This window comes from Ixodes scapularis, unplaced genomic scaffold (assembly GCF_016920785.2).
Source record: "Ixodes scapularis isolate PalLabHiFi unplaced genomic scaffold, ASM1692078v2 PGA_scaffold0__279_contigs__length_252992795, whole genome shotgun sequence".
NCBI lineage: Eukaryota > Metazoa > Arthropoda > Arachnida > Ixodida > Ixodidae > Ixodes > Ixodes scapularis.
The window spans coordinates 133,681,304-133,969,661 of NW_024609835.1; the positions used below are offsets into that span (position 1 = coordinate 133,681,304).

Consider the following 288,358-nt stretch of genomic DNA (forward strand, 5'->3'; position numbering starts at 1 on the left):
ACTGAGCACAGTTTCCTTGCGCGCTCTTCATCCGGGGTGCTGACAAGTAGGTAGTTGGCCTTTGCAAATACGAGGATTCTGTCCCTTGAGTCAGATGTAAGCTGTGCCGCCTGAGTGATGCAGTCGGCTAATGTAGTGGGTGAGACGGTGCTGAGATTTAACCCACCTCTGGGGCGAAGCACTACTTTGACGTGGTCCTCCGGGATGCGTTCAGCCGGTGGAGCCCGATGCCTGGGTCGTCCTCGCGCCGGGGCCAGTCCGGTGCTGCTCTTTGTCGCTGAACCTGCGGCTGTCGAGGTCGCTGGCGATGGTGGTGGAGTCGAGGCGGGCTGGCTGGCCGCGTCTAGGACCCGCTGGCGCCTTCGGATGACCGTCCAGGACTCGTCGTATTGCTCTGGGAGGAGGTCTTCCCCGGCTACAACAACCTCCATGGCCGATGTCGTTCCTAGGCCCAACCGCTAAATCGTGCGGCTAGGCCTCCTCCCTCGAGAGAGCCGATCTCTCGGCGGACGTGCCGCAGCGGGCCGACGGAGCGAGGCGATGTTTACGCTAGGATCACGTTCAGCTCTCCAGGGTTTACGGAGCCCGGAGAAGACGACCGTTCTCGTCCGAGGTTCGCAGCATTCTCCGGAGTCCGGCGAGAACCGGGGAATGCACCGCTCGAAGACCGTCAAGACTGGAAGGACCACGCCCTAGCACGCCGAGTCGCCGTCGCGGCCACCGCCGCAGGCGACCCCCGTGCCAAGTGGCAGTCCGGTCACCCCATGTCATGCTATTTTCAGACAATGGGCGTGTGCGAACAGCTTTCCACGCTAAAGGGGTGTGCGACGCGAAAGAATAATGCGATACGTTATCGCACCTGCATCATTTTTTTTTTTTTTCTCGAGCGCCATACTTAAGTTTTCCTCTCGGAACGGGCTAGAAGGTGTCGGAATAGACGCAGAACAAATGCAGACAAAATCTATAAGTTGTATAGGTCGTCCACACCAGAGTCTTAAGGCCCGTTGACACTCTTGCAACCGAGTACGACCGAGAGAGACGAGACCTGTTGAAACTTCTTAAAATCTCTTAGGGCGAGGGAACACACTGGCATTCTGGCCCCATCTATGCGGTGACCCTGGAACTGCAATTCACAGGAGCAAAGGTTTTGCGGGATTTCCGAGGAAAATGTGCGTAATACCTATAAGAAAGGCTCGTTTATAACGTTGACAAAAGTTTTTCGAGCCAAGAAAGTAAGGATAATGCGCGAGAGAAATAGAAAATATGCCGGACCGCCAAGTTTACACTGCCACCCAATAGATGGCGCCAGTGTGTCCTCTCGTTGTAAGAGGTTTCAAGGCACTTAGTTCTAAAGGCACGTTCACACTCTTGCAACCGACTACGACCGAGAAAGACTTCTTGGGACCGGATGCACTGAGCGGAGCTGGTCCTAAGAGATCGCAAGAGGCTTAAAAACCGGTTTGGTCTCTCTCGGTCGCACTCGGTTGCAAGAGTGTGAACGGGCCTTAAGAGGTCGCAAGAGTGTGAACGGGCCTTTAAAGGGACACTGAAGACCTTTTTGAAAAAAAAGATCGGTTTTGATTATACATTGTTTAAAATATGTCAGTTTGCAGATATACCAAGCACTATATTACAAAATCGCCTATTCACCTCCGGGCAATAGAAAAACATATGGACTCTTTATTCTCTCGGACTACATTGGGTAAACGAATAAAGGCCCTACAACAAGCGCAGATTCCGAATGATTTTATTATAACTCGTTTCGAAGAAAATCTGATAAGTATACATTTGGATAAGACTCCTCTTTTTCTCCGCTGGAGAAGCCATCGCTTGCAACTTGCCGACAAGCACCCTTCGTCGACCATTTCACTCGGAAGAACATTCTTCCCAAAAAGGGCGTGTCGCGATGTTTTAACACGCTTTTAACGAGGAAACAAGCTACGCATACGATTAGGATTTCGGGTTTGTTGGGATGCTTAGAGCGTCTAGATTGAGTTGTCACCACAAAAGGAAGATCTCAGAATCGACTTCAGTGCCCCTTTAAGAGCGATTCACAAACACACTTGCGTTGAGTCCGACCGACTGCGAGGGTTGCTATGGCAACAGCTACGTCTACAACAGAACCGGTTGTTTTTTTTCCCTTTTTTCCCCGTCTTTTTGGAGCCGACGCAGCGGTTGCAATAGCAACCCCAGCACTCGGTCGGACTCAACGCATGTGCGCGGATCGCACTTTATCGCTCACCTAGCTGGGGTAATCTCAAACAGCAACTTTGTATCCCTTCAGAGGGTGAATAAATTAGCACTTTTGTTCTAACATTCTTTTACAGGAATAAGCTCTTTGCACCGAAACAAGTAAAACTGAACTTAAACTACGATTCACCTCACGATGGCAAAGATTAACTCGCTTTATTTCGGCGTCGATGTGTCCGCTTGTTCTTAAAGGTATCGTGCAACAAAATTCAGTTGGAATATGTTTCCCTTTAGACGAGCTTACTAGTACTAGTGGAACCTAGGTATACTCGCACGCAACGCCATTGACCAGGAAACCTCTTTGTTGCGGTGTAATTTCAAAGATAAACGCGAGTGTTTTCTTCCAATCTCTCTTTCGCAAAAACTTGATGACGTAGTGTGGAAGTCGTAGTGTCGGCATAGTCTCTCAGTGACGATATTTAAATGCGGCTCGTAGATTTGACTTTAGCATAGCGTGACCACTCCATTTGGGATCGTGATAATCGATTGCTCGAAAAACATTGGGGTGGTGACCGGTGTCCAATCACGACAATGGCGAGAATAGTCGAACCCTTACAATGGCTGGAATTCAGTGTGTGTCCTGTGCTTTGCCAACCTCAGCTCATGGCTATGATCAAGACTGGCGGCATATACTCGGCTCCAGATCACCTGGCCGCTTGTTATGGCTTCTAGTTGAGGAGGTGAACGCTGCTAGTTTTTCTTAATTATTTTTCTATGAGTATTGCAGTAAAAAAGTTGCTCCTTTTACGTCGAAACGCGAGAAGATGACTGACGAGAATTTTGAACGACAACTGCTGTGGAAGTTTAAACAGGTGTGAATTACAAAAAGAAAGAAGATGTAGCCCCTTTGAGCATATGTATGCATGTTTCATTTCATAATAAAACGTTAAAAAAAGGAACGCGAAATGTACTCTGAAACATCCTGGTAATTTTTCACTGTAGTAATTGTACAACAGTAAAACATTTTCACTGTAATAATTGATGAAGTAACTGATTCCTGTAATCAGTTACATTTTCAATAAAGTAGTCGTAATTGTAATCGGTTACAAGACTGTGTCTAGGTAACCCACGACGAAGCGCCGACACACTCCAAAGCTGACTGAGTGTACACGTGCGCCGTTACTTAGGACGAATCGAGACATAGTTCTGCCTCTAGGCGTTTTAAGTCTTGTTGGAAAGCAAGATCGCGTTTTATGTAAAGCTCATGTATCTGCTCAATAGGCTCAATGTACGCTGCACATTTGATCACTCGCTTATTTTGTTTTCATAAAGGAAACCGACAACGGACGTAACAATGAACGCTGGTACAGTAAATACAAACAGCAAAAGACTCATACGCTTCCTCCAAAATTCCCTTTACCCAAGGTTCATCCAATTTAAGTCACATCCGACACTGTAGACAAACACATGGGTGGTGAATGTGATTATTTAAACGAATCGCAGCAGCCATTCCCGTGGAATGTGGGACTGTACGTACGTCAAGGAAACCGTTACGAAATATGTCGCAAGTGTCTTAGAGAAAACTTTATACCAAAGAACACGTCATCGAAAAAAAGCAATAAAAAACTACAGGAGGACACTTAAGACTGCATACATGTAGGAATGCGAAAGCATTCCTACACGCAGAGCATTCCTACAAGCAGCGCGCCCCGCTGCCCTCCGCAGAGGCCAGTCTGGCGGCGCGACGTGGCTGAAAGCAAACCCTAGAATACGTGATAGACTACTGCACTGGGAGAGGGAGCGGGAATTTCCCTCTCTCTCTCCCCCCTCTCAGGCCATGCCTGACACGCGACCCGAGGAGAGAAGTGAGAGAGCGGCGTCCGCGCACATGTCACCCTTTACTTTTTATCGGCGCGCGGGCCGCAGCGCCGGGAGTGGACTTCTTTGTGGGGTGGCATTCCAGGGAACTATGACGCGTGGCCGCCAATGGTCGCGTCAGACGGATGAAATTTAGGTGCCGTTTTCCACGCTTACAAACAACGCAGGCTTCGCTCCATGGGAAAGTTAATGCTTTCGCATTAAAAACACTTTTATAAACGTGACCCGACGAGAATCGGAAGACCCCATGATTGTGAGCCCCGCACTCTGCCATAGTGCTAAAGGAAAGACTTGCGAAGGGGGAAGCACCTCGTCGACTAACTCTTCGAACGCGAACGCCGGACGCCGGCATTCGGAGTTTGCTTTCGAACATTGATAAGAGACAGAATATTTGTGCCTACTCGCTAATCTTTCTAAACGCAGCTCGGTGCTGTGACGTGCCCGTGCGCTCTCATGTCCTCCTCTCCCCCAGTTCATACCCGTTTATTCAAGGAAAAAAAAAAACTTAAAATTGTTCCACGACCTTTAAAACAATGGCACCAAACCACGTTTTGCGTATAGCTACAATATCTCCATCCCTTTCGTGTATAGGTGAGAAACATTTGGCATGGCCTTTTTGTGTGATTTGTCGCTTCTCTTTATTAGAAGAAAGGGGAGAAGACTTCGATAGGTACAAAAACATATTACTGAATAGAAGAACCAGTAAGAAAATAATGGTGTATAAAACAACATTCAAGTCCGGCGACTAATATATCTCTATGGGTGAAATTTTGGGACGGAAATCTAACAGAAGAAGCAGGGCCTCGTGCCTCGGAGCATGATACTCCAACCGCTCGCGCTCCGGCTCTCGAATAAAGCGTTTTAGGGGAGAGGAACCCTCAAGACCGTATTCCAGCCTCAGCGAACGGCATCTCCATTTTAGCACCCGCAGCTTCCCTCTCGCAATTTCGTTAGACACGGCCGCTCGAGAACTTCCCCAGAGGTAGGACGAAGAACTCTCGTCTCGGAGGCGTCTCAGCGACGAGACACGACAAACCAAAGAATCCTTTTCCCGGTCCGTGCGCGGAACCATAACTCAGGGGCTTACCAGGTGTGCTCGGGTGGTGATGGAGCCATCGGGGGAAGAGCTCAGCGCAGGAGCCTCGCTGCCGGATTCGAGCGCCGACCGCACTGCATCCGGCGCTCCCCCGAGAAGAGGATACGTCCGGCTTGATCTGTCACGCACGATCGGTGCGTGGTGCAGACCCCTCCGCTCTCATAGCCGCTGCCCGCATGCCCGTTCGATTCTCTTTTATTAGCTCTTTTTGTTTCGTCGCCCAAGCACGTTATAGCATGGCTAAAGTTGCCATTAGGGGCTGGACGCCTGTGGAGGGTCACCAGTGGGGATCGTTTGCGGTTACCTCTCTCCCTGGTGTTCATAATCCTTTCCTAGAAAAGTACGGATGCGGCGCCCAGTGAAGTGCATAGGTCAGTGACACTGGCCGAGGGAAATGCGTCCAACGTGCGCGACGCAAGCGGGACGATGTTGATCTATTTACGCGGCCGAGGCTTTGAGTTCGCAGTACACTAGAGGCTTTGTGGTGATTTATGCGTGCACCCACCGCCGCGCAGCCGTCGTATGGCGGGGCAGAAACGGCAGTAGGGAACATCGGCAGACGCGATTGGAGATAACAGGCTTAGGTATGGAAACGGCGGGGAAGAGCTCGAGCGGACCAGGCTATCGCGAGCATTTCAGCGTCTTTAGAGTTTTTCGTTTTAGTCTAACGGAAGTGATAGGTATTAACTGGACTGTCCCATTCGGACGGTGACCTGCATGCATCATCCCTGATTTAGATGGATAGTAAAAACTTCGACCGGTTTTGTAAGTCAAGTGTTGTCGTCGATGCCCGTTATTCTGTGCGTGCCTATGTACCACCCGACCGAGGGCGCAAAAGTAGGAATGACTTTCATTTTATTACATTTATAAATTATAAATAATCTCAAAATAACGCTGACTATAAACCTACTTTCGTATAAAGCTAGTCTAAATATTTTCTTTAGGGACATATGGATACAGTATATTCGTCATTGCCACGGTTTAGAAGAAAGCTGCAAGCAGTCGGGGTAAGTCAAACAATGATGTTTGTTTAGATTATTTTTTATCTTAGTTTCATTTATTTTAGTCGAAGTGATAGGTATTATCAGCATTATTACTTTCCTTGATGTCTCTTGTCTAGTCGGCGCTTTCTGGCGGACAACTCGCGGAGGTCCTGGTTTCTGTCCGCGTCATTGCTCGTTTCGATCTCGATGGACATCGCACCCGACTACTGTCGTTTATGACTACTGTGGGATGCAGGTTACAAATCCCAGGCTGGCCTTGATAAGTTACTCATCTATAGCAGACGCACCAGATGACTTTAGGGGCTGACCGACTTTGCGCGTTCTAAATATGCGCACAGCGGATTTATAATTACCTGGGTAGAGCTATAACTGACATTCATTCTCTGTTTTCTTTCATTCGATCCGCTTCTTAAGACTTAAGCACACAAAATAGGATCACGAAGGAATGGACTTTTTCCACCCCTTTCTTTCGTGTGCGCTGCCCTCTCGTCGTTTGTAATCATTCGCTTCACTTCATCGCTGTAGTCGTGGGTTATCGAACTTCTGTAAACAGCAGAGTGTTCTCGTCCCCAATGCAGACTTTAAATGGTAGGTCATTGCCGATTTTAGTGACCAAATAAAAAAATACCCCCCTTAGACGTGCACACCTATACATGCAGTTACGTTAAACAACCTTTACCTCAACATACTTTTGGACAACGTTCTTTGGATAGGCAGTCAAAGATGGGCGCACGTCCTCTAGCGCATCTTACCCGCCCCATCAAAGCTGTACACGCGCTCCCTTCACTTCTTCGGAAATCGCTTACCACAGCCACCACACTCTTCACCATACCTACCGCACTACACTCTCGGACAGCCATTTCAAAAGAAGTCAAAAGTGCGCGTGCACAGCTTTGATGACTGGGCAAGATGCGCACTTGCACGTGCACCCGTAGCTTTTACTGCATAGCCACATAACATCCAAACTACATAGAACGTTGTAACGGTGGCTTAGGGTCACTGCAGTTAACGGGTGCCCACGTAACATAGGTAAAATATTTTCGCCGAGTAAACGGAATATCAGTTTTGGCAGCACATATGTAGCGCGCGCGCACTGCCGCAGAACCGAGTTGCGGATATACGGAAAGTTTCCACATAGGAGACACCGAAGTATCGCGTTGGTGCGTAAGACGATTGCAAACAAGGCGACTGGCCGCCGCCATGTCTCTGCTTGTGCGGGCATGCGCACGCTGCATGTGCTTGCACGAACGGGGAACCAGTTGTGGCTGCCGTCTTTGTCTACTGGGCTGTAGAACGAGTTCTGAGCATGCGCGGTAGCTTTCTTTTGCGAACTATCAAATGTCACGCAGGCGTCCACAGCCCAGTGGCTCCGTATATTTTACCTGGGTGATGAGCGTTCGAAAAGTTTACGCATTGTCATATTTTCCGCGACTTTCGGGAATGGCATCAGCTCGTTATGTGCATTGATACATGTGTTAGTAACGGAGGATACGACGACAAAACACAGAAATTTAAAAAATTAAAATAATAGTTGTTACATTTTGGTAAAAAGGGGGTTCTAGTCAGGCTTATTATTAGAATTACCGAAACTAAAGCAAGAGTGCAGGCAAGCTGCTTGGATTGACCAGTTCGCCATTGTGGAGTGGAATCCCTGCACAATTGCGGACTAAAACCTCAACGTTACTGCACACGTTATGCGTTACGTTGGATTAGAAGGCAGAAACACACCGACAAACAGAGGTGATGAGAAAAGTGACGTTGCACTTTCGACCCTGTTTGAATGGCTCATTGGCTCCTACACTTAGTTGCACCTTAAGTGACGCCGCAATGAGCTCGTGGAAAGAACCGAATGGCGTGAAAAGTGCAAGTCACTCATACTTCATTGCTTATGATTGGTTCGGGGATAATAAATCAAGTACAGAAACGTGAGGAACACACCATATCGGTGCGCGTTTGACGCTGTAATATTCGTCACATGAGCTCTTAGCGTGGTTTGCTTCTTGTCTTAATATAGCGTTGACCGTGCTCCGACTTTCGCTCTCTTATGGAATGGCTTGCACGTTCCTGAATATCAATAGTTCTGCCATAGTGCAGTGATTCCGACCTTCCGAAAATCGGCATGTGACTTTCGAAAGGTGTCTAAACTGACATGGTCACCCAGAAGCGTCCTGTTTTCTCACCCGTTCCTGGGTTATTATGCCAGTTCAGGAGAATCGGTAGCCAAGTGGGCTAGCGCACACTAGCGCACACCAGCTCGGAGCATGTGGAGCGAAAGCTCGCGCTGCAGAACCAAGGGATCCTGGGTTCTATCCTTTGCCCGTTTCGATCTTGATGAGCGTCGTACCGGCGTGCGGTGGTGTATCACTACCTCGTGGTGCACGTTAAAGACCCGAGGCCAGCGGTTGTACCGCATGGACTAAATTGCTCATCTACAGCTGACACAGAAGTCGCCCATTGAGTAGGCAGACTAAGTTCAGGCTGTATAAACATACCCCCCCCCCCCCCCTCCCCCATGCGAGTTTATTTGAAAGTTCTTGACTTATCCACGTGTTACCTTTCGTTTTTTCCCGCGTTATAGTATTAATAACAAGCACCCGCGGATCGTATGGAGCTCAGAACTAATCTCTCCTCGCACATCCGGCCCTTTCATTAATCGACTCGTGGCCACTTTCGGGTGCGCAGGCGGTACCGGGCAAAGTGATCCGGTGGCTCCGACGGCACACGCCCAGACGTTGCGCAGAGATACGGACATCGTGGAACTGTGTGATGCTGATCGTGTTCCACGCTCGCCCTCCTTCCCCCACAACGAGACAGCCCTCGGCCGCGTTCAAAGAAGCGCCGCCGACGCCCTCGGAGAGTGGCGGCTGCCTAGCAGCGAGCTGGGCAGGCCCGACCCCAAACAGCCGAGGCGTCACTTTTCTCAGATATTCCGGCCATTTTCTCGCCCACTCGTCGTCGGACGCAGTTATACGACTTCTTCCCACTCTTCTTTTTAGTTATGCCTCGTCTGCTCCGCTTCGTCATCCGTCTTAAACCCCGCCGGTCTTTTTACACTTTTGCCTCTTTCGTGGTGCATTTCCTCCGCCGAGTTTAAGATGACTTCCTTTCCCGTCGCTTACCGAGGAATATTTTCGTTCTCTCTCTGTTTTTTTCAGGATGTATTACGTTGTTTCGTGTTGTGTGGTCCGGCGAATACGCTAACTGGCAGCCATACGAGCATGACTGGAAATCGGATCTCCGCATCCTCTTATTTTTTTTTTTCTGTCTTGATGTAGCGAGAGATTCTTTATTTATTTGCTTGTTTATTAGCTCGAGGGACCGCTGTCTGACTCGACCCTTGGGATTGCGTTCGTACGCCTACGTTATCGCGAGTATATGGTTGTCTGCGCGGGTGGACTAGCCTTGAAAGTGATACCTCAGCGGTGCGGCTGCGATCATTCTGAGTTAGAGAGAGCATGCGATCGAAGAGGTCTGTGTTTTAGATCTACGTACGCGAAAGATGTACCCTTCTCATGCAGGGTGGCACTAGGCATGACCCCCTGTGGACAACGCAAAGACGCAGCCGAAATCATAACTATCCACCTATCCTTGGAAGTTTAGAACTGCTCAAGCCAGTTTATGTACAAAATATGAGCCGTTTTGTGTGCTATATTTTTTGCGGAGTTTCTTTTCAAGTTATATCACGGGGTAAGTCCAACTTCTAAACAAAGTCCCGGCGACAGTGTTTTCTTTCATTAAACAATAATTTTTAATTTTTGTTTTAGCGAGTAGTTTCAACAGAGCTTCTTGGCCCGTGAGTTTCGCCGTCTAAATTTTCAAAACACGGGGCGCGGCGTAAAAAAAAAATAGTATTTTGTGTGACTGGATCACGGGGGAAGTGATGACGATATACGTATTCGAGACAGGACTTGTTGAAATAGATGTTTATTGCACGACGAAACAAACACGACCGCGTGGGGAGAGAGGCCCCGGAGCCGGGAAGGACCCTCCCCGCCTCGGTGGGCCCGCGCGAAGGACTGCTGATGGGTGGTCGTGCTCAAACTTGAGAAGTAATTCCTTTACCTTTACAAGTAATTGTGTACTTACCAAGTTACTTTTTTTTTGCGGGAGTAATTTGTAATGTTATTTAGTTACAGAATATTGGTAACGGATTACTTTAATTTCTCGTTGCTCTTTTAAAAACATGAATAAATACAGAAACTGGAGCAATATGACCCGGCAATTCAGCACAATAAAGTTAGCAAGTTCAATAAATTTAAATAGACAACATCGCGAAGAGGTGAATAACCGAAAAAAAAGAAGGATTTTTTTGTTTGACCGGTTCCGAGAACCATTAGAAAAACGTGCAGGGCACATACACATATTCGAAAAACAAATATCGAGAAGACAATGTCGAGTAGGCTCTGCCTCTTCCCATCGCCTTTCATCGTATTTTTCTTCTTCTGGGTGGGAGAAAGCTCTTCGTGTTTATTTGTTTTTGCCTTCTGCAATACTTCAACGGCCCGTTTCAAAAGGAGCTTTCGTAGATCGGTTCCATACCTCCGAAATTCCTAAGGGAGGTAGACGCTGCTACTGAGCATGCGCACCGCTAGCTTTGTATGAAGAATTCCAGGGATTATTACCGCTCGCCGTAAGCGAGCGGGATGGCGGGTGTGGTTGCAGCTTCTGCTGCCTTGTCAGCTTACAGCTGAACGGAGTGCACCTACATTCTTTATCTCAACTGCAATAATTTATTTTTACAAGGACTACCATAATGCGGGAGCACGAGAAATGAAAACTAGGGTTGCGGAACATCTTTGGGAACATAATAATTGTTTCTATGGCTTTCTTGATAAGTGTACGGGAAAAGTAACGTGAAACCAATTTGTAACGTAACGATTAAAGCAAAGCGTTACTTTTCAGTGAAAGTAATTTGTAACTGCAATCCGATATATTTGAGACTCGGTAAGTTGTAATTGTAATCCATTACATTTTTAATATATCGGGCAGAAGTCTACGCGTGTCTCCGGCTAAAAGATCCCGCGGAAGACGAGTGTCCAAGCTAGATATATATGTAAAGAAAAGTTACATCACACTACAGAGAGATACGTAAATAAAAGGAAGGATGCTTACCCTACAGAATAACCCTGTATACCTTTTCGCTACGTGGAGTATGGAATTATAGAGATATCTCGATTCCATCCGGATTTCAGGTTCTAGGAATTGTTCCTTTGTCTGCAATCTGAATTTTAGATTTCCGCAAAAAGAAAATCCAGTTAAATTTCCAGTTACGTAATCCAGATAGTGAAAAGTTATTCTGGGTTTTTCGGTAGTGTAGTATATTATATAGTGAGGCACAAACGTATATGTGGCAGTTTTGAGCGTATAACTCTACTGCTCGATACACACAAATATTGTCGTATCTCATACACTAAACAGCCGCTTAGAACAATTTCGTCTTCTCATATTTTGTTTCAGAAAATTACTATATACTTCATCATAGCTTGCAGCTTCTTCATCACAGGGCCACAGATAACGTCTTTTTCCTGTAGCGTGGATTAATAAAAGCGACCGTTTTCTTGACTTATACATTCTTAGCCAAATATTATAAGCTAGGAAATGTCTCAATTGACTTTATCTTGCGAACACGGACCATATAAAAATAAACCCCAAGATTCGCAACATAAATTGCGCAACTTCTAGTGCAGTTTTTGTTGAAGAGCAATCCCACTTGGAGAAATCTCTTCCTTCTGACATGTCCACACGGGTCACACATTCTTCTTAATTGTATCGTTTTCGTCTCCTCTATTTCAGTTGTGTTTTTCTCACTTGGAATAAGACAATCCCATGCCACAAACAGAGAGCTAGGTGTTGGTCGGCGTCCAAAACGAGGAGTGTATACCTTTGCATATGTTGCAACCCACGTTGCACCCCGACACAAAACAGCACCACTCCTCCATTCTCTTGGGCGTATTTGACATCGTTATGGGTCCTTTGTATCTTAAGCTCAACTAGCAGTCACACAATATTGTATCGCTTCAGACAGAACGCAAAACAAAAATAAATAGTCAAACCAACACGCCCCAAGCCAGCCTCGCTAAATGCTGCCTGACTGGACTCCTGGCCCCGCTGTGGCTGGCAGCGCCACCTCAGCCCCCTGCGGAAGAAGAGGACCACACACCACTCAACTGCTGGGGAGAAGCCGACGCTGTCGGCACACCTCCCAGTTCTAGTACACCCTACCCAGGGATCCTGGGTTCGATCCCCTCCCCGGTCCGTTTCGACCTCAATGAGCGTCGTATCGGAGTGCAGTTCTGTATTACCACTGCTTGGTTGATGAACGTTAAAAACCCCAGCACACGGCGGTACTGTACTGGCTGAATCGCTCATCTACAACGGAGGCACCACCAGATGCCAATCGGTAAGGACTAACGTCCCCGCTTTCTAAACATACAGACATCTCAATTAATTACAAATCAAGCTCTTGCATAAATTTCCTCATAATCAAAACCAATTTACTCCTACAATGCGTGTACATCGAATTAATTATCCCTATTGTCCAGCACCCCAGGAGGAAAAGAAATCACGAGAAAGGGTTAGTCAAAGAGTAAGATTTAGCATGTAAATTGAAAACATTTTGCCTTGACGTTTAAAGGTTGCAGTGCAGCTCGGCGGTACATTTTTATAACGTAGAAGAGTCAGCAACACCGTTCATATATGCCGACACGCGCATGCAATGAGTCCCCCTAAGGCTAAAGCCCACCCGTGTCCAGCTTAGGGTAGTGCAGCTCACGGGCACCCAAGGCGCGCCCGAGTCCACAGGCACGCATGGGGCGTTCCAGGGAGAGGGGCGGATCTCTTGATGGACCCGGGACGCCCAGCGGCGCCCGCACCGACGAAGAAACGCGTCTGGCGAAGGAGCAGCGGCGAGAATCGTCGGGTGTGCGCCAACTTCCCACTTCAGTCTCGATTTGACGTGGCCGTCCGACAGGCGCAAGAGAGGGCGGAATGATTGTAATTAGCCCGGAGTCATTTTCATTTCCCTAATTAGGATGGCCTCCGTCGATCAAGGCAGTTTGCTTTCATTACGAAGCCGTTCCCCCGCGTCTCCGCCGAACACCGAATGGAACGCCGGGTGAACTTGAGGGTCGCCTGACTCGACTGGAGCAACGAAAATACGCGCGACTGATTCGATGCCGGTCGAAAGGGAGAAAATCCTCCAGGTGCGTCATTCGCACATGCTTTCTCTCGTAATGAGACGAAGGTTGGAGGAGAATAAGAAAGATAAGTGCCAGCCGCCTGAGGATAAAACGCTTGGTCGTTCAGTGAAAAGCGCGTGCTTGCGTTTCTGGGCTTTCGTGTTTGCATCTCCAGCGACGTTGAATGTAAGCCCCTTTCTTCCGTTTCACATTTCGGGCGCCAGTCCGCGCTAGTTTAATCTGCACGCTTGGAGGGTCTTAGCTCCCTGTTTCTCTCCTTTGCGTCTTTTCTGCTGGGCGGAGTTGCCTTCTCTGGAGTTTCGAATTTATGGGCGAATAACAGACACCGGAAAAAAGTTGCAGACGCTCTTCAAGTTCGGTACTCCGCGACGTTATTTTCAGTGCGAATCGGGTGACGTACGTTTAAACTGTGCATTCTGGCAGTCACTCCGGCCGATTCAGTCATCGAGGACGGCAGCGTGGCACGCGCCAGTTGTTCTGATTAATTAAGGCCTATACGTAATTCCGAACGGATACAACTGTGTGAAGTAAGGGGTACTGCCGTATTCGTGACGCTGAGTACCTTGCTTTCTTTAGGGGTTAAAAGCGCTAAAAACGACGGACGAGTAGGAGAGACACACACCACAGAGCGCTATTTGCAACTAACAGCCTGAACAGCCGCTTAGAACAATTTCGTCTTCTCATATTTCCTACTCGTCCGTCGTCCGTCGTTTTTAGCACTTCTAACCCCTAAACATGTTCAACCAACTAGCCCAAATCCAAACCCTTCTGCAATACCTTGCTTTCGTCTGTTTTTGCTGGTGTGATTGTGTAGGTTTGGAAGTGTCTATTTATAAAGTAAGTATTGGCGAGGCGCACGTACCTCTTCACGTTATAGAGTTCGTCGTAACGCCAGGAGCAGAATTGACCACTTCCAGAAATCCCTGGATGCCACACTGCGCGTTGGAGGTTCGGGGGAAAATCGCCAACTTTCAGGATCTATAGGGCGCGTACTAGTTCCCACCAAAATGGCTCTCATGTGGATGATCGTCGTAGAACAGCAGTACGCGATTGGGACTGCGACGCGTGAGTAATTGTTATTTAGAGAAATACGAGCGACATAAGAGCCTTACCGCATACTTCTACGTCAGGAAAATGTGTGCAAGCACCTTAATTTTGAAGCCGATGATCCATGAGCGAGGGAGCCCGATTCTCACACCGCGGTACCACCATCGCTGAAAGTTGCAAATTGTTGCGACTTGGGCTCGAAACCTCTTTGGCCATGGAAAGGAGTGGCATGGTTTTGATTTTGATTTCCTCGTTGACAAAGTAGTGCATCTTAGCGCTGCATGAAAATAAAATCAGCGCTGGTTTCCATTACACCCATTCATTTTTGTGAGAGCTGTCTCCGTTGAAACAGGAACTTCCAGCGGTCGTTAGTCTAGACTTTGCAAGGAGTAGGGGAACCGGCCGGCCGCGGCCACACCTTTCGGGTTGCCTGACAACCATTCCAGAGCGCAGCACTACTCTCCCGGGTCACGAATCATTTATTAGGGATAGGACATTAAGACGGTGGAGCAGGATGATCGGCCTAGTACATTTATCGTTTCTCTGTTTACCTGCGCGCACCCCCTTGCCCTTCCTCCTTTCCCCCGTCTTGAAGAAGAAAAAAGACACGTTTTTCAGCATTTTCTTTGTTTTGGTAGGCAACGCTTACAATAATATACATTTAAGGAAAGTTAATTATTCGAAAATGAGAGGACCTTGTGAATAGAGGTTGGCAAATCGAAAACAAAACCATTACCAATGCGTTCTCAATATGCTTAGTGCAGCACTACGCCGTTGGTCGCTTCGAGTTTGCGAGATGTCTGTTGTGTGGTTGCTTGCGGGAGTACGAGGCAATAGCGAGGCCACCGTATCTTTTCCATACTTCTAACAATTTCGCCCCGTAGCTGCAGCTGTCCAAAGTACTCGCGACGCTTGTTATGTTGCGCGGGTACTACCATAGCCTCCTATGGTAGTACTACTACACAAAGAGCCTCCAGGAGCGAGTTGGTGGGAGAAGCTAGAGGCGCAAATGGCCGAAAGATGGATTCTGGCAGACTCCGAGAAAAGAAGAAGGGGAGTGAGTGAGAGAGACAAAAAGACTGCCCACATACATCTTGGGAAAGAGAGAGTAAAACTTAGAACACAAACACCGAGACAAGCCGGAGGAGCCCCCGCCAAAGGACCGCGGTAGGCAGTCAAGACACGTGCCCCGACAGGCACGCGAGGAGGTGCCACCGTCTCCGGAAGTCGACCATTACGCCCGTCGTTTTGCTTCCTTCCCATCCCGTAGGGAACATGTTGGGTACGACAGGGTGGACCACGAAAATACGACGAACAGGAAAGCGGGTAGAGCGGGTGCGTCGCGTGCCGCCGCCGCCGTCTGGTCGCCGAGAGACTGGACTGCGGAAAGAAGGAACTGCTTCATTCCGAGAAGGCCCAGGAAAGACCTAAGCATACAAACGTAGCTGTGAGGGGTGCCAACTCGGGAAACGACTGCGGTCTGTCAATCGTCGATCGCTGTCTGCACCTGCGCTTTCGATAAATAGCCCGAGTCGAGTGCGGAAGTCGTAGAGATGGCGATGCTGCGGAGATGTTGGTCTTCCTTGAGAGCTTCCATGATAGAGTTAGGTTCCTTGTTTCGTGCCTTTTAAGAGGGTGCATGTAGGATAGAAGCGGTGCGGTGGGTCTTGCTGTCGATACTTTTTTTACGTCTTCATTTTAAGCGAGAATGCTTCAACAGGGTGCGCACACATCTATGGATATTTTGAGTAGTGCTGGGCCATTGATCGGTTAACCTACCGATTAATCAATGTAATGCTTTAATCGCGTTTAATATTTTAACCGCTTAATCGGTAAAATTTTTACTAATAAAAAGAAAGCAAAAATTTAACGTTTTCACCACGCAGGCGTGGACGGGTACATATGCGTGAAGGACAGACTTTAGGTGGAATTTTAAAACAAAAGTAAACTATAGGGGCAACATTCGTAACTGCGAGTGTCCATTTAGGTCGCCCTTACTTGTAAACATCAACAAACTCCTTTGCCTCGCGCACCTGAAGTAAGGATTTGTGAGTGTGAGCGTTTTTGAATTGTTCTCGACTACACATCAAAGTTGATTCATAGTCAACTTTGATGTGTACTTTTGTAATCACAAATTGAGCAAAGGAATACAAAAAATAATTTTGACGCTCTAAAAATGTTTTGCGTTGGAATGAACGAGACCGATTAATCGATTAATTAATCGATTAAAGGGTGGCGATTAATCGTGTCAAAATTTTTAATCAATGCCCAGCCGTAATATTTTGTGTTAGCGTGCTCATATTTTACACGCCACCATGCAGCGCTTCTTATGCAGTTGTACTTAGAAGGGCTTGCGCAGGTTATCTAGATTTGATCAGCGCTTTTTCAGCCCCTTGTCTAAATTTTAACTATAGTCACTTTTAAGGTGAGAACGGCCAGGAAGGGGCTTGAGTTTTCCCGCCTCCAGCGCGAGCTACCTACTTTCGATAACGCCTTGGCGTCTCGCTGACACACCATTTCTCATTTGGTCAGTGACTTTTCATTTCGTTCGTGAAAACCAATATATCATCGATGCAACGGAATAAATTCTGAACCTCTTATGCCTCTCTTACCGGTGCCGGGACCTTCCGTAAGTATTCGTGTGACGCGCGTATGCAATTTTTAATACTTAGGTATCTGGTACCAATCGCTAGCGGTATATGTTTGGGCCAAGACAGTGTACGGTGATGCGTCCTTTATTTTTGTGGTGTCAAAAACGCGCTTCGCTTTTCTTTTACACACCCGGTACATTAGGCGGCTGTTCCTTTTACATGCCGGCCGACTGAGTACTGGGGAAAGATGCGCTGGGGGGCGGACGCGGTACGTCCCTCGTCAGACCTCTGGGGAAGAGACAAAGACCCCTCTTGTCCGTTGTGGGCTGCAGCCGCGGCTGTTCTACGCGGTGGCGTATCGGGTCTCCTAATTGCACCAGTCAGCCGGAAGAGAGCCGTCTTGGCCGCAGAATCCGCTTCCGAGAAAGAGCTTTCGTCTTCTGGAGACGCGCTTGGAATCTGCAAAGATGCATCCGCTACGTCAGAACTTCGTGCTTCCAGAAAACGCAAAGCTGGCCTCCAAAATTTTCAGCAGGTTATTTTATTCTCAACTCAGTGACCTGCGAAAGTAAGATAAAAGATCGTGCCCGTCACCGTGATATCTGCGTATTCTGCCACAAGTGAAGAAATCAAACAAACCTGTTTAATGTGATTAGTTTACCTTGTGTGCATGAGATGAGGAAGCTACCATAATGTCGCGGCCACGACTTCCTAAAGCAAAAAGCGGGGAAAAACTAATAAGTAATTCCGCATTTCTTACATTCGCCGCCTAATTTTGAAATCGTGTCATGGTTCATGCGACCTCCCAGTTTAGGTCTCCTTTTTCACGTTTCATATCGAAAGCGATGTGTGATTTTCGCGTTCTTTTTAGCTTCTTCTGCTGGAAGTGACCAGGAAGTTGGCTATTTTGGGAAAGATGCAAATGTCACAAGTTTTATTTTGTTACATAGAAAAACTTATTTTTCTTAGTAGTCTTGGCGTTTACAAAAAGCGCGATATGTATTTTGTTCTCTTAAAACGCATGGAGATATTGGGAAAAATATTTACCATAAAGAGATTTAACCTGCGCCAGGACCTAATTTTGGCGAATTTCGCGATTTAAATATAATATTGCGAAAAATAAACGACGCAAATATTGCCGCGCGCGCAGCTGGCGAAGTAGGCAGCGCGCGCGCGGCCCAACGGTTGTTGTACCGGACTCCCACGTGAAAAGCCAGGGTTTGATTCTTGGGAGCGACGCATCTTTTGTTTATTCCTGCAATTTAGTGTTCTGGTAAATTCGAGAATCCAGTTTCCTGTTCGAGGTCCGAATGTTCTACGCGTCGAACCTTCTACGCCGATCATTCCTGAAGCCCACGCGTGTACATAAGGGGCTTCGCGTGGCGAGTCAAAGTCAGTTTCGCCTCAGCGTTCGATCCTGCAGTCTCGCCGACTTCGACGCCCGCGACGCTCTTTTGTTATCTTCTTCCTTTTTTGCTTTGGGCACAAGTTTGCCCCATTAAACGTTTAGTTTCCTCAGTTATTCTCTGTTTCATTAACTTTTCATTCGTGACAATATATAACACTACGGTAACGAATACAAGGCGTACAACTCACAAGCGCGAAATTTTGTGGCCCGCGAAATATTCCCAAATCCCACACCTCGCCATACTTGCGAAATATCAAGCCCGCGGAACTAAAGTTTTTTACAATATCTGCTCCAGTTAATAAATGGGTCCTGGTTTTTTTTTTCTATGTAGACCTGCCATGCCATTACCCGAAGGAAAAATCCATCAATGTAACGCTGTTTGGCAGTCAATGTTTTCTAGTGGACCGCTGACTGTGCCTGACTGTACGTCAAGAATGACTGATTGGCCAACAAGTTACTCTGACTATACAGTCAAACTCCAGTCAGACTCCGCTTGTCGGCTTTCTGATGGTTTCCTGGTGGCAGTCGGCCGCCGCGAAATTCCATCAGGATGTCTTGGTGGCGATTCTGACTGTACATCGATTGTCTCTGACTGTACGTCAAAAAGCTTTGACGTGCAGACAGACGTACGGTCAAAGGACGTAAAGTTCGTTCGGATACCACTATTTCGTCAAATCTATGAATACAAAAAGTAATCTATGCACGAGAAGACAATTTCGGGACGTGAGCCTATAAAACCGCTGACGTTAGAGATATGACACGCAACGGACCGACAACCTTGATCAGAAGCCCGCGGAAGCGCCGAAGACGACACTTCGCCGACTTCGCTTCGCCCATAGAGACTTCGCCGAGCTTTCATGAACGATCGCTCTCGACTCGTTTTGTTTGCCCGCTTGCTTTAACCTGTCGATCCTGCTCGGGCTCTACAATGTCTTATGTTTTAGTAGAATTTCTACTCGACAAGACCCAGCCTGTTGTGAGTTCCGACGATGTAAGGGACTTTAGCGGTGTAGTTGAAGACGACAAGGTGTACCAGGTCTACTAGGCCGATGACGCGCGAACAAAAGGATCGCTCTACGACGCGAAAGTACTCTACATGGCAGGTGAGTAGAACTGAAGTACGGCGAGTGATGTACGAGTGCTTTGCATAACACGCTGACGACTTAACTGCATTTGTAGCCGAAGCATCTCGTATAAATCGAATAGTCAAAGTGAGTTTCCAAAGCGGAGTCAAAGCGTAGTGGTTAAGATGCCCGGTTTGTATGCGAGAGGTCGCGGGTTCGGTGCGCGGTGGACCAGCTTTTTTTTTTTCTTTTTTTTTTTGAACATTTTGTTTTATTCAGGCATTTGGCGATATTTATGAGTGTGTATAGCTTTACTCTTATATAAATAATGCCCTTGTTGATGAAATTCCCTTGGCAGTGGCAGTCAGACGTCATCTGATGGACCATCAGATGACGTCTGATGGTCCATCACGTTCCACCAAGGCTGCTGACTGGCAGTCAGTGTCCCAAATTACGTACCTTGATGGAATTTTCAATAGGGTACTATTTTGTTTCCCTTGAACCTGCCTACACTAAATACATTATCGCCTCATGAATTGCCTTCGATCTGTGCCACAAATCTAATTAAACCCAGAAGGGCGTATTGTTGAACTGCTGTTTGGCAACTGGTGAATAATTTTTTTAGCTACCTGAATTTTCGCTATTCTTAACAAATACTCTGAAACTCCCATACTAGACGGCCTAAAATCTAAAAAGAAGTTGTCCACTCTAAGCACGCAATTAAATAACTCCTTGCACGTTAGTAAATCTGGGTCTACATATTCATGCAGTCACCAATACTCTAAGTCGCATTAATATTTGTCAAAATGAACTCATGTTTAACAAAACCATGAGCGTTTTCCAAGCTAGTCTGTTAAAAATTAAATCTGTACATTGTGGGTGAACCTCGATTTCCTAGAGAAATTCCGTAAAACAGTAAACTGCATGAAATGTTTCCTGCAATTGCGTGCTTCCTCCTTTGACGCACATGTGCCTGGGGGATCGCTTTCCCACTTTCTGTAATTTCGAATGGTACATCAGCTATGAAGAACCAGATAAATAAAGTGTGCTTACATTATAGCTTGACACGAGGTATTGCGGTCGCTTGATTCATTACACCATGTTACTTTGCTCGTTAAGCTGGGCAGCCACACTAAGATGGAGTAGAAAAACAACGAAAACTGCCTGAGCGTGAACCCTGGCACTACCCAACATGACATGAGTGGTCATAGTAGTCAGTGTAATCCAATGGCGTGTTCAGAACCGACTTCCCATTCGAAGATTTTGAGATTGTCATCAAGGCACCAGTTACTTCTAGCATACCAAGATATGCCGGCCGTTACTCAAGTCCTATCCAACAGATTAACAGGAAACCACGTCAGAGCTCCTCGCAGACCATACTCGCAGACCACACTCGTTAAGTTTGCCACAAAGACGCTTACCGAAAGCTAGCGGGGACGGCATACCCGCACGTCGCACTTATTTCTTCCACCGGTGCAAAACCGCGGAAATACTTGGTGTCATATTGTTCCTAAGGCACACATAAACACAAACAATATGGGGCGACTGCGACCCGCTATCTTTCTCGACATAAGACTCCTGCACAAAGAGCTTTCTCTGAAGGCTCTTGCAGAACGGTATTAAAGCCGGAAGAGATAAAACAAGATGTAAGAAAAAGTGCACCTTCAGTCAGTGTTCGTCCAGAAGCCAACAGCTAATGTGCCAAATGATGTCTGTTTATGACGTGTAATGCCTGTGTATATAAGCAGCGCATACATAAGTTACTCATAGTTACTTAGTAGTAGTACCTATATTTTTTACAACAAGAACAATGTTGAAATTGTGACAAGGAAAAACAAATCTGTGAAATACAGCTTGACAAGCCCCGGGTCACATAAACCAGCAATCGCGATGCAGGCACCAAAGTAAAGTACAAACATAAAACATGACATGTGAACTACATATATGAAAAAAAAAAAAAACTAAAAATAGAGAACTAACGCTATACAACATGGGTAGCATATAGGTGCAATTTACACAATAGTGGAAGCATTTACATAAAGTGAGAGCTCCACTGAAATAAGCGCGAAAGAAAACAACAACTCAACAGAGTTTAGAGCTTATCTTGCAGAATTCGGTTCGAAAGAAACATTTGAAATAAAAATTTCCCGTAAGATTCTCACCGATATATTGTTCAGTTCAATTTCCTGCCTACTAAGCTGGTTAACGGTAGCCAGGAAAGTATATTATAAACTTTGGTGGCAGTAATTTGTACTAAAAATGGGTACTTCCAGGTTACTCCTGGAATGACATATAGAGAATGTTGGGCTCGTGTTTGAAGCAGTAAAGTCGTGTCGTTATGAATGCCTATAATTTGGTAAGATGAAGGTCAGTGAGACCTCAAGATTTATTGTGAAATAAGATACACAAATCGCATTACAGCCACACCAAGGCAGTTGCGGTTAAATGGTTATCGCTTATGGCTCCCCGATTTTGTTTGCCTTTCTGCCTTTTAAATATCCACCTTTTAAAAATATATATTTTGGCGTGGGTGGGTAGCGTGGGCAATTGATCCAAAAGGTTTGCTTCCCACATACACTAAACGCAGAACTCCTCTTCTTTTTCAATCTTATCGGTCCGGGCCTCTGAGACGGTGAGTTCACGACAGGTCAGCATAGATGAAAGATGGAGAGAGGTCAAAGGCAGTCTTAATTTCTGCGTCCGTCGTTCCATCCACAAGTTGCCCAAAGGTTCTGGGAGGAGAGCCACGCCTCAGTTTCGCCGACTCCCTTAATAAACGCCAACGACGGTGGCTTACAGACAGTCACCGACTATGCGAAGATCTTGGTTCTGCCATTGTGCTATACTATAGTAGTGGGCTGAGAAAGACATAGTTAGCTTTATGACCTTATACGGCGAAACTTCCGGTTAACTGTATTCGGGTCTCAGTCTTTAGGTATCTCTATATTTTGTCTTACATACGTATTTAGAACAAACATTTGGAACAAACCACTGTGTGTAAAAATGAATTTATTATGTTAACAGGTCGCTTCGTCGTTTAGATATTTAAATTGTGTACTTTCAGTAAATACCGCTTAGAATTATTCCTTCGCATTCATAACCTATAAAACACGTGTTAGTTTATTTCTCGACGCTATGGCAGTCGCAGAACAATATTCGAGAATAATGGGCAGCGTTCACTTTTTCATCTCGCGGTCAGAACAATATCTATACGCGATTGTAGGCCACCACTCTTTATCGTATCCACGGTCTAAAGTTGGCAAAATGCAGGACAAGCGCTGAATTTCCAGAGAGTTTTAGAATGGAGAGTCCTAGAGCCTGCACCTCGATAAAGTTGCGGTCGCCGCTATCTTTGTGCTTAGTACAGAGCGCAACAAACCGCCGATCGTTGTGATTCAAAAGTGCGACTTCCTGAGAATTGAAATGGGTTTCAAGAAGCTCATGGTATATTGCTTTGCTTTGTCGCGAACTGTTTAAACATTTGCGGAGGACAGAAAAGTGTTTCCTGTGATTTCAGATAAAGCTTCAGATAACTGGCACCCATGATTTTAAGCCCCAGGATGGGTAAATGTCGTTACTCTGAAGCGTCGCTTATTAAGCGGCACTAGGGACTCCTACGGTGGGGTCCCCTAAGCGATAGGGGGCACGAGCGTAGCGATACTCGCTCTGTAGAGTTTTCAATACGCAGGGTGGCATGCTGCGTTTCATGCTTGCAGCGACAACGCGGCTAACAACTAAAATTATTAAAGTGAAAAATATAAATGCATATTAGCGCTTAACAAACATTTGTGGTTACTTGGGTCACAAATAATGGGCAGGGTAAAAACAAATGTGCCCGTTTATCAACAATGAACATATTTTTGAAGACCATATCAATAAGATTGTCATTTTTCCTCAGCACGAACGTTTTTTTCTCCCTTTCTCTTCTAACTCGCTTTATATTTGACTTTACACTGTTTCGTTCAACATTGCCTTTATTAAGGCGTGTGCAATGCATAGAATGGTCACCCCCCCCCCCCCCCCTAATCTGGTAAAGAGTGGTGATGCACTTTGGTGGGTTCCTGCACATTACACCCACTGCGCAAGGCATAAACTATAAGACGTGCTGATGTCTGGCACGTAAATGGAGTCAAGTGTTTTGCTTTCCAGCTTTCGGGTGAGTTGCGAGTCGGCGCTTGTTCGCGCCTTGTCTGTTCCTTTTCTGTGGCTTCGTTGGTCCGCAAGGTGGAGTCAAGGCAAGCCACTAGGATTCGCGAAACACTGCCATGTGAACAATTACCGAGCCTCTTCAGGCTTAAGAACGGCCAGAATGAGAAGACGATCTAAAGCCGCATGGGAATGGCTAATTTGAACTGGATATCCCGCATGGATCACCAATTCAAAGTTGCCAGTCCTTACTGCAGCACATATATGTTTTTTTATTCTTTCATCCCAGAAACCAGCTCAGTGTGGAACCGGCTTCCCCCTTCCATTTCCTACATTGAAGATTTGTCATCATTCAAATCGGCCATAACCAAATATTTTTCTAATACTGCATTTGTCTAATGTTTGCATTTTTGCTGCGTATTGCATCACTGTTGATGTATTTACTCTATGTACCCAACTCCTCTGTGATGCCCCATAGGCCATGAGGGTATTCAAAATAAATAAATAGTTAAACGACAAGGCGAGACCATCACTCATACTTTGTAATTTAAGCGAGGCAAGGCGAAAGCCTAGTGCACCTAGCATTTCTGATGAACATGCCTAATAGTGCAGCGACCATGACGGATTTGTTCTGAAGCGAGCAATACAGGGTGCCGCGTTTGCCTAGGGTCCTTAGGGGAAGCGCTAACCCAAAACGCAGTTAGGGCTCGGCGCATGCGCAGTGGTGAGCCCCTATTTTTTAGGGGCCCGCCAAGCGTAGGGGACCCCTATTCCTAAACTCTCTACTGTAAAGGTTTGGCCACTTCCGCCACCACAGCGATTGTGAATGAGCCCCAACCCGAGTGTATGCCTAGCCATTGCTTGGCAACAGCCCAAATCGAATGCTCACGCAGTGCTCGTGTGCACTGCATGAGCCGCATTCAAATATCGTTATCGCAAGAATCGCAAAAGCATCATGACAAAATCCTGGGTCGGCTTGCTGACGTATGTAAGTATCGCTTCAAGGCGGCTTATATAGCCGCAATAGGGATTTTCTCGTGTCATGACAAAGTACCCATATATATAAAAAGAAAAACATTTTATTACGATGTTTAAGCTAGCACAGCTTCCACACGGCTGCAGCCCATTAGTGCTGCGAGAACACATGGTTTGGCGTTGCGTTTCATTCAAACTCAAATCAAATCAGATAAAATAAAATAAAATAAAATAAAAGCTTTATTTCTTAGAAACACTGAGGGGTCCCCGGACAAAAGCTGCTAGAAACATCTTGACTGGGTCTGGGTTCCCCTTTACACTGAGAGGCGGCTGTGGTATCTAAGGCATATAAAACATTTTCTCAAAGATACTGAAAAAAGGGTACCAAATATACACAACACCAAAATACGAGGAAACGAAAATTAATTAAAGAGAGTTAAGACAATAAGTATACATAGGTTTTCTTGACAATTGTGGATATGTTTATGTTGTCCGTGAAGCATTTATTTACTACGTACGCTACATTGTAATGTAGCGTACGTAGTACGCTACATTACAATTGTAGGATTGAGTTTGTGCGAGACCGAGGGAGTACACATATGTCTGCACGGCATGTATTTATATTACTTTCATGCTTTTCAAATTCAGAAATAAAATATAAAAAAGATCTGCAAATGCTAGCGATAAGGAGCCAATGGTATGCACCGAGAAACTGACTGAGAGAGGGAGACGAGAGCGCGACATGACGTCAGAACGTCGAACTCTGCTTGGAAGAATTCGTGGGTAGACCTAAAGCTGGCTGTCTTTGTTTCCAATGCACTCGTCGAACGTGTCCGAATAGGAAAGCCAAACGCCGGACGTCGGCGTTCCGTGTTCTAACGCGCGTTCCGAGTGCAGTGGAGGCAAAGACAGCTAGCTTCACGCCTATAGGCCCGTAGCTCTCAAGTTTTGAGCAGCGCTCCAGGCGAGCAAAATAGAATATGTGGCTCGCGTTTCGAACGTGCGTCAATACGCTTCACCACTACAGTTTTTTATACTCCGTTCTATATATTGCCGCGCGCCAAGTAGGTAGCGCGGCCGTAGCCTAACGGTTATCGCGCTTGCCTCCCACGCGAAGGGCCATGGTTCGATTGCTGGGAGCGACGTGTGTTTTGTTTATCCCTGCATTGTAGTGTTCTGGCAAATTCGAGAGTCCTGGTGCTTGTTCGAGGTGCGAATGTTCTACGCGTCAAACTTTCCACGCCGATTATTTCAGAAGCCCACGCATGTACATAAGGGGCTCCGCCTGGCAAGCCGAGTCAGTTTCGCCCCAGCGTTCGACTCCGCTACTACGCCGACTTCGACGCCCGCGACGCTCTGTTGTTATCTTTTGTACCCTTTTATTTTTGGCACAAGTTCGCCACATGAAACGTTTATTTCTTCCTTTTTTATTTCCTGTTTTTTTGGTCACCACCCGTGACAATATTACAAGTGCCAGTGTAGCAGAGGCTACAAGAGCGAGCTCCGAGCTCTTAGTGCCCCTGCCAAGCACGTGCGCTTGTGCAGTGCGAGCATCGTTCAGGGGAACATGCTTTAGCAAGTATAGCTCCGGCTTCGCTATCAAGTAAAGTGAAACATACCGGCTCACGGAAGCTATGAAAAAGAGCAATAAGCTTAAAGAAATATTTAATGGGACGCTGAGGCCGCAAGCTCCATATTTTTTTCTTTTATTTTAGTTCTTTTTTGGACGTTTGTTATCGCGCGTCTACAGATGCTGACAGATGCTTGCATTCGAACGTGGTGCGTGCAAAATCGAACGTTACAGCGCCGCCTAAATGGTGCTGCCAGCATAACATGGTCGCGTCTTGCGGACGCGCTCGCGCCCCCTTCCCGAGGGCAACGGGTCTATACTCATTTCACCCTTAAACTGAGACTAGTAGCTGCGCCTTCAGCGGGAGCGTTCTGAACTTGCTAACAAAAATGCGAACGCTCAGGCACGCGCAACCAATGCACTGCGGAAGCCAGCGAGCTCGCGCTGAAGGCGGAGCTTATAGTCTCAGCTTAAAGGTGAACGGAGTATACCCTCTGATCATTCACCCTAGATCTCCTCTCTTCCTCTCCCTCACTTTTTTGGCGCATTGAGTACACGATATTGCTATATGCGTTCTACGGGAAGTATTTGATATCTAGAAAGTAAAGACTCCGCGTTGTCTGTATAAAAGACACCCGCGACACAAGGTAATTTTTGTTTTTCGCGCGCACTCTTGTGGGAAGAAGTCGCAAAACGAAGAGCTCGCGCAATTAGCTTTGCCAGCGTTAGAGCACTCTGGAAGTTACTTCAGCGTTGACTGCGCCACACAAAATAGTTTATGCCGTGACGTGCAAATGGCAGCCGTAGTTCCGCCCTCGCTCCGATTATGAAACTTAAATTCCACAGGGAGAAAAACGGGGAAGAGGCCTGAAACGTCAGTGGATTGAACCGCATTCGTGTACGTTAGGAGCGGTATGTAATTGTGTTTCTCAAAAAAGTCTTGTTAAGCGAGAATGCAAGAAATTAACGGGAAAGGCTTACATCTGCTAAGCGGAATCGGCTAGAACGTCAGGTACTTCTTTCCCCATTGAGCGTGTGATGTGACCATAAATTATTTATTGCGGCTATTTTAACCACCGGGAGGGATAGCCGCATTCGTCAGCAAACAGGCCCTGGGGATCGGATTGTTGACATCGCCAACAATGCGAGCCGAACAACTCTGTCAGCAAGTTCTCGGAAGGAAAGACGGAAAAAAAAAACAAAAAAAAAAAAAACATCCATTTTTATGCATAAAACTACGCGGGTGCAAAGATCTTTGGTCAGTGGGGTTGTGTGTAAAGATATATCTTGGGCCCCATTAAGGCCACTCAGCAGGTGTAAAATGAGAAACATTCCTGCCCAATATAGTCGCTCGGCCCCATTCAGGTGACACTGAAAACTCAAAGATGCACGTGTGTGCGTGCGAGGGATAATGATGCAAAGCGGTCGCTTCGTGAAGCCGCTTTGATAGTTAAGAAAAATTAGTGTACATTGTTTTGTACAGGTGTTGTGTGAATACTGGTTCTACAAAAATTTGATACATCATATTGAAGTTGATGAAAGATTTAAAATAAGAAAGAAGCAGGGCCCTTGACGTGAAATAACGTCGGATAAAACAGAGAGCACGGTAAAGAAGAAGAAAAAAAAAACATCCAGCGGAGGGGAAAAAAAAAGCATTTTAATCAAATCGTGATGGCTTTCGATGTTGCCAAGGGGGCACATCCGGAGAAACTCTTGGAACTCCTCCATCTCTCCGTACCACCGGATATTGCGTTCCACGCCGTACCTTTTCTCCCAAGCGACTCAACGGAGCAGTGACTGACAGAAGGAAGCTGGCACGGAGTGGCGCCCTTAGCCGTCCAGCGAGTGCGCCGCAAACGCCGGGACGATGCACCACATTCTACTCTCAGGTTGCTGCTAAAAACAAGCATACACTTCTTCCGTTGAATCGCGGCTACCGCGTTCGACTGTAATCTCCGGCATGTCTGCGTCGTTTGAAGTGTTTGAAAGGAACCATTGGTGAACTCTGTATATTGCGATCGATTCCCGGGCAGCATCAAACTTTGACCGTTAAGAGAGCAGAAGCTATTAGAACCTTTTGTGCGGAAGGAGAAAGATGGACATTAAGCGCCACACACTGCTGGGGTTAGTTGTATGTACTGCAAATAATCTTTGGACAGGCTCCCCCAACCCGAGCCAAACTCCTGTAGTATATTGCGCGACGCAGTTGGCGCGAACATGACATCGCGCTTTTCGCAGAATGTTGGGCCGTGGTATATAAGACTACGATGCTTTACCAGCTAAGATTGCGTCTAGGATTTCTACAGTCCACCAGATGTGTAGTTTGGCGACAGTCTTGCAGTTGTAAAATCAGAAGAAAAAAAACTATGCGGCAATTTTTTTCCTTTTTAAGATTTACAACTTCGCATAAGGGCAACAGCTTGAAACGCGCTAACTCTAGGCACGTTTCCATTGTTTACAAAAATCACAGTCCACACGTGCTAAATCACAGTCCAGCCAGCGCTCTATCGGTATATACGTTTACCAGTGGGATACCGGCTTAACGCGAGCCGCGTTCCGAGGCGAGGCGGGCCCTCTTCCAGCCAGGACGTTCGCTGCCTGTCGTACAATGTTGCCAGGCGTCTTTTGCTGAAGCATGCACTACTGAGCAAAGAAAGAATTGAAAAAAAAATGAAATATACACATGTTGCCTTCAACCACGAAAGAGCGCGAACTGTTAAGTAAAATACCTAAACCCGTAAAAAATCAAAAACTATGAAAAATATCTAAAGCGCTTGTCAAAATGCGCCAGAAGCCGAATGGCCATTGCATCAATGATGGTTGCGCTCGCGGCAGCTCTGGCTTCCACGACGTGCTAGAACAGAGGCTGCGATCATTATAAAGCCAGCTCTAAACCTTAAAGATGTCCCGTCCTACAATATTTGATGCTACAATTCTTTGTGGATACCTCCTTCTGCGTTCCGAAAGAGTAAGTTTATCGCTAACGCTGGCCGTCGGCGACACACCAGACGCCGCCATTTTGTCATCGCGCACCTCAATGACGTGACCCTGGCGCGCCCCAGCATAGCGGAAACGTTACGCGGCGTCAGCATCGCTCAAAATGGCAGCGCACAGGGGCCTTTATTGCAAACGTGTATAGACATAATGCTATATTACCCAAGCATCAAGGAGAATGCAGGGATTTGTGTTTGACGCGCTGCACGTACTGACCTCAACAGTAGGAAATTTTCTAAAGTAAATCCCTAAAACAAATGGTATCTTGGACGCGCGTTTGTCAACGCTTTGTTTTGGTTATTTACTTCGAATCTTTTATACGGGAAAGGCGTGAGCGTCGGGCGCGGGGAACACCAATCCCTGCATCCTCCTGGATGCTTGGGTATTATAGCAATAGGTCTATTGCATCCAGCCAGAAAGTTCGCGTGCATAACACAGAAACACAGCAACGAACCTGCCCTCATACGTTTTCATGGAAAAATGCACACTCCGCGTAAATCATTTTGTGCTGCGTTCTCAAGGCTAGTGTAGATTCCGCAGTGCTCGAACCCTGTCAAATGTACCCTCGCGAGCGCGTGCGAATCCAAAGGAAGTCACGGGCACGTGTTCTCGCAGCAGCGCGCTTTACAATAATCACAGTCAACTTAACGCCCTTTCTTTGTTCTGTTGCAGTGCCCGGTCGGGCTCCCCGCATCACCGAGCACCCGGGCGACGTGGTGGTGCGCAAGCACGAACCGGTGACGCTGCGCTGCCGGGCGGACGCCGAGCCCCCGGCGCGCCTGTCCTGGTTCCACGAGGGCCGCCCGGTGCGCAACTCGGCCACGCGCATGGTGCTGCCGGAGGGACAGCTTTTCTTCCTGCACGTCCAGCACAGCCGCAGGGACCAGGACACTGGCATCTACTGGTGTACGGCAACCAACCAGCTCGGGGAGGCGCGCTCTCGCAATGCGTCCGTCGAGCTCGCAGGTAGGCTGCACCGTTCATTACGCGGAACCTATACCAGGTGTGCTCAAAAGGTTTCGGGACTAGTTTTGTGGCGTATAAAGATAAGGAGGCATGATGATGCGCCCGCAGCTGTCGACGGCAGGGACCTTCATGTGTCATTATGCTCATGGCTGTCGTTCTGTGAACATTTGGTGTATATTGCCATTATACACACACGCGCTCTTGCTGGAGTGGTGGAATACCTCAACCATCATTTTCTGTCCAATCGTTTCATTTTGTCTCTCGAAGTGCGTAAAAAATCGGTGTGATTCAGCTTCAGCCCGTAGCCTTGGCTAATGCTTAGACTCCATTTTACCGCATAAGTCACAGCCTAAGTGGGCGAGCGCGTAACGCGCCGGCCCACACACTGCCACAAAGAATGCTTCACCCTGAGGCAGAGAGATATGTAGGAGCATAGCCTATGGTAGGAAGCAGCCTACACTCTAAGCCCGGTCCCACTTAGTAAGAGGGACATTTCTTCGATTTTTTCCCACTTAACTTTAAGGGGGGCGACAGACCTCTTAATATTACATGGAGATGCTCCCTCTTAATTAAGTGAGACACCACCCCTCTTAAAGTAAGCGAGGCGGCGTCTCCCTTAAATTTGAGGTCAGAGTCCCTTAATTAAGAGGGACAGTTTTTAGATATTTTCTTCCTTAAATTCGGAGGGACCGTGGCCCGCTTAAAATGCAGGGGCATAGTCCCCCTTAAGTCGGGGTCACGCTGCTTATACTTCATACAAAATACATTCTGCAGACATGTTCCGAAACGAGTCGCCTCGACATCCGCGCTTCGTACGCCACGAGGTAACCAATCAAGAGGTTACTTTCTCACGTGGCATACAAAGCACGGATGTCGCGGTGACTCGCATTGGAACATATCTGCAGAATGTATTTTGTATGATGTATAAGCAGCGTGACCCCGGCTTTAAGTTACCTCTGTTATTGTATCGTACAATTTCTGCTCCTTCGTGTTTTGAGTGTCAGGTGACATGCTGCACTGCACTTCTCGCACTTTTGCTGATATAGTTTAACCAAAGTCATTCTGTGCTGCGTAGCAGAATTGAAATTTGATCTGTATATCTTGTTTGATAAACGGAATCAATGTGTTAAAGAAAACAGTAACAATCTTTAAGAGTAAACACTGTTTTATTTGCCATGACACAAGAAAATATTTTGATATGTCTTCATCAAAATAATAATTCTATAACGATGTTCTGGTAGCTTTTACGAATAAAAAAAGACTTAGAACGACGCCAGAAATCGGCGTTTCTTGGAAGCTATCACACAAAAAATTTCGTGCTGCAGAGTGACTCATTTTGTCTATCATAAACAACAACAATACAATCGTGCTGGAAAAAAAAAAACTTTTTTTAGCGGATAACACAAAAAGAAAAGTACATTCTAAAAAAAAGCCCGTGCGTCTACTTTCCCGCACAACACTTGGAAAGACAATCACCATAACTCTCGGAGGCAGCTCAGCGAATGTAGATGCCGAAACATATGATTATACCAAAAAAATGAGTTGCGACATTAAGCACAACAAGCGTGATGTTTTGCATTGGTTAATGTCACAACTCGGACTGGCTTTTTTGGTCTAATCTTATGTTTCGGCATCGTGATTCGCTGAGCTGCTTCCGTGAGTTACGGTGATTGACTTTCCAAGTGCTGGCTCGGGAAAGTAGATTCCTGTGCTTTTTTTTTTAGAGCGTAGTTACCCACTTCATAGCATTAAAAACTAATTATTCGGCGTCTCTTGCCATCAGCAGAAGCTCAAAATTTCTGTTGTTTTTGAACGGCCAGAAGCGATTTTATGAGCTTCTCCGACATAAACTGAATCGAAACACTTTATTTTCAACCAGCAGACCCCAGAGGAGTCCAAGGGTTTGTCCACATGCCACGGGGTAGGAAAGTCCCGTTATGTAATATACCCATAAGCACATGACTAGTGCCCCCTCCATAGTCGTGCTAGCGGTGAGTTTCACTGACCAGTTCCCAGAAACGATCCCTTTCTCCGAACCGAAGAAAGTCTTGGGTCTTGGAACTTTTTCGTCAGGGGTAAAATCGTCCTGCAAACAACAATTCTTAAAAAAAAAAAAAAAAAAAAAAATTGCGTCAGCTTTAAACTTAGATTTCTATTTTTGCATTCGCTTTTTCACATACCATAGGTGATGAAAGAACTTCTGGCCAATCGAGACCGGAGGATGGTCTTAATGTTCAGGAATGTTGTTGGGTTGTCTCCGCAGAAGGCCTCTTTTACCTCCTCCAGGTTTCCCAGCATGGTGACGATCGTGTTATGGAACCGAAGTTGTGCATCCACCTTTAGCTGAATGAAAGACCATATTGTTTTCCTTTAGATACAGAGGGTGGGAATTAGAAAAAAGGTAATGAAGCGCTTTCACCTGTTATCAAGCAGGCGATAGGAAACAAACGCGAAAATAAAGTGCAAACAGTTCAAAAATTCGGAACCCAATCTGTATGCGATGAAATAGCGAGTGACATTAGCTTATGACGCAACTTCTGCTACTATTAATTTTTGGTACGAGAATACACTGCAGTTTTAATTAATTTACGAGAATCAATTGTTTCTGTATTACCAAGACAAAACGAAAACGCATTTAGTAGTAGATGAACTTTAGAAGCCCCATGTGCTTTGGAAAGCGTGGATTGCATTTGCGGCTCGAAGCTGCAGAAGTGATCTAGCGCATGTTTTAGAAAGCAACATAATCAAATAAAAAATTACATTTCTGTAAATATTTCGCCGCAAGCCATTCATTCTTTTTTTTTTTTTTTTTTCAGAAGCAGTGCATATGCCAGCAGAACGTAAATAGGGCCTACCTACATACCGGAATACAAAAAGTTAATAATTACCGAGTTCGTTGTGAACCGTGTGCGGGTGGCCGCAGTAGGCTCACCACTCAGGGTGGTGCGTTCCACCGTGCAGAGGGTCCCGGTAGAGCTCTTTACACGAGCAATCGGAGCGGAACCCCCGCCTGATTCCCTTCATGTCAACGTTCGTTGCCATTGCCTCACCCTGAAAACAAGATTGTTAATAACGGTCAGTCATTTAACGCCCACAGTCAACGCACCAGCCCTAAAGCGCATAAAAAGAAAAGAAAAAAAAAAGCAAACTTCTGTTTATATATTTTTCGCGGATGCACGACACAGAAAAAAAAATATTCAGCCAGCAGCTACAGAAAACAAAGAGCATAATAAACATCATAAATAAAATCTCCAAAAACAAAAACATGGTCGGCGCCAAAAAAAAAAAAAAAAAAATAGCCGGTAGCTGTGCCGGCACGACCGTCAAAATATAACGAACAAAACAGTACGCCAAAGGAATACAAAAAAAAAAAAAATGTACTCCCTGGCCGCCGCTACACCCTTCCCCCAGACGCCGCGACGCCGACGCAACGCGAACACGCGAAGAAAAAAAAACTTTATTTCTTCTTTTTGTTTTGTGCTCGTCCAATCCCCCTGCCCTTTTCACAAACATACACACACATTATGGGTTTTCACTCGCCGCCCACTTGAGAAAAAAATTTTCATAATCACTGCAACGCTAACGATGTCTACAACATAACGTTGCAGTGTAAATTGCTGTAATGAATTGTGAAGGCAAACAAACGCAAAATCGCCAACATTGTTTCTGTCAATCAACGCTCTCGGGCGGTCAACCTCGAGCATTTAGAGTGCACACCGAGAAAGAAATCGGCGAGCCAAGCTTACAAACACTGACTGCCCCAGCTAGGGTGCCTTTATGTTGGCTTTGCCTTAGGGAGGGTGATGCCATCCTTTGTAGTACTCGATGCCGACAGTGTACGCTCACGGATAAAATACCAGGAAATTGCCGGTAAGAAAATGCCGGCGTAGCACTGCCAAAGTTAGCAGCTCGAGCTGGGAGAAGAACGATCGCGCGTTCAAAATTGAAAAGTAGACAAAAGCGTTGGACAGAAAATGGTCTGATATCACCAGCTTAAGACAGACGCGTACACATTGGGACACCCTAACCCGCTAAAAGTGTTTTGTGCGAAAGACAGCCCTGCGGCTCACGGCAGGGCAAACGATTAGCGACGCTTTGTCCTAGCTGAACGAGCAGATCCAGGAAGCGACCGCGTCCGCGGACTACAGCTGAACACTCTCACTCTACATGCAAAGCTCGTGCATCTCACAGCCAGCGTGAAAATATTGATGGCTCGTTATTCCCACCCGCAATGCACCCAAAACAAAAGCGCCAATATGACAGGATTACTCACCCGAAGGAAGTCAAACGAGCAGCATGACGCTTGCGACTCTCCGGCAACGACCGTTTCCAGCTCTCCGTGAATTGGCGCGAAGCCTTAGCACCGTCTGAACTCTTTGCCGTGGATTAGTGCGCCTGCCGCCCTCCTCCTGACCGAACTACATTGGTCCAGTTAAGAGGGACCGGTCCCCTCTTAATATGAAGGGACACACGTGAATCTTTTTGTCTGTCTTTCCTGTTAAGAGGGACTAACGAAACGGTTTCCTTGGTCTCTCTTAATATGTTGGTGTCCCTCTAGATGTTGCTATTTTATTTTTCAATTTCCCTCTTAAAAAGGGCTGTCCCCCTGAAAGCATTGTTGTCCCCTCTAAAATCAGAGGGACAGCGTTTTTTTATGAGGGACCGGTTTTAGAGTGTAATTTGGATCTGCGCTACACGAGGTTTTTGTGTCCACGTACACGGGCAGATCGAAGATTTTAGCGGGAATCGCAAAACAGAGTAAAGAGCGTTATGAGTCAAGTAATCATCATAATATTAATATTGATTGGCTCAGTAGAGCCGCGGCACCGCAAAAAGGCAACAAAAAGCCTGTACCATGGAGGTCCGCGGTGCCGCGTCTTGTGATGGCGATTATGTGACGGTGATAACATACAAGATGGAAGTGAGGGCGGTTATGATATATGTAAAAGTGTCACCTTATCAGCGGTCTTCGCGGGGCAGCCATGGGTTGCTGACTTGTAGCATTTTCCATTTTTCAACAGTTTGTTTTGCATCACACTCGTCAAATCTGAACAGAGACCTTTTAAATTATTCGGCAGGCGCATGGCGCAAAGCAGTGGATTGTGCGATGTGTTTTGAGTGGCATTCGCGCTTCAAAAATGGGTGAATATCGTAGGAAGACGAAGAGAGGCAGGGCGACCTTCCTCGACCTCTCTTCGTTTCCACTGATATTGTACCATCTGAGATGGTAGAACATCGAAGAACATCTCCGATGGTAGAACATCATGTGCAAATGAATATGAAGATAAACAAGCTACCATGTTTCCCTTTGCTCCGGGCACTTATCTTGATTATGACAATCCTGAGGCTCTGTTACACAACGGTACACATCACCTAGATATGTCTGTCCCCAGCGAACCGTGAGCCCATCACTTCATTAAGTACCCCCAGTTGACAGTCACCTTACAACACAAGTCTTTCGCCAGCTGAGTGTTAGGCCTACACGACCGTTCTTGCACGAAGGAACACAGCCCCGACTGGCGCACTTCTCCATCATGCTGCTCCTACTCGTCGGTGACATGCCTACCAACCCTGGTCCCCGCCCCATGTGCATCTGCCGCGACCCGTCTTTGTATGACGATCTCGCGGAGTTGCAACGTGACGAATGTAATTCGTGGTCTCATCGTAAATGTGAAGAACTCTCTCATTAACCTTACCGACGCTTGGTCTCTTGTCCTGAATCGTGGTATTGTGGGACATGCCAAATCCCCCCTTTCCTTGACATCGGCCGACGTCGACCCGCCTCCGGTGTGCGACGACGTCGGCGGCGTTCACCGTTCGCACGACAGCTCGCTACCGGCGTTGCTTCTGCGCCGTCAAACGTGATTTCCGTATACGGTTTTCCCAAGTTCGCTCCCAAAAGAACCTTCGCTTGCTCCATGACGAGGCGGCGCCGTTCAGACACCTCTCTATTCTGCCCCGGCGATGCGGTCAGTATATTTTTGGCTGGAGGGGCGTCTAGCAGAACAGGGAACTGGCGAGCTGTCTCTATCATAAGACCACACTTCGAAGCTACAAAAAATTGGCGCGTACAAATCTATTTGCAAGAAGATTTGGTACAGCTTGATTGCAGATAACGACTGGAAGATATTCTCCACCTTCATACTTCCAGAGAGAAATGGCGTAACTACGCCAATCAATACAAATGGTCCGTTATTCTGGCGTCACCTAAAGTCAGGAGCATTTATCAACGCATTCTTATTTTTTTATATATTGGTGCCCATAATTAAACTTCCACCTAGGGCCCAATTAGTTTCTGCGTAGTGTTCGTTAGGAACATTTTACGGAAAGCACAGGTCTCGATTCGACGCACTAGCCTTTGATTAGAGCGTTGTTTTTTTGTTTTTTTTTTTTTGATCAGAGCGTCTCCTGCAGCCTTAATATTGAACGCTGCAGCACGCCATGTAGCCTTTACAGTTTGCAGGGTTAGTACGAGAAAATATATTTTTGGGAATTAATCGTGCTATTAAGGAATCTTGTGTCTCAAGTTTAGAGATGAAACGCAAAAAGGAGTGGAAAGACGTGAAGGTGTTGTGACAAAAATTAAGGAAATAGACACCAGATTTGTAAGAATCAGCAAGAGTGACGGACCTCAACTAAAAATCATAGTTTTTTTTTTTCAAATTATTTCAAAGATTTCATTTATCAGCCATTCCACTTAGGGGTGTTGAGAAAGTATATTGAAATAAATAGTGCTGTGTCATTCATAAACTAAACAGTGTAAAAAAAAGCCCAAAATACAGCGGCGATTTTTTTTTTTAATCGGTGAATCTAGAATTAATACTGCGGCACTTGATATGAAAAAAAGAAAAAAAAAATGCACACGTTTAGTTCACGTTATAAAATGAAAGAAAGAAAAAAAGAGAAAGGTGACTTTACGATAATTCCTTCTTCAATGATGGTTGGCTTGAGCGATCCACAGTGATGCCAACCACGCACCCCTTCACTTTAACTGCCCTTGTTTTACGACCACTAGACGGTGACGGTGGGCCGACGACACTCTTTGGATAACGCAGTCACTTGGGGCGGAATCATCCTGGCTCGACAGGACCGCCGAATAAATGCAAACCTCGACAGGGACGTTAAATGCGGGCCCCGATAACGCGACAGACATAAAAATAAAAACATATTCTAAATATTGCTTTATGCATATGTATACCTTCCGTGAGAATGCTTTCTTTTTTTACTACGAGGAACCGGCGTCGACGGCTAAAGTCTCGACCTTGGCTTCGCATATCGCTATGTCGCTATAGCAGGGAACGGCTAGAGATATGTGCCTTAGTCTGTATAAATCACTGATCTGTATGTCTATTTGCTGGATCAAGTTTGACCAGCTCCGCCTATGCACGGGAAGGCGGCCACGATCGGCCATCTTTTTGGTAGAGTTATATTATCTCTAGCATCATAGCAATATGGCGGACAGCGCTGTGGCGGCAGGCTGCCATAAAACTATTCGCGGGTCTAGTACACTGTACCGTGGGTGATATTTCGTGCTTGATTGAAGTTGTTCGACGAAGCAGATTCTTGAAACCCGGCGGGAACGGTAGCCTCATCTTTGAGGACCCGGCGAAAGTTCAACGAAAGCGCAGCACCGGGGAAAAGCAGCGCAGCTCGCATCGAAAAAAGACGCCGTACCGGCGTCTGCTTTCGATGCTTCTTTCGATGGTTCTTTCGATGCGACTTTTGATGCGTGCTGTGCTGCTTTTCCCCGGTGCTGCAATTTCGTGAAACTTTCAACCGATTCTCAAAGATCGGCGTTCACGCCGGGTTTCAACAATATGTTTTGTCGGACAATTTCAATCCAGAGCGAAATATCACCCAAGGGCTATTTTTATGGCAGCCTGTCCCCAGAACTGCCACAACGCTGTCTGCCATGGGTGGATGATAGTGGCTGCACCAGCTGTACATTGGTTAGAGGTAATATAACTCTACCAAAACGATGCCCGCCAGTGGCCGCATTCGCGGAGCGGGCAAACACAATCCAGCCAATGGACATAGAGATCAGTGCTATAAATATTCGAATTTCCTCCGGTTCGCGGAATCCCCTTGCTCGCTATCTACGCATTTGTGTCGTGCTTTCTAAGTTTGGAAGTGCGTGTCACTGGGAATATGCTCGATAAAATAACAAAAACAATAATAATGGCATCAGATTTGTTTTAATATGTTTACGGCACGCAATTAAGTGTAAACTCAGAAGGAAGATGTCGCTTTCGTTCCTCGGTGCAGCATTTTTTTTATTTTTTTTTTTGTCTTCTGCATTTATAAAAACTTGAATATTCCGACCAAATAGATGTACGGAGTACGTGGAACAAAAAGGCTGTGATGCCGCACTCACATTTCTCGTGATGGGTTGTGGCACCTGCTGTTCTAGGCGACCAAAAAACAACCAAGATTTAGATTATTTGCGAGCTTGCAAAATTGGAAGGTCCGATCTTATTCTTTCGAAACGATCGAATGTAGATATATACGATGTCAAGATCTTCCGTCGCCTTAGTTTTTTTGTCAGTGCCCTAACTATCACTTTATCTTTATGAGCAGACCACCTAAGTGCGGTATTTGAAGGAACTACAACAAGCGAACAGCGTCTTCTTGCAGTTCACTTCCCGCCACTGGAATATGGCGATAAAACGTGTGCTTAGAAGAAAAGGAAACACACTGACGGTTACAGTTTATTAAAAAAGAAAAAAAAAAATTGTTACTCATACAAAAAGATACAACCAAGGTGCATGGTTCAAATATACAGCTAAAGGAGATGGTTTAATTGTATGTTTGAAATATTAAGCTAAATTAATGATATGGGAACCTGGATCTGCTTCAAATTAAGAAAGAGAGACGTAAAACAAGAATTAATATTACCAAAAATAAGTCTAGATATTGCGCATTGCCCGGGAGGTTCCATTGAAACATGAAAGCTTCCTGTAAAAGCAAGCTTTACCATCACTACCTACAACATCTGAGACGCCTCACAACGGCTGTCTTGAAAAAGACTCGACTTATAACAAAAGATTTGGGTACCAACCTACGTAATGCATTCGTTGTCATATAATAAGAGTTAGTTCTTAGTACCTTTTTCGTTTGATTTTCGTGGCCCATTTTATTGTTAATATGCTTCTTTTTCCTTTTCTTTTTTTACGGTCGGTTCTAGATTTACCTATTTAAGCGGGTTTCCAGTAATAGCATGCATTCCACCTGACGAATCCGGCGCCTCTGCGTCTGCTGAGATACGTCGTTACGGTCGAAACGTTGCCCAGATCTATTTGTTGACTTCTTGCCAAGTCGCCAAAAACTAAAACTTTCGGCTGGTCTATATACATTTTTTTATTAAAAAAAAGCTCCCCATGAAGAGCTTAGGAATACGGTCGACCCCCCCTACCCCCACCCCCCCTCAATTCGCTATTGGCGCCTGTTCAGAAACGGGCACTACACGCAACCAAATGAGAATCACGTCTTGTTTTATCTTCTCGCGTGAAAGCGATGAGGGAAGCGGGAAATGGTCATAATATGAAGATTTACCTACTACGCCCACTTTGTGCCATGTCCCTACCGCCTCCGGCATGAGAGCAGCGTTTACTGGATAACAAACAAACCTGGACTTTCCGTCTCATGTGGCCAGTCCCGCATATTACCGGAACCTCCGACCTGTTCACCGCAATAATCGCAGTCTAAATTACTTTTCACCCTCCTGGGCCTCTAGTCTGGACAGGTGGCAAAAAAGTCGTCGAGGAATTCGGCGGTCGTAATTGGCTGGCGCCGCGTTTGGCATTGGCGCCGGCCAATCGCGACCGCCGCCAAGTGTCCAGATTAGCGACCCAGCTTTGTATCCAGCGCGCCGCTAAGTGCGGCAAATACGGGTTGAACTTACCTCGCCTCGAGCTCTACAACGAGTGCGTGTCACTTCCGATGGAGTTCCTGCCTGAAGTTCATTCAGACAACTTGAGGTCCTATGCGGTTCTAGAAACGTAAAGGCACGTTCACGTGTATCAGGTGATGTACGCGTGCATGAGCACGTGTTTACCGGGACGCGTGCGAGGAGGCTACAAAAGGCAATGCGCCGAGAAACTCGGGGGAATGAGACGAGAGCGCGGGGGTATACGTCAGAACGCCGAGCTCTGGTCCAAATGATTGTGGGTAGGCGTAAAGCTAGCAGGCCAATGCACTCGTCGAACGCGTTCGAATGCGACAGCCAAACACCGGACGCAGGCATACCGCGTTCTAAAGCGTTCGACAAGTGCAGTGGAGCATAGCCTTCTTTATACACACAAAGCGTGGCAGTTCGACGACGGAGCCATAGAGTGGCCGGTCGCAGATTCGGAGCGCGAGAATCTTGTAGCACCGTGCATCAAAGAGCCATTTCTCGGGGAACCTGGACATCAGCGCACAGCTTTTGCAGCGGCGAGGACCCGAAACACACTGGTTCGCTCGGGCTTCGGCGTCTCGCCGCCGCGGGGCGCCAGTCACGTGACTTTCCTTTGATCCGTTATTTGCCGCTCCATCTTTTCCACTTCGGCGGCCGCTTCTCGTGGCGATCTGCCAGGCTTTGTCAGTGTATAGGAGGCTATGAGTGAAGCCAAGTGCGGACTTTGTCGAAACTGCACTTGTCGAACACGTTCGACTGCGAAAGCCAAACGCCGGACATCGGCGTTCCGCGTTCCAACGCGTTCGACGAGTGCTGTGGAGACAAAGGCAGCTAGCTAGCTTTAGCTTTTCCCACTAATCATTCGAACCAGGGGCCCTAATCTATATCGCGTGACGAAGCGGGACCAAGGGACCGGGTCACCGGGACATCGCCGCCTGCTGTAATTGGTCAACGCCACGCTGCTGCGGCGTTCGGCGTTGTGGCGTCCCCTCGCGCTCTCCGTCTGCTCCCCACCCTCACTTAAAAAACGCATTTGCAAAACTTCTTATTTTTTTTTTTTTTTTTTTGCGAATGCAGCAGTTTTGTTTTCGGATACTGCCGCCTCTCGATAGACGACAGCGAAAAAACAATAAGACAAAAATCATTTGTTTATGTGGACGGACGCAGTAACTAACGAGATGGGTGGAGGAAGTGCTTATAAAAGTGCGGAATGTACTCAAAGGATCCCCGGATGCCGTCGAGAAAAAAAGCACACGCGAAACAACCGCTATTTGAGAGCCAGGTGCCACACGAAAGATTCGTTTGGGAAACTTTACGAGTACCCCGAGCGTCCCTCAAGAATCCGGAAACGAGCGAAAAGAAAGAAATTACTTTCTTTAATTAAAATAGACCGAAGGAAACCGAGCAGAGAAAGCGGCGAGTCCCTGGAGGGAAATGTTTCTTCTCGTAGCGAAGAAAAACGCGCCGACCTGGGGCACGGACCCTGGGCGCCTAACGGCAGCGTCAGATTTACAACCGGGGAAAAGGGTGGTCCCTTATTGCGGGCCCTTTGCACCCCCCCCCCCCCCCCCCCCCGCTTCAGCCTTCATGACCATACCCAACCGAGCCTCGAAACGATATTAATAGGCTTGGGCGGACGCGGGGGTTCCATCGGAGAAATGTTAGGATTCCAAAGGATTTCGGGCAAACAATAAGACTTTTTTTTTTTTTTGGTAGGGGAGGGGGGGGGGGGGGGTTTGTTGAAGTGTAAGATACGTAGCGAGCGCATGTGCGCAGTTTGCGGTGTAAATGTCTTCCTAGGCACTAGGTGCTTCGAGCTCTGTGGAATTTCAAGTTCTTTTGCTTTGGAATTTCGTATTTTTAATGCCTTGTAGACTTTAACGAGACGAATCCTATTGATCACTGTCGTTGCCGAGCCAACGTGTGGTACTTTGTACTAACGGAAGGTATGCCAGGCTGCGTTTGCGCGAGATATCGCTCAGCGGCCTCCATCTCCACGTCAATTCAGCATTTTGCCCGCAAAATGATTCTTCTTGCTCACTCACCGAGAAAGAGTAGAACAAAATCGTTCTGGTTCTCTGCCGACGCAACAGACTCATGTGCTTAAATAGATACCTGGCAGCGCATCCGCGTTTTTATTCCGTCACAAAAAACGATGGACCACGTCATTTGAGCGGCCGGGAATAGCGCCGACGTGACCGAAGCATAAAACCCCACCCGTCACTAGCCACTGGCTCATAACCAACGAGTATCGCAATTAATGCGCACGCAGTACACCGCGCTCCGTGCTTTCTCCCACTGTCAAAGGAGCCACTGCTTCATCGGGCAACATTGCGTCACGAAACCAGCCCGGAGCTAACGAGGGCCGCATGGTTTTTCACGAGGTCAAAAGAACTCCGGTTGAGGCCCGCTCTGTTCTGGCCAACATATCAGACAGGTTCTCTTTCGGTCCCGAGTCATTAGGCCGTCCCACCGCTCTTCGAGATGTACGCGTTCTAACATCGACCCCTGCGTTGCTTTGAGCGCGCTACCGGCCAGCCGACAAACCAGCTGGCTTTCCAGACGCCACGCAGCCCACCTCATCGCCTCCCCTGTCGGTTCGGGCGCTCACAAAGCAGCCTCCGAGAGACCACGGAGTCGGGAGGACTCTATTGGAAGGGACCAGGTGCTTTTTCAACCGACCAAGGCCCCAGTAGGGCCCCGCGGGCCCTTCGCAATTAATTACGTCTAATTAGTGCACCCCGAGCTTCCCACTTGAGCGCAGAAGAGGGGCGGGCGGACTGCCCGGTCTCTATGCCCCGCTGCCCACGGACGGTCCGGGACGCTGCGTGCCTCATCGGTGTTGCTGCGACGTCTTCAAAGTACGGACACGAAGGGCAGCGGCGCATGTCGCCGGTGCACAAGCACAAGGCGTCCCACTTAGCAAGTCGGGAACCCTGAGAAGGGTGAGGTCGGTCGGAGCAAGGAGTGCCTCCAGGCATGATACTTCGGTTAACGTGGACACCTTGATGCTAGCTCGATTCCTCTCTCGTCATTTGCCTTCACTTTGAGTCCACTCGTTTGAACGCTCTTAGAAAACAGCAAGAAGCCTGCGAATGGGGCTTAGTTTTCCCTCTCCCTCGTTCTAACTGCCAGCAATTAAGCTTCAACCAATCAATTCGCACTTCATTCATTTACTCTATTTCCGTTATATAGTGCTTCCTTTTTCCACCAGGAGCCTGCTCATTTGGGTTCGTTCTCAAACTGCAGAACTTTCGGAACAATAAACGGTTTCCCACAGGATATATAATCAGATGTTCCTCAAAGCAAACCCTCGTACCAGCGAGAAGCGGACGTTCCGACCTTCGATTAGCGTACTTCGATCCTTCCCTTACCTGGAGGGCGCTGTTTGGAGGCGTCCCCGCGGAGAGATAGACGTCCCCCTTAATTAGCTTTCTCTGCTCGCACGCCGCCCAGGGGCACTCGCCACAGCTGCTCTAAGTATAAGGCTGCAGTGTCGCCTGACGTCGTCACCCGGAGAATTATGCGTCCAACGCACTGGTGGTCTCGTTCTCGCCAGGAGTCGCGTGCTTGTATACGCTTTAAACTCAAATGATCGTTTGCAGGAACGTTACGCGAGCCTGCGGCAGAATTTTAGGCGTGTGATTCCCGGGAACCCTGCGATGCATGTGTAGGCTTCAGCTAAAACTACTCCAGCAATTGGGCCACCGGAGCGATGTCAAAACGAGGCAGGAATTAGAGAGTGTTTAAAGTATTAAAATGCCGACTCCATATTTCTTTCCCGTGATCAGCGCTTCCTGGCACCGCCCCTCCTCTAGTTATTGGCGTCATGTGCACGGCTGAGCACTTGGGAGGACTTCAGCTCTGAACGTCTAGTCGTAAACATGATACGAAAGGATAAAAAAAAAAGTATGAAAGTTCAGTTACCGAAATATACTTGGCGCATGCGTACATTAAATGGTAATGCGTTTGAAAAGATCAACACTGATTGGTGTGGATTTCATGTTTCTTTTTTATTCCATTCGATAATTGACGCATCATTTATATCTTGTCAACATTTTGATTAGGCAGTTTTTTGTAGATCGTTGTTGAATTTTTTTTTACGGAACCTGATAATAGGCCGCCGCCATCGCGCACGCGCCGTAATATCGTGCGCCTCGGGCATATGATGCTTACCGGGAATGTCGTTTGGAGATACTGGAGAAACCGGACGAATATCGTTTGTTTGTGTGTTGCCCTGACTTGTCAACTGCAGCTTGTATATGGCTATAGTATGCACGATCATTCACCCACTGTCGCTAAGATTAACGCAACAAATCCCCCCGTCTTTTATAATGCTCGCTTCCTACGTTCACTCCTTTGTAGCAAATTTCTAGGACACAAAACTTCCGTTTGTGCTGCTGATATAAATTAACGTTATACACTGAAACATTGGTTTGGTATTTTTGTGTAGTGCTAATTTGAAAGGCATAACTTATCCTAACTGGGAGAGCTGCTACCTATGACGACATTAATGGGGAGATCAGCCCAACTTAGATTCATTACAAAAAGTGCATTCTGAATCGCTCCCTTTACGTTTTATCTTATTTTCATTGATTATCGTTTTCGGAGGTGCTGAGACAATATTCGCGAACTTAGTTTTCAGGCAGATATTGCGCCGACTAGATATTATTTCTCAACAAACGAACGCAATAAATGAATGTCTAGTTATTGGCATTTTCCCCCCTCTACCATTACACCCGCCCACCAGTACTGAGCCAGCAAAAACCAAGGAAATAGCACAAATCACGCTCTACTGCACGGGTGCAGTCGCATAGCTAAATGCCTGCGTGTCTACTTACCCGCAAAACATTCGAAGAGCCGATCTCTGCTATCTACGTAAACAGGTCAGCGAATGATGAGGCGGAACATCTCATAACACCTTAAAATTAAGCCTGCGCTGTGGCATTACGCAATGCAAGCATGGCGCTTTGCATTGCGTAATGCCATAGCGCTGACTTTATATTTAGGTCTAAACGGATGTTCCGCCTAATCATTCGCTGAGCTGATTTCGTAGATTGCAGAGATTGGCTCTTTGAGTGTTTTGCGAGTAAAGGCCAGTTCACACTCTTGCAACCGAGTGCGACCGAGAGAGACGAGGCTTGTTAAAATACCTTAAAATATCTTATGACGAGAGAACACACTGGCCCGCTGGCGCCATCAATGCGGTGACCCTGAAACTGCATTTTGCAAGAGCGAAGGTTTTGAGGTATGTCCGAGGTCAAATGTGCGTAATACCTATATGAAAGGCTCGTTTATAACGTTGACAAAAGTTTTTCGAGCTAAGAAAGAAAGGATATAATGCGCCGAGAGAAATCGAAAATATGCCGGACCGCTAAGTTTACACTGCGACCCAATAGATGGCGCCAGTATGTCCTCATGTTGTAAGAGGTTTCAAGGAACCCAATTTGAAGTAGTCGCCAGAGCGTGAACGGGCCTTTAGTTGACGCGCAGATATTTCTTGGAGTGTAGCAACACCGCATCTACTATCTCCATTTAAAGTGTCTTAGTGCACGTTGGTCACACGCTAAACCTCGCTTCCTGAGTCTCGATATCCTAGTCGCACCCCACTGGTGCCCAGTCGCAGCACTAGATCCTACTCAAGATCACGGTGACTTGCTCTCGGGCCTAATCTCTACCTCAAACCAAATTCAATTTCGGGGAGTGCCGAAAGCCCTTTCTCTATTTTCCGACGTCACGAGCAATTATACTGTGCGACTCCAGCGGGTGCTGGGGTACGCTTCTCTCGTCGGTCCTTTGATCGGTCCTCCACCCCGCGACCGCTCGACGGTGCGACTCGCCTGACCGGGACTTAAGGCAAGGCGGCCGCCGTCCGCGGTGTCGTCTCTTGACTTCGCAACCATCGGAAACCCGGCTTTCAAGTGTCGCTGCCGGCGAAGGCCCCTTTAGTGTCTGTGTGTGCCTCCCGTCCTCGTACAGTTTTACGGCGTAAGCGTAGCGGCGAGGATTAGTGCGCGAGCCAGGCTCTGGTACTGTTTTCCGCGTTGTCGATACGGTTCCCGCCCTCCTGATCTGGGTCGTGATCCCGGAGATGCTTGGGCGGCATTGCCGGCATGACCGACAAAAGTTGTGAAAGTCGTGGTGTCCGCAGAAGCTTACTGAAAAAAGGTCCATTGAACCTTTTTATAGTAAGTTCTGCGGGGCAAAGTTCCGGTCGACCAACAAATTCAGCACCGATCTGGCGCGTATTTTGTCTTTTTTTGGCCATTCTGGTTTGAGTACACGCTTGTATGGGCCATAAAAGGCAACGAAGATCAATACAACTGCACGATGCCAATGTATCCTGAAGGGCGGAGGCTACTTGGGCAGCCCTTCATTAGTTCGAAGACAGATCCGCAGACTGCACTCGGTAGTGGGAAAAGGTTCATTGCTCCTCCCGTCGGGTTCCTCCTGCCGTGAGGAGTAAGTGTCTTCGAGGGAAGTGTATACGTGTCGGGAGATCAAGCGCTGGAGGTGATGCGCCGCAATGATTGTTGGGGTGTCAGGCACGTAGCCACGATTTTGTATCGGGGGGGGGGGGGGGGGGTTGCCCATGCATGACAAAATGCTGTATGAGGGAGAGGGGAGAGAGGAGGTCCCAGCAAAATAAAAGATTTCGGCGGGGGGGGGGGGGGGAGGCTGGGTTCTATGGGTTGCCCCCTAGCTACGTGCCTGAGGGGTGTTACGGAGTTTGGAGTTTTAAAGAAACGATGTTCCTGATGCCGGGGTCACACTGCTCATTCTACATACAAAAGACAGTCTGCCAGCACAAGTCCCCACAATATCTGTGGTTCGGATGCCGCGTGCCAAAGTTTCTCCTTGAACGCATTGCCATGAGGCATTCGAAGCAAGGATCTCACAGTGACTCACATTCGAATCTGTTCGCAGAGTGTCATTTGTATGATGTAGAAGCAGTGTGACCCCGGCTTCAAAGCCTCAAAACACCGTGGCTGCGATGTTGTCCCCTAGAAGCCATGTTTGCTTCGTAGTGATCCGGCGATTGCGCCACGAGTCAGAGCGCAGTAACCATGCAACCTTGAATCGTGATCTTGCCTCATTCGTGAGTGACGTGTCTACGTGTGGCTTTAAAAATCGCTTGCAAGCGTTGCTAGATCTTCCAAACCGCCATTTTGAGCCATTTTAAGTTAATGAAAGACCGAAGGATACGGGCCATGTGAACTGCCGACAGCAGTAATGGTTTCCAACCCTGGGTTGTTGTTTTTGCATGACCACAAGGAGAATCAGAAGGAGTCTGTCGCTTGGAAGAGGTTGTGCGTGTTTTTCACCGTTTTGAGCTGTCTTCGTTGAGTTCCTCATTGTAGGGTTTCTGCTTCTGCAGCTAAGCTGCTGTCTTGGCAGATTTTTCCTGAGTTTTAAGCGCTGAGGAATAACTGACGTTGGTCGACTCTTCTCTGAGTGTTTTATTTTTATCGTTAGCGGTGTCTGGAGACGGCTGGATACCTCCTGTCGCTTGACCAGCCCGTTTAAGCCGTTGTATGGCGGTATGCAGCGCAGTGGTCAACTGCGTGTGTTCAAGCGTAGTTCCTGGCCTCCTTTTCCTTCTTTCACTTAAGGCAGGATGGAGATGTGGAGACATGAGCCCCTTCGCAGTTCACGTACTTCTTTTCTGTAGAATACACATCGCCCCCGTGGGTGTTTCTGCAGCGGTTGCAGGTGGAGGGACCATTTTGGTTTGCTTCACGGTGTCCGTACCCCAAGCACTTGCGGCATTGGATTGGACGTGTCATGCTTGAAAACAAGATGGCCCGCGTGACCGAGATACGCATAACTTGGCAGTGCTGATGTGCAGAGTGAGAGTCTCACTGCAGAGCTCTGGCCACGTCGGCATACCCGAGCGACTTTACCGTCCGGCGATCTCAAATGCTGTTCAATGTCGGCATCCAGTAGATTTTGTCGATGTTTTGAATCACACCGATTGCGTAGTGGCAAGGGACGGATTTGTACATTCCGAGTTCTAGGCTGTATATCTCAGTGCAGGCGAGGAGGGTTCGCGCTGATTGGCCATTGCGCGTATCGACCGCGGTAAGGTTAAGTCTGCTATTTGGCCTGACCTCGTGGATGCACTTCGGACATTTCTGCTCTAAAGCGACTGACATCGTAAGGCTGCTGACTTTTGTAATCTGTTGGTTTTCTGTTGGCGTGAATATAACAGTCAGACCCTCTGAGATTACAGGGGACTTACCACGGTCGGAGTGCTGCCTCTCGCGATGGAGCTTGGTTTCTTGCAGTTGTTGGATGTATACGGGTCACTCCAGTCACCTTCGTCGGCGTCTGGAAGCTCCATATCAGCGTTGAGGTTCTCGTGCCGGTCAGCATTGGCGTTCTCGCCCTTAGTTTCAGCGCATATCAAGGAGGTCATGCTGTACTGGTAGATGGCTGTTTTTACATCGAAGCTGTTACACGCCAGGATCTGGGAAGAAATGCGTCCACGGATGTTGACAGAAAACTCCTGATTGGTCGTGGCAAGTATGGATGAATAAAAAATAAAAAAAGGGGCAACCAGCGTGAGTCAGCCTTCTTTGGCATTATTAGATAGTGATGTCCCGATACCTTGGTATCACCTCTAGGCATCGTCTTCGAGGTCGTCCGAGAGGTCGTCCTAGGCGTCGTCCTCGAGGTCGTGCTAGAAGTCATCCTTGAGGTCGTCCTAGAAGTCGTCCAAGAGGTCGTCCTCTAGGCGTCGTCCTCTAGGTGGTCTTAGAAGTCGTCCTTTGGGTCGTCTTAGACGTCGTCCTTTAGGCATCGTCCTAGACGTCGTAAAAATAACAGCTTCGCTGGTCCTCCTTCTTCACGTGCAGTGGAAGGGCTCTACAATTTGTTTCACTTGCTGTGATTGAAGGGGTTCTAGTTGACATTGCCAGGTCGGTTCCGGTAGCCAAGGTGTAACCTTGAGCAGCCGACCCCTCCGCTGATAAGCTTAGATAGTCTCCTTTTGGATCCTGGAGCTTGGAATGTGTGCACTGCTTAAAATTTCCAAATATTGATTCGAAGAAATGAGCCTACAAAAATATCTGCCCTGCTCAAAAAAGCTGCACTGCCATTAAAATATTATGCGCCCAGTGTTCACGGGAGTTTAGCGACGTGGCTGGAAGTTTCAGAGGAAACCGAAGAAAGTGGGACGACACGCGGCCTGCCAGGCTCGCAAATTTGTTCCTCAGACCAATCAGAGCCGATTTGCATTTTGAGCCTCGCTGCCGCCGCCGTCGAGGCTGGCAGCGTCCGCGCAAGTTTGAGTGGGCGCACCCGCCCCCCCCTCCGGACCTTCTTTCACACCCCGGTGTTCTTGTAAGCCGAGTCCTGTGACCCCCACCCCCGGGTCAATATTTGCACCCGACGGGCACACTCGCCAGGCGAAACTTTTTGGACGAACCTTTCTTTCATCCCGGTTTGTCAACGTGCTCCGAGACGAGGTCCGAGACGGGCTTGCTTAGTGAAGCCGCCGTTGATTCACGGCGGCAGAAATAAGGCCCTTGGTCTGCGCATCATCGCGGTTGCAGGGCTCAGGGACTTGCTGGTCGTCGCGAGCTCCTTCTTAATGACTTCGCAACTATACGCCGATCGGAAAAATAAAATTTAACCGCTGTTTCTCGAGAGACTACAGTAGCAAATAACAACTGTAGTTTTTTTTTAAATAGAATGTGTTTTATTGCGGGAGATGTTATATGGCTGGCACCGCCTTATCATATCCGGTACGGTGCAGCATCGTGGGTCGACAGGCCGACTGCCAGACGACAGGCCGAAGTCTCCTCAGCGCTCTGCTCCGTTAAACGAGGGCGCTCGGGGCTTCCCAGGGAAAGAGTGCTAGAGAGAGCGACGGAAAAGCAGAGGAAAAAAAGCAGACTCATTTGCCGCAACGTGTTGAGGTAGTCCTGAGCAATGTTCTTGAATTATCAGTTGACAACGTGCACAAAAAGGCCTCGTTCAAACACCTTTTCTTTTCGTTTTTCTGTTGTTGCCTGCATGTTAGAAAGCCCTGGCGGATAGCGTTCCTAGCACCACCAGCATCTACGCCTTTACGGGCAGTGGAAAAGAACCGTTTTCGATCGACGCTCTATTTGCACAAAGTTTTGCGCAAACCTATTGTTTACCAAAAAAACAGCAAGACTATCACTCTCCCTCGCAAGCAATGCGTATCCAAATTTCTAACGGTGGCGCCTCTTCTATTCATAAGGAGGTCTGTTAGCGTAACAAGCGTCACCGAGCAGACGCGTGACAAAAATGCGCTATTTTTTTATAGGCGTCATATGTAGCTGTCAGCAGAGTCGCATGCACAGAGAGTTTGGCCATTCATTGGGAAGTATAGGAGTCAAATGAGGAGGCACCATTGACTGAAAGCGGGCTGGACGTATTCCAGGGCGCCATCACATATTCGAAGGCGGCCAACCAGAAGTCGGAAATATTACCCTTGCGGGTGTCGCAAAAAACGAAATTAATAAGCGCGTCGTAGTAACTCTCTGTTACTGAACATATATGGTGCACGTGATGTTTCAGTCACGGTCATCTAAAATCATAGTGGAATAGTGCGACTAGCGGATCGATTGACAAATCCGTACACCGCGCACAGGGCCGGGAATCTGCCATCTGAGCGGTCAAACTTTCTTTGAGCCAAGCAAAGTTCGAGCGGCACATTCATTTCTTACATCTTTCTGCATGATCATAGTCAAAAAATCACGTGCCCACTATGTTTAACCATAAAGGGTTACAATATCGCGCTTATTAAAACCACATATCTATCATTAAAACTGCTTCTCGCTACCACCATTAGGGGTTTCTTTTCGGCTTCTTGTTGGCAAAGAGAGCATGTCAAGCACTCTTTCTGCGCCTGGTGCACGACCTGGCTCTGCCGACCCCTCTTTTTGACCAAACTCTCTATACATGATTCTGATTGTTAACTGACAGATCTAGTACCGTTGGTTCCCAGTGTCTAATTTTTTTTTTTGTTTTTTTTTGTTTTTTGTCGCGTGATGGTGCCAGGTCTCTGATCGCCGCAGCAACGTCCCAATACGGAACGCAAGTTCGTCTGCTTCTTGCGCATAGGTTGCGGTGACGTCATAGAGCCAAGCTCTGATTGGCTCGGATCGGAAGGATAGTGGCTAGACCTCAAGGCCGGTAGCATTGAGGTTTATCCACTATCCTTCTAGCCAGAGCCAATCAGAGCTCGTTGTTCTGACGTCATCGCAACCTGTGCGCGAGAAGCAGACGAACTTGAGCTCCCCATAGTCTTATTGCTAAATTACCCAATCATCAACGAGAATGCTGGGAATGTAGGTCTGCATATCGCACGCATTCGCCTGCGCCGTATAAATATTCGAGGTAAATAATCAAAACATTTGGTCGACAAATGTGCATGCACGATGCCATTTGTCTTAGGCTTTTGTATTAAACAGTTACTGCTGCAGACGCCAGTATGTTCGGCACGTAGATCTACATTCCTCTACGAGGAAACGAGAGGACGCTGGGCGCCTCAACGCCGAGCTCTGACTCGAGCGATTAGTGGGTAGACCTTAAGTTAGCTGCCTTTGTCTACCCTCGTCGAACGCTTTCGAATGCGAGAACCAAACGCCATGGAGACGCCTGTGTTTCGCATTTCAACGAGTTCGATGAGTGCAGTGGAGACACAGACTGCCTTTGTGCCCACTGGACTCATCGAACGCGTTCGAATGCGGAACGCCGGCGTCGTGCGTTTGGTTCTCGCATTTGAACACGTTCGACGAAGGGAGACAGCGGCAGCTAACTTAAGGTCCACCCAGTAATCACTCGAACCAGAGCTTGGCGTTCTGACGTCCTTGCGCGCTCTTGTCTTGTCATCTCCCTCACTTTCTCGGCGCATAAATCGATTGCTCTGTTTTCTGCACCTTTCGTCTGCTGAGTCTCGAACTGAACGGGCTCCGAGAAAGTCGCATTTACACTGCAACCGCCAAAGATGGCACCCACAAGAAATCCACGGAGTGCACCCGCGCTTAGCTTGCGCAGCACAGAGCTGCTTCGCGTCATCCAGTCTCCATATGTATACACAGTTTCTCCACACTAACACATCACATTCTGTGTAACTTAATACGCAAAGGGGCGACGTTTTTTTTTTCTTAGTCGATATCTAGATTTGTTCGCCCAAAGCAAGCCATTTAGGCGACTGGATTTGCGGCAAACGCTGCCGCGGCAGAAGGAACCGAATCAGGCGCAGGGAATGGCCCCCCAGCCAAGGGGGTTCTAGACATATCGATTCGCGCGCGGTCGGTTGTGCCATAAGAAATCCATGGATAACCAAAAAAAAAAAAAAAAAAAAAAGAAGAGTGTACATGCGCGTACCAGGAGCCCCGAGGAAGGCCCTACACGTTTAGCGAACCTGGCCGGGAAGGAAGGAACCCCTCCTCTTAATTCTTCCTGCCGGGGGGCTCCCCGTATAACTTTCGATCGGCTCCATCCCTGCCTCCTACCGGGAAGGGGGATAACTCCCCAGCCGTACTCATCCCACACTGGGGGCACTGCAAGGCGTCACCCACACCCACTTCAAAATAAAATCCCTTAACCAAAATATAAAACTTGGAATTGAAGCGGTTTTAAGAGGATTAGAAAAAAAAAAAAAAAAGAAACAGTTCGAACGATCGTGCTAAACGCGTTAAAGGATAATACTTCTACAAAATTTTGAGCTGAAGTTTTTTTTGTTGTTGCTTTGTAGATTTATTTGAGTACCATTGTATTACCTTGATCTGCTTTGATGCAGTTCGGCTCAGGTAACGAGACATCTGTATTGATCGCGAGTGTAGGAGCAAAAATAAGAATATGGGCGAAGTTTGGAGTTAAACCTCGTATCTGTAAATGAGACTAATCAGCATTGATTCGTCGCATTTGCGCGTCGACCTTTTTATGCGGTCGTTTTTCTAGTCTTTTGACGCTTGCCTTGCTCACGATGTATAAAGACCGACGGCATTGCTAATGCTCGGCACATGACAATGCTCTGAATATTTCTGTTTCTCAAAATGTGGGTGGAAAGAATGCAGGGTAAATCAGCCTTAGCTATGTATAGCGAACGAAAACAGGAAGTAAGGAAGGAACATTGGTATGATAATTCACGGGGGAGCTCCTTCTAATTCGAGGGTAGACCAGGAGTTTTGAGTTCTAGGACTTATAGGACAAAGTATATGTGTAAATGTATACCTTGTGTGCTGTATGCCAAGGAGAAAATACTATTACTTGAATGCGCAAGTTAAATTACCGCGCAGTATAGATACCTATTAAGAATCTTACCAAAACGCCTCACTGACCATGAACGGTGCGAGAAAAATTGTCAAATAAATCCCACTGAAGCACATAGCTGCATGACTGTGTTATTGTTGTCGTCACTGTTGTTTTTCACCCGGAAACCTTTGAGCTGCTTATAAAGCATAGTATCGAAGACATGGCAATATGTGTGCCATCAAAATGAAAGTAGCCAAAGGCCTTTGTACAAAGGCACCTGCTTCAAAAATGTTATTATATACCGTAGGGCTAATCGATAGTGTCCTATGGTGTAGCGCTCGCTTTACAACCGGTTCTTGACAGTACACGTCACTGCACAGCATAAACTGAAAAGTGAGAAACAGGAGGCATTCTTAAGTACTAGAACCCTACATTTGCATTGAAAAGAGGGTGAAAGGAGCGGCACGCTTTCGCTGTAGGAACATGACACCTGTAATCTCCGCACACGTTCGCTTCTCTTCTAAATTAAGATGATGTCCCAAGAGTCCTTGTTCGGAGGACGGAGCACCACGCACTGACAAGCCATACAAGCCATATCATCTCCTTCATGAGTTTCGCACGTACGGCATTGAATACGCTTCTTTAAAAGGTAATCTCACCACGCCTTCCCTCTCATTACAAAATAGAGATAAGCGCTTTGTGTATGCCATTACGGCCACCGAGATTCTCCCTTGACGGCATGTCACATTATACACGGGAATCTGACAGCTACACACTGTATACGCTTGGATGCCGGCATCCAAACTTGCAGGGATTTATTCAACATACCGCAATGATTAGGAGAGTTCTTTTTCTTGTATTTTTGAATTTTTTTAGTACAAAACAAAACATTCTATTTGCGGATAAAACAGTGCACGTTGCGCCTCTGAAACAATTCTATGTTTGTCGAATAACACATAACATTAGAATTGAAAATACATTTTTTTTTCTAACTTCTTGTTTGAATGTACAAGGGCTCTTGGGGAGACTGTCCTTCAAGTGGGATGCTGGGATGAGCGCTCGAAGACATTGGACAATTGAGCCGATGGCGCCTATTAGTCCTCTAAGTAGGGTGTTACTTTAGGCAGACATTAATTTCGTCTCTATTTTAAGCCTGGAAACAGATGAAGCCCTATCAAAACAGATGAGGCCCTTCATTGTATGCTCCTTTCTTGCATACAATGAATGAAATGTAATGTTTATTTGTTGTTTGTATATTTTGACGCGAATATAAAGAGTGAAGCCGGGAGATATGACAGCGGTGGTAACCGCCATCAGCCGTTTTGCTTGTCGTACACCATAGTTTCTGATGTCTCAGAAATCTGGCGGTGTTTTAGAAATTCGTTGTGAAGCCTACATTGTTTCGTTTCTCTTCCAAGCCAGGACAGAAGCGTAGGGTTTGTGGGCAATAATATGCCAACGTGCATCGTCAACGTAGTCAGCACTTGCTAACGAGTACAAGCTCTGTGAAAGTCGGAGGTGTTACGCATACTGTATTCTTTGATGTCGTTTCTTCTACATTTTCTGGATACCACATCATAAACATAGCCCTTCAGAATGAGTTGCTCACTCAAGCTGAGGCCTGCAATGTGTGCTGAAAGAACAACCTTCAACTTTGAACAGGCATAGTGGTGTCGAGTCGTTTATTTTAGCAACCTGGGACTTTTGCAGAGGGAACTACATTATCTGCATGCCAGATCTGATCTGTAGTGCCCATGAGGTGAATATTAGGTAGTCGTATGCAATGCGAAATAAGAAACGAAGGTGTGAGGCAGTAAGTAGGCTCCGGCACTAGGTGTCACGCCAGGTGTGTTTTGTCGTGTGACCTTGAACCGGATGTATAACGTCAGAATAAAAAAAAAAATCAATTTCGGCCTCTGCATAAAAAAAACAAAAAAGAGGAGAAGGAATTTGAAAGCAATGGCCATCAAGGCCTTCACCAGGCAATGGAAAGAAAACAATGCAGGTAACATGCACCAGGCGGGTTTTAGGTTATGATTGAGAAACCAAAGTGTCAACGTTGATATCTGAAGAAAACATTTTTGTTTGTACATGTATGAAGTAATTTTTCCGCGACCAAATGCCATTTACCTATATTTCCCTGTCAGTTAACTAATGTATGTTGTATCTTGGGAACCTAACTTTTTGTGCTTTCTTAGAAGTTTTTTTATTTATTTACACAAATTCCTTGGCGGGAAGCGCAAAAATTGGACCAGCAGTATTTGTAATTTTATTCTCTAAGAATGCTAAAAGCAATTCTTCTGATTTAGATTCAAAAGAAACCCTAGATTGTGGGGAACAAACGGAAACTGTTGCATTGCCCTAGTTGGGTTAGAGAAGTCATAATACATTCAAGCAGAGTGAAAAGTAAAGTCAAATGTTTTTATAACTGGAACATTTCTTGGTTTCCTGAAACAAAACTTGGTATCCGACAAGTGAATGCACATAAAAGACCGCCTGGAAAATTTGAAATTATTTTTGTAACCGCAAGATGAGAAAACGGTAATACAATTCAAAATCCCACGTCAACCTGCGCATACATTTTGACAAGCTCCTCATCATACTCGACACATAAGGATCCCCGCCCCCTCCGCCTAGCCAGCTCTCAAGATAAACCGACAGTTGCGACAACGAATACCAGCCCTCCAAGTACTAACTTCCAAACCTCAGAGAGCGAAAGTATGTGTCGTCCTCTGTTGCAGAGTTGCCACTCCGGAGCTGGACTGACTCCGGAATCAATCCGCGCTTCCGCGGCCCCGGAATTGAATGGGAATAGAATGGAGGCAGCAGCGCTTGTAGTAATGAAATGGAAATGGAATTATATGCATTTTACTCGGAGTGAATTGGAAATTTAATGGACTAGGTTTTTATGCAAGGGGTGTCAATTACTAGCTAGGGCGTACGGCCTGCTGGCGCATGGGCACATGTCGCTTTTGGCCCAGCAGACCCTCTATTGTTAGCCTGGAAACCAAACAATCAATTTAATTGGATATGATCAGAAATCTCGAGACTCAGACAGCAAACGTGAAATTATATTAAGGCATGCTCCATGACATGGTCCCACAGTACCTCGTGCTGGCACCGTAGTGATTGCAACTTCTCGTCGGTTTTGGGCTTTTGTCACAGCGCACAAAGATTCGGAGCAGGTGTAGGCGGCGTCACTTCTGATAGCATACTAGCGGGGATGTTCTGCAGGTAATCGAAGCAGACAAAAACAACTTATTCTTGCAGCACGCCATTTTAATGCCTCATCAAACAAACACGCTGGCTTTATGTGTCTCGTAGAAGTGGAGGGCATGCGGTCCGTTTGGGAAGAAAATTGTTGTTTCATTTCTGCCGTCTGTTGCGAGCCGTTTACTCTGGATCGCGCGATCAATGTCTACAGTGCCACCAAATGCCACTAAGCACATTGTGCAGCTACCTCTTGGCTCAGTATAATAAAGGCTTTGGGAAAAGGTTTTTCAAGTTTTTGGGTTGTTTCTGCATATACTAACGTCCGCTTTAGGCTAGTTTTGCCGAAAGTACAATGTAGCTGTCGGGAACGGGAAGTATTTTTCGTATTTAGGAATTAGGTTAATGGAATGGAAGGATTCAGCCATCCCAAGAGTGGGAAGGAACCAGTGTCTCCATTCCATGGAATTGATAAAAAAAAAATACTGTATCAGAAACTGTAATTCCCCGGAATGAAGTTGGAACGGAATGAGGGGGGTCCCTATCCCACAAAACTGGTATATTCTTGTCCGTTATTTTATTTCTCTGTCTCTCAGGGTTTAGAATTTGCTCCAAACCTCGAAGTTTTAATTTGTAACAAAGAAGGTAATATAGAACGGCAGAACCACAACTGAAGAAAATATACAACGAACCGGCTAGTGCGATAGTTCGTAAACGCCTTACGCAGCGAGGTGTTCCCAACAAATACGAAACAAAAAAACAGAACATAAAAAGAGGCGTGGGAACTTCGCATTGTTCGAATCACTCGAGAATGGCAGCACAGGGTCGCCACAGCGTTGAACTACCGTTTCTAGAATCGTCTGCATGGGTCGAGCGTTAGCAGCTCTGTTTGAAGGGCTCCACGCTGTTTCGTCGTCAGGAGGTCTACAGCAGCGTCTACGAGGCCCGCATAAAGCCTCACAACAGGCGACGAAGAAGAGCGAGATGTCTCTTTTCCACGACATATTCAATTTGACTTTAAAAGCTGTCACCTTTGGGTAGGCTGTCTGGGTTAGTCTGAGTAACAACAGAAAAATAATAAACCACGTGGTAAACTTATCGGTCCTCTCGAACTTATCTCGCCGATCAAAACAACATTAGCTGGTGAAGAGCTTACTTTCACTGCGTGTGAGTGCTTCGAACGTAGACAGGCCATCATATCCTTTACAACCTATTTTGTTTTTGCCGAACTGTTAGGCATCGTAGGGCATGACGCATGATCTGCTTGATGTATCTCCGTGTTTCTCCTTCCTTTGGGCTTCTGACCTGCTGGAGTAAAAACTAAATGAAGTCGAGGTGATAATCATCTGATACACGTCCTCTGCGATAGCAAACAGCAGCTATACACGCAAAAAAAAGAAAAGAAAATCAGCTCAAGCTTTAATTTTCGGCTCCAGCCAAGCGGGAGCAACGGAACATGTGTAAACCTTTTCCATTTTAAACTAACATTGTTGCACTCAAAAAAAGAAAAAGTGTGTGTGTCTTTGTGTGTGTGTGTGGGGGGGTGGGGTGGGGGGGGGGGGGAGGGTAGGAGGGCAGCCTTTTTTCTGCCGCTGAAGAACCAGAAGGAACTTGCTCTGAAATAACAAAACATGATCTTGCCAAAAGACCTGTCATTTTAGTCACTATTGAATTTTTTCTTTAGTCAGGTACTCTATAAGTCATCGAGGTAGTCACGGAGCCACGTTCTCGAACTCTAAAGAGCTGGAGGAGATGCAATCGAATTTTGCCGTTAGATGTATCAAAATATGCGAATGTACATATTATGTTAGCTTAGTACTATCGATGCTACAGGCTTGCATATCTGTGACGTAGCATACAAACAACAAGACTGGCCTTCGCGTGTTTTTCGCTTCTGGTTCTACTTCCCTGTTTTTTTGTTTTCCAACGTGATCTGCGTCGTTCTCACATATTGTTAAAAATTCCTTCGGCTCTATTTGTGACTTGTGAAAACTGAAAAAAATTTAAAGGGGATTTCAACGAGAGACGAACCACATTTGAGTTTCAATTTCCCGTCAGTAGAAATTGAAGGCTAATTGTATAAGGCCCTTTACCTCTCCCTCTCTGCCTCTCCTCCCGCCTCCCCCCCCCCCCCCCCCCACCCCCTTTTCAGAAAAAAAAGTGAATAAAAAGTGTACTTTTTTACTTTTCTCTTTTACAATTTCGAACCACGCGCAAACGCAATTGAATTTGCTAAAGAAGAAACAGTTACATACAGGTACTTTGATTTTCCTGATTACAGTTTTTTTTTTTACACTATTTCGTTTTCTTTCTGGTTTTGTTGCACAGCACAGCTGCAAGGCTCAGTAAAAAGAGCAACGAAGAGATGAAGCGGGCACCGCGTTTACCTCCCCTCAATAAACGGCCTGCCTCCGGCGGTGCTCGGACACTCAATCCGCGCGCAGGGGGGCGGTCAAAACAAACGTCACGTACGATGCCACAGAAACGTCACGCCGCGGCCATAAAAACCTGCCAGCGCCAGACGATGGCTTCCCCGGTAGCAGTCGCCGGCCGGAGTGTTCCACCGCCCCTCGGTCGGAATACCTGCCAGAATACTGGACGACGTTCGTCCACCGGGGGGAGGGAAAAGTCCGGGAGGAAACAAAACGTGATCTGCATTGTCTCGCTCCCCGACTTCTCCATTTCTCTGTCACCGCTATGGCGGACTGTACCCCCCCCCCCTCTCTCTGTCTCGTTTCCTCCTCCCTTAAAAGGGAGCGAAGTTCCCTCTCCTCCTCTCCAGCACTCGCCATTCTTCCTCACTTTTTGACGGTGTGGGGGGAGGTGGATTGGGGAGAAATCGGGGCGAGCTCGGAGATCGATACCATCGCCCGTAGGGAGGGCTCCCTTCTGCCGCTTCGCCTGCGACGTGCAAAATCGTTGCCGCTGCCAGGATTGTGCAGGGTTCCCGTACTCGAGCTCTTTTCCAGCCCAGTTACGAGGAGCAGGTTTGTATTTAGGCCCAGAAAAGAATCGCGGAAAGCAGAAGTGGAAAAGGATGCGAGGAAAGCGAGGCGGTCGCCATTGAAATGCCGGTCTGTAGGTAAAGGGAACGAAAAGGTTACCCTGGTTTCTAGGAGCCCGTCGAAAAAGTGACTTGCATGATAAAAGCCCATAATGCAACATACTACTCCATCCGTTATCTGCTTTTGTGTCCTGATTTTCCCCAGAGTTAAATCAGAAAAAAGCTTCCTTAGAGAAAAAACATCAGGCCTTTTTTTTATCGAAGCGAAGTCAGCAACAGTCACCATACAAGTAGGCGTGAGTGAAAGCATTCTCAAGGGAGCACATAAGTAGAATAGCACGGGTTCGGAGATGTTATCATGCGTCCATGCGCTAGCCTTACCAGTGCGTTGATTTTTTTTTTTAGACTTTTGCTTCTTTTGCTTTGAGCGCATCTTCCACCTGTGAATGTCGGTTTGCTACGCCATATAATAAGCAATCGGAAAAGAGTACAATTTCTTGTGGATGAAGAATGGTAAGACTGGAAGGAGAAATACTTGAGAGGTGCAAAGATTTATGATGACGCTATCTGCGGCGTTCTCGATTCTGAATATACTAGAATAGCTGCCCACAAACAGAGAAGAGGAAGAAAAGGGGAAAATGGGGATGGGGAGGTGGGGAGAGCAGAGAAGGAATGACACAAAGAGTTCTGGTAATTCTTATCCAGCCGTTCAGTGTTGCTGTAGGTTTCGCGACCGATGGCGGGTGGGTCCAGGGATGATGTGAATTCGGGAGCTCAGAGATATGACGCCCTCCGCTCTCTTTGTTCTGCTTGGGTCCCGGTATCTCAATTTTCCACATGTCACGTGCGGCTTATTTTAACTTTTTAAATTCCGAGGACTACGTTTTAGTACTTTGAAGGACATTGGGGCATATATGCCCCACCTTCTCATCTACGCAAAAGTGCGCGTCAAAGACAATAGGGCGCATACACCCTTTTTTCTTTTGTGCTGCCATCTATTAAGAAATTAAAAAAAAATCGTCTGCTAATGAGTTTGCATACGTGCACCTTATGGCGCTAAGAAAATTTAAAGTGGCAAAGCTGTTACACTTATGCATGATGATTGAAAACCTGAGACTGTGGTTTGAAGAACAGAAAATCGTGAACTAGAGAGAAAAAGGGACCGACAACGTCTTTTGAGGCGTTGTCCGTCCCTTTTTCTTTCTACTTCACGATTTTCTGTTTTTCAAACCACAGTCTCAGGTTTTCAACCATCATGTATAACTTACACCAGCTCGCCTGCACTTAACAGTTTTTTTTCATTGTTACCCTTGTTCAAAATCTTTATAGATTTACTGGCATATAATCGTGCGCAGAAATTATTAAAGATGCCCGATATGTTTTTCTCTTTCTCTGCCTTCCGATAAAACACTGTAGCCCTGAAAGAAACGGTAATTTCTAGAGGTTCACGCGGAAGGTAACGCGAAATGTCATCTAAGGACTGGCATGTATGAAAAAGTTGTGCGTTCCTTCACCAGTATCAATCCTCCGTTATCTTCAAAAGTTCCTCAATTTCACCAAATTGTTTGCTTCGTACCATTGCAGAGAAAGGCACTCTCACGCCATGAAAGAGCTGTAGCTATATCTCAAGTTTTCTGGCGACCCGGATTCACGTTCAGGTCGCCAGGGGAAAGGGAGCACAGCCCCCAGATGGTGTCGAAGAGGCACTGGTGCCGGTGGTGTTCAACGGAAAAAAGAAACGTTCGCAGACATTTGTATGGCCTTTGGGCTGTGTTTTTGTATGTGATTCAATGCAGGACATGCTGAATATTAACTCAGCGCTAATAACTTAAGGAGGCATTGGGACAAATATATCCCAGGTAAAAAAAAAAATATTAGTGCAAACTGGAAAAATGCATCTCACCAATTTTATAAATAATCCACTCGTCTATTGTCGTGAAATTTCCGGCAAACTGCAGCTGAGTGCCTCACTTAACGTTAGCATCCAAACATTTTTTATATATATATTGTCTTATAAATGAATAGATTAAAAAAAAATCTGAGCAGTGTGGCACATTCTTGTCGGCATTGGGATAGACAGCAATTGATTGACATGATGGGCGTTTTATAGACTTACCAATCGTTCGAAATTTTCTCCTCTTCGATACTCTAAGGACTAATTATGTTGATGTTGTACTTATAGCAATTCTCCCCCCCCCCCCTTCCCTTCCCCCTTTATAATGCTAGAGACATTCTGAACGACAATGCCTTTTTTTTGTCGTGTTTACGCTCGTTCTCGCTCAAGCTCCAGAAAAAGAAAAAAAAAACACTTTGGCTGAAAACATCCTTATCTCAACAATGTCCGTTGATCCACCATAAATGGCTACAGGGGAACAGAAAAAAAAAAGATATGGCCAGGAATAGGGCAGTTGCTTCAGCGGCAACAAGCCGCTAACAAAGGGGAAATGAAGGCTTCGATCCAGCCGTCGCCGACAGAGCATGAATCAGCCGCCGTGTGCGTGATTCAGGTGGCTGGGACCACCGGGGAGTTACGCTACGCGGAGAGGTCTTCGCCGCCTCCCTTTGAAATTGGTGCGTGGTGCACGAAAGACCATTGCGTGTGTCGCAGCTAGAACACGCACCTGAACTTGAAGCCGCTGTGGGTGCGCGAGGCGTGGCGAAAATCTGACACCTGCTTTTTCGGTCGGGGGAGTCTGGGGATGACGTCACCTACCCGGGGATGCCACGTATGTTCTACCCGGAGAATACATTGCTTTGGGAAGGTAGGTTTATGGAAGAGAAATGGGAGGACCTCCCTCGTCATGCCTTTTACGACTTCTGCCTGTGCGAGTTCCCACAGTACGCGAAAGAAGGGAGTGCGCGGTGGCTCCGTCCACAAAGGCCCTCCTAGCACCAACCATATTTCTGTTCCACTGTGTTTGCCACATGGGCCTGTCGGTTGTCGAAGTGGCAAGCTCTCGCCGCTGAGATATTTTCATAGCACGAGAAACGGCTTTCGGCCGTAGTTAACCCGTCGTACAAGATTATTTAGTCCTGCTATGTAATCGCAGGTAGGGTTGCCAGTGCCCTCCATCACCGCCAATTTCGTTTACAAAAGAAAGAATCAGCGAAGTTTCAGAACAGAACACTCCCAGTGTGCTACGTATACTGGGACAAGATGACCGCCTGGTTGCACGCGCCTCGCGCGCGGTTTCTGCTCTTTCGACGTTAGGGCAATGTTGCGACCAAGACCGGCAAATTCTGCTGCCGTATGGATGGGCGTCTTCTGTGCTACGTTCGGTTTTGTTTCCTGTCACCTAGTGCCAACCTACGATCAACGTGGTTTTTGTGTTTGAATGAGTCACCAACATCGCCATGGCAGTGTTGTGCGTTGTGAATGAGAACTCAAATTGTCGTCAATGTCGCCATGTGTCTCGCTCGCGTACCAGAGGGGTAAAACAAGATGAGTTTACTTAACGTTGCAAATGACCTTGTGTATGATGGTGCAATTGATGGGCCTGCGGAAAGTCATGTTGAAATATTGGTCTGAACCGTAGTTCTTATGTACTGTAGCCAACGTAATTGTCTTATGCAATGCCCTGTTGAACTCTCCCCGAAATTGGTTGCGTTGTCGGGTTAGGTCTGAACAGGCTTTAAATATCGCGGAAAGGACGCATGTCTGTCATTTTACGTATATTTATTGAGAGTTTGGAATGTTATCGCTAAACTAAATAAACAAAAAAAAAATGGTGCCACGTTAGTTTGCCATTTGCTACATCACCGGATTCTTGATTTAGACTGTCAATAGTCAAAACAAAAAGAGAACATAAAACGCGGGTGATCTAGTAATATATACAATAAAGGGAAGGTCTCTTGTCAGTAAAATTGTATTCCTCTATATTTAGACATATTGCGATCGGGTGCAATAAAGTGAGCTTTGGTTTCAAATGCGCAATTTCGTCTATGCGGAATTGGCAAGTTCTTAGCGTTAAATGCTAGCCTGCTGTAAAAATACTGAACGGGCCACCGATCAGAAACTGGTCACTTCGGAACATGAAGTGCTCATCCATCGATGTCACTTTGTGGATCCGCGAAAACCAATTGGCACAACGACCGGTCAATTGTTTTTTCTACTGCTGACCACATATGAGTGAGTACGAAATGAGATTTTTTTTACGCAAGTTATTCACATCATTTTCTTGTTTTCGAACTCACCACGGCGTATACCTCACCTTACACATCACCTCCAGTAAATCGCAATTTTCACTTCATTCATGGTGATCAAATGCGATTTCTCCTCCCGTGACGCATCGCCAGCATCGCTTCAAGCAGAGTGAACACCTTAGGGTGCCTTCATATTACAGAGGCTAGTTCAAGACAGTCGGAGCCCCACACGAACAGCGCGAAAACAACGGAACTATTTAAAACCTGGCGTCACTCCTGCCATTTTACGACATGTTTTGCCGGGAAGCGAAAGAATGCTAGGATCCTCAGTGGAGCGGACTGTTTTATCGGCAGTTGGAAATAATTAAAACGTTAAGGCTTAAATTTAATAGTATAATAGAAAGGTTTAGTAGATCGTGTTTTCAGGCCACGCTATTTCTAGCCGGAGCTCGCGCTGCCATTTCGATGCATGCTCCAAAGCGAGAGCCCGTAGCGATAGCGGGCCTTTGAATATGGTGAGCTAAAACTCCTTATTAATGCGATATAATTATTTAGCTACTTCAACCGGTTTTGGCGATACGCTCTCAGGCCTTGAATCCGCCGTGCCTATGCGCGGCGCACGTATGCGGAAGCGCCGCCGCGCGGCACCTCGCATACGCAGGACGTCCGCATACGCGCGACGCGCAGATAGGATTGTCCTACCCCCAGGACGTTGTCCTATCAAACTGCAGACTAAGATCTATGTTAAAGAATCAAACATTGCTTGAATGAATCGAGGTGCTTCTTTCCCATACAAAGATGTGTGTAAGTATTGAAGATCGCTACTCGGACCTTTCTGTTGTTCATTCTGAGATACCACAAAGGCTCGGTTCTCGGGCGCCTAATCTTTCTCATTTTTATGATTGATCTGATAATGGACATACCTGTGCAAACTAGACTCTTTGAAGATGATTGTATTTTGTACAGAGTGTCATAACTGCGCGTTTGACCAAATAAATGTAAGGGCGTCTCTACATAAAATTCAGGAATGGTGCAGGAAGTGGAAAATGTCACTTAATATAGGAAAAACGGTCTGCATGTACATCACACACAAGCTAAAACCTCTAATATATCCTTGATGTCTTGATGGTGTTCTTTTGGAAAGAGTTGATAGTTACAAATACCTTGGCGTTACCATTGCCAGTAATCTTCGATGGAACGTGCACGCAACCAATATCGTTAAAAAAGCGAACACAAGACTGGACTTCTTACGGCGGTCTTTAAAATTGGCAACCGCTGAAACAAAACTACAGTGGCCAAGAGAGTTGTAGTGGGCTCACGGGACGGCTCGGCCTGACGCGTTTGATGTCGACGCGGCGGTGGCGGTGTAAGCGTTTCCCCCTGAAACTTTCCAGCGCGCATTGGCCAGACCAGGTCGGCGAGGCGGCTCTTACCAATCCTTTGTTTCGTACCATGTTGAAATAACCTGAGACTGGGGTAGAGAAGAAGCATCAAAGCGTAGAAGGGACAGAAAATAGACAGGACGACGTCTTTTTGAGACGTCGTCCTGTCTATTTTCTGTCCCTTCTACGCTTTGATGCTCCTACTCTACCCCAGTCTCAGGTTATTTCAACATGGTTAATATTCACCAGCTCGCCTGCACCTTTACGATTTTTTCTTTGTTTCGTGATTGCCTCTGAATCAATCACGGTAAGGTAACTACATGAGTTCGAGCACAGAGCGGGCAGCGGGTGGAAGAAGGTTCAGGATGGATGGATGGATGGATGAATACGGCTGAGCCCTTTGGATCGGGCGGTAGCTTACGCCACCTAGCCATTTTGTTTTACCATTTAAGCTTAGAATATTTAAATGTGAAATCTATATTCACTCCGCAGAGCAAAGAAAGTGAGGCTATGAAACCCCCTTGCCATCAGTGAATAAGAAAATACCTAGTTTTCTCTCGATTTCTGCCACCATTCACTTAATCTTTGCTTGGTAATCTCTACAGTCTTGAAATCCACTCTCCCTTCGCTGTCTCTAAAACCCAATGACTTTATTAAATCTATGTTGTCTTCGGTAGGCATAGGGTGAAGCCCTTTACAGTAGAGTATCAAGTGCTCAGGCGTCTCGTCCTCCTCTCCACAAGCAGTGCACACTGTATCAACTTCCTGGTACTTCACTCTGTATGTTCTGGTTCGCAGAACACCCGTTCTTGCCTCAAACAGCAATGAGCTTCCCCTAGAATTGTCATAAATGCTTTCTTTGGCAATAACTCTTTTGTTTAATCTATAGCTTTCCAGAGCAGTCTTTGTCTGCATTCCCTCTAGCCACCGATCTCTTTCTGTGGCCTTAACTTTCTTCTTAACTGAGACTTGCTCTTCCGTATCTTCGCTATAGCCCAAAAACTTTCCTCTTAATTTCCTAGTGCGCTGTCTCCACTTTGTGTCTACACTCCTCATGTATAAATAGCTGAAAACCTTTCGTGCCCATTGCTCCCCATCCATTAGCCTCAACCTATCCTCAAATTCTACCTTGCTCACCGCTTCCCTGCTCTCAAATGATGCCCATCCCATGTCTCCTTGTACTCCCTGGTTTGGCGTTTTGCAATGCGCCCCCAAAGCCAGTCTACCTACTCCGCGCTGTTTTATTTCTAGTTTCGCATGCACTTCGGATTTCATGCATAGCACTGCGTTTCCAAAAGTCAAGCCAGGCACCATGACCCCTTTCCAAATCTCTCTCACCACCTCATACCTGTTGTAATTCCAAAGTGCTCTATTTTTCATTACAGCTGCATTTCTGTTGCCCTTACCTATTATATACTTTTCATGGTCTCTGAGATATTCTGCACCATCACATATCCATACTCCTAGATACTTGTATTTACTAGCTCTCTCAACTGTAATATTCTGTATCTTCAGCCTCTCAACTTCATCCTCGTTAAAAATCATGACTGCCGATTTTTCGCTACTGAATTCTAAACCTAATTCCTCTCCTTCCCTACCACAGATGCTCATTAATTCCTGCAACTCTGTCCTGTTGTTAGCCATTAGTACAATATCATCCGCATACATCAATCCCGGTAAGGATTGCTGAATTTTTTGGCCTAGCTTACTGTAAGAAAGGTTGAACCCAAGCCCACTCTTCTGTAGTCTATCCTCCAATCCTCTCAGATACAACATAAACAGCAAAGGCGATAACGGGCACCCCTGCCTAAGGCCTCGTCTTATCTCTATTTTCCCTGTCGCCTTTCCTTCCCATGTTACAATCACCTTGTTATCTTTGTAAATGTTCCTTAATAGTGCTGTTAGTCCTTCATCTAGGTTTAAGTTCTCCATTATGTCCCACAGGTTTCTTTGGTTCACATTGTCATAGGCACCCTTGATATCCAGAAATGCCAGCCAGAGCTGTCTGTTTTCTTTTTGCGCTATTTCTATACACTGTGTTAGAGAAAATAAGTTGTCCTCCAACCTTCTTTGTTTTCGAAACCCGTTCTGTAACTCGCCCAGTATGCCCTCGCAATCTACCCATTCCTCCAGTCTGTTCTTTATAATCTGCATTACCAACCTGTAAATAACCGGTGTCACGGTTATAGGACGATAATTCCTAATATCAGACTTATCTCCCTTTCCCTTATATATCATACTCATCCTACTAAGCCTCCATTCATCTGGAATATTTCCTTTTGTTATCATGGTACTCACTACCTCCCTTAGTTTTGCCTTAGATTTAGGACCCAAATTCTTCACCAGCTTGATAGGGATACCATCTGTGCCTGTCGACGTGCCACTAGGGACTCTTCGTTCCGCCTTTTCCCATTCTCTTTGTCCAAAATCCGCGATGTCACAAACTGGACTGCTACTTCCTTCGGTTCTCCTATCTTCCACATGTACCCGTTCCCGAAATTTCTCCTCCATCACTGCTCCTATATATTGTATCGCATCATCTCCCTCTAATTGATCTCCCTGATGCGAGAGTATGAACCTCTGTCTAGCTTGCGTTGTTTCACCGAGTGAGTTCAAGTGCTCCCAAAACTTCTTGGCAGCATTTCTATCTTTCTTACTTACATTACTCATCCATTCCTCACCCTTTCTCTGAATTTTCGCATTGATCAAACTGGATGCCTCTCGGCGACATGTTACAAAATTGTCCCATTTTCTTTTTACTTCCGTTTCGGACTCCCCACTACGCTTGGAATACCTGTGTTCTCTAGAGGCTTCCTGACGTTTTTGTATCGCTTGCTTCACTTCTTTGTCCCACCAACTTTTTGGTCTATGTCCTTGCTTCCCCTTTCGTTTACTCTTAACTTTGTCTAGTTCTAGAGAAAAAAGCCTAGTTAGGTTCTCATAGGTCCAATCTGTATGCCGTTGCCCTGAAACTGCTGCCTCTATTCTTTCAACAACTATTTCCAACTCTTTGTCGCTGCAGAAAGTTTGCTTTGAATTATGTTGTCTAGTTTCAGCATTTACTTCTCTGGCAAAATTCAGCTTAATACGTTTGTGATCACTACCAAGACTTTTGGAACCTTCTTCATCTATTTTCATTACTTGTAACTTACCATATATTTTGTGTGACATGAGTACGTAATCTATAGTTGAATGCAGATTGCCAGTTTCCCAAGTTATGTGCCCGTCACACTTCTGACTGGTATTACATAATACTAAGTCATGTTTTTCCACCAGTTCTAGTAATACGCTTCCAGTTGAGTCCGTATACCCATCCAGACCCTCAATATGGGCATTCATGTCTCCCATAATAATTATTTCGGAGCCTTTCCCTAGTTCACTAATGTCTCTTGATATGCAATCAATCATTTTTCTGTTTTCCTCTTTAGCACCTGTCCCTGTCCATAAGTAAACCACTCCAAGGACTGTTGATTCCCCAGCGACTTTTCCTTTCAGCCACAAATGTTCGGCGCACTCCTTTCTGATCCTTTGAAAGTTCATATTCTTCTTAATAAATGCTCCAATTCCACCTCCCTTCCTCGTTCCCTCCATTCTGTTGCATTCTTCCCACACATAGTCAGGGTTGCAAGGTGGCTGCTCCATGTCTCTGAGATGTGTTTCCACAAACCCATACACCATTAAATCCTCCTTTCTTAGTTGCTCCTCTACTTCTTCCCATTTTAACCTATTTCTACCACCCTGCATGTTAATATATCCAATGTCTGATTGTGCTGATTTTTTATACCTGTTCTGACGTTTTCTCCTCTTTTTAACCCTGGGTGCCTCTCCTGACTTTGTTGGGTTTTCAGTTACTTCAGTGCCCCCAGGGCCCTCGGTCCCCCCAAAAAAGCAGTCACCGTGCGGCCCATCCTATCCCCCACCCTGTAACCCGTGGCCTCACTGTAGTGAATGCCATCTGCAAAAGGGCGGGAGCCAGCCTCGTACACTTCTCTGTTTACTTCCATTACGTCGTACCGAAGCTGTCGACTCATACCCTTAATTACTCCGTTGGCTTCGACAACCCTCCTCTCTGTTAACCCGGACTGCCCCCGAACTTCTGGAATGGTGCACACAACCACATGCACATTCTCAGACACGTCCCTCAGCTTACGTATTCCCACGTTTAGCTGCTTTCCGAGGTTCTGGCTCCTACCCTTCAGCACATCATTAAGCCCCGCATGAACTATTACTAGGTTCCTTCCCTCCCGGTTATCCCACACCCCCTCACGTGCTGCGGTCATAGCATCCACCATACACTTCCCTGGCTGGACCTCTACGGTTACCCTCTGGTCTCCCTTCACCCTGTTATGTACACCCCTCCTAACCCGTGCTACGTTAGAGCTCCCCACTACCAGTACCCTAGATCCCCCTGGTGCCTGCGCGCCTTTGTCCTGCGACTTATCTCCTGTCACCTGACTGCCCGACGCCTGCTGCTCGAAGGCGCCATTGAGCTGAGGTTCAATCAGCTCTCCAGCGTCGTCGAGCCCGCCTGCCAACAGGCCGGACTCCCGACCACCAGGGACCCCAGCCTGCAGACTGGTGGTTCGTCCCGCTAGAACTGACACTTCCTCCTTTCTTCCCTCGCTACTCTCACTCGCTCGAATTACCCCTTCCAGGCGCTCTACCCTACTGTCACACTCCCTCTTACGCTCCTCTAGACCCGCCTTCCATACTTCCCCCAGCTCTTCCGCCTGCTTCTCGAGGCCGACCCGCTGCTCCCTCTCATGATTAAGCTGCCTAGTCAGCTCCTCTACCTGGGCCTCGAGACCCACCCGCTTCTCTCCTTCTGCCTTAAGCTGGGCCTCAATCTCCCGAACTCTACCCTCCCATTCCCCAGTTACCTGCTGAAGCTTCACACAAAGCCGACACTCGAAACTCACCTCCGCCGCCACCTCCAGGCTCCCGAAACCCGTCTCCTCCAGGTAACACCACCTCCCACACCCCTCGCACTGCACCAACTCGTCCCCACCCTTGTCATGCCGACCCAAATCTAGACCCATGTCTAGACCGGGAACAAACCGTCCCTTCCCGCCAAAAATTCAAACAGAGCCTACTTTGCGAAACTAACGTTAACTGCTGCTGTTCAAACCTAATACTGCTACCGCATAGTCACTTCCAATCAACTCTCAAAAAAAAGAGAGAGGAATCTACTGCTGCGCCCCTAGCGGCCGCTGGCTTAACCTCCGGCGTTTCCGACATCGGCCGCTTCAGCGCAATACAGGGTGGAGATAGGGCGGTGAGCCCTCTACCCAACTTCTAGGGCACTGTAGCAAAACTGCTCGCTTATAATATGCGGATGCGCCCTTTGTTAGAGTACGCGTCTGAAATATGGGACCCACACACGAAAAATCTTATCCTTGATCTCGAACGCGTGCAACGATTAGTCTTACTAAAGATTAAAACAGCGCAAGGACACGGACAAGAACAAGAAGGTAGACAAACAAGGCGCTGTTCGTCTACCTTCTTGTTCTTGTCCGTGTCCTTGCGCTGTTTTAATCTTTAATCATGAAATACCAACTAGCCCAAACTTCTACTTTAATCAAGATTAGTCTTACGTTTTATTTTTTTCAAAGTATCGCATATTAGATGCCCCAACAGAGCTGTAGGCTCTATAATCATCCCTCCCTTGAGTTTAGACGAAAAAACGAGCGCTTGAAGTTTCTGAGTCACTGCTGACAGACCCATCAACTTACGTAACATTTCATTAGTCGCGTATCACTCGGAACAAGCACTCGTGTTTCTTGCTCGAATTCTCGTTTAATAGAAATTGTTTCAAATTTTAATTTTTCCTACTCACAGTGAGAGAATGGAACGTACTACCGCAATATGTGGTTTCACTACATGATGCTGAGTTGTTTTCATCTTATTTAAACACAACATAACTCTTTGTACATGCCATTATATATACTCGTTTGTGCATTGGAGGCCGCGTATTGTTTATAGGGTTTGTATTTTGTATACGGGCGTTCCTGCGTGTTCCGCCTTGCGGTTTTCATTGCTCGTCAAAATATATTTGCATTTACCACTCCTATTGAAATCCTTAACTTGGTCTAATAGTATGTCAAATAAATAAATAAATAAATGAAACCCGCCCCTCGCATGCACGGAGTGGCACAATGCACACATTCACATTTGCGCCCAAGATACGAAGCAATTATAGGCTTCAGTTGAGCTGGTTGGTACATGGACAATGACGGTGGTGAAACAGCTTGAACATTAAACGATTACACGAAGACAGAAAAAGACACACACACGAACCTGCAATGATGGTAGGGGAACAGCTTGAAGATGAAACGATTCCACAGGGGTGAAGCAATCACTCAATTTAGAATCAGCGCGCTGCAGTCGCGCTGACGGCTATGATTGCGGCTTTAACCATTCATAAAATGAAGTGCTTGCTAAAACTTTGCGTCGTCATATTCACAGTGACCTGCGTTGTGAGTTTCAAGATGAATACTGTCGTAATTTCTAGACAAGCAGCAATAATTGTTTCTGCAGCCATTTTTGTTTTTTTATTGGAACATTTATCCCGGGTCTTTCTGAATAACCTCTGAGTAATGGCACTGCTAAAAAGAAAGCAATGCACTGGAGCAATATTTATTGCGGAGGTAATCGCCGAGAAAATTCGTTCCTTAAATATGAGAATATATATAAAAGACGAAAGAGCGGCCAACGGAGTCCGTAAGCGGTGTAGTGTTCGTTCGGGACGGTGTTTCTATGTTCTCTCTATGTGACCACTATACATGAACTGTTCCGCGGATGTTAGCGCATGCGTTGCAATGTAAAATATGCAGTAAAGTTGAAATTTGGGTTATACTTCGTTTCATTTTAGGTCCGAGCGCGGCCGATGTTATGAGCCAGCCGAAGGGCCAATCAAACAGTGAAAGAGGCACAACGTCATGGCGTGCTCTCTACAATTGATGGGACCAGCCGGTATTCGCGATCTCTCTGTGCGTGCTCCTCCGCCGGCTAGTCCTAACAAGCGCAAAAAGCACGCCATGACGCTGCGCTTTTTGCGATGTGAGATTGGCCCTTCTGCTCATAACATAGGCCGCGCTCGTACCTAAGCTGAAACGAAGTTTAGTTGGTAGTTTAACATATTGAAGGTATTTAGCGCCTTCAATATGTTGTAATATAATATAATATGTAAATTAAAATAATTTACATACTATATTAATATGTAAAATATGCGTTTCTGCATGACGAGCAATGATGATCCTAAAAACTCAATAGCTGTTCAAGCAAATGAGATATTTTTGTCTTTGAATTGAACGGTAGCTAGCGCCTCCTACATTACCTAATTGTAATTAGTTTGCTTGAGCTTGCCATCCGATGGCGGGTGATATAACCTTGTTTCATGTTTTCCGATATTTTTTGGCTACCGTGTGATCGGTCAAGTAGGTGGTATAGGCTGGTCGATTCAGCTCCTTTAAGAGCGACGTTTACTATCGCGATTGGTTCACCACTCCTCTGTGATGTGCTGCTCTGTCAAAGGAATTGTGACGCAAGGAATAGCAAAGGTAAGAAGTGAAGTGTGCGAAGTGGGTGGGTTTCGGTGGACTCCGTTTGGCATGGAAGTGTTGACCGCGTCCCTTAGTTCACAACGTAAATTTTCCAACTTGCTCGAAAAGCCGGCTTCGGCAATAAATATGGCTTACGAAACGCTGGTGGTATGTGGTTATTTACTCCTCATCGTTCCCCGAAAGCAGCAACTTGTTCGAACGGGCACGCAGCGGATGCCCGTTTTTCAAGCGAGTGCTGCGAAGGAGGCACTGCGGGGCAGCCAGTGGTGCGAGGTATTTGCCTGTCCGAAGACAATGCTATTTCCTTGCTGTTGAATCGCGGCAGCGTTCGGCGTAAGAACCGACAACGTGCGTGGCGCCCTGGCATCCTCGATGAGCCTCATATACTCAGCTCGATTCACTCGATTCAGAGCCGCCATATTGCGATACAGACAAGCCAGCAACTTTGCTCCCCCGTTTGTAGGGGAGAACGTTGCATTCTTTCTAAAGGAACACAGTAGGACAATAGCGCTCCACCCTTCATGGAGGAATACATAGACGTTTTTTCTGAAAGCGTACTCCATATCAGCAACTGCTCACGGGCCCCTTTACCCTCAACAATATAATCGCTAAAATCTTAAGAAAGGCTATTATCTTCAAGCCTCTCGCTTCCCTAATTCGTACTTTGGCGTTCTTATATAAAAATGCAGTAATAAGATGTTTGGTACTCATCACGGCACGCGTTTGTTAAGCTGTCAATGACCATAGCCCACTATAGTGATATTTAACGCTCTCCTCTTTCATCAAGCAGTGGCAATGCCCTTCTCGTGATTGCAAACCCTCTGAGCGCTGCGGCACTATTATATCGCTGTACTGTACGTATGAAAAACTTGTAATGCTTTATAATTTTTTGGCAGGCTGTACTGGGGATAAGCATGACATACGAGGCTCCTTTCATTACCAGAAATCGAAGCATTTACACGAAACAACATATAACCTGAAGTCCGCGCTTGTCATAATTACCAGGAGCAACCGGTGCGACCGACAGGCACATGGCCGGCACGGCCCCTGACATGGCCGTCGTGCGTCGTTCCTCGCCACGTCTTCGGTGCGCCCAACTATACGTTCCAGGGAAGGACCACGGCGGTCCTTTGGGACGCCGAAACGGTATGCGCATCGATAAAGCGCCTAATGGTGCGCATAATCAACGCTGGGAGGACGCCCATATTGATGCGCATTACCATACATTACGGCCTCGCTCAACGCGTAACAATGGCGCGTCGGGGCTCCAATGAAGGGAGAAGCGCGATCTTGGTAGCCGCCTCTCCTCCTCCGCATTCAACAAAGATGCGTTTCAGAAGCCTCTTGGGCCGTTTGGAGGAAGATATAGTCGTCAAAAGGTCCTGACTAAGTGCCACCAATGAGACCTGCGCATTTACAATCTTGAGTGACACCTTGTACGCCGTAAGGCCGACTACTTTGCGAGTTGATTTGTCTTTGTTTTAAGGTGTGCAACGCATGGGGCTCTGTTAGAATAAAAAGGATATCTGTACATGACTGTTAAGACGACATGAGCATAAATCCGAAGTAAGTATGACATTTCCTATTTTATTAGTTAATACGGACAGAAACAAGGAAATATCGTAATCCGCGTGGACACTTAAAGTGGTTCACTCTTCGTTCTTTATGTTTATTGGAAACAGACACTACGGTACGTGCCTTCGAATCAAATACTTCTAATGAAAAAAAACAACAAAAAAGACGATGTTTTCGATCGAATGCTACTATACTTTTATACTTACATATTTTTTTACTTTTATACGCTAAACAGTGTTTGTCAATTTATTTTTATTTACAGAAATGGCATCAACTAACAAAACAAAACCTCAATTAGCAAAACAGAGCGAAATATTAACTCAGGTCATTCAGAACGCAGATATTAAAAATTTAGGAGGGGGTGGCAAAACAAATTGTTATTAACTCCTGGGTGTTAAGCACAATAACATTAAGGATTAGAATCACCTTCGGAAAGCAGTGATCCTACGTTAGTTTATATAAAATAAGAATCAGGCAACGCATTCCGCTCAGTAATTGTGGGAGGAAAGGTTAATAATTGTTATAATCGGTACCACAAAATATTTCGTTGGCCAAAGAACTCCGTACAAAGTTCCACTGTCCTAAGAATATAATTTCTTATCTAGTTAAATCTTCTATCTTAATCTTTGTTAGATTTCTAGTATAATCTTCTATACAAATCTGGCGGCACTTTTTCGTAGTATTTTAGATGGTCTACAGGCACCTCTAATCCGAATCTCACAGAACTCGCGCGTATTCAGTTGTAGTTATTACCGAACAGCTATAGGTCGTTTCTTTTGAATTTCTCGAAAGCCCCACGTACGTTACGAGTGCCTGGTTAGCAGAAATATTAAAATAAATTGTACTTGAAAAAGTATATATGAATGAATGAAGTGCGCAGGTAAAATAAAGTATACATATATGACATCATTTTAATCACCTTTTTATACTCAATAAATTAGCACGATGGAATAAGACGTCGTTTAGTTTTACAGGTAACTTTAATTTGCTTATTAGCATTTATCCCCAGTTCCCAAAGCTTATACAATACCTATATTTTTTTTCGAAGTGTGACTGAAGAGAGCAGCATTACGGATACTGTCTGCATACAGCCTCACAGGAATGGTGACATCCAATGCAATGTCGTTAATAAATAAAAGAAATAAAATAGGTTCAAGCACCGTCATTTGTGGCACTATGGACGTGGCATAAATAAAATCATATTTCGCATCATTTATGACAACACACTGCTTTCATTTAGATAGACAATTTTAAATCCACCGGTGGAGCTTCTGCTGAAGATTGAGGGCGTCCAGTGTGCGCAACAAGTTGTAAGGCACTTTGTTAAAAGCTTTGCAACGACAAAGTTAATGAAAATAGCAGGCGTTTCGCCTTCATTCTCTGCAGTTGAAACGAAATTATAGTAAGGTTCTACGAGCTGTGTCGCACACTATCATCAGTGACATATTAAGAGTAAAGTGGTGGATCCCGTCACCCGTTCCCCCTTCCTTTTGCCAGTCTTATCTCTACGCTTTTTGTGTTTTGTCTTCAATTTAGCAGAGCGAATTCTACTGACTAGGATAAAATATCCATTTACGTCTAGTCCTTTTTTCAACACTGCAATAACATTATGCAGTCATAAGCAATAGCGTGATTACGACAATAGTAGTTACTTCGCTAGCGGTGTCGGCAAATATAGCATGAATGCTTCAAGATGCGGTTCGTTCCTTCTTTTTATTAATCTGTCCAGTTTTGAAGAAGAGCATACTCTCAACAAAATTTCTAGTTTTTTTTTCTTTTTTTTATATTGCATTCGAAATTTACAACGTACACCCTAAACATCACTGGCTTGCCGCCTCGCCTTCCAACTCCATTTTCATCTCGGTGTACACCGGAGCCGCCCGTTATAAATAAGGCACCCCGTGTCCCTGCTGCCTCGTAAAGAGTATTGTTCGGACGAGGAAAGCGTCCGGCTACGTAATTGATTGGAAACAGACACGCTTAGAAAGCATGTAACCCGCAAGCAACTTCGCGCCCCTCGCGAGAGAAGCGCTACAGAGCCCCGCCTGGGCGCTCAACACTCGGAGGCGTCTCGACTGCACTTCGCCCCCACGTGGTTCTCTTCAGATGCGACAAGCTCCGTAACTTTGCGCCATGAAGATTACTAGGCCGGCTCGCGTCAGAGCGGCCGCCTTTGCGGGGGCGAGTGGGGAGGTCGTGACCTGTTCCAAATTACGCTTCTCGCTCTCCGCTTTGGTCCCCATCAACAAAACTCGGACAGCTCCACGGGCGGCCCTCGTGCCGGGCTTGAACTTTCCGTTTCTTTATCACTTCATTTATTGGCTCGGTTTTTTTTTTCTTTGAGTCTGAAATATGTATTTTCTCCCAGTCTCCCCATTTCGGAGAGTGTGCTTGTGTGTATTGAGGGTGTATTCGGGTTGGGGGTGCTTCGGCTCGTCGCCGTACTCGTCGTGCGGCGTTCCGTGTTTCGCTTCGCCGTCGAGGGGGCGCTTCGCTATTTTGGGGCAAGTGAAAGTTTCGCGGGAACGGCGCGGGAATGTTTTCGTAGGGGCAGGGGGGCCGCACCAGGCGGCCGGTCAGCTCGACGGGATTTCTAGAAGTCGTTATCCGCTCCATTCCTGAAGTGTTTGCTTCAACATTTTGTTTTCCCCTGTCCTTGCCCTTCGCCGAGGCATGTTACGAACGCAGTTCCGACAGCTGTCAAGTCAGTAATACGAATTCCGGGTTCCAAAGTTCAGACGTTCTCACTGCTGAGGATGTAAAACAGCTTGACGTCACTTATAGCGGGTTATTCTCGGAATTCTCCTTTGGGACCATGCCGCGTGTGGGCAGTGGGCATTACATATATAATACAGGAAACGCGAGCGAGCTGCTAAACTTTCCAGATTTTGAAAAGGCGAGACTGGGGAACTAAAAAAAAAAAAAAATCGCACAACACACACAAATCTTATATTCAGTGTGAACATATACGAACAAAAAGAAAGACCTTTGAATGTGTCGTCTATTTTCTTTGCTCATCGGTATAAGGTGATCAGAGTGTTTGGAAAGAGTACCTGTGCATCTTCTTCCCTGCTTTGCAGATCCTTCCAGAAACATAATGAATAATAAATAACGCGAAGGGTACAGACGGAGAAGAACACGAAGACGGAACAAGCACTATTTATTGTAGATTATGCTTCACCAAATAGCTCATCTTAGGATTTTAGTACCTTTCAGGACCTAATAAATATTTGTAGCAAAAGTTCTCACGCTAAAGATTCATTTATCAAGGACGCGTCATTGGTGCATCTTTATTTCTAGGCAGACACATCCAGAAACGAAAGAATGTTTGTAACAACCGTTCACACGCTAACGCTTAATTGCTTAGCGACGCGGCCGGGGACTCTACACCTGAATATAATTTCGTGCCAATGCATGGCGTAGAGTAAACTCGACCAGAATATTGTAGTTATTTTGAGCCCTAGCTGTGATATTTTTGCGTAATGTTTCGTGGCAACAAACTGTTTTTTTTTATTTTTTTCATTTTTGATTAAGGACTGTGATCGATGCACTGTATCATCCTAAAATAATATAGCATATATAGGCGTTTTAATTACTACATAACAAAGTTTAAATTGTATTAGGAGCCAAGGATGACAGCACAGGTGCGAGTGTTATTACCTTCGTATAACGTGGTCCTATCCTTTCCGCAATTATATTGAAGAGCAAAGTACCTATGAAAGATTGCGATACCTGATCAGAAGCGGAGACTGAGAACAAGAGAACGCGACATGCCCGTAAGCGGGCTGTGTATTATCTTTGTCAGTACACGTTACCACGAAAATTGTCTTCTTCCCCCCTAAAATTACGTCGTCTAAAACCTACAAACCGTCAACCAGATTAGTGTTAGTAAAATACAGTACGAACACTTTCCAACCGCAGATTTCCTGTCTAGTATACCGGAGAAGCTCTGTTTCTTGTCACGTACAAGGCATAAAAAAAAAAACATAAAAAAAGGTTAATATAGGTCAACTGTTAGGTACCCGCCTCCGTGATGTTTCCTGATTCCTTGATATGTCGGCCACTGTAGTTTGAATTACTGATGCACCCTATATAGTGCCCGTTTGTATTGAAATTGAAAGGAGAGTTGTTGTTGATTGCGGGCTTTATGGCGCAAAGCTACTATGGCCATACTGCGCCAAGCTTGATTGAAAGGAGAGAGGGCCAAAAAGTTAAACACACGTCGTCAAAGAGGATCATAAATGCAGAAACTGTTGCACGTTGCAACATCAGGGTGAGGTCGTACGTTGTGCTACGAAAAATATACATAAGGTGAGCGCTTCACGCCCTGTGTTTGATTACTGGCTTCGTGTGAGTGCCGAGAAAACGACGCTGTAAGACGCCACTTCTAAACCCTATCGCAATGAACGCGTCCATCTTACAGACCTTTTGCGCCACGGTGCAGATCAACCCTAAAAGGTTTTAACGGAGGGCCGCTTCTTCCTATTTACGAACATTTGCAGTAGAATTTGTAATGTTGCTGTGAAGTCAATAACAATTAGCAGTCCCGCTCTGTTTAGAGATAACTCTGACCCGTATGTCTGACACAGGCTACAACGACACATGGAAAATCTTGGACCCTCGTTTTGAGGTTTTAATGTGACGCGCAAACATGGACACGTCTGTGAATTAGCTAAGGAGTATTTTGTTGTGCCAAGAACCACTTATTATTGGTTTCTTTACCTGCTTGCGAACGCATCGCTTCCTTCAAGAGCTATGTGCACAGTGTGCGCGGAGCAAACTCATTCCTGACTACGGATGCCACCACTCCCTGAATTCTCTGATTTCCAACATGTATCGGAAGATCTGGACTCGATGCATCACAGCCTGGCCGAATTGTTCCATCCCTTCGACGCCGCATGCTTCACCACCCAGTTCTACAGGGTGGCTGAGAACCGGAAATACAGGGAATCGAAGCTGGAGCGTTTTAATTAGCAACGCGCTCGCTATTTGTACAAAGTGCGCAAACTGTCTGCTAATTATGGTGCTACACGCGGAGTTTCAAAAGTAGAAAAACAAAATATATCCACTCGTGCTCAATAGGATGCGGCGACCCAGGTGCCTTATTAATGGTAAGGTGTGGTTCGGTGTCGGACGTGAACACAGGAGCGTTTTTCTAACATTATGCGTACCAACAAGCATATAGAGATCCAGAGCTGTGGAGTTAATAGCGAGCTCTTCATCAAAGCCGCATTACTGTCGTGTGAGCCTTATCTCGTCGACCTAAATTGTAGATGGTCTGCGTGAACTCTCTCCTTACTTAAACACTTACTGACCTGCACTGTCTAGAGTAAGGGAGAAGTTTACTTTATTGCTTGCTTTCTGAATGTCGCTGTTGGAGAGAGCAGCTTTCAAAGCGCCTGTAAATGTGCACGCATGTAATGTAAATTTTGCGTGGATTGTTAACTATAGTCGGTCAAAAGTTTGCTTCTGTGATGTTGAACCAAACTTTCGGATATTGTGTGGAGGCTGTTGTCCGCAGCTAAACCTGCTCCTCCGGGGTCCTCATTTTGTTTTTGAGCATTTCACACACACACACACACAGAAGCAAACGCATACGCACGCACGCACGCACATTCGCACGCACGCATACACGCGCGCACACACGCACACACACACACACACACACACACGCGCAAAAAAAAACATCTAAATAATAAAACAAAAAGAAAGGAAATAGCTTATTCAACTAGCGCAATCACCTGGTCGTTCTGGTTTCGCACAGCCTCGCCTTTTTCTTTTCGAGGTTATGTGCACATTTCTAAGGACATTGCTGACCACACAAGAGGGTCGGTCGGTCAGGTGGAGTGAGTCTGTTAGAAGGCGGACTGCGGTGCCCTTCCAGATTTGTAGGAGAGGCTGGGTTTCATTTTTACGTAGGATTCGTAATGAATGATCGCGCGTTTACAAGCGTCCCTTCTCGATGGGCAGATTTGAAACGGCGATTGACGCGATGATATCAGCTTGCCCGTTGAATTTGAGCAAAACATATTGTCAGTAAGGAGTTTTAGTAGGTCGTTTCGACATCTTCGATAACCGCACCCAGGAACAATATACGATGCATGCGCAAATGCGCCTGCAAGGTATCGGGTATAGTGATCGAAGTCCTCGGAACGATACCTATGGAACAAAAGTTCAGACGACGAAAGTGCAACGTCACGGAAAACATGTATTTCTCTGCAACGTGTTCTGCCGGATAATCTAAGCAGGTGCACAGGGCTTGACTGAGGGCTTTTATTTTGTGCCTTTGTGCGTCTGTGTATGCGTGTGTATATGTGTTGCGCACGCGCGCGTGTGTGTGTTTGTGTCGCGTGTATGTGCGCGCGCTCTTTAGCCTTGGACCGCAGTCTGACTTACTGTGAAACGAAATATAGCGCTATTACAGTTCAAACGTCAGGTGTTCAATTGAAGCTCCGCATCCTGCACGATGAAATGCCAGTGACGAGAGCGCATTCAGGGATGCACACCGGCCTCTATTAAGTTTGAGATCTATTTTGTGTATTTTTGTTATTTATTCGCCTAAAGAAAGGCGTTTGCCGAGGAAGGATTTCTTTCGACGCCTTTCCGGTTGGCTTGCCTTCGCAGAGATATGATCTCTATGTCGAGTGCGGTCTGTTGTTATTACGGCACGCACCGGACGAGACACTTGAACATAGCCCGCCATGCACCATCTGTGCTCGAGCCCGTCCGCCCTCTAAATACGTGCACCTTTGCCCCTACGCGATCAGAGGGCACACTTATGGGTCTTGGCAACCACTAAAGAAAACAACGCTGTTGTCAGTGCATCATTCACTTTGAGCCTTGAGGCGTGGGCGTGTAAACAGGAGAAGGAGATCACTCGGTTGTCTTCGAATGGAGGAACGCGAGAGAGCTATAGTGGCTTTAGGAAGGCAACCGAAAAGGTTGGTACGAATACTTAAAAGGACAAAACATCAAAGACGGGGACGGAAAGATGACTTCCTCGTCCTCGGTGTTTTATCCTTTAAAGTATTGGTATCTATTCACCAACACGCTCGTCTTCATTTATTACTGCCGATAAGGTTGGGTGTTTGTCTTTTGGAATAAACGTTTGCTTTTTTGTAATTTGCCATTTGTCGCTATAATAAGCGTGGCCACGTTGGTCACTAAAAATCTACTCGTTGCATTGTGCTGAATAGGACCGAACAACTTTTTATAGCTTTTTTGCAACATCGCAGGAATCCTTAATTTGGAACATCGGAGGAATCGAGCCAACGCAAACTCGGTAAATAATGGTGATTGCTGTTATTACTCACGCGTCCACTGTGTTAGGAATTTTTTTCTTGTTATTTCTTATGATCTTTATTCAACAAAATACATCGTTCATCGCTTGTGCGTTTGAGATACCGGGTTGTCAAATAAAATACGAACAATCAAATCATAGGGATGTCGAGCAGATTACCCAGACATAAAAGAACGAGTGCTATAACTGAATGATCTTTTATCGTTCTACATCTCTGCATAGACACTATATCTTCACTTTCTGTTTTCACTCTTTATAAAAGTGAACGCGTACCTATGTTGGCAGGCAGAGTCAATTACTTTCGAGTGCTTCGACATGCGAGTTGCTAACGCAACACGACCGGTCAGTATCGTTTCATCTACGCCAGTCTGTTCCGAGTCCCTAGACAGCGTCGCAAACAAGCCTGAACTCGGAACGCGCCGACTACCGCAGGCGTGCTTTGGGGCAAAAGAAAGATCGTGCTCTGAGCCAGGCAGAACAGCAGCATGTGACCATCGCCTGCCTAAGAGACGTCGATTGCCCTCAAAATAGGTGAGCGGCGTTTAGCAACTTCCGGTTCCTTAGGAAATTTTGTTTCACTGTTGAAAAATGACGGCAATGAGCGGCAAGCCTGTGCAAGCATGTTTCTGAAACCTCCAGGCTTTACAATGCGGAACCATGCTTAGACAAGCTTGCGAATAATCGTCATTGTTTTTCAACAGTTAAACAAAATTTCTTAAAGGCCCTGTCACACTGCGGAAACAGTCGGAGAACTTTGTCCTTCAACACGAGGAAAACATGTTTTCGGGGACCCTGTCACATTGCGGAAAGAGCAACAGTCCGGAAACATGTTGCTGTCGTCCGAAAACCATGTTTCCCAACTTGTTCTCCGACACTCGGGGAACATCCTGTCACATCGAGAAAGCGGTGTTGGAAGAACACAAATTGCCTCCTCTCCTGCGCGTTGCCTCCCTCTCTCCTTCGCCCTCGTCTGCCCGGCCGGCTCGGCTAAGCTACAAGCGCGAGCTCCGGGCTTTCAGCATCCCTGCCAAGCACGCGCGCTCGTGCAGTGCAAGCACTGTTCTGGGCCAGACGCTCGCGCTTGTAGCATCGGCTGCGTCTGGACCGAAGCTGAAACGAAGTATAGGCGGCTAGGCTCAGATCCGCTGGCTCCGCTCGCCCCTTGAATCGTTGCCATTTTGGATCGCCGTCTCATCGACGTCGCTCTACCGTAGTCGATTCATCAGCCGCGCGAACCATCTCGTGTTCTCTGGATTTGGCGGTTGCGTTCTGCTACAGGGCTAGAGCCTTGCAGGAAGGCATACGCGCCGGCCACAGCAGCAGCTTCTGCTTTGAGGCCCTGTCACATTGAGGAAACACGGCGGAAACATGAACAAAACATGTTTCTCAACAGTCGGGAAACATGTCGGCTGTCGGCTCTGTTGCCCGACAACCCTGTCACATTGAGGAAACAGCAACACATCATGGACGACAGCGACAATGTTGTCTCGGTGTGACAGCCTCTGGCAACGGAAACCTCGACAACTTGTGTCGGACGACACGTGTTGCCCATTTCGGTGGCTGAGCGAATTTTTTTCCAGCAACACGGCAACATCTATATTTTTCTGTACAGATAGTCGCACGAGAATACTTCAATAATAACGTCAAGCGTGAAGGGCCATTTTGAACGCGGCTTCTTGCGCGGCGGCAGCTGATCGTCAGAATCATCTGAATCGATGGCACAAAGAAGCACCAAAGCAGAAGCTGCTGCTGTAGCCGGCGCGTATGCCTTCCTGCAAGGGTCTAGCCCTGTAGCAGAACGCAACTGCCAAATCCAGAGAACACGAAATGGTTCGCGCGGCTGATGAATCGACTACGGTAGAGCGACGGCGATGAGACGGCGATCCAAAATTGCAACGATTCAAGGGGCGAGCGGAGCCAGCGGATCTGAGCCTAGCCGCCTATACTTCGTTTCAGCTTCGGTCCAGACGCAGCCGCGCGAGCATCTGGCCCAGAACAGTGCTTGCACTGCACGAGCGCGCGTGCTTGGCAGGGATGCTGAAAGCCCGGAGCTCGCGCTTGTAGCTTAGCCGAGCCGGCCGGGCAGACGAGGGTGAAAGAGAGAGGGAGGCAGCGCGCAGGAGAAGAGGCAATTTGTGTTCTTCCAACACGCTTTCTCGGTGTGACAGGATGTTCCCCGAGTGTCGGAGAACAAGTTGGGAAACATGGTTTTCGGACTACAGCAACATGTTTCCGGACTGTTGCTGTTTCCGCAATGTGACAGGGTCCCCGAAAACATGTTTTCCTTGTGTTGAAGGACAAAGTTCTCCGACTGTTTCCGCAGTGTGACAGGGTGCTTCTTTGTGCCATCGATTCAGACGATTCTGACGATCAGCTGCCGCCGCGGAAAAAGCCGCGTTCAAAATGGCCCCTCACGCTTGACGTTATTATTGAAGTATTCTCGTGCGACTATCTGTACAGAAAAATATAGATGTTGCCGTGTTGCTAGAAAATATTCGCTCAGCCACCGAAATGGGCAACACGTGTCGTCCGACACAAGTTGTCGAGGTTTCCGTTGCCAAAAGCTGTCACACCGAGACAACATAGTCGCTGTCGTCCATGTTGTGTTGCTGTTTCCTCAATGTGACAGGGTTGTCGGGCAACAGAGCCGACAGCCGACATGTTTCCCGACTGTTGAGAAACGTGGTTCTGGTTCGGTTGTTGGCATCATTGATCGCCCTGGACGCTCCTCTAATGGTGGGAAGTCTTCTTCTTGCGTATATTTTGTATCTTTGAACCTTGCTTGGACGTTTCAGGATCTCATATGTTTTGTTCATGTTTCCGCCGTGTTTCCTCAATGTGACAGGGCCTTAAGGAACCAAAAGTTGCCAAACGCCGCTCACCTATTGTATATGCCGTGTCTAGTCTAGCTAAATTTTAGCTGCCCGATTGCGCTTGTAGCTGCCGCTCAATTGTGACTGAATTTGTGTTCTTTAAATCCCATCTTAGGCTGCGCTACGTTTTTCTTTTTCTTGTTTTATTTCTTGCAATTGCGTGCATACTGCATATGACTGTTAAGGCCTGTTCACACATGCAGCGAAGCGCTAATGTAGCACTTCGCACGTGTCGTCTGCTACTTATTGTCTGCCATGAACAACAGTATTGACGGTGCGACACAAAGCTGGTGAACGCTCCCGTCAGCACGCGCTTAGCGCGAGGTCAGCGCTAAGCGCGGTGACCTCCGCTCCGCTACATGTGTGAACAGGCCTTTATTCTGCTTTGTTTTTTACTCATCCCGCGCCTGTAAAAGCCCCATTTAGGGCTGACACAGGCACGTAGCTAGGGAAGGGAGGGGGGGCCCATGGAGCCCGCCCCCCCCCCCCCCCCCCCCCCTCTCGAAATCTTCCGTTTTGCTGGGTCATCCTCTCCCCCCTCCCTCTCATGCAGCATTTTGTCATGGGCGGCCCCCTCCCCCTTCCCCTCCCTCCCCGCAACAAACTCCTGGCTACCTGCTTGGCTGACAGTGTAAAAAAAAATAAGTGATAAATAAATACCGCCGATGCCTTAACGCGACGGGTATTATGGGCGGCTGCCGCGGCTCTGTGCCGTTCTGGGCTCAGACAGAAGAGAATAAAAAGCGTCCGATACGCTCTGCGCTCAGTTCCGCGACAATTAAGAACTCATTTACATGTTAATAGTGCCAAGAAAGACAAGTCTGGGGAGAACCACTGGAAAGACGACCGGATCGATAGATAGGACTGGAGGGAAGCCGACTTATCTTATTACCTAAATTTCATACGATGCTTTTTGAATATTCTGAACACGGTAGCTCTTTAGCTTCTTTAGCTCATAACTGCATGGCCCTCAGAACGTTACTGAAAAAAACAATCCTTTTTTTTATGTCCACTTTCGATGATTGTCTTGGTATCATAAAGAGTCACGAAAAAAGGAGGCAGCACAAAAGTGCGTTTTAATGCAATTCGCTTTGCTATCTGGCACCGAGAAATAATCTTCACGTGAGGTGTTTTGCAGAGCACGACTCTGCCTCAGCTTTGCGTGGTGTACAGCGATGATTTCGCAAGCCAAATACACCCGAAAAAGCTAATCCTGTAGCGGTATTGGTCGTGCAATGGAAGTAAAACTCTGATGAGTAACAGAAATTGGTGGTGATGCCACGCCTTTATGTACTAGATATCATGAAGGGTCTGAATGACATAGTCGTTAAATGCTGTAAGACTACAAAATAACCACATCATAGGCCACGAGGGCTGAGCTATGAAGCTGTGTTCGACAACTCACTTTGTCTAGTGAACCTTCTTCACAGTTTAGGGAGTCCATGGTTCACGCGTTGAGTGCTCTGCCGATCCCGAACGCACAGCCCATTCGAAGTTTTTGCTCTGATGGGAAGCACAATGCCTTTCGCGCCAAATTTTGCCACGTACAAAATTCTGCAACGTGTCACTCAAATATATCATTTTTGCGAAGTATTGCGGCAATTCTGCGCCAGGGTAACTTTAATTGAGCGAACGAAGAAAGAGAAAATTCCTTAGATCATTTACGTCGGTGCGGTTGTACCAAAACCACGGAATTTGTGACCGAAAACAAAACTTTCGATTGACCGGCTACTAGTAGAAAACAAAACAGAGCGTCCAAGTACAGCCAACACTCGCAGGGGTCGGTATGACGTCAAGAGCTTTTCGGAAGCCCTCGCTGTGCCCCGGTCGCGTCAGTCTTACTTCGCACGCTTCGCACCGGCGCGCGCTCGTCGAACTTAAACATTTTGTTGCGTGCTGGTTTAGGCAGCGGGAAGTTAGCCGGCCTTCAAATGACGTCTGGTGACTTCGATGTAAATAAGAAATTTAGCCAGCGCTGTGGCTATGCTAGTCTTGCATATTTAACGGGCATTATGGAGTAGTCATAGACGACCGCACTCTGGTACAATGCTCATCCACATCAAAACGGGCAGGCCTGGGATATAGCATGAAACCCAGGATCTCTGGGTGCTGCAGCGCAAGCTGTGGTGCGTTAACACACTTGGCCACCGATTCCAACCCCCCCTTTCCCCCCATCTTTGTTTGTTACATAGTAATAATCGTACCTTTATTTTTATTTTTTTCTAGCGAAAACAATGTTGAATATGCGACCGGGGTAAAAAGCTGTCAAAAACAGCTTGGCGAGTTCGAGCCACCTAAACCAGCAGTCGTGTTACGGAGTTACAAAATGGAAACAAATTTACAAGCAATCAGGCGGGCATGCCACCGGGCAGAGTCAACAAAATTGGGCTTCCCCGTCGAGTTTGTGGGAAGATTGCATCGGCGCAGGCCAAATCCAGAGCAGCAATTTAATGTCATGTCAATATATCTAATATAATAAGCTACATGTAATGTTGGATGGACAAGACACACACTCCCCTTTAGAAACTAATGGCGGATTCGACTGTTCGTCGCGGACACTGGTACCAGAATAGCCCAGATCCCTAATCGTGTTGGCCTTTCGTAATAGGGGCAAACGTCCCTTACTGATAGAAGTTCGCCCAGGGTGGTGTACATACAGGTGCGCACCTGTAGGCTGCCACTGTTCGGTGGCGCTATCAGGGCGCTCTGAGCATATTAAGTTAACTGTACATAGAGAAATTGAAAGAGAAGAGATGAGAGCGTGGGGTGGAAATTAGTGCGCCGAGCTTTGATTGGATGGATTAGTGGGTAGATGCACAGTCTAGATTCCTTTCTTTCTACCCACTGTCTAATCAGAGTGAATGAGAACGTCGTCTGCTCCCCGAGCTGGGTCCTGGCGCTGCACGCTTTTAGCTCCTCCTCTTTTACAGTTTATCTGCATATAAGCTGCAAAGAGGGGCAAATAAAAAAAAAAAGTGTTTCGTTCTTATCACTGTATGGTCTTGTACGCTTAAACTTTACATAACGGCACATTCGACAGGGTTCGAAATAAAATGTGCGGTTTCGCTACTGATTGCCGACTGATGCTCACAAACGCTCTGCAGTGGTTCCCGTGTGTGATAATATTTTATTTAAAACCGATATTAGCTGTGATGGTAACCGCTGGTCTCCGGTATACATAGACGCGGGCAAATCACCGTCGCGTCTAGTTCTGGTGATACGGCGTTTAAACGTGTCCGGAGAAAGACACATTAGTATGTCTAAGTCCCTTTTTTATTTTTTTTAGCAGGTTTAGTAACCAAACGTTTCTTTTTTCGCGATCCAAAGGTGTCAAACGTAATGATCATCAAGCACTTCATATGACGTACGGCTTCGAAGAAAATGCTCCAAAATAGGGTTATCTTTTTATTCTCGCGAGTTCGAACACAGCTGTATAATTGTTTCCTAGAAAAACACCTATTCCGCCGAAGACATAATAAAGAGGTTATATCGCACTTTTGATGCTATATTAACATTATGGTAAAATATTATATTGCGTGCAAAGGCAGTTGAAGTCGCTGTAAAAGTGAGCGCCCTAGGCTATTCGAGGCGTATATTTGAATCAAGAAACAATTAAAACTTGTCGCGCACTATTTTGTTATTATTTTTTTTTTACATTGCGCGCAGAAATTTTGACCCCCAATCTACCAAAGCGAGATCTGCCTCTCGCACTCCAGAAAAAAGACCCGACATTGGCGTTCGGATCGCCACTCCTTTTTATTCGTAACACAAACACTCGGCCGCACGCGCACGTACGCCGAATTCTCCGGTGTGCCGCCTCCGTAGCCCCGCTGTCACAGTTAATTTTATTACGTATGCGAGTGCTGTCTCGCAACACGGCACGTAAATCAACACGGAACCCCGAGCGATTGCTCTTCCGTTCCCGGTGCCGTCAGTGTGCGTCGGCGCGTTGCAGTGTTGTCGACGTCTCGTCAGGACCATTAGCGAGCGGCCATCTGCCGTGGCACTCCGTGCTGCGTTGCCACGCGGCCACGAATTGCGTCAACGTTGCAGCCGTCCGGTATGGTGTTCTCCAAAATTCGACGCGCCTGCCGTCTGCTGTGTGTTTTGATGGAAATCAGCCGATTCGTACAAGCCATGTACTACACACAGCCGCTATAGAAAAAATCATTCGAGAAAAAGGTGTATACATGCAGCCCTCACCTCTGGCCAAGCTGCTATTGAATCGTGCTAACCCTACAATGCATAGTGTATGTGATATAATACACTTCTGTTAAAAGTGCCTCCCAAGAAAACAAAGCAGAAAGGCAACGGGAATGCATGCTGCATCACGTCCGATACATGTCTTGCGCCACCTTTCTTAAAACGACGACGTCTAGATGGAGCCATTTGGTTGTTCGGCGCTCAGATGCACGGCTTGCTGATATCGGGGATCTTTGCAGGAAAATCCCAACTTACAGGCAGCACCGCTAGCTTGCACACTTTGCATCCCTCAAGTTTGAAAACTGCGAGAGATTCGCTGTTACGCTGTGCTTGACCAATGACAAATGGCAGTGACTATTTAGACGCCCAAGTTCAAAATAATTTGAAGTATTATTTTGAAGTCTGTGGCGTTAATTTTCTAAAAACGTTAAACTATTTCCAAAATCATTTTAACATCAACCGTAAAATTATGAAAAAAAAAAAAAAAACAACATTGGAACCGCGGATTCCGTATGGGAAAGTGATCGAAAGTGGCACACAAACAAATATCATCTTTCTAGAAGGCGGCGTCGCAATTCAATACGCATTTCAATAATCAAATGCCGTGCAGTCGACTGCAGTCATTATGACCTTTTGTGTGAAGAGGAATGCAAAACTTCTCAAAGTACAACATCAGCTATCATACCGCAGGTAACGTTTCCTTGGTTTTAGTAAGTATTACAGAATACGGTACCGTTGCTTTTCATGATTTATTATGTCATTTGTTTTATGTAGGCAAAGAATCTGAATCTCGCGTCATCAAATTTGCAGTTGATAAGACGACATTTGCTATAGTAAAATGCGGTCGTCAATGGGATTATTTTTTTCTCGTTGCGTCAGAACCTGTTGTTCGTTCGAACCGGTCAAAAAGCATCAAGGAAACAATGTTTGCATTCAAGAAATTTTATTTAACATCCCGCTAATTTTCTTTTTAGTCCACTAGTTATACGCGAAATAAAAATAAAATTTTAACTAAACAGCGAGCTCTCGAAACCCGGTTAAAAACAGGGCCGGAGCCAGATACAAATTTTAACCCACGAAGACACAGTTGCACGGTAGTGGAGACACGAGCGTGCCAAACTCTCAGTGTTACGTAGCGCATGCACCTCCATTTGCTGCATGCAGGCAAGGTAGAGGGATATTCAGCTCGCCTTTGTCGTGGATTAAACATTTTGAGTGAGACGCGTGCCGAAATGACGTGAGAGAACTCAGAGCATCGCCGCCGGGCATGTCACGTGCGAAAGGATCGAACTGTCGAGTCAATCGAGCACTCAAACGCTGAATAAGACATTTCAAGTGCCAAGTATGACCGAAACTTCTTAGGCACGCGACACAGCGACATATGACGTCCTGATCACGTCAACACAACTCCGACAGCCCTATAATGCATGACAACGAAGTCATGCATTATGGGGCAATGATGATCTGAACGCGCCGACTGGACTATTCTTAACGATCATGATTTCCCGAATGTGTCTTGAAAATTTACAGCCCCCTAAGCCGGGGTCACACTGCATATACATCATACAAAAGACAGTCGGCATACAGGTTCGAACGTGAGTCAAAGCGAGATCCGTGCTTCGAATGCCGCATGGCAATGAGTTCAAGGACAAACTTTGCACGGGGCATTCAAAACACAGATATTGCGGTGGCTCGTGTTTGCAGAGTGACTTTTGTATGATGTATGAGCAGTGTGACACTGGCTTTAAAGGGACACTGACACCCCCCAAAATTTATCCTCTTTATGTTTTGCCAGGTGATACATTATGGTGTCAGAAGACCACCCAATCAATATTTTGCTAGAGCGTCGCGTATATTTTTAATAAAGAAGAAAAAAAAATGCAACTGCTCGGAACCGAAACTGAAAATGGACTGGGGAGGAAGACGAAACATATGGCGACTTCCGCTCGCAGACCTCGAGCGCTCCAAAAGCGCTCCATTTGGAGCGCGCATATTCCGCTCGCAGATCTGGCTCGAGCTGGTCATCTTCCGCTCGTAGATCTCTGGCAACGCCCGCTCCACGGAGCGCCGCAAACCCCGCCGAACTTACTCTGCGGGATTTCCCAGATCTTTCCGGAAGTTGATGAGCGGCCCACGTGATTTCTTTCTAAATCGAAAGTGCGCATGCGCGGCGAGGTTGGAGATGTCGGCGGGCCGGTTTGGCCGTTGGGCCACGGTCGGGTCGTCGAGCTGGATCTGTTCGGGTACGTCGGTTGTTTACGCGGGATTGTGACGGCTCGAACGCTTCTACCTCGCGTAGATCAGGGATACAAAACCGCGACTGTGGAGCATGGTAAATCGTTAGCGCTGACATCAGTGATCGTGAGAGGAAGAACGAGAAAAAGAATGACAGGAAAGCCGGAGGCAGACGAAAGTTTAGGCCTGTTCATTCTGCAGCCAGTGATTTTTTACCTTTTTACACGGCATTCCGCCGGCGTTTTCCCGAGCAACAAAGCAAGAAGAGATTAGGCAGCGACCGTGCAAGTGATGGTTTTTTACCTCTGTGTTTATTAAAGACGTATCAGAAATCTGAACTCCACCGCTGGCAATCGCTGTCCATGCCCCGCCGTTTCGAGGCGGCCGAAAATTATGTGACGGTGCCGAACGCAACCGTCTTCGTTATTTGTGACACGGACGCCGCGGTACGTATAATTTCGCCCGGCCAGTGTTGCGTGTTATTGGTGCAGCTAAGCAGTGACAGTTGTCACTGGTCGTCGGAAAGATCAGTCGGCTGAGGCGTTGGTGGGCTTGTCAAGTTCGAGCAGCCGCCATTTTGAACGGCGGAAGGGGAAGCGGTAGGGAGGGGTGTGGGTGTGGGGAAGGTCGCTCCAAAAATGCAAGTTTATCTTCTCCTCGCCGATTCGGAGTGGGTCCCACGGAGCGGAATTTTGCCTCCTTCGCGGATTTTGGAAAGCGCTCCGGATCTACACGTGGAATTCACCAATAGAGGAGGAGAGAGGTGGCGGAAGTCACGTGGCTGTGACACTTTTTTTGCTCCCAAATTACGCATTTGCAGCTTTTAGAAGCCACAAAAAATGGGTATCGTATTTGTTTTCTGTTCTTAATATTGAGTGTGTGCCTTCGATGACCTACGGCTTTGATCAAATTCGGTGGTTGTGTCGAAACCTTAAAAAAAGGACCCGTGACCACGGAGAAGAGAGTGAGTGCGACTCAAACTGGCCAGTTCTCGTTCGGCTTTTTTCGGTCGGAAAGGAAACGAATTTTCAGCGGCGAATTGTTTTCTGGGTAGTTGAGCTCTCATATATAATGTACAAATAAAAACCTTGGCGGACATAAATACCCTGTCGGTGTCGATTTAAGGGTACGGTTCCTGTCGTCTTTTTTAGCATGTGTGCACCATTTGCCCCACTATACCGCAACAAGTGGCTCTACAGAAGTGCAGCGGGTCGCTAGGAGGAAGGAAGGAGGGCCTGGCTGACTCGTATTGAGTAAACACTAGCGAATGGGCGTAACTGTGACATGTAAAAGTAAAATATACACATTTCAATATCAGATATTTAGAAGTGTTATACTTCTCCAGTGTACTGGGGTAGGGTACTCTGTTGGCGAATAAAAACGTAAAAAAATGAAAGACGTTTACAATTGTCTGTAATGCCGTATAGACCTTTTGCTCTATTACAAAAGCATCAAGGAGAATGCAGGGATTGGTGTTCCACGCGCCACACGCGCACGCTTTCCCTGTATATAAGATTTGAAGTAAATAACCGAAAGAAAGCGTTGACGAACGCGCGTGCTAGATGCCATTTGTTTTAGGCATTTGCTTTAGAAAAGTTACTACTGCTGAGGCCAGCACGTGCGGCGCGTGGAACACCAATCCCTGCATTCTCCTCGATGCTTGGGTAATATTGTAACACGTCTGTTAGAGAGCAGCTCTTGAGGAGGAGGAGGGGAGGGTATGTAGGGGAGGGTACGCCCCTCATCGCCCTCCGTACACTCTCCTCCTTCTCGTCTGCTGCCCTCTCATTTAGCAGGAAATTTTCGCAAAGTTTCCCTCTAATTTAGCGAAACTTTCTCCTCTAAATTAAGCGGGTTAGGTTTCCCTCTGACTTTAGCGGTGAAATTTAGTGAAAATGCCCCCGCTAACATTAGCGGGGAAACTGAATTTATGTTGAGGTCACATGACGTCAATTTTCCCGCTAAATCTAGCGGGAAAAGTTTTTCGCCAAAATTAGCGGAAATGTTTCTCCGCTAAATTTAGCGGAGAAATATTTCCGCTGAATTTAGGGGGAGAATTTACCATAATGCAACGCGCGGTTACGCCGACGCCGACGGTGACGGCGGCGGCGACGTTGCTCAACCCGAAAACGGGCGCCTAACAGCTCCGCTCTAAGAAACTAGCAGAGTGTTGGCTAACTCGTAAAATTAAGCAAGTGGAGCAGATAACGGTATATATTCACCATCTTTGTTCTCTCTCCCCTTTTCCACATGACCCAGTTCTCCGCGAGGAGTTCCGGGCGACGCCCAAGTCCTCCCGCGTGGCAGCGGGCGAGTCGGCGACGTTGGAGTGCGTAGCGCCCAGGGGCCACCCCGAGCCTTCGGTCACGTGGTTCAAGGACGGCGCCCAGGTGGCCACGGGCACGGGGCGCATCCGCCTGCTGGGTCACGGATCGCTGCTCATCGCCGACGTCAGGCACGCCGACCAGGGCCGCTACGTGTGCAGGGCCGCCAACCTCCTCGGCACCCGGGAGACCCCCGCTGCCACGCTCTCCGTGCACAGTGAGAGACCCACTCCTCCCTCAAATCTCGCTTGACGGGATCTCCTAAATTTCGTAAGCTAAATCCGTACGAGCAAGACATCGTCGCTCAGCACGTAAACTAAGAGAAACTATCTTTAACTGTGAATGGACCGTCTTTCCAATTTGCGGTACGGGCGTAAGTTGGGTTGCATCCTGTGCGTAGACTTTGAGCGCGACTTATATTGCATCCTCTAAAGATACCGAGCGCGGTTATAATTCTCCTAATAGCGCTTCTTGTTTGGCGAGCACACGCTTGATTAAAGCGTAAACTTCATCCACTTAGCCTTTGACGAGTCAGTCATTCGTTAGCGATATCGCTGGCATTTGCTTTGCCACAAGAGCCTCCGGGCTCTTCTCATGTTACCAATCACACGCCTCCTCACCGCCTCTGCTCCCAGAGATGCTTGCATCTCGTCGCAACACCGCTGTGTTCCGGTGGCGCGTCCGGAAACGGGGGCTGGTACGCGTTCGAGGAAATTTAATGGCTGGTTCAGGCGCCACATCTTTTGAAACTGGGGGTTCCACTTGTTTGCAGAATCGAATTCACCTCTAGATGGCTATGCAGCCATGGGCTTTGATCTCGGATATGACCGACGTGGCGATAGCCTTTATAACGCAGGAGAGGTATTCTACCCGCTTTATCAGTACCGCTGGGATCTCGGCGCGGCTTTTAAGACACTGGAGTATCCGGGCGGTCTGACTAAAACTAAATTTTCAGATAATATGTGTGAGTCACTGGAGCTACATCGAGGGAGCAGACCCGGTGTAGTTCAATCAAGACGAAGGGGACAAAAATTATCTCTCCTAAAGCATTCATGGCCAAGTTTTCCCAGTCGACGCGTGTTCGTGGTTGTATGCTGCTTGTTCGAAAAGCGGGCTACCACGGTCTGAAGGCCACCACGAGATGCCAGCGCCCCTTTGACCGAAAGAGGTGTGGAGGGCATACTAGATTTTTCTATTGGAGCAATTAAAGTGAGCGGCTACGGGTTAGGACATGTCTGGTTTTCTACATTGGCGAAAGGGACGGGATGATGTCACAGACTTCAATCTTGAGCAATGAATTTTGTAAATTCTCCATTTAACCAGTATGCAACGACCGCATAAACGATTTTTTTTAATGAAAAGGGAACTGAACTCACACATCTGGAGACGAAATGCTTCATAAGGGGGACTTGTGTTTACAAATTAAAGGGTTCCAGTACAGTCTCGGAAGGTGCGACAATGATCAAGCGAGCACGTGGCCTCGAAAGCCTCTGGCACTGTCTAGCAGAAGACAAGGACAGGACCATTGTGTACACGAGCAGAATTTAGCAGGAATATAGTCGGCTAGAAGGGGAAAAAAGTAGGGATCTATCACTTTTATCAGCGGCCGAGAGCGGTCTCACGCTTCATTCCTTTCAAGGTAGCTATCACCATTGCATCATCTGAAAGGTTACAGCAGAGGCTGTGTTCAAGATTCCGGGCTACTTTCAATTTTGTACCGTCGCCCACACGCTATTGCGCGTTCGGGGAAGATAGAGTCTGAAGCTATAGCTTCTGTATGCGAATAAATTCACTGGATCTGGGTAAAGTTGCGCCAAGTTCCCCATAATGGTCGCAATTCCATCCTATAGAATGAGCAGTTTCTGCTTGGCCTTTGCACGTTCAGTCTTGGTAAGCCAATCTAAATTTGCGGTGACAGGTTGCTTTATATAGGCATTTCTTGTATAAAAGTATTTTGTTAATCACAGACCGGCGAAACACACGCACTTCTTCGCGCCGCCACCACAGGTGACGTCGGTGCTTGGCAGCATTTGAAAAAAAGAATAGTTTACTGTCATGAAATACGCTCAAAAAACAATACAATTCTAAGGAATCTGCGTACGTAAGCGAGCTTCATAAGTTGAACGATGACACTCAATCGGGTTCTTGGCGCGACTGATTCAGAATGACCCCTTCAAAGCACCGAGCTGCAGCAGGTACCGAAATGCCAATCGCCATGGCAACGAATAATGCTCACGCTGTCTCCTTGCGAGATTTTTGTTTTCTGCATGCTATTTGTTTGTGTGCTGCTAACAGGTAAAGGAAGGCAATGTCGCTACACTCTTAGGATCCTGTGACTTTATATGTGGATAAGTGACGCAAGAGTTTGCATCAACTTTCCACGGGAATCAGCCTGTGGAGAGGAGGTCTCTGCACAGGCTGGTTCTTCCTCTCATTGGGGGAGACGCTTTTACAATTTCATTTTTTGACAGGGGACGCCATTTTTGTGCATGACCGTAAGGCACATCCTAGATAACAAGGTCGTAGTGCTAAATTATTACCGACGTCACCTCAAGAGGCAACAGCTTGGCCGGGAGTAGACACGAGTTCTGCGTCAGGGTTCGGTGGAGACTCGTCTCCAATCAACGACGACACGTGTCTGAGCCAAACGAAAATTGACGCAGCACTCGTTTCTTTCTACTCCCGGCGCGCTCAAAATTAGCGCCGTCTGTAAAGTTGGGACAGCTAAATATCTGCTGGTAAGGGCGTTGGCAAGAAGGAAAACCGATTACAATAGTTAGCACTACTTTTACTATTAGCGCCGTTTCGGTGGCGCCCTCTCATGGTTTTCGTTCGTAACGTCACAACCATAATTGTTCTCGCTTTGACGTTGTGAGTTGTAATCTTTGAGCACGTATCATAAGTTGCTAATTAAAAGTTCGATGGTACGTGAAAAAATAACAATGAAAGCTTGGAGTCATCGCAATCTTAAAACAACATGGTCACGCTGATAATCTGTCATTGCGCTGATTTCCGTCGATAAACGAAACATCAAACCGGATAAAGTCGTCACACTGAGCGTTTGACCAATCGCGAATTCTGACCACAGCGATGCTTTCGGCCGCGCACGTCGCCAGTAGATTGTCTTGATCCCATAATTGCTGCAGTAACTTTCTTCTATCCGCAGGCTAGGAGCGCAAGGTGGCGCTATCGATGCTGACCGGCCATAGACTACGCTCAACTCTGTAGACTTAAATCGCAATACCGCCCTCGAACGCTCGATTGTCACACCTCCCCTTCTAACCCACCATAACAGCGACTGTTCAGTTTCTGTAACCCATATTCACTTGGCCGGCCACCTGTTGCTTATACAACGCTGATTTCGGTGCTCACACGTGGTCCTCTGGCTGCAAAGGAAAAATAGCCCCCACTCACATTTAGGATCTCCGAATGATTCGTAAGGAAAAAAAAAAGTATAGAGCACGCAAAAGGTGAGAATAAAGCCATGAAACCCCACTCTCGCTTTTTCTCCGGTGATCTTGTCACCGCACGCCTAAATGCCGGACGCTCAGCTATATGCTCAGTTTTATATGAAGTCTGACCGCTGCCAACACGGCGATCCGATGGCGCCAATCAAGCAGTGAAAAAAGTGTATCATCATGGCGTTGGTTGCATTTTGCGTTGAACGTCACCGCCTAACCCAATATCGCGCAGAAAAAAACGCAGGATGATGGCACATTCACTGTGAATGATTGGTCTATCGGGTGTATAGCAAACGCACAATAACAATGAGTACCAAGACGATGCACTTCGGGCGCTGTTTTATTGGCTTTATTGCATCATAGCGTCAGCTGCACTCGGACCTAATATGAAACGGGGTATAGGCATCCTAAAGTCACTGGATCGGCGGTCCCATCGTATAAGTAATGCTCGCTCTATCAATTTGTAAAAAAAGAAAAAAAAATCTGCCGCAATTTTGATTTAGCATTATCGCTTAAAAACGTGGTTTCTAAAACCTCTATAGATCGTTTAGTGTACTCTCGTCCCCAGCCACCTAATAGGCATATCCAGTATGTGCGACTAAACAATAATAAATCTTTTCGGCCTGTAAATTGTAAAAAATAAAAAAAATTAAATAAAGGGGGGAACAAAACAAGAATGTGTGACGGATCCGCTTATATTCTACAGGGTGAAACAAGGAGACGCCAGGCCTTTGAAATTAACCGGAAAATTCTGTTTCTTAACCTATCGCGCTACGACTTTGTGCAGCGCTGCCCACAGATGGTGCTTTTTTTTTTTTTTGTACAATTTGCAAAGAGTGGACTTACCTGAGGGAAAAGTAAAAAAAGAAAAAGGCTTAGCTCCTATGGAAACGCAGCGAAGCCACCGGTCTTCAAACAAAACGGCGCCGTTTTGCACGGGAGACAGGAGATGGCGCAAGCGGTCGCGACGCCAACTGCCGCCAACGAACGAGCAGACGACGCCGAGAGCGGGCCCTTTAGCAGACAAGGAACTGCAGTTCCTTGCTGTTACCGCGCCTGTCTTTTTTGTTTTTGCGACTGTCGCCGCCTGCGGAACGCGCGCTGCTTTTGAGTCTAAAAGGTCGTCTGCAAAAAACGCCTGCTCTCGGCGCCGTATGCTCGTTCGTTTGCGGCTTTTGTTGCGCCATCTCTTGTGTCCCGTGCGAAACTGCGCCGTGTTGTTCGAAGTCCGGTGGTTTCGCTGTGTTTCCATAGGAGCTAAGCCTTTTTCTTTCTTTACATTTTCCTCGGGCAAGTTCGCTTTTTGCAAATTCTACGAAAAAAAAAACAAAAAAAAAAACACCATCTGTGGGCAGCGCTGCACAAAGTCGTAGCGCGATAGGTTAAGAAACCGAATTTTCCGGTCGATTTAAAGAGCCTGGCGTCTCCTTGTTTCACCCTGTAGACGTCTTCTATTGACGTGGCGACGGCAAAACAATGTTTTCGCTCATGCTGGAAGTGACGACAATTCAAGGTAGCGCCTTTGGGGAAAGGGTCTATACTCGGGGACAATTCTCATTGGCGATGCAGTCACAGGTACCGGCACGTGTGCCCTCTCCCATTTTGGGCGCCGAGGAAAGTATGCGCGCGCTCTTTTCCTCTCCTCGGAAATTCCCGGAAAAGTTGTCCCCGAGTAGAGTGCAACCCAACAAAGAGAGACTGAGCTATGACGAGACTATAGTGCGCACAAGTGGTATTTCGTTGACTGCCCGTTTTTTTGTTTCGTTACGGCCAGCTTGATCACATTTTCTCCTTAAATTGATAATTACATAGTTACATAGTTGATAGTTATTGATAGTTATTGATAGTAAATGGATAGTGACACACGTGATCTTAATCGTCACAGCAAAGCCGTACTTCGTGCGTGTGCCGGAAGACGTGACGACGCTCGCCGACGAGACCGTGGAGTTCCAATGCAAGGTGAATGGAGATCCGAAACCCACCGTGACCTGGAGGAGGCAGGACGGGAAGATGCCTGTCGGAAGGTGAGCACGTGTTTAATGCTAAAACAGTGGATGTAAAAAAAGTTTGTAAGGTGAATAGAAATAGGTAGACTGACAGAACCGCCCTATATACACCATTCACCCCTAAACTGACAGGCCAGCGGAAGCCAGGTGCTCGTTGGACCAATCAGCCGTCGAACGATCACCACGGGATGACGTTCCCGCCCATACCCACTTGTAGAGAGCCTTTAATACGAGGAGTTTCCAACTACACGACGGGGTCACGTGGTTTATGGGCCACGTTTGCAGTACGAGCAGCAAAGAGGTGACTAACGGGTTGGCCAGACGATCAGCGTGTGCAAGCGTCTCAGCCTTTCCGCCCGCTTTCTCACTAAATACTCGACAATGCGGCGCATTGGCGCTTAAAGGAGCGATGCAACAATTTTTGTACTGTGCACAAATACCGCTTAAAGCGGATCCGTAACGTTAATGACCTATGAAACACGCGTTCGTTTTTCACCCCACGCAATAGAAGTCCCAGAAAAAAATTTAACAAAAACGAGCAGCGTTCACTCCCTCAACTCGCAGCCAGAACAAGTGGCCACGTGATCTGGAGCCGATTATATGCCGCCAGTGTTGATCATAGCCACGCGCTGGGGTTGGCAAAGCGCAGGACACGCGCTGAGTTCCAGACATTGTTATGGCTCGGCTATTGTCGTCGTTGCAGCGATTGGACACGGGTCACAACCCGAATGCTTCTCGAGCTAGCAATTGTCACGAGCCCAAGTCGAGTGCCCACGCAATGCTCGGGTCCAATCTTTGAACCGCATTCAAATATCGTCACTTGGGTGTACTGCGATCCCCGAGTTACGTCATCAAAATTTGCAAAGGAGAGATTGAATGAAAATGATCGCTTTTGTCCTTGAAATTGCACCGCAACAAAGGAGTTTCTTGGCCAATGGCGTTGCGTGTGAGTATCCTTGAGTCCCAGGTGTGCCAGTAAGCTCGTGTAGAGAGAAAAACATTCCAATTGAATATCGTTGCACAGCTCCTTTAAGAATCAAGACCGATCTCCGCAGGAGGGGTCCGCCATTCAACCGTAAGCGCTCCCCAATGTTTGACATTTTGAGATGGACCCTCACCACAATCTAGGCACTCTACCCTCGCGCAGAGGGCGGGTCAGGGGATGAAAGGGAGGCGGTTGGTAGGTTCGGCAAACGCGTAGCTCCCACCGCCCTGTTAACTTAAGGGTGAACGGAGTATAATAGCGTAGCTTTACTTCGATTCATCGCATGTCTGACCAGAGTCGAAAGCACGAGCACGTACAATTGGGAACACTTACACTAAGAGCGTAACTCACTGGGCTTTCTCTATACTTAATAGACCATTTGCAGTATTCCCAAGCGCCCCGGCCCTCACTCAAGGAATCATGGGAACGGTGTTCCTCCAGCTAGCGATCGCTAATTTTTGACCAACTCCAGGGTTACACAATTTTTAGTGTAATTCGAGGTCACCCTGAACAAGCACCCAAGGACCCGTCATATCACTTTCAATATCGCTCGTCAATGTCAGCATTTTGATACTGCGCATGCGATCCACCTTTCAACCTGGGTGAGCTGCAGAAATCTCTTACAATATTATCATTCTCGTGATTGTTGTTTGAGCAGGAATCGCTTAAAGCGCCGATAATTCACAACAACAAAAACCAGGATTTAGCTCGGAGTCCGCGGGGCTGTTTATAGGATTTTTAGCGTTTCTAACTTAGTATCAGCATGATAATAATATAAGAGATTTCTGCAGCCCATCAAGGTTGAAGGGTGGACAGCATGCACAGTATCAAAGACGCTAACTTTGAGGAGAAATTTTAAAAGCGACATGACAGGTCATTGGGGTATATCAGGCGCTTGTTCAGGGTGACTCCGAATAACGCTCAGAAGCTGTGTAACAAAGAATAGGGTCGAAATTACCAATCACTAGGGGACTGAAGAAACACTGTTCCCATGATTCTTTTAGCGCGGGCCGGGGCACTTGGGGGATATCGCAAATGGTATATTGGTATAGCGACGCTAGAATACGCACTGAAACATGACGCGCACCACGACTTTTCGCTTTTGACGCTGTTTGATTGTTAACTTCTGCTCGTAGCCTCAACTGGGCACGGACTTAAAAAAAAAAACAAAAAAACAAGCAAACACTAACATAAGAAAATTAAAAAAAAAATTGCAGGGCTTTTATGGGAAACGCAATTTTGATGTTAGATATTCAAAGATAATATTTTTGGGGGGAATATTTACGGATGCCAGGCGCAATTTAGGAGCAGTTCATGGTCCGCTCTAGGCCCCGCCCACGGAACTGTGTCCCCGCTCATTACTGTTGGATTGGCTTGGCTGTTTGGCTGAACACGTTCACAAGCCTTATGTCTCTCTGTCACCACGCCCTCTAGTTTGCCTTCTGACACCGTCTGCTAGTCGTGTGGACAGACGCGCGGCTGCGTACGCCGTCGTTTGCTATTAAAACACGCTCTACTACCATCCATGGAGCGCACGAAGGCCAGGCTATGAAAGCGGTGCGTTCATATCCGCTGTGCTTGCGTCCGTCTGCTATTTCGCCCCCGTCGAAATTCGCCTGCGACGCTCGCAATGCGCTACCATGAAGCGGTGTATTAGAGTTGCATCATGCACGTTCCACAGTCTAATACAAGCGTCCGTCAACATCTGTCAGTGTGCGCTAAAAAGCGAACGAAAGCACTAAAAAGTTATATGCACTCTTTTCAACCTTCATGTTCTTGCTGTTCTTTTTTTGCATAGCTTTTGCGAGTAATGTGGGTGAGCGTCTTGCAGAGCGATTAAAACGCGATCTAAAAATATTCGGTCTAGCAAACTAGGTGCACTGCTCAAAACATGAGAGCTACAGCCCTTGCGAATCGAAATGACGGAATCATACCTGCAGAAACCTGATGTAACGCAAACAGCTAATTCCTTCTAGTCAGATAGCTCACAAATTCCTACCTTTGTAGGTTACCTTTCAGTACTGAAACCATGGTCGCAATCACGACAGTTGCACGATTCTCAGAATAGCGGGCCGCTTTTACGAGAACTGTCACGGTTATTGAGCACTAAAATGCGGTAACAAACAAATAATTCATATCAAGCAAAATGGTTGTCGTGGAACGTTAGGTTTACGCCAGTCCTGCTATGAAAAAATGCCTTCGCACAGTGCTTCCGAAGGCGTGTACTTGCGAGTCGCGACAGTTGCTTGCTGTAAACTGTGTCGCTTGAGGATATCTTCCGCTGAACACCTCCGTGAGAGGGAAATGACTGGCACTCATACAAAACTAACGATCTGAAGAAGCTACGTGTCGCGTGAAACCGCTCGCGGCAGACGCCGGCAGCCATGTTAACTATCGTTTGAAACCGAAGCGGAAGAGTGTATCTCATGATAAATTTGAACACAATGACTCTATTCATACAGTTTGTTTCTCAAACCTAAAAAAAAGAGTAGAATAACAGATAATGGCACTGTGACGGCGTTATGAGAATTAACGAAACTTTCGCGATGTGCCTTTCACTGACTTCCTTACTGTGTCAGTCAAGGAGGAGCATGAAGGGGCCCTATATTTGCCATGTATTCGGAACGCCTTTGAAAAATATAAAAAAGGCAGCCTTTTTTTTCGAGGAAGTTGTTCGTGTTTATAAGATAGAAAAATAAAGCACTCAAGAACGTAGAAGTGCATGTGCGACACTCCACTTTCATTTTATTTTTGGTAGCAAAACAAAACTTGATTACGCTAAATGCTATCTTCTTTTATTTTCTTGCACTAATTCTACTTGCTTATGAAAATTAACAACAAGAGATAGAAAAAAAATTAACTAGGCTAAGTATTATTCCTCATTGTATTCCCTCGCATTTTTTCTGCTTTTGCAAACTTTAGTTCAAATATTAAAGGGGCACCTTCGATTTAAAGTTGGTAAAATTATAGACACACTTTTAACATTAGGCATCTTATGCATTCACACAAACGTTTATAAATATCTCACGTGTTTTTATTTCACTTCATTTTGCGTATAAGAAACTATTTCCATAACCTTGGGAAATAATAGATTGATTTATTTTGCCTTTACTCTCCCTCCTCTTTTTCTGTTAATCATATCATCTTATACATGCTCTCCTCTCCCCCCTCGCCCCCTTCCTCCTCTTTCTGGATTTTTTTTTTAGTAAGGTTCATGCATTTTCTTTTATACCGTATTCTCGAAGAGAACACAGAAAATATTTATTCTTGAGATGTGATGTCTAACGTCAACAAAGCGGGAGTTTAAACATAACCTTTATTAATATCATCATTAACATTCCTTTTTGAATTTAAATTACCGATACAGCACATAGCACCCAATTTCTATTCGCCTTTATCTTTAAACATATAAAACCATGTAGCGATCACCACACCTCACAAGCATTTTGGGTCAGGCAATGGTAGAGTGCGCGGCAGGTGGAAAAAGACAATTTTTTAAATTTAGAGACGAGAAAAAACACAATTTTATTCCTCTTTTTCTTGTGCTCTTTCTACATTATAATTTACTCAAATGAGGTGTTCTGTTTTTAGGGCCAACATCCAGGAAGACAAGAGCCTGCGTATACAGAATGTCGCCCCCATGGATGAGGGAACATACATCTGCGAATCGCAGAACTTCGTTGGCTCAGTTTCAGCATCTGCTAGTCTCACCGTGCACTGTGAGTGCCAGTGTGCATATGATACCTAATATTGTGATATGCTTTAATGTTACATTTAATTATCTTATAATCATTTTCAGGTTTACCACCCTTCTGTTTATCGTTAAGACAAATCTTTTTAACACAGTTCTCTCTGTTTATTTCTTCAGGATTTCTACGAAGTTCCGCGCTGCAGAGAAAAATAAACAAATGAAGTCAACACAAAGCTGCATAAACCAGTTGTGAAAATATTGACTACAAAACTTTTACATCGCTAAGACATGCTTAGATATGTGTTGAAACGCCAGTCGTTGTGCAAATTGGCAAACATAAAAAAATAATATATTCACAATATAAAAGGACTTGAGTTTCCCATCGCGTTGCACGTTGGAGCTAAAATAATATTTCACCAGATGACCCATTTTCCAGCCCGCCCATCATTCCGGCTGACACCTGAGGACCAGAAGGTGGGACTGAATGGCGTTGCCAAATTCGACTGTCTTGCGACCGGCAATCCTCTGCCGTCCGTCTTTTGGACCAGAGAGGGCAAACAGGTGACTTTTTTTCTTTATACAATTTCCCATTATGTTTTTTTTTTTTTTATTTCCGCTCTTCCTTTTCTTTTCCCTTGGCATCTTAAGTGCTACGACTGTACTAGGAGAACTTTCTGAAACTCAAGTTGCAACAAAAGAAAGCATACTATTACCCGGGTATCTTTTTATTGATCAAACTACGAACTGGCAAGAACTTGTAATTAAAGCTTGTGTCTTGCCACATAAAAAAGGAAAAAGATTTGTCTTAGGTTCGTTTGTCTTGTTCCACTACCTTGCCAAACAGCTACGTCCGAAAAAATAAGCAGATCAGAAAACCCATTTTGTGCTCTCACTCCGGTCTAGAAATCATAACGTCAAGTGACACTAATGACTTGTAGCTGCATAGAAAATGTTTGTAGTTATCTAAATAAAACACAAGAACCAAGGATGCTAGACTACCAGGTTCAATCTTTCACAGAACACTAGAACTTTCCTGTGGTTTCTTGTGACTACAACTACAGGTGCTGATGTTCCCTGGAAAATCGCACGGCCGGTTTTCGGTCACAAACGAGGGTACTCTGGTCATCTCAAGTGTGCGCAAGGAAGACAGGGGCTACTACACCTGCTCCGCACTCTCCGTCGTGGGGTCTTCCATGGCGAAAGGCCACCTGGAGGTCACTGCAAATGCCGACCTCCCACCGCCGGTCATTCGTCTCGGTCCAGCCAACCAGACACTGCCCATCAACACTGCGGCCATCATGCCCTGTGAAGCCTCGGGCAAACCAACTCCGACAGTCCGCTGGCAGTACAACGGAGTCCCCTTGCAGATTGATACCAGGCCCAGATATGTGATTCTTCAGTCGGGAACATTAAGGATTAACGGTAAGTTGCGCATGATTACTTGGCTAGTATCTGAAGATGAAGCAGAGAACCAACCAACTATCAACACAACCCATATACGTAAGGCCTAAGCTTTCTACCAGTGGCTCTCATTTTAGTAATGAAACATGTTTTCGAAACCTACTATTTCAGGATAGGTTTCCTTAGTTTAAAAAAAGTGATGGACCAGGAAATACGTACGGTATATAAAGAAGTTGTGTGAGCGTGTAGCATATTCTTCTGTTCCAAAAATGCAAAGTTCGCGTCTTCTGTGCGGATTCAGGCTACCATGCTTTGTATCTCCCTTCAGAGAACCAGACGCAGAGCAATAAACTGCGAGGTCCGTCATTAGTCAGTTATAAACAAGAGTGGTTTACCTAGATGTGCGTATTAGTTTTCCACACGCGCGTTAGATCAATATATCATGTGGATTCTGACGTGCTTTTGATTGGGCCAGGCTGCCCTTAGTGTTTGCTGTAATCCATTGCACGGCGATGTAAAGTATATAAACTGTTTGTCTTTGAAAGAATCGCTAATTCTCAAGCATGTGCATGCAGTACGTGAAAAGCAGAAGGAGTACTACTTGTTTACTTAGCATGAAATTCCTGAAATTAAAGTTATCACAGACCTAATTTATTTATAAAAAGGGACTGAAAAAAAATAAATAACTGAAGGCAATATAAAGTGGAGGCGCATTCTTGCAGCTTTCCACTTTCACGCGTTGTTAAGCTGGTTATCTACGGTGTGTGTTCGCGCTGTGGAGAAACACAATAAGGTGTCTTTAGGGAGACCGGGGCATGGAGAAGCATACTTTTATGTACTTTACCGATTGCAATGAATGCCACACAGCATGTTAATAATGCAAACCCAGTCGGGTTGGTCAAATTTCATAAAGAAATTAGGCATTGTTGCAAAACTACAGTCCAATTTGTCATAAAAAAGGAAAATGAGAGCTCCATTGAAAAAATACCTAGAATTTTGAAATATAATAAAGTCGTAGTTCTTTTCATGAATGCAGTGTTGAGTAATTGGTGAACAAAGTAAGATATGTATCAATATTTATAGATGTTAGGTTCTGCATAAAAGTTTATTTAAAATCTGGCTTCATTTCTTCTTTATATGATTTTCACTAAAGTTAACCTTTTCATAATGAACAGATAAAAGCTATAAAAAATCTAGTACCTTCCTGTATGTTTCAGTAAATATAAAAAAAAAAACACTACTTTAGGTGTGTGGCAGATCAGTTACGAAATTATTGGTTTTTAGAAACGAAAATATGTTGAAAACTCAAAACCGAGATAAACACTCTTGAAGGGTCAAACTGTGTTCCTCTTAAAATGGTACTTGGTAAAATGGTAAAATGGTACACTTCAAACGCTCTTTGAGCATAAGCAAGTTTGTCATGTTCGCTGTCTGGCATATCGCGGGCACAGTTGTGCTCCCACCAAAGTCTGGACGCACAAAACGCCGAGCAAGCGGTAGCCTGCGAGTCGAAGTCACCACTGTCAGTTAGTGGCGGCTTCTCTGGGCAGACTTCTCGCATCAACACACTGTCTTTCGCTTAATCAGTGTAAACTCGTTCTCTCTCAGGATGTTCAGTGATGAGGAAAGGTAACACAAGCTACGATGATCTCACGCGGTCTGTATCTGAGAAGGAGGTGAGGCGGTTTTGGAAACGAGGATGCCTCCCGGTTTCCATTGCTTGAGCTTCCGAGCAGCGAACATAAACGACCTCCTACCGTTAGTTGGCGGTATTCTAGCAATGAAATCAAAGATCTTATAATGAGCAAAAGCACATAAAGCTGTTGGAAATCAAAACATAAACTAACGCGCGCAATGTTTTTTCTTGTTGTTGTTTTCATATATGGTTTGCTAGTGCGAATCAGGGCTGCAACTTCGCCGAGCTGTTCAATATAAGCGCGTACAGCGGTTCGAAATGCTTAGAAAGGGTACTTTTTTATAAACAAGTTATGTCACCTGAATGCACGACGAAGAACCAGAAAAAAAAACCAAATAAGGTGCAAACTAAAAAGAAAAAGAAAAAAAAAACGCTCTTTCCAAAGAGCGGTTTTGCTCCCTGCCAGGCCTAACCAACGGCGAAGCTAGCGGGCTTTGTAAATGACAAACGCACGGGTCTGTTCCTTTCTGGCTAGCGCGCGCGGCCGCCGACACATCAAAATTAATTTATTCCCAAGCAAATGCTATGAATATGAAAATAAAACATCATGGGGACATGCACTGTGATTTATAGAGGATGATAAAAGTACGTTTTAAACATTTTTCTCCGAAAAATTTGGAAATGTCTAGGTCATGCCCCTTATTATCACATTCATTTGGGCATATTTTAGTGCATGCACCTTCTGGAACTAATCTCGATTAAAGATAAACAAAGAGTGTGACACACTGTTGTTATAGACTATAGAAAGTGCAGCTCAGCCCAATTGGACATAAGACATCATGCAATTCGGATATTCCACAAATTCATTGTTTGACGCTGATGATTGCGAAACATATTTGTTTCTTACTTCTTAAAGTTATATGGTTACTTTAAGAAGTAATCGAATCTGGTGAATATGCACTTCGTTAACGTTGGTTCACCAGACGCCAGCTTTCGAGACTGCGAGTCCCACGAAAGTTCTTCGCAACGCTGTGCCACAGAGACCACAACTAGCCTATCGAATACGATAATGCTATCACCGGCAACATTATACGAAGTGGAAGGGCTTATACATAAAAAATAAAGCTGCAGCTGGTGTAGACGATAATAAAATAAAGCCTGTCAAAGATTCCTCTCAACAAATAAGTAAACTCTTGTCACATGTAATAAATCACACTTTAAAAACTGGTATGTTTCCAAACGAACTAAAAGCTGCGAGAGTTACCCCGGTCTACAAAGGAGGAGAACGGCTTCTACAAAACTACGAACCAATCTCGCTTTTGCCTATTGTCTCAAAAATATTTGAGGGGGTTATAAACAATAGATAGAGGGCTTTTTTTATAAACACGATGTCATAAATAGATGTCCAGTACGGCTTTCAAAATTCAATATCAGCAGAAGAAGCACTAGTTGAGGTAAAAGATAAAATTATAAATAACATTGAAAACAAACTGCACAGCTTAGGCCAGTTTCTAGATTTCAAAAAAAGCATTCGACACTATTTAACACGACATACTACTAATCAAACTTCAACAAAATGGCATTCGTGTTGTTGCCCTCCCTACGCTATTGAAAATTCTCATTCGTGAGAACTTTCTGTGTCCAATAAACACATATGAATCATTCAAGATGTATAAGAACGTATAAGAGCCGTATAAGAACCATGTAAATACTATATAAGAACTGTATAAAATATATGAGTACATACAGGCACCATATAAGAAACTAGTGGGAAGTTTCTTATAAGTTTCTTATGGGGTTCTTATATAGCTTATATAATTCTTATATAGTTCTCATATAATTATTAAATGGTTCTTATATGTTCTTATATGCTCTTATATATCTTGTATGATTCATATGTGTTTATTGGACACAAGAAATTTCTCATACAAATGATTTTTTTTACTAGGGTAGTGAAAAAAGTTATTTGTATGAGAAATTTCTTGTGTCTAATAAACATTTATGATTCATACAAGATATATAAGAACGTATAAGAACATATAAGAACCATATAAGAGCTATATAAGGACTATATAAGCATTATATAGGATATATAGGAACCATATAAGAAACTTATTAGAAACTTCCCCCAAGCTTCTTATATAGTGCTTGTATGGTCTTATATATCTTATATAGCTCTTATATAGTTCTTATATGGATCTTATATGGTTCTTATATGTTCTTATATACCTTGTATGATTCATATGTGTTTATTGGCCACAGAAATTTCTCATACGAATTAGAATTTTCAATAGGGCTGACCTAAATAAAAAACTACCTTAAAAATCGCTCGCAGTTCGTACACACCTATATCATATCTTCAACTATACTAAAAATTAAGCATGGGGTTCCACAGGAGTCTATACGAGGACCCTTATTATTCTTTCTTTACGGTAACGATATCAAAAATATTCTAAAATCCCGCAGCTTGTCATGTACGCGGACGATACTAATGCATTTTTGACTTCAGCTTCTAAAGCATCCCTAGAATCAACGGTCAACAGCAATTTGAAGCATCTCTCAGTAGGCTTCAAAACAATAAATTACAACTAAATGCAAAAAAAAGTAGAATGTTCTGTCCCGTAAATAAAGTCGACATCTCTAAGGTGACTATATGTTTTAAAAATAAGAAAATGAGGTTAGCGCACAAAAATTTCTCGGCGTGTGGTTTAATCGCGAATTAAATTAAAATACTCACATAAATAGGATAAGCGCCGAGTTATCTAGAGCCGTTGAATATATATACAGGATACAAAATATTATACCCCTTTGCTAAAAAAATATATTACTCACTATTTTTCTCAAAACTGTATTTTAGTTTGGGGAACGACATCGACCACACATTATAATAGACTGGCCGTCCTACAGCAAAAAGTTCGACTTTTTGAAAGCCATAGAGGTAACGCCCAAGATCTCCCCACGGGTTCATTATTCAATAAACATGGACTACTCAAAGTCAATCAAATCTATTATTTTTAAGCTATTACACAAAATACGCAACGAAAACCTTTTCAGGACTTCGCCAGATGACAGTCAACATTACACACTTCGACACACCCACAGACGACCTCCTAAAATACGCAACAATTACGGGAGACAGGCAAAACGTTTTCAAGTCGCCAAAGTTTTAAATAGTACAGAGGGACTAATTGATTTTAAATATAATCTACCACAATTAAAAAAAAAAGCTAAAAGAAATCTTGGTGGCAGTGACACTGTGTTAGGCAACCTATGCAATTTCTTAAATCGTATTCATATTTGATATTTGGTATTTATGCATTTCGCTCAGATTGTTTACCCTTTCGGACAAAACCGTTTTGCGTTTTTTTACTTCTATGTACCTGTGCTTACATCAATCAATCAAACAATCAGTTTATTTTTCTTTCAAGGGGTACACGCTCCTTGAAATGGTACCTTGGCGCAAAAGGCGATCGTGTTGTCTTGACGGTATTTTTTGCGTGAACGCTTTGCACTATTTTATAATGCTGTGCTAGAGCTGTAAGGGGACAGAGACCTCGTCAGGCATCACGCCTTTATTCTCTGCCCACCTACCGACCCGATCGGGAAAAGAAAGAAGAAAGAAAGAAAGAGAACAAACTAAAAAAAACATAATTTGCATCTTCATTTCTTGACAATGCTGAACACGTCATATCAGAACAAGACCACAGATGTGTCATGTGGATACTGTCGAGAAAGATCTTAGAACTGCAGGAAGCTATACAGACTAAAATGTTTTTTTTTTCGTTTCTGGTTTTGTTTTGTGTTTTGGAAAACGAAAAGGGTTTATTTAGACCTATGTAAATAAGAATCCTAATATAAGGCAAAAACCCCCTCGAGTATATTTATAATTTCTCCAAATTTGCTTTCAGGGTTGCAAATAACAGACAGTGGAACGTACACCTGCACAGCATCCACTGAGAGTGGAGAGACTTCGTGGACCGCCTCACTAACCGTAGAGTCTCCGCACAACCCCAACGTCAACTTTCACCGGTCTCCAGATCCCTCCACCTTTCCTGGGCCGCCATCGAAGCCCGTTGTGGTCAACATAAGCGAAACTTCAATTACCCTCACGTGGAGGCGCAGCGAAAAAGTTGGAGAGTCCTCGTTGAAGGGATACTCAAGTAAGATTACTGGACGATGCTCTTACCTAAGTTGATGTTTGTATCTTCAGCACCGTTCAAATTAGTTTGTACTTGCACTTGCAGAAGTTCTATAGAGCAGCCCCTAGTGCTGCCACTTTTAACCCTTTATGTTAAATTTATGGATCGTCCCACTTTCATCGTCTTATTTCATCCTCATGATGGATCACCATATAGATGGAATATCACAAAGTATCACCTAGGAGGACAAAGACTTAGCAATGTACTTTTCCTTTCCTTTCAGTTGAATACTATAGCAGTGATCTGCAAAGTGGCTGGGTTTCAGGAGCACGTCGTTTGCTCTCTGAAACATACACAGTTCAAGCACTGCGGCCTGACTCGCGCTACATCTTCATCGTTCGAGCTGAAAATTCTCATGGTTTGGGGCCCCCAAGTCCTGCCTCCGATACCATACGCACTCTAGGTAGATGTTATTCATACAGTTATCGCTCTTTTAAATGAAATTTAGTAACTCATGCAAACAAAAAAGGCATGTTTTTTTGTAAAGCATCAGATTAGCTTACAAGGGCATTGTATGATACCCTTAAAGCTGAGACAGTAAGTGTTTTAATCTTGTCTTTTTCAAGTGTCTATTACTAATTTAGCTATAAGGTTTAACTGTGCTTACCTTGAAATTTGCTTGGTTGAGCCTAATTAATACTGACGTCATGCACTTTATGCAAAAATAAGCATCTTCCCAAATAAGTTCTTTATTGGTTTGATGATGAAGTTTGTTCTATTTTCTTATTTGTTTTTATTTCCGGCTTGAAAAGTAATCTGAGCCTCTACTGTTCCAGGGTTACCTCCTCATTTACTTCCCGAGTACAATCTGGACGAAGCTCGAGCCAAGTTGACCGCTTGCGTGGTGACTCTACTAGACGCGCGTGCGGCAAGCTCCACCGCCGTGAAACTCACATGGAGGGTATGGGCAATTTCTGAGAGTTTCATATTATGAAAGATTTCAAGAAAAAGCTAAACGCAAAATTTGGCATTAAGACAGGCTAAAATGAAATAACTGCGTGTTGTCAAGAATAAGGTAAACTTATACAAAATATTACTATCTGTGAGTAATGTCCTTTATGCATACACATGGTGGTCGACATGTAGTGCATGCATATATGCAAATCGGATAGAAAAAGATATTGAAACACCTGGCAAAGTGCACAATAAATGTGCATAATTGAAGAGGGTGAAGATAGCATCGATAAAGGTTCGAGACTGAATTGCTCATCGGTACTTGACCTGAAGATGTCAGTAATTAAGAATAAGAAGTTTCATGTGCGTTAAGAATATTTATTTATCTTAATTAAAGGCATTTATAACCTTACAGTGAAAGTAATCAAACTTTTTCTTTACTGCGATTTCTGCATTGCTTTTTTACAATCCAGATTCAAGAAGACAAGGATTATGTGGAGGGTTTCTACATCCGATTTAGAGATGTGAGCGGGGGATCACAGAAGTATAATATGGTGACTGTGCTCAATGGAGCAGCCTCGTCCTACGTCCTCAGTAATCTCAGGCCATACACAAAGTATGAGTTCTTCTTGGTGCCGTTCTTCATGAGCGTGGAAGGACCACCCAGCAACTCAAGGAGCGTCCAGACGTTGGAAGATGGTAATGAAGGAACCTGACTTTCTGTGATGTGGAGCTGAAATTTATGAAGCCTACGTGAATTTTTTTGAAATGAAATTTCAACCTTTGAGGCTACAGAAGAAATCTAGTACTTAAAAATTACTAATAGTCTAGGATGAAAATGCAACAGTTTTATTTTATGAGGTTCTTATTATATACCTTATAAAGGATATAAGCTCATCACTAGGAAGTTAACTTTTAAATGTAGACCGATTTTGTGTTCTGAACACTGCCGCTGTCACCTTTTATTTTGTCATAATAGAGAAAACGTATTATCATGTCAGACTTCAATCACTCACAATTTTCTTTTTACGCTGGGCTTACCTTGGTTGTGAGCTCGTCCGGTAATGCATGCCTGTCCCGTTAGTCACCACAATCTTTGCAACCTCTAAACAGCGATTGTGACTGAGCATAATTTGTTATTCAGAGTTGGAGAATATCAGTGAAGCTGCAGAAAACTTTCAGGCCAGATGACTGGTATATAGCCTTTTTGATGTACTTTCTGGAATAATTATTTAGCACCCTCAGGCATAATACACTTCATGTTTATCCTTGAAGCATCAAAGTAGAGTTGCAAAGACACATATTTTAAGAGGTTTATACACTTGACACGTTAATGACACATAATATAATTATCCTTATTGTGTGAAAAACCTTTCCAGTTCCAACGGCAGCTCCGCAAGATGTTACAGCTCAAGTGCTGAATGTTACGACAGCCACAATCTTCTGGTCCCCTCCTCCTTCTCAGCACTGCAATGGAAAGCTGAGAGGCTACAATGTGAGTCTGAACTGTACCCTAGTGCTTCGCATTCCTCTTTCTTCAACCTAAGTCATAAGTAAATGCTTTCAAAACCTTTCAAATCTTTGCAAAATATGCATCTAAACAAAAAGTTTAGATGAATATTTTCTAAAGTAAACATTACTTTCTAGTCCTGTTCGATAAGCTACTTTAATTCTAAAATTGTGTTGATGTGATTACAGGTCTATGTAACAGGAAACCTGTCTGAGCCCTTCTTGAACAAGAGTACGAACTCAACGACAAACACCCTGCTTGTGACAAACCTTAAAGCGGGGGCTTCTTACAAAGTTCGCATTGTTGCTCACACCTCGGTTGGCAGCGGGCCCCTGAGTTCTCCAGTTCCTTTCAGTATGGGTAAGTTCAGACTGGCTCTCGAATTTTTTTGTAATGAACCACAGTAAACGGCTTTGATAAAGTATTTAATGTTGAGATCAGTAAGTAATGTGATGGATTTATGCTCTCTTTTCTTACCAACAGATAGCCCATCTTCGCCATCGTTGTCCACCCCTTTTAACAGCATTGTAAAGCAGTCGTGGTTCATTGCCCTTATTGGGTGCCTTATGTTTATAGCTGTCAGCGTGTTTGTGCTGTTTGTTGTTTGCAAGCGAAAACTCGAATTGAAGAAGGCAATTACAACAGGTGAGAAAGAAGTTTGAGAAATCCTTTTATATTTCTTTAAATATATTGCCTATTATGTCCCGCCTGAGCTCGCTAATCAACACTTGTTCCAGCTCCAGTTCAGAAGCCAGAGGACCTAAGGTAAGGGACAATTTAGTCACTTAATTTTTATTTTGAGATTGAAATTGCATAGTTACGAGAGAACCATTGTGATTGGGACTGCCAATCTCTCTCCCCTCAGCAACTACTTAAATTCACTAACTGGCAGGACGGGGCTTAGTCACCACGACGCCCTATGGATTAACCAAAGTGCCTGGAGGCCTTGTGATTCATCTAAGGACGCCTTCTGTGACACTAAACTGCTAAACAAGATGGACTGCGCTTCAAATGATCTAAACTACTCCAGGTAAATGTGCATGTTTATTTGAACTAATTTTACTGCACAAAACGCAAAATGCGACGAGGCAACATTATTGGTAGACAAATAATTGATCCGAAATAAATTGCAGAAGGGTACCAATTCTTCGTAAAGTTTCATGTAGCATACATATTAGGAAACACTTTGCAATAAGTAGAATGGGTGACAAAATTCCTGGGTGACCAACTTTTACTGCTGCTCGCTTTAACATACTTCTGTTATTGACTTCCAAACATAAGAAAGGGCCTTGAAGTGGATATTTTGATTGAGTCAAATTAATTCTAATGGTGCAACCAGCTGGTGATTAGGAGTTCGAAGTCATAAACACAACTAAACTTGTTTGGCTTTGTTCAAGATGTGTGGCAAAAATAACAAGCCCCTTCCTTGGGATTACCTTTACATTTAATTTTCAGGTTTCATATTTTTGTAAATGGATAGCGATCGATTACAGAAGCTGAGAAGTAGAAAAATATTATGACATACGCAAAATATAGCAGGAATATTATTTCAGTTTATGAGACAATAGCTCTTCATTTTTACGACTTACTTAGCATTCAAACAGAACACTTATTTCTTTATATAAACGGAACTGGCTGTACATATGCATAGTTAATTTCAATGTCTCATAAGGTACTAAACACATTGATAGTATGCATTATATAAAACAATTTGTCCAAAGTAGCAGTAGTTTTGCAACGACGACATCGAGCTCTGTAAACTGTAGGTTTAATTCAAGCATCTTCTTGTTTTATATTTTCTCACGTACCATGTCTTAAGTTCATTACCTACATTTTTGCTGCCCTGTCAATCTTAAGTTCCTCAAGTCTCGTGTTCCATCTTCTTCCATTCGCACCAAGTATGTTATCCCATATTAGCCATCGCAATTCACCTTGTAAATCGGTCTTGGTCTTTGGGCCTAGACATGAATTGGAAATCGTGATGTGACTTTAATGCAATTTATATTCCTAAGGTTCTGTGTAAGGTGGTGGTAATTATAATGCCGGCAGTTTCTTCAATGATAGAATCAATAGACTTCCCTTAATCACCTGTATCTATACCAGCTGTTTGTGTGAATACATTAAAAGATCACTACAAATAGGGTGGTTAAGAAAACTGAAATTCCTTTTTCAAACAAACTTCAGAGAGGTTTGTTCCCAAAACGTCAGTGATTGACGGACGTGAGAGATTGTAAAATACACTAATAAACAAATTAATTACGTAATATTTACTAATGAACGCTTTAGCTAAGGAAAATGAACTTATGAATTCTAAACATAAACGTGATGAACGTATTCGAAAACTCCCAGATCAGACAATTAGAACCATTTGTATATTTTTACTAACTAAAAGTTTAGTAGTAAAATTAAGGTAATTATATTTGTAATTACATAGTGTTTTTTTTTATTCCTGACGCCCCGAAACGAGTTAATATTATTTTTTGATTAAAATTAATCTCAGAAAGCCCGGTATATAGGGTGTTTTAATGCGTTAGCATTGGAACGCTCGTTTTCACAAACACCCGCCGGTGTCTGTTTCGTGCGTCTGTTTGTCAGCGCCATGCATGATGTCGCGAGATGTTGGGGTAGGTGAGGAGGTATCGTGTCGGCGCAAGTCAGCGGCGTGGAGAGAGGGAGAGGGTGACGCGTGCCGACGTCAGCGCTTTGGACCAATACAAGTGTCGCATACCTGGTGCTGAGCCAAAGACCAGCAGGCGCCGCGCTACTTTGAAATGCAGCACAGCTGAGTTGCGGCTCCTGTGATGGATGTGGTTCTTTCCACGACTGATATGGGTGACGGTATAGGAAATGGGAAGGGGTCCTAAACTAATGAAAACGGGTGAAAAGCAGGCGAGAAAGAACCAATGGTAACACATCTCTATCGAATTAATCACATTTATCGTCGAAATTTTTTTTATAGGTTACAGGTTTCTGTTAAATGAAAGACGTATAAGCTACGCTAATCCTGTCTGCTTAGTTAAGTTATACGGTTTGGGGGACATACTATCAAGGAATGATCGTCAGCATATACTGGATAATTAATAAAAATCTGTAAATTAAGTGTTCATTTCGTGAAAATAAACATTCGTTCAACTCGAAGGCTGCTGAGCGTCATCAGAATCCACAAAACAAGTACGTTTTATAAATGCTCGGAGCGCGTGGAAAGCACAGCTGTGCTCTAAAGTTACCTCTCGTGCAACAGGTGCAATGCTGGGAGTGCGAAGACGCGGATGATAAGAGGCGGAAGAACCTTGATGGTGCATCTTCGCACAATCAGCCTTGCGGCTGCTGGACGAGTGATAAATTTAGGGCTCCAGCGAGCTCCCCACGCCACCCAAATTTTTTCTGTTTACATATCTAGTAGTTGCTGTAATCTTTCTGTTTACTTATCTAATAGTGCTCAGCAAGCAAGTTTCTAATTGAAACCATATCTTCGACTCCGATAACACAAAAATAATTAAGGAATAATTATTAGTTAAAGGGGAGTTTTAGAATAGCGCATGCTAAAGCTTTGCGTGCGCAAAGAATAGCGTCGTCGCCACTGCGCATGCTCCCAACGCCAACCAGGTTTCGCGCTTTGCGTGCGCAATTTGAGCCTGCGCTATTTCTCGGAAATAGCGTGCTTACGCAAAGAGTCTTTGCGCTTCTCCAAGAAGGATTCGTGATGAGAAGTTGGCTTAAGCCAAGACGAGCAGAGTTAAAAAAATGGCGGCTCCAAGGATTATGTCGGCGGCTGCTTTGGCGGTGTCATGAGTACGACGTCGGTGGCATCCTCGCGACTGCGATTTTCAATACGGGACGACATTGTACTCGGTTTGGCAACGATCACCGACAGCTTGATGCTTGTGACGCGCGAACATTTCTCGGCGAAGGTACGATGTGCGAAGGTCAGTACACGAGACCTCTCTTGCCGTGGCGACGCAAGCGGACACGACCGGTCAACCGCTCGCGTCGCATTCTCACGTTTAAACAAATCTAAAATGGTACTCTGGACCAAAAAACTTGTTTTTTTCTAAAGTTACAGCATTTTGTGTGTGAAATAAAAATTGTGACTGTATCTTGGTGGCGTCGCAAGCGCGAGATGCTTGGGCTTTTGCGTCGCGACGGAGAAACGCTATTCTAAAACTCTCGCGTCGGGTGCGCTAATACAAGCGCTAAATTTAGCGTTAGCGTTCGCTAAAATTGCGTACGTTATTCTAAAACTCCCTAATCAAACGAGTTATCTTGGCGATTAGCACTCTATATTGTACCCCCTTGACCCTGTAACTCACCTAACTGCACAGACCGCATTAATGTAGCTTCCACAGCTTATTAAAAAATAATCGGTAACTTAAAAAAAAGAAGAAAAAAAAAAAGCCTTTTATGTTGAATAGTCTCTTCCCCTTGGAAATAGCGAGCGCTTGCAGTTTCGGCACTCGGATCATTCGGTCTTGGTGTTAGGGCGACCGAGCGACGGCTCACAGGGGCACAGGTAGAGCAAACAGAGCTGCTCCGCTCGCTAGAAGTTCCGCTCCGCGGCCGCCACCTGCGCTGCTACTGCGATATTCTGGCTGTTCTCTCCAACCCAGCCGCCCAGCCCCCCCCCCCCCCCCCCCCCCCAAATGCTTCGCCAGCACCACATACAGCGCGAAAGTCGTCGTGGTGGACGAGTGCGGCTCATATTTAATGCTTTCAACCCTTTGTTGACGAGTGTCTCCAGGCAACAAACCACATGTTTTTTTTTTGCTTAATAGTTTCGGTTTCATCACTGTTTTTTACCAGTAGTTTGACGATAGACTTGAAGACCGAAAATACAGTGCCATCTAGTAAAAAAAATGCAAATAGCTGACAAGAAAAAAAAAGTTTGGCGCACAAATACGTGGTGACCGAGAACGGCGTTTCCCCCAATTTTCGGGCGAAAAATATGGATAATTGTTTCTTTTGCCTCTAATATTTTGCAATAGGTGACCGCTTTACTCGAGGCTATTGTGTTCTCAAATATTATTGACATGTCAAAGTGATCCGTAGAGGTTACGCAAGGTAGCCACATTCGGACTTCTGACTGGTGTTAACCAATGGCAACAAAGCTGGTACTTGCAAGTTTAGCTTACATTTTCTTTTTTTTTTATTTCGGCTCTGTTATTTCATTTGATTTTGTTAGACACTAATATCCTAAAAATAAATGTTTCAAGCAATTCTTGTATATCTCGTTAATAACGGGTTAAGGTAACCAATCGACGGGCAATTCCCACGGAATAAGAAGCATACACCCCAAGTAAGCGTGACGGTTTAGAGAGCTTGATCGCCACTGTTTGACAGGAACGTGGACACTTCGGTACCGCGTCATATTCCTAGGCTTTTTTGAACAGCTCGAAACTAGGCTTGTAACACCACTGCATCCATCTGATATTATCCTAACTTTTGATCACCAAGTGCGGCTTTCGCAATCACTATCCTGGCTGCGAAAACAACGCTGACGCAAACATCGAAAGTGAAATGTTGCGAGTGGCTACGGATCAAACTTCCCTGGAGCAAATGGTACGGACAACTTCTACGAGTAGCCCGACGTGCTCTTTCACTTTCCCATGGATTGCTTTAACTTGTTTGTGGAGCGCTCCACTGACTCCAGAGGTACAAGCGGCACACGAAGAGATTGCTTGCATCTCTTGAGGGCACAAGAATCTGTTCGGTGAGCCCCCGACGAGCGCTCGCTGTTTGCCACAAGAAGGGGATCTAACAATTATTTAATCTTATAGTATTTGCCACTATTGCTGTAGATATGATGCATTTATCTGGATTTCTTCTTCACAAAAAAACAGTTACATCTGAAAAAGGAGCCGATCTCTTCCAAAAAGATTTCCCACTTTCTTCAAAAGTTTTATAGAAAATAGTGCATAGGGGCTATAGATGTTCTAGAGAAAATGTATCCACTTTTCTATCTGATGTCTGCAGCTTTTGCCCAATTTTTTTTTGTAGACTCTCTATAGAACTGAGTGTATCGAGATTGAATAAAAATTCTATAGAAGAATGATAGCAATCCTAGCAGCGTTTCTGTGCAGTTCTAGTAAACACTGGGCAGGTTTTCCGATTAAAACATATCATGAGCATTCATTTTAGAATTGTCGCTACACCATCAATAGAAACATGCTCTTATTACTTGCCTTGTGAACATTGCAGACATCAGGAATACACAGGCCAATAGAGCACTCATAACACAAATAATTTAGTAGTGTTGACCGCTCGACCGCCATAAATACCTTCATCTCAAATGCAATATTTCGAACGAGGACCTCACCAGATGATAAAACGATGACAAGTACATTGTCTTTTTCTCGCTAGTAATTTATGCGAAATGTTGTTTCTAAGGGTCGGTGATCTATATCTTCAACTATAAAGCATTGCAAAAAGCGATAATTATATGACACACGAAAAAAGCAGTCTCCTTTACGAGGTTCCTACTGGGTGTGATGTAGCTTCACCGCACTGCGTGTTATTATTTTATTAAGTCCATAAAACTTGTATATCTATATGGTGGAAAAAAGTCTATGAAGATGTGGCGATAGAAATTTTCTGGCATTTCTATTTTCTCTGCTCTATAAAATTCGGTTTAAAGAAGCCCAAAGAAGAACTATTGAAAATTGTTGATATGTGGTGACTGGGCGAATAGAAAGTTGTAAGGGTCATTAAAATGTGAATAATATTTTTGTAGACTGCCTACAATTTATTTGTAAGGTATGCTTAATTGCAAATAAAAAAAATTCATAAGGTTTAACGAACTAAATATATCCTTGTTCACTTCCTCGTAAAGTAACTATATGGGTGGGTGAACATTGTTTTGTATGTGTTTAGTCCATACAGGAAGTACCGCTGAAGCACAGTATTTAAGTTATAAAGCTATCGACACAGCAGAATATATACTTACTTCTCAAAACCTCAGATTCGAGAGTCATATCAGCAACATGCACCGTCACCAAGGTTTTGAAAGCAGGTTTGCATCTCAGGTAACTTTCTTTTGAAGGATCGTTATATTTGTTAGCATAATGGCTTTTATCCAGATAAAAAAGCTAACTTTAGGTATTTTGCAGTATCCCATAAAAGTGATGTAATCATTGTTTGAAGCAAATATATTTTGGTCTCAAGTCCTGTAAATTACTTATTTTCGCGAATTTCGCGACTTGAGAGTGATCGCGAAAATAGAACTCGCGAATATGTTTCCCTATGGTAACAAACACATTGCGTACCAGGTCATTTGCGAATTTTCGTGCTCGCGAAATATTACATAAATTCACACTTTGCCGAATTGGCGAAATATTGATCCCGCAAAGATAAATTTGTTTACAGTATGCTTTTTCTCGGGTTCAATAACAACTGATCTTCAAGCCTAGAACAAAATAAAAGGATTACTCTTACTCATGTGACATTTACATATTAAACATAACTTATTGCTTTTTTCTCATTTCAGTGTCTATGCTCCTCTAAATTGTGGCGTCAGTGCTTCAGACTATGCAGAAGTTGATACACAAAACCTGACGACTTTCTGCAAAAAAGACCTGCCTTTGATTCCAGAGCCATATGCCACAACTACATTGATTAATCCTTCACTCCAGAAAAGCTTCAATGGTTCTGTGAGTGCCAATCAGCATTTCCTCAGACTCTATCAAAAATTGTATGCTGGGATATATAGGCCATACAACCAGCCAATAAATATGTAAAAAAAAGTTGCCTTTACTCTATTCTTGTTCTTCTTTAACCATCTAAATTATAACACATTTCCTAAAAATGGCTTAGTTAAAATTCATAAAGACAAGGACGTAGATATATGTTCCTCTTTTAAATTTTTATTATGACTATATATAAATCTCTGGACTTTCGTGAAATCAGATTAAAATACGAGGAAGCCAAGGTACTTAGCACTTCCTATTTCTAGGCTAAAGACGGGCGCAGCGGGAGCTCTGGCGAAGAAGGAAGTCGGTTATCTGACAAGGTTTTTGATCTCGAATTGAGGCTACCAAACAAAGGTACATTATACCCCTAGTTACTCACACAGAATACAAAGTGTGTCTTGTTCAAAGGGTTATAAATAATTCTTTGCGCAATTCTTTTGTAGCAGAAGACATTACGGACAGACTGCTGGAGTCTGACAAGCTCACAAGCCCAGTCAGTGATTCTGGTAGCTACACAACAGGTGAGCAAACCTTAAATTATATGGGATACGGTACCAAAGCAATAGACGTTTATTTGGCACAGTGATGAGCTCCTTTTCTATAGTTTCATCTCAGGGTTTTCTGACCCACAGACGAATATGGCATGCCCATAAAGAAGAGCCGACAAAAATTCTCCAAAGGGAAAGCCATGCCCAATGGCCCCATGATAAATTGGGCCCAGATTATCCCTCCACCTCCGGAGCAGCCTCCCAGCGATGCTGGCTCAGCGCCAAATACCCCCGCTTCGCATCGAAGAGTGTCTTCACACAGTAGTCAGCCAAAGAAAAAGGTAAATACATTTAATTCTTTGCATTCCTTGGGGGCCCTTCACCAGATGTTACACAGGGCGACAGTTGAAATATTGGTAATCTTATTGCTAAGCTATGCTTTTATACTCCTTACCTTATGATAAAGAGTAGTAGATACGACGAGCCATTCTAGTCAATCCAGCATCTTGTATTGTCTCAGGCGGCTCCGCACCCCTCACGTCATTGTGCTCGTCCCAAAAGTCGCGAGACACTCACACAGCATTGGATTGGCTGTGATGGCATATACTCATGCCAAAACGCTACACACCTTTTGTGGCACAGTTTAACAAGTGGAGTACAGTGTGTGCACCATGTTATCCGCACTTGACATTTTTGTGATATATAAAGTGACTCAAGTCACCAGGCTCGATCGAAAATGAGCCGTAAAAATCGACGTTTGCACGTAGCAATCTATACTTTTCGTCAAAGATGTATTTCACAGGTCGGTTATTTTCTTGTAAGATTACAAACTGTAGCTATCTTTCTGTAAAAAATAGGGCCGAGTAACTTGCCAGGGGGTACGGCGGGTGGCGACGTAGACGACCAAGTACAATAGCGGGGTGTTTTGGCGTTCGTATTAATAGATGGCGCTACCTCCTTATCTTGACGGTTCGCGACAACCGTGGTTTATTAAAATGAACATAATCTTTTTGTAATGTACCTTTGGTTAAAAAATGAACGTGGGTAGTAAAAGCAAAACTTAAAGTAAAAAAAAAACAAAAAAACAAAAAAACGTCTGCACATGGCGCTTTTGCTGCCAACGGATTTCGTCTGCGTGTCGTCTGCTTTGTTTTGCTGGTCGGCTGCACCTTCGGATGCAGGTCCCGACGCCATCTATCAATACGAACCCCGAACACACCCCGCTATTAAACTTGGTCATCTACGTCGCCGCCCGCCGTAGACCCTGGCAAGTTTCTTGGCCCTATTTTCTACAGAAAGAGAGCTACGCTTTCTAATTTTACAAGAAAAGCAGACCTGGTGAAATAAAACTTTGACGAAAAAGTTTAGATTGCGACGTGCAGGCGTCAATTTGTACGGTCCATTTTAGATCGAGCCAGGTGACTTGGGTCACCCTTTATATAGTTTCGATGAATGTTCGTGCAACATATAGTAGAAAAATGACGTCACCTCTTTCTGTTATGTTCTGTGCGTCTATTATCACTACCGAAAGACTTTAGAAATGTCTTTCTCTTGCCTATTATTAAGTATATATATATATATATATATATATATATATGCTTCTGAGTTCTCAGACAATAGGAGCTCTTCAAGGGCTCCTAAGTGTACTCCTGTGGGCATATATATTATAAGCCTACACGAGTAAACTTATATATTAACCCTTGACAAGCTTCCTATTGTCTGGGCACTCATAAGACATAACATCCTTCCAGTGCTATAAGCTTGTATTTTCTACCTTCTCTTCCCTAAGAATAGTATCTATGTCAATTTAGTGCTATTAAAAGAATCAGGTGTGGCATCAGCCAGCCATCTTCCTTGTTGTTCTTGAAAACCTAGTGATTTATATTGCTTGGTCTCAAATATCTAGAAAATGTTCTGATATTGCCAGTTTTCCTATACTGGGTGGCTTGCTTTTCCATTTGCCAAAAGTAGACCCTGATTTGCTTGTGCAGCTGCCCTCAGGTTGCTCCCAGGCCTCCTCCAGCAGCGCGAGGGTGTTGCAAGGGGTGCCCAGGTTCACGGGTCCTTCCCCATGGGCTAGCCTTAACGAATCTAACAGCCTCGGGGCCTGTTACGCTGACCCCAGCACGGGCCCCCATTTCACCACGAGAGGCCTCGGACCACTGCTGAGTCCTCCGCAGCAGCCACAGTCGCAGACGCATCCATCGCCCTTTTGCCAGTCTCTCATGAACAAAGGGGTGCAATCGTCCCTCCCGTCACTACTCAGCAAGTCAAACTCTGTGTCACCCGCCCTGGAGCTTTCTAGGCCGCACCTAGCGACGCTTCAAGGTCAGTTGGTATAGCACATAATTTAACATGAACTTGTAATGAACTTTGTTTCATCCCATGGCCTTAGGAGAGGATGCATTTCGATCAGATATCTACCTCTTTCAACTGCCACAGATTTTAGTTTACCTGTAGATCAATGATTTACTTCGTACTGATATATAATAGAAGAGCTTTAGATAATTTCTGTCTTCAGTGGGTAAACATATACCAGGTGCAAAATGTTAACAAGAATAAGTTTTACTCATCTCTGTTGTCTTCGGCCATACGTTTTGCGTAAAAAGTAGTCGTCGCACAGAAATAAAATTGGAGCCTTGTAATCATTATCACGGGACCTCACGTAGTGCTTGGAATATTTAGGTTTTAATTAGTTTTGCAAAATTTTCATTTCAAATAAAAATAAACCGTTTGAATTTGAAGCTTACTGGGCATAATGAAAAACCACGAAACTAGTCAATTAAAAAAAAATATTTGGTGTGTGAGTTTTGTTTTCTGCTGCAAAAAGGATTCTCAAATACAAAATGCTTGCACACTTTTTTGGTTTCTTAACATTCATATTTTTGCTTTCCCTATCCCTGTGCCTGTGGCAAATCTCTTAACTTTTGCACACCACCAAATTTCTCACATGCTTCATATTTTTCCAAAATTTATTAATTCAGTGGTTTTTGATGACGCTCGGCAAGTTTGAGATTGCAACCATATGTTTATTTTTAATAATGTATAGTGTTGAACTCCGCTGTCACGCTAGATATCACGTATTAACAGCGTAACAGCACTTTTGTACTAGCTTCACATCTAAAGGTATGCTCGCGGTTATGTTAAATGTATGTTAACTGAATTCGCTAGATAAACTTGCACAATGAAAATAACATTTATTTCTGCACGCACCGGTCATTTGCATGCGTTGATTACCTATATGCAGAAAAGCAACGCAGTACCATATCAATCCTCTAAGTCATTTGCAACTATGAATGCAGAGGTCACACTCATGCCCTTAATTCCTGCTTTACTCACCTAATGTGAAGGGTCCCAATGGTGGGGTCTCTTTATAGACTGTAGATCAAAGACGCAGCACGCAAAGGAAAACGTTTTTACTGTAAACTGACACGCTGATTTTATCATGCTGCTAATAGTTTCAGTAAAGAGGGTGCTTCAGCATACTCTTGAGTGAACTCTACTGCATGGTGTGCATTAAAAACAGGTGTTTAGTCATGCAGCATTAGCCACATTGCATCTCCGCCTCCCAAAGTCAAAGACTAGAGGCGGTGACAGATTAAGAGTGCTGTACAGGCCCCTCTTACAGAATCCTCCATTAGTTTTGCTTTCACAGAGCAAACGCTTGGGAGGATGAAAGAAAAAACATTCTTCCTGGCCTGCGTTTGCTCTGCTATAGTGAAAAGAGTGGGGGCCTTTGCAGGAAGGGATTGTCCTGGACTCTTTACCTGTCATCATCTGTAGTCACATATGCCACAGCTGGAACCAGTGACAGCAGGGCAGGGGTGGATTTATGGGTGAGGCTTGGGGGAGGGGGGACTGCAGAAAGAAAAGGTAACGGGCAAAATGTCGGCAAAATTGATTTGGTTAATCTAGTATTTGCCAAGTCACCAAAGACTAAACAATATTCCTAAGGAAGCTGGTGTATGGTGTTTTTATATAAAAAAATTATATGTTTGCAAATCTGTTACTCGAAATTAGAGTGCAGCTCTTGAGGAGGAAGAGGGAATGGTACAGATGGGAGGGCGTGCCCCTCCTCCTTCTCGGTACCCTCTCCTCCATCTCCTTCCATGCTCCTCCTCTCCCCCTTCTCTTCCTTTCCTGCTCCTCCTCTCTCCTCTTCCTCCCTTCCTCCTCGTCCTCCTCCTCTACCCTCCTCCTCCTTCCTTCCTTCCCCCTCATCCCTCCTCCTCCTCCGCATGCGACGTTAATATTCCCGGTAAATCGAGCGGAGAAACTGAATTTGTCCATAGGTGATGTGATACGAAGACATGTGGCGTTATTTCCCCCACTAAATTTAGCTGGGAAACTGAATTGGTGTTGACGTCACGTGACGTTAATTTTGCTGCTAAATTTAGTGGAGAATTGAATTGCTGTTGAGGTCACGTGGTGTCAATTTTCCTGCTAAATCTTCCGGAGAAACTGAATTTGTTTATAGATGACGTGACACCAAGTCATGGGACGTTCTTTTCCCCGCTAAATTTAGCGGGGAATCGAATTACTATTTAGGTCACGTCCATCAATTTTCCCGCTAAATTTAGCGCGGTCATGCCGACGACGCCGCTCAAGTCGAAAACGGGCGCGTAAGAGCTGCGCTCTAAAACTACCTGAGCAAGTGGCGGTCGCCTCCTCCCCCCCCCCCCCTCGTAAATCCGTCCATGCAGTTGCGTGGTCAGAGCTTTGGCATTCCAGTATTCCTTTAAACTGATTAAATCAATCAGTTTTGAGTAACCGAAATTATCTTTAATATTTGAAACAATGAAAGGCATGAGAGAAAATCACAAGTTCATTTAAATGTTTCTCTTTTACTACTTATGGTTTAGTCTCGTGGCTGAAGTTCATGCAAAGCCAGCTGATACAACCCAAACCTTCCATTGAACCAGGACACGTCTATCATCCCGCGGATGGGGAGTCAGACGCGGAGGAGGATATGTCACGGCCACGGTCTTTAGAGTCGAGTGTTGCTGGAGACACAGACTATGCACCAAGTCATGGTAAGTGAAATACAGTCGAGCTCGATTACATCGTACCCAGCTATTTCAAGATATTTTCTATTTTGAACAGTCGTAACGTTCAATTGAAAATCCCATGTATAAATGTGGGCACCTTGTGCGTCTGTATCAAACTCCACCAGCCCGGACATTCGATGAATCGAACCGTAGGCCGAGGCACTTGTATGGAGACGTTCTCCGAACACTGCCTTCGCTGCGCGGTTTGCACGTTTGTGTGCGCTGAGAATAAACGACTCTGGCCGCGGGCAGCAAAAAGTGCAAAGAGGTAGAGAAGATGAAAAAAAATAGAAAATCGAAATATTTTGCTAGTCCAGTGTGTCAACTACGGTCGTTAAATCGAGCTTTGAACTCTTTCTTTATAGTTGTCTACCTTTTTCTTCCGCCTTTCGCAATTTGTTTTAGTTTTTCTCTTTGATTACACGTTACTTTTTTTTTTGTTTTTGCTATTTTTACTCTTTTTCTACAGATGAAGACACAGTGACCTCTTTGTTATACGTCCCGCTCTTCCAGCTTTCTCTTTTATTTCCGTATTCTGACAATAGTGCTTGCGGCCTTACCCGTTCGTAGGACCGGCGAGCTGCGCGCTCGAACTGCGGCGCTCGCGGTTCCCGAAAATATGCTTTAACAAGGTACTACTGTATCTAGAATTTTTTGGATTCCTTTTTGGTAAGTTCCCGTTTCTCACAATCTTCAGTATTGGCAGAGATGGGCAGACATTTTCAATGATGCTTAAGTGGCAACGCCGCTCAGTTCCGAAGATTTCGCGATAACGAGTGACTTCGTATTAAAGAGCCTTTCTAAAAGAGACTGCGACATTTGCTTCGCGAAAAATGGGATATATATTTGGACTTCTAATTTTATACACGAGCAGAAATCGAAACTGTAACTTTGGCTTCCTCCGACAACCTTGGCCTTGGTTCGGCAAGAACGTGGCTATCACATGGTACGAGACGTCAAGTGATCGTCTACGCAACGACTGGCGGGATTGGGGCGGGTGTGCGCCAGGCGCCAGTGTCGTCTGCAGTGCACTCTTCACCACGTTTTGGTGTCTACGACATTCGACGACGTCTGCACAACTGCAGCATAGGTCTGCGCACGTGGTGTTCGTAGTGTGGACGAAACTCTGAGAGACAATAATCGCAAATTGTGAGACGATGACGGCGGCTGTGACGCGGGAGGCGGCGGTAATGGCCCGGACCATGGCGGGGCGAACGGACGGCTCCCACAACGCGCGCTGCGCAGACGCGTTGCGCCAATCACGTGGACACCGGTGGGCGCCAAGAGGAAACGATGCTGACGTCACCCGTTACGGTTGCCCGGATAAGTTAAAACAAGCAAAAGGGGGCAATGGTGATGACGTTTAGCTCAATGTTGGCATTGCCCACGTCGTAGCCCGAACTGCGCTGTTGCTTGCGCCTCAATGCGCCCGCTCCAGTCAGCCGATTTCGGCAACTTGGCGAGTTGCAAAGACTGCAGGACCGCTGAAGAAACATTTAGACAGAACTACGTTATAATATAGGACGCATGGTCTTCCTAGGTGATACTCAAGAGGACTGCATTGTTCTTTTTTCTTTTTTTTTTAACAAAAATGAAGCGGAGTTGCCCTTTAAGTTTACATACTTTCATATATCGATTTATCGACTTAAGGAACTAGTTTGCGATCCCGCTTGAATTCGATATATCCACGTTCGACTGTATGCCGTACTCAATCCATGCTGCACAAGTGCCTAAGCATTTTTTTTAATTACGGTGGATATGTTTGATACGTTTAGCAATGTTGGCGTTGCATGTAAAACAGGTATTGCACAGTGACATATCGATTCCGGTGTGCATGTGGGGAAGGAAATTGAAACCAGGCTGAGATACAGCAGCAAAAATTGCTTACTCCTCACAAAGTTAGCACCAGCTGCGCTAGCCGGTATTTTTTATTTTTTCAAAGATGTCAACATTGTTGTAGTCTGTAAACCGTTGAGTTGCACTAATGTCAAGGGTTCATTTAGCAAGCATTTATGGTGATCGTAGATACATTAGGTTAACAACAAACTGATGGCCCGTGCATCAGGATATTGCTATTTCAGCTGGTAGGCATACAGTGCACAATGTTGTTTAGTATTATGTATTATGTATACCTCAACATTATTTGGTTACAAATGTATGCTGAACTCTGTCAAGAGCAGTGCCAAAAAGGGTGTACCTTTATTTAAATAAATATGGTAGTTCTCCGCAGGCAAGAAAATCTTTCTCGAGTAAATTTTCGTGCGAGAGCTGCTTCCCCTCTTCTCTGTGCACTCTAGGTGCAGACAGTCCCATTTTTGCCCCCCCCCCCCCCCCCCCCGCTACTAAGGGATCTCTCCAAGGACGTTATCGGTTATGTTTTCTCAGGTGAATGAACACAGAAGACTATGCATGGACGAAACTTAGATTTTTTTGCACAGTTAAATGGTTACTCAAGAAGCAATCTTCCGAAAGTAATAAGATGAAAAAAAAAAATCATGAGCCATTCCACTCGTTTTGTTTGTTAGTGTCATGTGCTAAACAGCGAAGCGGTTTAGCACATGACACAAACGTGACACAGAATTTAACGGATGCTCCATTAAAGTTGTCCAATTTAGCAGCATGGTACTTGCGTCTTTTTGAAGCGTTCTCCGCACCGCGACGTTCGTCGTCTTGTTTGGTTTGCCGAATACGCTTGGCGTTTTGTGCACGATCTGCGTTGGTGGAGTTTGCCGCCCGCCTCCGCCGCTGACATTCTCGGCGCCGTCCCCTCCATTGCTCTTCGTAGGCGTGTTGCTCTTCGGGAGTCCGGACTATTCGCGGCTTCCCCAAACGACGAGAGGAGAGAAGTGAAATGGATCTATTGTTAAGTTACCCAAGTATAGGGGTGTGCGAATATTCGCCATTTTCGAATAACGAATCGGATATTACCCTATTCGATTCGTTAATCGAATCGAATAATATATCTCAAAAGTTTCGAATATTATTCGAATAAGTTCCGAATAGTCGTTACGGTGTCGCGCCCCGAGATTCCCTTCACAGGCGTCCGTCCCACAACGCGCCGGCACGCCTGCAATATGTGCCCGCAAGATGGCAATACGTACCCTCTTCTCTTAGACAATGATTGTCATCATCGGCAGCAGCCGTCCCTCTCCGTACGTACGTTGCTGTTGCCTCCATTAGGGACCACTGTGTTAGGTATAACCCGCATGTAAGCGATTTGCCGAGGGACGAGACAGGCGACGTCGACCCGCTTCGCTGTCGTTCGATCAGTCGCGCGATGAGGCAAGCCGCATGAAAGTGGCGTGAGCAAGTGACCAAGGCGATGAGGACGTTTTTTGGAAATCCAAACACCGAGCGATGCGACGAGCGACAGTGAGAAATCTCTGTCGCTCGTTGCTGACCCTCGTCGTCGCTGTCGCTCGTCTTGTCGCTCGCTAAATCGCTTACATGAGGTTCAGCATTTAGGAACAACTTTCGCACGAGTTTGCTCGTGCACTCTTTCGGAAAGCGTGTGGTGGAGACGTTTCAGAACTGGTTGCAACGGTACCGCCGTTCTGTGTAAGCGAAGTGGAAGTGGTAGAAGCACGAAGTTGTTCGAAGAGAAAGCGCACTAGAGTGGGGAAGTTTTTCGGCCGCTCCAATGCAATCAATTGAATAAGCCACAACAGCTGCTTTCGTCGAGTCTTTCCCCACACGTTCCATGGTTGTTCCACTTGTTCAGTGTGTGAAGATGTTACTTTTTGAGGGCGCAAGTAGATCAAGACATTGCGTTTTCCCAGAATCTTCTCAGATCAGTGAAAATAAGGTTCCTGGACGTTAGCGCACAGGCACATCACGCGCTTACACATTCCTTGATCCTCAATTCAAGGTCATCTGCTACAAAAAGGAATAAAAAGATAATGTCGAGTTCCTATCATGGACAATGCTTCAGGATCTACCAGGCTCAAGCGAGCTGTGATTTTATCTTCAGCATCCGCGTGAACCGTGATATTATGTTTAGCATTCTAATATTTTTATATAAATATATAAATACAAAATATAAATATAAATATAAATATAAAAAGAGAAGTGCGACCACTTCTCTTTTTTTTTCATTAAACGTTTTACACACACACACACATTTAAATATATATAGTTGAACTCTAGTTATTATTGTCTAGCTGCGAATTTACAATAATTTTAAGAAACGTTTTGTAACAATAAAAATCAATTTATAATCTCTTTGCTCTACTTTAATAGCTGTCTACTTACTATTGGGAAACTGTTCGAAAATTATTCGATTCGTATTCGTATTCGATTCGGTCCCACAATTATTCGCTTCGTATTCGATTCGGTTTCAAAAATCACTATTCGCACACCCCTGCAAAGTATAAAGAATAAGGCGGGGAATTGTGTTCCACGCGCCGCACGTGCCGGCGTCTGCAGCAGCATAGCCTCCTCTATACTCACAAAGCCTGGCAGTTCGACGACGGAACCATAGAGTGCCCGGTCGCAGATTTGGAGTGCGAGGATCTGGTAGCACAGAGCGTCAAAGAGCCATTTCTCGGGGAAACTGGACGTTTGCGCACAGTTTTGGAGCGTCGAGGAACCAAAACACACCTGTTTCCTCATGGTTCGCTCGGGAGAAGTGTGTTTCGGCGTCTCACCGCAGCGGGGCGTCAGTTACGTGGCTCTTTTCTCATCCGTTGTCTGCCGCTCCACCTTTTCCATTTCGGCGGCAGCTTCTCTTGGGGATCTGGCAGGTTTTGTCAGTATATAGAATATATGTCAGTATGCTATGGCAGCAGTGGCAGTTCTAAAGCAAATTCCAAAACAATTGGTATCTCAAATATTGGTATCTCAAAATAAAGCGTCAACGCTTTATTTTGGTCATTTACTTCGAATCTTCTACACAGGGAAGACTTGCGCGTGCGGCGGTGCGAGCGTAGAGGTTTTAGTCACGCAGAAAAATACACGAAACCCTAGCCACAAACAGCTTCGCTGTAAAGGCATTAATGATATTACAAGCATCTAGTCAAAAGTTCCTATTTTCGGTTTTTTTATAGACAGGCCACATTACCCCATTACTGGACTTGATGATTCTCTAAATTTTCTATTTTTGTAACCTGCAGCTATTTAGTGGGGTAAGGTCACACGTAAATCTGTAAATTATTTAGTTTATGAGTATATTATTTTGGTAATCTCGTTAACACGAACTCTGATAATATGGATACCCCGTTATATAATCACATTTTCGGTGAGGGACTATGTATTATATGTTTTTCTAACTCGTTTTTTCGGACAAGTTACATTATGGACTCTTTTTTTTTTTCTGGGGGGATGAGGGGTAACGGAGGTGCTCATATTAACGAGACATGACTATATTTGGCAACCCTAATGTTTGTACATTTAGAAGTCTGGTCATATTAAAAAAAAAAAAACAGGAGATATTGTCCAACAAGGAATTTCCAACTCTATTGCGCGTCACAAGACGCTTTTATGCCAATTTTTTTTTGTAAGTTCTTATTGTCACTGCATGGATAGTCACCGATTTGCCTAAAAATTCGCTCCAGATAAGAATAGACACACCCGATCTTGTAACTCAAATTGCAAGTCACAAAATTGTTTTGCGCAAAGTTATTGGAGTTTTAAATTTGGTCTGCGAGTCTAGCTCTACTGGCAACAGTAAAATACTACATCACACGTTGAATATTGGGAAATATGAGGCATTACAGCGTTCTTCCGGACGGGTTACACGAAGTTTGATTGTGTGAAATAAAGGCTGGATAAGCTGACACCAGTAAAACAAACAAAAAAAAAAAATCCCCCGCAAAGTACTGTTTTTTAGACTGCTCCTTGATGTGCAATCTATGCAACATGTGATGTCACCCCACTCGATGCATGGAAAATCTGAATGTTGGTTTTAGCATCACCTTCACTTGGCGTTTTCTTATGACTTATTTTCAATTGAGAGATGATGAATAACATGGGCAGGAAAGAGTCTGGCCTAAACATTCGAAAAACCGCCTGCCAAGAAACTGTGCAGTAATAAATTCCAGCTTTTATTATTGCACAGTGACCTGAACCTGCTTAAGCAAAACTCCACTTATCTTTTTTTTTTTTTTTTTAATTTGTCCAGTCTTGAAAATACCCAGTTGCTTGCAGAAGGCTGAGATTTTACAGTATAGGTTCTGCTGAACAGTCTGAATGCATTGAAAAATGAAAGCCAAAGTTAATGAGGGTGAACATTCAGTAGCAATTGAGCTGGCACTCTAACCTCCGTAGTTTCATTTTCTAAAAAAAAAAAAAAAATTCCATTATCTGGTTCTTTATATATTTTACAGCACCATCTTGGTCAAGTATGACGGAGCAGAGCAACAGCTCCTGTACAAGTGGTCGCTCCAGTGGTGCCAGTTCCTATGATGACTCTGTCTACAACGAAATAGATTTTGCCAGTGCTGTGGCTTTGGCTGCACAAAATGCTGGCTTCCAGGTCACTGGATCAATCGTTTCCACTGCTCCGGCGGACACAAATAGTGCCAAGCAAGGTGCGTGCGTGTCACATATCTTCAATCATTCTTATTCAAAACTGTCTTTTTTGTTTATTTATTTATAACACCTCTAAACACCCTTCACAAAAGAGGTTCACTTGTTGGGCAGAACAAGCAACTGTACACAATACTATACAGATATTACTAACAATTTGAATATCAAAGTGAATATGAGCAGGATAACCAGTAATAGTGTGTCAAAGCAAAGGAATAGAAGCAAGTACATGTAAAGCTGCAAAAAATGAATACATTTCTATGTTGTAGAAATTTGTCCAGATCGCCCTTGATGGCAATGCAAGTTGGTAGTTTATTTCAGCCAATTAATATGCATGGTGAAAGTCATGGCTTCTAAAACAAGGTTTTTAAAAACCCAAGTGTTACCCAGAGTGCCTTCATGGGTTCTGCAAAATTAAAATGATTTCAACTGTTCCTGTCCCAAAGTACATGGGTTTATTTTGTTTAAGCACAATTTTAACAGACACGAGCCATGCATTGGTGTACAACTTTATTACTATTAGTCATGCCCTGTAAATGTCTGGCTGATCATTCTATGATTCTGCACTGATTTATATTATCAATGCTGAGACGGGGACAGGACAGTTCTGTCTAAGGCAGATACAGGTTCCTCGAGATCGAAACATTTCAAAATCGCCTGGTGTAAAGTGGCGTAAGTGGCATGCCTAAAGATATTAGTCATATATTATGTATCCAACTTGAATCGCGATTAAGAGATGATTGTGTTTGCCGAAAGAAGCGCTGTTGTAGAGGGATGTATGATGATAGAGATTTATGCAAGAGCGATATACAAGCAAGTTTATGGCGACATGAGAAGTTTTTGCAATTAGCATTGTGTTAATGTTTTGGCACTGGAGGAGAATGAGTTATATGAGAAATAGAAAGAACAGCATGGTTTTGCACCTCGTTGAAACCTCATTCCAATACAAGGATACATTCATGAAACATTCGCAGCTTGGCCATAGTAAAAGTACACATCGATTCCTCTGAGTGGCCCCTCGGCGGTTTCAAAATGATTTATATTGCATGATTTTAAACAATGCAGGGCTCTGGAAACTGCGTAGCCTTTTTTGCAAAGGGCAGATTGAATCATTACCTTAACTTTTCTAGTCGGTGCAGCTACAATATGTCGCTCCAGCTTTCTAAAAATGATCTTATTCAGTTCTATTAGAAGTGGCCTAATACTATAGAAATGACCGGTTGCAAATATTTCTTTTAACTAAAGCATAAATCAGTATGTAGTAAAAATTATTGAATTGTTTGCCTTTACTGAGTCATCACTTTTAGCCCATGAACATTTTTTCTGTATAACAATAAACCTACGACTGTAATGGGTCATCGTGTGCTGATAAACTGGTTCGTTTACTTTTTACAGCTTTCAGTCATTCATATGCAAGCCAGCAGTATGCATAAGCTAGCTTCTTAAGAAATAGTGGGCTCAAGAAAATGCTTCAAGGCATCTCCCCAAAATATATTCTACCTAATTTGTGTGCAAAACTTGGCTCGTGGTCCCCTGATCTAGATTATGGATTCCAGTAGTGTTGCAAACATTTAAGTGTAGTTATGAACATTGTTTTCATTATACATATAATTTTGCTCTACGCTGCCACATTATTCCACATTATTCCATAATGTTCCATGCTTCCTTGGAACATTATGCACATATATTTTGGAAGTGCAACAATGCTATCAAACAAGCTGTTGTTTCATTCAGGCAACAAAAACAATATCCCAGCCTGGCTCATCAGCCAGCAAGATGGAAAAGTGTCAAGTGTCCAAAGGCCTGTCAGCAGAACAATAGGACATCAGCTTCGAAACACAGGTAAAATTGAGTTACGATATGCACAGTGAAGATTCACTTTACCGCTTTTGCTATTATACATATAATATTTGCATGTATGGGTGCAATAAAGTAGTGCATAAATATTTTGATCCCCATGAGTAAACATTCAGATCTTGTTAGGTCACTAACCAGAATAAATGATAAACTTCATTATGTGTATTACGCATAAATATTTGTTTGACGGAATACACGTATATCATTTAGTACATGGCATTTTTTTTGTTCAGTTATCCCAATAGGGCACAATAATCCATTTCTCACTTTGACATATCTAGGTAAATATTTGAATTAAAAATAACTGCTGGTTACAATCATTTCACCCCCACAGAAAATTGTGTATACCTAAAGCGAAGCAAGTTGAGGATAGGGTTGATAAATGATCCACAACAGTGAACACTGTGCAATGTCTTTTTTACTGCAACATTATTTTTAATTATAATGCCTGTGTCATGTGTTCATTTTTTGTCCCACTAGGAGATTATCCCCAAACTCAACTACCTCTGTCCCTCAGCCTTCCCATGCAAAGAAACCAGGGAGAGCACGAGAAGACGCCCAAAGGTGATGCCAAAATCTCTACGCAAAACAAAGGTGCTTACTATAGTGTCAGGAATAATCTATTCCGTTAGATCCCTCTTGTTGGAACACTCTTGAAATTTTTACATTAATTCCTCTTAATAGAATGAGAGTGTCATGCGCCTAGGTAGCAAAGTGTTTGATTTTAATTCGGAAAAAAAAATATTAAGGAGGTTTTAAGTTAGACGCGTACGGGGGACATTAGATGAGATAATCCTTATGGTAAATAGTTTAATAAACTAAAATGAGATAATAAACTTATTGAATTATTAGTTTTAAGGTTCATGTTGTAATTGCAGTATTGACGGCAATTATTACTAGAGGACATAACCATTAAAAATAATTTGCGAAACGGTAACGCTTTTTTATATATATTGATCAATCAAGTTTAGTGATTTCTAGCCTGTTATAAAAATTGCGCGCAAAATGAGTGCATGAAGCCCTGCCCACAATGACGCTTGTAAAAGTGACGTAGTCATTTAGGTCATGTCGCCACTCGTGTCGTCGGCTCACACAGCAAGGACACACTGCCGACATAGTGACGACGTTTTCAAAACGACGACGTAACTCTTCCAAGCGTCATTGTGGGCAGGGCTTGAAGCGCTCTATTTTCAAGCAGTAGCTAATTCGGGCTAAAAAGTGGGAATTGTAATTGCTGTAAATGCTGAAATTCCAACTCCAAAATTTATTAACGTCAATTATTAAAGAGTAAATGAGAAAGTTTTATGTAATTTTCAACTTACTGTGATGATTATTACCACATCTAATGTCTGACATGCCTGATAAATACATGGTAAAGACGGCACTCATCTAACTTTCAACTCTCCAAGGTTCTGACATGACGAATAAAAAAATAAGACTAAAGCTGGGAATGTGGGCTCAACATGGGACACAGATACTAGAATGTAACATCAGTTGTGTGACAATTTGCTTGCCTTTATCCTTCACTAGCAGATTTGATTACACATTTCACCCCTAAATTTGTTTCCTTTTTAGCCTTTCACCAATGTAAATGGGGCCCTTGCTCTTTTACAAATCGGCACTGTAAACATTTTTGATGGATCGGAGTGCAGTCATACCTCCCAAAGGTGTTATTCCTGCAGGACAACATGCGATAGAGTAGTCTTGTAAAAGGGGCACTGACAGGTCAAAATAATTGTTTTTTTTTTATTATCCTAAATGACTGAAAACGATGCCTGGACAATACCCTCAAGATTCCAAACTTGCGAGCCGAGCATTTGTGAAGTAAAAAACAATTTCTAAAAGTCGAATTCGAAGTTCCTTCGCGATCCGCTCCAGTGCAGTGATGTCAAAAATTAGTCGTCCTTCAACCTGTGTGTCTCTCATGCCTCCGAACCGTCTCGATCCGAAGTGTCGTGTTCGCCCATGTCCCGTGATCAACCGTTCTTCCTGTGCGTTACGCCTATCACTGTGAGCAGAAGACGCTTCACTTTCGAGTCTGATGTTATTTTAGGGCCCTTTCAGCGATCTCCCTACTGAAAACAATTATATGAATATATTACTGATAATTCTATTGGGCACATCTTTCATATCAGAAATTATTGGGAAGCTCATATCAGTTTCATATGTCGCATATGAGTTTCAGCTAGACTAGGTGGCGCTAGGTACCACCGAATGCATAACCTACAAAAAATATTATTTTGGTCACGCCCCCATTGTACTTCGGGCTCTTCGGGCACCTATTATACACACATGTAGATACATTAGGCATACCGCTTGCATCAGCGGAACGTATACATTGAGCGCATATACGTACGCGGCACAGCAAATATGAATACAACAGCACACCCGATAACGACTTCCGAGCTCTGCGTTTCCGCCTTTTATACTGGTCGTTTTGAAGTTATGGATTTTCTCGGTGACCACCTAAGCAATGAGTAATATTCCCATCATTTTGATTTGTTTTCAGTAATGTCATACTTCCGAGAGTATTTTGAACGGCACAGGGAATGAATCTCCCAGTAAAAGTTAAACGCTAATGCCGTAATTATTTGAAAGCCAATAAAACAAGCTGCTCCACTGCGGTTCCAAGTCACGTGTTTGCTTCCCTGCACGGAACGTCGTATACTGCAAAAAGTGTATGAATTTATTTCTGATATGTTTATCGGACACATTTTCATATCAGAACTTATATAAGCAGATCAGTTCTTATATGTCGTCTATCAGTTCTTTGGTATTTCATATCAGTTTCCTATGTAGCGTATCAGTTTTGAGATATTAAATATGAGTTTCATATGTCGCATATTAGGTTTTGGGTATTTCATATCATTTCTTATATTGATTCATATAAATTTTTTTTAGTAGGGGCTCAAGGTCTTCGAAACAGTATGAGGTCAAAGAGAACGCGCAGAGGACTTTTGTGGGTGACGTGAGGGGCCACGTCGCGCAGGTTCTGGGTGAAAGGCTGCCCCGGCAGAGTCGAAACAAAATTATGGTACTCAGACATCAAACCCAGTTGTTTTGACCGTTTGACAATTTCCTTTTCGAAATCTGAGAGGTCGGCGAGCACCTAAAAAAATAACTTCGTCCGATTCCCCGACTTACCGATCATCCTGAGTGCTACATCTGCTAATTGCCACGGTGCCGCCACGTTTTCCGAGGGAAGATATTAAGCCAGGACGCGACATCACTCCGGAATTCGATTTTCCGTATCTCAGTAAGGATGGCCGTAGTGCGTTCGCAATTGTGTTAAAATATGTTTTAAGAATGTCGTAATTAAATATTATAGAGGTGTCGCTTACGAAGCTTGTAAATTTCATGATCGATTACGTCACAAATAAAAATAAGCGAGGAGGTCAGAAGGGGAAGAGAAAAAGGCTCGAGTTACATCTATAAGCACTTCTTATGAGTTGTGAATGCGAAAGCATGCACGCCGCTCTTCCGCTTGTTTCGTCGGTCCTTCTATCCTCGGCGCGCTGACCTTGGGCGTGGAGCGGTGGAGCCGCAGCCTTGCGGACACGCAGCGCCATGGGGTGGCGGTCGTTGAAACTGACCCGCAGCGGCCAATGGGAGCCTCGTCGACGTGAGCCATCCAATGGGACTGACGCCGAAATCCATCAGCTTTACTCAACTCCTTTGTGATCGCGGAAACTAGGTGCCGTTTGGCTAGGCTTTTTGCGTGGTTTCATAGCTGAGAGCTGACTTCACTTGGAGAAAGGATTTAAGGTGCCGTTTGGCGCGGCTTCAAAGCTAATGATGTCGGCTCGCTCCATGCGACACTGAATGCTTCGCATTAAAAAACGTCAAAGATAAAAATGCGCGCGTGCGTGGGGAAATTTTTACACGTCGTATTTTTTTGCGTGTCAATGACTACAACTTATATCGTTTTAGACATAAAAAATGCGACCCTTGGGGTGTCAGTGCCCCTTCAAAGCTGTATATCTAGTATCAGCTGTGAGAGAAAAGACATTTTTCTTTCCTGAGAACAAACGTTTTTTGTTATTAATTATTATATCATTTGCAACACCATGTCTTATTTGTCGTTACTTCTTTTTTAATGCCTAATCAATATGTACGTCAAATACGCCATACCGATGTTTCAACTATGTTTGTTTGCATGAAGAGCAAAGTTATTTAATTGATCTTAATGTTATGTTATAGCACCCACAATGAATACATAGTTTACTGTAATTACTTACTCCCCCCGCAAAAAAAGAAATGAGGAAAGGATTTCAGGGAAAACACGAGCACAGAATTCTCAAGACCAGTGACACTTGACCACATCCTCCTGCTTCATCTCTACAGAAAATGCATGTCCCTGTCCCCGTATTCTGTCTGAACACTTCACTTTCTGCTCTGCCTTCTCCTTCAAGCTTTTATTGTGTTTTGACTAATTGTGTTACTTTTTTATTTTCCCTTTTTTACACGTACAGCCGCTTCAATGAAGCAGCCCAACTTCCACATCTACCATGAACCGCCCAGCTTGCTACCTCCAAGCAGAGGCGACCCCCGTTGGAGGGCGGGGGAGCAGGAAGACTTGCTTCACACAAAGAGTGTGCCCATGGAGCACATAGACAAAGGTTCTGCTTTTGTTCAGAAGGAATCGTAAGTGAACATAGTACATTTCTAATGAAACCATGACAACATCAAACACTAACTTTCACTTCTAAATTAGATGTCTGTCAAAACACTAAGGTGTCATTCTTCTTAACATTTACTGATATTCAAGTGTTAAGATGACCCTTCAGAAAGAACCCTGTCATTATCCAGTCACATACCCAAAGGTTTGTACACGGTCTCTGCCACCCTCTTTTTGGATGTGCTTTGACTTATCGGTGAAATCATACTTGATGAGCATTTTCTTGGGGCGACCGTAAACTTTCTTCACAGGGTTGCAGGAAGTGTAAACGATGTAATCAGAATATTATGATGAACCGATCAAAAAATTAGATGCCTGGTAAAAATGTACATATTTAGATTTGCATTGTCTTTATCATATTTGTGGCAGGAATTTCAACCTTCGCAGTGCAGTTTAATTATGGAACATTTTGAGACATTTTGAAATTTATCTTCATTTACTGGTGCAAAACAGATAATGCAATTAACAGTCAAGTTGTGCTTATAGGAGACAGCATTTCTATACCTACCGGAGAGTTGCCCTTTTTAACAAAGTTTTTTTTTAATAAAATATTTCTGTATAAGCATTGAAAGTAAACATCAAGCATACAGTAACCACGAGTGTAACTATGAGGTTAAAAAATAACAAATAAAAAGGAAAGAACTGACTTGCAACAGACTGGTACTCCTTATATTTCAACGTTTTACTTGGTCCTTCAAAGTTATGTGCTTCTCTGCAGCAAATTGCACCAATTATCAATAACTATAGTCGGTGACAGGCCAAGTACTTAAGGAGAGAAAAAGGAAGGCTGGGGAGGAGGAGGGAGATAGAATCCTGGAAATGAGAGGATAAAGCATCCTTCTCTCTCCAACATTCTGCTAGTTTCCCTCTACCCAGCCTTCCTTTCACTCGCCCTGGGTTTTCTACTTGTCACCGACCACAGGCTACTTTGAATTGTGTAATATATGTTGGAGACCAAAGCAAATGGACAAATGGAAAATGCTTGGTAACCATAACTCCTAATATAGATTGGGGCTGGCAACATGCCGCCTTTATTGAAATCAATGTTCATCCTCCCTGTCTCCATCTATAAAACACAACAATTCTTACTGTGTGCCTCTCGCGATCACATCTATCTATTTGCTCAAGCCTGTATGTCTCAACAGCTTTGTATAAACTGGTGTCTACTGTCAGCGAACTCGACACAATACCCCTGATTGTACCAACCCCTGTGCAACGGCTCTGACATCGTGTCGGATGGCTCTCTGCCTCTAACTATAGATGTAACAAGTCAGTTGTGCATAGTAGAAAGTATGTTTTAAAAGGCTTGACTTTGACAACTAAATTATGCAGAGGTAATTATAGCAAGCATGTCAATTGTTGTCTAGCACAAGTGAAAACCATTTTACTTGTGCTTTTCTACTTTGCTGAACCTACACTTGAAATATCGGCCCTTTTATATGCATGTGCATGCTTTAGGCTGCTTGTGCTCAAGCATGAGGCTTTTTGGTGCTCTGCCCGTCTACAATAAAACACCTCTGCCGATAGAAATATTTTCTGGGAAATGCCACATCAGTTCCATCGGCAGAAACGAATACATTTGTATTCTTGATTTGCACTGGACGAGCCCGGAAAATATTTGAGTAATTTCCTTCACATTAATGGCGCTATCACTTTCTTTGTCGCAGGATGCACATGTACCATGGATCAACCTGATGATCCTTCTACAGAAGCAGAAAGGTCTCCGGATGCACTTCCAAGCCGTACCCTTACTTTCGCGGTGCCCTGTTCTGGACTCATCACACAGGATACAACCACACTCGGATGCAAAACCTAGAAAGCAACTGGGCAAACGCTTGAACGTGACCTGCCAACAGTTCCTTTTATGAGAGCAAAGAAAAAGAAAACAAGTCTTCATTCTGCAGACTAATGCACTAAAGTATGCAAGAACCCCTGCAAAGACAAGGAAGACTGTGTGCCAAATGCGAAATGTCATGCAATAATTCACGGAACTTTAGGACGCATATCTTGAAAACCAAACCCTCAATGAGCGTGGGCCTATGTGTGTGTGTGTATGTGTGCATGCATGTGCATTTCATTTGTATATTTTTATAACTTCTGTCTCGCTGAGGCAAGTCTTTGTAACTCCGTTCGCGGCCTTTTTCACTGGAATGGGCCGGCCCCTCTGCATATCATCAATGGACCGAGCGTGGAGCATTTTGTGATTGACAATAGTGCTGGACGGGCTTCAACTGATGTGGCCCCAATGTATATGCAGTGTGTTCTCAGGTGGGCAGCAAGCCTTGTTCTTTTTTAATTTATTGTTAAAGAGTATAAATAATATCTGTAGAATATGAAGCATGTACAAAATAAAGGAGTCACTAGGTATTAAAGTCACTATTGTCTAATCTCTGTCTTTGTTTCTCTTGATGCCAACTGAAAAAATATTATAGAAATAGACTTTTGGCATGAGATGGGTCTGAATAAATCTCGCCTGATATGAAATGTTTTTAATGTTGAAATCAAAAGTAGAAAAACAATTTTTGCGGAATAGGTAAGTGCCAGTACCAGACAGTTCTTGAAACACCAAACTGCAATGGTACAGATAAGAATCATTGCATATAATTATTATTTATTGAAATACGATTTAAAAATGTTTGTTTTGACATATTTCTCATACTTGTTCAACAAATTTTTTTCAATATTCTTTGTTACAAATTTTTTAATTATGTTTTTCTTTGCATTTTGTTTTGGCCCTTGTTTTGATACTGACCATGAGCACCATCGGCAGCTATGCAAATCACTTTGTGCAGGCTTTACACAATACACAAAAAAAACATTATTACTGGATTAAATCAAAGAACAATTATTAAGTATGAAATCCACATATATCTTGAAACATCCAAGAAAAAAAGAGTAGCTGCTAAACGGAACGTAATTCAAGGTTTATATTTCTCTCCATAGAGCTGTTTAGGTACTTAGGAACCATGTACCTAACCATTTCTCCATAATTTGACCTGCATTTAAGACACTTTCAATATTCATTGTGGCAGGTCACGTAAATTATACTAGTTTGCTCTAAAAAAGCTATTTCTTTTAGAATTTGAGTTCCATTTCTTTTTTTTTTTGTATTTGATATTCAAGCATAGTGTATAATAATGTAAGTCAACATTTTTATTATTTGCAAATAATTGAACATGGTCTCAGTGTCAGAATCCAAAGGAGCATTCAAGATAGCTCTCACGATTGTTTTCTGGAGGTATGTTTTCCCAAGATTGGTTTCTATGGTCGTACCCCTGACAAGGCGCAATAGCTTAAGTGAAAAAAAATATAATTATGAATAATTAATTTAACAGCCATTGGAAAAATCTAGCTGTGGCGGTGAGTCTAACCGACTACACTTGACGATTTTAAGATAAAATAATATGACTCTCCCATGACATATTAAAAGTAAAAACTGCCACCGAACGTTTTAACAATATTCACAATTTTTATGGGACTTGAATTAAATATGATCGGTTTGGTCGTACAAACTGGTATATTTTTAGGACGATTACTTTTGTTTCATCAGTGTTTATGTCTCGTCCGTTATCAAGTGCCTAAGTCCCTAAGCCTATTAAGGACAAATTAACCGCCTTTACAAGTCCTTCGCTGTTCGAGGAGAGGAATATGCTGGTGTCGTCAGCATATATTATAAATTTAACAATATGATCAATATTCGCAATATCGTTTGCAAATATGCTAAAAATAAGGGGCCCTAGTATGCTTCCCAGTGGAACACCTGGAATGATGCATAACATCTGATAAAACTATACGTTTCTGATCCGGTGAATTTCCAGATATATTACCATTTTATAGTGGTGACTCAAATATAAATTAAGGTGTAGTAAAGGTAGACCTCGAATACCGTTATAATCAAGTTTACTAAGTAGAATGTTACGGTCGACAATGTGAAATGCTTTAGCAAAATCTACAAGCACGGCAGCTACCAGTTTTCTTGCCTCCAAATTTTGTACCATAAACACTTTTTGAGCTAATAAAGCTAACTTCGTTAAACGGTGTTTCCTGAAACCAAATTGAGATGTCTACAGTAAATCATAGTTATTTTTTAAATGTATAAGACCAAACGATCACTTTTTCAATGCCTTGGAAAATATAAAGAGGATTTAGATCTCTCTATAAGTGATACAATTGAGCTATCTCATCTCTTTTATAAACCAGATAGTTTTGCTACCTTCGTTGCCCTAGGGAATATGCGGAGGGCAAGTTCGTCTGCTTCTTGCGCAGGGGGTGGCGGTGACGTCAGAACGCCGAGCCCTGATTGGCTGATCGCGACCCCTTATCTAAGCGTCGTCTGCTCCTTTGCAACGTCGTCTGCTCGCAACGTCGTCTGCGTCTGTCTTATATTTCCTGCGACTTTCGGAAGTGCAGAGGCCAGATTCACGAAACGATCTTACACCAAAAATGTGCGTAAGACAAAACTTAAAAACAAATTCGTATTCACGAAATGAAATTTTCGTAAGTTTTGCGCAGGTTACGACGAAATCCTACGACAGCTCCGAAGCTGTCTTTCGGACTTCTTACGATCAAATCAGCATGGCCGAGAGCGTCGCGGTCGCGACGACCCATGGACGTTTATTTTTCTACGTGGGCTCCTCACGCGTCCCGACTTCAAGCAGCAAGAAGAAGGTAAAAAGTACTTGAAACAGACCACGACGAACAAGAACGCTGGGTCCAAACACCCGGGAAAAGCTCCAATGGCCACGATTCCACCCAGCACGACCAAGCGAGCACGGCAGTTAGGCCTAGCAGGCACTCCGCGACTCGGCGACCGTCTGCCCACGACCGGCTGGTGTGCTGAATGGAATATGCCTGCGCGACCCTTGTGAACCCTTCCCGTATTATACTTTGATGGCTGACCTCAGTTTTAGATTAAGGGGTCGATTTCGTCCTCTTGTTATCTCCTTGTTTCCCGAGGCAATGGTGACTCTCGCCGGTGAAAAAGCGGTGAATCTCAGACAGACGCAGGAAAAGTAAAGCAGCCATCGCGTTGACTAGCAGACGTAAAGCAGACGACGTTAACTGCGCCAACCCGCCGACGCCGTTAAAGAAGGAGAGGTCTCGCCGCACACGAAAGGTGGGGAAAAGTATTTGGGTGGGAACTTACGCTCACTCCCGGTTCTTAGCAAACAAACCTCGGCGCCTCGGGACAGCTCGCCAGTGAGTCCTTTGACTTCCCTCCTTGATGCGCGTCTGCTAGTTGTTAGACAAAAACAACGTACCGCTCGAGTTATTTCGTCTGCCCTCTCTGAAAGGCGAAGTCGAGCTCGCTCGACTTCCGAAAGTCGCAGGAAAGGTAAGACAGACGCAGACGACGTTGCAAAGGAGCAGACGACGCTGAGATAGGGGGTCGCGATCAGCCAATCAGGGCTCGGCGCTCTGACGTCACCGATACTTTCTTTCTCATGCGCAGAAGACGAAAATGAGCCCACTTGCGAGGCGTATACCAGAGGAAAAAAACATAAAAAAAGTAGGTTATATACGGTGAAAGCATGTCCAAAACGTGTTTAATGGCGTATTTTGTAATCTGTGGGTCAATATTTTATCTCTTCCCTCCATTTAACATTGATTGATAGTTATTACACACTAATTATAATAATGTTGTGATTATAATTATGATGAATAAATACAAAAAAAAACCGCACACATTTTAACTAAGTAATCGAGCCGGATCGCTCTCGATTGCACCTCTGCACCAACTGAACGACACAAACAAGAGTGGTTCAGCTGCTGCGTATGAGTAATTTGAGTACAAAAGCGATCACATTAACTCTTTACGCAGTCACATGATCTGATCAGGCGGCGTGATGTCATAGACTCAGTGTGTCGAGATGGCTCCAATGAGGCGAACAGACACAAGCTGTTTCATGGCGTATACCCAACTCAAATAAAGAAATGTATAGACACTCATGAACTCGCCTTCTCGGCGCGAGATTGCGTTTAAATGAATTGTAATCCTAAGGGTAAAATCAAGACACTTTACCGCCCGAGCTAAAAAAAAAAAATGTGCAGTAGCTTAGCTCGGCTATACCAGGATATACGTAGCCTGAGTTAAGGTTCAGCTGGTTATTCTTAGCTTCCCTGGCTGTCTAGGATTAGCTTGATTATCATGATTACTGCTGCTTCAATGACACACACAGATGGTATACGCATTATGTGACACATGTATCTTCATTTTTCTTTGGTCAACGTCTGGTTGCTTCTGTATTGCCACAAAGACGGCTCGGTGGTCAGTGTAGTAACACGCTGCCGTCTCTATGGCCCCAACGCAGTATTTGGAAATGATTGTTTGTCTCTGATACACAAGGTCAATGGTGGTTCCCCATTGGGTAGGCGGCGCCCTAAACTCAACGTTTCACGCAAGTGCCATGCGTGAAACGTTGAGTTTAGGGCGCCGCCTACCCAATGCGGAACCACCATTGATCTTAATACTAATCTAAATATACACCGGCGTCAAGTCGTTCATGTGCCACAGTCATTCACACACGTCGCACACATATCCAAACGGATTGTTTACGAAGTCCGTCTCGAAGGTCCGAGCCGCACTGGCGCTTTCGCTAAGTTTCACCGTATAGTCAGTCAATCGGCGAGCCTTGACGTCATTGACGGCGTCTTGTTGTTGCTGCTGCTGCTGAGATGGTCGGGCACGTCACTCAGCCTCCTGGTCACTCCGCTTTGCTAGACGTTCCTCCCTTTGCTCCGATGTCTCCGCAGCACGTTTAGCCTTCTTCTGTTCGGTCTTCCTACGCTCAACCGCGTATTGCCGGGCAACAACCTCGGGATCGGCGCCACTGAGGAGCAATTTGGCTCCCCTTCTCCATGGCTATAGGTCTGTTTCTCTCGGCCAGGGGGAGCTGTAGCGTTCACGAGACGCGACCACAAAAGAAGCGCTTCCGATAGCGTCCGCGAGAAGCGACCATTTAATGGTGACGTGAAGCGGCGTCCTAGCGTTCCATCATGTACACTCCACGGGCGTAAACTAGCATCTGTATACACCTTTCCAAAAAAAGTGAAAGCCGTTTACAAATCCCTGTAACGCCGAATTGGAGCGCAGCTCTTGAGGAGGAGGAGTGAAGGGTACTGAGGGGAGGGTAGACCCCTCCTCCTTCACCTCCTCCTCCCCTCATTCTTTAATATGCTCCGGGGGGGGGGGGTCACGTGACCTCGGGGGGGGGGTGTCACGTGACTTCGAGGAGGGGGGTCACCTGACCTCGGGGAGGCGTGACCTGGGGGTCACGTGACCTTGGGTGTCACATGGGGGTCACCTCAAGGTCCCGTGACCCCCAAAGTGACCCCCACGTGACCTTGGGGGTCACGTGACCTGGAGGGGTCACGTGACCTCAGAGGGGTCACGTGACCTGGGGGGTCATGTGGGGGTCACCTTGGGGTCACGTGACCTTGAGATGACCTTGGGAGGGGTCACGTGACCTCGGGGGTCACGTGACCTTGGGGAGGAGACCACGTGACCTCGGGGGTCACGTGACCTCAGAGGGGTCACGTGACTTGGGGGTCACGTGACCTTGGGGGTCACGTGACCTTCAAAGGGTCACGTGGGGTCATCTTGGGGTCGCGTGACCTTGAGATGACCTTGGGAGGGGTCACATGACCTCGAGGGGTCACGTGACCTTGGGGGTCACGTGATCCCAAGATGACCCCACGTGCCCCCTAGGGTCACGTGACCTTGGGGGTCACGTGACCTTCAGGGGGTTACGTGGGGTCACGTGACCTTGAGATGACCTTGGGAGGGGTCACGTGACCTGGAGGGGTGACGTGACCTTGGGATGACCTTGGTTACGCCGACGCCGACGCCGACGCCGACGCCAACGCCGACGCCGACGCCGACGCCGCTCAAGCCGGGAACGGGCCCCTAAGAGCTGCGCTCTAAAAACACTCGACCCCAGGGACCACAATCCGTTTTCGAGCCCAGTCACTGAGTTTGAGGCTAGACTCTCACCGGCGTCCCTCCTAACCCTAACCGAGTGGACTGTGATTTCAATAGGCGCAGCCTGCGTAGGCGCAGTTTCAAACGCTGCTGGCGGCTAAATTCTCGTTTTTTCCCGCTATATTTTGTGTTTCATTGTACATGTATTTTCCCGAGGGCATTGAGAAAGCATTGTGTCACACTAAAAAACAAAACAAAAAAACTGTAAACTGTTTTTGTTGGGTACGCGCGCGACAGAACGAGTGCGACTGGAATGTATAGTTCTAGTTATTTGTTTTTTTTCTTACGATCAGTTTTGACGACGCCGCGGGATTCGCCGCATGTGAAGCGACAAAGCGCTTTGCTGTCAAAAATAAATTGCAACAGAAGACGGCCGAAAGGCATGCATTTTTCACGCTCACAAATAACGTGTTCACCGATGGACAGGACACGGACATACAATTGAGGAAGTAATAACATTAGAACAATATATCGTACATACCACACGATGCAGCGTTATCCAAAAAGAATTTATTTGAGAAAGATCTCAAATAACACAGTCACAGCGACGACAGTCACATCTTGACGATCGGACGGAATCCGAGATGACTTCGTTTGGGGCACGTTTCGGGGAAAGCTTCCTTTTTTTCACAACCGCACCAAGGCAAAGAAACAAACGCGACTGACCCGTTTGTCACCCCAACCCGGGCAACTATTTTTGGAGATGACTGAGAATTCTACGCGGATTATCTCTGGGAGGGGGGAGAACAATGTTCGCAAAATCGCGTCGAGGGTCGTTCGACGTCCTTCACCTGCTTCGTTTCCCGTGAATGTCGAGCAGAAAAGCTTGAATGACAGGCACTTACCAGCCTTATTTCTCACAATGGAAGATAACACAAGAAGGGTAGGCAGCACGCATAAAAAAATGAAGTGGAAACTTTCAAGAGAGCGAGAAAACGTCGAATGCAAAACGGCTAAAATGCATGTAGAGAACCGCGCTGAGCGGGTCTTCACAGTCTTAGAGAGTGGCAGAAAACTTCTAGCTGATAGAGGGCGCGAGAGTCGCACCAGCCGCATCAGCATCAGCAACATGGCGGCGGCCTAGGAGCGTTTTTTGGAAAGGTGTATAGCTTCCCTCGGCGCCTGCTCGCGTCTATCTTGGCTATGACGACACTCCTCTGGAATGCGAAGACCGGCGAGGCGCGCGCGGTGGCGGCGGAGCCCGCGGCGGCGGCGGCTCCGGCGCGCCAGCTCTGCGCTGTGCGACGTCACTGCTCCTCGGGCTTGCGCAGACCAGCGAGGCGCGTGCGGTGGCGGCGGAGCCCGCGGCGGCGGCGTCTCCGGCGCGCCAGCTGTGCGCCGTGTGACGTCACTGCTCCTCGCGCTTGCGTAGCACGGAGCACGGCTCATTATGTGAGCCACGCGAAACTGCTCAACCTCGGCCAGTGTTGCTCACGCTACAAAACCTATGGAATTAGCTCAGCGGTGAGCAAAACACCCTGCCCATTTTGTGTCGGCTTACTTTAACGGTAGGATTCAGATATCAAATATTTTCTGAATTGTATCATTGACTCCATAGAGAACCCACCACCATCATCTCCCAAATGTTGCACCAGTTAGACATGTTGTTATTAAACCGAAGATCACCGGAGCGCAAAGCTTCCTTCTGTTGTTTCATTCATCAAAAGGAACCGTTCTTGAAGACAAATGCTTGTGGTGAAGCACCAAATGCTTCAGCAGCTGGTTCCTAGAGTTGCTTTAATCGTTTTATTTTATAAGTTTAATCGGGTGGCGGCTTGCACCACGGTAGTGTTATTTGGAAAAATTAACGTTTTCCTGATACTATGAAAAACAAAGAGAAGATATTTTTTTATAAAAATGGTTTAAAAATTATGCTCCCTGTGACTTAATTTCATTCTCCAGGAGTCTGTTTTTCCTCACTGTCCTAGGCTTGGACCTCAGTACTTTTACTAAATCAGTCTTCTTTCGCAACTGCAGGGGTATAGACCCATCTCAACAAGCGTTACGCGCATGCCTGCCGCCGCCATAACTTTAGTTCACAGGAAGCAGGCGGCAGTGAACGAGACGACTCGTGCCGTATTGCGTACTCGCGTGCAGAGCTGTAGTAACTTGTGGCACGTGCAGAAAGGCTATCGCATCCTCGATGCATTGCGGCAGCGGTCGTGTAACGCTAGCTGCTGAGGCCGGTTTACTAGCTGCTGAGGCCGGCAACTAGCTGCTGAGGCCGGTTTACTTAAAATTGAGTATAAAGTATTCAGATGCCTCCTACTTTTCTCCACAGACTCAACACACCGTATTCATATTATCCTCGCAACAATGAGTTCTCGCTGCAAATGTCAACTGCACATACTTTCTCTGGCAATGCCCATTTTGTATGATTTTCTCCAAGGCTAATTAAATTTTCCACACCCGAATCCTGTACTTCTCCATATTGCCCAAATATTTCAATCCGAGTTGTAGTTCGAACCTTCCCTCTTGTGTCGACATCCCTCATACACAAATGGCTAAGAACTCCTCGTGCCCGTTGGCTCTTATCCATCTCTATCGTCCGTCTTAAAAATCTGCCTTACCAGCATCCCTGCCCTTTCTTTCACTTTTCTTCAGAAAGCGTTGCCACTCAACGGAGAGCTGGAGACATTGAGTAGTAGGATCTTTGTGCCGGTTGACCGAGCGTTGGCTCTAACCATAAGAGATCTGTCGGCTCAAACCACCACCTGTTCCTATCAGCCAGGAATTTGTGTTGTGAGTCCAGGGAACCTGAAAGTCTTCGAGACTTTCGCTAGCTGTTGAGGGTGAAATGCGTGCTCTCTATACTCCGGACAACTTTCTATGGCACTGAACAGAAAGCTAAGGGTGCGGGAAGGGCTAACTGCTTTGTATTATTGCGCAGAGTAGCTCCGGACTTTGGCGCCCGTTTCCTTCTTTCGCGACATCGGCGTAACCGCGCTGAATGTAGCGTGAAAATTGACGTCACGTGACTTCAACACCAATCCAATTGCCCGCTAAATTTAGCCGGGAATTAAATTGGTGTTGAGGTCAGGGGACGTCGATTTTCCCGCTAAATCAAGCGGAGAAACTGAATTTCTTTGTAAGTTCCTATGACACCAAGTATTGTGACGTCAATTTCCCCGCTAAATTTAGCGGTGTTGAGCTCAAGTGGCGTCAATTTTTCAGCTGAATTTGACAGGGAAACTGGGAGGAGGGGAGGGCATGGAGGAGGAGGAGGGAAGGAGGGTACGGAGGAGGAGCATGGGAGGGTATGCAGGCGGAGAAGGGGAGGAGGAGAGGGTACGGAGGAGGGGGAGGGGCATACCCTCCCCTCCGTCACCTCCCCTCCTCTTACTCAAGCGTTGCGCTTTAATTTCGCGTTACAAAGATTTGTTAACGTCTTTCATTCTTTTGGTTTCGATTTCATTGTGCGGTTTGGCTTGACTGATATGCATTTAAAACAGTGCGTCTCTTTCTATTAGGATCATGTTTAAAGAGGCACTAACAACCCACGTTCTTATTTCTTTTATTGTCTAAAACGATGCAAATTGTAGTCATAGACCCGAAAAGAATTTGACTTTGATATCATAATGCTTACCGAGACATGGTTTTCTGATGCTAATGACGTTCTAAAGTTACCGATGTATAATACGTATTTTTTAAACCGCACCGCAAGTCGGGGAGGGGTCGTGGCACTCTTGCTAAGAGAGAGCATGTCCTGCGAGATGCTTACTGATTACTGCTGTGTTCACCAAAATTACGAGATTATGTCTGTATTGATAGGCCACAGTATTATCGCAGTTTGTTATCGTCCGCCGGCTGGTAATATTTCGTTTTTTTTTTTGCTTTCCTAGAATCTTTTCTTGAGTTCGCAAATGAAAATAAATACAATATAATCCTGGGGGGCGACTTCAATATAAACATGCTACTACAAACTGCGGATAAAAGACAGATGGATATGCTAATTAAAGCAGGCGGATGTATGAACACAATATCTTTGGCTACTAGGATCACTAATGAATCTTCCACACTGCTCGATTTGTTTATTGCCAGCTTTGCACCATCACAAACTAAATCTGGCGTAGTAATCACTGACATAAGCGACCACTTAGGTGTATTTTTGTATGTGAAGATAAACATAAATAAAAGACAGAATAAACTGGCGGTAGTAAAGTTTCAGAATATAACGTCAGATAGCCTGCTTGACTTTAGACGAAAACTTTCTTCTATGGACTGGAGTGACGTCCTTCATGAAACAGATCCAGATAAAGCGAACAATATGTTCTTGATTCGATTTCAAAAACTCCATGTAAGCTGTTTTCCATATAAATCAATAAGTCCTTCTAGAAAACTCGTCAACCATGGGTTACAAAGGAATTACTTGAAAAAATTCGTATAAAAAACGCGCTATATCAAAAATTTGTGAAAACAAAGGAGATAGAAAAACTTTCAATTTTCAAACGTTATCGCAACCACTTAAAGAGAGAACTTCGAAACGCTCGAGAAACATATTTTGTTCATTTCTTTTCGACATGTGGTAATAGAACTGATATTTTGTGGAAAAAACTAAACTCCGTCCTGAATCGTACATGTACCCCGAAACAAGTAGAAACGATAAAATGGGATGGTGAGGAAGTGACAGGAAAAGCATTAGCGAATGTATTCAATGATTATTTCGTGAGTTTAGTCAAAGACACCCCAGACTCAGATGCTTGCAAGTTTATATATTTTCGAAATTGTGCATCCATGTTTCTTAGTCCCGTTACTGATTTAGAGGTAATATCTGTCTTCCGTGAATTAAAAAACAGTAAAAGTTGTGACGCCGACGGTTTACAGATAAAGCCTGTAAAGTATGTGATAGATATTATTTCCCCTTGTCTGACTCATATATTCAACCTCTCCTTGCAAAATGGCGTGTTCCCCAAGCGAATGCAACTGGCAAATTAACGGTTTTATATAAGAAAGGTAATAAAGATGAACTAGGTAATTATAGACCGGTTTCAATTTTGCCAGTGTTTTCGAAAGGCTTAGAAAAAATTTTACTACTACAAATGACTTCATTTGCAGATAATCATAATCTAGTAAGTTCATCTCAATTTGGCTTCCGCAGACAACGGTCCTGCTCTTCTTGCACAGAAAGAATATATCCTTAAGAACTTTGAAAATAAAAAAACTAACTCTCGGTGTATTCATTGACTTTACGAAAGCCTTTGACTATCTTGATCATGATTTGCTATTTAAAAAATTAGATATGTATGGCTTCCGTGGTCAACTGTTACTACTTATAAGTTCATATTTGTCTTCCCGTCAGCAATACGTACATATTAATGGTCATTCATCATCAATAAAATCTATTCGGTCAGGCGTTCCCCAGGGAAGCATCTTGGGCCCTTTTTTATTCAACCTTTACGTAAATGACATTGTAAATATCAGCCGATCAACGAAGTTTATCATTTATGCTGACGACACTAGTTTATTTTTTACTGGTGATACCGCCTCAGATCTCATAGATACCGCGAATGATACGCTAGAAAAACTAGCGAAATGGAGCAAATGTAACGCTTTAAAAATAAACATAAATAAGACTAAGGCAGTTCTATTTCGCCCAAAGAATAAACAAGTTGACATAAACAAGACCATATGTTTAAACTCTTCTAGAATTGAGTTAGTCTCTTCTTTTAAAACATTGGGTATTTTTTTCTCAGAGACAATGTCATGGGATGATCACGTTAACTACATTATATCCAAATTGGCCAGCATTGTTGGCTTGATATATCGTAATAAACACATATTTACCCCTTAAGGTAAAGTTGTTAATATATAATTCATTATTTTATTCCCATATAAACTATGGTCATCTAGTATGGGGCACAACTACTTCTACTGACTGTAAAAGTATTCATTTTGCAAAAAAAGATTTTAATAAGTATTTGCAAAGTCCCACTCGAATGTCCAATGGATTCACTTTTTACTCAACTGGGTGTAATTAAAATTTTTGATTTGTATAGATATCGCCTTTGCGCAAAATATATGATTGAAAAAAACATGCATGTACATCATCTTGAATATTTAGCGAATCTAACACAAAAAGTACACTCGTACCAAACGCGCATTCTGCAGCCCTGGCAAGTGCCTCTTTTTAGAACAAATTATGGCCATTATACTATAGCATACACACTACCGACCATCCTTAACCACCTTCATATGCACAACATAGAACTTGACACGTTATCGGTGGGTACCTTGCGGGACATGATACTCTCTGGGCAAATCGGCCAGGATTGAACGGTGCCTTTGTGTGTATTTTCTGAGTATTTTTATTTATATTTTTTTGTAAAGGGGAATGTTCTTGTGTTTTGTGTATTGTACAATTAATTAACGTAGACTATTTTTCTGGTTTTTCCTTGAACGATGTGGGGCAGTGCTATTTTTTGTCTAGTCTTAAATATTGTATTTTTTGTTATAGTGCCTTGAACGATGAGCAAGTGACGTTATGCCATAGTGCCTGCTTATTTTCTTTAGTTTCATATATATCATTGCCAACTGTTCAATCTCTTTTTTGTTTAGTGTTCTCAGTGTATTTCTTTTTTTTTTTTTCGTGCACGCTGCTTGTAGCTGCTGCTTTAGGGGGGCTTAGGACTAGTCAAGCTGTACACACAGCTTTTTTCCAAAGCCCCCCCAACACTGCACATTTCTTGTTGGAAAATAAACCTATTATTATTATAATTCGAAGACGTTTGAAGCGGCTGCATCCAATCAGGGACGCGATATTTTCACGTGATACCTATTACCGGTAATGATGACAATAAAAGACTTGGTTCCGGTTTGAAATTGATCGTTTTAGGAAATTAACTGTTTCAAAAAGATGCATTAGTATTTTCAATGAGATTTAAACCCATAAAAACACGTTTATAGCGCGCTATTGTTTGTCTAAATAGTGCAAGAAAAATAAAATTTCATGATGATGATGGCAAATTGCAGCAGTTGGCTGATGTGTGTGAACGCGGGCGGCCCGTGTCGCAACGTCAAGTTTCTGGGCGAAATTGCCCGTCTGAAGCGGGCCTGAGTGGCGTGAGGGCCATGAGTGCGTGAGGGGCGTGAGGGCGGTGAGTGCGTGAGGGCGGTAAGTGGCGGGAGGGCCACGAGTGCGTGAGGGCCGTGAGGTTCAGTGAGGGTGAGTGAAGCGCTGAAGGTAAGTGTGACTGTGATGATGAGGGTGAGTGAGGGGCTGAATGTGAGCGTAGCTGTGAGGGTGAGTGAGCGGTTGAGGGTGAGTGTAGCTGTGAGGGTGAGGGTGAGTGAGGGGCTTAGGTGAGTGTGGCTGGGAGGGTGAGGGTGAGTGAGGGCGACCTAAAATGGCGACCTCTGTTTGTAACTACATAGCTGACGCTGGATCTATATTGTAACGGTTTATTCCACGTCTCCCCAACGTTTTTGGTCCTTTCCTGTGCCCCTCGTCTTCCTTTTCTTTTAGCTTCGTTGCTCTTTTTCCACTTCTCTGCGCAGTTGGAATATTACGTAGGCGAATGATAGGTGAGCGAACGACGCAAAGTCGGGTCGCGACTTTTTAGTTGTGGCTGCATGTTCCGCGGCTTCCAAGCGGACCGCGCTAGGAAACGGCTTTTTGCACTAGGGACAACCCTAGACACGTGTTAACCCATTCGGTTCACCTGTTCACGCTGCTTTGCGGTGGCAGTCTGAGGCGGCTTGTTACAAAGAGAAGCTAATTCCGTGCTGCAGATGTATGAACCTCTGCGGTTTGGCTTGTTTCGTCACGTGTGTGTCACTGGGACGCGTGTTAATCCATACGGTTCAATTATCTTTCCAAACGGCAAAGTAAACTAATTATAGACACACTTTTGATTACTAATAACCATTTGGCACATAATAGAAATCTTGTTCCTTTTAGAGTAAGAAAATAATATGGAGACGCTCCTAACCACCGATCTCTATGACAATAGCTGTATCGCACATCCCCGCTTGGTCGCTGCAGCGCGAGTGCAGCCAAGTCAAATATGATTTAAAAGAGTGGTGTTTGAATTTTGAAATGTAATTCGGCTTTATTGCTTTAGCAGTCGACTGAGTTTTGTCTCTTTTCTTCTTGTCTGATTTTTATTCATTTATTTATGTATTTATTTTATGTGTGCCAGTAATGCACACAATAGGAGGATTTCAGTGTAGCAGCCCGCTGGACGCCAGGTCCCGCATACAAGCACACCAGTGCTTTTGCGGGCCTGCATATGTATTATGTTTATGATGTGAATAAAATTTCTTATTATTATTATTATTATTATTCTTATCAAGTGAGTGCCTCCCGCCGAAGGTTTATGTACACCAGCAAGGAATTTATTCACAAATCTTGAAAACCATGTAGATGGTTGAGCGTGTTGGTTACCAATTTACGATAAGGAGAGGGGGACATTGAAGACAAATAGACAAGACAGGCTTGTCTCTTTGACTTCAATGTCCCTCTTTCCTTATCATAGACGAGAATGCCAGTTCGTATTCCTCTTTAAGTCAAGGTTTCACTGACAACCGCCATTATTTTCCACTCATGCGCCAACTACTTTCCAGCGTCATGTCGTCACCCCCGGTAGGGTTAATCAAGGTCATAGATTATGCCATTGGCACACATCACTGATTGGTATTTCAGAACATGGTGACGCTTGTGCCCCGAAAAAATGGTTTTCTTGGCCCCTGGAGGGACGACAGATGGCTCGGGCCGTTCCATCTATGAAGTCCCAATAATTCGTAAGGGGGGCTCCCTTGGCATGCACAGCCTGGAAAAGCGCAGAAGAGTAATGCAGCAATAGTATGAGGTGTTGACCGCGGTCTCATAACTGAGGTCAGGTGCAACATTACATGATGCAACACTATGTGTCACTGTATGACTACATCGCAGTTAACTGAAGCTGTAAATAAATTATCTCAATATTTACTGAGTAACTTTGCAAACTAGTAATTACTTTCTGGATGCACATAACCGTACAGTTACTTCGGTATTCTTCAAAGGTTACTTTTATAACAGTGGTACGAGATTCTTACCCGTGACATGTGCTCCAGCTCGGCCAGGCACAGCCACCTTTGTACATTCAGGTCTGAGAGTAAGATCCCGAAAGTGTTATCGATGTGTCGGTGCACCTTCGCGGCGATACTTGACAAGACCGACGAACCCCGTCCGAAAAGAACCTCCAGGTCAATCCACCTGTTGGGGTAGGCGAGGCGGCGGGGTGCGATGCACAGGGCTTCATCGCCGACCACCGTGATCCCCTGGGCCGAAGTTATCTTCTCCGGGATCCGGAGGCCAGACAGAAGCTCCGGGAACTGGTCCCTCCGGAATCGAAACATGGCTCGAAAGACTTCGTCATCGAGCTGGTCTAGGTCCAGCAAACCACGGTAGGATTTGAATTCCCGCCGAGGCGGCTCGGTCATGAGGAGCAGCCAGGGATGGGCAGTATTTCAAATTAAAGTATTTGAAATACGTATTTCAAATACTTTGTGTATTTTGCATTTGTATTTAATTACAAATTGGGTAATGTATTTGACGTGTGCATTTCAATACTAAAACGTGGGTATTTCAAATACCATTGTAATTCAATACAATTTTGTGGGCGAAAATGCATCCCTCAAATTTATTTTCACTGTCCAGAGCAGGAAGAGAACTACGTTTTGCACCTAATACAGTGTCTCTAAATCAAGCACAAGCGTTTAGTGACTTTGTGATTACGGTGCTAGTCCAGGGCAAGAATAGTGACGAAATCGACGTTCACAGGCAAACTGGCTAAATAAGTGCCTGTGACAACTTGTGACGCTTTCCAGCCTGATTTCTATCCATATTTTTCCCTCGAACATTGTAAATGCGCGGGTCGTCCAGATTTTCGTAACTGGTGCGAGTTGCAACAATAAAAAATTCTCTAGCTAGAGCTGCGCGTCTTGGTCGTCTTGGTTCTTTGTTGGTCTATATCAAAATGTAATCGACAAGAAAAGCTGCTTGAAGCTCTGTACTTTTTCCCCCGATTACGTCCAAGCTGATTACATTTTCTTGTGATTATATTTCTATTACGTTACTAGAGCCTCGCACACTAACTCCCGAGTGTGTGATGCAAAATTAAAATGAGATATCCAGAAACCCGTTGCAGGTGCCCTGAATTCGCTGATCCAGATTTAGAGGAATGTATTTGGAAAAGTATTATGAGGAGACTAAATACATTTGGTTGTATTTCTATCTTGTACTTAAATGCTCTTTTGGAAATGTAATTAGATTTGTAATTAAATACATTTTTGACGAAGTATTTTCTATTTGTATTTTGATACATATTTGCATGTATTTTGCCCATCTCTGGGAGCTGCATATCCACCATATCAGTTCAAGACTAACTCCATGCGAGCAGGGGGTCATCCAAAATGCTCCTCGGATGCATTTTTCACAACACGAGGCGTCGGGGCAACACGTGCAGCAGAGAAAAGAGTGAATCGGTCTGGCTAGAGTTGGCTATTAGTTGGCTTGGCCTCAAGTACAACCTAATTAGCGAAATCTTAGAGGAACAGGTCATCACATACAAAGAAATAAACATTTATGATCGTAATTTATCCGTGCATTCGATAAGAAAACCGAAATGTTGACCATACTTGGTGTGATTACGAGAAGAAAGTACATTTAATATTTTTCTCGTACCTTTTTGAATCGCCAGTGGCGCTGCTGTCGCAGCCATTACGCTAAACTCCCACGGTCTACTACCAAATTTTTTTGGAGGTTCCGCTCTAGTTTGCTCAGCGGACCCGTAGCGTTCTGTATAGTGTTCTGGGATTGCGGAAACGGTCGACTACAATTCCCTATTGCCCCCCCCCCCCCTTCCCTAAAAATTTAGACACCTCCTTTCATTTCGATTCCTGGAAAAAAAACCTGAAAGTAACGCTTTACCGGTGACGCCGTTAGTCTATTGCCAATACTGGTATGTTTACACTGTTTTTTGTCTGATTTCACTTAGTTCCTCGGCACAACTCTGGCGAAACTCAGTAACAACAGCAACTCAGAGGGACGAAGCGCGCACCGCCTTCGGCTCCCCTCGATAAACGGCCTGCCTCCCGGCGCAATCCGCGCGCAGGGAACTGGTCAAAACAAACGTCACGTGCGCTGCCACAAAATCGTCACGCTGCGGCCATAAAGATCTGCCAGCGCCAGACGGTGGCTTGCCCGGTAGCAGTCGTCGGCCCGCTTGTTCTACCGCCCCTCGGTCAGAGTACCTGCCAGAATTCTGAACGACGTTCGTCCACTGTGGGGAGGGAAAAGTCGAAGAAAATAAAACATGATATGCATTGTCTCGCTTCCCGACCTCTCCATTTCTCTCTCACCGCTCTAGCCGACTGTACATTCCTCTCTCTCACTCTCCTTCTTTCATTTTATCCTCTCCAAAAAAGGGGGCGACGTTCCTACGTTTCCGCTCCCTCTCCCCACTACTTGCCAATCTTGCTCCCTTTTTATCGGGGAGGATGGGGGAGCTAGATCGAGCAGACATCGGGGCGAGCTCGGAGATCGATAACTTCGCCCGTGGCGAGGGCTCCCTTCTCTCGCCTTGTCTGCAAGGTACAAAATCGCTGCGCGGCTTGCGACGGGACCCCTTAACTTGCCCGAGCTCTTTGCCTGCCCAATTACATGGAAAAGGTTGGTATTTCGACCTGCCAAGGAGTCGAGGGAAGCAGAAGTGGAAAAGGGTTATTGGAAAGCAAGGAAGCCGTAATATTAGTGCCGGTGTGTCAGTGAAAATGGAACGAAAAGAAAACTCAAGTTTTTTCAGAGCGGGTAAAAAAAACGACTTGTATGATGAAATGGCATAACGTAACAAACTCTGTATCATCTGTCGTGTCTGCTTTTGTGTCTTGTTTTAGAGCGCAGCTGTTAGGTACCCGTTTCCCGCTTGAGTGGTGTCGCCGTCGTCGTATTCGCGCATTGCATTATGAATACGTGCCATAATGCAACGCGCTGGTCTCACTCGTGACCCGCGCGTTGCATTATTGGGCGTTTCCCGTATTGACATCACGAGGGTCATGAGTGACATCATAAGGGTCCCGCGCGACCTTCACGTGACCTTTACTTCACGAGGCCTTCACGAGTAACGCCACGAGGGTCACGAGTGACGTCACGAGGGGGGAGGCAGGGAGGGGAAGGACGAGGGGGAGGAGAAGGGGAGGATTATGGGGGAGGGTGACAGGGAGGAAGATGGGAGGAGGATAGGGTACGGAGGAGAAGGAGGGGCATACCCTCCTCTCCCATACCCTCCTCTCCTCCTCCTCAAAACCGCGCGCTCATTCGGCATTACAGAGAGTTGTAAACGTCTTTCATTTTTTCCACCGCTAAAGCAAGGAAAGCTTTCTCACAGCAAACAAATCAGGCACTACTTTCTCGAAACGAAACGAGCACCAATCTCATGAGAAATAGGCCGTGTTTTTTAGGCGTTACGGAAAGTAACGAAATGCATCACTCGTTACCCGCAAATAATACGAACACATTACAGACATGCTTTACCTCTAAATGAAGGAAACGCGTAACCGTTACAGTTACCGACGAAAGCCAAGGAACGTTACTTTAGCCGTTACATTGTAATTTTAAATTAACTGCAACAATTTTTTTTTGAGGCTGCAGCGTATTTTGCAGTTGGGTCAAAGCGCGCCAGCGTTGGAGATGTTCCAAAGGGGAACTTTTTGCGTTAGGAACGAAGAGGTAAAAAGTTGAAGTGATGCGGGACGAGCGTGAGGTACCACATAGAAAAAAAAAAAGATTTAAGTATAATTTTATTTTGTTTTGTTCAAGTCTTTGAAAGAAGACGTAACGTGTAACGTATTTACGTTACACGTTCTTTCAAATAAGTAACTTAAGTACGATACACGTTACAGTTTTGAAAATGTAAGAACTACGCTACTACCTTATCCAGAAAAGTAATGCATTACCAGTGACGTCGTTACATGTAACGCGTTATCGCTAACACTAGAGGTAGGCATTGTGAACGCATAGCCAAGGCAAGCATGTGTATAATAGCGCGGTTTGACAGAGGTTTTCTATCCGCCCATGCTTTAGCTTTGCCACTACTTTTTTGATTTCTTTTTGAGGCCTTTGCTCATCTCGTTATGCTTCAAGTGCACCACTTTATATCCTCCCGCACCGAATGTCGGCTTGTTACTGAAATAGGCAGACGTAAAGGATCAGGATGTCTGACTGGTGCAAAATGGTAAAGCTGAAACGACAAATACTTTAGAAGTGGAAAGTCTTATAACGACGCTATCTGTGGGATTCTCAATTTTGTGAACACTAGAAAGGCCAAATACAAAAATAGAGAGGAAGGAGTGAAAAGAATGCGAGGCAGCGTTCTTGTAAGCTGTTTATATCCGCTCAATCGTAATGTAGGCTGCCTGATCAAAGACACGAGAGTCCAGGGGTGCTAAGACTACGTTTTAGACGAAAATATTATATCTTCAACCCTTGTTTGAAAGCTCCTGAGCAGTCGGCCATATTATTGTTGACACTGGGATAGACACATAGATAGCCATGATTGTCGTTTGACAAACCTCCTGATTTTTGCGAACGTTTATCCTCTTCAATACTTTAAAAAATATTATTTTTTCTTCGTATTTATTGTGTACTATCAGTTCTTCGCCGCAAATACAGTCCCATACATTCTTTAAAAAATTGTTTTGGTCGAGTTTGCACTCGTTTGCGCTCCAGCTCCGTAAGAAAAATGAAAAAATATAACAATTTTTGGTAAACAACACCCTTATTTTAAGGGTGCTCTTGGGCCGATCGAGAACACTTAAAAAGAAATAGCAAATAAATATAGAAATATGGCCAAGAAGAAAAGAGTCTCTTATGAAGGAAAAAGCCGCCAAGGAAGAAGGAAGGAAAGTTTCGATCTATCTGTCGCTGGCACAACATAAAACAGTCGCCATGTGCGTAATTCAGATGGCTCCGTGTGTCCGGCTCTACGCAAATGAGTCCTCGTTGTCTGTTTCGTTATCATTTCAGCCCGTCCTCGTTTAGACCTTTTCGTTTAGACCTTTTCAAAAGGACCATTCTCAAAACGTCCTTCTCGATTGGTCCAACCGCATCTCGTTTAATCCTTCGCGTTTCATCGTCAAAATAAAAAAAGAAAAAAAAATCAAATGGGGACACTTCGAGGTATCGGCGTTATGGCTTGGTCACCTCATATCCCCGAAGAAGCTTGTTCAAGTCGCTCCCCCCTCTACCCAAACTACCACAAACGCACGCGCTCACATACACACGCACAGGTGTTTTGGTCTCGCCGTGTGGCTAATAATGAGAAAGCATGATTGCGCTTTAAAACAAGGACAGAGGAAGAACAGACACCACAGAACGCTAATTTTCAACTGATTTAATCGAAGAGCCTCAGCGTGGATATACACTGCGGCACTGCGTCACCGCACCAGATCTCAACCAATCCTTGGCCCCGCCAAGGACCGCAAGTACTCTATGTCTTTTTCCGTCAAGTCAATTGAAGCCACGCTAATACAACACGTGCCGGAATATTGATGGCTTCCGCCTCAATTATCTTTCTAACAGTCCTATTTTTGTGCCTAGCGAGAACTGCGGAAGAAGAAAATAATGGTTCGCACCCGCAGTCATGACAGTGACACAAATAATGGCCATCCCGAACCCCGTTCACTTTCCGGTATCGTTCCCTTAGCCGTAGATTAGAACAGCTGCCTGTCTGGCCGAAATATTCCTTGTCACATGAAAGTGGAATTTGATACACTACCCCTTCCATGCACGCGACAAACGGACTCCTGTGCTTCATTTGGCAGCCGGTCTTTACCTTGTGGAATGGGTCTTTTAGCTTGCACATTTTTGCGAGCTTTTTGGGTGCAGAGTAAACAACCTTTACGTTTATACGTTTTGCTATTTTTCCAAGACTGTGCACGGTTCTGTTCATGTAAGGCACAATCGGAACTGTCTGTCTCGCTTGACCTGCCTCTGGGCGTGGGCTAGCCTCCTTTCTTACTTTCTTAAGGATGCGCCCTTTAGAAAAACTAGGCAAGTAAAACAGGAACTCCTACAAAATGACTTGGTGCTACTGCAGACTGATAAAACTGGCAGGTTTGCGGTATTGGATAATGATTCTTTCAAGGCTAAATTGCAACCTGCCATGGGTGACCTATTCCAGACGTGTGTCGAGAATAACCAGAAAATGAAGAGGAGTGTAATTAGATTGCTTAAAGAATGTGTTCTCCAGTCGGTTGTTAGTAGCATCAGTATCAGAATAAGGGCAACCTCATCTGTAAAGTTCCTTCTGAAGGACCACAAACCGCAGCTTCCCTTGCGTATAGTGATAAATAAGAATGGCACATGGCAGCGGGTTTTGTCAGATTTCCTGCAAATATGTCTTAAGTGTTTACCTCTTCAAAATGAGTTGTCGCTCCAAAAGTCTGAGGAGTTGATCGGAATAATGGAACCGTGTCATACAAGACAGTGCAAGTTGACTTTGCTTCCCATCAAATATCTTTATTATTCTCTGAACAAAAGTGCGCTCCTACGTATAGTACAACTGCTGGAGGTTAGTTTGGTGGAATTCCAGGCTGCCTCAGGAATAGATGTAGCCAGTTTCTTGAGTCTTCTTGAGCATTACTTACGTTCAACACCTGTTGATGAGGAAGGACAAATGTTTTCACAGAAGCAAGGCGTATGCATCGGACCTTCCTTGGCTCCATTACTTTAAGAAATTTATTTGTGAGTGTTAGATAAGGAGGATCATGCTCGAGTACAGCCAATGGCCGGAGCGTGTGCGATAGTCAAATGTTGTATTAATGATTTCTTTAAATGTGAATTTGAAGGCCCGAGCAATAAAAGTTGAATGATTGTATAAAACAGCAGGCTCCTCAGTTGTCCTTCACGAGCCATCTTTGTATTACGGACATTCTTCAGTTTCTTGATTTGAAAGTGTATAGTGTTCAAGGATTGTGGTGGGGCTACGGTAAAGAAACACCGAAGCCTATTTCGCCGTGCCACAGTTGCCATTCTGATGGAGTCAGGTAGGTGTGGCCGATTCACTTGTTAGAAGTGCGATAAAAAAATAATGCTGTCATCACCTACGAAGTGAAGGGATTGTTCTAATCTCGAGGTTAGCAGAATCAGGCTTTTGCTCGAATGTTTTGGTCACTGTCGTTAAAAAAAACCCTGCTCAGTCTAGCAAAAACCAATGTGGAACGCAAAAAAAAAAAAAAAAAACGGAAAACTGGGTGTGTATATTGCCGAGCGCAAGGCTGAAAAAGCAACGCTCGGTCACGGTCCTCGAGAAAGTTCCCGTTTATTCATGTACCGCACGTAACTTCTATCATTTATCCCTGCATTTGTTTGCTAGAAGGTGCGTGTTCATTCTCGCCCCGATCACGCGACGCTCGAACCGCTTTCGCCGAATCTTCGAGATAGCGACGCACTCTAGATAAGAGGCCGACCGCGACCTTGTCGAGTCAGTCTCGCCCCAGCGCTCGATCCTGTGGTTTCGCCGAATTCGACGGCCGCGACGCTCTGTTATTATTCTTTGTACCCCTTTTATTTTTGGCACAAGTTCGCCACATTAAACGTTTATTTCTTTCTGTTTATTTATTGTTTTTGGTCACCACCCGTGACATTTTGGTGGAGGTGCGGGGTATCGCATTCTATGCCCATAAAGCGTACCCCTCCGAAGACATCCCGGCCAAGTGAGGTGCTCAGCCCCGGAAGGCTACCCTTCGCAGAGGACGCCGACGGTCGAGCAAGCCGCCGTACCAAAGTCCAACTCCCGGGATCCGGACCCCTGCTGCAGAACCCGAAGAAGAACATCCCTACGATGACCACCCCACCCGTCGTCGTCCTGCCCGTCGCTCCACGGACGCCTACTCCCTTCCTCGGCGAGACCTACGAGGACGTCGAAGACTGGATCGACCAGTACGAGCGCGTGGCTCGCCACAACGGGTGGAGTGACGAACAGCGCCTGCAGAACCTTTATTTCTCGCTTGAAGGAACTACAAGGCGCTGGTTCGAAAACCACGAAGCTTCCTTGACTTCGTGGGAGCTTTGCAAGAACGAGCTGACGCGCACGTTCGCAAATCAACACCGAAGAGAGAGGGCCGAAGATTTGCTGCAATCCAGGACCCAGGGCCCCAATGAGAGCGTCACCAGTTTCGTGGAAGACGTCCTGCGCCTGAGCTCCCGCGCCGACCCTCAGGCCAGCGAGGAAAAGAAGCTGCGTATCCTGATGCGCGGTGTGAAGGACGACATTTTCGGTGGGCTCGTACGCAACCCACCGACGACCATTCAAGGATTTGTAACCGAAGCGACGAACATCGAGCGTGCTCTGCAAGCCCGAGCCAGCCACTACCAGAGGCTACCCGGCGTCATCGCGGTTCCGCCGTCCGCTTGCGACCTTGGCTCCAGCATCCCAGGCATTCGCGAGATCATTCGCGACGTCGTCCGGGAGGAGCTGCGAAAGCTGCTACCCGCCGCTGATCAACCAGCTTCGCTCTCCATCGCTGAGGTCGTGCGGGAAGAGGTGCAGAGAGCCATTCAACCAGAGGCCCCCATCAGCGCAGCAGTCCCCGAAGAACCCGCGCTAACTTACGCCGCAGTGGCCCGACGGCCACCGCCTCCTCCTCGAGCCTATGTTGCGCCGCCCCGACGTCAGTCTCCTGCGCCGCAGCACGACCGACGCCGCGACGACCAGCTCCAGTACGCCAGCCAGGAGCCCCGTGCACCCCGGAAGACCGACGTGTGGCGAACGCCCGACCGACGCCCTCTGTGCTTCCACTGCGGGGAAGCCGACCACACCTACCGCCGATGCCCATACCGTCGACTCGGTCTACGCGGGTTCCACCCAAACGACCCGCGCCCCCGGTATGGTGAACGCCCTCGGGAGATCGACGAGTACCTGCGACGACCTCAGTCTCCCGAGCCTGCGTCCCGCCGAGAGTTCCGGTCGCCCTCGCCACGACGTCCAGCCTCGCCGATGCACCGACCCCGACGTGAAGGCCTGTCGCCCCTCGCTCCACACCGGGGAAACTAGGCGCGGCAACCCCTGGAGGTGGAGTTGCCGAAGACGACCGACGTAAAGAGCCTCCACGAACGACGGAGCGCTCCCACTCTCCCGACGCTACGCATCACAACGACGCTCCTGCTTCGGTGTCCAACAACTTAAACGTTGTTATCGACGGCCTCGACTCATCGGCACTCGTGGACACCGGAGCAGACTACTCAGTCTTGAGTGGGAGGCTCTCTCGCCGCCTGCGAAAAGTCATGACGCCGTGGGATGGACCCCAAATACGAACCGCCGGAGGACATCTCATCACACCGGTCGGGAGATGCACTGCTCGCGTCGAGATCCACGGTGAAACGTGCCCTGTGAAGTTCGTCGTTCTGCAAGACTGTTCGAGGGACGTTATCCTCGCAATGGACTTTCTCTGCGAGTATGGCGCCGTCATCGACCTCGCTGCAAACCAGTTGACGCTTCGAAAGCCCGTCGTGCCGCCGGAGGAGATCAACACGACGTCCACCGCGATCCGAGTTATCGCCGACCATGTGAAACTACCACCGCGGTCGAGTGTTTTCATCACCGTTATAACCGACGCAGCCATGCACGGTGAAGCTCTTCTGGAAGGCAGCGTCCAACTGCTCCTCAAAAAAGGAATTGGTGTCGCAAGAGGCGTGACGGATCTCCAAGAAAGACGTACAACTGTTCTTGTGACGAACTTTCGAGAAGAGCCGCAGCACCTAACGAAGGGTACCACCGTGGGCCACATCGAGGAGCTTCAGGCGCCAGCCGTGGTCACCGCAATCTCCGAGGAAACCTCGTCGCCACAGCAGAAGAGCACGACGCCGCCGCCGCTCGACATCGACCCCGAACTCCCAGCTACGAAGCGCCGGCAACTGGTTGATCTCCTTGCCGAATACAGTGACTGTTTTGCCACGACATCGAAGATTCGCCAAACACCAATGGCGAAACATCGCATTGTTACCGACGACGACGCACTTCCTGTCCACCAGTCGCCGTATCGAGTCTCCTTAAAGGAAAGGAAAGTGATTCAAGATCAAGTCCAGGAGATGCTCGACGACGACATCATTCAACCCTCAAGGAGCCCATGGGCGTCCCCAGTCGTCCTTGTAAAGAAGGACGGAACCCTGCGGTTCTGCGTGGACTATCGTCGACTGAACGCCGTGACAAAGAAGGACGTCTATCCGCTCCCCCGCATCGACGATGCGTTAGACCGACTGCGCCACTCCCGATATTTTTCGTCGATGGACCTGAAGAGTGGTTATTGGCAGATTGAAGTCGACGAACGTGACCGGGAGAAAACTGCCTTCGTCACTCCCGACGGACTATACGAATTCAAAGTGATGCCGTTCGGACTTTGTACAGCACCAGCCACCTTCCAGCGCGTCATGGACACCGTGCTCGCAGGTCTGAAATGGCAGAGCTGTCTCGTCTACCTGGACGATGTCGTGGTATTTTCACGAGATTTCGACGAACACCTCAGACGTCTTCGAGCCGTGCTTCAAGCCATCAAGACCGCCGGCCTGTCACTCAAGCCAACGAAGTGTCGGTTCGCCTATGGGGAACTAAAGTTCCTTGGCCACGTCGTGAACAACAAGGGTGTTCTACCTGACCCCGAGAAGACCCGCGCCGTAGCTGCATTTACGCCGCCATCTGACAAGAAGGCCGTGAGAAGATTTCTTGGACTCTGTGCCTACTACAGGCGCTTTGTTCGAGACTTCGCCAAGCTATCCGCACCGCTGACACACCTCACGAAGGACGCCGTAAAGTTCGAGTGGACAGAAGAACTCCAGAGGTCATTCGACGAGCTCAAACGAAGACTCCAGACGCCCCCGATTCTTGGCCATTTCGACCAGTTTGCTGAAACCGAGATCCACACCGACGCCAGTAACACCGGACTGGGTGCGGTACTAGTCCAAGTGCAGGACGGAGCCGAGCGAGTTATCGCATACGCAAGTCGGACGCTGTCTAGCGCGGAGAGGAACTATTCAACGACCGAAAAGGAGTGCCTCGCTGTCGTATGGGCAATAACAAAGTTTCGCCCATATTTGTATGGAAGTTCTTTTCGCGTGGTCACGGACCACCACTCACTCTGCTGGCTAGCGAATCTGAAGGACCCCTCCGGTCGCCTCGCTCGGTGGAGCCTACGACTGCAGGAGTTCGACATGACCGTGGTGTACAAGTCCGGCCAGAAGCACAATGACGCTGACTGCCTGTCAAGGGCCCCAGTCGAGGCCGGTCCTGCCTGCACCAAAGAGGACGACGATGAGTGTTTCCTCGGCGCTCTGGATGTCAGCGACATGGCAGCACTCCAACGAGACGACCCTGAGCTGCGAGCACTCATCGAGCACCTAGAGGGACAAGGAAGCGCCGTTCCCCGCGGTTTTGTACGAACACTACCAACCTTCTCCATCCGACAAGGCGTACTGTACAAGGAGAACTTCAGCGACAACAACACGGCGTGGCTGTTGGTGATCCCTTGCAGTCTTCGAGAAGAAATTTTTCAAGCCTGCCACGATGACCCGACGGCGGGACACCTTGGTTACAGCAGGACTCTTGCGAGGATACGCGAAAAGTACTACTGGCCCAAGCTTGCGAAGACAGTACACCACTACACCCGATCTTGCCACGAGTGTCAACGACGGAAGAAACCACCGACGAGACCGGCAGGACTTCTTCAGCCTATTGCGCCGCCATCTGCCCCATTCCAGCAAATCGGTATGGACTTACTCGGACCTTTCCCACCGTCGACGCAAGGAAACCGATGGATAATCGTCACAACCGATTATCTCACGCGGTACGCCGAGACAAAAGCCCTTCCATCAGGAACGGCGGTTGAAGTCGCCAAGTTTTTCATCGAGTCCATTGTCCTCCGGCACGGCGCTCCCGAAGTCCTGATCTCAGACCGTGGATCATCATTCATGGCCCAGCTGACGCAAGAAGTCCTTCGTCTCAGCCACACCAGCCATCGTCGCACCACGGCGTACCACCCGCAGACCAACGGGCTGACGGAAAGACTCAACAAAACCATCGCCGACATGATCTCCATGTACGTCGACATGGAGCACAAGACATGGGACGAGGTGTTGCCGTACGTCACATTTGCCTACAACACGGCCGTACAAGAGACCACCGGAGTGACACCCTTTCAACTGGTGCATGGGCGCAAAGTAACGACCATGCTGGACGCGATGCTACCCCATGAGCCAGCTGACATTGAGAGCGACGACGCCCAGGTGGTTGCTCAACGGGCCGAAGAAGTCCGCCAGCTCGCCCGACTCCTGATTCAAGACCAGCAACGCGTCGACGCGGGCCGCTACAACCTTCGTCGCAGGGACGTCCACTTCCAGCCGGAGACAGGGTGTGGGTTTGGACGCCCATCCGTCGCCGCGGCCTCAGTGAGAAACTGCTGAAACGGTACTTTGGACCATACAAGGTACTTCGTCGCCTCGGCGAGCTGAACTACGAGGTGATGCCCGACGGAACACGAACATCGTCACGCCGCCCACCACGACCTGAGGTCGTCCACGTCGTGCGCCTGAAGCCGTACTACGTTCGATAGGACTGTGGACCTTTTGTGCTCCAAAAGACTCTTTAGTTTATCGTTCTTCTTTTTTATTTTGATTTGTTTTACACTGCATCGAGGCGATGCACTTTTAAAGGGGGGAGTAATGCCGCGCGCAAGGCTGAAAAAGCAACGCTCGGTCACGGTCCTCCAGAAAGTTCCCGTTTATTCATGTACCGCACGTAACTTCTATCATTTATCCCTGCATTTGTTTGCTAGAAAGTGCGTGTTCATTCTCGCCCCGATCACGCGACGCTCGAACCGCTTTCGCCGAATCTTCGAGATAGCGACGCACTCTAGATAAGAGGCCGACCGCCACCTTGTCGAGTCAGTCTCGCCCCAGCGCTCGATCCTGTGGTTTCGCCGAATTCGACGCCCGCGACGCTCTGTTATTATTCTTTGTACCCCTTTTATTTTTGGCACAAGTTCGCCACATTAAACGTTTATTTCTGTTTATTTATTGTTTTTGGTCACCACCCGTGACAATATCATTCCATCATCAGTTCTCACATAATCTGAAATCTTTGGCAGGGAAATACGGTGTCTCGGTGTTGTTCAAAAATAATTTGAAGTTGAGTAGGTTGACGCCTTTCTGGGCAGTTCAGAAGGGTTGTCGGAAGAAACATAGGGATGCGTCAGTTGAATGCGAAGAGTCTGTGGTTTACGAAATTCCGATGGCATGTGGTTTTTCTAATGTAGGGCAGACGGGACGCTGCATAAATGACAGGATCTTGGAGCACAAGCGGAAAATACTGTCGAACGTGTCAAATTCGGAAATAGCAAAGCATCTTGGGGAGTGCGGCAATTGTTTCCCCGAATAGACTAAAACTAAAATTGTTAGCAAAAGAAACGAAAAGGATCCTTGTTAAAGGTTGTTGAAGGAGACTGTTCGGATAACAAATGGCTGGAAACTGCATAAGCGCACCGTCCATTGTGTTAGACAAGAAGTTGCGGACGTTCTTACCTTGTGAGAGCTCTCGGTGACCTCGAACGTTTTGTACGGGTGATGTGAAGTGGCGTCTTTGCTTTTGATGTGTCTTCTAATCGGTGTGTTGGGATTGCCTTCCAGCCAGTGTCAAGGGTGAAAGTGGATGTTCAACGAAAATAACCCCTGGAGAATGGGAACAAGAGGGACAAAGGGGGAACACGAATTCCCAAATACAGCTAGGCAACTGGTGCGCAACTGAAAAAATCCGTTTGGTCCGGGTATCGAACCCAGGACCTCTCTATTTCCAATGCCAAAAAAAAGTGGATGTTCTATTGTGCTATTGTGAAAGTTCGTTCGGTTTGGGTTCGGGTTCTTTCAATCGGAGTCGTTGGGCCCTGCCCATTTGGCGTGTATTGTGGGGTTGACGGTAGAAAGTTCTTGTGATGGTGGGAGCCGTTCTATAAACAAAAAAAAAAACGAATCGGAAAAATTAATTCGCAGCTGTGTTTTGAGACTTCGTCGTGTTTGTCCTTCTTATTTCCCCTGTCTCAGGGTTGTCTTAAATCATGAACGTAAACGAGCTCGCCTGCGCCTTATGACTTAAATCAATTGACTTGGCGTGAAAAGAAATGGTGCATGTGCCGCACGTGGCGGGGCGAAGGATTGCTTGAGATATGGTACGGTGACGCAGTGTGCATTTACGCTGAGGCTCTTCCCCGCAGGGGGCACCTGTGAAAGCGGGTGTTTGGAGGGTGGCGTCTCCACGGACCCCGAGCCATGCGGGTTCGCCCGCCCACATCTGGCTGTGCGTGGCTTTCCCGTGTCTGGGGAAAAGGGCATCCTGGTGGTTGAGCCGAGCCCGGGGTAGGTTTGGACCCTTCGGGGCCCCCCGGGTGAGGCAATACACCACTTCGGCCCCCGCTTCTCATAGACGGGAGTCCTGGTAAGGCCCGGCCAGGATGATTCAGTCTAGTCGCCTTTTCTTCTACTATCCCCTCCGATCTTTCACTTTTACCTTTCCTGGTTCTTTTACTTCTCTCTCACCTTACTCCTTTTCACCCCTCTTTGGCGGCAAGGGCTAACCATGGGTGGTGATGGACCCCTGTCTTGACCCACACTTGGGTATAGTTTCCCGGCAGCACTGTTAGCGTAACGTCTCCAGCCAAGCCCTTCTTGTTATGGTGCGTTACCTAACCCCTTGTTGGGCTCGGTGGTGGGCGGTGCACCGCGGATTCTGAAGACTCTTTGCCCTCTTATGGCGCCCCACCCCTCCAAACCCCGTTCAGGACACGCCCTTAAAAGGCGCTGCCCTGAACAAAAAACCATCGACAACGAATGTGAAATAGAAACTTTTGCTAAGTTTTTCATAGTTCATTCGCTGGATGAACAAAAACCTGTTACAAAGATCTCACCTTTTATTGTAGCAAAGGTGCTAGAAAACCTTGTAGGGTTTTCCTACAAGGCTAAAAAACAGCACACTGGAGACCTTCTTGTGGAAGTGAACACAAAAAAACAAAGTGACGCACTCCTCAAACTGACTACCATCGTTGATGTGAAGGTGTCGGTGACCCCTCATCGCACACTTAATACTGTCCGTGGAGTCCTCTCTGAGGACGACTTCTTGCACACCAGTGAGGAAGAACTCCTCGAGGGACTCCAAGGTGCTGGTGTCGTCGCCGTAAAACGCATCATGTTTTGGAAAGATGGCGAACAAATTCCTTCGAGACATGTCATTCTGACTTTTGAAAGGCACACTCTCCCTGAGACAATCAAGGCAGGATACTTGAACTGCCGCATCCGCCCGTACGTCCCCAACCCCCAGTGGTGCTTCCGTTGCCAGCGTTTTGGTCATGGAACACGCAGCTGTCGTGGGAAGGAGACGTGTGCGAAGTGCGGTAGTCAAGGTCATGTTTCCGATACTTGCGAGGCGGCTGTGGCCCACTGCGCTAATTGCGGTGGACCACATCCTGCTTATTATCGGGCATGTCCCTCTTGGAAGTTAGAAAAGGACATCCTTATCATCAAAGCAAAGGAAAGCATACCATACCCAGAAGCCAAGAAGCGGCTCTCCTTTTTATCAAAGGGGAGTTTTGCCGAGGTGGTGCGCAGGGGCCCTGCACCACGCTCGGAGTCGAGGGCCACTCAGGTCCCTCCCGAGATCCTGGCGGCCGACTTCAGGGCCCCAGCTCCCCGACAGGGGCAGCAGCTGCTTCCTCCAGTCCCTGGCGGTAGCACGCGTGCTGCTCCTCTTTCCAAGGACTGGCCGGCAACAGCCACGCCTGCCCCCTCTCCTAGGTCCCCCGCTGGGGAGACGGAGCGAACTTCTCGCTCTTGCTCGCAAGAGAGGGCCCCCCTACCGAAGGAGCAGCATGGTGCCCATGCAGCTCCTGTGAAAGGAGGGGACCGGACGAGCTCAGACGACTCGTCGCCCAGCTCGTCTGCAACCCTCCCAGCCGGTCGTGGCCGGGGTTTGCCCCCCCGGACACCTGGCCGGACAAGTGCTGCTCATAAAACAACAGATACCTCTCAGGAGGTGGAGATGTTGACGGACGCTGACAATCTGTCCACTCCTGGGTCCGACCAGGACAATATGGAGTGGGAAACGCCCTCCAGTAAACATAAAAAGAATAAGAAGCCTGTAGTCCCGCCCAAATGATGATCCCAATGTCTTCCACCTAGTTTGTGTTGACTCTACAATCTTACTCATTTTATTAGGTTTATTTTTTTAGTAGCTTATTTACATACCTTTTATAGATGATTAAGTTACATTTTATGCACTGGAACTGTCGCGGTATTTTAAGAAATATTGATGATGTGAACTATTTCATGGATCAGCTTCGGCCCATCGCTCTCGCCTTGCAAGAAACCCATCTTCACACTAATTCCTTTAATATTTTAAGACATCATCAGGTTTTTAGAAAAGATCGCCCTTCTTCCACCCCTTCTGGTGGTGTTGCAGTGGTCGTGCAGAGTGGAGTTGCTTGCTCTCAAGTTCCGCTCTGCACGCCGCTGGAAGCTGTTGCAGTACGTCTCCTTCTGGACCGCCTTGTAACAATTGTTTCTTTATACTTACCACCTAACATTCCTTTAAACCTTCAAGAGCTGCAGGGACTTATAGGACAGCTCCCGCATCCTTTTTTAATTTTGAGTGATTTTAACGCCCATCATCCTATGTGGGGTAGTACCCGTCAAGACTCCCGTGGTGGTGTGATTGAACGTCTTTTATTGTCTTCGGGGCTGTGCCTTCTTAACAGGAGAGAGCCAACCTTTTTTAGTGCGGCACACAACTCATTCACATCCATTGATCTTTCTATTGCTTCACCTTCATTACTTCCTTGCTTCTCTTGGAAGGTTCTTCATAACCCTTTTGGAAGTGATCATTATCCAGTTGTTTTAGAGAGTACCGTTCCATTGCCTAATCTTTTAAAGCGGGTCCCTAGGTGGAAGTTAGACAAGGCAGACTGGGCGCTTTTTAATCTTCACGCCACTTTAGATCCTTCGCTTCTTTCGTCTATGTCCCCTGAGAACGCTACACTTTATGTTACTGAGCAGATACTAAAGGCTGCTCAGCAGTCCATTCCACAGACATCTGGTAATATACCACAAAAATGTAAACCTTGGTGGAATAAGGAGTGTGCCACAACCCGGGCGGACCAAAATAGGGTGTGGGGCAGATTTCGCAGATACCCCACTTCAAGCAACCTTGTTGAGTTCAAGCGACGAAAAGCCAAGGCTCGTTGGACTAGGAAGCAGGCAAAGCGGAAGTCGTGGATGAAGTATCTCTCTTCTTTAACCAGCTTTGTCCCAGCCAAAGAGGCCTGGGACAGAGACAGGAAAGTAAATGGGTATTACAGGTGCTTTGCCATTCCAACGTTTAATGCCCCTTCTTCATCACTAAAAGATATTGGCAACATACTTGGGGAACATTTTTATAATTCATCTAGTTCGGCCAACTACAGTGTTACTTTCGGACAGTTAAAAGCTCGTGCGGAACGACAAAAACTTGTCATGTCAGGAGGAAATTCAGCATCCTATAACCAGCCATTTACGCGATGCGAGCTTGAGATGGCTCTTAATGTGACAAAGCTTTCTGCCCCTGGTCCCGATGGAATCCATTATGAAATGCTGCGCCGCCTTTCTCCAGAATCCCTTGAAAACCTTCTCCTGTTCTTTAATCTTTTGTGGGAAAAGGCATGTTTCCCTCGGGCTTGGAAACACGCACATATCATCCCCCTCCTAAAGCCTAACAAAGACCCCTCACAACCATCAAGGTACCGCCCCATTGCACTAACATGCTGAATTGGGAAAACATATGAAAGGCTTATAAACAGGCGACTGGTCTACATGGGGTATTTGATAACAATCAATGTGGTTTTCGCCAATGTCGATCTACCCTTGACCACTTAGTTCGCCTGGAGACTGTGATACGTGAGGCATTTGTAAACAGGCAGCACTGTGTTGCGGTTTTTTTTTACTTAGAAAGGGCATACGACACAGCGTGGAAGTATGGGATTCTCCGAAACCTGTATGCCTGTAATATCCGGGGCCGTATGCTGCGAAGCATAAAGGAATATCTGACAGACAGGACTTTCCAAGTTCGTCTCGGCTCAGCCCTATCTGATTCCTTTGTTCAAGAAAACGGAGTCCCTCAAGGGGGTGTTTTAAGTGTTACTTTGTTTTTGCTAACAATGAATTCACTCGCACAACTGCTGCCACCCTCTATTTCATATTCTCTTTATGCTGATGATATACAGATTTCATCATCGTCTTGTAACCTTTCTAGTTGTGAGCGCCAGTTGCAGTTAGCCATAAACAAACTGTCCAAGTGGGCCGACGAAAATGGGTTCAAGTTCTCTGCTTCAAAAACGGTCTGTGTTCCCTTTTCTTTGCGACGTGGGCTCTCTTTGGATCCATCCCTGGAATTGAATGGAACTCCTATACCTGTTAGGAAAGAGCACAAATTTCTTGGTGTGATATTTGATAAAAAGCTTAATTTTATTTCCCACCTTAAAGCGCTGAAGCAAAAATGCCTTCAGTCGACAAACCTTCTGAAAGTATTATCTCACAAGTCTGGGGGGTCTGATAGAAAATGTATCCTGCAGCTATACAATGCCCTTGTACGATCCCGCCTTGACTATGGTGCAGTAGTGTATGGGTCGGCTCGGCCCTCTGCCCTCAAGATGTTGGACTCAGTTCACCATCTCGGCTTGCGACTGGCAACAGGAGCTTTCCGGACGTCCCCCGTCCTCAGTTTGTATGCAGAATCCAATGAGCTGTCCCTGAACAAACAACGTACATATCTTAGTCTAACATATGCTTACAAGATTCTGGCCGACCCTCAGCATCCAACTTACTCTTCCCTCACAAGGTCAAGGTTCTATCGCCTTTTTGAAAATAAATCAAGCATTGTAAGACCGTTAAGCTTCCGCATTGAACATCATCGCTCCTCGCTGGACCTTTCTCTGAACCAGGTCGTCCTCGTTCGGAAAGTCAACGGTATTCCACCTTGGAAAACACAGCGAGTTGAATCCGACTGGTCTCTCGCAAAGTTCAACAAACACGGCATTTCCCATGCTGTAATTAAGCAAGAGTTTGGAGAACTGCGAAATAAGTATGATGGTTATCTTCATGTTTATACTGATGGTGCCAAGACCTCCTCTTTTGTCGGTTGTGCTGTGTATTCTGAAAGCTTCTCCAAGGTTCAACGACTTGATTGTATCGCCAGCATTTTTACTGCGGAGCTTTATGCGGTATCAATTGCGATTGAATATATTATCAATAGTAAAATACTGAGGGCAGTCCTGTTTGTTGACTCTCAAAGTGTTATTCTTGCAGTTTGTTCTCTTAAAGATACTAAAAATATGCTTATACAACAAATTCGATATAAACTTAACTCTGCTTTGCATGAAGGTCAAAATATAAAATTTTGTTGGGTGCCCAGTCACATTGGCATTCATGGCAATGAAGAAGCCGACAAACTTGCAGGATCTGCTGGGAACCTTCCACAATCGCTCTCCTGTCTACCCTATCAAGATATTAAGCCCTTGGTGAAGTCCTCAATTCTTCATTCTTGGCAATTGGAATGGGACATGGAGTGCGATAACAAGCTTCATGTTACCAAACCTACATTAGGAGTTTGGGAAAGCTCTTCATGCAAGAGCCGACTTCATGAAACGTTGTTGTGCCGCCTGAGAATTGGACACTCATTTATTACTCATAGGCATCTGCTTTCGGGAAAAGATCCACCTGTGTGTGATCAGTGTGGTGACAGGCTCACTGTTTTGCATATCTTGTGGCTGTGTCCCGGCCTTCAGCCCAAACGGCGCATTCATTTCCCTGAATTTTTCCAATATCAGATCCCATTTCATCCTGCTCTCCTTGTGGGAGAGAATCCTCTAGTCTCTTTTGAACGGGTAATGGAATTTCTTAGCAGTATTGGCCTTTTACACCGACTCTAGCCTTTTGGTCCATCTTTTGTAAAACCTTTCCTTTAGTACAATGATCCTTACAACTAGTTTGGCGCAGATGGCCTCGTAGCTTTTGCGCCATTAACCCCCAAAATCTCTCTACGCTGAGGCTCTTGGGGTAAATCAGTTGAAAGTTGCGGCTCTGTAGTGTCTGTTGTTCCTCTGTCCTTGCCTTAAAGCAAAATTATGTTTTCTCACGAACAATACAAACTCGCCAAACAATCAGCACTTGTGGCTAAAGTTTACTGGAATATAGTCCGTTCACCTCTTGAAGCATGCAACGAAGGTCAGGACCCGCTCTCTGGGTTTTCTGGATGTGGTCGTAGGTGCTAAGAAAATAAACGCTAAGCTGCCTCTTTAGCCACTGAGCGTCTTCGTATGTTCCGCGTTTCCAGGGCCGCGACAGGGTTCACTCAGAGTGGGCCGGTTCACCCTTCCACTGCGCTCTAAACTATATTTTGTTCCTAAAGTGGGCTACGGCGCACGCTATAAGCCGTCGGAGTCGATGCAGGGCTAAGAACCAGGTGCCATTCGGTTGTAATGCGGACGCGGGGTCAAATGCCAACGGGACCAAATGCCAAGGGGACCAAATGCAAAATCGGCAGAAATGCAAAAAGAAAATCCGGGTGTGATGCTTTGAGAAGGTTCAAACGGGAATGTTCAAATAAGGATGGGGCGAAATGAGAAAAGGCTAAATGTGAATGGGGCGTTTCGAGATACACCTCTTCGTCTACCTTTGAAATGGCGCACGCTGCACGAAAGTACATCGAGTGTGCTGGAGTTAGAGCACGCACCTGAAATTCAAACCGCAGTTACTGCGACGAGAGGCGTTGGGGAAAACCCGACACCTGCCCGTCCGGTCGGGAAAGTGTGACGATGGCGTCACCTACTAAAAGGTAGCGTAGCTACCTTACTCGTTACATCCTCTTCCAAAAATTACAACAATTACATTTCAATTTTTTTTTTCGCGTTTCTAGGCGTCAAGTTGTACCGTCCACTTCACGTGAAGATGAAGGATCAGCGAAATTGTTATTTTTTCAACGAAAGCAACTAGTTTCCGTTTGGCATCGGCGGCGCCCGATCTTCGTTGGTCATTTTCGGCTGGCGACAACGTTCACACTCCCTCTTCTGTTGCCGCTGGCGCTCTACACGGGCACGTTCTTCGTCGGTGAGCGGAGGATCAATCGAAGCTAATGGACTTACACCATCGGCTGCAGCACGTCTTGCCGCTCTGCGTTAGACTTCTCGACGCTTTCGCACATATTCGCGCTTTTATCGCGCCGACGATCCTTGTAGGCGCGCGTTTCCTTTTCGGAGGAAACAACACGCGGCCTACCCATGGCGTGTCCAAAGGGCTACTCATAACGTCGCTAGGAAATGGCTATGTCAAGATACAAAGGATCACAGCCATTGGTTTGTAGCTATTTTAGGTTTTACAGCGACGCTGCAGCGAATTGCTATATTAATTAAATAGAGGCACACACATATATAAAGGCGATGAGCTCTTTCAATACACGAAGTTTTAAGTTCTAAACCCACGTTTTTGAGGCACACTTCTAGGACAGTTTTTGACTGAGCCCAAGTCTCTTTATAAGCATCGCGGAAACTAAAGAAAAGAAGGTTAGCTCGGCCCGCTCTGCCCTCAACCTCGTCACAGCGCACTCTTAGCTGAGATAAGTCGGTGAGCGTTGATGACAACAAGGAATCAGGACCTCATTCTCTAATCATGCAAAGGAAGGCTGACTCATGCGAGTAGCCACGTCTTCTTATTTATGCTTGCAGAGATTATGCGGAACGAAGCAACGCCTTTTAAGCGGGAGATTTTTTCGTTAACATTCATGGACACATTGTTTCCAGATCCTAGCACATAACAGCTTCGCTCTAAAAATTGGTTCGACGGTCCAACGGGATTCTATTCAATAAACACGTGGCTTCGGCTTTCTTCCGTCGTCGCTCTTGGATACGGTCAGCCTTATCACTCTTGGAAAGCACTGCATTCATCGCCCGAGCGGCAACTGAGCCCGGCTGCATTTGAAAGCGGCGCAGCGCCTCCTCGTCTCGGGCTCTGCGCCAGCTGTGCGATGCTCGTATTGGTCCGAAGCGCTGACATCAACACGCGTCACCCTCTCCCTCTCTCTCTGCCGCCGACACGATACCACGATACCTGACGATACCTCCTTACCACGTCACTTTCCTCGCGACGACATGCATGGCGCTGACAAATGAACGCAGGGACTGACACCGGCGGTTTTCTTGTGAAAACAAGCGTTTAATGCTCACGCATTAGAAGGAGAGAAGGGCAGTCCAGTGGTTTGTATGCCGCATTCGCAGGTATAGTTAGAAAGCTCCTGAAACTATTTTTTCTAATCTTGCTAACTACCACTCAGAATCACTCCATAACGGTAATAACCGAATCATTACCTTGCTTTCTTTTTTTTCTTTTTAAGCAATGGCAGTCGGCAAATAAATTCCAGAAATATGAGCATCGTTGATCTCTTAACTCATAGCCAGAACAAACGGCCACGTGACCTGTTGCCTATCCTATTCCGCCAACGTTAACCATAGCCACGCGTTGGTGTCGGCAAAGTAGAAAACCCGTGCTAAGCTCCAGGCATCGTTATAGTACAGCTTGTTACGATCGGCGACAACGGTGGCGACGGGCCGTCGGCGGCCTTGGCTCCTCGTCTCACCTTGTGCTCACAGGCGGCGCTCGTAGTCTCACTCTTAACCTGCGAAATAACGTGGCTTCGAGGCGTCGAACCGGCCGGATGTCTGCCCTTCCAGGAACCCAAGTCGACATATCTAAACAAGGTCAACTCAGCGAGCCTGGGACATTGAGAACGTACTCCAGTGTCTCGTCCAGCCTGCCCCAAGACACCTGTAAAGGCGACCCCTTCGAAACAGAGTGCGCGAACGCATTACGTTATCGAGTCAGACGATCTATTCAGTGCGGTGTGCATGAACGTGTGGCGTAACCTGAAGACAGCATTTTTCCGACAAGGCGTCGGTGATGGAAACTGGTACACCACCGCGATTGGCTGCCACCCGACAACAGGACAGCCAAAAGACTTTAAAAGGAGCGGACTACCGCTAATAAGGAGCTCACCTAGATCAAGATTTGTAGCTGCTGCAACCTGCTGTAAAGTAAGAGCTCAATAATCTCCTGACGTGTACATGTGTAAACAAAGGAGGGTTGTAATTATCACCATCGTCGCCTGCTAAGATTTCTGCCCGGAGCTCCGTCCGGATCTTGACTCCGGTTGAGCCTGGTTCATCTTGGGAGCCCACGTCGGCCGCGGCAGGCTATTTTCATCACCGTAGTGGTTGTACTCGAGCCACTACCCGAGTGACCGCCAAGGGATTGATTGTTGCGAGCCGAAGTCAAGTGCTCACGCAGTTCATGGGTTCAAATGATGAGCCGCGCTCGACTGTCGTCAGGCGGGTGGCTTCGATCCCAAAATTACGCCATCAAGCTTTGCAAAGCCAAGACTTCAAGAAATAGTCCCCTTTTATCCTCGAAATTCCACTAAGATCAAGACGGCTCTCAATCAGTGGCGGTCTCTGCGAGTATGCTTAGGCCAAACTAGGACCAGTGCGCCTCTGCAAAGCAAGGAACATTCCCACCAGATATCGTTTATGACCCTTTTAAGAACGAACCTTTGATAGTTATATTAAAATTCAAGATAATCTGAACAACAATTTATTCTGTGTATTTTTGTACTTCTTGCTAAAAAGTGACGATAAAATTATCGTGTCGTTAAGATTGACGAATAAACATCGTAGTCATCCGCGGCAACTGGTGTCAACGGCGCTTGCTGCGGATGCTCCTCACTGATCGCTTACCGCGCCCAGCAGGGATGCCCCTACCGAGGGCAGAAGACAAAAGGAAACAAACATTCGTGTTCTTAGAATTTGTACTATATCAAACAGAAAAGCTTTTTTTGCTTCTAAATGGGAATTGAAATTTCAAAATTGTTCATATATCCCCTTAAACTCGTTATTTATGGCGGCTATAGCTCGTCGCCAGCCTTTCCTATGACGTCCTCACCGTTTTTGCGTTGACCAGGCCACCTGGGAAAGAGCTCGAAAACCAGTATGCAGACCAAATACAAGGTTGTACATAATAAAAGGGTCACCGTTTGGGCTTTTTTATTTAACCAGCTCTGAGTCGCGCTCCAAAAGAATTAGATGAAAACTTTGCACAGTTTCAGGTATGCACGTTTATAAGAAGTCTGAAAGGTGTAACAAATGTGCTGGTCCCTACGACCGCACCCTGAAGATAGAAAAGAACAACAAAATAGTCATGTCAATGTGCAAACCCTGTGATGGCCTATCTATGTTTGAAACACATATACGCACTGAAGGCAAGCTCTTCGCCGATTGATATCGTAGAGTTAATAGACAAGTTCGAGAGAACTGGTAAAGTCACTACGTGGTTCATTCTTTTATGGTGTCACACCAATCCTCATATAGGACGTCGTTAACGAGAGTTCTCTCGCTCATCATCATCGCTTGTGGTGGGGCCTTGCACATGCTGCTGCAGGCGCCCCGACATTGGCACCGCGTGCAGCTCTTTCGGACAAAGCGTGACCCACGCGGGTGATTTTAACATCGGTCGTTCAACGCTGTGGCGACCGCGTGTTGCCGCTCTTGAGCATTTTGTGCATTGCCTAATCCCATTACCTGTTTCCCTTCTGTATTTGTGTTCGTATGTTTGGCGCATCTCTCTGTGTAATGCGTTTACGGACTGTATTTCCTCTCTTGTTTCAGGTTCCTCAAAATAAGCAGTCTCGTGTCTGCTTGGGAAGAAATCGAGGTTTGGCAGATTCGTTCTTCAAAGGCATCTTTAAAGAGGGATCTTTATTATAGCATTCTGGCTTTTCTGAACACGATAGCATTAGAAGATTGAAACAGTATTTGTTTTCGTTCGCACACTGTTATTCACTTTTAGAAACGGTTACACAAATGCATCGTTGTTCCCGACGTTGTCTCCATCTCTGGGGTGTTTTTGTCCCCCCAACAGCTCTCGCAGCACTATAGTGCTTTCGTGGATACCAAGCCACTGTGCTGTCGCCGGAACTATGTCAACATAGCGCGGCAAAGTCCAATATTAATGACTGTGCAATTCTTATGTCTTACTTCAGTTGTTACGCGAATTCTCTGATTTATTTCCTAGCAAAAATGATTCTACTAGACCACTGTTGAACATATTTAGTACACCTATCATTGGCTGCACTCCCTGGAACCCCAACTTGCGTTCCGCATCACACTTGGACTTTTAAGGCAGCTGGATGCGGCTATGCACTGACTGCGAGTAAGTTTGACATGTACACCGCACTTCCTCGGTCAGATTACAAAAATGACCAAGAAAACTGTGAAAGTTCGTGAAATAGAGGGGACGATTGAGCACATTGTGGGCGAACGCGAGTTCAAGGAGGGACGACAAGTACTGCGACAAAGGCTTCTGAGGATAGACTCACTGCCATTCAGAGCTTCTAATGCGAAGACATTCCTTCTCATAAATGAAGTCTCCCAAGTTCATCGAAGTCCTTCGGATAAACAAAACTCTGCAGTGGATTGTCAGTGGCCCAGGATTACCGATGCGGTCAGTCTTTATTAATTATAAGCAAAACAAGCGCAGAAGAGTTACAAAAACGACCTAATCAAAAATACGACGTGCAAATGCGACGAATCAATGCTCGAGTGGTCGCAATGGCAGATAAGAAGTTTAACTCCAATCTTGGTGCATTTTCTTGTTGCGGCTCCAATACTCGCGATCAATATAGATTTCTCGCTGCTTAAACTATAATTTATCTCAGCCAAAAATAGTCATAAAATGCACGCAAATAAATTTATAAAACAAAAAATAACAAAATATTTAGCTCAGTTTTTTACGAAAATCTTATCCTCCACCGCTTTTTGCACTATCGGTCGAGGTACGCTTTTCTAATCCGTCTGCAGCCGTTCCAGATTAAGTTTTATTTCTTCTTATATTTTATTTAAAATTTTTTTTAGAGGTGTGAGAGTGATACCAGGAAGCTCCGGCAGTGTAGGATGAGTGCGGCTGGGGAGTTATCCCCATTCCCGGTCGGAAGAGTAAAGAAGACAGGCTCCTTTCTTCCCGGCCCTGGTTCACTAAACGTGCAGGGCTTTCCTCGAGGTTCCGGCTGATTCGGTTTCTGCTGCTGCTGCCGCGTCCGCTACGAACGTCGTCGGCTGGACGGCTTGCTTTGGGCGATAAAAACTCGCTGTTCCAACAAAACAAAAACAAAAAAGAGATATGGTAAAAGAGAAGCGCATAAAAGACCTGACACAGAGGAAGCAAAACACAGGACGAGCGCTAATTTGCAACTAAAAGGTTTATTGAAAAATTCCACCGAGCAAACAAATCTTGCGCACACACACAAAACATAACGTCACAGCTAAAAAAAAAAAAAAGAATACCGTTTACTTATCGGAAACTTTCTTCCACGGAAGCCCCAGAACCAGCCATTGTCGTCTCCTTTTATTTTTTAATCCTAACCCTCGAGAACTTTGCGTTGCCACTGTTTTTCCCCTTTTTTCTTCTTTTCTTTGGAGATGAATATTTTTAAATACTAAATACATCGGTATCCCGGATGGCGCCGGCAATCGACAGCGCGGACGGGGAGACGCAATTAGAGTGTCACACACCTTGCCACAGAAAAAAAGGGGGATCACGAACGAGTCGTCAATAAAAGTGGCAAAACGTTAACAAAAGGATCTGAAACATCGCAATAACAAAAAGTTGAGGAAACGACGAAAGTATATGCAAGAAAAAGAAGCCTTCAGTCAAGCCAGAAGAAACCTGAAATTTTGCAAATGTATTTTTTTTTTTTACGGAACACCGGAAAATGCTGCACGTGCCTTATATTTCTGTAAAATGCAGTGATTTCATGTTTTTCAGTTACGCCTAACAGGTTTCTCATTGAAGCCATGCCGTTGTATTTACTAAATAAAAGTTAAGTTACTCAAATGTAATAAGGAACCTAACTATCAGGAACGTAGCCGGGGGGAGGGGGGGGAGCATGGGGACCGCCCCCCCCCCCCTCGAAATCTTCCATTTTCCTGGGAGCTCCTCTCCACCCTCCCCCTCATACAGCATTTTTTCATGGGCGCCCCCCCCCCCCCCCCCCGGAACAAAATCCTGGCTACGTGCCTACTAACTATATCAAGATATTTTTCTTATATGGTCCTTTTGGCAGAGACCAATATGACATCAACATTTTTGTCTTTTTTTAGATGCATACTTTTCGCAGGAGCCATTTGGCCTGCGTTCCTAGAAACATCCTGTCGAGTGACTTGCCCATCAAAAAACGAAGGACGTGACGAGTCCCAAATGCCTTACTATCACTCCGCAGTCAATGAAATTGCTTTACTAACTAATCAAAAAATAATAATCCTGCAGCAAAAAAAAAAAAAAAAACTTAACTCTTTTTACTTTCGTTTTGCGTTCCTTAACCTGCCAGCTACAATATACGCGCCAAAACCACTATGAATTTTAGGTCTAGAAGAACTCGTCACAAGCCGAGTCGTCACATGCCAACGGCAACTGGTCATAGGTTAACTCGTCGAGTAGGCCAACTCGTCACGGGGCATGTCGTACAAGGAATTCTCGTCATGCCGGAAGAGTCGTCACACGGAGCACTAGCATTAGGACTTAATTTTTTTATATAACAAATCATTTTCGCCGTAGAAAGACAATATTAATTTTAGTTTTGTAATAGGATTAGTCTGTATATTAAACAATTATTACGTACATTCTCGGAAATATTTCATCGAATTGAACTAAAGCGGAGAATAAATGCATGTGATCGTGATCACACATTAATTTATATACTTCGAAACAGAAACCAAAGGCGTGGAGATTTGGCAAAGAACACTTGTCTTATTAGCGTCTCTTAAGCTGCTCGCTCCCGCCTCTATATCCCTTACAGAAATTATCAATCAGTTTCAGTTGAGTTTCTAATGTATTCTAATACAATGCATTAGAAACTCAATTGAAACTCATTGATAACTTTTGTAAGAAATGACTTTCATAGGACGCAAAACAACTTGTAATTTTCTGTTTCGTTTCTTTTGTCAAATAAATTATTAAATTAGCAGTCTTCAGAACTGGAATGCCAAATCCCGTAGATGTTCTGTTTGACATGTTTAAAGGCTAGTAAATATAGGAACGGAATCTGTATTTACTGAACTTATGCAGAAAATACAAATGCATCGGATAGATAACTGTACGTTTCTTGCATTTTCTTGAAGTGGTGATTGCGTAAACAATTTTGCATACCAAGAAATATTTAGAAAAAGTAGAGTTTATGCTGAAGATCGCTTTATTCGTCTCCGTTGAAAAAGAGCAAAGCAAAAAAAAAAAAAAAAGCTGAAGAAACAAGTGGAGAAATGAGAAGTAAACGAAGCGCACGGATTCACTCTCTAGCCTAAAAAAATATGTTACCCTGTTTTTATACTCTGACGTAGCTCAGTAGAGTGGTCTGTTTGACCCCAAAATAAGTATAGGTGCCACTAATGGTCACAGTATTAAGGGGTTCGAATTTTTTTATTGATTGCCATGCATTAGGTGTTATTCCAGCGTAACCAATAAATGCTAGAACTGCATTTTATGCTAGCTGTGCACAAAATGTCTAGGTACAATGGCACGAAAATTCCGGTCTTACCAAATGGGATCGACCTAAGAATATTTCTATATCTGGCCTAAATTTTTATTTTGTTAGTAAACATCTTGTAGGGATACTTCAGGGGGTTGCGGTTCTTTTGTGTAAAGCAAGATTTACAATGTTTTCACCGAAATACAAACGACTTTGCGTCCAGTGTTCTGGTGACGAACGGCCCCTTGTGCCGAGTGTTCCTACGACGACATGATCTAGATGCAAAGGGCCTGTACGGCCAGACGTCCCGCGACAAGCTTTCCGGTGACGAATGGGATTGTGACTAGCCAGGCGGGTTCCCACGAATTTCTAGCACTGCCACGTTTAAAGCATCTTCCTTTTCAAGCAGTGGGAGATTCATTTTTTGATGTCATTGATGACAGTAGTATCTAGCGATCCCATTCACGGGGCCTCGCACAGATGATTCAGAGCAAAGACATGTACTAGGTGTTGTCATTCGTCTTACAAGTTTCGAGTAAGCCGCTCCAGGAGTGGAAAAACAAGTAATCGGGTGTTACTTGGTAAATAACGGTGACTTTTTCGATTACTTTCGATTAAAAATGAAAGCCCTGTAACGCCGAATATGAGCGCAGCTCTTGAGGAGGAGGAGGGAAGGGTACTGGGGGGATCAGTTGACTTCGGAAGGAAGGGGGGGGGGGGGTCACGTGACCTCGAGGGTCACGTGACCTTGGGGGGAGGGGTCACGCGACCTGGGGGGTCACGTGACGATGACGTCATCAGTGATGATGACGATGACGACGCGGATGCCGATTACGTCATTGGCATCCGCATCGCCATCGTCATCATGACTAATGACGTCATCAGTGACGTCACTGATGACGTCATCGTCATCGTCATCGTCATCATCACTGATGACGTCATCGTCACGTGACCCCCCAGGTCACGTGACCCCCCCCCCCTATTTCCTCCCGAAGGAACCCGAGGTCCTTCCGAGGTCCTCCCGAAGGAACCCGAGGTCCTTCCGAGGTCCTTCCGAAGAAACCCGAGGTGCTTCCAAGGTCCTCCCGAAGGAACCTGAGGTCATGGGGGGTCACGTGAGGATGACGTCATCAGTGATGATGACGATGACGATGCGGATGCCGATGGTCATTGGCATCCGCATCGCCATCGTCATCGTCACTGATGACGTCATCAGTGACGTCACTGATGAGGTCATCGTCATCCGCATCATCATCGTCATCATCACTGATGACGATGACGATGCGGATGCCAATGAAGTCATTATCATCCGCATCGCCATCGTCATCGTCACTGATGACGTCATCAGTGACGTCACTGATGACGTCATCGACATCCGCATCGTCATCGTCATCATCACTGATGACGTCATCGTCACGTGACCCCCCCCCCCCTAGGTCCTCCCGAAGGAACCCGAGGTCCTCCCGAGGTCCTCCCGAAGGAGCCCGAGGTCCTCCCGAGGCCCTCCCGAAGGAACCCGAGGTCCTTCCGAGGTCCTCCCGAAGGAACCCGAGGTCCTCCCGAAGGACCTCGGGAGTACCTCGGGTTCCTTCGGGAAAATTTACCCATAATGCACCGCGCGGTTACGCCGACGGCGACGGCGACGGCGACGCCGACGCCGCTCAAGCCGGAAACGGGCGCCTAAGAGCTGCGCTCTAAAATCCACGGAGATAATTTGGGGGTGTCGTATTTCTAAAAAAATGAACTGAGCTTTTTTTTCTGATTGGTGTATTTACAAAGTCAGTAGGAATAAGAGCACCACGGCCAGTGAATCACTGAGACCTGCCACCGATAATAATCAAAGCAATAAAGGGCTTTCCTTCTCCCATCGGGAATGAAAGGCAGCGTCCCTATATCAGAGCGTCGCGGGCCTCGCTTCGGAACACGTTAACAAACCGGGGAGAAAGAAACTTGCACACACGAAGTTTCGCTTGCCAAGTTGGCCCATCGGACGCAAATACTGACCAAAAGTGGAGGGAGGACACGGGGCTTGGTGTTCAAGAAGACCGGTGCGCCCAAGGGAGAAGGGACGGCGGGTGCGCCCTCGCAAATTTGCGCGAAGGTTGTCAGCCACGGCGGCGGTGGCGACGAAGTAGTGGCAGCCGAAAATGCAAATTGGCTCTGATTGGTCCGAGGAACAAACTTCCGAGCCTGGCAGGGTGCAGGCCGTTCCACTTTTGTTTCTTCTCAACTTCCGAGACCGCCAACCACGACACTAATGTCCCATAAACGCTGGACTCGTATTCTTTGCGTAGATGGAATTAAATATTCTGGGAGGAAACAAGATTTGGCCCGTTCGTGGATAGAAGTAAAGGGCGATGGGAGGGGGGGACGAGGAGGATGGCGTGTAGGGTCGCGCAGCGAAGAAAGGTTGAGGCTACGCGTGAGAAGAACCGAGCCTGCCTTTTTGCACTAATAGGCAAAGTTATGCCAGAATCCGGTCTGTGTTACGAAAGGGTCAAACGCGGTGAACGCTTCTAAAAAAGGGTAAGAGCGCAGGCGAGCTGATGAATTGTTATCAAAACTTCACCTAAAGATGTGGGCTTTTGCCGTTCGCTGTTATTATATTAGTAGGGCTATCAAGGGAAGGATAAGTGCCAGAGGGGGAGTGACGTTTCGACCAAACGGTACTCTTCAGGTATACTAAAAGGACCGTTCGGTCGAGACGTTGTTCGCCTCCTTTCCTCTGGCACCTGTCTTTTACTTATTATCCGTACTAACTTCGCCTAGGACAGGGAAGGAAAAGAAAGACCCATAAAGGGAACGCTTCGCCGAATCGGGTGCCCGTTTCGGGTATCTAACAGCCTAATTCATAAACGGGCCTCGACTCGAACTCGACTCGAACTCGTCTCGAACTCGACTCCAAACTCCACTCGAGGCCGGTTTTGCGCTTCATAAACCGACCACCACTCCAAACGCTCCTCGACTCGAGGAAATACTCGACTCTTTCCTCGAGAATCTCAAGGAAGGTCCGGCGCTTCCTCGAGCCGCTCCTCGACTTGAGTTTGGAGTGTCATGGCGGCCGGCGAGTCGTTCGCGGAGTTCGTGCACTTCGTTTTAAGCGCAGAAGAGATGCTCTACGACGACATAGGCGACAGCGAATTGAGACGTGTGACGAGACGAAGTTTCCGAGAACGCCTGAACCCGCTGGAATACTTTAGTGACCGCGAATTTTGTGAGATGGCGCTTCACGAAGGCGACCGTAGCGAGCACTCCGCTGTCTCTGCCAGGAGCGCGAGTGCTCAGGGCCTGCCGCCCTCAACGATGCTGCAGCTCCCCGTTGCTTTGAGCTTTTATGCTGCCAGGACGTTCCAAGTTGTTACGGGAACCATGTGAACATGCCGCAGCCGAGAGTGTGCCGGGTTGCGGAGCGAGTTTCGCGGCTCCTCGCACGGACCATTTTCACCCGCTCGGTGAAGTTCCCGCATGGCGCAGAGTGGGGCTGCTGCGAAATGAAGTTTCCAGGGGCGACTGGGTGCATTGATAAGAGTACCCGGCGATCCCGATGTGGAAGGATACTTCTCCATCAACGGACAGGTAAGTTCACCCCTGTTGTTTGCGCTAGTAATGCCAAACTTAATTAATCAAACTATACGCTGAGATGCGATCTCGTAGGTCTAAACTCTGACGTAACGATATCGATCAAAACTTTAAAACAAATCTGTATACTGCGACAGTTTTCACGACCGAGGGTGCACGTCGTGCCGTTCTTATGGAGAAAAAAAAAAGATGTCATTAAACGGTTGCCGGCTCTTGTGAGAGCACAGAAATACGTTAAAATAAAACGAACTCCGGATCGGGTTACCGAGCACAATGATAGTAGCGGCCCGAGCGCACCCTTCTTGCAAGAATGATCATCTACCAAAGAACATTTCCAGTGAATGTGGGATGAGACGATGTTGTTTTGCAACACAGTCTCATCTCAGATGAACCTTTTCGATCGTCAGATTCTTAAATATGAAGACTTAAAATAAAACTAAATTAAAATGAAAAATGATGATCGAGTGTTTACTTTCTACATACAGATGAAAGCATACATTTGGTGGCATTCACTAAATTGTCTGTGCGATTGGTAACTACAACAGTCCCATATGTACACAGTTTTTGTGTCTGCATGTGTCTGTGTCGTGTTCACCAAACTGCACGGCGAACACCCACTGCTCAATAACATTTGTTGTTTATCGAGGTTGGTTGTTTCTTGGTTCTTGGCATTTGTTGCTTAAAGGAGACCGCGGCTTACGAGTCCAAAGAAATATACAATAATGTAGGAAACGTACGCCGATACCCCACCATTCGCAGATTGACATCCTTCGGCAAGCAGCAGAGTATACCGAAAATACAACTACTACCAAAAGTCCATATCATACAGCATACCATCCGAACCGGACGGATGCCTGCAGCCATCTAAAAGATATTTTCTGAAGCTTAATGTGCACTAAGGGACATTATCCCCTCACGACAAAAAGCTGTGTACATCTGAAGAGTGTTATCGTACAGAGCACTTTCCATCAAAAACAGTAGTCCGAGCATTAATCGGACATATACTACTCCACAAACTAGTCCCACATTTTCTATTCAAAAAATAATTGTGCTGTATTTTTCTTCATTCTTGTCTTATTTAGGTACCAAAAAAGGATGTGTATTGGTTCTTCATTCTTGTTTATGTAGGTACCAAAAGGCCGACTTCCGGACTAGGAACTCAGTGCAGCGGGCCCAGGCACTTTCCGTGCCTCGACATGTGGTTGCTGCACAAGCCTGAATGGTCAGCGGTGATGATCACTGGTGGACTTGCACTGCAAAACTTGACCCACCTGCAGAACGAGCCACTTCCCGCTCTACCAGCTCCACCCCCCACTGACGATGCTGAAGGCAGTCTCATCTCCCATCGACTCAAGACGCCGTGGACAGATTCAACGGGGCATGGGTGCAGGCTCAACTCATTGCGTGGTGCTTCCAGTAGGCACTGAATGCAGAGCATGTCCTTTTTAGCTCAGGTATCCGAAGAATCAAGTCACTGGCCATGTTAAAGCTCAAAATGCAATCGGTCCAGAAACAAATCAACCTTTTACTATGGCCACACACCTTCTAGTTTGAACCAAAAAAAATCCGCCGGTTTCTCAGCTAGTTGGTCACCACGGGTTGTTGGAATGTCTTTGTTCTACTCAGGTTCCCGCTGGACGACAATGTTTGAAACTATGCTGGTGGTTGCTGTTTTGTGAATCTTCAAAAAGAAGCAAGACAAACTTGCCTTCTTTGTTGTGGAAACGTTTTGCTCGAGAACAATTCAATCTTTGTTATCACACAAAGCAGGGCGGTAGCAGGATACATAGGAAGTGAAAAGCTTCAGGTAAGTACATTGAAATAACACAAAATTTTGCCATGTTCAGACTCGAGACTTTTCAGCAAGTTGTTCAGTGCACATTTGTTCGAAATAAACTTATACATGAGCATGTCTGAAATCATGTCTGGCAGCTGTGACCCCATATGAAGAACTTTCGGTTAGAATAAATATTGCAATAGTGCAGCAATCCCTTGTGAGGACACCTTCGGATGTTAGGCAGTCAAGGGTGTCCTGCCTAACAGTACCTAACACAAACATGCAGGGCCCATGCACTCAAACTGATGGCATTACACTACGTATTACTGAATGCGAGCATGAATGAGGTGAGCACCGCTGCTCAATTACTGTATCACTATGTGGTCAGCTGCAAACTTGGGCCCAATTGCTACGTCGGCACAGTAGTAGTGGGCAGTAAAAAGGCAGTGAAATATAGAATTTGGGGGTTTTACGTGCCAAACCAACGACGGGCATCCGGCACGCCCCAGCAGAGAACTGAGGATTAATTTTTACCACCTGGGGATCTTTTGACAAGCAACCAAAAGCTCGGTCACACGGCGCAACCTCCGCAATGAAAAGGCAGTGGGCAAGCCTCGTCAATGTGGTGTTGACTTTACTCTGGTAGGCGGTGCAAGTCCATAGAGTATTGCGAGGCACAAACCCCCGGACAGGAAATTAGACGTCTGAACTCAATGAAAACTATGGCAAAACTCTGTGACAACAGCGTTTAATGAACGAGGCTGCACATGGACTACACAATAATAAAAGAGACATTACATAAATAACAGTGGCAATGTTTAGGAAACACCTGGCTGTACATTCAATCAGATTCCTATATTTCCTTCAAGGGGATTGGTGGTCGATTGCATTAACGCATCACAGCTGGGAGCACGTGGAGTGAAAGCTCGCACAGCTGAACATGGGAATCTTGAGTTCAATCTCTGCCACTGCCTGTATCGATGTGGACGATCATTGTAATTGCATGCGGTTGTGTATCACTACCGTGATGTAGGTTAAAGACCCCAGGATAGCTGTGGTACGGCACTGGCTGAATATCTCGTCTACAGTGGAGATAAGTTGCTCACTGGGGCTGACTAACTTCCCGTTGTCTAAACATGCAAACAATGTAATTAGTAAGAAAGAAAAATACTCGGTTACTTTTTAAGTTTTAAAAGAATAGATTTAAAGCTGTCGTAACTGCCCTTTTGCATGTTCACTACAACTAGCCAATAGAGAAACAAGTTTAAAAAAATGCTAGAATTTACTGAACGAAATACGGTCAATACTCGTAACATCTTCAGGTCGGGGATAAAATGAAGCAAGTTACAGACTTTAAAAAAAGCATTCTGAAATACAAAAGAGAATGGTAATTACTAAAGAGGAAGATGAAACAAATCGAATAAATCAGCCTACTGTTGTGGCTGGGCCCCAAGAACACGCAGTTGTTGCAGCTTGATAAGTTTGTTGAGCTGGAGCAGCTCAAGCTTGAACCAGCTCGTTACGCTGCTGCTGATGGGAAACCTGGGCCTGCGTCTGCTAATAGGCAACCTGACACTGACGCAGCTCCAGCTGCAGCAGCTGCAGCTCCTCCAGTCGTCTTCACTCAGACGACCACACGTGGCGGCTGAGGAGGTAGAGGAGTTGGAGGCCTAGTTGGTGACGCAGCGACCGCAAACTCCCTGATGTCACCCCAGTCCAGCAGCAGTGAGGCAGGCGAATCTAGGCAAGCACAACACATTGACGCCGAGTGTTACAGGCACGGTGAAGACACCGGAGAACTGGTAGAAACTCTTACAACAACCCCATTACAGAAAAGTTAAATGTCAACTGTTGGTAAACATAAAAGTCTTCCTTCCTTGTTCTGACCGTTCCTTTCTGTGATACTGTGAGTAGCAGCAGCGCAGGCTCCAAATGGTAAAACCGTCAAGAGAAAGCGCTGTTATCTCGGACCTTCTTGGCCCTCGGGCAGACGTGTGGCGTATTCGTCAATAAACATGTCATTATCCAGACCCAGGGAATGTACTGTGTTCCTACGTGGCACCCCTAACAAGTCGCATTCATGAAAAGGCGGCTCATTATAACAGTTTTTAGTGTTCCTACGAGACAGTATGCCAAAATCAAAATAATAAACGGAAGAGCAGTGACAGATTTTTTCTATAAATTAACATTGGAAGCCGTGTGATCAAGTAGCAACTAACCTTCATGTGTACGTGACAAATGCAATCGAAAGCTTTTACCAGGCATCATGTCAGTCGTCACGCTCGTTCACTGTGGCTTCGGGAATGGCGGCTGGCAGCATTGAAAGCACCGGCTAACCAGCGCGGGTGCTGCCACTTTTGTACGGGCTCGGCAGCCGCATTGCCATGTGGGACATCAGTGCCCCCACAAGCTGGTGGGACGGGCTCATTGTTCAGCACGTGCGACACCAGTGCCCCCTCCTGCAACGAAAGGTCAAAGAATATCCTGTGACAGCACCCATAAGTTGAGATGTAGAGAGCACAATGTAGAAATAAAAACAAATCATACTGGAAGTTATGCGGTACAATTTGTTTTTTGACACTTAACTGCAAGAATGAAATGCGAAACAAGTGATGCCATACCTGTGCTGTTTCTTGATGTGTATGGAAAAGACTGGAGTAGCTTAGTGTGATCATTGACAACAGTCATATTGCAGACACACAATTTTTCAAATCAATAATGTATACTTCTACCCATGTTAAATTTGTGCCGGCTTAATCATGCCAGTACAATGCGCTGGTTAACTTCGCAAATAAATGACAATGGTTGCACACTAACATGGACACCTGAAAAAAGACAGCTGTCAGCAACTAGACTCCATCACGTCTCATGTTCACAGAATGGCATTTCTTATGAGGTTAAAATTAAGAAATGAGAGCTGGTAGTCAATAGACCTATGTCACCAACCGAACTGCGCAGGCGCGCGCGGTCCGGAAGTGGTGCCGCCGCCATGCTACTTTTAGTCATCCCTTCCCGGCTTCCCGGTTACATACGGCTGCGCGTACGTGCATCATCATAGATTATCATTTGGCACGCCCCGGTATCACATTGGTTCTCTTGCATGTTTTACTTCATAAGATTGTGTTGTTTGTGATGCCTTACTTTCTTCAGCAAGTGCAGAAAAGCAGTTTCAGTCGTCTTATCGCTTTAGAATCGCTTTGTCGTCTGCTTCGTCGTCGTCTGCTTCTTCGTCTTCGTGAACGCGTGAGCCCACTGCCGTTCACGGGGTAATCCCACTGCGGCGGCGGAAAAGAAAACAAAACAAAAAAACAACGGCGCCACTACTCGAGCATTCCGACTCCTCGGACGTCTGAATTACCTTGCAAACAAGTGAACATCTAGTGCAATAGCAAAGAACAAGAAAATTCGAGGGACCGTCGGCTCAGTGTAGCACCACGGAACAGCATCAAATGTGATGAAAAACTGAGCTTGGTGGTGCTCAGTCTTGTGCATAACGTTTAATCAGCCATCAAGTAGGAGGAGCTAAATAGACTTTCTCGGTCAGCGATAGTTTTAAAGTTGTTTCATTCTGGTTGACAGCCTGTACGACAGAGTACGGATGAACAGCTAGAGAACTCTGCACACAAAGAACTGATCTACAGAAAGGCCATGCCTGACGCGCCGTAATAATTGGCATCTATCAAAAAGAAGCAACCATGCCAGATACCTGAAAGCTTGGGGTGAAGATGATTTTTCGTGCACAGTTTCTATTCAGTTTTATTTTGTTTGCGCAAGATCCGAACGCTAACAGTCGCCCGACGGGGGAAGTTTTTTTCTGCGGTCTCGACTGGTGCTAGTGCAGAATGGATCAGTAACACCAGCCTAATAGACCACCGCAAAATGGATAAGGTTCGTTTATTACATTTTTGGCGGTAAGTACGTGTTTCATTTTAAATTGCATTATGTAATCTTTTCGCATTGGTATGAAAAAAAAAATGAAGGCTGCTTCCGAAAAAACGTTGTTTTATATCAAGTGGTGCATATCAGGAATCGCTGCTCTTTTCTTAGTGATTGTACTGATTTTTTGAAGCAGAGTTGTGCTTAAAACATGTCGTCGCAATAACAGATATAACCACCAAAATACACAGACTAAGAAGTGTATTAAAAACGGCCTCCGCAAACCAGTGTGGAGGTCCTATTTGAGATAGACCAACGAATAGGCCGCTACGGAGCAAATGGTCAGAGAGATTCCAGCTTACAGAACACTTCGGCACGCTCTATGTCTCGTGCCCTGTAATCTTACATATTTTAGCTTACGTGAAATAATTGGATATAAATTATGAAGCAAATCGCGAAACAAATCGTAAATTGCTATTTTTCCTGCCGCTCTGTCCGGCTCTGTCGACCTTTCTTTGCCATGCTTCTTTCTTGCGGGAAGACATAATATCCGAGGCCTTTTTGCCTGGTGCTGTTATTATAGCTCCGTGGCATACAACATGGGAAGCCACCGATTGAAAACCATGAGTCAACACCTGGCTAAAAGTCTCGTGCTAACCTGAAAATTTCCAAACGCCGGGCGTACAAGGCGCGCCGACGCGGCCGGAAAACTGGTGAGAACTACAGGTACCAGAATGCACCGCGGCAGCGGTGTCGTCGCGCAACTCCTCGCGAGATCGGTCTATTAAACCAGCACAATTTCTTTTTCTTCAAAAGATTAGCACACAAGGAGATGAGGTGCTAGGTCTAATTAACATATTCTAAACTCCTACTTAGGGTAACTTCTACGTTCGCTAGTGTCAGTTTCGTCCGTCGCGTTTTATTCAAAGGTAAATAATAAGAAAGGAACCGAATAGATACACGTTAACCAAAGTATCGTGTCAGGAGCCACTCCTTCCGTCTATTCTACCTTATTATTCTCCGGATTCGTGACTCGCCAAGTGGTGCCGCCTTCTGCATGTAAATACAGACGGCGTGCGCCGCTGCTCTCCGTGCCCGTGCTCTGAAGACGGCGGCAGCAGCACCTATACGGCATCTGGCATGCAGGAACGGCTTTGCGAAGCAGCGGCCATAACGACCAAGCAGCCCGCCCTCTTCCGCGCTCAAAAGGGAAGATCGGGTGCGCCAGTTAGACCTAATTAATTGCGAGGGGCCTCCGGGGCCCGGCTGAGGCCTCGGGCAGGAGAAGAAGCACCTCGTCCCTCTCAATACAGTCCTACCGGGTTCGTGGTTTCGCGGCAGTTGCTTGTTCGCCCAGACCAATACGGGCGGCGACGCGGTGAGCTGCACGGCGGTTAATTGTTGAGGACACTATTCCAGGACGGTGTCTGGGACGTTGGCTTGTTTGCGCTCTCAAAGTATCGTAGTAGTCAATATTAAAGAAAGCGGCCTACTGCGCGCCCGGGAGAACGGTGAAACGGCCTAATGACGGCGGGCTGAACAAGAACCTGGTTGATATATTGGAGAACCAGGCTTCAGGGCGTGCTTAGGAAAAAGTTGTTTTTTCTTCATAAAAAACCTCGCGGTCCTCCCTGTCACCGTGCATATTTCGTGAAACAATGTTGCCCGATGAAACTATGGCTGCTTGGAAGGTGGCAGCCGGTACTTAGCGCGGTGCACTGCGTGCGCATTAATAGCAACACTCAATTCTAATGCCCAGTGATAGGTGGGGCTTTATGCTTTGGCCACGTTGGCAATATTCCCGACCGTAGAAGGTAAGGTCACATATTAAACGCCACTAAATATTGTGGTTCGTTGTTTTTTTCATCACGAAATAGAAGTGCAAATGCTTGCTGCTAAGCATATCCGGTATTTGAGCACATGTGTACTTCCTATTGGCGGCAGACGAAGGAAATGTTATCGCACTTGAAATACCCTTTTCTGTTTTTCTTTCTTTCGTTTAACACTTGTAATAGGGGTGTGTGAATATTGCTTCGAATTGAATGGCCCAGTGCAATTTCTAAATTAAACTCCGCGAAGAGAACCGGCATATTGTTGCTTTTTCTTACAGTGTGTAAGTTATCAAGGATGGTCCACTATTTAATTAGGAACACTTTTCAAACACCTCTAATTTTAATAGCTTTCAATATCGTCAGTATTAATTACGAAGATATTGTTAGTCATCGGTGGAGTATGTAAGCTAAAGCGCTCTCAAATTATTTTAGTTAAAGAGTGTCATCGTTTCCGTTTCTACCAAATTATGGGTTCATTACCTCATTATTCGTCACAAGACGTTTACCCCCTCCCATTTCTTATTAGGTTTTATCTGTAAAATCAAGCCGTAAGATTCCTAAATACGAAAATATTTGCAAGAAAAATATATTTTTGCTTATTAACATTAACAAACTGCGTAGGTTGTAGGGCGTGTTAGAACATAACGACTTCAGAAGAAACTGTCACTCACAAAAAAAAAAAAAAAAAAGCGCACCACTCAAAGTTTTGTGCATCGGGTCGAGACCCATTGTACATTGCATAAAATGTGCCTAATAAACATTACGAAGCAGGACATTCAGCCCTCGGTGGAATTTTATTGTGGGCACCAATGCTTTAAAAGACAGAAGCCGTTGATACATAGGGTGTTCCAAGTCACCAGGCTTGATCTGAAATTGACCGTAAAAATCGACGCCTGCACGTAGCAATTTAAACTTTATGTCAAAGGTGTATTTCCCAGGTCGGTATTTTTTCTTGTAAAATCACAAAGCGTAGATCTCTTTCTGTAAAAAATAGGGCCAAGAAACTTGCCCGGGGTCAACGGCGGGCGGCGACGCAGACGACCAAGTCGAGTAGCGGGGCAGGTTTGGCGCTCGTAGTGATACATGGCGCTACCTCCTCATCGAGACTGCTCGCGACCACCGTGGTTTATTAAAATGAGCATAATCTTTTTGTATTATACCTGTGTTGAAAAAATAAATGCCGACAATCAAAGCAAAAATTAAAGAGAAAACAAAACGCGTTTGCGTAAGGAAGGCGTTTTTCCTGCCACCGGATTTTGTCTGCGCGTCGTCTACTTTTTTCGCTGGTCCGTTGCACCTTCGGATGTACTCGGACGCTGCTCCCGGCGCCATCAATAAATACGCGCGCCAAACGTACCACGCATCTCGACTCGGTCGTCTTCGTCGCCGTCCGCCGTTTACTCTGGCAAGTTTATTGGCCCTATGTTTTACAGAGAGGGAGCTAAGCTTTGTAATTTTATAAGAAAAATTCAACCTCTGATATACACCGTTGACGAAAAGTTTAAATTTCTAAGTGAAGACGTCGATTTTTAAGGATCGTTTTAGATTGAGCCTTGTTACTTGGGACACCCCATATGTTTCTGCCTTCCCCTGACGCCAGAACAATATTTTGTTTGTACTGTACGGCAGTGTTGCAGAGTTGTCACTCCGGAGTTGGAATGATTCCGGAGTTCCTCCATGCTTTTCCGACTCCGGAAGGGAATGGGAATTTAATGGCGGCCGTGCTGGAGCTAGGGGATGGATTGGAAATTGAGTTAGATTCCTTTTGCCTGGAATGAAGTGGGAATAGAATGTTTCGGTCCTTAGACGAGCTGTGTCGATTTTCATCTGCGGCCTATTGGCTGATGGCGCAAATATCTAGCGCATGGGAGTTGCTCTTGAAACAGCATAATTGTACTGGTGGTGACTGACGGCTTGATTGTTTCCCTAGCTCATGCTCCTTCGAAAATGAAAAAGGCCCGCCCTCAGTAAAGCAACAAAAACTGTACAGTTGTAGACGGGCAATGTGTTGTTTCTGGTGCCGCGAGAGCCTGAACCGGAAGAAAAATGTAACCGTAATAAAGCATTTGATATTGAGCTCGAATTGCAACAAAACCATAATCTCATATGGTTGTTACCGGTTCATTGGCAACGGTTCGTTGTAATGTGAGCCAGGCATTTTTGCCGGCGTTGGCTTGAAGTCAAATAAATATTCGCGACCGTGGTGTCAGCGGCTCCCTTTTGACTAAACAGACTGCAGCGACGACATGGAGACAGCTCACTCAGAATGAAACAAATAAGTATATTTCCCGTCGTTGAGCACAAAATGGCTTCGGCAAGTCCGCGTGGAGGCGTACAACAACGCGTACACCTTTTGTTTTATATTTGACTGTGGCGAGAGGCTAAAGAGCTATTCCTTCTATGTTGTTTGGGCAGGTGTGTTTTTTTTTTTTATTCTTGCTTCTAAGCAATATTCCTCATGGGAGGAGAAGGCCTGCGTAGACATTAAAATATAAACAAGTTGACGACTGTCGGCGCGTTTGTTGCAGGGTGGCGAAATGTGGAGGCGCCAAGAGGCGAAGCCGCGACGAGCGCGACCATGCGGCGCCGGTCGCCGTGACGACCTGCCAGTCGCCCCAACGGTACTAGATTTGCTCAGCTGACAAGCGCCGCATTAGCCGCTCGTCGGATAGTCGGCCCCCTCCGTCCGTGCGAGCGTGGTGGCTCTGTCGTCACAGCCCGCCCGATCCGGAAGGCCTGCCAAGCTCTGAGCAAGCTCAGCGCGCTGGCTTTTTATGGCGAAATCGGGCTGTCGGCGGTAAGTCGGCGGCCCTTGCAGAGCAATAGGCTCTGCAAGTAGATTCGGCTGCAGCAACATGATTGTAAATATGCACGCATAGGATTTCTTCGATTGAAGACGGTATAATGCAACGAATAGGCCCTTACAAAAATGAACAATGAGTTTCAATTGAGCTTCTAATGTGTTTTTATAGAGTCAAATGAAACTCATAAGAAACTCATCGTTAAATGATTTTTAACATTACCCACTCCATATCTATTCTTTTGAGTTTACTCATTACAAATTCAAGTGAGGATTATCGTTACCCAATCAATATCAATTCTTTTGAGTTTACTCATTACAAATTCAAGTGAGGTTTATCGTTACCCAATCAATAGCGATTCTTTTGTGTTTACTCATTACACATTGAAATGAGTGTTATCAAAAAAAAAATCAATAAATCTACTCCCTACTGCATTGCACCCGAAGCAAATAGCGCGTCGGTGCTAGTTCTGATATACAGATTTCTTTCCTGTGCTTAAAATAATAACTGTATTCACCCTCTTTTACTTTTAAAGGCTTATTCAAACGATGTATGTCTTCAACGCGCCACAGTTTAGCGAAACCAAGATTTCGCGAAATCGGCCTGTTCACACGTGGGGTTTGACGCGCGAAACCTGTGACATATTGACTCACGAGAATTTTGCCAAACCTTGTCTGCACCGGGAATATTAAGCGTCTCGCATCAAAATGATATGAAGTACGCACAGTGTGAAGAGACAGCCTGTTTTATTAATGCCACTCAATGAATTTCGTCAGATCCGGCTCAACGGGTTTACTAGTTCTGCCAAACCCGGGAAAAACCGCGAGATGATCTCGAAGCATTTCGGACATTTTTGCACCGCTAATAAAGAACGTTATCCCCAGTCACCATGTTTATATACAGTGCTTGCACCCGCCGCGACTGTTGACGAATCTGCACCGCGCCCCCAATCCGTACTGTAGGCGCCGTTAACACACCTGCAACCGAGCAGGACCAAGACTCGTCGCCCGTATGCCGCTCGACATGTTTGTTTTGTTTTCTTTCGGCCTCGGCTCGGATACGGAATCGGCCAAAAATCAAACTCCTCCAAAAGCTCGCTCCTTCTCGAAGGTCAGACATCATAACGAAGTCGAGCGGACATTGGCAGCGTCCGCGTTTCTCCTTCGGGCATGGAGAATAGAATGGTAGGAGAGGGCATGACGTCGGCCGCGTAGCCCCCACAAGCCATGCTCCCTCGACGCCTCGCCTCTTTCTCATTTCCCTCCTCACTCTCCTCACTTACCATGCCAACGTGACCACATCACGTTACCGTAGCTAGCATTGGTCTTGCTATGGGGTACTAGAATACACCACAATCTAGCCTTCGATCTGATAAAACCTACCGGACGGAGCGCGCGCAAGCCTGGAAGGGGTCCTTCTACAATCAACCATCCATCTCACACGTGACATGTCACGCGCACCAATCACCAGGCAGATCTGCGGTCACGCTGGGCACAAAATCGTTTAAACTTTTTATGACTAGGCTTCACCAATATTGCAACGTGCCCCCTCCTAGTATTTCTAACCTCCTTGCCTTCGGGAGATTGACGGGCGTCGGTGAGGTTTCAGCAAAAAATTGCTCCAGAAGCGAGAAACACGCGCCACTTTTTTCGAAGGCGCGCCACTTTTTCGGTTGCGTTCAGACGGGGAATCTGTTTCCCGAAACCTAGTTTCGCGACACAAGATTCGCCAACGAGATGCATCATGTGAACAGATCTATTTACGGCGCCCCTCTATCGCGATTTGGTCAGTTTCGGTTTCAGTATTGTAACTTTTACAGGTTTCGTTTTCATATTTTTAGGATCGCGTCTTCGACGCCCCATCGGTAGCGACACCAGTTCTTTGTATTTTTCTTTTTCCGGCATGGTTTCGCCATTTTTGCGACCGTTGGGTGTTTCGCCGTTTCGCGGTATGGAAATGTCTTTAGAAATGGAAATGTGCTAATTTAATCAAGTTTATCTATCTGTGAAGTTTTCTCTTATGTTCAAGAAGAGCGCGGAAGGCCGACGACGCAACAGAACGAGCAACTCGACGCAGTTGGTAGGTGTACTTCTTTGTTTGCATTGTACGCGTTGAACGAGAAGTGAACATTATGTGGCTGCTGTGCATGCGCAGACCCAAAACAAGCTTCGGACTCGAGCTTTGGGGCCCGTTATTTATCGATAATGGCGTGGGCGTACCGCAAAAGGCGGCGCCCACGACATCTCCGTTGAATGCGTCTTCGACGCCGTCGCCCGCTCGGGAACTGCGTGAGTCGCACTCGGCGACCGCGGTCGGTATGGTCGACGCGTATTGAGGAGTTTCAGCGACGGTGTCACCGCCCTGGCGGCCGGTCGCCGAAAGAGAACGAGGGGGATAGGTTCGCTGGGCGGTGGCTTTGTGTATATGCGTTGGCCGCGAACGTAGGCTTATAAACTTCGGCAGCAAGAATATTACGCGGCTCTAGTGTTTCGGTACGAGCAACAGAGGTGACACGATCTGCTACGACCAGCTACGACCACCCGCCGCAGCGATGCAGGCGTCGAAGGAGCGCAACCTGTGTACTACGCAGTCAGCCGCCGTCGCCCGACGCAGGTCGTTCGGCATTCAGGGCTTTCCGCCCCGGGTTCTTCGCTTGTACTTGGAACCGAGTATTATTTCCTGTGCTTGTGTATGTGCTCAGTGGCTGGATATGGACCTCATAGAGCAGTTCTTCAGACTCAACAGCGATTCAAAGTTGACGGCGGAAGGGCTTGCGGCAACGCTTTCGGTTGGTGCACGGCTGCGACGACTACACGGATAAATTTTAAGATTGGTGCTAGCAAGGTGGGCCATAGTCGCTTTATGTTGACACAATTTTGAGTGTAAGTACTCCGTGCAAAGGCGAATCTATCGCGTTTCTAATCCACCTCTGTTTTTGTTGTTTTTAGCACGCACGACCGACTGCTAAGCAAATGCTTCTGTACCGATCACGGAGTGAATGTCTTCGGCCTTACATTGCGGAACGCCCAATAAAAAGTCATATTCGTTCAGCAAGAAAACTTCCCTTTCGAGTGACCTTCTGATTGATAATTTCTCCCGTACTTAAGTGCTTTAATCAACACGATCGATTAAGTTTGCTTCCCTAGTTAGGACATTTTTGTGCTACATGCGGCACGAATGCTTGGCACGATGTTTGCCACTGTTGGTATTGTGAATTGGTTTACTTCCAAAGCTAACAGTGTGACAGGTGGGACCATTCAATTTGCTAAAAATGTGATGATATGGGAATTTCGTTGCATAACTAGCGTTTTACGTTTAAGATTGATAAGAAACATGCTGATGTGCTGATGCATGCCTACAGCATAAGCTTTGCAGATCCAGAATAGATGTGCTATAGGCTACAGCCTCAAGATTTTTAATGGACCAAATTGGTGATTACACGGCAATAAATGTTGTGGTGAAAAACTGCCCATTGACTCGGTGAGTTTTGATCGTGACCATTGGTGTGCTGTTGGCAAATTAGATAATGGCACACCTTTTCCCTGACCATCTGGCTTCAAGGGGCATTGCATCTAGATGTGCTCAAATATCTTTATTTCAAGGTTCAGTGGACCCCTCTGCATCATTACAGTAGGGCAGTGTCAAGCCACAACAAACAGCGGTGAATATACAATGCATAATAACAGGCACCAGTGTCCAGGCGTATAGTCCGCAGTAATCAGTTTGAGCCTAAAAATGTTTGTTTTGTTTAGATAGTTTGCATTTGTTGTATAATCCGCAGGGCCCGATTTCCGCACCGTCCGCCAAGCTGGTGCGTTGTGTCTTCGTGCTTTTTTTCCTGGGTGGCATTTTCTTCAGAAGTTCTTCGGGGAACGCTATTGAGCCTGAAGAACTGCTTTTGAGGCCCATATCTAGCCACGGAGCACACACAAGCACAGAAAATAACACTCGGTGCCAAGTACAAACGAAGCACCTGGGCGGAAAGCTGTGAATGCCAAACGAGCTGCGTCGGGTGACGGCGACTGACTGCGTTGCGCCCCTTCGACGCCTGCATCGCTGCGGTGGGTGGTCGTAGCTAGTCGTAGCGAGATGATCTTCACTTCAAGCAAGAAATCTTGTTATACCATAGTCAAGATATGTGTGCAAGTGTTCGACGACGTGGGCTCTCTCACGTTGGTGCAGTTGTCATCAAGAAACGTGCATATCAACAATGTTGCGTGTTTGAGGCTGAAACTATGGCGCATACCTATCTAAACCTAAATTTATCGGTCTGCGGCTACAAACATTTTCGTTGACGTTGCTTAGATGATGTAACCATTCAGGCCTCGCATTAAATGGTGTTGCGACTCTTCGGTTGTGTATGAAAACCTATTTTTGCCCTAATAAAAGACATTTCCAAAAGGACATGTGTCTTCTGCTGATACATATCTTCCAATTTACAATGCAGAGGCAAACAGAAAATCAACTGCATACATCTACCACTTAGCATAAGCACCTTTGGCATTCATTCTTGAGCACACTCAAATATCAGCTTAGTTTGGTCTTGTTTTAGAAGCTTTGCCCTGTTCTGTAAAAATAAAACAGTTAAAAAAGCTTTACCTTCGTTCTCCTTCTTGCATTTAATACAGACTTGTTTGTCAGCCGTGGCACATACAACTGGAATGACCGATGAGACTATTGCTATTACAATAAAGCTTTCCACAAGAGCCGAAACGAGGCTTGTAGGGGTGCAAAAGCACATAGAAATGAGATTGGCACTTCCGGGGATTGTTTACATTACGCGTAAAAACAGGACGACCGGCGACCAGCTGATCGCAAGATAACACCAAGGATACCGATGTTTCGATACGCAGGATAAAGACGTCAATCGTCCCTTGTATGCTGCAGTTGTCATACTTTCTATCCAACCGCTTTTTTGCTCAATTAACTAGAACAACCGAAGAGTTCGCGACACCTTTTAATGCGAGGCCTGAATGGTTACATCATCTAAGCAACGTCAACGAAAATGTTTGTAGCCGCAGACCGATAAGTTTAGTATTAGATAAAGTACGCGTCATAGTTTCAACGCGCGAACATTGTTGATATGTACCTTTCTTTGGACCCGCGTACATTCGGTTCAACTTGATGACAGCTGCACCAGAAGTGAGAGCTCACGTCGAACACTTGAACACATATCTTGACTCTGGCAAGATTTCTTGCCTTCAACTGGCTTGAAGACTTCATCTGTAGCATCACGGTAGGTCTTGGTTGAAACGATGATCGTCTCGCACACGGCAACAAACAGAGAACTACACGCTTTGTTTTATTTATACGCTACCGGTCTACGGGCGTCGCAAATCTATCCCCCTCTTGTCCGCCATGTTGGATCGATCGGAGCGCCCCCTATATTCGCTGAAACTCCTCAATTGAAAACGCCACGGATCGCTGGATTCACAGCTCAAAGCTATCGAGGCGCGTGTACTTACGATCGCGGCAGACATGTAAGCATGCCTGGGTAGTGGATCGTCTGGGCTTCGTAAGCACAACAGAGCAGCTTGGCAGCGACGAAAACAAAACATGCGGCATTGAGTGTAAAAAAACTACAAAAATGTTACTCTGGACATAAAGCTTGTTTAATTTTCAAGATTAAACGTTCTAACTTTCAAATAAAAGCTGCCGCGACATCTTGGTGGCGTTTTAAGCGCGAGATGCTTGCGTTTGGGGGCGTCCCCCTTCAGAGAAACGCTATTCTAAAACTCTTCGCCGCAATCCTCGCTATTTTGCCGTCCGTAACGCGCGGTAAAGTAGCGCCCGATATTCTAAAACTCCATTTTTTCTCGTTAAGCTAGAATGTTTTTTTTTCTTTTTTTAACTAGTCGGGTTTGCTTTATTTGTCCTAATGTTTGGATCTATGTGTAGCGTAATAAAAAGTTGCCACTCATTGTGTGTATGGTCCGAGAAAGTGTAGCTCATGTCAACGGAGCACGTATTGAATTCCTAATGCTACTTTCAGTACGTTGCTTTAGGAGATGTCTTATTGGTCTAGCCGTGTACTGATGTCTTTCAACTATAAATTGATTACATTGATAATACTTCATTACATTTCCGAAGTTAGACTTCCTTGGAATTCGGTTCATGCAGAGACAATATTCCTTTTCAGTCAAAATGATTGAAGAGGATATCCATCTTTTGTTTTGAAGTTATGGAAGTGGACTAAATTGTACTGTTAGGAGAAACTTCGGTCCCCTGGCTTTCTAGAATTGAACTGGGTTTACATTTGTCGGTTAGAACCTTTGATAAAGCAGTTGTTCCTTTTGCCTCTTTTTTTTTCTCTTTCATTTTGCAATTGTGATATGATCAAGCCGAGGGCCGCAGTTATTCCCAAATGAAGCAGCAGCAGTGTGTTCCCAGCTTGCGTCACTTCGAATAATTTCAAGGCATGCCACGAAATGAATGCCCCTGTTCATACACCATTGGAATTGGGACTGACTTCAAAATGCAGTTCGACACAGTGTTTAAGCGGTATAAGACATGTGTTGAATGACCTGTGCGGTTGTCACAGGCTCGTGGTTGGTCAACCCGAAACGCTTGTCTTCCTCTTCCCATTGGTTTGAAGCTCGGCCGGCATTATACTTTTTCATACTTGGCGTGCAACGCTGTCAAAGACACTGGCGCGAGTGCGTGACTTCATCTACGGTTTTGTTTGTGCGAGAAGGCGTGCAAATGATCAACAAGACCAAGCCCCACACTCGCGCCAGTAGCTTTGACAGCGTTGCGCCTTAAGTATGAAAAGGAGTATAGTCTCATCCGAGCTCAAGCCTTTGACGCTCAGGTAAACATGTGCGAGGATTGTAATTGTCCCTGCCCCCAAACCACCTATAAACAGACCAAAATGGCAAAAAAGACAAAATTTGTGACAGCGGTGTTCGAGAGAAACTGCAGACGTTTAATTACCCTGCCTGAAACTTTGCAAACATTTCAGTGTGGTTGCACCTGTGTGGGCGAGGTAAATCCAATATGAAAAGACCCTCAAGTGACGCCTTCAGGATGCCGAAAATAATTATGGTAAGTTAGAAATTAACCCACTAGTATACTTCCTAAATATTTGGGCTGGGTGTCGATTAAAAAATTTTAACCCAGTTAATTTTTCAGAAATTTTCAGGCATAATATCTTGAAAAGAATGGAACTGCAGATGTTCCAAACTGGCTGAGGTAAATCAGCCTTGCAGTGCATTAAGGTTTACACTGGACATACTTTTGTGTATTGTCCACGAGGTGTAGCTCTTGCATTGAAGTTCTATGTTGTAGTTTCTTCAATGTTTGAACTTTCAACGTGCCAGCTGGGTAGTGTGTAAATGTTTTTTTTTTTTTTTATAGCGCAAGCAATATCTTAATCCTGGTGGCAGAAAGTTTCGGCTAGCAGTTGACATGGTTGGACAACGGTGTGCATGCTTGCTTTCTCTGAAGCGGCCAATGAAGCGAAATAACAGCATGTGCGGATTGTTCATGCATGTAATTTTTTGTTTGTTGTTCGTTTCAGACTACATGTGCTCCCAGTACAAGGGGGTGGCCCTCCAGGCGCTGACGACCAGCATGTCATCTCTGCTGTGCTGTCGAGGGAAATTTAAAGGGTAAATATTGCAGCTGCAGTTTTTTCTATTCTATCCCTGCTACACTTCCTGCGAATTTCTGTGCATACTTGGTCTTTTTGTTTTCATAGTACTGTAAACTTTTGTTATAGTCCGTTGCAACTATAGAATAGCACATGCCCCTCCCACAATTCCCTTTGCTCGCCATGATTGGTGGTGTCCTCTCGGCTCTCCTCCTCTCTAGTGTTTGCTTATTAAAAAGAGTGAAGGGCTTTGTGGGAGGGCCTTCTGCTATTCTAGAGTGGCAACAAAGTATAATGACCTCAGTTAATTTAACCATATCGAAGAGTCCTAGCGGGCACCCATGCATTTTTATGGGAAGGACTCTGCATCATATTTTGAACCGAGAAAATGACCCCACAAACAGGAAAGCACGGGCTTTCTGCTACAAAATTAACGGAACCAAACTTTGTTTTCAAGATCAGACCGGAAAAAGTCGACTCCTGTCTTAAACGGCGAGTAACAGAATCCTGTACTAGTCTCGCCACATTGGGAAGCTAATGCTATGACCAGACCTGTACGTAATCCGTTACAAGTAACGAGATTACTTGTAATCCCTTACATTTATCAGTAATTTAGTAACGGAATAATTACATATTTTCTAGAGTAATTTTAAAGTAATTCCCTTACGTTTTTGACGTAACGGATTCCTTGTAATCCGTTACTTTTTTTTAGGACCAACCCCCCCCCCCCCCTCCACCACCTTCTAAAGAAAGGGTTGTTTTTATTTTGGTAAAGTCGAGCGCAGTGACACTGTCACGCGAATTGGCCAGCGCACAGGGAAGTTTGGCACTCTTCAGTTCCGCATAGTTCCGCAAAGCCTTTTTTTTTTTTTGCAACACTAAGCCCTTGAATCTATTTTTTTAGACCCGAACAACAATGTCAAGAAACCCAAATAAACATTTTTACGAAAAAAGAAAAAAAAAAAGGGGGAGGCAAGTTATATCCGCTTTTATTAGTCCCTTTGTCTTTTCTTTGCGATCGAAGACGGGGAGAGGAGGATTCCAAGTGATTGTGTGCCTCTTCGAGAAGCTCGAAACGGTGAGTGCACAGAAAAGAATTAACAACGTCCTTCTCGGTTATAGTGAAAGACCGTTTTTGTAATGTCATAACACGAGTCAACGCTCCGTCAACCCTAAAATTCACTAAAAGAGATGTGATAATATGTGAAGGTGTTTTTGCCACAAGCATCCTCGTTTGTTGCTGCACACTTATCTTCTCTTAGAAAACAGGATATATTTTTTTCTGCATCTTTCCTATTATTTGACCCTGTTTTAAAACCTACTTACTTTTGTGTAGTCCAACTTCTAGGGTTGGCCCACTTTATTTGTGAATTCCAGCCAGGTTATCTGCATCTTAGTCACCCTTTTTGTGTGTCAGCTTTGTGCGAGCACTGGTAAAATGGTAATATTCTTCTTTTCTTCTTCTTCCTGTTTTGCCCCAGAAGGACAAATTTTATCTCCAGCAGATATTTTTACAAATAAAACGTAATGGTGGCTGATGTAGACTTGTTATTCTCGGCTTGAGGGGAGAGTGAAATTCGTGAGTGGGGCCATAGCGCGGCTTACTTTAGTACTCTGCCCTTCGCTGCCCGTGGCATCAGCGGACGTCTATCTGGAGAACACCGGAGTAAACTGCAGTCGGTGCGTGCTCCATGCGTTTTTGAAAGGCACCAAGAAAGGTACATACGGCTAACCTGCTTTACATTTCCTTGTTATAACCGACGTTCTAATTAATTGTTGTTATGAGGGTCTTTTATTTTATTGCTTATATTTATAAACGCGAAACTTTTTTTTTTATTCACCAACGTCTCAACCGAGGCTCGACCTATTCAGAGCCAAAGAAAGAAGAATATCGAGCCAAACCTTATTTATTATTTAATTATCAGCTTACTGTTACAACTATGTCTTGCAATTGTCTGGCAATATATGTCGGCATAGTAAGATGGACATAAATCAATTCTTATTCTAGCTTTGGCTAGATGTATGATTACTTCCTCAGCTTCGCGATTTAGACAATGGAGAATTTTAGTAGATCGGTCCGATGACTGACTCCTATAACGATACCCGATACCCCGCCGTCGCCTTTGCGCATGCATCATATCGTTATCGAGGCATTGGGGGTATCAGAACGTTTCACTACTAAACTCTCGAATATCAGGCAGCGTCTGCAACGACGAAGCTTTGTTCTATCTTCGAGGTAAATAGTACATCCAATGCTTCGCTGAAGAAGCTCAATGCAGAGCATGTTCGTGAGGAACAATATGGCACTCCCATCCAGTGCCTCAGTTCAGAGGCTGTTCGGCGAAGCAGTCGACATATTGAGTAAGAAATAACGCAAAATGTCTGACGAGAATTTCGAGAGCCAGCTGTTGCTCAAAATACTCAGGGTCATTAAATGGAACAGGTTGCAACAATAAAAACTTGAATAATCCTCTTCCCTTTTGTTTCTTACTTGAGGAGAATAATGTTAAAAGTAACGTCACGAAAGTAACAGATTACTTTTTGAGGTAACGGTGAGTTACTTTTATGGGAGGGTAATTGTAATTGTAATAAATTACAATTGAGCCTTGAGTAATTGTAAATGTAATTCGTTACTATTTTTCAGTAACGTGTACAAGTCTGGCTATGACCCCCATCTTGATTTCTTTAATGCTTGTTATGGCTGTTTTCACATCTGGTATTTTCACTGTTCTTTGGCCAAAAGTGAGTGGCAGGTCACCATAGGTTTCCAGAAGAAAGTGGTCGCATATGCAGAAATTTCTAGCAAGTTCGTAGCGCAGTGGCACTTCGTCGCAACCGAGGAAAAACTATGGTATTGTTGGTGCAAAACATTAAGCCTCACGACTAGCAGCAACTTAATCATGGATATACTGCACCGTACGGCATTTATATGAGCTCTACTCCACTCAAAATATTACAGGGGCACTTAGGTATCCCTTTGTGGATTGAATGCGAAAGCATTGCCATTCCTAACGGCACTTCCTTTTTTTTTCCTCTACTGTTAGGAATGGCAATGCTTTCGCATTCAATCCACGTATGTATAACTAAGTGCCCCTCTAATATTTGTATTACGTTACATAATACGGCGTCACACATCGTGGTACGTCATGTCGTCACGTGAAGTGTGATGTCATCGAACCGAGGACATATTTTTATGACCATCTTTCGGGCACATCAACGCCGATGCCGTCAAACATGATGAAAAAACAGCCTCAGATAAACAGGGACAAAAACGGGTAAAGACATGCCATCTTTTGCTGTAATGGGACAAGCTTCTTTTTGAGGGGAGAGTAATGTCGCATTCCGAAGCGGCTGAGATAGCACAGCAGCTAGCATGCCCGGCTCTCACACAGCAGCACCGGGTTCAAATCTCAGCCGTGAAAGCACATTTTATTCTTTCTTTTATTCCTCTGTTAACGTTTGGTACAACTCGGATTTTTCGCTCCATGGACATATAATGCTTTGGCATTAAAAAGGCACATCTAGTCAGGAATGTGCCTTTTCGTGTGGTAGGGTCGTACAGCTGCTCACCACTTTGAAAATCACTACTGAAGTATGAGGGGGCGCTAATGATCACCAAATCAGGTTCTCGCCATTCATAGGTGAAGGATCCTTTTGCGTGCACTGAAGATTTGTGTGGCATTTGCTTTCGTTGATTCATTGGCACATCTCGCCGTTGATCGCAGTCCTGCACCTTGTTAGCTCTAACGGCCAGGATGGACAGCTCAACAGACTCGTCGGCTGAATCCTCCGTGTGTAGTTTAGCGTTGCCCTTATACTGCTTCAAGCAGGGATGCATGTGAACAGTGCGCAAAACACATGCCTCTTGCCCACGCTTCTATATTCATTGCTGGTTGCGGCGAAATAGCCAAGTGATGTGCGGCCATGTTTGCCCTAAAAAGTTTGTGAGACACTTTGGATAATGTCGTAATATTTCGTTGTAAGTCACTCAAAAGTTGCGACAAATTTTGTTTTGTTAATACGGATTTCTTCTCGGGTATCGTAAGTTTGCTTTTTGAACTCGGCCTCTGATGTTTCGATCCTCCCAATAATTGAAACTTAGTGTGGCGGATCCAGACCTTTGTTTTGGGGTGGGCGGAAAATTTTGAAGGATACTATTCTCCCATTCTTTTTTGTGCAAGGGGGGTCCACTCATCTCCAATTGCCCTCCGAGAAGGGGGGGAAAAAGGGGGATCCCCCCTTCCCCCTGGATCCGCCACTGTTGTGAAACCTGCAGTTGATAATCACCCATTCGAAGCATGGCTTTATGATACACATAGAACCCTATTACCGTTTCCTTCCTATCCGTTGTGATTAAAAATACTTGTTCAAGATAGTAAACAAACAAAAAAATTAAATAAAAATACACAGGGAAAACAAGTGGACATAAAACACTGGCGCCAGTGTTTACCACCACTTATTGTCCATGTGTTTTTTGCGGCGCTTGTCTACGATCATGGATCAGTTGGCCCAAATTGCCATGTTAATTCTGCGAGATGCTTATAAGTCTTAGCTTCTCTATGTTCAAATTTGGTAAACTTCATAAGCGATAACATCTGCTCGCTTATCTTTGGTAGACCTTTTCAAAAGCCGAAATAGAAGAGTGCAATGCGGCGGCAAAAACAGTGAGCGATTGATTCTCGCAGACTCGGGGGCAAAATATACTTTTGCATTATGGTGCCCCTGACAATGTTATTAGTGCCACTCATTAAACTATCAAGGTAGTTTGTAAATTAAGTGCCTGGGTGAGCAAAAATGTAGGAATTTTGAATGTGACTTTCCGCATTTGTGCTGGTTCACACATACAGTGCAGCGCTAACTCAGTCCTGTTAAGGCAACGAGTCACTGCTACTTCCATGGCTTGTATCGTGTGTTCTGAGGGTCCTCCTTTCCTAAAGGACTGATGTCCCGGTTTGTAATACTGATTCAGCGCTGAGGTAGTGCTGCGCTGTGAACAGGATGCCTTACGCGGACATTGAAGTTTGGATAAGCAGATCAACGTGTAACTGTGCATCTTTTTTCTTTATAGGTTACCAGTACAAGGTCTCCCATGGACATGAAGGCAGTACAAGGTCTCCCATGGGCACGAAGGCTGTACAAGGTCCCCCATGGACACGAAGCAGTGTACCGTATACTCGAATTTTGCATTTTTAATAAACCAGTTATTGCTCCTTCACACGGTTTTATGCAGGCATTTTCCGAACACTGCATGCGTATATAGGCATACATAAAAGTGACACTAGCACTCACTTTCCCCTTCCCTCAAAACAACGGTTAGATCCGGACCACATGTCATGCAACCTATTGCCGTCTTCCCTCTCAGAGCCGTCTATCTAGAAACCCACGCTAGGAGTATAAATTCTAATACATTTCATTTTAAAGTCTAGATACACTGGTTTGAGTCTCTGTTGAAAATCAAATGTTATTTTCTACTGCGTTGCAATTCAGGTTTTGATGGGCCATCTCATTAAGTATATTCCGACTCGTCGGAATATACCTAATGAGATGGCACGTCAAAACCTCAAGTACATTGTGGTAGAAAAAAACATTTGATTTTCAACAGAGACTCAAAGCAGTGTATCTAGACTTTCAATTGAAATCTATTAGAAATTCTTATGAGCTGGCACGGCTGAACCTCAATTGAAACGCGGTGGCCAATAGTTTTCGTAAACTCCTTAGGGACTCGTTACAAAAAATCAATTGTTTTTCAACACAGACTCGAAACGGTGTCAATAGACTTTCAAATTATATTCATATGAAATACATTAGAAACTTTATGTGGTAGCTTTGTCGAAACATCAATTGGAACGCGGTGGCCAATAGTTTTCGTAAACTCCTTACGGATTCGTTACAAAACTCATTTGCATTTCTATTGAGACTCGAAAAGACACAATGAGTAGACTCCGTAAACTTTCAAAAGAAATTCATTAAAAATTTTTGTAAGGGGGAGCATAGGCTCCTAGCATTGAGTCGAGCTTCCGACTCAATTTTTTTGTTAGTGTATTAAAGTCGAAAGGAATTTATTTCATAATTGATGTCTTTCATATTCGGAGTTCTCGATCAACACTCTCACATATTTCTCACTGGAAAACTAACAAAATACGTTTTATACCTTTATTTGTTTTCACAACAAAACTTTGGCAATGCTAAAATTGTTCATGAAGACTGTGCAACGTTTATTTATTTTTCCATGAAAAGACAACGAGCAGCATGCAAAATACCCAGGCTGAAAATACCTATTGTGATCACAAGAGCTGGGCTTTCTTGTTTGCTACTGCCATTTTCTCCGTCAGCTCTAGCTTTCGATTCGTGTTTTCCGTGTAGAGGTACATTCGAATTTCAACAAACAAGCGGAGTAGTTTGGCCGTGAAGTTTTCCAGTGGTCTTCGCACCCCTGCTTTGCTAAGCAGCATTCTCAAGGGCACACAGTGAGACAGCTGTAAAATGTCTTTCTGCTGGCTTGAAATAGATCGCAGACGCTTCCTAAGACAAATGAAACTACATCATGATTTTTAAGCACTATTGCAACGTTAAGAAAAGAGTAGTGAACACCAAGCGAACTTAAATTAATGCGCTCATATAAACCCGTCAACAAGCACGTTGCTGCATCAGGTACTGGAGCGTCCATATATGCTTACACAAATCAACTGCTTTCACATAGACACTGAGAGTGTTATACATTTCATACACTGTTGCCGCGAAGCTGAAGCAGGTACTGTAAAAATAACAGCTCTGATATCCACCGCACGCTCACACGTAAATCTCCAAAGTATGCACACACAAACCCGCGCTGATCAGCTGATCGGAAATGTTGTCTTAAAATTCTTACCCTTTAATCACACGTCTCCGAAATGGCACACTCCTGCAAGGGGCCGAGGTTGTCATACGCGTAAAGAACACACGCGGGGAATAACTCCACCGTTTCCACCTGCTGAGATGTTCTAGTAGTAGGTCTCGACGAAGCAGAATACAATAACAAAACCAGCCCGCTTCCTTCAATTGACGAAGACGTCTTTAAATTGATATGCTTTCCTAATACGGCTGTCGAATATATGCCGCCGTTTATGTTTGAACTTCTGACACAAACACAGAACACCAGAACAGGTGAGTTAACGGTATTTCGTTCTGCAAATGACCAAACCACAGCGGATCATGTGCCGGAAAACATGATAGAAGCAGCAATTTCTCCGAGCTTGTTTGCCTTGGTGTTGAATGTCGAAAACTGCCAAACTACAAATGCCCTACGGGCGTGAACTGAGCTGAAAAGTCCCAGGACATTATCGCACTGGCAACAGCAATACACTTTGTGACCCCACACAACTACGATGTGTTTCGCGGCATATCCAAAAGTTTGACCCGCCCGACCCGCTGGGTCAAACCCAGCGGGTCAATCGGGTTAGAGCGCCTTCATACGCACGCGCGCTTTTGCTTGAGTGGTGATATCTCAGCCATTTTTCCGCCCAATCGTTTTTTTATGCATTTTGATGTGCACGCTATTCGGTGTCACTCAGCCCGAGCTCGTAGCTTTGGCTAACGCATAGACGTCATTTTACCACCCAAGTCACGCACCGAGTGCGCGGGAGGGTCACGCGCTGGCACATTCAGGGCAACAATGGATGTCTTCAACCTGAGACAAACAGACATGTAGGCACCCTAGGGCGGGTTAAAGCCCCTTCTTGTTTCAAAAGTAGCGCAAGGTTCGTCGATGTTCGAGACACGTGCAACGTGCAGCCCTTGGGAAGATGATGGCGGCACACCCCAGCACTCAGCTAGATTTCAGACGCCATGTTCTTCCCAGAACTAGCGCGTGGCACGTGTCTCGAGCATTTCCACAACAATGAATGGCGCCACTTTTCCCAGGATAGAGGGTCTTTAGGGCGGGTCCGACAACAGCGCCGCCACGCGGCAGTGAATGGCAACGCGTAACTTTGTTCTCGGAGCTTGTCATCTTAGCCGATCCAGTAATGTTGAGTTGCACAGAGCCCTAAGTGCTGCTAGGAAAAACAATTTTTTTTTTGTGTGTGTATATGCGTTTTCTTGAAACAGGAAGTCGCCGGTTGCCTTTTTCCTCTCTTTTTTTTTTTTTTTAATCGTCTTTCGACCGGATCTCGCTGTATTTTTTCCCTTCGCTCAGTCGTTCGAGCAAGCCGTTCGGGCGTGCAATGTGGGTAGTTTGACGCTTCGATGTGGATGAGCATCGTACCGGCGTGCGGTCAATCCAGTGCTACATAATGCCCGTTAAAGATTCCAGGCTAGCAGCCGTACAGCACAGGCTAAATTTTTCATCTACTGTGGGTAACAATGTCGCCACCCTCTGGCAGACTAAATAAACTCCTGCTGTCTAAACCACGTCAAGGTATAAAAACCAAACACTTATTTGCTTTTTATGGGTAGTCGGCGAGTACGGTGCGTGCTACCGTCACGGTGTTACTGTGCGTACTCGCTGATTCACATCACACATGAGTACTGTTTTTTTGTACTTTTTTCAAGCGCCTATAACCACGTAGCCGTTGTAGAACGGTGTTTTAGTTATATATTCAGATCTTAAAACAAAATTAGGCACATATATGTTGTGCTGTCCTCGTTTTTGCACACCTATAGTATTTTTTTTAATGCTGATGACGACTTTTCATTTCAACGATTGCAAGCTGTAGACTTATTTTTAAAGAGCCGTTTTGAACCGGTTCGCGCTCGGTGGGCACGGTAGCGGAATCCTTATTTCGAAAGCATCCTGAATGCAAGGCTACTGAACGCGAACCCGTACTGAACCGGAATGCCCGGTTCGACTCCTTGCTCTTAACCCAGCCGATTTTCTAGTCTTCGCGTGGAACACAAATAAGGAATTGGAGTCAAAATGTTAAGAAATCACAAGAGTCGTACAGCAAACGTAAAAGTTTACGTTCTAAAGCAGGTTTCATAATATGATTCTAACGTCCCTTGTGCTGGCACCGTATACCGATTGCACTTAGTTGGCAGTTTTCCGTTCTCACTGCAATGCCTGAATATTTGGCGCAGTTGTACGCGGCGTCGCTCCTAACAGCGCATCAGCGGTGCGGTTGTGCAAGTGCTCGAAGCAGAGCGCAAGATAGCCTGTTCTTGCGCCACGCACGAACTAGATATTTTTAAGGTCTTACCTAACAAACAACACGATAGCCATATACCTGTGGACTGTAAACGGTCAAGGGAGAGATCCAGAACTCCGTTTGGGGGGGGGGGGGGGGGGGGGGGGGGGGGCGGGGGGAGGGGGGGGGAGAAAAATTTGTAAGGATACTATTCTCCCATTCTTTCTTGTGCACCGGGGGGTCCACCCATGTCAAATTTCCCTCCTATAAGGGGGGAGGGGGGGGGGTCAACTTTGTTTGGGGGGGAGGGCGCCCCCGTCGCCCTCCCCCTTCCCCCCCCCCCCCCTGATACGGTTCGTTTGTGAAGAAAATGGGTGGTTTTCATTTTTGGCGTCTGCTGCGATTCACAAGTCTTTCACGCCTGATTGCGCGATCAATGTTTGAAGAGTGACACCAGCTGCCACGAAGCACTTTTTACGTCTACATTTTGGCTTCGTAGACTGAGTGCTTTTAGGAATCTTTTGCATATGTTTTTAGTCGTGACCGCGTTATTAAGGCCAGCAGCTTTATGATGCTTTTTTTTCAGTAAAATAATGCCTTAATGATAATGGTCATTTTTAGACGTTTAGGAATTAGCGGATTGGAATGGTAGGCTTCAGCCATTCCAGGAGTGGAAATGGGCCCAGTTTCTCCATCCCTAGGAGTTGAAAGAATAAAATTGTAAGAAATTTCAATTCCCCGGAATGATATTGGAATAGAATGGGGGTGCCCATTTGACCCCAGTTCGCTCTGTAATTTTGAAAGTGGAGAGTGGAGAATTTATTCAAGATGTTTGTTGCAAGAATTATGCTGTAGCTAATCTTGTAGCGAACTACATTTTCACGCGTATGCTTGGTAGCAAGGAAGTGTGTATGACAGAGACAGCTCACCGTTGCCCTGCTCTTCCGAACGAGCCTCCGGCCAAAGTACCAAAAACAAGATTGCGAGACGGAATGTCCAACGAGCCTGAATGTCCAACGAGACGGAAGATCCAATAATGGATATTCAGGCACGTTGGACATTCAGGCTCGTTGGACATTCCGTCTCGGTTGGATCTTTCGTCTCGATGGGCATTCCGGCTCGTTGGACATTCCGTCTCGGTTGGATCTTTCGTCTCGATGGACATTCAGGCTCGTTGTATATTCCGTCTCGGTTGGATCTTTCGTCTCGTTGGACATTCAGGCACGTTGGACATTCCGTCTCGCTTGTCACGTGCTAGAATAATTTTACTTCTTAAATGTACAAACTTGTGTGTATATTTAGTCAGCGTTCCTGCAGGCATTGCCGTAGTTTCATCATACTAAAATGTCGTGCCACAAAAGCCGACGTTGACGGACCGACAAAGAAACAGAGCAGACACAAATATTATAATTTCATCTATAGGAAGGCATGGTTAGTTAGCTGAGTGCCGATGCGCAGCTATGTACCAATCAGTTAAAGGTGTCGATTTTACGACGCCAAACGCTTCTTTGATATTAGCAGTTCAAATGTTTGGAATGTTCCGATAACAAAGGTCAGCCAATTTGAAATATATAATAGGGATGCAATGTCCGGGTGTTCTAGTGCATCGCAATTGGGGGACGTCTATGAAAGCCGCGCTTCAGATCCCAGGAATTTCTAGTTCAGTCCTCATCCCTGTTCATTTCGATTTATATAGATGAGCTACATACGGAGACCCGAATTGTAAACACATGACCGCCCGCCAGCGCGGACGGTCATGTGTCATGCGAGTCAATATTTTTTTTTTTTTTTGAGCTTTGGGAGCTGTGGGTGCGAGGCATCAAGAGTTTGCACAAGCGTAATTTCCCACTAATAAATAATATATATATATATATATATATATATATATATATATATATATATATATATATATATATATATATATCTTTTTTAAAAATAAAATCTACATCTAACGCGTCTATAAATGCAGGGCCGGGGGGGGGGGGGGGGGAGGTGACCCGACAATTCCTGAGTAAATGCAGAACAATTGTGTGAATTTGACAAATTTTTATTTTTGTTCGTTTATCTCTGGAAGAGACAACTACTCACTGTACACTGCAGTCGTCAGTAGTTTACATACGCATGCATTCCCTGCCAATAGGTTTGTACGTCAGTGTGTAGAGCGATAATACTAGTATCACGCAGTACGCAACTTTTTTTTTTGCATGTGACATGCAGAGTGGTTTTCGGAAGCCCATGTAATTTAACTGGCTTCTGGAAGCACTCCAAAGCTCGCCATTCTATCGAGTTCATGACGTCTTGGTAGGTGGGAGCTTGACTGCTGATAAAGGACGCGAACGCATCCATCTCGGTGTGCAGCAGAAGGTTCACACCCGGATGTACCAATAGCCTACATCATGTGTGAATATAACAATAGATCGTTCCACGCGGCTTTCTATACTTGTAGGAAGAGCGTATTGCACCACGAATCCGGTCACTTCGTCGAAATTCCATTGGTCTCTGGACAACTGGAAGAAGGACAATTCGTCAAATAGGGCAATTCGCCCTAGGCCGATTCGCAGAATAAGATTGGGGCGAAAGTGCCCGTTTGTCGAACTACCGAAAAGAGTTGCCGGTGACAGTGGGGGTCAACAGTAAGACCTTCTTTCAAAAAAAAACAGAAGATGACAAATGCAGCTCTCAGAATTGGCAAGGGTTTGATAGTGAATCGTACCCGGGTCATTCAAAATTATAAAAGTCGGGTTCTTCGTGAATATGTTCACTCGCAACTCTAGCATTATGGAATTTTGGAAGACCGAGCGAGGGGCTGACTTCCTGATACCGTGGTCATATGTGCACTTGTATTGTGCGCATATGAATAAATCACGGTGGCACTGTCGCAGCGGCTCTGTGGCAGAGTTAGAACCAGTTGAAATCCGATCGCAGCATTGGTATGCTACCTGGGCGCGTATCGGTGCGATTGCTGCATGCCACGTTACCAGAAGAGGCAGAGCGGAAACGAAGGAAGCCAATCCTAAAAAGTATTGTATTAATTATTAATATTGCCTATTTGTTGCTTAATACATGGTTCACTGCGACAGCAATCACTTTGGTGGCCGAAGCATGCGAAACTAATCGTCGCGATAAGCGTCAATGTGCCGAATCCTTCGGACAATCACCGGACAAAAGATCACCACTTGAGGACATTACCTGCGCAAAGGCTTAATGAAAGGAACGTTGTATTCTATCACTGATTTTGATATAAGGATCGAATTTTCGTTTCTGGAGACCGAGAAGTCCAATCAGAAATGTCTAAAACTTTCACGTTCGTTTTGCAAAAAAGAAGAAAACAAAAACTACAATATAGTGTAATTACACATACTACGCCTCCTTCACAGAACAATATAGATAATACTAAAAATTCAATCAGGTGTTTTTCTCCCATGCGAGGGACATCATCTTTGCGGGACAAGGGACACGAATAAGAAAAATACAGCAACTCGTACAATACGGAAAAACTGTTGCTGAGGATTAGCACGATTAACGATTCTAAGAACTCTCGCGGGTCCCACATTTGTTTCCGCTCCAGAGGAACGACCCTTCTAAAATCAAACGCGTGACAGATTGTCGCTGGTCAACGAGTTCGGTCTTTTATCTTGTAGCATGTGTGACCTTTTAAACGTCTTTTCCTTTTTAACTATAGAAATCATCTTTATATTTAGACATATAAAACGAACAATAAATGAAATATATTGGGGGGTTTTATGAAGTCTACAAAGTACACGAGCGTAATTTTAATATCATTTTGGGGACTTCACAGAGGCAACGTCAGTGGGACAAGCTCAGCGGCACACCAAAACAGCCGTGCATCAAAAATCGCGGTACTGATAAGCCCGGTGCCGAAGCGACCACATACCGAAATGATCGCGTACCGATATCTCCGCACCAAAATGTCCGGGTATACAACGTTCATTGTATACCCGTTGGATATTCAGACTCGTTGGACATTCAGGCTCGTTGGAAATTCCGTCTCGGTTGGATCTTTCGTCTCGTTGGACATTCAGGCACGTTGGACATTCCGTCTCGGTTGGACCTTTCGTCTCGTTGGACATTCAGACTCGATGGACATTCCGTCTCGATTGGATCTTTCGTCTCGATGTACATTCCGTCTCGCCTGTCACGTGACCGATTGGACATTCAGGCTCGTTGGACATTCAGTCTCGTTGGACATTCAGGCCATAAGCGCAAAAACAACGCCGGGGCTATGGTCAAAAAAAGACAGGTGTCTGAACGTCGTCGCCTCGCATTGGAGCAAGTGTGGCGAAGGTTCGCTCGCATTTCTAGCAAACGCCGTGATGTGGTGCGGCATGTCTAGAATAATCTTAATTAGCGTAAGGGGGCAGGCGAGAGCCACTCGAAGAACTGTCCTTATTCGCGCACACGTTTACAAGGCCTCGCGGCGCACTACCGCGTCTTAGCGAAGGCCCGTGAATCGATAGCGCCCCTGCCGGTAGATGCGTGATCCCGAGCAAACGTTTTCCGCCTTGGCTGGCACTGTTCAGAAAGCTACCTCCTCTTTCACTATGGCCAAAGCGGATGACCCATTAGTATCAAACACAGGGTTAGTGTCTGGGTGAAAATACAAGCAAAAATATTTGCTTTCACCAGAAGGGGCTGTGAAGCAACAGCTCATCTCTAATCTCCTACATGTGCAACATCATATTACGCGTGAATTGCTTGATTTTCCTCTATTGTCCACTTGAGCAAGTCAATAAATATAACACCAGCATTGCAGCGACCGTGATGGTGAGTACGACTGTTCCTCTAATACACTTTTTGTAGAGAAATGCCAAGGTAATCGGTACCTATACACTCCGTGTTACTAAAACCGTGCAATACAGCCACACGTACAAGGGAGAGAGAGTGTCCCGACCTGTTCACGAGGAGAGAAAGTAGGGACGGTAAAATCCAAACTCTTTTCTCCCGTTCCTCCATGCCCTCCTATTGAACAGGCTGGCATACGCTCTCTCCTGTGTAGCTTCGGCTGTATTGCACGGTTTTAGTGAGACAAAGTGTTGAAGGAATCCTATAACGAGGTGCAATAATTTTAAAATGGGTGTCAACATCTCCTTGCGTCATTTTCGAGAAAAAAATTTAAAAAAAAGTAATTTGCACGTTTTTTTTGTTTTTTTTCTCTCTTAAAAACATTTAGAGATACAATTAAGTGACGATGCAAGCATGGTAAATCATAACAGCAGGCTGAAGAGAAATCGGGTAAGGTCGCCCGAGCTCTCTTCTTTTTCCAGTGATGTTCGGCCATTCTGGAAACGGGAGTGTCACTCAATATACCTCGCACGACTCATTTATTTTCGCCATAAGCTTGTCCAATCAATTTAAACGTCTATGCTCCAGGTGTGAAGAGTTCTGGTTTGCAATGCATGCTGAAATTACCAATGTTCTCGTGTTCGTGTTAACAAAACCACCACCTGTCCAAATGTTTAGAAACGACACCCTCTAGAATGACGCAGGAAGGTTTCTGCCTTTAGCAGCTGCGCACGCATCACCCTGCTGTATTTTCTTTTTATGCTACAAAGCTAGTCCCGGAACATTTTTATTGCTCCTGTTAAAGGCTGCACGCACTAAATGGTGAAGCCTATATGCCAGCTCGACGGACGTATTACGGGAGCGCGCCTCCCTTAGCGCGTTAGCTGCCGTGCACCAGCAGAGCCCCGTGTCCTGCTCCTTGCGGCTGTGCTGGGCGTGCAGGAAGAAGAGCCGTCCCCCCGGTAGAACCATGCGGGTGGCCGAGCCGCTCAAAGGGGGCGCACCTCGTGGAACCAAGACAGGCGCGCCGGGGGCTCGGCGTCTGCCCGACAGCTCAGCGTCACCGGCTCGTGCTTGCGCACCACAACGTCACGCAGGTGCTCGGTGATGCGGGGAGCCCGGGGAAGCTGCAAAAGTACAAAGAAAGGACACTGCACATAAAAGAAATCACAGATATTACACACATATTTTTCATCAAGACCTCAGGATGATGTAGAGGACTGAACGTGGTACGCGAAAACGAACACCCGTAGACACTTAGAGTATACTGTAGGAGTACCACCTGCGTAGTTTCCCAGGTTAACACACGCTATCTCGTTAGCAGTTTCGGCATTGTAGATATACAACCAAAACCAAACTAGAGATCGCATATTTGTGATTAGTAATAATTTGTGATAACTCTATAACGTTTCAAGCTGATGCGCTGTGGGAGAGGAGATACGTTAATCGAGGTTGTAAGGCTGTAAACTCCTTAAAAACAACAAGTAAAGGCATGTTTCTTTTTTCTTTAGTAATTGAACTGTTGCCAATACTCCCAGATTAGTGCTGTGGTGGACAGGAAGAATATTTTGCACAAGCTTATCTGGTAAAGCTTGGTACTTTTCAAAATCACCTCTCAATGGAATTAAGAAAAAAAAAAAGCTCCGGTGCCGTGTTTTCTTTAACTGTGTCGCGCGGGGTACATCAGGAGATTAGTTCAGAATGAAGGGGGAGGGGGGACCCTCTGCTTCCGAAAGTTAGTTTGATCAACGGCTAGGCTCAGCAGTGGGTGGCGTTTAATGTCCAGGGAGCAGTGGCCTTCCGCACAAGCACTTCTGGCCACTTCTGCACTCCTCAGATTCGAAGTCTAATGGTGCCCGGGGATCCATGGCAAAATACCGAGTGCACCAACATTTTCTACCAACCGCTTCCAACGATGGGGACGTGCTGGTGCTTTCTGTAGAACGCGTCAGCAGCCGCAACACTGCGAAAGAAGGGTCTGTCCGTTTTTAGGAGCGGTCTGAGAGTAAAAGGTGAGGCATCGTCCTACCGTTCGCGGCGCACTCGCTGGATGAGTGAGTGCAGCACCCCGTGCGCACTTTATTTTTTAGGTTGCCGCCGCGATGAGCCACTCCGGAGAAGGAGTACGTCGCGGAAGGCAATATCCGGTGGTTGGAACAGGCAGAGGAGTTTCAGCTGTGGATCCGGATGTGCCCCGTCGGCAATATCGAAAGCCACCACGACTCGATGTCAATTTTTTTTTTGTTCTGTTTCTCCTCTTTACAGGATGCTTTTTTTAAAGCATGGCTTTTCAGCGGAACCCTTCATACGAAAATATTGACCGTCCGTCCGTCCGCCATCCGTGCATTTCTGCTAAGTTTAGCGGGAAAATTGGTGTCACGTGACCTTACGTGACCCAACACAGTGAGGAAGTTTACGGCATGTGACCTTCACATCAAATTCAGTTTCCCCACGAAATTTAATGGGAGAATTAAACCCTTGTGACCTAAACACCAATTCATTTTCCCCGCTAAATTTAGCGGCAAAATTTACTTAATGTGACCTATAGACCACTTCAGTTTCCCGGCTAAAGATAAAATGAAAATTTACCTGCCTTGACCTAAGTACTGATTTAGTAATTCAGTCCCGCTAAACTTAGAAAGGGAAATCAACGTAACGTGACCTATACAACAACACAATTCACTCACTAAATTTGGACGGCAAATGCACGTCACGTGAAACATCATTCCCTGCCCATCTTTATCCTCCTTTCCCCTCCATTTCTCTCATCATCGCTCCACCTTCTTAGGTTTACTCCGCATCTGTCTGACCTCCCCCTCGCTTCTTTTCCTCTCCCCTCCCACCCCACTTACCTCCAATTCTTCCTTCCTCCCCTCCCTCTCTCTCCCCATTCCTCCCCGATTCTCTTACAGTATTCTCCCTCTCCAATTTCCCCCCTCTCGCTCAGGTGACACACCAAAACATTTTCCCGGCTACATCTGGCGGAAAAATATGTATCACGTGGCACACCGATCCCCTCTCCACACTCCTCCCTCCTTCCTTTCCTCTCCCTCCTTCCTCTTTCCCTCTCCATTCCCTCTTCCCATTCTTTTTTTTAGATTCCTCTCTCCCCTCCCCTTCGCATTTGCATTCCTTTCCTCTCCCCCTCCCTGGTCACGTGACACACCAATCTTCACTCCTCGAACATCTGTTCTTCACTCCTGGAACAGCTCTTTAATGATTTCCAAAAAATTGGAACTATCGCTGATAAAAATTGCACTACATGCGCTATACAACTTTAAAGGTAAAGGTCGCTGCCGATTTTACTTTTTTCTTACGTTTTGCTTTCTTCGCAGTGCATAATCTCAAAAGAATGTACTGTGGTGTTTTTAGCATTGGTGCGGTGTTCAGAACACAGCGCTTCTAATCACTGCCTCTCTGCAGTACGTATGAACACCCTTGAGTCTTCAGTGTCCCGTCCGTATTAGCTCCATTAAAATCTAGGAACATCATGGATTGTAATACTTTGTGCTTGACTAGCGCTATTACGATTTCCACTGAACAAAGCGACAAAGCGCTCATATTAAAAATAAATTAATTTAAACACAGAACGAATCGTCCAAAATGATTGTTTGAGAAACAAGTGCAATACGCAAACATTCGGACTGAGACCCATGTACAGTTAACCGGACGTTTTTCGATATATGATCGTAAAAGGTGTCGATGTCCTTTTGAGCCCTAGAGAGTACTAGTATAAAACACTGCCTGATCCGAGATCATCGTGCAGCTAATTTTACTCTCCGTAGATCCCCGTCGTTGGCGTTTAATAAAAAAGTAGGTAAAGCTGCGGTGTACCTGCCTACCCCCCCCCCCCCCCCAAAAAAAAAAAAAGAAAAAAAAAGGAAAAAGGTTGTGGCTTGGGGACGGACCGACAAACGCGAGAAGTGAACCAGCCTTTCTTGCTTTCCGTCTATCATTCATTTATGTACTGATACGGCTAGCCTTGTCGAGGCTGTAGCAGAAACGATACAAACTCACAAACAACTAAATTAAGAAGATGCTATCAACGAAAAAAAAATATCACAGGGCTGTGCTGCTCTTCATTCTACACATAGTTTTTCCAGTGAGGTCAATGTGCGGACTCGTCAGCATCGCCGGACAAAAAGGAAATAGCCCAGCAAAACCGCGACTTCAAGGCGAGTAGAGATAAACAGAGAAAATAAATAAATTAGAAAGCTGAATAGCAAACGAATGCAGAATAAAACTTGAAGAATGCTGTTTTTATTTCAAATATGACGATGTGCTGTTTTGCAGCAAAGCCCTCGCGTGAAGTGCAAAAAGCTGCCGCGGCGACGGCAGCTTCCGACGTGGGGAGGGACGTCACTAGCCTTTGATATAAAAAGAAGAACACGCCTAAACTCTGTTTCACCTTACGTCCGGACGCAGCGGATGCTACGAGCTATCTTAGCCAATCCCGTTCTGCGGACGTGGCCCGTGATACGCTTTTCGCGGGTCTCTAAGGTCTCTAAGGTCCCGTGACACTCACATGTCCTCTGATTGGCTCCAATGGCTCTTAACATCCGCGGCGCTTAGACATAAGATGAAACGGAGTATGGCAAACCGCTTTCATTGTTGCTGCAGCACCGCGATGAATAGGCCACGTATAGTTAGAACTCCCGAGGTGCAGCGTGAATACTAGGAGAGGCAAAGGGAAAAGAAACACCGAAACGACCAGCGGCGGTGTGCTGCGACCGGCGGCGGCATTTCGTATAGCGCAGTAGGCAATCGTTGCAGGTGATACCACAGCTTCGCTGACCAGCCGCCTTCACAGCGCAAAATTGGAGCCCCAATTTTTTGTTTGTTTTAGGCTGAAGTTCGCTTCATTAAACGTTTAGTTTGTTTTAGTTTTCGTCGCCTCATCAATTGTGATTCGTGACATTTTCGTGGGGGTGCTGGGTATCGCTCTCTATGCCCGTGAAGCATACCCCTCTGAAGGCATCCCGGCTAAGTGTGGTGCTCAGCCCCGGAAAGCTACCCTTCGCGGAAAACGCCGACACCCGAGCAAGGGCAACCCCTGGAATACGGATGGCTGCCGCAGAAACCCCAAAAAACGACCTCGAATATGACCGCTCCACCCGTCGTTATTCTACCCGTCACTGCCCTTACGGCCGCGACCTTCCACGGTGAGCCTTATGAAGACGTCGAGGAATGGCTACACCATTATGAGCGAGTGGCCCAGCACAACTGATGGACAGACGAACAGCGCCTGCAGAGTCTTTGCTTCGAGCTCGAAGGAACGGCCAGGCACTGGTTCGAGACTCGTGAAACTCCTTGACCTCGTGGACCGCCTGCAAAAATGCGCTAAGACGGACACTCACCAACCAATATCGACGGGAGAGGGCCGACGACCTTCGAATGAGGACCCAGGGCGAAAACGAGACAATCACCAGTTTCTTCCAGGATGTTCTGCGCCTGGTCGCTCGCGCCGACCCTCAAGCCACCGACAAAAAGTTACGGATCCTGATGCGAGGAGTAAAGGATGACATCTTCGGTGGTCTCGTCCGCAACCCCCTTCCACCGTCGAAGATTTGGTCAAGGAAGCCACGAACATGGAACTTGCCCTCCTCGCAAGGGCCAGCCACTACCTACGGCACTTGAACATTGCTGCTTCTTCTGCATTGGGCTACGACATCAGCCGTAGCATCCCCGGAATTCGCGACATCATCCGTTATGTCGTCCGGGAAGAGATCTACAAGATGCTCCCCGCTGCGGATAGCCCGTCCTCACTATCGCTCGCCGAACTTGTCCGAGAGGAGGTTCACCGAGCCGTTCATCCTGAAGTTCCCATCAACACGACGACGCCAGAGGAACCAACCTTGAGCTACGCTGCCATGGCCCGACAACCGCCGCGAGCTAACCGCCAGGCCACGGCACCACCCCGATGAGACCCTCCGATGCCGCAGTCTCCTCGGCGTCAGGAAGGACAGCTCCAGTATGTCCGTTCGGAGCAACCCTCGAGAAGGAAAACCGACGTGTGGCGGACCGCCGACAGGCGACCGCGGTGCTACCACTGCGGTGAGGCTGACCACGTCTACCGGAGATGCCCATACCATGAAATGGACCTACGAGGGTTTGCGCCAAACGACCCTCATCCAAGGTATGGCGAACGCCCTCGTGAAATCGAGGAATATGTCCGCCGCCCTTCGTCACCAGCGCCAAGAGCATCACGAAGTACCCGTTCTCCATCCCCCCAACGTTCCGCATCGCCCTTCCGCCGGTCGCGCCGTAACAGCCTATCTCCCATTTACCGCCGGGAAAACCAAGCGCGGCAACTCCCTGAAGTGAAGTTGCCGTTGACAGACGACTTAAAGAGCCTCCACAAACGACGGAGCGCTCCCCATCTCCCGACGACACGCATTGCAACGACGCTCCCGCAACGATGCCCAACAACTTCAACGTTTTTATCGACGGCCACGACGCATCGGCCCTCGTGGACACCGAGCAGTCTACTCAGTCTTCAGTGGGAGTCTCACTCGCCGCCTTCGAAAAGTGACGACGCCGTGGGATGAGCCACATATATACGAACGGCTGGAGGAGAGCTGATGACGCCTCTGGAAGGTGCACTGCTCGCGTCAAAATTCACGTCGAGACGTGTCCTGTGAAATTCGTCGCTCTACATGACTCTTCCAGAGACGTCATTCTCGGCATGGACTTTCTGTGTGAATACGGCGCCGTCATCTGCCTAGAAGAAGCCAAATTGACGCTGCGGACACCTATTCCGCCTTCACAGAAACCCCAAACTGCGTCAGCCGCTATCCGAGTCGCTGCCGACCACTTGAACCTGCGGCCGCGATCAAGTGTTGTCGTACCCGTCGTGACCGATGCAGCCGCCTGCGGCGAAGTTGTTCTGGAAAGTAACCTACAATTGCTGTGGGGAAGAGGAATAGGTGTCGCAAGAGGAGTAGCTGAACTTCAGGATGGGCGCACGGTCGACCTTCGGATGAACTTCCGACAAGAAACGCAACTCCTTACTAAAGGTCCAGCTGTGGGCTATGCCTAGGAACTCTGGAACTCTGCCGAAATCGTCGCTATTACTGAAGAATCATCGCCGCCTCACCAAGACTGTACGTCCCCAGCGCAGCTCGACTTTCACCATAAGCTTCCGGGCCCGAAACGACGGCAGCTGAGTGACCTCCTCGCCGAATATAGCGACTGCTTTGCGACGTTGTCGAAGGTGTTCTCAACCACCGTTCCTGAGCTTCGCACCGTTACCAACGACGACGCGCTCTCTGTAAATCGACCGCCATATGGAGTCTCCGTAAAACAAAGGGAGGACATCCAGGAGGAAGTGCAAGAAGTGCTGAACGACGATATAATTCAGCCTTCAGGCAGTCCGTGGGCCTCTTAAGTAGTACTGAATAAGAAGAAGGACGGAACGCTTAGGCTCTGCGTGGACTACCGGCAGCTGAACGCGGTGACAAAGAAAGATGTTTACTGACTCCCCCGCATGGACAACACGCTAGACCGAGTGCGCCACTCTCAACATATTTTATCGATGGACCTGAAGAGCAGCTACTGGCAGATCGAAGTCGCGGAACGGGACCGAGAGAAGACGGAATCTGGGCAATCACGAAATTTCACCCGTACTTGTACGGGTGCGCGTTCCGCGTTTTCACGACCACTCCCCGCTCTGCTGGCTTGCGAAAACGAAGAACCCTTCAGGACGCCTCGCTCGATGGAGCCTCCCACTGCACGAGTTGAACAAGACTGCGGTCTACAAGACACGCCGCAAGCACAGCGACGCCGACTGCCTGTCCAGAGCCCCTGTCGTGACATCTCCCGGTAGCGACGATGACGATGACGACGAGTGCTTCCTAGGCGCGGTAAAGCCCGAGTTGCGCGCGCTTATCGTGCACCTCGAAGGACGAAAGGGTGTCTTCTCGAGAACCCTGCAGATCTTCGTTTTCTGAAAAGGTGTACTTTACAAGGAGAACTTCGGAGACAACAGCTCGCTATGGCTGCTGGTAACCACTACCGACCTTAGAGCGAATATCTTTCAAACCTGCCACGACGACCCGACGTCCGGACATCTTGGTTACAGCCATACGCAGGCCCGAGTTCGTAAAGGTATTACAGGCTTAAGCTCCCGAAGACCGTTCACCTCTATACACGATCGTGACAAGAGTGCCAGCGTCCGCACCGTTCCAGCAGATCGGAATGGATCAACTTGGTCCTTTCACACCATCGACGCAAAGAAACAGACGTCCAATCGTCGCCACACATTATATCACGTGGTACGCCAAAACGAAGGCCCTTCCTTCAGGGACTTCTGTGGAAATCGCCAAGACTTTCATCGAGTCCATCGTCCTCCAGCACGGCACTCCCAAAGTTCTGATTACAGACCGTTGATCATCGTTCCTGCCCCAGCTGACGCAAGAAATCCTCCATCTCAGCCACACCAGCCATCGTCGCACCACGGCGTACCACCCGCAGAACAACGGCTGACGGAGAGACTCAACAAGACCATCGCCGACATGATCTCCATGTACGTGGAAGTGGAGCACAAAAGATGGAACGAGGTGTTGCCGTACGTCACATTTGCCTACAACAAGGCCGTCCAGGAGACAACCGGGGTAACGGTCTATCAACTGGTTCATGGTTGCAAAGTAACAATGCTGGGCACGGTGCTACCACACGAACCGGCTATCGACGGAAGCGACGCCGCCCAGGTGGCTGCCCAACGGGCAGAAGAAGTCCGTCAGCTCGCCAAAGTCAGTATTCAAGCCCAACAACGTGTCGATACTGGCCGCTACAACCTTCATCGTCGGGACGTCCACTTTCAGCACGGAGAGAGGATGGGAGTTTGGACACCGATCTGCCGTAGTGCTGTGAGTAAGAAACTCCTGAAGCGCTACTTCAGGCCCTACAAAGTGCTTTGTCGAATCGAGGATCTCAACTACGAGGTGATGCCCGACGGAAGACAGACTTCACGCTTCCCTCCACGACCGGAAGTCGTACAGGTCGTGCGCCTCAAGCCGCACTACGATCGAGAGGACCGCGAATTGCGTTTTGTACTACACTGGATAGAATTGTGTTGTACAAGTCCTTGTAATTTGCCATTAGTTTTGTTTGTCTTGTTCTTTTGTTTCCAGGCAAGTTGCATCGAGACGATGCGTTTTTAAAAGGGGGGAGTAATGCCACGCACGTCGCTGAGCGAGCGCCTACCTGGCCGAATGATTACTGCGTTTGGCTGTCGCGCGGAGGATCTGTCTTTTGATTCCAGGGAGCGGAATTTTCTTGTATTTATTCTTTTTACTTGGCGTTATCGCAAACTCGAGACTTTTCTCGTCTGATGGAGTTACGAATGCTTTACGCGCCGAACGTTCATGGCTGAATCTTTCAGAAACCTACGCGGGTACAAAAGGTGCTCCACGTGGCAATCCGGAGTCAGTCTCGCCCCTGCTTTCAATCCTGCTGTTACCCCGCCATTGACGCCGGCGTCGCTTTATTGTTATCTTCTGTTTCCCTTTTTTTGTTGTTGTTTTGGGCACAAGGTTGCCGCATAAACGTTTAGTTTGTTTCATTTTTCATCGCCTCATCAATTGCTACTCGTGATCATATCAGTGCGACCATCCGCTCGACCAAAGCTCAGAAACGAGTGCTATCGCCCATGCATTGTAGTACTGTATGCAACTATTCTCCATTCATACATAAGCTGACAGTGCGACAAACAGGAGACCGCGGCATTGATGCGTTTAGCTCACGCTTGAAGGGCCCGTTTCAAAAGAGAGCTTTCGTAACTCGGTTTATATCCTCTGAATCTCTTATTAGAGGTAGAGACTACTACTGAGCATGCGCACCGCTAGCTTTGTCGGCAGAATACCAGGGATCAGTTATGGTCGCCGTAAGCTAGCGGGATGGCGTGTGAGGTTACAGCTTTCGCTGCCTTGTCAGCTTACTGGTGAACGGAGGGCACCTATATCCTTTCTCTTAAATACAATATTTTAGTTTTACAAAGATTGCCATAATGCGTGCGTATAACTAATGGAAATGAGTGCTGGAGAACATTTTTGAAAACATCAAAATTGTTTCCATTGTCTAGTAAGATACTTTGCCGGGCTAGTTGGTTCATCTTAGTTGAACATATAAATTGGCAAATCAAGACAGGGCTATAAAATAAGCAACGATGGCGCTTGTTCTGTTTACTTTGTGTCCTTTTCTTCTTTGCGCTATTTTCTACTTCTCTTCTCTTCTTGATAAACGTACGTGAAAGGAACGTCAAAGCGATTTGTGACGTAAATAGTATAGTAATTCGTTACTTTTCAGTGAAATGTATTTTGTAACGGCAAAGTAACGGGCACAAGTCGGGCAGCATACGCGTAAGAAAGCAGGCGTCGCAATTGCATTTGACAGGTCTAGTCTCGGAGCGGAATCCTCAGAAATAAGAAAGAAAGAGAAAAGGTGGTTTTGACATTGCATGGCCTCCCCACCAGTAACAACACAATTCTGTTCCTGGCATTGCGGCAAACTCTGTAACTTGAATTGGTGGAGGCGACCTCTTGTACTGCACGTTGCGGCCATTTTGTTCGGGGATCGACACTCTGAAACCCACGCAAACGCATTTTTCCAGCACCGCATTAGACTGACGCGTGCATGGCGATTAGCGCAACAAAGACAACATCCAGTGCTGTGTCATAAGACTGGAAACTTGGGTTTATTTCAAAGGAAATATTTAAGTGAAAATAACACTGGCCCTAATTAATACCCACAGGCGACACTCGCGCTACCCTGGCGTCCCCAGCAGCCGAATGAGGTGGAATTATCGCCAAAACTACGCTGCCTGGAACACGCCTTCGACTGTTGTGGTTAGCGTCTTATCACTCCCATACATCAGAAGTGGCTCCTATGTGGCAAACAATGACGTCACAGAGGCTGGCGTGTCATGTTTTTAGATGACGGGATCGTGGTGGTTGGTGCTAGCAATGCTGATTAAAAAAATTAAAAATAAACTACTAGTGAACGCGAGTGTGGCTATAGTCGAGTAGCCCCATCAACTAACTGCTGAAGCTTCCGCGTACTTGTGAAACTGGAAGGCAAACTGCAATAGAACAGGCGTCTGCCACGGCGAAAACTGGTGCTCTGGCACAGTCAGGTTTGCGGCAGGGGATAATAAGGTAGTATTCCTATAACAGAATCAAACGGAAATTGAGGGACCACTTATTGAACGCGGTAAACACACAGGTCGGAGACGCGTTCCAGTCCCCATGCCAGAATGCGCGGATCAGAAGTTCGTTGCCTGGTTCGCATTGGAGATCGCTTCGTAGAGTTGAGAACTTTGAGAACGCGTCGGACGTTTCCTGATGTTTGTTATACATCCGTATATTCGCAACTCCGGAAAAAAGCAACTCCACCTAGAGGGGAAAAAAAGAAGAAAGACTCGAAGGAGAAATGCGAACCGCCATCCAAGTGTGCAGGGAGAACTGGCGGGGCATGAGGGCCGAAACGTGAAACAGAGAGGCGACTAAATTCACTCGCTTGAAGCTGCGAATCCAAAAGCCCAGAAACGCAAGCTCGCGCATTTCATAAAACGACCACGCGTTTTAATTTCGGGCGGCGTGCGCTTTTGTTCTTTTCCGTCCCTTCCTCCAACCTCCGTCTCATTACGAGGAAGAACACTCCCGAAACGCACCCCGAGGATCTTCTTTTGTTTCGGCCAACATCGAATCGCTCGAGCGCCCTGTGGTTGCTCCAGTCGCGGCAGGCAACCCTCAAGTTCACCCGGCGTTCCAAGATGCGTTTGGCGGAGACGAAGGGGAACGGCTTTTTAATGAAAGCGAACCGCGCTGGCCGACGGATGCCTACCTAATTAGGGGAGTGGAAAGGACTCCGGCCTGATTACAATCATTTCCCCTCTCAAGCGCCTGACGGACGGCCACGTCGAATCGAGACTGAAGTGGGAAGTTGGCGCGCTCCCGACGATCCTCGCCACTGTTGCTTCACCAGACATGCTTCTTCTTCGTCGGTGCGGGCGCCGCTGGGCGTCCCCGGTCTATCGAAAGATCCGTCCCTGTTCCTGGAACGCTCCGCGCGTGCGTGTGGACTTGGGCGCGTCTGTTTGCCTCTGAGCTGCACTGCTCGAGGCCAGGCATAGTGTGGCTCGAGCTATAGGACCTTTCCAAGAGATGTCTGTGTATTACGGATAATCTTGATGACGCTTGTTCACTATGCAAACATACCACCAAGCTGCACTGGAACCTTGAGCCGAAAGGGCGAACAATGCTTTTCGCTTAAATGGTGGTAATTGAAAATCAAATTCAATCAAATAATTTTATTTGCAACTGCAGACACCGGACTCCGGAGCCACGAACAAAATTTCGATCACGGTTGGTTTGACAAAATCCGGGACTCGAGTACTTCCCAAATTATGACCAACTATCTTCTATTGACATTTTTATTCAAACCACAGCGCATCTATTTATTCTATGACATGCTAAAGCATGATATAAATACTAGTCGTGTTATGTGTATGTTTAGACAGTGGGACGCTCTTCAGTCCTGATGAGCAACTGGTGTCTCCACTGCAGAGGAGCAATTCAGCCAGTGCTGTACCACTGTTTGCCCGGGATCTTCAGCGTGCATCACGCCGTAGAGGTAGACGACCGCACGCCAATAAAATGCTCATCCAGATCGAAAAGGGCAGCGGTGATGATTGCACCCAGAATCATTGAGTTCTGCAGCTCGAGCTTTCGCTCCACGTGGTGTCTGAACACATTCAGTCACCGATCTCCAGGCATCATGTCACCGATTGTATGCATCTGCAGGGTACATTTACCGACTAAACAATATACGTAACTTTTAAAATTTATTATAATGTCACGACTTTAGTTCTTGTTTGTCAAACTCCAGAACATCTTTGCGTTTGGTCTTAAATTTTACGTGTTTTCTAATATATCTCCCACTCCACTCCCCCCCCCCCCCCCCCCAACCAAATAAAAAAAAATGTTTTTGGAAGCTTAGAATGCCTGCCGATGTTTTGCTAAAAACCTTTACCGAAGGAAGCAAGCTGATTAGCAAGACTCAGCCTCCTCTAATTCACGGTGGCAGTAGCATAATAACTGAGGTAATTATAGCAGAGTAGTAATAGTGTTAGTAGTTGTAGCAGTAGTAGTATAGTCGCTGACAAAATGAGAACGACAGGGCGTGTGTTTCGAACGCCCCGCCTCCAGCACGCGCTCCATGCCTTCCGCCGGGCTTTAGCTGCGCGCGCACTCCAGGTGCATGAGGTACCGAAGCCCTGTCGAAGGTAGAAGGCTCGCGCTGATGGCGGTACAACTGAAGCCACTCCTTGCCGTTCTGAAGATGTCAATGACCAGAGAACTGGTAGAAATTGTGAAATAAGTGACCACTTGACCTGACATGAGCCGGCATTGCTCACTCAACTCGGGCAGTCTATACTAGAAAAAGAAACGACAATTATTTAAGAACAAAAACGCTATAGCCGTAAGGATGATTAATGTCACTATATGACGGTAAGCAACATGTTTGACGCGCGTCCACAGGTCAGTAAGCATGAACATAAAATGTGTAACGTTGCCTGTTCCAATAAATTCGCGTGACGTAACACCATTTATTAGATGGAAAATTAACTCGACATCAAACAGATGAAAGAAGTTTCATCACCGATAAGCGCAGACTGCATATCGCGCGAACATGCACGCAGCAACTGTAATTATTCGCAATACACGGCGGAAATGTTAAGACGTCTAGGGGCAGAGTAATGAAACCTGCAAGCGTGCAATCTACACCGGACCACAATGAATAGCAGAGATGTGAACGACCCGTAAGCGGCAATCAACTGGCATCGGCGGCGATCGTTCCACCTAACTAGAGCACCCAAAAGCAATTTGAATCGAAGCGTGCTGCAATCCACTGCCGCAGATGAAACTGATCGGCTTCGAAGCTAAATTGCTCCAGATTATTGAGCGTGAACCTGGATTATCTTGATAAAAATCTAAATAATTAACTTGAGACTACAAGTCTTCGGAATTGTTCGAACAACGCACAAGTAAGACTCCGGTTGCGACAACCTATACAAATTGCACATTTATGTCTCTTTCTGTTTGCTGCTATTCTGAGGCTTTCTAACCTGCTTCGAGACAAAAACAAAGTTACGGCGATCTATATGAAACCTAAAGGAGAAAAAGTAAAAGGAGAACCAGGAACAACAACGTTCCATCATCCCTTGGCGTCGCACAGCTCTTTAACGCGGAGAGCTGTTAGCACACGCCCATCGCCTGACAAGGGCCTGACATCGAGCGACGTGACCGCCACTTGGCAGGGGAGTCACCTGCAGCAGCGGCCTCTACGTCGACGCGGAATGCAAGGGCGCGGTCCTTCCAGACTTGCCGGTCTCTTGAGCGGTGCATGCTCGGTTCTCGCCGTACTTCATCAACGGTCGGCACACAATCCCGTGGCATCTGCCTTCCACAAGAAAGTGAGGCCAAGCTTTGAACTCACTAAAAGGATAGAATAAAACATAAAAAATGACCGCGTATTCGTAGACAGAAGACGTATCCGTTCCCGTGACAGCTACGCCACATGTGGCGCTTTGTCGCCACGCTGTCTTTTTTGAGCCGCGTCCACAGCGACTGTCTTTCGTTTGCTCGTCCCTCCCTCCACTTAATCAACACCGGGAAGTCGCCGCAGATTACGATGATGAATGCAACACTCGGACGCACGCTGCTAAGTCCGGACCTCCCGTGAAGTACAGACTCCGCTGCGCTGCATGATTCCAGCATTGCAGTACTCAGGTCCAGCGGCGTGCTACGAAAGGAGGTTTGTTAGATTTTGCTCGAACGCACTTGCGTTTAATCCGGGCACGACCGCGTGAACATTGCTGCGCATTCAGTAGGCTTCATACACAAGCCAAGTTCCAATCGACCGAATTATCGAGGTCATCGTACGGGCCATTCAATGCTTATATAAAGCTTACGTCTACACAACTTTCGCCTGGTTCTATAAACTATCCCCGTTTGATAGGAGGATATAGCGTCGTAAGTTTTACGGCTTGGCAACAAGGGTCAAACTTAAAATATTTAATTAATATCTGACTAAAGTGCTATCATGGGGAAACTTCTGGGGCATTGCAAGACAAGGGCAATCGAACAATTAAGTTGATATATTCACATCAAAACAATTAAAACCTGTAAATAACAGAAATATTAACTCTTCAATACATTAACTGAAAAACTTGTATTAAAAGAAAATACGAGCTCTGTAATCTAAGTTTTCTTTTTTTTTTTGTATTTGTCTCAAAGATATTGCAGACGGTTCGAGGGATATGGTTCCCATCTCATTACAATATGGGTGATTTCATCTCACATCGTGTAGGCAAGAAAAAATAAATAAAACTCCTAATTTTGAATAGAAAAAAAGTTATGTATAAAAATTGTTTTTACCTAGAAGAACGGTAAAAAACGTGGGTTCGGATCATTTTTTTCTTTCTTTTTCGAGGAGCGCAGGAGCGGCCAAGGTGAAAATTTGCGACCTTCCCGACTTTCGAAGGTCGCATACTCTTCTCCTGTTTTATTTCTAGCTACGCTATTTTAACTTGTTTCCTATAAATCTCCGGACAACGTGAAGAAGTCTTAATATATTTATATATTTTTCACATCTTTATAAACAAATCGCGAACCATACCTCTCAGCTTTATTTTTCTATAAATTTGACACGCTGCATGGAAAACACAGAACAATTTCTTTTGAATTATATTAAGCTCAGTAAGTTGTTCTAATTATCTCGCTTATTATCATCGCCTAAAACTTTCAAAAGTTCAGAAAGTCACTAGTGTAAAATTATTTTCTAAAAAAAAAAAAAAAAAGGAGGATGCCCTTTAGGCCGGGTGTTCTCCTGTATGTACACATATTTTCACATATATATATATATAGGATCAAGCAGGTAGCTGAAATGTTTGACGTGCCAGTTGTGTTCTCAGCTCCTTCAAAGTTGTCCCGTCTTTGCGCCGCAGTTAATCGTGTTGGGTCATCTGGGTCTCGGTGTGTGGTGAGCCACCGAGCCCGGTATGTTACGTGCGCGACGGGTGTCGTGTATCTGATCCCTCTGTCGTGCGGAAGGGTGTATATAGGTCAGACGGGGAGGTGTGCCAATGGTAGGGCCAGGGGTCATTCCCTTTCCCTTCGGTCTTCACCGTCGGGACACCTTGCAGTTCACTGCGATAGGTTTCGTGTTCTCCGGTTTTCACGGAGATTGAGATTCTGGCTCGTCACCGCAACAAAGTGGCTAGAGAAATTGATGAGGCGTTTTTTATTTCTACCTACGGAGCGGACACGTGTGTTAGTGCCCAGTCCGTTGCTTTGGCCGATGACGAAGTGTCTTTCATTAAGAAATTCGGCAGATTTGTTTAAGTGCTCGGGCGCCTCAAGGGGGTGGATTATGCTTTATCTATCTCGCATCTTTTATATTTTTCTTTGTGTTCCTCGCAGGGATAAACTTCAGTTGCCAGTCAGTGTTCTGTTCGTTCACTTCTCGTTCTTGTCCCCTGTCTTTTTTGCGCTGTTTCTAAGTTTGCAGTTTGAATCAACTAGCCCAACTTCATGCCTTGTTGCATTTTTTTTACTTTTATTTTTTTGTTTTTTTAGATTATGCTTGTGATTTTTTTGTATGACCTCTATTTAAGCCTTAATATCGTGAAATGTTCGTTCATATTGAGCTTGGGCTTAGGCATCCGTGTATTTCTTAAAATATATTGGAATACCTCTGGGGCGATATGTCCACGCCCTGTTGGAGGAGTCACTGCGAGGTGACCAGAACAAGACCAAAACAGTGTAAGTAAAAAAAAAAAAAAAACTTTTGCGTGGAAAATTAAAAATAAAAACTCAAAATTTGACCTGACGCTTAGATCAAAGAGCATACTGCACACCACTTTTCCTGTACCGCGGAGGCACTGCCACAAAATTCACCCCCCCCCCCCCCCTTAAAAAAAAAAAAAATAAAAAAATAAATAAAAAGCTATTAAAACGTTTGTGTTCGACTTTTTTTTTTTTTTTCCTTCGTTCCAACGTCCTCGCTACTGCCGTCCCTCCAAAGCTCGATGTGGCATCCACCCCCATCAGGTCTTCGCGCACAAGATAATAATAATAATAATAAAAATATTCTCCCTCCAAATTGTCCGTTCGTCTTGCATTCGCGCTCCCTATTGCACTCCACGACAACGTTCGAGCTCGGACAGATCCTCAAAGGCCGCGCTCGTCGAAGGTCCCAGAATATGGGAGCGCAATGAAAGAATACAACACAAGAGCTCGCCTCCTTCAGTGTTGTGTCACGTGCCCTTTGGGTTGGTCGGAGCAACGTGTGTATCATGTGAAACGCTTCATGTGAGGAAATGGCTCTGGTATCTTATGGCAAAATAGAACTCAAGTATTGAGTGTGATTTTGAAACGTGAAACTGATGTTTTTTTTTGTTTTTTTGTTTTTTTTTTTTGTTTTTTCACTTACACCGTTTCGGTCTCGTTTCTGTCGCCTCATAGTGAGGCTACCACCAGGGCGTGGACATATCGCCCGGGAAATATCCAGATATATTTCAAAAATCAGAAAGACGGCCAAGCTCAATTGGTTTCCCCGTTTTTCTAGCTAAATACCAACACACATTTCACGGTATTAGGGCTCAAATAGGGGCCATATAAAAAATCTAAACAAACATTATTGTTTGACTTACCCCGACTGCTTGCAGCTTACCTCTAAACCGTGGCAATGGCGAATATACTGTATCCATATGTCCCTAAAGAAAATATTTAGGCTAGCTTTATACGAAAGTAGGTTTATAGTCAGCGTTATTTTGAGATTATTTATAATTGATAAATGTAATAAAACGAAAGTCATTCCTACTTTTGCGCCCTCGGTCGGGTGGTGCATAGGCACGCAGAAAATAATGTGCATGGACGACAACACTTGACTAACAAAACCGGTCGAAGTTTTTACTATCCATCCAAATCCGGGATGATGCATGCAGGTCACCGTCCGAATGAAACATTCCAGTTAATACCTATCACTTCCGTTATACTAAAACGAAAACCTCTAAAGACGCTGAAATGCTCGCGATAGCCTGGTCCGCTCGAGTTCTTCCCCGCCGTTTCCATTCCTGAGCGTGTTATCTCCAATCGCGTCTGCCGATCTTCCCTACTGCCGCGCCTGCCCCGCCATACGGCGGCTGCGCGGCAGTGGCTGCACGCATAAATCACCACAAAGCCTCTAGTGTACTGCGAGCTCAAAGCCTCGGCCACCTAGTATAGATCAACATCGTCCCCCTATAGTCGCACACGTTGAACGCATTTCCCTCGGCGAGTGTCACTGACCTATGCACTTCACTGGGCGCCGCATCCATACTTTTCTATGAAAGGATTATGAACACCAAGGAGAGAGGTAACCGCAAACGATCCCCACTGGTGACCCTCCACAGGCGTCCAGCCCCTAATGGCAACTCTAGCCATGCTATAACGTGCTTGGGCGACGAAACAAAAAAGTGAAAGCCGTTTACAACTCCATGTAAAGCCGAATTGGAGCGCAGCTCTTGAGGAGGAGGAGGGAAGGGTACTGAAGGGAGGGTAGACTCCTCCTCCTCCTCCTCCTCACCTCATTCTTTATATGCTCCAGGGGTCACCTCACCTCGGAGGGAGGGGGTCGCGTGACCTCGGGGGGGGGGGGGAGGGGGGCCACGTGACCCTGGGGGGTCACGTGACCTGGAGGGGTCACGTGACACGTGGGGGTCACCTTGGGGGTCACGTGACCTTTAGGTGACCTTGGAAGGAGTCACATGACCTTGGGAGGGGTCACGTGACCTTTGGAGGGGTCATGCGACCTCGGGGTCACGTGACCTGGGGGTGACCTGGGGAAGTCACATGACCTTGGGGTGACTTTGGGGGGTCACGTGGGGGTCACCTTGGGGTCACGTGACCTTGAGGTGACCTTGGAAGGGGTCACGTGACCTTGGGGTGACCTGGGGGTCACGTGACTTTGGGAGTGCTCACGTGACCTTGGGGTGGCCTTGGTTACGCCGACGGCGACGGCGACGGCGACGCCGCTCAAGCCGGAAACGGGCGCCTAAGAGCTGTGCTCTGAAAAGTATTACATTTATAAACTATACCTCTTGGCAGAAAACTATCGTTTCTGCAAGGACGCAAAAACTAAAGAATAGTAAGAGTGAGTTTTTTGAGAATAATGATACAACGAAGAAAGAAGAGAACGAGGTAAAAAGCAGGACTGGACCAAAGCGAGGAAGAAGACGGCGACGACGGGGCAGTAGCGAGCACGACCATCTCGCGCCAGGCTTCACGTGTTGGCCCGGCCTTCATAAATTTTTTTCTGTTTCATCATCGTGTCCTGTCCTGTCCTTTCTACTGCCGCCAGCCTCACCTAACAGTATGGCGGAGCACGGCCGGACTGGAAGCGCGCGCTCTCTTTTTCTTCTTACGGCCTTTGCAATTGGGGCAATCGCCACCTACCGCCGCAATTCGCGGGGGGCGCTGTCACCTCATCCCTGGGCTACCCTTTGCCGTTTCCACAGTGTGCGTCTGACAGTGTATCTCAGCGCTGTCGTAACTTCCGGCCGAACTTTTTATAGCCTTTGACATCTGATCCTTACGTTTAGACCCTCAGCCACTATCTAATGCGCTTCTGGTGAGCCCAAAACTGTGAATATTTGACGCACATCCCCGAGAGATTCGGGAGTAAAAAGTAGTAAGTAGAGACGGCGAATGCAATTGCGGAAAAACTATACTGGTTTCTACCTCCAGGACTTCTGTTGCAACTCAAGAACAAGAGGAGATGGACCCCTTCTAAGTAGAGGAACTATAAACGATAAATAATTCGTATACTCTCGTGAAATGTAAGCAGGCCCAATCTACCTATTGTCGTGGTCTGCATCATCATTTCGTAGGCCGCACATGAAGTCGGTCAGCTGCTCTTGACGAGGGTGTAGTAGTCTGTACAATTTTCGCACCATGCATATTACAGCCTAAAGTGCTTCCTCGAGGGCTTGTGCACATATCCAGCTGATTTTTTGCTTCTGCCCGTGACCGTCTTGGTATGATTAATCAGAGGTATTCTGACGAACTTGTTGCAAATTAATTCGACTGACAGAATGGAACGCAGCAGCAGACCACGACCGCGCTTTCCGAACAACGGCGTGCTAGGGGTCAGAGAAGTACAGAGGACCCGTTTATGTCACAGGGGAACGCAGTTTGCTGACGATACTGCCAGTCCGTAGATTGACTTAAATCGGAGCGAAGTTCAATAAGCCGTTGCCAAAACAACAACCTACGAAGCTCGAACACCAGCGCAAAACAGCTCGAAGGGACTCTCCGAGTGGGGTGAAGTGGGGTGTAGTGGTTGCGCCCCTGGCGGCAAGCAAGTGAACTATACATACGGAGAAAAAATACCGTTGACTTCCCGGGCGATTGCAAAGGCCGTAAGAAGAGAAAGAGAGCGCGCGCTTCCAGTCCGGCCGTGGGTGGAGGTGCGTAGTCATCCTTCTCCCCTACATTGAACATCGTCACCGCTATCATCCTACCTTTTACAATTCTTGCGATGTTAGGTAATGATATCGAAATAGAAAACATACTCAACTGAGTGATATTAATATATTTCTAGTAAGCTCCTTTCGAGCTTTCTATGGACATAAAAAAATATAAAAATAACCTAAGCAGGACGCAGATAGCAACCTGTAAATGTTTATAAAACATCGTCCAGGGAGGTTAGCTGAGATTAAAAAAAAAAAGTCTAAATTTATAGAAAATTGAATTATTTTAAAACCTCTATAATATCTCCAGAGTTACAAATAACAATAAAAATAGCGCAGAGACAAAAACCACGCAATGATAGTGAGTCAAAGACGCAACCTTCGGCAGTCGGGAGAAACACTGATTTCCTCCGAGGCCGCTCCTGCGGCGCAGCCCTCGAGAACAAAAAATCCGGACCCGCGTCTTTTACCTTTCTTCTAAGTGGAAAACTACCTACAAAATGTTTTTCCTCGTCAATAAAAAAAGAAGATTGATTATTGTTTTGCCTGCTTGATTTTAGATGATATCCCCCATATAGATATAACATGGCGACATCTTATCTCCAAAGTTACATATTGCATGAAATACAGTATTGAAGGTGCAATCCTTTGAAATTATTTAAAAGAAAATAAACTCTCGTTTCGGGTAGTGAAACCCTTTTTTTTTTAAATTCAATTTCTCGGGTACATTGAGCGGGGAAACTGGGTGCGTGGGCCACGTGACGTAAAGTTTTCCGCTACGTTTAACGGAGAAACTGAGGGTGTTTAGGCCTACATGGCACCGATTTCCCCACCAACTTTAGCGGCGAAACTGAATTGGTGTATCGGTCACTTGACATGAGGTCACGTGACGTCAACGTTTCCGCAAAAATTTAGCAGGAAACTAACTATGTGTATAGCTCTCGTTAAGTCCGGTCACGTCACATCAGATTTTCCGCTAAATTTAGCTGGGAAGGGAATAGGTCACGTGACATCAATTTCCCTGTCGAGTTTGACAGGGAAACCTAATTGGTGTATAGATAATGTGACGTCTGGTAACGTATCATCAATGGACGTCACGTGACCTGAACATTTTGTTTCCCCGCAGAATTTAGTGGGAATTGCACTGACGGAAGGAGAACCGTTTGGAATTGGGGGTCCCTTAAAAAGCCTTTCATGCTTTAAGACGTAATGTTTCCCGCTGTAAAAGCAGACTTTGGAAGTAATCCATTAGTTTTTAAATTATTTTTTTATTTGCAAGGTTATTTTTACGGCAGTAATCTGCATTAGAATTTCGTTACAAAATATTGGTAACTGATTAATTACCCGTTACTTTAAAAAAAAAAAACAGTGACATAATACAGAAACTGGAGCAATATGAGTGGGCAATTCAGCAGCATTAAGATAGCAAGATAAACAAAATAGAAAACATCCTGAAGAGGAGGATTAACCGAAAAGAACACGCGATATCTTATTGACCGCTCACTATAGTCGGATGCAACCTGAGAACAATCTTTTAGCTCCACCCACAAGCGCATTGCGCCCATCTGAAGTGCCTCCGCCGTCGAGAAAGTAGTTCGCTAGCAACGTTGCTTTTTCTTCCTCTAGGAAACGCGTCTTAGACTACTACAATATTTATTTAATTCATTCAGGACATTTAATTAAGTTAGAATACGTTTTTGTCAACGAAATAGCTGTTTAGTAAAGAAAGAAAGTCATGTCCAATGTACCGTCTTCCTAATTCATTTTCTGTCCAAGATACTGTCTAACATACCGTCTAACATACCTCTCAGCAGTGCTAAGCCTCGCGCCCGCTTCGAAATTTTCGTTGGCGATAGCGTCGCTGGATTCTCACGTTGTCGCGCAAAAACTGCTGCAAACGCAAGCCGATACCATTAAGATTTCGTGGCGTAACCTCGGGCACGTAAAACACGGTGCAAAAAAGCAGAATAATTGTCACTAGAAACTAGCGTCGCGTTGCTAAGGCCAACAGCCATGTTGAGATTTTTTTTTTTTTTTTTTCAAAAGGATCGCGATTGGTCCACGGAATCGTGACGTCATGAAAACGATTGGCTGGCGTTTCTCGGCGTAGGATTACATTTTCCTCTGAGAGGCATTTCCGGTTTTTTCTTAGCTTGCAACCGACTATAGAACCGCCAAAGAAACGTGCAATGCATGTACGAATATGCGAGAAACAAAGATCCAGAAGACAACGCCGAGTAGGCTCTGCCTCTTTCCATCGCCTTCCATCGTATTTTAGAGCGCAGCTCTTAGGGGCCCGTTTCCGGCTTGAGCGGCGTCGCCGTCGCCGTCGGCGTCGGCGTCGGCGTCGGCGTAACCGCGCGGTGCATCATGGGAAATGTCCCATAATGCACCGCGCGAGCCCCCCACCGGGGTCACGTGACCTCGTAGGGGCACGTGACCCCCCGAGGTCACGTGACCCCCCGAAGTCACGTGACTCCCCTCAGGTCACGTGACCCCCGCCGATGTCGCGTGACCCCCAATGACGTCATCGTCACTGATGACGTCACCGGCATCCACATCGTCATCGTCATCATCACTGATGACGTCATCATCACTGATGACGTCACCGGCATCCACATCGTCATCGTCATCATCACTGATGACGTCACCGGCATCCACATCGTCATCGTCATCATCACTGATGACGTCACCGGCATCCGCATCGTCATCGTCATCATCACTGATGACGTTACCGACATCCGCATCGTCATCGTCATCATCACTGATGACGTCATCAGTGACGTCACTGATGTCGCCACCGGCATCCACATCGTCATCGTCATCGTCACTGATGACGTCACCGGCATCCGCATCGTCATTGTCGTCATCACTGATGACGTCACCGGCATCCGCATCGTCATCGTCATCATCACTGATGACGTTACCGACATCCGCATCGTCATCGTCATCATCACTGATGACGTCATCAGCGACGTCACTGATGACGTCACCGACATTCGCATCGTCATCGTCATCATCACTGGTGAAGTCATCAGTGACGTCACTAATGACGTCATCGGCACCCGCATCGTCATCGTCACTGATGACGTCATCAGTGACGTCAGTGATGACATCATCGGCATTGGGGTCACGTGACCCCCAAGGTCACGTGACCCCCCTGGTTAGTTTAACCCCCCCCCCCCCCCCAGTGCCCTTCCCTCCTCCTCCTCAAGAGCTGCGCTCTAATTCGGCGTTACAGGGAGTTGTAAGCAGCTTTCACTTTTTTTCTTCTTCTCTTGGGGAGGAGGAAGCTCTTCGTGTTTATTTTTTTTTTTACTTTTACCCCGCTTGAAGAGCCCGTTTCAGAAGGGAGCTTTTATAGATCGGTTCTTTACCTACCTCCAAATCGTCTCGCAGAGGTAGACGCTGTTACTGAGCATGCGCACCACTAGCTTTGCCAGCACAATTCTAGGGATCAGTTACGGTCGCCGAGAGCTAACTGGATGGCAGTTGTGGTAGCAGCTTTCGCTGCCTTGGCAGCCTAGATGGGAACGGAGTGCACCTACGTTCTTCATATTAAATGCAAGATTTTATTCTTACAAGAACTCCCGTGATGCAGGGGTATGAGAAATGGAAAGGAGTGTTTCAGAACATTTTGAAAATATCAAAATTGTTTCTATTGCTTTTTGATGAATGTACGGAAGAAGTGACGTGAAAGTAATTGGTAACGTTACGAGTAAAGCAATCCGTCACTTTTCAGCGAAAGCAATTTGTGACGGTAATTCATTACAATTGAGGCTTGGTGATTCCTTAATTGTAATCCATTACATTTTCCAAGTAGCGGGAAAAAATATCTGTAAAAGCCACGTACGTAAAACAGGTCCTTGCATTTGGACTCTCAATTGGGGAGCCATTTCCTGCATATGTGAGTAACCAGGAGTGCGAACTGATTTTCCCTTTTTCTACTACCTTTCGCCATTGCGATGACAGTGTGGTACAAATACCGCCCTTATCCAATACCGCTATTTCAAGTCAACTCCCTCTAGTTCAATGCTTTTCGTGTGATTGGTTGATACCCCTGCCGCACGTCAAAATTTGATGCAATTGGTATCTAGAGATTGTTATCGCCCTACAAAAATATTTAAGACCGTCTATAGAAATTCTATTCACATCTTAACGACTCTTTCAACTTTCTATTTCGTCACGTTGCATCTACAATATTGAATAGACTTTCTATAAACGTTTGACAGACTTTCTTTTAACTAAAGTCTATAAAGTACGGATGATAGAAATGCTATAGAATTTCTCTCACCACGTCTCAATACATGCCTTGCACCGACGTCACATCATTCATTTCGTACCACAACTAAAGAGTGAGAGAGAACAGCTGCTTTTTTAAAAATGTTGAGCGACGGGTTATTCCTCTATAATCTTCTATGGGGAGAATGGCGATATCTCGGCAGGTACAGGACACACAAAGGAGAGTCGCGGGGAGATGAGAGTTACTCCTTCGGCCTCTTCACTTGTCGTTTCCGGAGAGTTGACGAAATGACGTTAGCTCCTGACGTCATTTCGTCAGCTCTGCAGACTTTCTGTGCAGACTTCCTGTCACCATATTTCATCTGTAGATTTTCTGTTTCCATTAGGCATACATAGACTTACTGTCACTATATTTCTATAGAAGTTTTATAGACTAGAATCGATACGATAATAACGTTCAGTGCAGAGAAACGACATTAAACCCAGTTGGAGCCTCCTTGTGTGGGCTGCTTTCTTCGGCAGTGTAAAATAATTATCGCCTCTTACAGTGCATTATAGTTATTGATGCAGTTCACCAACCCGTACAAAGTAAACATCATATAATTTATGCGCGAAAAAAAAAATCCCAATATATTTCTAGTCTTTTTATCCTTTGGGATAGTCCTCATTCAGGTGATTGCCTTTCAAGTGTTTGTAGCAATGGAGGAGTCAACTCAACTGTACTGAATTAACTAGTGTTATGAGTGCTCCGTGCCGTGTGTCATTGCGATGTCTCCGTATGTGCACACGGCGTGTTTCCTTAGATGCCTCGTGACAACCCTAAAATAAATATTATGAATTTATTTTTTTTTCTCGCGAAAAACGGTTTTATTGTTGTTAAAAAGGGCATAGAAGCGTTTTAAAAATTTCTATTTGTTTTCTACAGAATTTTTACACACTAAGGTCTGTAGAAAGTCTAAAAAAAACCGGCCAAAACGCTTCAGACAGTGCATAGAAAACTGCATACATCTTATCTAGAACATCTATAGCCTCTATAAACTATGGTGTAAAGAAATTCTGTAGAAAGTGGATAAATATTTTTGTAAGGGCGGCTAATCAGCTCGCGATCCAGACTGCAAACCTGTATGCACCGGGCTGCGCCAGGGGTAACGCGTTCATTGGTCCATCAATTGATGTCATTCGATGGAACTGGCATTAAAATTTATTGGCAGGGTTTCGACGATTTTTATCTGGCGCGGTCGATATTATAAGTCGCATAAAATGCGCATTTGATTAGGGCCTGCGATTAACCCTGGCGAGGACATCGTACTACGCTTGTGAGAGGCTTGTTTTTACCGTTTTGTGAAAAACACATTTCATGACTCGAGAGGAGAGAGGTGAAGAGAGCCGAGGCTACCTGCGAGCGGGCTCCGAAGGAATTCAGTCTCTCAGAGATAACTCGAGTCATTCCCAACTTTCCCAGGAAATGAAGAGCGCAGTGATGATTGTCAATACTTTGAGCATGCAAATAAGTGCCATACCAAAGCATATAGTGGACTCGTGGTGCGTCTCAGAGTGTCCCGTTACTTCTATCGATACCTTTTCGTCCTGAATGGCGCTCAAGGAAACAATGGCGCTATGGAGTTCGTCGTCAACAAATGCATGCCACCATCGCTGTATCATCTCACGAGCGCCTTCTCAGTAATGTGTACTTAGGGGTGTCGTATTCATGTATACGCTTTCCTATCACCCAAAACTCGTCCATGATTTGTGGAGGCCAGCACTGTCGGGGTTACTGAAAGAAGGTAACGAAATACGTTTCTCGTTACTTTCAAAACAAAGGCGTTACCTAACTACGTTACCTGAAAACAAAAGGTACATGTTACCGTTACCGGTAAGAAGTAACGCAAGTTTCTTTTTATTTATTAATTCACGGTAGAAACTTTTTTTGTTTTTTGCTACAGCGTTTTTTGACACCGGGACAAAGGGCATGTGCGTTGAGGTTTTCCTAAAGTTGGACCCAGGGCATGATGAACGGCAGGCAAAATTTTGAAGGTATGTTCCTAGCCTCCTATATACTGACAAAGCCTGGCAGATCGCCACTAGAAGCGGCCGCCGAGATGGAAAAGGTGGAGCGGCAGACAAGGGATGGCAGGAGAGCCACCTGACCCCGCTGCAGCGAGTCGCCGAAACACACTTCTCCCGAGCGAACAAGCGTGTTTCGGGTCCTCGCCGCTGCAAAGCTGTACGCTGATGCCCAGGTTCCCTGGGAAATGGCTCTTTGACGTCTCTGTGCTAATCCCCCGGTTCCAAATCTGCGACCGGGCACTCTATGGCTCCGTCGGCTAACTGCCAGGCTTAGTGAGTACAGAGGAGGCTATGGTATCTGGAATGAGTTCAATTATTACTTCCTTTCGTCTGATTTTCAGAAGCAGCCGACGCTACGAGCTAATGAGACTAATCAAGCAGCGTCAAAAGCGCAAGTCACTGAGCCTTCTTTTTTTATGATTTTTTCAGCGATGTTAGAATACGTACAGAAACATGACCAATACCATGATGATGCCCTTTTTACTCAGTCTGATTGGTCCCATAAGCTCGTACCGTCGGATGCGTCCGGACTTGAGGTAAAACAAAGTATAGAGAGACGAAATAATTTTAAGTGCAATTTGTTCATGTCTTGGGAGGAAGATGTAACGAGTAACGAAACTACGTTACCCGTCAGTTGAAATAAGTGACGTAACTACGTTACCCGTTACTGTTTTGCAAAGGTAACGAGTACGTTACTACGTCAGGAAAAAAAGCAACGGCGCGGTAACTCCGTTACTTGTAACCCGTCACAGTCAACACTGGTGGAGGCGCACCTGTTTCGCTGCTATCGGCACCGCCACGTGGCCGGTCGCCAGCAGGCTCAGGGAAGCGGGAACACGTAGAGCGTATGTTCCGTTTGCGTGGGAAGTATCGCAACGATCTCAAATTATTGAGTACAGCGCTTGCAGGAAGAGAAGCGACCGTCGCTCTTGCAGGGGACGCGACGGGCGATACCAGTCGAAATCCGGCGGCGGTTCACCTTGGAAGCCCCGCATACGCTGGCGCCGCCGCGCATGCGCAGTCGTACGTCTCCAAAGTGCCACGAAAGCGCGTGCGGGCTACGTCGTGTCTTGCCGTAAAATCTGCTTGTACACGGCCTAATTAAAACAGCGCTTGAAGCTACAGAAAGAACATATTTACACGTTTCTAAGTAGGACACGCAATGTCCGAAGGTTGAAGAAATGTTTTCGTCAGATTTCAGTGTAATTCGCGAACGCAGGGCGAAAAATTGCCTTAGCCAAGCCCGGCGTTTCGCCAGGCCACTTCCCCGCAAACCCTGTTGTCATATTTGACGAATGTGACCCCTTCTCCACCAAAGGGGAGTTGGCGATAAAAGGAAAGAGATGGCGATACTCTGGTTCCGCTTTTTAGTTACTTCAGGAATAGATAAATAATACCGCTCCTATCTGCACCCAGTTCAAACGAAGAATCAATTTTGTTAAGTCGCCTAAACAATAACAAAAGGAGAAAATCTTGGACTTTGAACTAAATGACACCAAACAAAAACGCACGCTCTCACATAAATACAGAAACCTATACACGAGTGGTTTGGCCGCTCAAAATCCCTAACAGCAATTCATCAATTGTACAAGCACACTTTGAAGCATGGCGGTACACGGGCCCCCTCCGCTTGTGTTCGGCAGCAGCAAAAGGCGAGCCGCTCGCGCCTTGTCGATGAAGAAAGCAACGAGAGGTGCAGTCATCGATGAAATTAATACATCGATTATTTCTATGCTCCGTAACATTTTATATTATACGCCGCACCGATTTTAATAGGCCGGGTCACACAGACCGATAATCCCGCATAGGCAACTTCACTTATGGTTCGCGTTAAAGCATTGTTTTGATGTTTTGATATATCGATGCCGTGGAAGGTGTCCACGAAAAATGAGTGGTTGTCACATTCTTGTTTTGCCTCAACGATATTTTCTCGCGTATTCCAGGTTGAATTTTTTTTTTTGTCGTTATTATTTAGTCTTGCATACGAGATACCGAACCCACGTGTTTGAGACCGAAAGGAAACGAAAAACGTCCAGAGATTCTTGGCCACCTCGGCAGAAATCGTTCAGGAATGTGAACGGCAGATTCTCTTCGTTCGTCTGAAATAATCGGTCGATCTGTTGCAGCCAACGGAAAAAGGAACCTGTCAGCAGGCGACCTGCCCGCGTGCATCCGTGTACGCAAACTTTCAGCAATATGTGAGCACGTAATCAGGGCCAGTGGACCGATGGAGAATGCTCTGGAGATAACATTGAACAGGAAAACGTCGCTTTATAGCGGCAAGGCAGAGACGAGCTGAGAGCCCGAAATCAGGTGAAGACTTCTTATGGAAGAAGGTCGGAAGCGCGCGACGCGCTCCTATCTTCAGCACTCGTTTCGCCCTCTCCATTTTTCTGCCTGCGCTTTTTCCCGGGAAGGAAGCGAAGTCTTATTTTAGCAGTCAGTCGGAGTACGACGGGACTAAAGTGACTTTAGACGGGACTAACAATTTATGGAAAAGAATTCGCCCGCTACCATAAGGGATAACTTGCGATACATTTTGATTTCGTCCTTCGCGCGACGTTTTTTTTTTTGTGTGTTTGTAAATTATACCTGCTTTTATCTTATTGGTACACACGTATGCATGGGGACACTACGCGAGTCGCGACATTTATATTAACTTCGAGGTGCCGCGGCGATAACATACAGTCCACGCTTCGCCGCCCGTAACATCGTTTGCTGTCTCGTCCACATCTTTTTAATACGCGTAAGATATTACCAAACACATTTAGTGATTCGGTGGTTGCCGCGAGGAGGTGCCCATGTTGCTGCACCGCACAAAGCAGCAACATGCAGGAAGCAGCCAGGGGACACGGGACATGGTCACGGTTCTGGTAAAGAATAACCTTCCATAGCTGTAAGAAACGAATAACTAATATTCGCGTTTTTTTTAGAGCGCAGCTCTTAGGCGCCAGTTTCCGGCTTGAGCGGCGTCGCCGTCGGCGTAACCGCGCGGTGCATTATAGGTAAATTTCCCCGCTAAATCTAGCGGAAAATTTCCCCGCTAAATCTAGCGGAAAATTTTCCCCGCTAAATTTAGCGGAAAATATTCTCCACTAAATCAGGCGGAAAAATTTCCCCGCTAGATTTAGCGGAAAAAATTCCCCGCTAAATCTGGCGGAAAATTTTCCCCGCTAAATCTAGCGCAAAAATTTCCCCGCCATATCTAGCGGAAAAATTTTCCCGCCAAATCGAGCGGAAAAATTTCCCCGCTAAATTTGGCGGAAAAATTTCCTTGCTATGTCTAGCGGGAAAATTTCCCCGCTATACCTAGCGGAAAAATTTCCCCGCTAAATCTAACGGTAAAATTTTCCCGTTAACTCTAGCGGAAAAATTTCCCCGCTAAGTTTAGCGGAAAACTTTCCCCGCTAAATCTAGCGGAAACATTTCTCTGGGGAGTCACGTGACCCCCCGCCGAGGTCACGTGACCCCCCCACCCCAAGGTCACTGAACCCCCCCAGTTCACGTGGCCCCCCGAGGTAACGTGGCACCCCCAGGTCACGTGCCCACACCCCAGGAAACGTGACCCCCCCGCGAGGTCACGTGACCCCCTCTGAGAACATGTGACCCTCAATACCCTTCCCTCCTCCTCCTCAAGAGCTGCGCTCTAATTCGGCGTTACAGGGAGTTGTAAACGGCTTTCATTTTTTTTCTAGATATTAGGAGCAAGGTAAGGTCCCATTCGCCATTCCAGCATGCCGCTCGCCCTCTTGCGGACGAACAAAGAACCAGAGGAGCGCAGACGGCGGCGAAGACGGTAGTAGGCACTACAGGTCGTGCTATATTACCGCATGGTTCTGGTCGGTGTGTTCGTGCATCAGGCAGTTTTAATTAAAATCAAGTGCGTTAAAATATATACCGTATTTACTCGAGTAATAGCCGCACTGTTTATGAAGAAAACCGGAGGGGTCGCTTTTCCGCGGAGCACGCGGATTGCCAATCACCCCGATCGGCAGTACCACTCCAGGGGTTTACAGGACAGAGATAACGTCCTCGCGCAAAGGTACCGTCTATGAAGATTGCATTGGAATGGAGAATCGTGTTCTCGATCTGGTTATTTGCCATGTTATTTATGCGCAATGCGATGATTGGCTTTATATGTGCTTTGCGGGGAAGTAGAAGCAAGGTCCTTGTTCATAAATGCTGCGACTATTACTCGAGTAAATACGGTATTTCCGCGTTCTGCTTCGTAACTTTGAAAAGTCAACCTGCTTATCTTCATAACACACGTCAATATTTACGTCACCAGCGATAGGCTTCTTCCCTGACAGCTTCGTATTTGTTGCCAAACAAAGTAATTTTTACACGCTGGCCAGTGTAAGCGGGTAGGCGCACGAGAAATCCTAGAGAAACTATCCCCGTCTCTACCACAATCTTGCAACCACCGCTCCGTCATCTACAAGGAGTTGGAGTTGCAAATAGGTGTGCCATCACGAGCCAGTCAGGTGCCGCAGCGGGTAACTCGGTATTCGCTCGCAACCTGCCAATAAAAAACTATTAATCTCGGAAGGAGCAGATGGATGTGTGCACACACTTAGATCAAACGCGAAGCCGTAACATATACACACAAAGAAAATGATCTGACTTCGGACATCGATAGAGAGCGACGTCCCCCGTTTTAAGCTTCGAAAAGAGGTTCGGCAAAAGATGCCGCCATTTCTAAAGGAAATGAAACATGAAATGGGCTGAGGGTGAATGGGTTCCTGTGAACGATGAGGAATGGTAGGTTCGATGGGGTCTCTCGATCCATCTCCACACCTTGGTGTCGCGGTGGCGGTTCTTCGAGTGCAGGTCGCTCTCACGGCGTCTAGGTGACCTCGATCCTTCATCAAATGCCCTTTAGAGGAATTTGCCGACCTTCCCGCAACCTCGAAACTAACTGAGCAGTCTCTTGGCTGCCGCATCCTCTCATGGTTTTGATATGTCGTCTTGACCCTCCAGGTAAAGCACGATAGACACCCGCGGGGCATAGGTAATGTTGATCACTCTTTTTATAAACGACGCAGCCACTCACAAAAACGCAAAAATATTTTTTGTATAATTAAATTATTTCGGGAGAACTTTGTTTTGTTCTTGTGTTAGAGTATATTTTCTTTTGTTAGTTCACTTTAAAAGTTCCGTATCAAGTGGACTTCACTAAAAACTACTAATTCATCATGGTGAGTGAGGGTCTCTTCCGCATATCGAGTTGCATTGATCAAGAGATGGCGTTGTATACCGGGACGAAGTATCAACTGTAGTGAAGGGCAAAAAAAAAAAAAAAGTAATTTGCACCCGAGAACGTTTTCTCCTTTTGTTCCTTCAAAATGTTTGAAGTAATTTTATGCCCATCTAGGGAGACATTGAAGAGTGTCACTGTATGTTTTAATGGTGTCGGATTTTAGAGTAGTGTCTAGAAATTCATTATTATTTCTAAAAGACGAAAATCGAAGAGCAAAAATGACAAGTAAAAGATATTGTAGTTCTTCTTTTATGTCGGTTAGATAATAAACCGCTGACACATGAATTCTGATCAAGAATAGACTCAAATCAAGTACTCCATTTGCAAAACATCATTGGCTTGTTACCCTATGTAACTCTCCGCCGAAACAAAATTGCATAGAACTAACTTTAGATTTATAAAGCAGCTTAGAAGTATAAAAACTATGCTTGTCCATGGACGAGTTTATGAATAAACAACGGTAGCAACGTTCGTCGGATACGAAATTCTGAATACATTTTATTTGCTGCCTAGAGGTACCTCAATGCGACTCAAATGCACGAGCTCCTTTATTCAAGTCAAACTTACGGTGGAAAACACTAAATAAGGGATTTGCGCCTTTGTTTTCTAGCTGAAATGCGTCCTCCGGCATGAATGGATTTGCCTGCATGCAACGAAGTTCAAGGATCAGAGCTACTATTCAGCCCAAGTGCCTGCACGGAATTCGCGCCGAAGTAATGCCGCCAAACTCAAAAGTACTGTAGCCAAGTTTTTTGTGATAGTAGCTACGTCAGCCCCTTAATATGCTATTCTTGTATGACTCTCCAAACTGCATTGCCAGCTGTTGGGTTATCACGTATCTTTAGAACGTGGGAATAAAAATGAGAGCAAGCAGATTTAAGTTATATTAACTGCACGTCGGTTAATCCCATCTCAAGTTTCTTGGACATCCCTCTCTCAAAGCTCCTCTCTTAAATACACTAAAATGAGAATATCAACTGAAGAACAACAAACATCGCATTATTCACAAGGAATATTTTAGATTACAGTCACATTATATAAATAAGCAGTCCGAAGGCTTCCCGCAGGGCGAAGGCTTAGCAAGAGCGCGTGCGGAAGCTACTTATGCGGCAAGATCAGTGCAGCTCGGCCCCACGCTTTAATCCGCGCTTTGGCGTTTCAACGGAAAGTGTAATTAAACGTCTCCCGCGTTAATAACCGGACGCACCTGGTACTCAGGGAAGCACAAATGATAGATGCGACTGCATTTTCATGTGTCGATGTCCCTTCTGCTAAACGGAGTAGCGAATCTGGGCTCGAGCGTGCGCACGTACTATGCACGTGCCAGGTGAGTGTGTTCGTGTCTGTGTGTGTGTAAAAATGGACACGATAAACGATTGGGCAGCTCGGCGCAGCGCGTTGCTATAGACTCCCTGACGGCTCTGATAGGCCTTCGTCGTTGCGCCGGCAGGTCCTGCGTCCGGTGGGATTGCAAGTGTATTGATCGTCTTTCTGTTCAACTTTGTTGTTCCTCCTATCTTGTTAAGTCACTTGAATTATATGGATATCATTCTGCAGAGATCGGGTGATGAGGCTTTTGATTTAATCAGCTTGGTTGGGTTTTTCTGCGCCCGGTTTACTGGATGGATGACAGCGTGAAGGACTTATGATAGGTTATTTTTATGGATTCTGTTATTTCAAGTAAGACTTCTCGCAAAAGTTCTAATTACGGATTTTATGCATTGGTATTTTTTTTTGTTTTTTTAATGAGCAACGTTTTCTCTGGTGCTATATGAACTTACTAGAGGGTTCAAAATAAGTAGCTTGATTAAACAAAAAAAATCTTACCCTCAACTGACACCAAGTGCTTGATTTTGACAGACTTGTGCCTATCTCAAACACTCTACTCAAAATGCTGTATCTTAAATACTTTTTGGAGTATCTTGGTATCTTGGAAACACATTTGATGGAGAGTATTTAATACTCTATTTTAATTACAATTCCGAGTATCTTGTACTCATTACCTTAAATACATTTTTGACATTCCGCCGTTTTCCGAGTTTTTCGGTATGAAGTGGGGTGGCGTGGCACGGGCAAACGCGAACATTCTTTCGAACAACCGAATCCTGTTGCTAGCTCCGATTAGCTACGGCTAATCGGAGCTCGTGAAAATATCGCTTTTTAGCCGACTTTGACTCATATATCAGCCCAAAGTTCGTACAATGTAGGTTCTCCCCTCGCCTTCCCAAAGGCGCCTTTTGTTTCTATAAATATTCCCCCCGAAAAATCCTCAAACCAAAGGTGTGGTTTTACGGAAGTAAAGACGCCAACCTGGGGCGCAAGCAGACCGGGAAACGACCTACTTGAACAAGGTGCGACCACTGCCGCGGCTATTATGTGGGTTCTCTTTGTTATCCATTCACTCATATCCGTGTCCCAAGTTCGTTTATAGTGAACTCCCTGTATAGGGAATGTGGATTGTAGTGAAAACGATGCGTCTAAGGTGCGCCGCAGGATGTGATATTCAGCGATGTCACTATTGGCGAAGCGCTCTTACCCGTTTGTCACCCCCCCCCCCCCCCCCCTCGGTGTTTACACAACACAAGGTTTGTGCGCAGGCCCACAGGCCTTGTGGGCATGAGCGCGGGGCATAGTGTAATGAAAAAATACCAACAATTAGTGAAGTGACGTTAAGTGCCGGATCTGCTCCGAAAGCAGTCGTCAAAGGACGCGAACTTGACCCACTTGGGCTTTTGTGCTGAGCTGGGCAGTGTGCATGCTGCATTGTTCATGCAGACCGGAGTGGTAAAATAAAGAGCCCCTCCTCCCACTCACCGGAGAACACGAACCCCAGCCGAACGCTGACGCCGGGTTCGGTTAAGTCAGCCGAGCGCTGAGCCATTGCATTTGTTGTTCCCGTCCATAGTTAACCGCTTGGGGCGCCACGGTCTGATCTCCCCAATAGCAAAAGCGACCTCTTGTTGTCTTAGAAATGTTTTGTAACATCTATCAGTGATATTGCCACGTGCGTTGCCCAGCGAGCGCGTGGCCGAACGCGAAGTCATTCAAAACCAGCTGGCATCCTTTATCACCACTTTTGTTGTGTCAACCGTTGAATATCACCCACCAAGACTGGTGGGATACCTGAAAGAGGTTGTTGACGCCTTTAATTTTCTAGCAGTCCGTTTTTCTCGGGAGTACCTCGCAACTGTGTCGAGGAAAAAACTAACACGGGATCTTGTTGATATTCTCTTCCCAACGCCAATATACCGAGTCTTGTACAAAAATCAGCCTGGGCACGATGTGCTGTGTCGTGTAAAAAAGATGGGAATTCCTCGTAGGATCAAAACATTCTTTTTCAAATTACATTGTTCCATTTTTCCCACCAAGGTATGGTTGCAGGAGAAGGGTATCTTTGTTCCATGGACTGTAAACTGCTTATTGTGTAAGGAGCCCGAAACTGTTGAGCACATTTTTATCAACTGCTGGGACGCAATTTTTTTTTTGGGATGTGTTGCAGCGAACTTTGCGGAAAAGCCTAGATATTACACCGCATTCCATTCGTTTTCTGCCCGTAATGCCAGGGGACACCGTTCCGTATAAACTCACTATGCTTCTTAGTTTATACAGCATGTGGAAATCCCGAATGGACGTGCGAAATGCCGTTCAGACCCCGAAGTCTGTGCATTGTTATTTCATTCAACCGGTAGCACAAGTCACCAGCGTGTACGAAGGTCGCGACACAAAGCCCGATTGGGTACCATTGTTTAACAAATTGTTACAGATGAAAGAAATGTAATGATAAATGAGGGACCTATTTTTGTAGTGCGATATTCTTGTGTGCTCTGACTCTCCGTTTTTGTTTCCCATGCAATAAAAAAAAAAAAAAAAAAAAAACAGAGCGCGTGGCCGAATGGTTACCGCGCTTGGCTCTCGTTGGAGGCTCTCGCGCGGAGACTCCGGGTTCGATACCACAATGCTGACTTCTCTTTTTTTGTTTATTTATTCAACTGGACGTTCTGGTAAGTTCGAGAATTTTGTCGTCTCATCGAGTTACGAATGTTCTCCGCGTCGAACTTTCTACGCCGAATGTTCTAGAAACACACGCGGGTAAAAAGGTGCTCCGAGTGGCGGTCCGGAGTCAGTCTCGCCCCAGCGGTCGATCCTGCTGTTTCGCCGGCATCGACGCCTGCGACGCTAGCCTTTCTCTCTTTTGTTTTGGGAACAAGCTCGCCCCATTAAACGTTTAGTTTCTTTAGTTATTCGCCGCGTCATCATTTATCATTCGTGACAATATTTTGCTCTTTATAGTCGGACTGCAGAAAATAGCCCTACGATACTTTTTTCCGTTTTTTGCTGTTGCGTGCTAATAAACCATTCTGGTAACCCATTTTTGCGTAGCTGCATAATTTCCGTTGTCAATGACATCAATACAAATTAAGCAATCCGGAAGTATCTTCAAATGTAACTGAAATACATTTTTAAGTATTTGTACTCTACTCAATATACATTGCAGCGAAAGTAACTTGAGCAGTATTTTAAATACTTTATGACGCGGGTATTTAGTAACTTAACTTAAATACTTTTATCGAGTATTTTGCTCAACACTGGATTTTGGCCGTTTACGCAAAAAGGGCTATATAAACAAGGCAACAATATTTAAAAGAGGAGGCGTGCATTAATGTTTCATGGGGCAGCTATGCACATTGCAACAAAAGAGGCGAGACTGACAGAGGCATAGTAGAAACTTCAAAACAGCTGCACAATTTATTGTCTCTAACCTAGCATATCTGTGACCATTTCTTGAAGTAACATCACATAAGCAGGCTCGTCACTCTGAAGCTAGTCAAGCAATAAACTCGCTCAAAAAAGTCAGTGCACCAAAAGCAAGCCCTCTAGTCGATTTTCGTTTTCACCAACAAATCACTACACCCAGGAATTGCTTCTATGTTGAACTGCCTTCTCTAGGGCCGGGATTCTCTCCAAATGAAGATGTTTATCAGTATAAAAATTGCATCTCCAAAACGAACTGAATGCCCGCACACTTTCACAATTTTGCAAGTGACGCGCGTCTCTCGAAGCAGTTCTTTCCAGAATGCTCACATTTATAACACTCCACAACAAAGCCTGCAGCCACCTCCCGGCCGACGTTGAGGGCAGCACGCTCTAGCAATGACCACGGCATCGATGCTCAAATCTCGAGATAAGGGCCCGGCCAGAAATGGCGCGGGGTAATGAAGCCGCTTATCGCAGCTCTTCCATCGAGACTTTCCCATTCGGTCACTTCTGCGAGTCAGAGACGACTTGGACACTGCGCGCAGCCGGATAAATGGTGGTCGCTTCTCCTTCGCTTCTCTCTATTCTACTCGTTTTCCCGAGACCTGGTTTGATGCCGACTCCAGACGCAGTGCTCTGATTGCATCGAGACGTTGCCGTCTTCCCGATCTCCCCTTGTCAATGTGCGAGCGCACGAGCGCGGGGGCACCTATACTCAAACTGGTTTCAGGGAACAGCAGGGGCTCCGATAAGAATGAGTTGGCTGTTGTATAAACGTGGATTGGGGAGCTGTCCTCGTCTTCGAGAAGATGAAGAGACAATTTTTTTTCATAAGCTAAGATATTTTTTAAATTTTTTTTTTTGTATTCATGTATGGGTTTGAGCGCTAACGTAAGTGGCGGCCAACGCCGGCGTCGGCCCGCCTTGTCTGTCGCGACGTGCATGGTGTATGTAGTCAGGGCAGACTTGTGCCCGTTACTTGTAAAAAGTAATTAATTACAATTACAATTACTTGGCCATCAAAGTAACGGATTACCGTTACAAATTACTGGCTTTAAAATGTAATCGATTAATTACTTCGTTACTTTACTCGATTACTTTTCATTTACTTTAAGAAATACATGCAAAAACGTGATTTTTCAGATTATCCCTGTATGCGGTAATAAGGTAACTTATTAGTTATACGTAGACAAATATTACTAGCACCCAATAATGTAAGAAGTCATTTAAGTTTTGTGTTTAGTATTTATTGCACATCAAGAGCAGCTGGCGTTGGAAGTTGAGGTCGTTCACCTTTCCTCTCTTTCGGTAGAAAGAGGAAAATTGATCGGCCCTGAACGATTGGACCGCACGAGCGCGCGTGCTTGGCAGTGACACTGAAAGCCCGGAGTCGCTTTTATAGCTTCTGCTACGCTCACACTTAAGGTGGAAATCGAGTATGGTACGCTTTAGAAGATCAAATATTTTACCAAATCGCACACCGATATCGCTCATGTCGCAATGGTATGCGTGGAAGCAGCATTATGAGCTGCCGATATGCGAAAATACAATTTTCGTAAACTCCATCAGCAACTCGCCGAGGCTCCCCTGAGCTGAAATAAATATCAATATATTTATAAACTGTTCGAAACGTACTTTAGGCCATACGTCAGCGGATACACTCGGGCTGAAAAAAATAACCAAAGGCAATGTTGCGAGTGTAAATTTGGGGATGCAAACGCCACATTACGAACTACACAAAACTCTTATTTTCTAAATCACTAGTTTCCACAAAAAAAAAAAAAAAAAAAAAAGCGCTTACCTTTGCGTGTTTCAGTCGGTTCGAATTCGTGGACTTCGCTTTCTTTCGGGGAGGCAGAGTAGGCACCAGAGTTGTGCAGAAATACTCAAAAATGTATTTGGAAATACAAATACTGGGATACATTAAAATAGTAGCTAAAATACTGATACTGAGATATATTTGTAAAAGTGTATCGCGATACGTATCGGAAATACATTTTAAAAAGAGGAAAAAAGTATTTGGAAATACAAATACAGGAATACATTTTAGGGAGGGCAGAAATACAAATACAGAAATACTGATACTGCAATACATTTTTAAAATTTGTTTGAGACGGCCAAATGAGATGAAGCTTGAAGTTGGAGTCTGAAGTTTTTGATCCTGAAATTACTTTCCCGTAGGCTTGGCACCTTGCCTTGAAGGTAGTGATTTCGGACGACCAGGAGTCTTCAGTGGGCTCAAAAAAACGTTCCATCATGGACTGACCGCGGTCCCTTCCCTGACATCCTGTCTCTCTGATGAGGGATGCGAAGAGACTTCGACCTCTAAGTAAATTATATGTCATCCTAAATCACTACGCCCCTGTTCACTAAGGACACCCCTGTCAACATTTATCACATGACGTCACGGTGGAATGAACTAGCATTCTTTATCTGTAGGTGTGGCCTTGAACATGAAACTTTAGCACGCTGCTATATGAAAGGACAATACGTACTTTCGCTGTAGGTTACCTCGTTGAAGATCCAGCAGGCAGTGTCATTTGGATTTTTCGAGAATAGTGGACTACCCCAAGCAACCTGGAACACCTGTCTTATCTTCTCTTACGGTTGAAAAAACGATACGGTGGCATCCCTGTTGTAAAGGTCTTTCCTGTCGGCCCTCTGCCACCGACGCATGGATTGCAGTTCTCAAGTTTGGTCTTGCATACTCCAAATAAAGACTTCGTGGATTGCGCCCTGATATTGCCGGCACAAGTATGAGCTCTCCGAGAAATAGCGAGCTCGAGACGAGTCGCAGGTGTACGAAGTCTGGGTCGGCACAGCAAGTCCACGTCTGACTTCCTTTCTGGGTTTCGGATCACCAGAGCAGCGGGTTATTTTCACGTCGGCTGATTACGTACTCTTAAGCCGTGCAATATTACGGGCGCAGCCGCAGGCGCATTCGAACATGTGTTGAACTTCACTGCGTGAGTCATCCTACTATTTCAAGTCAACCACCGCCAGGCTCTTGCTGCAACAGACTGTGACTCAGCTTTGCCGGCCGGGTGTACTGCGTACGCTAAGGCAAGAGAGACGGTTAGCAGCGGGTATTGGATGTCAGGAAATAATAACTCAAGAAATTCCTACCTAAGGACCTGCGGCAGAAGATGCTCTGACTCCACCCCTAGCACGCCACCTAGTTCGAGTCCCCGACTACGCAACACTTCACAGAAGGGAGAAGAGGACGCATAGGAAAATAGTTTGGAGTATCGGAAGGAACCTTGGTCAGTATGGTAACAATTCCCCAGCGCCTCCTTGGCCCTGGTGCCCTCAGAAGTAAAAACAAAAATGCGTTGGATTTTCTTCCCGGGGGGGGGGGGGGGGGGGGGGGGGGGGGCGGGGGGGGGGGGGGAGGGAGTATTTCTGAAGAAATGTAACGAAATACATTTCACCCTGATTGTATTGCAATACAAAGGAGCATTCAAAATGTATTCCGATACAGGAATACAGATACTGGTGAAAAAAATGTATCGCGATACAGAAATACAGATACGCAATGTATTTCTGAAATACTATCGCGATACATTTGTATCGCGATACTGTTCAACCCTGGTAGGCACTGAAACTCTAAATTCGCAGTTCCCTTGGTACCTTTCAGTTCATAATGTGGCGTTGCCGTCACATTATGCGTTGTCGTCACATCATGTCTCTCGCACTGTCGCCATGACCCTCCAAAGAGGGCCATGGCGACAGTACAAGAGACATGCTGAATGCTCACTGCTGGGACCTCTCGCGTATGTTTAGCCGTGGATTAGCGAGCTAGAGGCGGGACCTCAGTAGAAAATATTTAACAGCAGAAAAAAACAATTCATATAGATAAAACATTCCTACATAAGTAGGAAGAGAAAAAGAGAGTTTAGAGAAAGACAGGATTTGGCAAGGGCTGCACCATACTAAGAAGACGAAAACGCGAGGTTCTTGCAAAAAAACAACAACAACAACAACAAAGCTAAGCAAGAGAAACAGAAAAAATTCGCAGAAAACTCATCAGCGGATCTGGTGACTATTGTGAGTATCGATCTCCAAGACGCAACTAGGTTCGCTTGTAGGCTGAGCTAGGGCTCTGGTGTTTGTCTCTACTTGACCAGAAAGCTGGAAAACTAGAGTCTCCAACACGGGAAGGAAACGACATGCTTTTTTTGCCGTATAACAAGAAAATATAAGAAAAAGTCACGTAAAAACATCAGAAGGCACTGGAGTTCTAAAATCGTCCTTGGAACTGGATGGCATCTGGCCTTTTGTCCCGTAAAGCCCCGTACTTGGAACTCACGGCGACTTCGACTCCTCCCCCGCACGAAACGCAAATAAGCAAAAATAGGAGGGGAGGCTGACTCCCCACCGTCCCCCGTGCACACGAAGTTGTAGTGGCTACTGTTTTTATTTAAAGGCCGCCGTACAGTTCGCGCTTTCCACTTTTTCTGCATTTCCTCCTCTCCTGCCCTCCTTTCCTTCCTTCACCGCCCTCCCCCACCTGTTTACCGCCCTCCCCCGAGGGGACAACATGGAGAATGGATTAGGAGACGCCTCCGTTAATCCGGCTCAACCCGCCGAAGAGGGGGCCTGCTGCTTGACTAAAAATTATTTTGCTTCTCGAAAAACAAAAAACAAAAAAAAAAAAAAAAAAAAACGCCGCGGGCAGCGACCGAATGTGCTTTGCCGGATGCGCAACGCTCCGTCCGCCTTGAACAAGCTTGTATGCATTGGACTAACATTTCTTGAAGTGCGGCAGGTTTAGTGTAGGTCCTATCATATGGTGCTGCAAGACTTCCCTGTCCGCCACAAGCTAGCCAATAATTCAAGAACATAACGACGGCAGCGTATTGGAACAGTGTAAAATAAAATGTACATAATATTTATAAGAACACCGTTGTCTTCACTGCTTGGCTTTCAAATTCTTAGCGCTGCCAATAATCGTAATCAAACTATTTTTATGATTAAAGACAACTCGTCGTGCATCGACCTCAAGATTACGCTTACGTGAAACATGATTCGGCGCGGGAGCAACTAGAGTCACCGTAAACATTTTTTATTTTTTTTTCAACGTGGATTTTGCTTTTTAATTTAGCTGAGATATCACTGGGAGAACACGAATCGCATACTTGGAAGGTATATACCGTCTGAAAACTCATATAGCTGGTTCAGTGAATGCAATACTATCGCATTCGTTGAAGCTTGATTTGTTGATTCGAACTTCAACAAATCACACGCACCCATTCTCCCTATTCCTGTTTACCCAGTCATAGTCGTTCCCTCACGATGCAATACGAGTACAAGTAACTGCAGTTTATGCATTGTTGACGTTGCACAGCCGTGATCACACGGTTTTTAGAAGCGCTATAGAACGAGCACAAGCGTCGAATTCCGGTACACTGATTCATTTCTGTCTCACCGCCGTGACGCCACACGAGAAAAGCGATTTCGTTCTGTCTGTGAAATTAGGAACACAGAAATCAAGCTATAATCCCGGTGATAAAACAAAGCGAAATGGATCTCTGCAGCCAATACCCAACCGTTTGCGAGGTGACTAGGCGAAAGCATATATTACCTCCGTGCCTTTACCCTCTGCACACCGCCAGAGAGAGTCATCCAAACTCCTTGGAGCTATATTCAACACGATTGCGTTTGCAAGCCTCTAGTTTGACTCGGCTGGGATTCGTCCCTTTCATAGCACTCTATGAAACGAGAAAGGTAGATATTTTTCTACATTGGGTGGGTTTGCCCGGGCCTCCAGTTATTTACGGCCAAAATCACACCGGAGGCGCTTCAGCAATGTTCACTCTGGTCGACACACGTGCACACTAAAAATGCCAGTCGTCTGCCTTCCCAAAAGATACTTGAAGAGCCAATCATAGAGACCGACGGATAACGAGGCCGAAATTATGCGTATACCTCAAAAAAATTATAACGCAAATTTGGCCTCGTCATTCCCAAACTGGTTGCCGGACGAAATTCTCTATGCGTATTGCAAGCCAGGGTTGGTAATAGTAACATAAGATACGTACGGCAGATTTCCCTGCCATAAATAAAATGATTTGGCTAACGCTAATGTAACGCGAAATAAGTGCAAAGAGTTTTGCAAAAGGGAGCGTAAACCGAAAAAAAGGGGAAAAAAAAAGACAGAACAAAAAGAAAAAAAAAAAATCTTTGGCGACGTGGCCAAAAAAAAATTCTGTTCATGTGATTTTTATTGTCACGTGACCGAACAAAAAAAATAAACGAAATAAAAAAAGAACACGAGAGAAAATCATCCCCTGTCCGGTTTCGAAGCTAGGCCCTCTTGATCGTGAAACTAGCGCGCTATTCGTTGCGAACAAAAAGTAAGGGCGCAAACGAGCTGGTGTACATTGCACATGGTTGAAAAAACCCCGAGACTGCGGGTAAACGACACAACACTAAAAGGTCTCTAAAAACAGACTTTTTAGAGACTTTTTAGTGTTGTGTCGTTTACCCGCAGTCTCCGGGTTTTTTCAACTATTCGTTGCGCCTAGTTGCGCCGACATAACTTTTTTTTTCTTTCTTTATTGCAAGTTGCGCCAACATAACTCTGCCTGTAATGCTCGCATTTTCACATCATACGAGAAAGCTTAGGTGCCTTCGTAGTTTTTCATGTATGTGTTATTTTTATTTGTGGCAAGAGTTCACGTTCCAGAATGCTTTTAGAGTTTTGGAGCAAAACGAGTTTTCTTCATCCGAGTCAGCTTCTAGAGCCAGTAGACCGCACTGGGTCGTCCGGCTAATCAAGCAGCTATTTTCAAATTCTCTGACGTGCCCGTCCTCGCATCCGAGGTCGCCGTTTGACAAGCTTATCTTCCACCTGGTAGCCGGAACCCCAACGGCAGCTATGTTCCGTCCCCACTCCCTCTCGAGAGGATGGCCTCGCCCCGAGGCTAACCCCATTCTCTAGACGCCCTTTCCACCCAACGCTGGCCCTTTCCCTCCCCGTCTCCTGCTTCGGGAGAGAAGGTTCTTCCCTGCAGAACGTCCCGTTTGTACAGCGGCCTTTAAAGAAAAAGACGCGAAGGAAAGCTATTAGTTGAACTTCGAGCTTATTCACAGTGTGTTGCTTATGTCTTTACTCACGTCCTTCCGCTTCTGAAATCGGAGCGCGGGCAGGGACTGGATCGCACACACCTCTTGATAATGATCTTAGCAAAAAGAAACAGCAGACGCAGCAGACCCACCCCACAATTCCAGTTTGGGAGATCCGTGTCATGTGACATTTTTATGGGCCATTACTCTTCTATTCTTCTTTCGCCCCACTCCGAATCAAGTGCCCAAGGCTCAGAAGGGGCTTCTCTTTTTGAGAAAAAGCGACCGAAAGGCGACGTTTTTGCATCGTGTGAGCGACCCTTCGGTTGTCTTAAGAAACCTCTTTAGCTTTGTGAAAACTCCCGTTTTCTTTCTTTGTCTACTTTCGTCGGGGCCCTCCTCTTGTTATCGTGCTAAGGGGATAGCAGAGTCAACTCCCCCCTCTGTTTCCCTCTTTCCACCTTCTTTCTTTCTTTACCGAGATCCCGTCACAAGCTTTTGCGTTCAGTCTATGTGCCCCCCCCCCCCCCTCCTCCTCTTTCCGCCCCAACTTGGTGGCGCTACTCAAAAATCATATTGTTACAATTATGCTTCAAATATATAAAAAAAAAAAATCGAAATAACAAAAGAATGTAACGAGTAACTTGTGGTAATCCGTTACTAAAAAAGTAATGGAATTACGTTAAAAATTATATTTCTAGAAAAGTAACGGATTAATTACAAAATTACTCAAAAAGTAATTAATTACAAGTAATCCCGTTACTTGTAACGGATTACTTCCAAGTCTGAGTCAGGGTAATAATGTGTACGTTTCTGGGTGCCAATGTCAACACCCCTGGGCGTAATCGCGAAACTAGAGAAACACGTCAGCGCTCTTTGTTTTAACGAATAAGATTTCGAGAAGCGCCTAAAGAAACGGCCGTTGTATCAAGTTGATTATGTCAATAAGTTAAGTTTTTTTGGACAACCTAAAAAGGCAATGTAACAAGTTCTGCGTTCCAAAACGGCGCCAGTCCCATGCCAGAATCCGGAATACCCGTGCACGCCATAAGCGTGCACGTCTGTTGATTGTTTTTACCACTGCGTGTTACAGGTTGAAGCCACCAAGTCTCAATGAATGGAGTTGCACTGAAAAAAGTATTCTTTGCAACAAAGACACAAGCTGCCCTTCTATTGCAGACTGACCACTTGGTTTTTGAAACACATATATGACAAAACAAAACAAAACGCGCATGTCCTGCCTGACGTCGCGCTATATTGGAGCGTTTATCCTCCATCTGCACTTCCCTCCGGCTTTCGTCGAAAGACGCCCTGCGCAGAGTTTACTTTCCAAGAAGAGTTGCTGCCTCTTATCCGAGTCGGTGATGAACCTGTCTCCGTCGCTCTTACCAAGACTATACACAGCAGCAAAGTCCATAGGATTTTCGTTTCGAAGGCTCTACAAAATGCGAGGAGTGGCCGTGCTCTCAGATAACTGCTTCGACATTATTTCTGCTTTTCGTCAGTGATGACGGATACTTTCCTTCCTCCCGTCCAGCCGTGTGCCTCGCTACAGAAGTTGAATTATACTTTTGGAGGAGATAAGCTGCCGCGCAGTTTACGAAAGACCGTGCTGTTTCCAAGAGGGATATATGTATAGCTTATCGGTAGCGCGTCACTCGTCGAGAACTCCAACGTTCGGGCTTTTCGTCTATCGGTTTTTCATCCTTTATAACGTCGAGGGAAGAGGGCGCGGTACCGAGGCCCTATCGTGAGCTCTTAATCAATTTCTATGGTCACGAATTTTAAATTTCTAATCAGCATTCGTCCTTTATGGTGCGGCGTGTGCATACTATATCGTGGACAGCAGCTGACAGTCATAACTAATATCTGACTCGTGATGAATGTCTGACGCGTGCTTAGAAGAGGGTTATGTCACATGTCGGCACCCTTCTATGAGCCGGGATGTAGAATACAGTGGGACATATTGTAGTATGTTTCTGCTATATGCGACGCTTGTCGTTAATATCACGATTTTATAGGGACACGAGGCGCTTAGTACAGCAAAAATAACAAAAAAAAAACTAATGTTTCCAATCAATTTCTTGTGCCCAGTTAAATGGAACTGTCCTCGCAAAGTAAATTAGAAGTAATTAGGCAAATGGAGCCTGACTGTGGCAACACGTAGTGAGACATTCCGTCAGCAGAAGTTTGAAAACATTTGATTAGTCATTTTTGGTCCTGCCGGTGGTTCCACCAATGACGTCTCGCTAATCTTCACGAATTATAGATCACAATTTTTTTTCCTTTCGCCTGGAGTAACCTAATTCACAAAAATATCTTTTATTATAGTCACTGCCAGCCTAAGAAACGCAGAGCGTGGTGAGTCGATGGCATCTCGCTTTCGCTTTACAGCGAATGAGACTTCGGCATTAGACGTTAAAAACGCCGAAGAAGTAATCACGAAACAAAAAGCTTGAACATAAGAAGCCATGCCCTGCGTTTCTGACGCCGTCACTGACTATGCGGAGCGCAAGTTCGTCTGCTTCATTTGAAGGGGTTGTGGTGACGTCAGAACGCCGAGCTCTGATTCGCTCTGATTGAAGGATAGTGGGTAGACCTCAAGGCAGCTTGCCTTGAGGTCTGCACACTATCCTTCAAATCAAAGCCAATCAGAACTCGGCGTCGTCCTGACGTCACCACAACATTTACGCAGGAAGCATACGACTTGATTTCCGCATAGGTTATGTCAATGGCGCTGTGAAACTTTGAGCAAACATAGAGCAAGGAGCGTGCCACACGGGCATTAAGAGACTGCTGATCAATCAGCAAACAAGCACACTTTGTGTTGGGACGAAGATTTAAGAGTACACGAGTAGGTTCACCGATTCTTGAAGCATGTATCTCATCTCATTAACCTCGGTAAATAAGGAAGTCAATGACCTCTAAAATACGAGATCTGGCAAGTATAACGAGCTGTGCTTTGCAGTTAACAGGCTGAATGGAAGCCCACTAAGGGGCGAAGTTTACCTGCATTGTGAAGGCTTCAAGGACTGAGGCTCAAAGCTTATACTATTTAAGGCCCCCCCCCCCCCCTCCTCCCCCCCTCCCCCGAAATACAACATCCCTATTGAAAAAGGCCAATATGAACTCGGCTTATTGGAAATATTGTATTCCAATGAAGTTGATGGAAACCAATAAAAACTTATTGTTATCCGATTAACCCAATACGCACGATGGGAATTCATATCGGAGCACAATATCCCGATATAGTATGTGGTTATTGGTATACAACAGGATATTGGAGCACAATATCCCGATATAACTTGCGGTTATTGGTATACAACACGATATCGAAGCACAATATCCCGACAGAACTCACGGTTATTGGAATAGAATACGACACCGCGTGCATATTGGTGACCGACATGGACATACTGCGCGGCCACATATCGGTCTTCGATCACGGGCCCAAAGGAGAATACAATATCGCGTGGATAAATCTCAGAACGAATTCCAAGTTACCAACATGAATTACGTCGGCATATACCGCGGATTAAGAGGATACGTAACACAGTCTTGATCGCCCGTGAAGCAACATGTGGATATCGGTACGCCCACATATACGACATCGCGTGAATGATATTGTAGAACAGCAGGAGTTACCATACGGCAATACGAGAGAGAACGATATTGGAGGTGGATACACACAGAACACAAACGTTCCGCGTTGCAAACACATTCACATTGATCGAAAGCGCAAGTGTACGTACGGCACACAGTACACACAGCCTCGAGCGCTTGAAATGCTAGACAACCACCAAACCATTCAGAATAACTAGCTGGGACACCCGCGACCTACCTTTCAATGAGAAAGCCCAATAACGACGTGCTCATTGGAGTGATCGTTTTCAAACAAATGTTTATTGCAGTTTTAATGCAACAAAAGTTAGGTTACCGATGTTGGAACCCAAATCGAACGCGATACGTGACAATGTCAGTTCGCACGATAAAATAATGAGGATTAATGGGCTTGACAGGTCACGTGCTTCTTACCGTCACATTTATCGATATTGACCCACCTTTCTGTGTAATCCTACGTCGTACACAAAATCCACAACCACACACGAGCACATTTCACCCACCACTCTTCGTCGCCTGTTTCGCAAGATTCACACACTGTAAAAAACGGCGGGAAAAATACGTGCATTTGCGCCATCAAACGATACGTTACAGACTCGTTTTATGAGAAAAGTCCCCATCGTCAACCCGCGCGCACCGCGCGCGCGAAAGCTCGAGCGCTCGAGCTTCGGAGGCAGTTCGAATTCCGAAGGGAGGCGAGCCGAGCCAGACAGGAGGCTATGGCCAACCCGGCGAGACAACGGCGATGGCGGGACCGACGGATAACGGCTCGTCAAGTTCGTCGCGCACTTTGCTTGTGGGTTCCAAGTGAGACCAACGCACTTTCAATCGCTTCGAAAGGTACGTATAGACGACTTTATTACTTGCAGCATTGAGTGCTTTGGTATACACAGATCAAAGTGAACACTGAAGGACAGAAGGGATACATGATGTTTTGAAATCGCAGCTTATTTGAACGCATGCGTCCCCTGCTGAAAGCGTCTGGCTGTGCTCTGTTGCAGACGTCATTTCGACTGCGTGTACTCTGATGTAACTTCAGTCAGTGTTTACACTCAGCTAGCTATCACTCGGCTTGTTATCTCATGTGCGAAATAGACGTAGAAACCAGCGCCTCGTCTCTTTCGGATATTGAACCTCCAGCCCCCTGGCTCCCAGCGTGCTTACCGGCGCAAACCGTTCGACGTGTTGGATTATTGGGCTCGTTCGAAGAGGCGTTGTTTAACGCTCGCGAGTCGCCGAAGTGTTACCGGAGCTTCTCTTTACGAAAGTCGCGATCGACGCTGGGCTCTGAGCTCGTATTTTTTTTTTTTTTTCCTGGTAGACTAAGAGTGCCGACCATTCATCTGTGGTGCCGACTGGCGCCGTACGAAGTTGAGAAAAGCTGGCGAGTCTGTCAGATTTTCGTGACGCCGCCCAACTGCTCTGCTACCGGCTGCGCTCAAAAAATAAGGTAAAAAAAAAACAAAAAAAAAAAACGCGTTTTATAATTTTCAAATTGTTTTTTTTTTTTGCCATGTTTTATTTCAGTCGCCGCAAAGTAAATCGCGGCCGTACGTCTGTTGACTCCCGATTACTGTCTCTACATCGTAGATTGTCTCACCACAATGGTGCCTCGTTGGTGTGATCTTATTCTGATATCGTTACATCTTGCTTTTTCATCTTGGCACACTTCTCGACGACCTTCTACATGTTGCACTCCTTGTCGACATGTCGCTGGTGTTAGAGACAAATCTGAAGTCGCTGTTCGCTCACTCCTTGGTGCACATATTTCATGTTCAACATCAGGTATCTGAAGGAGGCGCCATGAAACCCTGGAGTTTGTTTAGAGGTACCTCAACATACTGCATTCAAGTGTCGTTTTGTGTGTTATAGTTTCCTACAAAACCAAATTGCACTTTGTTCGTAATATACCCTATAACTGTTCACTACAATTAAAATTGCTATGAAACATTGGCCACGAGAGGTGACTCGGCCAACGCAGCCTGAAAATTCCTCGCATAATTTTTTTCATGGGTCATTTTGGGAATTGACAAATTTTCTTGTGAATAATGAGTGTTCTGCACATGTGTTCTACTTTTCGTACAGGTACTTCAGTTAGATAAACCCCAGCAAAGGCAGCAAGACAGTCTCATGGGGTCACACCAAGGATAACTGCATTCCGGCTCGAGTCCCGAGTCTTGTCACCAAACTTCACTGAACATAATGGTACATTCCCTTTCCTTAACCTTTTTTTCTGAAATGTGTTTTTTTTATTGTTGCTTTTTTCTATTGAAAAAGGGGTAGTACAACGTTTAAACACCCAATGTTTTTTTTTTTTATTTCTGTAAAATGTGTAGTAGATTGTTTAAACACCCAAGCGTTCATAAATTGTCTCTGTACCAGACAATAGGGTGTCTTATACTCTGTTTCATACTTAGCGTGCAACGCTGTCAAAGGTACTAAAGTGGTGCGCATGAAAAAATAGAAAAAGTGTTACTTCGCGCGTTTCGTGGACGAGTGGTAGAAGGCGCTGCTCTGGCGATATTGACGTCTCAGTGGCCGTAGTTTGAAACCGTTTTACGCGCAAAGCTTTTTGGTTTTTTTTTTTTTTTTTTTTTAGACATACTTTTTGTGCAAGATTGTGCGCATTGACGAAGTGCATATTTCAGTTCCTCCTTCTTGATTTTTATTTATAAGTCGCCGAGAGGCCAGATTTCTACCATCTGGTCTGCCGCTTTGCAAGTGTTATTTGCCTCCAGCACCGAGTTATATTTTTCTTTCGTGCAGCGTGGAATGAGGAATCGCCCTGATAGCGGCCTTGTCCCAAAATTTATAATAAAACGTTAATCGACAATAGTTGTGGCCTGTACAGTTTATTTTGAAATAGCTGTCAAGGGTAGGAATCACCCTCTCGGAGCACTTGCGATGCACCTTCAGGCGAATGGCGTTCTGTGTGAACTCGTCATGCTTGACGGTCCCCGTGCTCAAAACTTTCACGTTGCGAGGTCTTTGCTTCGGGGACGCCACCTTGCCAGATAGGCACTGCGCCTTGCACTTCGCGACAGTACAGGGCACACTCCAGTGTCGTTACTGGCCGTCTCCAGGACTTCACGACCGAATTCTCCGGGGAATGTGTTCTTATACTCCCGTACACATCGGCGATCATCTGCTTGCACTCTTTCAAGATTTTCGCACAACGAATCTTCGAAAACATCCGAGCAGGAAAGGTACTTGAGCTTGCTGCGTAAGACGCCATCTTCTCAAAATCAGCCAGTGCCACACAACCCGAAAACCCACAGCGGCTGCCACACGGATGAACACGAAAACAATTTAAGGTGGTTTACATTATCTCTTCCTTTTTCTTGAAAAACTTTCGTGCTCCATTGAAATCATAACGCCAATATCAGTTACTAGCCCCGAGGAGGCACATTTTCCGACTTTTTAAGATTTTTCTGCAGGGGACCCACTATCTTATGGGGCGAACGTAGGCACGGTCAGCAATGCAAACCGGTGCGCTAGCTTTGACTGCGTTGCACTTTATGTATGAAACAGGGTATAGGATCGCTTCAGACGGGGCAACCTTTCCAGCAATTTTGGGGCTGCTGGCGGGTTGTTCCCTAGTTTTCCCTAGATCGACACGAATTGCTGAGATTGGGTCCGGCTCGAAGCGGACGAGCAACTCTGACTACTCGGAGATGTTTGAAGCGGCAGCAGCCAATCAGGAATGCAATATTTTCACGTGACACCCCTGTGGTCGTAATGATGAGAACTGAGGACTTAGTTCTGGTTTGAAATGGATCATTTTTGAAAATAAACTGTTTCAAAAAGACTAGTTAGTATTCTCAGCCCAATTTAAAGATATAAAAACATGTTTTTAGGATATAACTGTGTGTCTAAATACTGTAAGAAAAATAAAATTTCATGATAATGATGGCAAGTCGTAGCAATTCAGTTGCTGCATGTGAACGCGGGCGGCCCGTGTTGCTGGTGTTGCGACATGAAGTTGCTGGGCGAAATTGTTCCGTCTGAAGCGGGCTTTAAGGAACTGAATTCAAGGGCCGTGGAGCTCTGGGGGCAAGCCCACCTGGAAACATTTTTTTTTCTTTTTTGCCTTTTTAGTATTTAAATAGATATATATATATACATATATACTTTTTTTAAGTTTTAACATATAGATGCATAATTTACACGCTAATTCATTTTCAGAAGCGCTTTTATTCACACTCTGTGGCTTTCTAGTGCTTGCAATAGCTTCTCGGTGAGCTAATGCCAGCTCTGCAAAGGGAGAGGGATCTTCCCACGCTTTGCAGGCTGTAAAGCTGTGGCTTGCACAGCTCTAGTGTGTCACACCTCGCTCACTGGCTCCATCGCGAAGCATAGGTGCTGCACGAGTCGCGCCACACCGTAAGCCCAAAAAACGGTTGGGTGACAAACCTGGGACCATTTGTCACTGCACTCAGCTATGGTATGGTGGCATGGTCGGGGCATGAAGCAGGGGTATAGCTTGGAAATGCTGATCTTCATGACATTTTAAACACATTTTTCATTACTTTTGTGTCGAGTTGTCAGCATTCCAAAGGTGAGAAAGCAAGCAGCAGCGACAGCAAGAAAAGAAAAATTTAAGACCGCTTTCACCAAGAATCAATTACGAGCACTAGAAAGGCATGGAGTGTAATTAAAACGCTCCTAAAGGTGAATTAGCGTATAAATTAAGTACTTGTGCCTCAAAAATACAAAAAAAAAATGTAAATATAGTTATAAGGATAAAAATATACACCAGGAGGACTTAAACCAAAAATACAGTCTGTAAGTTTGAAATTTGACACCTTAAACCACTTGGCCACCACCCAATTTCATTTCCAGGTCGTTCATCGAGGTATATGAATTTTGTTTGCAGCTGTCGGCTGCAAGAGAGATTGCCTTCTTTTCATTTACTTTACTATTCCCACCAAATATGACAAGTGATAAAGAATAGAACCTCATTTGGTTGGCCGAGGCACTGTGCTTGCATCAAGGCAAACTAGCCTGTCTTGCTGTGTTCATATTTTGTTTCATCATCTGTTTAGGATTCTGTTGTCGCTCATCAAAAGAAGAAAAAAAAAATACTGACTAATTCTGACTTATTCTGGTGTTCAGGTACCGTTGGCAGTAAACTCTGCTAAATGGGGCAAAATATAGATACTTTTTTTAGCAAATATGCATCGTTTTAGCAAAATGAGCTACACTATTTGACTAACGTAAAACAGAATGAGCCTCTCCACTTGGGTCTTTTTTCATCTCTCGCAGACACTATTTCCTGCTTTTTGTGGTTTGTATCGGACTTTTGTATTCTGTCCGGCCAAAGCATCTGTGTTACACGAAGACTGGGTTCTTTAGGATATCTACAGGTATTCTTCGCAGCAAATGGCTTCCAATCAGGAACACGAGTTCGTTCTCGGCCACCGAGAGCAAGTATTTTCAAGGTGAGCTATTGCCCGCCTATGAGTTTTGTATTTCAATCCTCTTGAATGCCATAACTTATGTGTAGTGGTCTTGCATTAGTATTTTGTTGTCTCTCTTCTGCAAAAACACCCAAGTTTGACTAAGACCAGGTTCTTTCTTATACATGCAGGTCTTGGTGGCAAGCACCAGCCAATCAAGGCCAGAAGTTTGCTCTTTGCCGCGCATGGCAAGTGTTTTCAAGGTGAGTGATTGACGCCTATCTGAGTTGTGCGCTTCATTCCTCACAGACACTCTATTTCCTGTCTGTATAGTGGCCTTGTTTCAGGCTTTTGTGTCTCTGTCCGGCCAAAGCACCTGTGTTTGACTAATCTTTAGGATATGTGCAGCAATTCTTGGCAGCAAGTGGCTGCCAATCAGGAACACGAGTTTGTTCTCGGCCACCAAAAGCAAGTATTTTCAAGGCGAGCTATTGCCCGCCTATATGAGTTTCAGCATTCATCAAGGAGCGCAAAATCAAAGCCCGGGGGTTGGCCATTGCAAAAATGTTGACTCGGAAGCGCATAGGGAGGAAGCTTTATAAAAGTATCCACCTGCTTCTACAAGACAAACCAAAACTAAGAATGTGGGTTCCATTTGAAAAAAAACAAAACAACATTGTCAGCCCGAATTAACTCGGGGGCGGCACTGAGCAAACAAGCCACGGTAGAGTACGCTTGGTTCAGGCGTTTGTAGGGGTAGTAGATAACTCGGTGTTTTCTAAAAAAAATATTTTTTTTTCTAAAAGTGTGGTGGTCGAATATTCAGGGATGGGCATTGAGTCGGGATGTTAAGGTAAAAATTTCATCCACATGCCGGGATTCATGTGCCTTGTCCCCCTAGCGAGGGGGACAAGGCCTTAAAAATTTTGGGTTCGCAAAAGGGGTGCGTCAGTATTGACGTCTCATTTTACATCATTCGTCTCAATTTAAAACGCACTATAAATGACATGCCTGAGATTCGTTTGGGTGTACTTCCTCTTAGCAAGTATATGGTTCTGTCTCAAAAAGGTCTAATATGATGTTGACCGCTCCTCAGGTCTCCACCGACGATTCATCAGGACGAGACCCGACCGGGACACTAGGGAGGAACGGCTTAAGCAAGGGAGGCTACATATACGTCAGCTTCTTGCGGACAAGAAACGAAAATAGATAGATGGTGTGTGTTTCATTTGTTATGCCTTTTGGCGTGCACATTATGTTTGTTATGTTTCAAGATTCCTGCAGAGTTTGGTTTCAACTATTGTAAATTACCGAGCATGCGCCCAGGTCGCAGAAGCGCCTACCCTCTGATTCAGAACGATCCGCAAATAAGCAAAGGGCATACCAGACACCCATCCACCTGTTTTGAGCCATGCTCAAAATATTGAAAGAGCACATCAAGCGCCAGGTGCTGTGGCGCCTTTGCCACAATAGCGCCAGTCGCAGGGCTGACAGATCCGTGACTGGCGCAAGCCATGGCATGGCCTTTGGGAACCAGGGAATCGAGATTAAAGAAGTAGCGCAGAAATTGGAGGCGAGTGGTGAAGGTGAGCAGAGTTAACAGAAAACAAGGATGAAGGGAGTTCCGTCGCATGAGGCATCTGTGTCCCGTGCATGTAATTTTGAGTGTGCTGTAGGTGGCTACCCAAAAAAATTGTTACTTGGACGTAACTAATCGCAAACCTCTCTTGCAGTTTCCATGGCCCACAAGCCAGCCGGCGCCAGTTCATTCTCGTTCAAAGGTGAGGATTCTAGATTTTCTAGATTGCTCTGAAGCAGCAATACTGAAGCCAGAGAAGCGGTACGGCATATTTAATTGACAGAACGACTGGGGACGCTTTCACTGAAGCTTGTTTTGCTGCAATACACGTGTGTATTGCAGCAAAACAAGCTTCAGTGAAAGCGTCCCTACTCGTTCTGAGCTCCGTCAATTAAAGGTGCCGTACCTCTTGTCTGTCTGGCTTCAGTGTTGCTGTAGGCGACAAAACGTGTGCCCAGTTTTGTCACAAGAGGCATATTATGTCACGCACATGTAATTTTGAATTTATCCGGCTTAGTGTGCTGTAGGTGGCTGGTCAAAGAAATTGATACTTGGACGCAGCTAATCGCAAATCTTTCTGGCAGTTTCCACAGCCTAAGAGCTAGCAGGTCCCAGTTTGCTTTTCTTCAAAGGTGAGAATTCCAAATTCCCGAACGAGGAATACTGAAGCCATATGAACGGTACAGCATTTTTAATTGACGGAGCTCAGAACGACTGGGAGCTCCTGCATTGAAGCTTATTTTTCTGTAATACAAGCGGGCGACATTGACACGTGCCCAGTTACGCCGCAAGAGGATATCTATGTCCCGCGCATGTAATTTTGAATCTTTCAGACTTAGTGTACTTTACGTGGCTACTCAAAGTAACTGCTACTTGGACGCAACTAACCGCAAATCTCTCTTCCAGTTTCCACGGCCTACAAGCAAGCAAGCACCAGTTCGTTTTTCCTCAAAGGTGAGCATTCCAGATACTCTAGTTAGGTGCAAAGCAGGAATAGTGAAGCCAGACGAGCGGATACATATATTTAATTGACCGAGCTCAGAATGACCTGTGGCAGTGGCATTGAAGCTTATTTTTCCACAATCAAACGCAGACATAATTTTGAATCTACCCGCTTGGTGAAGGATTGCTACTTGTCGCGAACTAATCACAAATTTTTATTTTGCAGTTTCTATATAACTACAGCTGGCAGGTGCTGTTTTCATTAAGGTGAGGATTTCACATTCTGTTTTCAAACATCAAGTTTTTGAATGAGAGTCCTAAACAATTAACTTTCTTTTGCAGTAAATGCCAGATCCTCCAGTTCAGGAATATGTTAAATATATTTGGTATGGATAAGTCCAGTGTTTTGCTTCTTTATTCACAATTTCACAACAGCAACATTTTTTTAATTTATCACTCAGAAATACACACAAGAAGAGACTGCGTTGCAGAGAAATGTTGCGCTGAACGTGATATTCCAACTCGTATATAGTTTTATTGGTAGCCGATATAATATATTGGATTCCAATATCCATAATACGCTGAGTATATTGGAATCGTAAACCCTTATTGGATCCCCATACGACACATGGGGATCCAATAAGGGTTTATACGGTATTGGATTCCAATATTTTCAGCGTATTATGGATATTGGAATCCCATAACAAATCCTTATTGTAATACAATACAATAAATGTAATGTTTTCCAATACACTGTCTATATTGTATTGCAATACAATAAAAAGATATTGTTTACCAATATCCATAATACGCTGTTTATATTGGGGTTTTCCAATAGGGATGTACGAAGAATGCGTTATATATAAACGTTAATGAGCTTGATCACGGAGCGTGTAAGGTAATAATATCAAATAAGCGTTTTGTTAAAGTGTCGGAATTCCGCGCTTCCCTGTCATCATTTGCATGTACCAAAGAAAAGGGAAAAAACGAGAGAATGTGCTACAAAAGATATAAGTTGCTTAGTACACGATGAACGCCAATTTAATATATGTTCGGCATGCACTCTTATTGTTTATGATTTTGAAGGAATTCAATGTCATACGCTTTCCAAATGTCCAACGCGTGCTGGCGAATTCAGTGTCTTTCGTCAGCGAAGGAAAGAGTATCAATGAAGACCCAAACATAACAATATAGGAGTTTTCAGTGAACGTTTGAAAGGGGCAGTTAATGCTAAGAAGGCTAAATTCCCTGGAATCATTAGTTCGAAGTTCCACAACATCGTTTTCCTCCCAGAATAACGCAATGTACAGATATAATGTACTTACCCTAGTTAGTTGATGGCAGGGACACTTTCTAAACTAGAAGTTCGCACATCGTTATCGAGATGTTTGGCAAGGCGCCCGAGGAGGCCACTTTCACACGGAGGTTTACATCCCGGCAGCCCGCAGCGCTGCAGCCCTATTAAGAAACCCATTTATTTACAACTCGGGCGAACCTCGAGAAAGTTTAATTAATACCTCCACCATTCCGGTTATTTTATACGCCCTGTGTGGTGTATTTATTGGTAGCCAATCGTAATTTTTCTGAGCTGCCTTTTACATTTGCCTGTTTCGCTCCCTTCATGTAACCTTCCCTTTCCTCTTCTAATAACGATCGAAGTTCAGTGATACGATAAAACGTTTTGCTCCTGGGCGGTGCATTTGCCGCTTCGTCGGTCACGTTCCTCTTGAAACGATTTTGCGGCCAAGATTGGCGATCGCCGCACGAACACATACAAACGCCGAGTTCTAGTGAGCTCGTAGTTTGCCAGCTGATGTACGCCTTTAGCAATAATCTTGTCTCTTACTTGAGTGAAGGAAACGCGCCACAATCGAGAGAACGACATCGTCGTCAAGCAAAGGACTTAAGAAGCACAGAAGATCACGTTTCATCGTTCGCGGTTGTTCCTGTCTCTAGATGCTTCCGGAGCATAAACGAGCGACGAAATTTTTAAAAAAAAGGTGACAAAGAGTGAGCACGTTACGAGTCACAGCCTGCACTCTCACGGTCCTTAAGACGGGTCACTATGCACAGTTGTGTTTGAGAGCGGTTGAGTACTTTTGACTACGCTGGCGTCGAGAAACGAAAGTGAGTCACCGGCACCTCTCGGCTTCATATGAAGCGTGGAATTCAATTCAAGGAATCATCCTGGCATGCGACATAAGCAGCAGGGATGTGCTGGTTTCTCGCAGCCGCAAAAGAGTCAAACGCACTCAAACGCTCTCAAACGCAAGTGTGCGTAGGCGCCTTAGGGGTGCTTTGGAAAGGTCATCACCAGACAGCTGAAAAGGAAGGGAAGACACGAGTCATGCGAAGACTGGCTAGAGGACGCCTTGCGCAAGCTGGCCAACTCAACAGGAGAGTAACGAGCACACTCAGCTTTGCAAACATTGACTGTTTTCACCCAGAGGGATATTCACCAAGTATTTACTGGGTGCCATATTGGAGAGCGCCGTTTAAAGCGCATGCTCATAATGAGCTCGCTAAGACCGCCGATCTTGATGGTGCAGAATGCACATTACAGAATGATCGTGGAAGCCAACACTCTTTGTTTCTTTCTACAAAATAAAACTACTGATTCTGCCGCAGCATTTGATTGAGACAAGCAGCAACTGATGCCGGGGAAACGTATCTGACGATTCTTTTAATGGGGAGGGCCTTCTAACAGAACGGTTCATGTTCTCACATTTTCTGTTGAGTTTTGTCTTTCGCTTCTCGTTTTGGAGATTTCACTGCGTTTTTCCTTCCCCTTTCCCTTTGAATTTGAACATCCCTCCCCGAGACTAACAACGCCTGCTATACTCGCCCTTTTTTTATCCTTTTTTTTTTTCTTTTTCTATCTGTCATTTTGAACAAAACAGCGCATAAGATATCTCCCCGTCCCTGAATTCCAATGGATGCCACGGGTTCCTATGGATGCTCGTTTGGTAAGGTCGGGACCTCGATAAAATATACGCTTAGGCAGCGGTCTAGCGGAGCCCGCGCAGTTGGGTGCCCCGCGGCCCGGGCTGATGTAACCGACGGCCATTAGCGATGAGGCGCGGGTCGCAGCTCGATGCCGTTGCCAAGGCTGGGAGAGATCAGGCATGCGCAGTTCGTTCGTTAGGGCAGCTAGCGTTAGTCGTCGGTGTCGCCGCGTGATTGCCTTCGATATTGGTAGCCACGGCGGGAGCCCAATAAACGAGGAGCCCGGGTGCGCCATAGGAATACCTGGCCCCGGGCGATCCAACCACAGGGGGCTGCTTTCCCAGCAGAATGTTGGATCCTGTTCGTCGGCGTTTTAATATTCAGACATGCATCAGGTTTTTGATACGTGGCTACTCGGTCACGTGGGTTCTTTTTATTCTCCCATCTGCTAATAAATATCGCGGTCTAACGTTATTGTCCCTGGTGAGAAAGCGTCTCGCACGAGGGTATCCTTAAAACCGGGGTCACACTGCTCATACCATCGTACAAATAACAATCTGCAAGCACGAGTCACCTCTCCGTGGTTCGAATGTCGCGTTCCAAGTTTATTCTTGAACTCATTGCATGCGGTACTCGAAGCGCGGATCTCTCGGTGACTGGCTTTCGAATCTGTATGCAGACTGTATTTTGTGTGATGTGTATGCAGTGTGACCCTGGCTTTAAGGGTCTGGTGCTATGTATTCTAATGACAAAGTGTAAAGTTCTGTTTGACCGTCGGGAACGCTTCTGCCATTCCTAAACACAACAAAGTGCGGGAGTCTCGCCAAGAAAGGCCTGTCCCTCAGAAGCGCACGGTTTGCTCCCCTTTTCTCTTCTTACTTTGGTCAAATTGACGCCAGTGACGTAAAAAGCAACTAAAAAAAAGACAGAACAAAACTAGAAAAATATTGAAAAGAAGTGCACATCTTTTGTTTTCGGTGACATTCCTGCTTCTTTTCGACACGCTTTTAAAGACCGAAATCCAGAGAAGGAAAGAGAGTTAGATAAAAAAAAAAAAAGAAGAGAGGGATCAGAGAGCGATAAACAGGGTGTACACGGCACGCCACTTGCTTTACTTGAATCCTACTTAAATAATCGTGAACAGTGTGTTGTTATCGATGGTCATTGTTCTTCTTTCCGAAATATTCGCACCGGTATACCGCAAGGAAGTATAATGGGACCCCTCCTATTTAATGTCTATATTAATGATATTGTCAACATCGATGACGAAGCATAGTTCACTATCTACGCGGATGACACCAGCTTGTTTCTCTCTAGGGGAGAAACTGATGTATTAGTATGTAAAGCAAATTCTATTTTTTGTAAGTTTTTTATGTGGTCTGAAACAAATGGGCTCAAGGTATACACTTCAAAGGCCAGAGCAATTTTATGTAGGTCAACAAATGAACCTGTTTGTATAAATAACACAATCAATCTTGTTACTTCCTGAATTGAACCTGTAAAACAGCATAAGAACTTGAGTGCAATTTTTTTCAGAGCACATGACGTGGGATAACCATATAAATGATATACTTGTAAAACTTTCACGGATAGTTGGTATTATGGCTTGCTGCCGTAATGTTTTGACACCCAACATTAAGCTAAATATTTATCATGGATTATTCCAGTCCCGCTTAAACTATTTCCATCTTTTGTGGGCCACTACGACCAAAACAAACCTTAATAACATATTATTGTTCCAAAAGAAAATTTTACGTTATATTGGAGATGCTTCTTACTATGACCACACAGAACCATTATTCTCCAGATTTTAAATACTGCATATAGAATCCATGTACGAGAACCGTTTGCGTTATACAGTTCGTTTTTCTTCCCCAGCTCTTGTAGAATTTCTGTATGCAATTGCACCTACTAGAAGGCATCAATATGTTGTTAGCACGCGTCACACAGTTTCATCGGTCCTCCCTCGGTCTCGTACAAATTATAATTATCAGTTCTTACATTATAATTATGGTTCGGGGTTTTCGGTTTAAACCAATAAAAACCGATAGAAGTACGCCGAATTCATTTTCGGAAATTCGGTTTTAACTGAAAAAGGTCAGTTTGTAGGTTCAGCGTTTTCGGGTTAAACCGATAAAAACCGATAAAGGTACGTCTAATCCGTTTTCTAAAATTCGGTTTTAACCGAAAGAGGTCAGTTTTTAAGGGCTCCGTCGAGGTGGGTTGGGGGAGGGAGAGAGAGAGAGGGCGTTGGAAGGTTCGACATTGTGTGACGTCTTCGTGATTGCCCACTTCCAAGGTTCAACATGCAACAATAGAGGTCTTAAATTGGCCTTCGAGGGACATCTGTGTTGTTTCTGTGATCGGGCTTACTGTACACCATGGGGCTTACTGTGTCAAGTTTACGGCTCCCTAAACCTATAGTTCATATAGGTTTAGGGAGACGTAAAACAGGCAAGAAACCAGGTAAGGTGTTCACCTTCATATTGCCGGTGGGTGTACGTTCCATACGGCTGTTCTATTTTAGGAAATCCACAAGTAGCACTCCTAGGTAAAATTCTACCAGCTGGGTGTTGCAAGAGTAGCCGCTTCGAAAACAATGCTGTGAGGGGGAAAAGAAGTCTATTGAATCGAGGAACGAGTAAAGGTTATTATAGATAATGTGTTCAAACAAATTACATGAGATCGATGCTAATGAAATAGGGCAATAGGTTTCAACACTGGCTTTAGATCCCGATTTAAAAACTGGTGTGGCGTTTGCCATCTTCCAATTCATTGGAACCATCCCCGTCGTTAAAGATTCAATGAATATAACAAAAAGATAACGCGCTATAGATTCACGGCACTTAAGAAAAATAACAGGGGAAATGCCATTAGGTCCGACGGCCTTGGTTGCATCAATTCCGCGCAGCAACTTCACGATACCGTTCATGTCATTTTAATGCTGGGCATTACGCTTTGCTGTGTTTGGCAAGCCACTGAAAATATCAGATGCGGAGAGTCTTCCAAAAATACCGACTTAAAATACGAGTTAAAACATTCAACCTTCGCGTTAACAGACATATCAGAGATATCAGATTTGCCGGAACTCCTCAACCCTGTTCTAACACTTGCTTCAGAAGTGCAAATAAACTCATTGCTTCTTCTCTTGAAAGGCTGTAAGCAAAAGTTGTTTTAAAACAAGCCGGCAGGAATAGCTCTGCTGCCAAGGCAATGTCACCCGACCGTCCCATCCTCCTCCACGGCGTGCGAACCCGAAGCCTTTTGAAAAGCGGACCTCGCACAACCACGTCGACGCGCCGGCGAACGACGGAGAGATAAAACAGACGTCAACGACGTGGTATTTGGAAATGAAACTGTCGCCGACGTCACATCTCTCTTGCAAGGCTTCGTTGCAGAAGCGGGCTACAGCGGCATCTGTCTGCCGCTGCTGCAGTTCGACTCATATGACGCAGCTCGGGACTTGTACTCGCGCCTGTCGCGTCCTTCTACTCCTCCCAGAGCGAAGCCACCATTCTCCCCAGAGCAGTAGTGGCGCCCGCCTGTTCCGCAGACCGACGGGCGACGGCGGCAGCGGGACCGAAGCTCCTCTCTGCGGGAGGGGTTGGCGTTACGGGGCACGTCTTCGAGCGCCTTGTTGGGAAGCCGGCGGCGGAGGGAGATACGCACTAGGGCCCCGCTTCGCCGCCATTGCTACGCGCCGTTTACACACTGGCAACCTTGTAAGACCGAGGAAGACAAGGCCGGTTTTATGCCTCTTGCAACTGCGTAGGACCCCATGCACTGCAGCGGAGCTGGTCCTACGCTGTCGTAAGGGACTTAAAACCGGTCATGTCTCCCACGGTCCTACTCGGCTGCAAGTGTGTGGACGACAATTTACTTTTGCCTTCTTCCGTGGGTGCTGGCGAGTGGCTCGGGGCTGCCGTCTGTGCGCCGCTCTCCGACAAGTTGCTCGGATACGCATTTTGGCAGGCGCTACCTTTTCATGTCAAGTCTTGTTTTTGTTTTTGCGCTAAATGTACGGAAGAATTGCCCCTGGAATGACCCGCACAGAAATGGCGTCATAATGCCCATAATGCCAGTGTAGTGCGGGGTAAATATAGACTGCACGTAGAGACGACTGCTCAATAAAACATGATTTGTTTGTGTGAATGTTTATACAGCCTAGAACTTGGTCTGCCTCAACGGGCGACGAGTCTCCCAGCTGTAGATAAGAGATTTATCCAGTACACTACAACCGCTAGCCTGGCGTCTTTAACGTGCACCACGCAGTAGTGCTACACGACCGCACGCCGACACGATGCTCATCCAGATCGAAACGGGCAGGTGTGGGGATTGAGCCCAGGATCCTGGGTTCTGCAGTACAAACTTTCGCTTTACGTGCTCCGAACTGGTGTGCGCTAGCCCACTCGGCCACCGACCCCCTGACTTCTAAAAAGAGCAAGGAACGCTCTCTAAATTTCTCAATTCTCTTCTCGTCTACTCCTTGTCTCCGCGTTGCATTCTTTTTAGCTTGACCTAGATGCTGTTTTCGGCATATTTTACTTCAACTTTATTAGGTCCTGCATGCTCGTTTCAATGCCAACTTTCCAGAGCTCATATGCATTTAAATGAAGAAACAAATCAAGCTAGGGCCGAAGGAATACTACAATAGACTATAAAAATTGCAGTCGTCAAAGGAAGCAACACCAAATGAATTCGGGTCATCCGTTAAACTTTGTTCGAGTGAATCGAACATATCTGCGACACTTGTTTGCTTGAAGAGCATCCTACCCAGTGGCTTAAGGAGGGGGGGGGGGGGGGGGGGGGGAGAATATAAAATGCAACACCCCCCCAGAAAAAAAACCCATCTCCACGTGGTCAATGATGTTGATTGGGGCGAAGCTCTGGTGGTGCTTGTCTGCGTAGACGCTGAGCAGCAGCATGCCGAGCCTTTCGTTCATTTTCATCCATGTCACGCTGCGGACAAATGCTCGAATTCGTATATAACCACGTTCCATACCACACATTCTCTTCCTGACATGGATGAAAACGAACGAAAGGCTCGGGATGCTGCGGCTCAGCGTCCACGCAGACAAGCACCACCACAGCTTCGCCCCAATCATCATTCACCACGTGGAGATGCGTTTTTTTTTGCCCTGCACGAGCACGGAAGCACGTCCTCACGTCCTCGTGAGCACGTGAGCTCACTAGTAGGAGCATGTGCACACGACGGCGGATGGACATACGGACATGGCTAGCCTCTAAAGAGCTTCCCCCCTAAAAAAAGTTACGCGAAAATATTTAAGATTGTTTACCTGAAGGAATGCGAAAGGCATCTGGCGTTGCCGTGCACATATCAAGGAACACATCAAGGACGGCGTCTAGGAGGACGTCGAGAACGACGTCAAGGACGGTGTCTACACTCTAAGAAAAAGTGAGCACCCCCCCTCGTCATCGTGCGTTTTGACGGCTGTAACTACCCCACAGGCTTACTTAACAACCCACTGGGCTCGAGCCATTGAGAGTTAGCATCCTGTTGGCAGGTGACAAGCATGGGGTAGTCACGTTTTATAAACTCTTGAATTGAACATTCAAGTGCATGCAGTCGTTCAATAGTAAAAGTCACTTCAAAAATCTCAAAAAGTACTTGAAACTTGTTTTCTTTGTGCGTTGGTTATCATTTATTCAAATTTGAACCGGTCGAAACAAGCGTGGCTCAGTTCGCCTAAACTGGCAGAAAACAAACAAGTACAGGTAACCTTGGTAGGCACCTGCTAAAACCCGAGGCAGATAAAAAGTATCGCGGTTGTCCTTTTTGGTTCCGTCGCGGGTTTTACCATGTACAGCAGTAAACAGCTGGCAGCTGGCGTCGTGCTCGAGGAATTTAACCAAATCTCTAGAAAAGCACAGGAAGCTACGCACAGGCCTGAGTTGACTTGAATGTTCGCCGGACGAGATACTCTCGTCGTCTTTTATTGTGCGGTTCAGTAAAGAGCGTGTTCTCAATAAAGGTGTGATCGGTCAGTTCTGCGTGCAGATCAGTTGCAACTGGCCTCCTCGGTTCCGCCGAACTTGCGCGCCTGTCGTACCCAATTTTTTTGCTTTCAAGTGCAGTGAAGTATGAAGCATTGAACACCACGACTGAGGCCGGACAGGACGAACGTACACAGATATCTGGGATCTCGAGGTACATGATTCGCCTTCTCTGGTTCATTTGGCACATTTCATCGAGCATACTCGATAAAAAAATGCTTCAAACAAGGCCGGTTCAGACACTAGCTTTTGACAGCGTTGCGTCGAGAACCGAAAGCCACTCACCGGCACGTCTGTGCTTTGTATCAAGCGTGGAATCCAATTCAAAGAATCATCTTGGCACGCGATATAAGCAGCAGGGATGTCCTGATTTCTTGCTGCCGCAACGCAGTCAGACGCACGCAATCAAACACTACTGTCTCAAGCAGGATTTAGATAATTTAGCATACGTATTTCGCGTTCGTTGCAGGTGAAGGCACGGGCCCGAAAGCAGCAATTCTGCACTGTCCTCTTGGCGCGAGCGCGAGCGCATAGAACGGATATTTAGCGAAAAGAAGAAAACTGAAATAACGCTTCGGGGAGGACCGGCGGACGGGCTTCGCTAAAATCACCTGCGCGTGCTCAGTGTGGTCAACGTGTACCCAACAGCCGCTAAATTCAGTCTGGATATGTAAAAAGAGAAAAGAAAATGCATCAGTGTGTTCAGAAAGTTGTGATTGCAGAAATTGGTTTCGATAATTAATACAATTAATTAAACAGGCTTCTGCATACTTGAAGCAAGCGAGAAAACGAAACTGTTGAAAATGTGACGCGTAGCAACTATTCAAATTTATTTATAACCTGCAGTTCACTTTTGCAATGGCCCTACATTAGAGATACGAGCGCTTTCCTAAGGGCAGTAGAGGAAAATAATATATACGGCTAAATCTTGCACAGTCTTTTCGTATTTATGCAAAATATGACAGTGGCCACCATCCTAATCGGTCACATAAAATACAGCAGTATATAAGCTGGTGGTGTCGATTAGACGTGTGTATAGGAATGTAGAGTGTCAATATGTGATGTTGTATCTTGTGCTGTTTCTGAATGCGTTGATGTATAAAATGCTATGATGTCTGTATGTGCGTATGTGTGAAGTGTGGCGTGGGATATGTACAGTCCTAATCACACTTGTCTATAACGCGCGAGCGAGCGGCTTTCTCCGGGGAGCGCTGGACTGGTGGTATTCGCGGAAACTAGGCTAGTCACGTGGCGCAACATGGAACGGCCCGCTCGCGGGGTGTCCTGCCCACTCTATCAGCTTGATAAGCGATAAAAGTAAAGTGCTTTATGATATATTTTTGTTTTTTGATGACGACATCGTTGATACGCCTTCATGCTTTACTCTGTTTATTGTTCGAGCAATGATGTTTATAAACAGCGTGCGAGCAGCCTTCCGCGTTCGCCGCCAGCTGAAAGAGTGGGCAGGACGACACCCCTCGAGCGGGCCGTTCCATGTTGCGCCACGTGACTAGCTTAGTTTCCGCGAATGGCACCAGTCTAGCGCTCCCCGGAGAAAGCCGCACGCTCGCGCGTTATAGACAAGTATGATTAGCACTGTACATACGGCATTGTCTGGCGAGGCGCTCAGAGCAAGAATTGCTGGTTCCTTTTTTTCTTTAGTTTGAGCGCTGTCCATTAGGTGGCGCGTGTCGCCGCCCAATTCAAGGAGTCGCGCGTTTATGTGTCTACTTATTTGAGTGAATAACATGGAGGCGTTCCATGGCTCCACGTAGCAGCCACAAAGGGTTCGGTGTGGTTCGGTTCTCGGCCTCTCGTCCAAATGGGATCAGTCCCATAGCCAGTTGAATGGGTGTTCCGTGCGGTGAATAGCGCCAAGTGCGTGCACAGACGCGGTGAGGATTACCAGGGACTTGAAAGTGGATAACGAATGCTAACAGGTGAGCAGGAGCGTTGAACGATCGGAACCGACGCCGCTTAAATCGGTGATGCTTCGCCTCGCCGCTGTCAACCGAAAACGCCGGATCACTTGCGGCAAGCACAGCAAGCAGATGCTCTGTTCAATAAAGACATAATTCCATTTGTCGCTATTTTGTTTCTTTCTTTGAATGTTTTCTGGCCGCGAAGTAAATGCAGCCGGCCTCGCGAAAGCAATCGCGGACAAACCCCCTCGAATGCGCCCCCCCCCCCCCCCCCCCCTCTCACATCGTCGCCCTACTCGTATTAGGTGCGGTGCCGGTACTTCGAGGCGCGTTTCGGAGTGCTTTGTGCGCACGGAAGGCAGCGAACGGTCGTACGCACTTGAGGATCGTATTTTAGCAAAAAGCAGTCCAGCTCGCTAGGCCTTACTCGTATTGCTCCACTGTCGCTTGCCAGCCGCCATGTTGCTTTTGGGGGTGCTCACTGTGATTACCTGCTGATTGCGTGCCGTGTGACTGCCCATGGTGTTGTTAGTATAACGAAGGGGGGGGGGGGGGGGGGGGGGGTCGCGATATCTGTGACGGCTTCTGACTACCCCAAGTGTAGTACCCTACGACAACCCTTTTGTTGAGAGTGTAGGACTACGCCGAGGACGACCTCCCGGACGACCTAAAGGACGACGTCTAGGACGACGTCTAGGAAGACTTCTATGACGACCTCTAAAATCACCTTAAAGGCCTCTGAAAAACAAAAACCTGATTTTTCAACAGTGTAATTGAGACAGGCGTGCCGAAAAAAACAAACATTTTACGCGAAAATAAAAATTTTGGAGAGCGATATTGACGGCGAGAGATTTATTTGAAATTCTGCGGGAAGTCCATGACGTCACGGAATGGGACGTCACACCGTTGTTATGGAGACACATTACGCGTCGCCGCCAATGAGAATTCCGCTTGTATGTGCCGTCTTTCTGCTACGGAAGGATCTAGACAACGCCGGCTTCGCTCCATGGGACAGTTAACGCTTTGGGATTAAAAATATTCCAAACTATAGGGGGGGAGGGGGGGGGAGAGGGGGGAATTGGACTGGGAAAATGCCTAAAGGAACCCATCCAAACAAAAGAATGACGCAAGAGTAGCAGACGCTAAGCCTCATTTTTCCTGAAAAAAAAAAAGAACAAATAATCCTATAATTTTGAGTTGCTTTCCGCCCTTCGGACATTTGCTGTGTTTATTACCGCCGAGACTCAGCCCTTGTCCTTCTGCCGGACATTTTTAGAAAGTACAATGCTCTCACTATATTAAAGGATGTACAAGTTAAGCAATACACAAGTGAAAGAAAATGAAGTTTCTACCGAATGTACCACTGATCTCCACTAGAGGGGGCTGGATGGCGCATTGACCTAGGGTGCCTACATGTCTGTCTGTCTCAGGGTGAGGACATCCATTGTTGACCTGAGTGTGCCAGCGCGTGACACTCTCGCGCACTCGGTGCGTGACTTAGGCGGCAAAATGGCGTCTATACATTAGCCAAAGCTACGCGCTCGAGCTGAGTGACACCGGATCGCGCGCACTTCAAAATGCATAAAAAAACGATTGGGCGGAAAAATGGCTGAGATGTCACCACTCAAGCAAAAGCGCGCGTGTGTATGAAGGCACTCTACATTGACCAAAGAGGTATGAAGCCACCGGAAGTAAGCGGCTTGTCCCGGAAGTGAGCGCTTGGCAGGCTTTGTAACCCTTCCGAGAGCTGGTTGGAAAAGCGTCGAGGGCGTTGGATTTTCGCTTGTTCCCTCAAGGGAGCTTGCTTGTTGCGCAGTAAGGGCGCATACAGACCCGAGAAGTATCATGGGAAGCCATTCAATGTAAACATTTTGAGATTATAGTTGATGAAGTTGTGAATATGTCCCAAGTTGAAAAGCCTCATTCTCGGGGTCTAATCCAGAACGGGAGTATTGAAACC

General features: G+C 45.7%; 1 protein-coding gene across 9 annotated transcripts; it reads left to right on the forward strand.

Annotated features, from left to right (window-relative positions):
• The first annotated feature begins 29,840 nt into the window (after positions 1-29,840).
• On the forward strand, positions 29,841-141,518 carry LOC8024969 (roundabout homolog 1). Of its 9 annotated transcripts, none has more exons than XM_042289864.1 (26): positions 29,841-30,128; positions 93,006-93,287; positions 98,417-98,555; positions 103,114-103,241; positions 103,650-103,774; positions 104,275-104,635; positions 110,159-110,410; positions 110,673-110,852; positions 111,226-111,350; positions 111,817-112,042; positions 112,723-112,838; positions 113,042-113,213; positions 113,337-113,498; positions 113,591-113,618; positions 113,719-113,883; positions 120,334-120,496; positions 120,799-120,889; positions 120,979-121,056; positions 121,168-121,364; positions 123,015-123,351; positions 125,886-126,056; positions 132,395-132,598; positions 134,331-134,438; positions 134,934-135,047; positions 138,926-139,097; positions 140,799-141,518. In XM_042289864.1, the coding sequence occupies exons 1-26, from the start codon at positions 29,990-29,992 to the stop codon at positions 140,824-140,826; spliced, it is 4,263 nt and encodes a 1,420-aa protein (XP_042145798.1). In that variant the 5' UTR covers positions 29,841-29,989; the 3' UTR covers positions 140,827-141,518. The 9 variants fall into 9 exon arrangements, with proteins under 9 accessions (XP_042145798.1, XP_042145812.1, XP_042145813.1 ...); XM_042289878.1 differs by having other exon boundaries at positions 120,982-121,056; XM_042289879.1 differs by having other exon boundaries at positions 120,982-121,056; positions 125,946-126,056.
• The last annotated feature ends 146,840 nt before the right edge of the window (positions 141,519-288,358 follow it).

Coding starts and splice junctions, on each gene's coding strand:
- LOC8024969 (XM_042289864.1), top strand. CDS start 29,990: ATGGTGCTGCCGGAGGGACAGCTTTTCTTCCTGCACGTCCAGCACAGC. Junction 110,411..110,672: donor CTCGTTGAAGGGATACTCAA/GTAAGATTACTG, acceptor CTTTCCTTTCAG/TTGAATACTATAGCAGTGAT. Junction 126,057..132,394: donor AGACTATGCACCAAGTCATG/GTAAGTGAAATA, acceptor TATATTTTACAG/CACCATCTTGGTCAAGTATG.